This window comes from Mixophyes fleayi, chromosome 5 (assembly GCF_038048845.1).
Source record: "Mixophyes fleayi isolate aMixFle1 chromosome 5, aMixFle1.hap1, whole genome shotgun sequence".
Lineage (NCBI taxonomy): Eukaryota > Metazoa > Chordata > Amphibia > Anura > Limnodynastidae > Mixophyes > Mixophyes fleayi.
This window is the reverse complement of record NC_134406.1, coordinates 212,925,187-213,182,042: the sequence shown is the minus strand read 5'-3', so window position 1 is coordinate 213,182,042 and position 256,856 is coordinate 212,925,187. Positions and strand designations below refer to the sequence as shown.

The following is a 256,856-nucleotide window of genomic DNA, read 5'->3' as shown; positions in this document are numbered from 1 at the left end:
TATATAAAATTTGGACCTATCTGAAAATTTTGGTCAATATTATGGATTGAATAGCCTTAATGATAAAACACTTTATTGTAGTTTGTTTTGTGTTTGGCACTTTACCACTGTTTTCAGGTGTGTTGTATATTTTTGTCGTTTTCATTTTGCATTTTGTTTTGATTGTTCTATAGTGTTCGTCATGCAACAAACTTTATCACTAGCTGTGAACACATTTTGAGCACTGTAGAGTTTTGTAATTTGAAGGCATTCAGTTAATGATAGTATATATTTTTAAGGAAATGTTTGATACTTGACATGTAAGTTTAATACAAATAACAAAATAAAGAAATATATCTATATATCCATATATATATGTATATATACTTAGTGTGTGTGGTTTTTCTCTCACCATTTTTCTTCTGGTCGTATCCCACCTTCGTCTATCTACTTGTTTAAAATGACCATCCTATCAGTCAGTGTTCTGTCACTGTGTTTCATAGGGATTGCAGCTTGCTTTGCACACAAAACTCTGTTGTTCACCATCATCATTCTCATCTTTTCAGCGTAGTAGTGCTAGCACACAATGCCAGGTCATTCACAGGCAAGCTACTCTTTGTATCACTGGTTTCACAAAGAAACATACTGGTGTCAATCTGTTGGAAAAAGTCAGGAATGTCATACCAAAATGGCTCACCACACTAAGACCCTCCTCAGGATTCCTCATTGCCGGTAACGGAGCGCACATTGTGTGTGCATTACAACTGGGTGAATGTCAACACATACCATGCCATGCACACACAATAAACATGGTGATGCAGAACTTCGTAAAAAATGAAAGGTCAGTGCAGGAGATTCTGTCTGTGGCCCATAAAATTTCTAAGCATTTTCTGCATTCAGCGACAAAAAAAGGTGAAAATTTTGACAGTTGTGAAGAGATCATTAGAAAACAGTCTGTAAATTATTGTAAATGAATGTTAATGCTATAAACAGTAATGTAGGAACAAAAACTGCTCAAAATCACATGCTTTTACCTATTTTTCACAATGTTTAATTAAATTCAGACCCAAAAGCAAAACCTAACCACATGAGGATTCTTGGCCAAAACCAAAACACGAAGATGATTTTGTTGTTGACCAAAGGAATACCTCCGTACAATTTCAGAAAACACACATTTTGCGATTCTTGAAGATTCAGGCCCTTACCCAAATGACACAACCACCTGTGACTTGCACAAGCTACAGGGTAGGTGCAAGTGCCAACTAATAATGATGACTACATGTATGTGTGCCCCTAGATAGCACAGAACATGTGTTTGCAATTGAGAAAACATCTTTATATATGATTACAGTATTAAGAGTTGTTAATTTATTTTATAGAATTTGTTTTTGCATGCATTCTGATGGGACTTTATATTACACACATGCATGTGTTCTGTGCGGTTTTAGTCTGTTTACATATGGCAATTAAATCATAGCAGAGGGTACTTATCCCAGATTGAAATGGAAACATATCTTGAGATCCTCTTGAATTTTAATACAGGCGTATGTGCGCACAAGATACGTAAATTGTTTTTTTAAATGCAAGTTAATTACTTCAGGTTACCACTTTTCTAGGTTTTATAGCAAAAATAGACTTTTGGCATGAAATAATGACAGTACATAAAACAATTCAAACATATAATATTACAGTCACGATAACCTGAATATTAGAAATCTAACAGTTTGCACAGCAACTCAGATAACTTTCCTTGCACTACTACCTTTACCTCTCACCTAGGGCCGAATTATCTTCCCAATTAAGTCCCTTTGCCGAACCTGTCGTGAAATACCTGTGTTTATGCTCCGAAATGAACCTTACACCAATGAATGCAATTGCATGCAGTTCATGTCCAAATGCAAACGTAGACAATGTAAGGCCATACTGGCCCAGATGCGCCGACTCAAGTCCTGGGTTTCTCTTAAATACGCTTGTTTCAGCCATATCATTTGCACCAGCTACAGGGCAGGTGTTGATACTGATGACACAGCATAGTCTTTGTTTGGAAAAGTACATATATGCCTGCCACTACCTACTGCAATATAATATGTATGCAAGTAAGACAGACCATAAAAATGCATTGTATGTAAGGGTCGCAATAAGAACATCTTGATTTATATATGTAAAGTAAAAAAACATTCTGAGCAAAAAAAAATTAAACCAACCATATTTTTATTAATGATTATACTGTTTAAAGTTGTTAATTTATTTTATAATTCTTTTTGTATGCATTATGATATTGCGCAGATGCTTGTTCGTATACTGTTCTCTGATCTGTCTGTTAACATACCTCAAGTACCATTTAGGCAGAACTTACTTAGATTCAAATCTAAACGCATCATGAGATCCGCTTGGATTTGAATACGGTCAGAACTACGCTCAAGTTCCATGCTCATTTTTCAAACTGCAACTTGTATGAAAGTTGTGTTCTGATTTAAATCAGGCCCCATATATGTGCGCTATGTCTTACTACTCCAATTGACATTTAAGATTTGGAAAGTCAGTCTTCTGAGCACTCACAAGCCACATATAAGAAAAGAAAGTAGTTTCATTGCACTATCCAGACTTTATATTTCTATTACGAGGGCTATATTTTGAAACTGTATTTGTATGGAATGTCTAAGTGGTGCATATTGCAAAAAAGGCATTTGCTGGCACCCCAACGTCATTTGTGAGGTCTTCATAAGTATCTATCATCCCATCGCTAAAAACATGTCGCAGCATGACAATATCATATTGTTTCCACCATAGCCAACCAGAAAGTTAGATTTCAATAAGTGTGATAGTCTTGTGTGGAGGTAAGGGGTGCATTATCAAAATCCTTGTCAGTATTTGTAACATGCCACAAATTTTGCCTCCAAAGTTACAGCTGGGGTCTCAATCTGTAGTTGCAGCCAATGATATGTGCACTGAATGTGGACAACAAAGAAGTAAACATAGAAGTTTGGAAGTGCCAATCCAGCCATAGAGCTCTTATTTGTAAGGTGAAGGGTGTGTGTGTGTGTGTGATGAGTTTGTTCATTATTGTAAACTGTGATTGACTACAAATAAATCAGAAACTGAACAAGATATAATCTAGCTTGGCTAGCAGGATCATTTTACCAGATTAATTCTGCCAATTATAATTAAAGGGAATTGGTTTCATGGAATCTATAGGGGTAACAAGTTTGACAAATTCAGCAGGGTCTAACCCTATATTTATAAGCAAGTACTATACTGTTACTTCCCATTGAAGCTGGCACGGATTATGTATTTTCCCATCCCAACATCTACCAGGAGTAGGATAGATTTATCCCAATGAATTACTAATCTGGAGAATTTCCCAAAATTATTCTGGAGAATTGTTTAAGAATCTGCTAAATATCTACCAATATCATCTGCATACACATTAGATATTCTTTTCCTTCACCTACTCTAGGGGGAAGCTTCTAATATTTTCATTATTAAATATCAGTTGTGCCAGAGGTGCCAATGCAAACGTGAATAAGGGAGGCAAAAATGGACAACAGTGATGATTTCTGTGAAATGTATTATTGTGTTTGAGCAGGGTTATGACAATCCTAACTGTATCTATTTGTTGTGCTGGTGTTGATTAACATGAAGATATATAGGGGCAAAGCTACTGAATGGTGCTGCAGCAAAATAAGTGGTATGGATGCTGTCGGCCCACAGGCTACCGGCAGAAAGAAAGGAAAGGATAGTTGCCAGTCCCTTTTACATCTTTGGGGCTAAGGAGGCCAGTGAACAGCGGTGTGAGGAGGGATAAAGGCAGGAGGGAGGCCAACGGCTCTTAGGGAGAAATGAAGGAGGCGGGTAGCATTCCAGATCAGGATTCTGGTTCCTTCATACAACAGATCCTGGTTAACACATCACGCTTCATCAGTGACTGCAAACCATTGTCCATAAGGCTCATTTTCTAGATCATACTTATGTCTCCTTACCTATGTAAGGAGAGATAAGTATGATCCACAGTGGGCCTATGTATGGCATATAGCACGGTCCAGCAGACAAGTGTTCAACGAAAAGGATGGTCCTTCTCCGATTGATTGAGGACAGAGCACCAGAGGACTCCTTCAGCTTGCTTTAGTACATATCCAATAATGCCACCGAAACACGTGGACACAAATATATACCAAATAAGCTGTGCTCGATTGACTAAAATCTCAAGTAAAAAGGTGCAGACACAGCAAAGAGCAATCATCAGAAGATTCATGACAAAACCCCCATAAAGCAGCAGTCACCCAATAACACCATACCTCACTAAGGCAAAGGATCGAAGGTCCAGATGCACTTGGAAAGGGCAGCTCTCTAATTAGACACCAACATACTGGGCCTATGGAGAAAGTACAATAAGTCTTTTAGTCTGAGGCTACAAAGTTGTAAGTCCATATATCTATGGGTTATTGACATAGATGTTTGGTGGAAATCACTAGGCAGGACCAGAGATAAACGGGGCACATCACTGAAGTCGGGGGCAGGGAGGTCGGGCACATAGAGGCAAGAAAGAAATAAGTCCAGAACCTTTAATGAGCCACATTGTGCAAGGGAACAGTGTATGCTCAGGCCTGCTTGTGGAAAGGAATGAACAAAAAGAAAGATCAGCCACCAACTAAATTACCCAGAGCACTTGTGACTAGCAATGCCAGCTAGCCCAGTGATGCTGGTGTGGCTGGCTCAAACAGGATTCCAGTTACAGAGACTATTTTCCCAGTGGGTAATTATAGCGGGTTGTCTGGGAAAAGGTAAAGGCTGTCAAAGAGCTGATGCTGAACTGAACTGCTGCCATGTTTGATGAGCCTCCCATGTTAGATTTAGTAATTTTCTCTGGGTTTGGTGCCCAAGAAGGCAGTTGGGAAGTTCAGGTTTATTTAGCAACTGTTCTTCCCAGAAGGGATGTCGGTTAACAACACACTCATGAGGCAGAAGTGTTTGGTCCAGTATCAGTCATTGGACAGGGAAGTCAGCATGTTTAGGAGGCACAACAAAGGGCCCTTTATGGCATTTCACCTCTTGCCACTACAACCAGATGTAAGCTCATAGGGTTCAGGTCCGTTGAGTATTTTTTCATGGATAAATGCATCACTTTCATTTAGCTCTTTCCTGCAATGGTGTTTGGAAGTCTGCACCAGTTGAAATAGGTTTTGCATTACCTTGATGATTTTTTTGTAGCAGATCAGATTCAGATCAGTTTAGCTGCTTGTTGGAGAAGCTTTAGACCATACTTAAACTGGGTACACACTGATGCAGTTAATGTGCAGACCACACGATAAACGATCGCGTGGTCAGATATTGCAAGAGCGTGTATGCTCCCACGATCATCTTTTATCTTGCAAAAATATATTGCATTTGTTGATTGGTTTAAAAACTTCCTAAAAAATCACAATCAAAGATAGAATGATGTCAGGCAAATGCTGAAGAGTGTACGCACTCACAACCAGCAGTGTAGGCAGCTATCTATAGAGTATACAGAGTCACAATTTCTTCAGCAGATGGTTATGAGAGATGAAGATCACAGATCTGAATGTAAATCCTCTAGGTGTGTACTAGAGATGGGCGGGTCCAGTTCCCAGAGAACCGAACCCACCCAAACTTTGCCTATCCGAGTACCGAGCTGAGTAGCTCGGTACTCTCCCGGCCGCTCCGACTCCAAATCGAGGCCGAACATCATCGTGACGTCGTCGGATCTCGGGGCTCGGTTCTCGCGATACTTCAACATTATAAATACACGCCTCCACAGCAATCCATCGCGATTTGACAGAGGGAGAGAGCAGGGTGTAGTCACAGCCTGATTAGAGCAGGGACACAGAATGCAATATTCTTCTTGCAATTGCTCTAACAAAAATCGCTAGAGAAGAGAGGAGGATAGAGGTTTATTATCTTTTTTTTAATATTTGGCACTCCCCAGTGCTTTTGGGGTGTCCCCCATAATTGTGCATAAATATTTCTGGCTGTCAAAAGTCATATCTGTCAGCAGTATCTACCAAATAATTTTTAGCACTCCTCAGTGCTTTTGGGGTGTCCCCCATAATTGTGCATAAATATTTCTGGCTGTCAAAAGTCATATCTGGCAGCAGTATTTACCAACTAATTTTTAGCACTCCTCAGTGCTTTTGGGGTGTCCCCCATAATTGTGCATAAATATTTCTGGCTGTCAAAAGTCATATCTGTCAGCAGTACATACCAACTAATTTTTAGCACTCCCCAGTGCTTTTGGGGTGTCCCCCATAATTGTGCATAAATATTTCTGGCTGTCAAAAGTCATATCTGTCAGCAGTACCTACCAACTAATTTTTAGCACTCCCCAGTGCTTTTTGGGTGTCCTCCTTAATTGTGCATAAATATTTCTGGCTGTCAAAAGTCATATCTGTCAGCAGTATCTATCAAATAATTTTTAGCACTCCTCAGTGCTTTTGGGGTGTCCCCCATAATTGTGCATAAATATTTTTGGCTTTCAAAAGTCATATCTGTCAGCAGTATCTACCAACTAATTTTCAGCACTCCTCAGTGCTTTTGGGGTGTCCCCCATAATTGTGCATAAATATTTCTGGCTTTCAAAAGTCATATCTGTCAGCAGTATCTACCAAATAATTTTTAGCACTCCTCAGTGCTTTTGGGGTGTCCCCCATAATTGTGCATAAATATTTCTGGCTGTCAAAAGTCATATCTGTCAGCAGTATCTACCAACTAATTTTTAGCACTCCTCAGTGCTTTTGGGGTGTCCTCCCTAATTGTGCATAAATATTTCTGGCTGTCAAAAGTCATATCTGTCAGCAGTATCTACCAACTAATTTTTAACACTCCTCAGTGCTTTTGGGGTGTCCCCCATAATTGTGCATAAATATTTCTGGCTGTCAAAAGTAATATCTGTCAGCAGTATCTACCAACTAATTTTTAGCACTCCTCAGTGCTTTTCGGGTGTCCCCCATAATTGTGCATAAATATTTCTGGCTGTCAAAAGTCATATCTGTCAGCAGTATTTACCAACTAATTTTTAGCACTCCTCAGTGCTTTTGGGGTGTCCCCCATAATTGTGCATAAATATTTCTGGCTGCCAAAAGTCATATCTGTCAGCAGTATCTACCAACTAATTTTTAGCACTCCCCAGTGCTTTTGGGGTGTCCTCCCTAATTGTGCATAAATATTTCTGGCTGTCAAAAGTCATATCTGTCAGCAGTATCTACCAAATAATTTTTACCACTACAAGTGCTTTGCGCTCAGAATGGATTCAAAGCAGTCCACATATGATCAGAATGAGCAACCAGGTTCTGTCACCAGTCCTGATGTTAGTGTTCCCAGTACATCATCTGGCCAAGGCGATGTCAAACAACAGAGTGTTTCCAAATCAGTGCAAAAAACAAAAACCCCAAAAATTTTTTACTGTATTGAAGCGAAAAAGAAGTGTTACTGAGCAAAAGTTAAGTGCCGATAAAAAAAAATTTGCAAACATTCCATTCTACACTTGCAGTGGCAAAGAGAGAATGAGGCCTTCACCTTTGGCTATTAGTGGCAGATCCCAAAAAGTTACCCAGCCTACAATTGGTGCATAACTACTGTTACGCGTCAAAGCCGAGCTGCAAGATAACAGTAAGGCATTAGAGGAGAATGTTTGCTCTGATTCACAAATGACAACAATCCCTGTGGAGAGTCCATCCAACAGTGGGATGTCTAATCGTGAGCATTCTGCTGATGTGTGCCTTAATAGCCCGAGTGTAGCCGGTGATACCCAAATTGAGGATGCCACTTTGGAATTAGAAGAGGATGAGGGGGAGATTTGTGTAGGTGACGAGGGCGCTAATGAGGATGTTGATGAGGATGAGGTTGTTTGTGTAAGTCCTGCACCAGTGGCAGCAGTTCTGGCACGTGACAAGAAAAAGGCCATTGTCATGCCTGGACATAAAACCAAGAAATCCACTTCTTATGTGTGGAATTATTTCTACCCAAATCCAGACAACAAGTGTATAGCCATTTGTAGTGTATGTCAAGCCACAGTCAGTCGAGGGAGGGACCTTAACCATCTTGGAACCTCGTCTATGTTTCGCCATTTAACGAGAGTGCATGGCAAAGTGTTGGGAAAAGCTGAAAGTTCTTCCCAAAAAAATACAAGCACTCCATCATCAGCTAAGACCCTCCGCTCACCAACATCCCGACGGCTACAAAATACACCCACCACACCATCATCATCAATATCCTCAGTAGCGCTCGGAGTTAGCCCGGCATCCCACTTAAGACTGGATGACTCTTGCACTATTATTGATTCCTCTGAAGAAAGCGTTAGTCCCACTGCTGCTGCTGTTGCTGCTGCTGGGGGTGAATCGTCATCCCAGAGGCAGGTCAAGAAAATGAGCAATTAACTGTGAAACAATCATTTGCGAGGGGAAACAAATATGACAGCAGTCACCCAGTCGCCAAGCGAATCACAGACGCCATGGCTGCAATGTTAGTGTTAGATCTGCATCCAATCTCCACAATAAACGCAGCTGGTTTTTCACAGTTAATTGAGGTTTGTGTCCGCATTACAGAATTCCATCGCGACACCATTTCTCCCATAAAGCAATTCCACAACTATACCAAAAAGTGTGTTAAAATGTAGAGATTGCGCTAAAAATTCCATTCTGCCCACTGTCCACTTAACCACAGACAAGTGGAAGTGGGCAAACCAAAGACTATATGACTGTGACAGCCCACTGGGTTGGTCATTCACCTTTACCAGCAGGAACAGCAGCAGCATGTACACCACTATGTAACATTTGTCACAGGCAGGCCACTCTTTGTATCACCGGCTTCACTAACAGGCATACTGCTGACAATTTGTTACGCAAACTGAGAGATGTGATTGATACATGGCTTATACCACTTGGACTCTCCCCAGGGTATGTAATTTCTGATAACGTCAACAATAGAGTGCGAGCATTACAGCTGGGTGATTTCCAACACATTCCCTGTTTTGCTCACACCATCAACTTGGTGGTGCAGAGCTTCCTACGAAATAACCGTGAGGTGCAGGAGATGCTTTCGGTGGCCCGTAAAATTTCAGGCCATTTCAGGCATTCAGCCACAGCATGTAGGAGATTACAGCAGCTCCAAGAGCAGTTTAACTTGCCCTGCCACCAACTTAAGCAAGAGGTGGTAACTAGGTGGAATTCCACCCTGTACATGCTTCAGAGGATGGAGGAACAGCTCAAAGCCATCCAAGCATATTGCACAAGCCATGACATTGGGAAAGGAGGGGGGATGTATTTCACTCTTGCACAGTGGGGAATCCTTTCAGTACTGTGCAAGGTGCTGAAGCCATTTGAAGTTGTGATGTGTGAGGTGAGTGCAGACTCTGCTAGTTTGAGCCAAGTCATTCCTTTAATTAGACTATTGGAAAAGCAGCTTGAGAAAATGGAGGAGGAGCTGAAAGCAAGCAATTCAGCAAAGTATGTTGGCCTTGTCGATCAAGTACTTCATTTGCTTCACAATGATCCTCGAGTTATTAAGATCTTGAACTCAGATCAGTACGTTTAGTACGTGCTTGATCCAAGGTTTAAGACCTATATTGAGTCTTTACTTGTAAATGAGCGAGATGTGAACTTTTGCAAGGAGCTATTGCTCAGCAAGTTGGCCGCTGAACTGGGCCTCGGCTTGACGACGTGTCCTCCTTCACTTTCTCAAGCTGCTGCTGCTCGTAAAAAATTAAATTTCCCAAAAAGAAGCAGGGAAGACGAAGGGGACAGACCAGAACAATTTAACATCTGGGCTGGTTTGAAGGATTTTTCGAAAAAATGTGTCACTTTGCCCATAACTCCATCCAATATGAGTATAAACATGCAAAGGATGGTGGAGGATTACTTTCAAGAGGTAGTTGATATGGAAATGTCAGACATTCCCTTTCCTTACTGGGAAGAAAAGCAGGCCATTTGGAAACCCATGTACAAACTTGCTTTGCAATACTTAAGCTGCCCACCCTCCAGTGTGTACTCTGAACGAGTGTTCAGCACAGCAGGGAACTTAGTCAGTGATCGCCGTAGAAGGTTACTTCCCAAAAATGTGGAGAAAATGATGTTTATAAAAATGAACTATCTCTTCCACGAGGAAGGCCTTCACCATCCAAGACATCCAAGCACTGCCTGTTCTCTAATGGCGGATTCAAGCGGTGACGAATTGATAGTCTGTGATGATGACATACACACTGATGAGGGTGAGGATGAAGCTGAAGATGATGATGATAACATCTTTTTAAAACTTTCTATGTAAGTGTAGGGTGCAATCTACCCCCAAAGAGGAAAGGGACTTGTGGCATTTCCATATCACGTACCGTCTTGAAAGGCTGCTGTTTGGGCAATTTATCCTTAAGGGTAGGGTGTCATAGACAGAGTGACCCCAAACTGGCTTTGTCCATTTCTCTTAATATTGTTCAGTCTATAACGGCTGAATTTTTTAGTATTTTCGACAAGTGGAGGGGGGCCTAGAGAGCCAGAAACCAAACTGGCTTAGTCCATTTCAATTAATATTGTACAGTCTATAACGGCTGAATTTTGTTTGTATTTTCGACAAGTGGAGGGGGGCCTATAGAGCCAGAAACCAAACTGGCTTTGTCCATTTCAATTAATATTGTACAGTCTATAACGGCTGAATTTTTTTGTTTTTTAAACAAGTGGAGGGGGGCCTATAGAGACAGAAAGCAAACTGCCTTTTTTCATTTCTTTACATATTTAACTATAAGTGTAGGGTGTAATATACATCCAAAGACGATGGCTGCATTGCCAATATGCATAGATGGAGAGGAAGACAATCTGTTTTGTGTGTAGAATAAATAAAGGCCTACCTACCAGGAATTAAACTGTTTTTTGGATGATTTATTACCTCTACAATTAGATTACTTATCTATGAAACAGTTGGAGCACTAAATTGGGTTATTTTAGGCCCAAAAACATTGATTTTCCAACAAAATAGCAAAACAAAACCAAACAAAACCAAAACACGCAATGGCGGTTTTGCAAAACCAAAACCAAAACCAAAACACGACGGTAATCCAGATCCAAAACCGAATCCAAAACCAAAACACGGGGGTCAGGGACCATCTCTAGTGTGTACACATAGATCTGCTTGATCATCAGGAATTTCAGTTACATAAATCGCATCTGAAGTAAAATGCAATAGTGTGTACCCAGCTTTAGTAAGAGTGGGAAATTAGGTGAATTACTGAGCAGTATTTATTAAATAGAAAAATTATTAGTGACAAGCATTATCTGAGAAAACTGTGTCTTTCGTGGCTGTTTTCATATTCTTCCTAAAGTAATGGGAATAATGGGCTATATTTTCCAATGTGCTTAATGAAACATTGTTCAGAGCTTTCACTGGTGGTTGTTTTGAGACCAAACACAATTATACTAATCAAATTGGCTCTGTTTTATAGTTTGTATAACCAGATTTACGATTGCCCATAAATAGTCATCTTAAATTTCATAATATTGTTTGGTAAATATTTTTCCTGTGTCATATACCTGTATAATACAAAATAAAACCTTCTCTAAAGTTGCAACAGCAGCAAGAGCATCCCTACAAATGAGCATTCTAAGCACTTCCCATAATATTAAATAATAAAAATAATAATAACATATGTATGACATTTAGGGCTAGATTTACTAAGCTGCGGGTTTGAAAAAGTGGGGATGTTGCCTATTGCAACCAATCAGATTCTAGCTGTCATTTTGTAGAAGGTACTAAATAAATGAAAGCTAGAATCTGATTGGTTGCTATAGGCAACATCCCCACTTTTTCAAACCCGCAGCTTAGTAAATCTAGCCCTTAGTGACATTCTGGCTTTTGGTCAATCAAAGCTTCTCGAATGACATTTAATTAATCAGTCTTCTTGTGAGATAAAAATGATGTATCATGCAATATTTTTTTTTTCTGTAAAATTATAATTGTAGCTACTTGGGGAAATAATTCTTATACCAGCTGCTCCTGTTTTTCAATCAGCTAATTATGTTCATTATGCTACTTATCAATATGTAACATCCTTGTATCATCCATAGAGAATTAAGGCATTAAGTCATGTTAACAATAATTACTGTACAAGCCTGTCTGTTTCAAATGTTGGGAGACATATATATATATATATATATATATATATATATTGATTCACCTGTGTATCTGGTAGCATTTTATGTATGGGATAAAGGACTCCTTTCTAAAAAGTAGAAGAGTACTAGATGTGACCAGGGGGTACATGTATCAACTAGCGGATTCTGCAAGTCACTGATTTCCGATGACTTTGCAGGGCAAGTTTAAAACGGCAATGGCTTTCAAATCAAAACTTGCCTTGAAAGCCATTGACAGAGTAGCATGAAGAAGATATACAAGCATGAAGGCATTTACTATATGGAACATATGCCATGTCTTGTGCTTTCCAACAGGTACAAATATTTCTAGCCCTTCCTTACTGAATATTGTAAAAAAATAGCAATAAAAAGTCACAGTCACCAAACACTAAACACTAAAAACATTTCACTGTCTCCAATCCTCAACCTTATCAAGTTGAATCCATAAACTGCTTTAGATAAAATATATCATTGTTTCTCTGCTATTTTGTGCCATATATTTTATATATTGTTGGATGTATCCTAGTGCACCTCCAGTATCTGAAAAATAAGCAGCCAGAAATGTTCAGATGTGTAATTTAGTATAACATACTTGCCAACCTTTGAAAAGTGCATTCCGGGAGATCCCGGGCAGGGGGCGTGGTTGGAGGGTGGGAAGGGGCGGGGCGCGGTCAATCACGTAATGTTGGCCCCACCCCCGCGATAAAAACTTAATTTTGTCGCAGACAAGGCCAAAATGACGCGATTCACCTTGAAGCGCGTCATTTTGACCAGTGAATTGCCATATGCGGGATACTTACCTGCTCTCCCAGGAGTCGGGGAGACGTACCCGAATTTCGGGAGTCTCCAGGACATTCCGGGAGAGTTGGCATGTATGATCTATAACTGGTTGGTATAGTATTTCCAGTAAGGGTCTGCGTGTCCCAGGTGAAACAGGAAAATGTAATTACTCACATTGTTTCCTCAAATGATTCTTACTCCCAAAAGGAAAAGTGGGTGTGTACATCCTACTGCCACTGGATTATTCTATTTGGACCTACTGTAGTAGAGGCCAAAGAAAGGAACAGGAAGAACAGCTCAGTAACAAAAGGAAGGGGTGGGATTTTTTTGTGTAACAGAAACAGTATTTCCCATTAGGGCAACTCAAAAAATCCTTATTTATTTGCTCAAGTTCAAGTTTGATACTATATGTCCAAAACACTATACTAAATCATATAAAGCTGGTGTGGAAATAATTCTCTTATGTAAAACATACCAATAGAACTTATGTTTAAACTATTTGTCCTGCCCTTTATTTCATTAGTTGAATCATGAATACGTAAAACCGGAAATTAATGCATATACATGTTGCTGTTGATTTTCACCTTGTATACATTTCCTCTTACTTTTTGTTATGTATTTGACATAAGACACAATGCTCAATCTTTTTCTATCTGACATTGCAATCACTGGGGAGTTATAATATAAGAGAGCTGCAATATCAGACTATACCTATATGTTTGCATGTCACATTAGCATGGTATATATCTCAAAAGCAGCAATCATGAGAGTACAACACCCAAGGCATTGAATGGTTAAATACAGTAATAGCGCAAGGGAACAGCAATACACCAGGATAAAAGTGGCCTGCACAGGGGATTATGGTTTCTACTCTTTTCGATACCCCAGTCGTCAAAAATTGAATTAGAAACAAATTAACAATAATGACAGATATGTGAAGGGAATAAGCATCCTGGGTATTTATAAAATAAACATGCCACTGTAACGCATGTATGAAAAAATAATTAATGGTGCCCCAGAGCAGACTAAGTTTCCAGTGTATAAACTTGTCTTAAGCAAGTAATAATTTTCTCTCTAAATGTCTGAAAAGAAGCCGCCCATATAATAGCAACATGTGCGCACATGACCTAACAAACACTGGGGACTTGTGATAGTGTAGCAGGTTATATGTCTGTAGTGACCCACCTATGTTATAGAGCAATAACTCTGAGAAAGCTAAAGAAAGATTTTACATAGAAAAAAATGTTTTCTTTACAGTCCCTGGCTATACTTTATAGTGGTTCATTTATTTATGAACATATGAGGTATTTCTAAAGCACAAAATTAGAAAAAGGCAATACACAATCCTTTCTGTTGGTGCTGTGCACCTTGATTTGTACAAATGCACCCAGAGTTTTACCAAAGAGAACAAATATGATGACATTTGCTTAGGAGCAGAAATCGGCACAGTTCCTTGCTAGGTATGGACTAGTGCAGTGATGGGCAAACTACAGCCCGTGGGCCAGATCCGGCCCACTTAGAGGTTCTATCCGACCCGTCAATATTTTAAAAAATGTCATTAAAATATGCATAAAATTATTAGGGCCGACCCTGTGTGTCAGAACCTTCATTTTTATGCCTTCCCAGCTATTTCCTCCATTATACTTCATCCTCCTTCCTAAAAGGACACTTCGTATGTCAATCACTGAAACACCTGCCCGTCCCCTAATGGCTGAAAGTCATGTGAGAAGAGATGGGCTGGGCCATATACTAAGGCAGATTTCGATTGGCTGCTGTGTTGTCAGTTAGTGGCTCACCAGAAAGACGGATCTGCAACAACCTGCTGAAATAAGTGCTGTGTCTTTACGATCGCTGCACTTATAGAGGTAACACTGCTATATAACACCCTCCCGTCCCATTCAAAACATTTGTATTATATATTTCGATATTTGAGTTTTTTAATAAATTATATTGGTCCGCCTAAAGATTTTCTTTTTATTTGGCCCGCTCCTGAAAAAGTTTGCCTATCACTGGACTAGTGTGTTCATTTTGTGGAGGGAGGATAATAAAATAAGGTAAAGGGTTTGAGAGAGCATTTTATGAGCAGTTTGTGCTGTGCAGAATGGCTCATGGACATTTCCCCTCTGCAAAAGGACTTTATCTGGTCAACATCGGGTCCCATCCTATAGCTTTAACGGGACATCTCTCGCAGAACACTTTGGCTAAATTAAAAAGAAAAACAAATAAAAACACATAAAAATGTCACATGTAATAAAGCCAGTCCCAGTGACCCCTCATTGTCATGATGATGATAAGGCATAAATGAGGCTAAACTGAGTAGTAATTTGGATGAAAAACAGAAAATTTAAAAAAGTAATTATAGGTACAGGAGGTTTGACTTTTATGTGACATTAACAATATGCACGGTGCTCCTCTTTAAACGTTCCCCACACCTTTCATCATCATCATCATCAAGAATCATCGTCAGCTGTTTATATAGCGCCAGTAATTCCACAGCACTATACAGAGAACTCATTCACATCAGTCCCTGCTCCATTGGAGCTTACAGTCTAAATTCCCTAACAAACACACACACAGAATAGGGTCAATTTGATAGGAGACAATTAACCTACCAGTATGTTTTTGGAGTGTGGGAGGAAATTCACTGGAACGACCTCCCTCGCTCCGTCCGTCTCTCACCCAATCTGTGCTCCTTCAAACGGGCACTTAAAACTCACCTGTTCCTCAAAGCCTACCAACCATCCACTTAACCCCTCATCTCCTCTGCTCATTTTCCCCTGGCCCCTCTTTTCTCTCCCCTTTACTTCACTGGCTCCCCTTTTGTGCCTGATTTTGTTTACCCTCCCTTAGGATGTAAGCTCGTATGAGCAGGGCCCTCTTCCCTCCCGTCTCTATACCTGTTCTTCTGCTCCGTGCTTATTGCATCAGCCTGCCTGGAGTTTCTGAAGTATTGGTACTTTGTGTTTATTGTTCTGTACTGTTTCACCCTGTATAGTCTACTGTTTGTACTGTGTACGGCGCTGCGGAAACCTTGTGGCGCCTAACAAATAAACGATAATAATAATAATAATAATAATTGGAGCACCCGGAGAATCCCCACGCAACACATATAAGGCCATGGTTGGGAATCAAACTCATCGGCTTGAATCTCTAATTGCACTGGAATGACCATCTAGACACACTGGTGCAAATCAAAGTGTCACGGGCACTAGGAGTCTTTACCCAGGGATCACCAGGTGATAGGCTTACCAGAGCAGTATAGGTGGTAATATGGTACTCTGGTAGCAGGGTGATCACGGAACAGGAAATAGCAGATGATGAGATGCTCAGGAAAGTCTATGACTAGCAGCACTGGCAATATGGAAGTAGTAATACACGAGGAACTGTATGGACAAAGGACACGTGAAGGTAGTCAGTGGTCTGCGGTAGCAAGTTGTACCACTGCTATAGTGAGGAGGAATGTCCAACAGAAACGAGGAGGTGATGAGAGTCAGCGGTCTGTGGATAGCAAGTTGTACCGCTGTCTGAGTGAAGGAATGGAATCCAAGTGGAGGTATCCGGGGAGTCAGTGGTCTGCGTTAGCAAGTTGTACCACTGCTATGTGAGAGGATACTGGAACGGGTGAAACTGTAAACAGGAGTCAGTGGTCTGCTACTAGCAAGTTGTACCACTGAATATATATGTGAGGAGGTGCACGGGGAGAGACTGCAACACAATATATACACGGGCACCTTGACTTTGATCCACAGTAATATGCACAATATAAATGTCTAAATGACTGAACAACACTGCCAATGTAGAAAGTCTCTTGAAGTAATCCAGCATGAGATAACACAGTCAATGATGGCAATAGACTCAGCGGATAGTACACTCCAGAGGAGAACCAACACAGTCCAGCAAGGTATGCAATACACAGCACAGTCAATGGGAAGTATGCATACCGTGGTTCAGGAGAAGGCAGTCAGACAGGAGTGCAGAGATACCTGAAGGGCAGGAGGCCGGCAGGATCCAAAGTCCCTGGATGGGTGAAGCGGTGGTCTAGCAGGTGCAGCGCACAGGTAGGTAGACCAGCAGGGAACACAGGAAAGCGTGGAGAGCGGATCAGTAGTAGATGGATGAGTAGCGCTGAGAAGTAACAGCAGCGGGTCTCTGCGGGAACACGGAGGTAGCCAATAGCAACCAGTAGGTGCAGTAACGATGGGACACCGGAGCAGAGTAGAACTGGAACAGTTGGTCACGGAGAGTAGCGGGTAGCAATAGTGGCAGCAGACTCAAGGAAACACGGGAGAGTTGACAAGGGCTGAAGACTGAAGCGCACAGGGGCAGCAGATAGGAATCAGCCAAACAGTCACGATGAAACACAGACGGGTTGCCGGTTGAAGACTGTAGTGCACGGAGGCAGCGGATAGGAATCAGCCAAACAGTCACGATGATGAAACACAGACGAGTTGCAGGTTGAAGCCTGTAGTGCACGGAGGCAGCGGATAGGAATCAGCTGGCAGTCACAATCATGAACAGGTGAGTGGATGTGAGTGAAAGACTGTAGTGCACGGAGGCAGCGGATAGGCATCAGCTAACAGTCCCAATGATACATGGTAGAGTTGAAGTGATTAGAAGACTGTAGTGCACGGAGGCAGCGGATAGGAATCAGCTCACAGTCACGATGATACAGTAGATGGTAGAAGTGGTATGGGAACCACAGTAGTAGAAGTGGTTAGGAAACCACAGAGGTAGAAGTGGTTTGGAAACCACAGGGATCAGCTGGGCTGAATAAACGAGGAAACACAGGAACACCTTCAGAGACTCATGGGGAATGAGACTCCAAGATCAGGCAACGTGGTGTTGACCACAGGTGCTTAATATAGGGCGGTTGCCTGATCTGCCAATTTAGTTAAAGGAACATACACTGGAGGTATGGAAAGGGCTGCGCATGCGCAGTCCCTCAGGATGGAGGACGGCCACGGTTCCTAAATGTCCGGGAAGAAGCACTCACAGTCCGGTGAGTGACAGTACCCCCCCTTTTAAAGGTGGGCACAGAACGCCTGGAACCGGGCTTGTCCGGATTTTTGGAATAAAACTTCTTCAGAAGGGCAGGAGCATTAAGATCTTCAGCTTTGATCCATGAACGCTCTTCAGGACCAAAGCCCTTCCAATGAACGAGGAAACGGAGGACTCCTCGCGAAATTTTTGCATCCAATACCTCAGTAATCTTGAAATCCTCCTCCTGATGAACTTGAACTGGCTGCGGTGCTGAGGGAGGAGTCGAGAAACGGTTGATGATGAGAGGTTTGAGCAAGGACACATGGAAGGCATTGGAGATCCGAAGATTCTTAGAAAGAAGAAGTTTAACACATACTGGATTGATAACTTGAATGATCCTATATGGACCAATAAAACGAGGGGCGAATTTCATAGATGGAACCTTCAAACGAATATTTTTGGTAGATAACCAGACACGATCTCCAACTTTTAGTGGTGGAATAGCCCGCCTCTTCTTATCTGCGAAAGACTTATATTTGTTAGATGTCTTCTTTAAACAGGTTTTGACCTGAGACCAGATATTTTTGAAGGTCTGACAAGCAGTCTCCACAGCAGGAACTTGGGTGGGCGGGAGGGCAGGAAATTCCGGAAAAGACGGATGGTGACTGTAGACCACAAAGAATGGAGTTTTGGATGATGACTCATGGTACATGTTGTTATGGGCGAATTCAGCCCAAGGGAGCAATTCTACCCAGTTGTCTTGGTTGGCTGAAGAGAACATCCTAATAAAAGTCTCAAGATCTTGATTGACTCGTTCCGTTTGTCCGTTAGATTGCGGATGGTAAGACGATGAGAGTGCTAATCGTATGCCCAAGGTTTTACAAAGGGCCCGCCAGAATCTGGAAACGAATTGTACTCCTCTATCCGACACAATCTCAGACGGACATCCATGGATGCGGAAAATTTCTTTAATGAAATGTTCAGCCAGAGTAGACGAGGAAGGTAAACCGGACAGAGGGACGAAATGGGCCATCTTCGAAAATCTGTCTACCACTACCCAAATAGTATTGTGATTCTTACTTGGTGGCAAATCAGTAACGAAATCCATACTAATATGGGTCCAAGGCTTGGACGGAATGGGTAGTGGTCGCAGCAACCCTGCTGGAGTTCTGCGGGAGGATTTAAACTGAGAACATAAATCACAGGAAGCAATAAACTCTTTGACGTCTCTTCTCATTGAAGGCCACCAGTAACTACGAGAGAGAATCTCAAAGGTCTTGTGTTCACCGGCGTGTCCAGAAAAACGAGAGGCATGGAACCACGAAAGGATTTTCCTCCTCAGAGTAGGAGGCACAAGGGTCTTCCCAAATGGTAGCATTTTGGTGGATGAAGCAGCCAGAGAAATACATTTGGGGTCTAGAATAGCATGGTTGGGAACCTCTTCTACATCAGAGGACGTCACAAAAGCTCGAGATAGAGCGTCAGCTTTCTTGTTCTTAGCGGCTGGTTTGAAGGTTATAATTAATTCAAAACGGGAAAAGAAAAGAGACCATCTTGCTTGACGAGGGTTCAAGCATTGAGCAGATTGCAAATATGACAAGTTCTTATGATCCGTGAAGATCGTCACCGGATGGCGAGCTCCTTCCAACAAGTATCTCCATTCCTCTAATGCAGCTTTGATGGCCAGCAACTCCTTGTCCCCGATAGTATAATTTTTCTCTGCGGGCAGAAGACCCCGAGAGTAGAAGGCACAAGGATGTAATTTTTGTTGCTCCGAGCGTTGGGAGAGAATAGCTCCTAAGCCCACATTAGAGGCATCTACTTCTAGGAAGAAGGGGAGTGTCACATTAGGCTGTCGCAGAATGGGAGCAGACGAGAAGGACTCTTTGAGGATTTGAAAGGCTTGGAGGGCCTCAGATGACCATTGCTTAGTATTAGCCCCTTTCCGAGTTAGGGCCACAATGGGAGATGCAATGGATGAAAAGTCTTGAATGAAGCGTCTATAGTAATTGGCAAAACCTAAAAAACGCTGGATGGCACGAAGAGTAGTTGGCTGAGGCCAATGTAGTACAGCATTTACTTTGTCTGGATCCATCTTCAGGCCAACTCCGGAAACTATATACCCCAAGAATGGAATCTGGGGTAACTCGAATGAACATTTTTCCAATTTACAGAACAACGAGTTTTTCCGTAGTCTGGAGAGGACCTCTGCCACATGTTGGTGATGAGAAGGCAGGTCCTGTGAGAAGATCAATATGTCGTCCAGGTAGACAACGACACATACATATAATAAGTCCCGAAAGATCTCATTGATGAAACCCTGGAAAACAGCGGGGGCATTACACAGCCCGAAGGGCATTACTAAATATTCGTAATGCCCATCTCTGGTGTTAAACGCGGTCTTCCATTCGTCGCCGGAACGGATTCTAATTAAATTGTAGGCACCACGAAGATCCAACTTAGTAAATATCCGAGCTCCCTTGATGCGATCAAATAGCTCAGTGATCAACGGAATGGGATACCGATTCTTGATAGTAATGGCGTTGAGTCCACGAAAATCTATACAAGGGCGTAATGATCCATCCTTCTTTTTGACGAAGAAGAACCCAGCTCCAGCGGGAGAGGTGGAAGGTCGAATGAACCCACGCTGGAGATTCTCCTGTATGTACTCAGATGTGGCTTGAGTTTCAGGTAACGAGAGAGGATAGACCCGACCCCTGGGAGGAGTCTTGCCAGGTAGAAGGTCGATCGGACAATCCCAAGAACGATGAGGAGGAAGACGTTCAGACTGAGCTTTATCAAACACATCGGCAAATGAAGCATACTGAGGAGGGAGTCCCGGGGAGGAAGATGAGATGGAAGATTGCTGTACTTTAAGAGGAATAACTTGAGAGAGACAACGATGGTGACATTCAGACCCCCAAGACGTAACTTGAGGGGTGCGCCAGTCAATCTGGGGAGAGTGACACTGAAGCCATGGAAGGCCTAAGACAATCGGACTTGTCGTAACTGGAAGAATTAAAAACGAAATTTCTTCATGGTGTAGTACACCAATCTGAAGGGTTACTGGAGACGTACTCTGGGTGATGAGACCATTGATGAGGCGTGATCCATCTATAGCCGTCACAGTAATGGGTGTTTTTAAAGTGATCACTGGTAGGGACCATTGATTCACTAGTGATTTAGAAATAAAATTTCCTGCTGCTCCGGAATCAATCAATGCCTGTGACTCAAAGGATTTGGTAGCAAAGGAAATCGTAACATCGAAAGCGCAGACTTTAGATTTCATAGACAATGGAGAGGACTCCAGGGACCCTAACTTCACCTCTCCAGAACTAGTTAGGGCCTGGCATTTCCCGATCTCTTAGGGCAAGAGCTGAGCATATGCGTGGAATCAGCACAATAGATACAGAGTCTATTCTTTACTCTTCGTTTCCTCTCCTCTGAAGATAATTTGGAACGTCCTATCTCCATGGGAATCGCAGAGGATGGAGCTGGACGAAATTGAGGGTTAGAACGAAGAGGTGCTTTGACAGCCGTTGTTTTCTCAGACTCTCTTTCACGAAATCTCATATCTACACGATGGCAAAGAGAGATCAAATCTTCTAGTGACGAAGGAAGTTCTTGGGTAGTCAGTACATCCTTAATTTTATCGGAAAGCCCCTGCCAGAAGGCGGCAACTAATGCTTCAGAGTTCCACTGAAGTTCAGAGGCTAAGATCCTAAATTGAATGACATACTGTCCTACTGTATGGGAGCCTTGTCGCAAACGAAGAATGCTGGAAGCAGCGGAGGTCACACGACCTGGTTCATCGAACACACTTCGGAACGTGGAAATGAATTTGGCACTATCTTGTAGAATTGGATCGTTTCTCTCCCACAGAGGGGAGGCCCAAGCCAGGGCTTGTCCAGAAAACAATGAGATAAGATAGGCCACTCTGGAACGATGGGTAGAAAAATTTTGAGGTTGAAGTTCAAAATGGACTGAACATTGGTTAAGGAAACCTCTACAAGTTTTGGGGTCCCCGTCATATTTTGACGGAGTAGGCAGGTGAAGCGTAGGAACTGTAGACACCTGGGATGGCACTGGGGAAACGGAGGAAAGCACAGGAGCTTCAACATTAGCTGTAACAGTCTGTCCAGATGTTCCTTGGGAGGTTAAAGATTGGTAACATTGAAGTAACAGCTGTTGGCGAGCATCCTGTTGCTCCACACGGCTGACCAGATGCTGCAGCATCTCTTTAGCGGTAGGTTCCATATCTGGGTCTGTCATGGCCTGATCTTACTGTCACGGGCACTAGGAGTCTTTACCCAGGGATCACCAGGTGATAGGCTTACCAGAGCAGTATAGGTGGTAATATGGTACTCTGGTAGCAGGGTGATCACGGAACAGGAAATAGCAGATGATGAGATGCTCAGGAAAGTCTATGACTAGCAGCACTGGCAATATGGAAGTAGTAATACACGAGGAACTGTATGGACAAAGGACACGTGAAGGTAGTCAGTGGTCTGCGGTAGCAAGTTGTACCACTGCTATAGTGAGGAGGAATGTCCAACAGAAACGAGGAGGTGATGAGAGTCAGCGGTCTGCGGATAGCAAGTTGTACCGCTGTCTGAGTGAAGGAATGGAATCCAAGTGGAGGTATCCGGGGAGTCAGTGGTCTGCGTTAGCAAGTTGTACCACTGCTATGTGAGAGGATACTGGAACGGGTGAAACTGTAAACAGGAGTCAGTGGTCTGCTACTAGCAAGTTGTACCACTGAATATATATGTGAGGAGGTGCACGGGGAGAGACTGCAACACAATATATACACGGGCACCTTGACTTTGATCCACAGTAATATGCACAATATAAATGTCTAAATGACTGAACAACACTGCCAATGTAGAAAGTCTCTTGAAGTAATCCAGCATGAGATAACACAGTCAATGATGGCAATAGACTCAGCGGATAGTACACTCCAGAGGAGAACCAACACAGTCCAGCAAGGTATGCAATACACAGCACAGTCAATGGGAAGTATGCATACCGTGGTTCAGGAGAAGGCAGTCAGACAGGAGTGCAGAGATACCTGAAGGGCAGGAGGCCGGCAGGATCCAAAGTCCCTGGATGGGTGAAGCGGTGGTCTAGCAGGTGCAGCGCACAGGTAGGTAGACCAGCAGGGAACACAGAAAGGCGTGGAGAGCGGATCAGTAGTAGATGGATGAGTAGCGCTGAGAAGTAACAGCAGCGGGTCTCTGCGGGAACACGGAGGTAGCCAATAGCAACCAGTAGGTGCAGTAACGATGGGACACCGGAGCAGAGTAGAACTGGAACAGTTGGTCACGGAGAGTAGCGGGTAGCAATAGTGGCAGCAGACTCAAGGAAACACGGGAGAGTTGACAAGGGCTGAAGACTGAAGCGCACAGGGGCAGCAGATAGGAATCAGCCAAACAGTCACGATGAAACACAGACGGGTTGCCGGTTGAAGACTGTAGTGCACGGAGGCAGCGGATAGGAATCAGCCAAACAGTCACGATGATGAAACACAGACGAGTTGCAGGTTGAAGCCTGTAGTGCACGGAGGCAGCGGATAGGAATCAGCTGGCAGTCACAATCATGAACAGGTGAGTGGATGTGAGTGAAAGACTGTAGTGCACGGAGGCAGCGGATAGGCATCAGCTAACAGTCCCAATGATACATGGTAGAGTTGAAGTGATTAGAAGACTGTAGTGCACGGAGGCAGCGGATAGGAATCAGCTCACAGTCACGATGATACAGTAGATGGTAGAAGTGGTATGGGAACCACAGTAGTAGAAGTGGTTAGGAAACCACAGAGGTAGAAGTGGTTTGGAAACCACAGGGATCAGCTGGGCTGAATAAACGAGGAAACACAGGAACACCTTCAGAGACTCATGGGGAATGAGACTCCAAGATCAGGCAACGTGGTGTTGACCACAGGTGCTTAATATAGGGCGGTTGCCTGATCTGCCAATTTAGTTAAAGGAACATACACTGGAGGTATGGAAAGGGCTGCGCATGCGCAGTCCCTCAGGATGGAGGACGGCCACGGTTCCTAAATGTCCGGGAAGAAGCACTCACAGTCCGGTGAGTGACACAAAGGCATTTTGCAGTGTGCATCCAGTGTTCTGTGTAGATGAGGTCCACAGGGATGTATTTTTTTCAATGCCCATTTCTAGTCTGGTCAAGTCAACTGCTTGCTAAAGAATTTTCATGTTCCTCTAATCTAAAAGCCCCAGTCTGCACATCTCGATAAAAGTTAGCAAAATAGTAAGTAGTAGGAAGCTGCATGCATCTTAGCTGGAAGGCAGCAATTGTTATGACCAGCAATATTCACAAATTCCATTTGACGCACAAATCTCCTGAGTGTGCCTAAATCAGTTTTTGTATAAGATAGACCCTGTTACTAATTATTTTGACAGATTATTGTGCTTTAGCACCTGTAATCATGTATCCTGTAACTTCTGATTTCCTTTTTGTGTTCCTGTATCTGACTTTCTTCCCTGAATGAGTGGCGTCCTGAAACTACCTATCTAACTCTGACAGTCCTGGCTCATTTGACTACTTCCTTTGGCATTGGTCTTTTAGCTACGTTTTTCGCCCTACACTTGTCTTGGCCTACTGTGCCCAGCCATTGGGATCCTATCCTAACAGTGCCACATTTGACTTGTGCATAAGACTTGGGGGCAACTGAGTACTGATAAGCATAACAACTGTAGCTATCAGAGAAAGGGGACTGAGAGAGGTGAAGAGCACACTAGCCTTGTCACTTGTGTTTATATCAAAATAGATATGAAACAAGACAGAAAAATCTGTTCTTCCATCTAGGACTACTGCAGCAACTTTTCAGAGTTCAGGTTCAAGCAGGGAATCCAGAGCCTGCAAGTTTAACTTGCTGCTATGCACATTAAACCAGAAGAACTATAAGCCACCTAAGCCATGCACACATCTGCATCTACACCCTCAGCTATGGTGCCACAAGTCCTGATCCAAAACCCATTGTGGTCCTTCCACAGAAATATGGGGTGACTGCAATCAAAACTGACAATTTTTGGAACATTATTAGCTACCAATTAACACTCTAAGCATATTTCTCTCACCTTTGTGGCGTTCAGGCTCATACAGGTAATCCAGAGCCTACTAGTTTAATTAGCTGTCCTGCAAATGAAACTGGAAGAACTACACACCACCTAAGCCATCCTTGCTGCAAGAACTACCTCCCGCCATCTTTGGGCCCCGCTGTTAAGGAGGGAACCGCTTCATGAGATGTTCACCTTTAGCAGCCCCCTTTCCAAGGAACTTTCTTGTATTAAATCTGTTGTTAGCAAGTGAAGGGTTAGATCAGTGCAATCAAATGTGGCATCAGCCTCAAGTGCAGATTATACCAGCAGAAGCACAGTTTTGTTGTTGTTGAGTGTGAATCCTGAGTTGAATGCAGCAAAGTTGTATCCGTAGATGCAGCGTTGCCTATCACTGTCTCCACTTAAGATGGGCCTCTATTCAGGGGAGCAAAACAGGCAGAAAAGTTAGAAGTAGACAGTATAACTACTTATATTCTTATCTTATAACAGTGCAGGAACACAGTGCTGGGAGGCAATCATTTAACCAAATGCTATTTTGCAGGAGAAGGGACTGGAAGTTTCAAGTGCACCACACAGTAACCACACCCTTTTACTTGATGTGGCCACTATCACTTGAATGAGCAATGGCTTTGCATTTTTTATGAGGAAGAGGTAGAAGGCCCAATAATGCCATGGATTCCCTGTGTGTACAATTCATAAGCCTCCTGTTGCTGCTATACCCTGGTTCCCAGAGTTATCATGAGATGCTGAAGGAGATGTGCACCAGGAGCCTTGGACCATCTGTGGACACTTCAAGAAATGAAGGATCATCATCATGTTCAGCCTTTTCTACCTCTACTTACTATTTTATACTACCAATATGCACTGTACCACTTGCCAGATTCCCTCTAGCCATCTGCTTTTTTTGAGTTTGATATTGGAAGTGACAGATATCAACACGCGTGTTTTTTTCTGCCTTACATCTGTACCTTCACCTGATCCATTTCATTTATAAATTTCTAAGCACTCAGGTGCAGTTGCTGTTCACTCTTTCCAACTTACATGCAGGATACTATCCCTTTTACAAACAGTTTGTTTTTTTCCTTGGGAATTAGTGGATGGGTAGCTTATAGTTAGGTAAGTTATTGCAGAATATTTTATTATTGTCAATAGGAAATCTGTAAATAGTTCACTGTGTATGTCCCCCTTATCCTCCAATACCTTTACTTAACTTAAACTAGCTTATCTAAAATAAAAACACGGAGACATATATACGTTTAGTAAATAAAAGGTCACCTTTTTATTAAAACTTAAATAAGCTTTTGGTGGCGGAGAAAGGGCACTGCAGTACAGCTCCCAAGCTGAGACCAGTAAGCAACCTAACTAAGGCGAAACCGCCGCGCATATGGCGAAACTGGCGTGTATCCATTTAACAGGGGATCTACATCCCTAAGTGTGTAGTATGCGCTACTTGGTGTCAGTGTGCCTGTACCCCCTCTAACTCACTCTTGACCCCGATCACCGGGCCGGACAAGGGACCCTCCTTGCTGAAGGGCCGGAGAGTTCCTGCTGCCTCGAAGGGGATAGTGACCTGCGGCCAAACAAAACTAGTGCCTTACTTCTCAGCCACTGATTGCAGTGCCTTCCTACCATGCTGCGCCTCACACACACTGCAGCCCGCCACCATCTAACCACAGCACACCTTCTCGAATCCTGCTAACAAATAATACTATGCCCTCTTCTGTAAGGTGAACCCCATCCCCTCTAAAAAGGAGAGGTGAACCTGTCCCTATACCCGGATGATGGATCACGACACCCCCTAATGATCTGGCTACTTTACGAACGGCGCTATACAGCTTCCTCGCCATGGTGGACATGGTATTCAGAGGAATGGCGGACCCCCATGCTAGTTGGGGAATTAAAGCTGACCAGCCGATGATAATGGCTGGCCACCTAGAGTGAATCCGCTGCAAATCTTCCCTTATTTGTATAATCAGGGCGAGGGATTTACCTGTCATAGATCGTTACCCCCGGCGTGGATAATCAGCACGTCGGGAGCACCCCACTGCATAATTAGGAGAGACAGCCAGGGCAGGAGGTTGGGTCACCGCATCCCCTGTATCCCCAGCCATGTAACCGCAATGCCCGGAGGGAATAAAGGTTTTGCCAAGTCCTTGATATGTCTGGCCCCCAAAAAGACATAAGAATGACCCAGAATCCATGCACATTTGTGGGTCGATGGCACACCTGCAAGTAAAGAAAAAGTGTTAATTGAGCATGGACCCAAGTTAAAACTAGCAGCGCAGCGAGACTGCAGGAAGCTGTTCCACACAGGATAGAAAAAAGACAGATGGGAAGGCGTGGGGAAGGAGGGGGGTAGTGTGAGGGAGGCAGACCACCCGGGTGAAGGTAAAAACCTGAGGAAAACCCTGGGTGCTCACCACTAATCAGGACTTATACCAGGGAAACAACAGGAAAAATCCCTTCGCACCCTCGCATAAAAGCGACGAGCAGAGGAGCCCTGGGTAGCCCACCCAGAGAGACGAGATAGGGGGGTGTAAGGGGGGAGTTGCGGGGGGGGGGGTGAAATGGAAAGGAAATGACAGCAGAAATTGAAGATCAAAACAACATGAACAACATCAATGACAACAACAATTAGGGTGCAGTACGATCAGGCCTAGGGCTAGATTTACTCAGCTGCGGGTTTGAAAAAGTGGGGATGTTGCCTATAGCAACCAATCAGATTCTAGCTGTCATTTTGTAGAAGGTACTAAATAAATGAAGCTAGAATCTGATTGGTTGCTATAGGCAACATCCCCACTTTTTCAAACCCGCAGCTTAGTAAATCTAGCCCCTAATGTAAGTCTTATAAGCGGTAGACCTCCAACGACCCAAGGTCTTGATGGACTCCACGGGTGCTCCCGCCATGGCAGCCGCCATGGTCGCCCCAATACGAAAGGAATGTGTACCATACGCCGAGACATCCAGGCCCAGGGCATGTAAGGACCGCTTAAGTATGAATGTAAATTGATACCGGGTAAGGGGCAAACTATTTTGGTGAACTAAAAATGGGAGGGTGTCAGGCCTAACCAATCTAAATTGTGCGGTAAGGTTGACCGGGTAGATCTCCCCATTTTGATGAGACGGTATGTGTACCCAGGCTCCTCCTCCATACTGATCTGTCTTAGAGCTAGTGAGCCTGCAAGACAGGACTTCGTCCTGCCATATGAATTGCTTAGCCCACAAACCTGAACCGGCGTGTGCTCTAGACTTAGCCACCAGCTCCGAGATGCGGAACGCGCCAAAAGACGCCAAGGTAAAGGCCATGGGGAACAATAAGCATTGATATATGTCTGACGTGACCTGTGTGTGCATCAGCCTAACCAATATCAGGATGGTTATGGGGAGGCGGGTGTCTGCCATTGTGAACCGGACTTTGGACCATCCTTTTATTATTTGGAAATAATAAAGCTTTTTGTCACGTCTAAAGAACCATGTAAATGTGCCATGAAGAAGATATCTGCCAGTGTGGATGACATGCTAGTTTTCGAAGCCCCCCGGGAGTACTTATCCCACATAAATTCGATGATGGCCTCCTTCTGACCTGGTTTGGACTGGTCCCTATGATTGAGAAATTGTACCCATTGGCTCCAGGCTGCCCGATATGTCTGCAGTGTCGACGGTGCTAACGCGCGTTCCACCAGGCTCCTTATGCCGGCTTGATGATCTGCCAAACACAAGAGGGACAGGGAATGCCACTGCTGTCGGCCCGGGGAGACAACACATGGAACCTATGCCACTGAAAGCGGGAAAGTGCATCGGCTACGTTGTTTTGTACCCCAGGAACGTGTGCCGCGTTGAAGGAAATGTCGTGTTGGAGACAGCGTAGTATAAGGTCGTGCAGCAGGGAAATAGCATGATGTGTTGATGCACTCTGTTTATTTATAGCTTGAACTACCCCCAAATTATTGCACCAAAAAATTATGCGCCTGCCCTGCAATGAAGGCGCCCACAGTTTCATGGCCACAACAATAGGGAATAGTTCAAGCACTAACAGATTCTTTGTTATACCCCCCGTGTGCCAGCTAGCGGGCCAAAGTTCCACGCACCAGTGGTCATCAAGATAAGCCCCGAATCCGTGAGAGCCTGACGTGTCAGTAAATAGGTTAATCCTAAAGTACTCTATGGGCGGGGTAGGCCAAATTCTCCTGCCGTTAAAGTCCCTACGGAAAACTGGCTACACCTCTAAATCCTCCTTAATCTCTCTAGAAATCCGCATTGCAGAATGCGGGTTGCTTCTTCCCGCTGTCGCCCTCTGGAGTTTTCTAAAAAATACACATAGGAATTACGCGGCAGCTGAAATTGAACAATCCCAATAACGACTGAACCCGATGCAGCGAACACGGATTGCTGTGTAAAACTATGTTAATGGCCTCGAACAGTTTAGCGACTTTGTCAGTGGGGAGCCTGCAATACTCCACCTCGGAGTCAATTTCAATGCCCAAAAATGATAAGCGTACCGAGGGCCCCTCGCTCTTGTCCGCAGCTATGGGTACACCCAGCACTGTGAACAGGGCCTGCACCGAATACAAAGTGTCCTGGCATACCGTTGACTCAGGTGGGCCTATGATCAAAAAATCATCAAGATAGTGGGCAATGGCCCTGCAGCCTATTCCAACCTGAATGCACTAGTGCAGAAATTAGCTAAACTTCTCGAAAAGGGCGCACGATATCGAGCAGCCCATGGGCAAGCAGTGGTCAACGTAGTAACCACCGCGGTGTCTAAAGCACATGTATTGGTACGAGTCAGGATGAAGAGGCGACAGGCGAAAAGCCAACTCTATATCGACCTTGGCCATAAGGGAACCTTGTCCACATTCCACCACTAGGGCAAGGGCGGACTCAAATGACTGGTACGTGACCGTGCTAAGCGAAGTGTCTATGGTGTCATTGACTGACTGTCCAGCAGGATATGATAAGTGCTGAATGAGCCTAAACTTCCACTCAGCTTTTTTAGGGACAACGCCTACTGGTGACAGCATAAGGTTAAGTATGGGAGGTTGCTTAAACGGACCTATCATGCGGCCCAACCAAATTCCTTTATGTATTTTCGCATCAAGTATTTCAGAGAAGACCAACGCTGATTTAAGAATTTAGTGGGAGCTACCGTCGGTAAGGGGCCCTGAACCGATAATTTAAAACCCACGTGGAATCCTTTATAGAGTAGTTTAGCGGTGGGTCTGTCGTCGTAAAGTCTTAGCCACTTGCGTAATTCTGCAAAATTGGCGTTGGGGCGCTGATGTGTAGCTGATGTCGAAGAAACCCTTCTCCTAGCTGCAGGAGCTCTGGATCTATTACATTCTGCGGCAGCGTGATGGCCGCCGCAGGAGGCACAGACATGTCTGTACTTGCATGTTGCCCCCCTCTGGCAGGCCCTGGAGTTAAAGTCATAAAATTTTCCTTTAGAGGGGAGGGCCGACTGTGCCCTCCCCGGTCCAGGAAACCTCTTACGTGTCATGGGGTCGGTAACCTGACTACTGGGCCTCATCAGCTCCATCCAAGTGTCTATGTCCTTGGCGCCTAATGGGAGGTTAACTCTACCACTCATCCGTTTTCTAAAAAGCTTGTCATATGCCCGCCAGACTGCATGCCTGTCTTTTGCATACATGTCACTTACCAAATACATGTACCTCCATACCTCCGTTTGTTCGGAAGGGTGAGATTCTATATACACAGCCGTGGATACGCAAAAGCCTTTTACCCATCTGGGAAAGAGTGATATCTATCCTCGCCTATACCGTTCCTCTTCCCTGCTGCTGTCAAATTCTTTCTGTCGTTGTCTGTCAGAGCAAAAATGTCAACGTACGTGCCCCATTTTATTTTGTCTCGCATACTCGGTCTAATGCCATACGTCAAGGCTAAATTCTCAATCTGCCCCAATTGTCCTACTCGTGAGTTAGTGTCAGATCCCAGGGCCAGGGAAGGTTTCCTAGTATGTTTCCCCATCAATTGCGTCTCCAGAAGCTTAATGAGTTTGCGTGGCCTATGCCCTGAGTCAGAGGAATCCTCACTAATGGTTGACACCGGTGGACTAGGGTTATGTGATTTGCGTAATGTAACATCCGTGCAATCACCGCTAGTCCCGAGATTCCCCATATCGGACATTGCTCCTTCAGCTGCCACAGTCGCCACTAAGTCGTTAGATTGAGCCGTTGCCAGCTGCGTTTCCCAGGCACAGCAGGAACTGGAACTTGATACAGTGCAGATTTTAGTAACCTGAACGTATTTCACACTCTGACAACCTTACTGAGGTATACTTCTTAATGCTGAATTTCCTTCACCCTGGACAGTTCTAGTCTTACTTCACAGCCGACTCAGGTTCCTAGATATTGCACCTCTGCTAGTTAATATTTGTTTGGTCTTATCATCAGCCTTGTGTTCTGTGAAAACCCTGGCTACATGTTGCAATGATCCTGGTATTTCTAAAGAGGGTAATGTCATCTAAGTAGGCGTGAGTGAATTCCTTCATCCTGATGAACATCACAATGAACTCATATAGTAAAAATGAGATGATGAAGGCTGAGTGCTCCTGTGCCTCTCTGGTCAGGTATATTTGACAGTACCCCTTACTTAAGTCCAGGGTAGACACCCAGCTTATTAAGTAGGTCATCAATTTTGTGATACCATGGCATTCGAAAGCGTAGCGTTCGCTACATATTTGCTTTCGTATTTGCTAGCATGCACCCAAAGTCATTCAGCTGCGTATGTGACAATTACGCGTCTTGTTGACTTCGTGCACTCGCAACGGCCAGATGCGTGCGTCAATTCAAGTACGTGTGTGGCGCTCAGTATGCATCCCTTAATGACTCAGGCCCACAGTGTATACAAAGAGACTCAAATGTAGGCAGAAGTGTTATGGAGAATGAGTTGAGATGTTTGTTTGAGTGTTTGAGCTGGAAAAATTGATAAAAACATTTTGATGGGATGCTGCATTGTTCTTAGAGCTTGGAAAATTATTGGAAAATGCAGGCGCGCTCCAAATCATTTAGAAATCAAATGCCAGATGCCTGCCAGGGCCTTGCAGGCTGGGGTGAATTCTGGGTCTCCAGAAAGGTACCATTGGAGAGGGGGAGAGGCTAAAGGGTAATACATTGAAACATAATCCCAAATGGATAAAGAGAATGAAAACACTAGGTGAGACCTAGACAAGGTAAGGTGCCAGTGTCCGTGGAGTAAAATAAGAGGTGAGAGCAAAGGAGTCTGAATGGAATCAGTTTCTATGGTTGTTCATATACTTGGTCAGTGGGAGGCATTCCTATGCACACAATGAGAAAGATGTGCCGCTATATAGTATGGCTAAAAGTATGGGATGCCCAGAGCCCCCCCTTTTGGATGCCTCTGCTGAACACTAATCTTTATCCAGACAAAGAGCGTTCTATAGTGTTGAATCTAGCTATAATAATACTATTCCTGCTCTCCACTAAACGTCCAGGAGCAGATCTACTCCTGTGTACTCCATTGGTGTACAGCAAATCACTGTCACTGAAGCCTCCTTCTCTAGGTATACTTTCCATTGGTTACTACAGTAAGCCCATACAATAAGTCTATATTCTCTGTCCAATGCCACTGTATAGTTGACATTACCATGCCTTTGCAGGACTGCGTAGGGTTCTGCCCAGGACACTTGAAGCTTATTCCAGCAGGTGGGTACCAGTGCTAACACTTTTTCACTATGCCCAGTTCTTTGGCCCTGTCTTGAATGCACAGCCTGTCCCAGATACAACAATCTGAATAGCTGGCTGTGACTGAAGTCAGCTTCGTCACTTACAAATGAATACGCTTTTTCTGCCACCACAAAGGAATTACTATGGTGTCTTGCGTTCACCAAAACCACCTATTAATGTTTCACACTTAAATCACATACACATGTAGCATGAGCCTTACTTGGCTTCATAAATTCACAAAGAATCACAAAGAATATGCTAGATTAAATTTATTTAATCCGAAAAAATGTTTCCAAGACTTAATTACAAAACAGTTAATAACATGATATACAAAATAAGTTGCAAAAATAAGTTGCAGAAATAAAATGGGAACTAAAACCAGAGTCACTGACTTACTAGATTTAAGACTTGGCATGAGAGTAGTACACTTTGAGAAATATGGCACACTTCAACCTAGATAGTAGATACTATAGGTCTCCTGTTTAGAAATGCACACTTTTACTAGATGAGGCAGCTGATTTCAACCTTTGTCACGTAGCTCTCACCCCCACCATTGAGGGTTAGCTGTCAATCAGGACATATTGATTCCCAGAATGACACAGGGCTTTCGAAATGAGTTATCTACCCCTGAGATATGTCTGGCATCTCGGAAGGCATGATTCTCACCTCTGCTCGTTCTGATCGGTTGGTCAAGTCCACATCCTCTGTATACACAAACTACTGAGAGAAGCTTATCTGTCCCTGGGCCTGGCTAATTCCAAAATACTCTTTGTCAACTGCGCAGGTCACTTAGGTCAGTCAGCAAAGCACACTTTGAAAGGTTACATACAATATACACACTGTCATACATAAATATTAAGGGAAAATAACAATAATACATAATCGTCACAGGCCCTAGTGCAGTAGTCATACCCATATTCTGCTACACCTATGCAGGCCTGAGGAGTTTCTGAGCTATTTCTAACAAGACCTTCACAACATCTCCACATAGACAATCATCTGTAATTTGTTTCCCAGCTCTGGGGTGATACGGAGAAGCCCCAACCCAAACAACTGCCAGTAGGTCCGCATGAGATCACCCTTGAACTACATTCCCTGTTCTGTCACCATCTCCCTGGGAAATCCACCCCTGATAAGTATATACTTCAGTGCCTGGGCAAAATCTTTGTCATTCATTAATTTAAGCACTATTGCCTCCTGGAGCTTAGAGACAAAGTCGACCTCTGTAATGATATTTGTTTTTCCATTCTACTGGCCTTTGGTAGGGTGCCTACAATATTGCTACCCTTTGGAAAGGCTACTCAGTAATTGGCATTGGCTGTAATTGGACCTTGCACACAGGATCCAATGAACTTTGACCTACATCACAAGATGCTCAGAACGTTTTCATATCCTGCATTAAACCCAGCTAGAAGTAGTTCAACTGACGCCTAACCCAGTTTACTCAGCCTTAAGGCTAAGTGAATGCTGTGTGCTAGCACAAATTTTTAACTGCATGGAAGTAGCTATAAAAAGATTCATGGCATTTGTTGCCGTACAGTTTTTCGCTGTTTTTGATTGGTCATTGAGATGTAAAATGTTTTAAATCATTGGGTTGTATATTGCAAGTAACCATTAAGGGGAATGCTATGTATACTTGGAAATTACTTTGATAAAGGCTCTCCTAAAACTTTCATGGCACAAAGGATACAGAATAGGGTTTATTGACGAATTGATCCACAGTAACCAAAATGTAATTTCGTACCAATAAGAAGCAATACAATAATCATGACATGCAGCACGAGTTGTCATAAGAAGTGAATATGGAGCCCAACAAATGCCAAAAACACAAACTAGTACAGAAAGGGATTTAGCCATTTTTTTGTCCTGGGACAATTTAACAATACGAATGTTACTTCTTTGTGTCTGACAACTTTGTAAATCAGTAAGGTTTGTCTTTTCAGAAGAGCGCTGCTTTAAACGTTGATGAAAAGCCTTCTTAACCATGTTATTTTTTGTTACTCTTAAGTCATTTTGTGCACAATGAACAAGTTCACCTGATATTATATATGGCATTTGTGACATTTCTTTTTGATTTGAATAAATTGAAGTTATGGTAGACTTTCCTTTCTTTCTGCTCCTTCTCTTAATGTTCCAGTAAATGCTCAGGTTAAGGGATGAAATACTTAACAGAGGAAGGATAAAGTCAAGAGTGGAAGCTCCCAGTAGAAAGTGCCAACTGTAGTAGTATGCAGGAAGACAGAGGTTCTCCGGAACAGAGTTGTCACTATATAGATATTCCCAGAAGAGAATAGCTGGGCTGTACAGAAGAGATGACAGTATCCAGACTGCAATCATCTTCAGCACCGTCTGGCAGTGTTGTTGCTGCTGAGAGCGATAAGTGACCTAGACAAGTGGACAAACAAATGAATGATTACACATGTTTAATAGTTGCTGTACCTTTGCCTTACTACTTTTTTACTGACAAAAGACAAAAATCTCAGTATATAGGTAAAGAGAAGCATTACTCAGAGACGCCACTTAAATGAGAAAAAAACAGCAAAAAAACACAAAGAAAGCTAGCCTCAATGTTTTCATTGTTTTCCTCTATATGAGACAGGACTTCCACCATTGCATAGACAGACAGAACAGCCTGCAGTGTATGTGCAATATAAGGTCACATCAGAACAAAAAAATGTATATTACAAAATAAATGAATAACTTTTGACAATATAATTCTTAAAATAAATAAGATTTTTTTTGCAGACTTTTTTGTATTTTTTTAACGTTAAATACACTAATAATGATGCTTTTAATGCGTACTGTACATACAGTGCCTTTTCACTTGCATACACATGTTCTGTGCTATCTAGTGGCAATCAAATGTGCAAATGCTCAAGTTATGAAAATGGCTCAGTCAGTAAGTAAAGGAAACAAAACCTAAACAAACAGGAGGAAAACTAAAAAAAATGGAGGGAGAAAGTCTTGCTAAGGGAAGCAAGAGTATAGCAGATCATCTTTATATCTTTATAGTACTTTGGTTAAGTATTTACAGTAGAATAAAGAAAGGAGCCTCAGTGTAGTAGCAAGGATTTTAATGCCATCCATTTAGAGGAGATGTCAATAAGACCATATGGGATACATACATTCTAGAATACTAAAAAAAAGCTTAAGATGGGGTTGCTTACAACATAAAAGTAAAGAAGAAGCTTACATCAGTAGTGGTGACATTTGTTAAACTTCTGCTGAAAGAAAGAATTGTTGAGAACTCAAATCTAGGCTTTTAAAAGGTCCCAATTAGGTGTATTTACTGGAAGGACATCTTACCAAACATATATATTGATTTTTGGATGGGTTGACTATGGTAATAGCTCAAAGTGGAGCCATAAATATATAGCTTATTTATAGCTTAGTAAATTATTTGACACTGTCCCACATTGAAGATTGATAAATAATTTGAAAGTTTGGGATTGGATTAAAACATGATTGAGTTTATACAATAGTGGTTGAAAGATAGATACGAGAAAGTTGTAGTAAATGGAATGCATTCATAAGATGGAGAGGTTATCAGTAGATTATCCAAAGCATCAGTCTGTCCTATTTGTTAGACCACGTTTGTAGAATCTAAGGTACTTGCTTTGAAAAATAGTTAACATGCTTATTTCAAATAATTTGCTTTAGATCTTTCTTAAACAAAAAGAAGCACAACTGCTAATGTTCTACCAATGCTAATAAATGAATCTATTATTTTTCATAAACTTTAACAGAGTTGTACTGTAATGAGATGCAGAAATTCAAGAGGTGAAAACTGACAATATCCTACTACACGGGTTGGAAACCCCACGCACGCCGACCACTTCTGTGTGGCACGCCGGTGAGGAAGCTGGTCCCGTGGATAAAGATGCGGACTGCAAAGGTAAGCATGAGGCATAGGAGGAACTGGGGGCACAACTATGAGGCATTGGAGAAACTGGGGGCACAACTATGAGGCAGAGGAGGAACTGGGGACACAACTATGAGGCATTGGAGAAACTGGGGGCACAACTATGAGGCAGAGGAGGAACTGGGGGCACAACTATGAGGCATAGGAGAAACTGGGGGCACAACTATGAGGCAGAGGAGGAACTGGGGGCACAACTATGAGGCAGAGGAGGAACTGGGGGCACAACTATGAGGCATTGGAGAAACTGGGGGCACAACTATGAGGCATTGGAGAAACTGGGGGCACAACTATGAGGCATAGGAGGAACTGGGGGCACAGCTATGAGGCATAGGAGGAACTGGGGGCACAACTATTAGGCATATAAAGAACTGGGGGCGCAACTATGAGGCATAGGAGGAACTGGAGGCACAACTATTAGGCATAGGAGGAACTGGGGGCACAACTATTAGGCATAGGAGGAACTGGGGGCACAACTATTAGGCATAGGAGGAACTGGAGGCACAACTATTAGGCATAGGAGGAACTGGGGGCACAACTATGAGGTATTGGAGAAACTGGGGGCACAACTATGAGGCATAGGAGGAACTGGGGGCACAACTATGAGGCATTGGAGAAACTGGAGGCACAACTATGAGGCAATGGAGGATCTGGGGCACAACTATGAGGCAATTGAGGATCTGGGGACACAACTATGAGCAATTGGAGGATCTGGGGGTACAACTATTAGACATTGGAGGAACGGAGGATACAACTATGAGGTATTGGACTTAACATGAATTGGGGGCACAACTATGTGGAATAAAACTAGGGGGCACAGGTCTGAGGCATAATATGATCTGGGGAAAAACTATGTGGCATAATATGAACTGGGGACACTATTGTGTGGTATAACATGAACGTTTATTTGTAGGTCCCAATACTATTAATATTATAATGATATTAGTGTGATAAAATAAGAAATAATTAAATAATATATAAATATATATATATATATATATATATATATATATATATATATATATATATATATGGTCAAAGAGGATATCTAGTAAATTTCACAATCAAAACAGTAAAAAAAGAGGCATATGGCATGCCACTGTATACGAGCAATCCAAGACCAATATATGTGTATATATATATATATATATATATATGTTATATATATATATATATATATATATATATATATATATATATATTTATTTATTTTATTTTGCATATCTCCACAACACTGTATAGTAGGACAGGGGTCAGCAACCTTTTATTTAAATTAGTATGTATCTGTGTATTTTAAACATTTTAAATTTAGATCAGTTAACTAAAGTTATGTAAGCATCCAATTATCAGTGATTAATCAAACATTAGTCATTTATGTGCCAATTTTTGTCTGAGTTTAGGGGAGGTCTGACCAAAATGTAAAATTCAAAAGGTGCAGCTTAGATCTAAAATCCATCACAGAAGGGCTGTAATTTCTTTTTATAAGGTTATAAACATGTGACTTGTGTTGATCGGCTTATTTATGCTCTATGCACTGTGATTGCCTAATTTTCCATGGGATGTAAATTTAGGCACCTCTGGACCAAATCATGAATTCACAGTTTGCAACATATATTCCATCTAATAAGGCAATGTAAGTCATGAAGGATGAAGATTTGTTAGCAGCCAATTAACCTACCAGAGCATACCCACGCAAACATGGGGAGAACATACAAACTCCTCACAGATCATCAGGTCATAGTCGGGAATTGAACTCATGACCCCAGTGCTGTGAGGCAGAAGTGCTAACCACTTGGCCACTATACTTTTATGATCTGTAGCTGTCATAATACTTATTGTTCTCATGTATGTCATATCTGTAAGATGACTGGTGTTACAGAATCTCTGGTACCTTATAAATAATGATGTAGATGAGGTGTTCGTCTTTGCAGTTCCTGAGGCTTCCCTGGAGAAAGCTACATACACACATGTGCACTACAGTTACAAAGACATAAATTGACAGCCTGTATTTTTAATGTTATTTTCTTTAAAATTATATGTGTGTATTATTATTTCTTCTGTCTGAGTTATCTACTGAAATGGTGAAATTTCAACACTCTCATCACCTACACAAATTACAATTTACATATTTAATAATGTAATCTGAAATATTAAGTAAATATATAATATTACAGTATATGCATCTATTTCTTATACTGCCCATTCATCAGCTATTACATTAATGAATTATTATACTTTGATAAAATATGCTCTAAAAATATGAACCACTGTGAATAAACAGTGAAAACTTACGGCCATAGTGACAGCCAGAAATCGGTCGTAACTAATGAGGACAACATTAAAAGCTGAAGCAGTGCACATGAGATTGTCAGTGATTAGCCATAGCTTACAAAGGAATTTCCCAAGCATCCACTTCCCGGTGAAGAGATAAGGCACATACAGTGGGATGCAGAACACACCTATAAAACATACAACACAGAAACGTTATGTGCAGGCAGGTGCCTGTATTGTTATTTCTTCTGTCTGAGTTGTCTACTGAAATGGTGAAATAACAACACTCTCATCTCCTACACAAATTCTCATTAACATTTGTAATAGTGTAATCTGCACTATAAAACATACATAGTGTGATCAGTAATCAGTATTAGATATTCCAACAAGTTACACTGGAAATAACTAACCCAGCAACAAAAAGTAGCATTTATTTAAAAAGTCTGTACATTTTACAGCTTACTCTTCAAATGTTAGTTATAATTTTAAATATTTTTTTACATTAAGCTCTGCCACACCAGCAATTTTTAATTTTTTAATTTTTATCTTCAGTGTTGCAAATCAATCTATTTGGAGGAGCTTCAGGTGAATAATATGATCCACAGAGTTTATTGGTGAAAGATAGCAAGTTTCTGGTACTAAGTGCTATAGGTGGTTCTGGGCAAGAAATGTACTTTTAAATTAGAAAATGAAAGATTTTTTTTTTATTTTTAATCTGGTGAGATCACATTTAATTGCAATGTTTTTAATATGTGATCGATTGCATCAGATGTAATTGTGCAACTGTGTAGCTCTAACCTCTGTAGCTGCCTGCTAAATTCTGTTGGAGCAATACATATTGCCTGCAATCCCCTGTTCTCATATAGATAAATGAGAAAGAAATGTAATATATACTTGAGATCCACTTGAAATCAACAACAAATTTAATATATGCTTGTTTTTCAGATGAAAGCAGCAGAAACAATTACAAAATAATCTCCAAATCCTCTATTTGTGGGGAATTAATTTGAAAAATAAATGTTTGGTGTTTGACCCCATTTTTGTTTTTGTTAACTTATCTGCAAAGTAATCGCTACATCTGTATACTATACATTGACATATATACAACTTATTGTACACTCCACTGTGTAATTTAACATTTAAATTAAAAATAGAAAAATGTATTGAGTGTTTCATGGTGTGAATCTGTAGTATTTGGTCATATGTTTAGAATTTGGATTAATATTTTTTGTAAGTGTGTTCTTGCTTCTCCAACAAATGTAGTGCTAAAATAAAATGTTTTCTACGCCTGTGTGAGACTGCACAACAATCAGCCTTACCCTCATATAACTATTTTTTTTAATACCTAATTGCAATTAGATCAATTAATATTTTGTACTTAGAGTTTAGTTCCATTAATAACGTTAATTGTTTAATTTGATTACAAGGAGGAAAGTGTAACTCACCTATGAAAAAATCACAGATAGCTAAATTGAGAAGGAAGAAATTGCTCCTGTTCCGAAGCCGTTTGTCCTCAATAAAAGCTACAATGACCAGGCTGTTGCCCATGACGGTGACCAAAATTAAGAAACAGATGAGTAAAAGTAACAAAATAGTCATGCTTCGTGAGCCCATAATTCCCATTTCATCAACTTCAAAAGATGAGTTAGTTACACTGAGGTTTGTAACGTTTCCTGAAAGGAATAAAGCTGATCTCATCTTAAAATGAGAGTACAAGTACATATTATTGCACAAAAAAGTTTGTCAGTCTTTGCTTTCAGAAAGTAGACATGAACTTAAAATACAGGATGGTGGGATTATATAGGAAGCTATTCCTGTGGGAGGAGTCCTCCGTCTTTGTGATATTCATTAATGTTTACTGGTGTTAATTATTAGAAGCTTGAAAACAATTACAACTCCAACTTAATAATAAGATAAACAATATGTTTGCATTATTTTACTAAACTAATGTAAATTAAACTCAGGTTATAAATATTTAGTAATGAAAAAGCACGACAAATCAATGTCAAGCAGATGTAAGGACCCTAGACGATACATGATCCCAGAAGAAGCCATGGATTTATATTCTTTGTAAAACATATGGGAGTTTTTACATTCCCCAAAGTGATTGGATTCCCCAAACAATTTTTCGCTTTATGCAATTAGATTTTAAAGTTAGAATGTTCTAATCAATAGTAGATTTTTTTTATCATGTTCTAAAATCTGTGCTATTGTTCATTGGTTTTCAAATATTTTGGTCTGGAATTTCTTTCCAACTCTCACAATAAATAAATATATATATATATATATATATATATATATATATATATATATATATATATATATAAATGTATTGGTCCCAGAGGTGAAAGGCCAATAGGAGAAAGCTAGCCACTGGTAATACTTTATTTTAATTCTTTCACCCAAGTTTAACAATCTCTAATGACAGTATGCAGGCTTGTATAGTATTTATAACTTGGACAATTATTTTAAGTCACTTGAAAAATAACATGAAGAAATTAATTTCAAGTCTGAAGAAAATATTAGAGCAATATTGTACCTCCTTTCTCTGGGGTCATTACAAAATGGCAGGACTGAATGATTGTCTCTTTAGTTCTTATACAGGGCATGCAGGAGCATTCTCCTGCGATTGCCTGTGTATATGTCACACGCCGGTCCCATAGTCAAGTACCGGCGCTGTTACCTTCCTCTTGTAAGCGGGGATCAAGCTACTAAACTTCATTATTGAGACATCACTGGTAGTTTCTTTTGTGCATGTGCTACCTGTTACCTTTGCTTATGACCTCCTACCTGTTCCCATTGGTTCTAATCATTTTAGAGCACTATTTAAACTTTCCATGGTTTCTGTCCTTTGCCTGTTCTTCGAGTTACCCACTCTTAGTAAGATTTGGCTTCCTGTGGTCTGTCTCACCTGTTGTCCGTTGAAGCGTCTGGAGTCAGCTATTCTCCTCGCTGCTGCTGCCGTCTATGAGCTGATTCTTCACCTGGACTCAGCGCTCCTGTTCGGAATCATCACCTCTCGTTCAGCTATCTCAAATGCCTCCATTACCTTGTCATTGGGACTGCTGCTGTATTACTCTTTGCTTGAATCACCATGCACGGTTCAGCTAAGTTCTACTCCTCCGTTGCCTCCACACATTGAACCATTATTAACGAACTGCTTGTTACACCTGTACTCATCGCTGCTGCTCAGAATCACCATCTGTGGATCAACGAGTTCAACGCATTTGCTTTACATTGTAACTACCGCTATGCCAGTTACTCACCTGCTATTCTGAATTCACGGATCAGCTAAGCTCTATTTCTTCGTTACCTGTGTCATCGAACTGACGCTGTACCAGTAACTCATCTGTTGCTTTGAATCATCATTTACGGATCAGCTAAGTTCCATGCTATTATTGCCGTTGTTTGAATTGTCGCTGTGCCAATGATTCTATTGCTATGTTTGAGTTATTACCTACGGATCAACCAAGTTCTAAGTTACCACTACCTCTTTCTGAACTGCCGCTGTATCAGTGATTCATCTATTGTGCTTTGAGTTACCATTTCCGGACTAGCTAAAGTTCTATCTCCATTATTACCACTGTTGAACTGTTGCTCTATATATTCCTTGCAGTCTCCATGAGTTACCAAGTGTGGAGTAGCGTGTTGTGATTCATCACTTCTATTTGATCAGCTGCCGTGTTAGTATTGTCTGCTGTTGCCCTGAGTTACTTCTTTTAGCCCAGGTGGTGGAGGCCCAGAAGGAGGATGCCGAAGACCTTGTTTTGCTCTTCCTTCCTTTTGCCGCAGCAATTGAGGAGTCAGAGGAGGAGCCACAGGTGCTTGTTGAAGAAAGTATCTTGATGTTAAAATGTAGTATAATTTTTACACTTCTTATGCCAGCATAAAAGTGTTGTCCTTTTCTTTCACTAATCTGATATAGCCTAGAACTAGTAGATGTTTGCCATTCCATAGGTGTCTGACATCATGGGCCTAATGAGTGATTGTTGCAAAATAACTCCCTCCCCACCCAATTTATATCTGCATGTGGCTCCATAAAGTAGCAGTCCTCTGGCTACTACTGTGTTCAGCATAACATGAACCTTTGCAGAGATTCTAACTTAATGTACAACTTCTAAACTCTGAGCTTGGAAAATGTGTGAACAAAATACATCCACAAAGCTAATATATGTTTAAAAAAATGTCTGAAGATTGCGATTCCTAAGTTGTAAGCCCCCGGCCAATTAAAAACCCTCCAGCCCCAACTTGAAAGACTCCTGGAACCAGTTGAAAGCCCCCAGCCCCAGTTGAAAGCCGTCTAGCCGCAGTTTCCAGCACACCGGACGCAGTAGACATTCCCTCAGCAATACCTTTCACCCCCCCTGCCCATGTGATAATAAAAAACTATATACAGTACATAAAAATATAAATACAATATAGTAATGCTCATTATTAATTTATAAACATTTCTTAGTTCAAATTTTTGCAAAATTTTCTTAAATAGAAAAGTTACATTATTTAAAAAATTGGTGTGTGTGTTTTTTTTCTTTTAAAAGGAAATATGCGGAGGAAGTAATCGATCAGGTGGAAGTGGTAGCGGAAATCGGGAAGGCTACCCCTGCAAATATGAAGGGACACCTGCAGTCTGTAAAAGTGAATGGCCAGGAACTGCAGGGACTCCGGGACTCCGGGGCTTCTATTACTCTGACACGGCCCAGTTTTGTCCCACCTAATCAATGGCTAAAGAATCGGAAAATCTAAATTTCGATGGTGGGAGGCCAAATTACAGTTATCCCCATGGCCAGGGTTCATTTGGGTTGGGGCCAGGGATCGGGGGAAGTGAATGTGGGACTTTTGGATGGATTACCTACCCACATTATTCTGGGGAATGATCTGGGTGGTGGATTGGCCAGTTACTTTGTGGGAGCTATCACACAGAGTCGAGCACGGGCTTTGGACCCACCTATACCAGCACTGGAGGTCACAAATGGATCAGCTGCCACACCACCTGAACCGCTGTCGGTGAGTAACGCTGTACTAGACTTACCTGACATTGACATGAATCTGGGGGAGGTAAATAGGAATGCATTTAGGGAAACCCAATGGACTGACCCATCCTTAGATGGTCTCCGCAGTGCAGCGGTAAGGACAGATTGGGGACCACAGGAGGATAGGATCATGTGGGCAGCAAGGAGGTTGTACCGGGTACCCGCCAAGGCTGACCTCTAGAGCCAGGAGTAGCTAGGAAACAGCTGATTGTTCCCCAGCAGTACCATCGCCGGTTACTAACACTAGCCCATAACATCCCCCTAGCTGGCCCCCTAGGGGTTTGTAAAACCCACGCCCGGTTGCTACAACATTTCTTCTGGCCTGGAGTTAACCAGGAGGTCAAACACTATAGGTCCTCATGAGATGTATGCCAACGCCTCGGGGGACCCCCACGTCGGGTCCCCCTACAGTCCATGCCCATCATAGGTGAGCCATTTAGGTGGGTAGCCATGCACATTGTGGGACCTTTTAAGAAACCTAGCCGAAGTACATCCTGACCATAGTCGACTACGCGACTAGATACCCCGAGGCAGTGGCACTAGCATTCATAGATGCTGAACATATTGTCCAGGCTCTCATGGATATCTTTAGCCATGTAGGATTCCCTCAAGAAGTAGTCACCGACCAGGGGACGCAATTTCAAGGGGACTTGCTGCAGACACTATGGGATAAATATGGGGTCCATCCCTTATGCACAACCCCCTACTATCCCCAGACTAACGGTCTTTGTGAGAGATTTAATGGGACCCTTAAGCAGTTGCTGCGGGCATATGCTGAGTCGGAGGGGAGAGACTGGGAGAAGTCATTGTAGCAGCTATTATTCGCGTACCGCGAAGTGCCGCAGGATTCTACCTGGTTCTCTCCTTTTGAGTTATTATATGCTCGAAGGGTACGGGGACCTCTCGGCCTAGTCCTGGAAAGCTGGGAAGGGTCATTCCAGGAACCTGAGGTTCCAGTCTTGGAATATGTGGTACAAATGAGGGATAGACTGCAGAGGTTGATGCAACTAGCTCATGACCATACTTTGGGGGCACAGGAACGGCAGCGCCATTATTACAACCAGGGGGCTCGAGAAAGGGAGTTAGAAGTTGGACAGAAAGTGATGGTGCTAGTACTGGCCAGAAAGCATAAGTTACAGGAGACCTGGGCAGGGCCCTATTCTGTAGTGAACAGACAGGGTCGGGTAGATTACGTTATAGCACTAGATCAAACGGGGAAGCGGGTGGGTACCTATCACATTAATAGGTTAAAAGAGTACGACACCAGGGAAATAGGGGCCGTGGCAATTTGCTGCCCACCTATGGATTACCCAGAGACTGACCCCATACCCGACATTCTCGCAGTAACCAAAAAGGACCTAGGGGTGGAGACGGTGCCCATAGGCCAGCAGTTAACAGGAGCCCAGACTCAACAGATGAAGGGAGTATTGGAGGTAGAGCGGCCTCAGTTCACCAGCAGGCCTGGGTGCACTCATGCAGTGGCCCATCATATCGACACCGGGGAGGCTCGGCCTATTCGGCAACCCACATATCAAATGAGCCCCGAGGTGCTTGACATGATCAAAAAAGAGGTTGATGAAATGCTGGCACTGGGGGTCATTATACCAGCCAATAGTCCCTGGGTGGCCAGTGTGGTGTTAGTGCCCAAGAAAGACCATCCTAAATTGGCCTCATCCCACCAACCAAAAACAGGTACGCGCCTTCCTTGGGCAGCGTACTGTCGCAAGTTCGTGCCCCAGTATAGCCCCATTGCCAAGTTGCTGACTGATTTGACAACCAAAAAGTACTCCCGGCAAATTGACTGAACCCCTGATTGTGAGCAGGCCTTTTCCCAGCTTAAGGATATCTTGTCCAGGTCCCCAGTATTAGCAGCCCTTGACTTCCGACGGCGGTTCATTGTGCAAACAGATGTCTCGGGCTGTGGAATAGGAGCTGTCTTGAGTCAAGTAAGGGAGGATGGTTGTGAACACCCAGTGGCCTATCTCTCCCGGAAACTTGTTGATCGTGAGATAGCATACGCCACTATTGAAAAGGAGTGCCTGGCCATAGTTTGGGCTCTCAAAAGTTGCAGCCGTACTTATATGGGCCCGAGTTTTCGGTGGTCAAAGACCATAATCCCCTTAGTTGGCTACAACGCACCGCAGGGGACAATGGACGGTTGCTAAGATGGAGCTTGGCCTTATAACTGTATAACTTTTCCATCTCTCACAAAAAGGGCAAAGATCACGGAAACGCGGATAGCCTGTCTCGTCAGCAGGAACCAGACTCCAAACCTCATCGCGTCTCTGGAACTGTCCAGTCAGTCTCTCTCACCACGGGGTACATGGACTAAAAAGTGGGGGGAGGAATGTAAAATAACCGGCATGGTGTATGATGTTACAACCCCTTAATCTACTCCATACCTGAACTGCACTTTTCAACCATGTTGTTATCAGGAAGTATCAGTGAGGTAGCCATAACATATCCTTGGAAAAGTACTTCAGGGGTTAAATTCCACCTCCACAGGGAACACTCAGGAGTTAAGTGAATTAAGATATCATTGTTATTTCTGTTTGCTCCCCATTGTCTACCAGTGAGCTCTACAGCCAGCCAGGAGCCAGACACAGTAGGGGTCACCTGATTGAAGACACCTGGGAAGATAGGGGAGGGGGGCTGGATAGTGTAAGCAGCCCACCAATCAAGACCCTTTGCAACTTCACTGGGCAGGCAGATCCCAAAAAGGGATTAGGACAGGGGTGGGCAAACCTGTCCTCAAGGGCCATATCCAGTTCATGTTTTTAGGATTTCTGTCTGTAGAAACAGGTGGGATAATTACTGACCCAGCCAAATAGATTAACTCAGCTGTACATGATTAAAGAAATCCTAAAAACATGAACTGGATATGGCCCTTGAGGACAGGTTTGCCCACCCCTAATCATTAGGAGGTGATAAAAGAAGCTACCCGGGAAGCTGGACACTTGTGTGATTAACTTTTGGCCAAGATGTGATACTCTGCCAGAGAGTTGCTGTGGAACATATCTCACTGGATTTATCTGAACCGATTTTCTGACTTGTTGGACATGCTACTGTTAAGGGGACTGTGCTGTACCTATCCCACTGGATTTACTTGAACTGATTTCCTCACTTGTTGGACCTGCTATCGTTAAGGAGCCGTGCTGTATTTAATCCTGTTCTGCAGAATAAATCATCCTTCTATTTTTCTCTTCTGTTTTTACTCAGACACGGTTCTGAGTGATTTGGAAACCACGTATCTTCACATCTGCTCTCTGGTTTCTCAGTCTTGTTAGGCTCTACCCCCTTTTCACAGTAGCCTTGTGCGCAGCCTTGGACTGGCCTGCCAGGGAGCCGGACTATCCACCGGTAGGCCCCGACACCTGATAGCCCCACCCACTTCCTTGGTGGGGCGGAGCAAAGTAAAGATGGTCCTGATCGATTTTCATTAAAACAGAGAGCTCAGACTGACTACTATGATAGCTGTCCACCGCTGCTGTCTGCTCCCCAGCCTCCCAGCTGCTGCTGTGAGCCTCTCAGTGACAGGCAGCAGCTGTCAAATGAGATCGGAGGTGAACTGCAGGGGAATGACTCATGTGATCATATGATCATGTGATCGTGTCTCTGCTTCTTAGTTTATCAACGTCCTACTGCTGCTGTAAAAAGAAGGAGGCTCTACTATTAAGAGAGGCTGTGTAAGTATTTCTATTTCTCTCATCTTCCAATTATTTGTCCTACTTTATGGAAGTGGAAGTAGAGGATATCTTATGAAAATACTGGCACCTGAATATTATTCAGTGTGTATGCACTGCAGTGCTCAACTACATATTGATGACATACTTGTTTTAGAGAATGCCAGTTATTCCAGTAGGGAAAAATGAATAAAACACTGTCAGATATATATGAGTATATGTTAACAAGTGATTCTTTAAGAACTAATCTAATAGTAACATGTCACCAAGGACAGGTTGTTTTGTTGTATTGCTGACAGAATAATGGAGGTGTGCGGAGCAGTCACTCCATATTGTTGTTTCTCACAAGTATCTGAAGCTTTCATATCCAAGCAAACTGCCCTGATAAAGCATCTGGTAATGTGTATTTGTATAGATGTGTATATATATATATATATATATATATATATATATATATATATATACACACACACACAGATATACATAATCTCAAAGTTTTCTGGTATACAGTGGTATATAGATAGCTAGGTGTGTGTGTATGTGTATATATATATATATATGTATAGCTCACTGGTTCCCAAACCGTGTGCTGTGGCTCTCTGGGGTGCCTCGGCAATCTCACAGGGGTGCCTCGACCAGGGCCAGTGGTAAACAAGGCGGGGGACTACTTGGTAATTATTTTGGCTATTGGGTGCCTTGAACAAATTATGGAGGCCCTAAGGGTGCCTTGAACTGTATACCAGAACACTTAAATTATATGTAATTTAAATTTAATTATTTCTTATTTTATAATGCTAATATCATGTTAATATTAAAAATAATGGGACCAACAAATAAACGTTCATGTTATTTCACACAATAGTGCCCCCAGTTCCTATTATGCCACACAGTTGTGTCCCATATCATATTATATCTCAAAACTGTGCCCCCCAGTTTTATCCATCATAGTTGTGCCCCCAACTTGCATTAACCCTCATAGCTGTGTCCCCATTTCATATTATACCTCATAGTTGTGCCCCCAGTTCATGTTACATCTCTTAGTTGTGAACTCAGATTATGTTATGCCTCATAGTTGTGCCCCCAGTTATATAAGCTACGTTTGCATTTGAAGATTTTACTTGATTGTCAGCAAGAAGATAGTTTTGCAAGAGAGAACAGATAAAATAATATAGTAAATGCTTCCAGGTATGTGTAAGCAACTACTCATGTTGTCCTTTGTTCTGATGCAGCTTAAACTCCTTTACTTGATATTAACGGTGCTTTGTTTTTAACTAAACAGAACTCGTTCAGCGGCAGCGCTCAGACTCTCAGTGTAACAGGGAGAGGAGAGGGTAGGGGGGTTAGTTTCTGACAATATAAAAGCAGTACTTGTAAACATAAAATTATACTGTTAAGGAGGCTGTTAAACTAAAGGAGGCTGTTAAACTAAATTGAAAAATGTCCATAACTGTATGTTACAACCATTATGATGGTTAATTTATATGCTTTCATTTAAAAGCTGCTGTTTAATTTTCTATTTCTAATGTATATTTTTGTATTTAATCATACATGTGTTTATCGGTATAAATAAAGGTTATTTATTGATTGATACACATTACATCTCTATTTTCTTTACATGATACATGTGAAATTGACCTTATTTGCAAGGTCCGCTTCTTTATAGACTACATTTGGTGCTATACACTGTCCTCCGTGGGCAGACCATACACCCTTAATGACTGGCCACACCCCCTCTTGCAGTTAGCCACACCCCAATGTAGTGGGCCCCTATCACCGCATTCCCCCGGTGGGCCCTTTATGTCCCAGTCCGACTGCTTGTGCGGGATGTAATTTTCTCTTCCTGGACTGGTAAATGACAATGTCCATCTCTGTTCTTACTGATGCAATTGTGATAAGTAGCCCCTGGGTGATCAAGTCCAACTGCAGCATCCCCAGAGGTTACATCTAATATGTACAAAACAATCAGAGCAAGACTTATTTATGACCTGTTACTTCTACTTCTACATTTTTATCAGAGCAGCAGGACAGCACACTGCCACTGCTGAACGGACCTGCACAGTGTGCAGCCGTCGGCAGCCTTAGACGTCAGAAAGGGGGCGGGGCCTAAATCCCCCCCCCTAAAATCGCCCCGGGTAGGACAAATGTCTAGATCCGCTCCTGACTTTTACTGACATTTTTAATTAATTGCAGTTCAGGAAAAATATCTAGTTATCACAAAATATAATAAGTCTCTATCGTAATAAAGATGCTTGCATTTGATTAATCAGAGGCATGCACAAAAGTGGCCTGAATGTGTAATGTGAGCATGACGAAAAATATGAGTTGGAACCAATGATCACTGAGCATGCTAGCAAACTATGTTAGATGCAAACAAAGCTAAACACAGAAACTTCTCAATAACCTACCAGCATTAATGTTTGGCAAAAATGAAGTGGCTCCAGTAAGTTATGATTATTATAATTATTATACAGTACAATAAGCTTATTTGGGTTCCGTTCCTCTTTAAGTATATTGTCAAAAAATCTAAAGAATAAGAAACAGAGGACTTTTACTAAATTAAAATATTAAAATATTATAAGCAATCACAACAGAATAGTTTCTCTAACAGGTAGCATTCAGGCCCTGATACCCTACCATATTCATAGTATATATTTCCAGGATGTTTTCATACCTATTTTAGTTCCACTATTAATGAGACTAATTAGACTGCAATTTTAGGAAATGTATGAAATTCAAATACCACTTTCTATTGTCTCCCTCTCATGTATGCCTCAATGTTAGCAAATTCCTCCCTAAATTTTTTATATAATCATTTAAGTTGACCGTCTTTAGGCCAGCCTAACTCACAACATTAGGCAAAAGTGATCAACCTATACCCTAATCATTCGAAGTCATCTAGCAATCAATCTGAAGTTGTGGGAGGTGCCGGAGCTTTAAATATCCCCTCGTATTCACCTTGATGTCACTAACCCACTGAGAAATGTGATTTTGCTAAGCTGACGCCATCTTGTTGCATAGCCATTTTATTCTCTTATAGCTCAAAGACAGCTTAGATAAAGCTAGTTTGTAGAGTTATTCATTATTATTTCGTTGTTTGCAAGAAACTATGCCCATGACCTTGGATATGGCAGACAGGAGATAAACTAACCGCCCCTGGGGGGTATTTCCTGTGTGAAAATGGGAGAATGTAGCAAGATCTGTGTAAAAGAAACATAAGTGGTTAAATCCTTTTGGGTGTAGTTTTCTGAAATACGTGATTTTGTGTAACCACAGTGTTATATAGATATGAACTTGTAACCAATAAATCAGAGCTCATTGCACACACAAAACTTGCAGTGTCTTTTATTCTCTCCGGCTGATGAGCTCATAAACTGATAAACTGACACTTACAGGTGAACAGACTGTTTAGATCTAACCCCCACCTAAATCTATCTACATTTATTTATATCTTACCATCTAGATTGGTCCAAAATTACTTCAATTTGTTTAATACTTGTGTTACATTATCCTCATAGTTCATCTAATACTCAATCCATAGGCAACACAGTTAATAAAGCTAATTAGCTTTTGTGGAAGGTACCTCTTGTACTCTCAGCCATTTTAATTTCACCCTAGACGTAGACCAACAAATAAATTTGCATGTTAGAAGGGACTATTCTCAATAGAACCTTAAAGATGTTTGTATTATAGAAATAGATACCACCATCCTTCTTGATTAGTGAATATTTATTATTAATCTCTTTAATATACCCATGGAAAATAGATCTACCCCATTGGTATCTAATTATTATAGACTACATCCATTTTGAACATCTTTGTGGATCCCCCCCAGTTCAGCGAAAAATAATAATGGATGATCAGAACTGATGTTTGCATTATGTACCTCCCCTGCACAATACAGGAAGGTCACAGAGCACATTGGATGAGGAGGTAATGCAGTGTATTCTGCACAACATGGTCTTCTACTTTCATCTGCAGGCTCCAGAATGAAAATTACGGTTCTTTCAGTTTTATAAAATATACCTGGTACCTGTTAAAATATGAGCATTCAGAGGTTCTGACCTTGACCAATATAGAAAGTTTAAAATAATAATACTAATAACTAATAAGGGTCAGAATTCTCAATATACTAATGAATAGTCATATGTCATCAGTACATAATCAGCATATGTAATCCCTGTGACTCACCAGTAAACTCTTCTGTGTATTTAGAGATAATACAAGTTATTTCATACAAATAAAACTAATGCACAAATAACCCAAATGGATAAAGGAACACTCCTGATACATTACCACCATGAAATAACAAATCTGCACTACGTAGTTTAAATCCTAAAATTAGCAAACTGTAAAGGTATTTTTTATGTAAATGTAAAAATAACACTGTGAAACTCAAGAGTACTTGGGCAATTTTTATGCTGCCATTAATAAAACTCCTGTACTCCTCATCTCCTACCAAAGCTTTGAGAGACTATGGAGAGTTAGGAGAAATTTTAAGATATATCAAAACACTGGCAAAATAGCAGAATCTCCAGACCTTGGTACAAAGGTTACTGGAAGTGGTGTGAATGCAGATAGCCGAGCTTACAATCACACATATGGTGTATGGGTGATGACTATAGGCGCACTAGCTTCAGAAGCCAAGATAGATCTGGATTTTGATGCAACCAAGTGAATGTTCTTAATATTAATAATAATTATCTATGGCACATTCCAGAAGCTCAGTTTGATGTTGTCTCCCCAAATCCACATCCAAATCCAATCCAGCCCACATAGTTACAAGTTAATCTAATCAATCACAAATCAATACAATCATTTTAGTTATCCAAAGTGCAGCAAAGTACATTTAGTTTTACAAATCAAACTCATCCGAGTTTGTCTAAACCATGCTAGTTTAAACTAATGGTTATGTTCGTGAAGAGTTACAATTTGTCTGTATCACTTTTACCCCTAACCTACATATCCACTAATATGTACTCAAACATCGGGTATAATGAAACACCCCTGTTCCCAAACGTGGTAAATAGCTGGACCAGCATATCCTAAGCTGTTGTTGATGTAAGATTCTTGTCGTTTTTCTTACATCTCTCCTTTCTTTTGTTCCCCCTCTACCTCCCCTCCTCACCTTTCATGGGCCAGGAATTTCTTAGTGGCTAGAGAGCATCAGCACAATGAGATAAGGCTACTTCCCCACCCCTGTTTTTGTTGATGACATTTAAAATGGATAAGTTAAAAGATATTAGAATTAATGATAGGGGGCTAAATATCTACATTGCTACACTCCTTTCACACAGGGAAAGTTGATGCGGCTTTTATTCAAGAAACCTGTTTTAAGGAAAATGTGACCCCCCCCCCTTCCCTTAGCAACGACCAGTTTTAAAATAATAATGCAAGAGGGAAATCTAAATGGTTTAATTAAAATTAATCAGTATATGGGATATGTCTTCTAATGAAAAGAAAGGTTTTTGACCATATGTTGTCATGATCACTCGTCCGTCCTGGTTACAGCGTTGTCTCTCCTCTGCAGCTGCGGCGCTTCCGGGTGTCATGTGACCGCAACTCGGGATGAACTTTTCAAACTTGCTTCTGTACTTAAACCCCAGTCTGACACTCTTGCAGTGTCAGAGCAACTTGTATGTTTCCATCTGACTTCCTTGTGTGTTCTGATGCTGCACTCTGTGGGGTATATCTACTAAACTGGGGTTTGAAAAAGTGGAGATGTTGCCTATAGCAACTAATCATACTCTAGCTGTCATTTTTAGAATGTACTAAATAAATGATAATTAGAATCTGGTTGGTTGCTATAGGCAACATCTCCACATATCCCTGTTTCCATTCCCCAGTGCTCCTATCTGTTATTCATCTTTCTGTGTACCAACTTGCAGCTATCCTTTGACTATGCCACTGTCTCTCGCACTGTACTTATTTCCAAGCAAGTGTACTGACCAGCCTGATCTGACTCTTCTACCGTCTCCACCACTGTACCCATACCTGCCTACTCTCCTGGAATTCCCAGGTGGCTCCCGAATTTCGGGGAGTCCTCCTGGACTCCCGGAAGAGTAGGCAAAACTCCCAAATTTTGGCGAAATTCACGGGAGTGAATGGAGGGGCGAGGCTTAATAGTGTCATTAAGCTCTGTCCCCACCATTCAATGCCGTGAATTTTGGTTTTCCTATAGTGGGGGCGGGGCTATGGTGACGCGAAATGTCACCATGCCCTCCTCCTACCCCATGTCACATAACTTCTCCCCTGGATCTCCCGGGGGAGAACTCTTAAAAGTGGGCATGTATGACTGTACCTCACAGCTAGCACATGTACCACTACCGCTATCCATTGACCACTTGAAGCAAGACATGGTGCTAGTTTGTGCCTGAGAGATGAAAACAAAGCCACCATTCCATCCACCCAGAGGATCAGAACTTATTGCATATTATAATTAACTTCTTTTTGGAATTGTTGTATAACATTGTAATAATGTATGTATATTTGTGAGCTGATCCCATTGTTCAAATAGATTAAAACCTCCACTTTTGCGGCTATGGTCAGAGATTTCAGTCATGAAATCTCCAAGCTAAGATTTTGGCTGCGCTGCGTAATTTAATATTAAACAAATGTTTTATTAAAAGAAATGTATTTATTTTCCATTTAAGAAAAAAGATCAGACAATCAATTATATTTCACTTTATTAATACTTAATAAAAATAATTTTGAGTTGTAAACAATACAGTAAGCTAAATTATCTGATATCAGTTCAGACATAGGAATCATAATAAATTATAAGTTGTACTATAGAACAATGAATGGTGATAATTAGGTTTAGTGTTCAGCACTTGCTAAGTCACTAATATATTTGATAAAGTAGGTTGGCAAATATCAGTATTTTCTTTCCTTTTTGATGCATCATAAATATATTTTACAATGAAAACTGAATTAGATAGGAACATAATTGGTCATAATGTTTGTTTCAGTTTTTGTCTTAAGCATCACGGTGGCTAAGTGGTTATCACTTCTGTCTTACAGCACTGGGGTCTTCAGTTCAATTCCCCACCATGGCCATCTGTGTGGAATTTGTATGTTCTCCCTGTGTTTGCGTGGGTTTCCTCCAGGTGCTCCGGTTTCCTCCCACACTCCTAAAACATACTAGTAGGTTAATTGGCTGCTATCAAAATTGACCCTAGTCTGTCTATGTGTGTGTGTTATGGAATTTAGACTGTAAGCTCCAATGGGACAGGGACTGATATGAATGAGTTCTCTGTACAGCGCAGCGGAATAAGTGGCGCTATATAAATAAATGGTGATGATGATCATTAGAGTCTAAATTTGCACTTCCGATACATTTTTACTAAGGCATCTCGGAAACTTTTGTGACACAAAGGATATATGATGGGATTCACCGAAGAATTAATCCACAACATCCAGCTGGTAACTTGGTTCCAGTACGATTCAACACAGTCATCATGACAAGTTGCACGAATAGTTTGGAGAAATGTGTATGGTGCCCAACAGATCCCAAATACACAGACCAGAACTGTAAGTGACTGTGCAACTTTCTTATCCCTGGTAAGCTTCGTAGCATGGATGCCACTTTCCAAGTTAGATGTCGGAGATATATTATTCTGTGTTTGTTTCCTTAGCTCTATTCTGTCCACAGTGTTTGATATAATAGCTGGTCCAGTAGACGATCCATTCTCATCTAGTGCACATGAAAGTGATGATATAACACTCTGACTTCTCTTTCTGCTGCGCATTCTAATGTTCCAGTATATACTGAGGTTAAAAAATGAAATGCTTATCAATGGAAGAAAGAAGTCAAAGGCTGATGCTCCAAGAAGAAAGTACCAGCTGTAATAATATCCAGCAACACACATGCCTTCAGGAATAAAAGGATGACCATTCAGATATTCCCAAAAAATAATAGCTGGACTGTACAGAAGGAAGGACAGTACCCAAACTGCAATCATCTTAACAGCAGTCTGACTATGGTTGTTCTGCTGAGAACGATACATCACCTAGTCAATATAAGAACATAGAGATCAGCATGTTAACTTCTACATTAACTTATAAATGAAACCTCCCCGTAATATGTACTTTTAGAAATATTGGTCAGCAGTGCTAAGAGAGGAAAACTAAATCCAACAGTGAACATTATTAAATATGCCTGAAAAAGTGTACAGAAACAGGTATAATATTAATGCAAAGCTACTGCATGCAGATACACATCATGTAACTTTCCCAGCCTATACATTATGTTGCAGATACTTCCAAACTAACAATATAAAGAGGGTGGTGTTATAAAGAGGATGACATAGCATTAATTTAATACAGTTTAATGCACTTTTGTACAATGTTTATAATTGGTGGTAACCAACTTTGGTGATATAAGCAGGTGGTATAAAGAGTTAGCACTGTTAAATAAATGCACAGCCTTATAAATATGCTAATTTTGCTAATTACAGTCAGGGCAGCCATCAGGTGTGTACGGGGGTTACTGGTGTAAAGGGCCTGGAGTGACCTGCCTGCCGCATCTTGAATTCAATTTTTTTCTTTTTTGCCTGGCGACGCAGAGACTCCCAGTCACTGATAGGCTGAGAGTCGCTGTGTGATAATGATGTCACTGCACGGTGCAGTCCCAGTCTATCAGTGACATGGAGCAACAGCATCCTGTCAGGAGAGAGAACTGGAGGCATAGAAACAAGATAAGTGAATTTAGGATGAGGATTGGCTCAAAATGTATCAAAAAATCTGGTGACTATACAACTTCGTGACCAGTACTAGATGAAGAGTTGCACCTAGTAAGAGTTCCGTGTATCTAATGTGACCCCAATGCTCACCTTGCAGATAGTATTTTATCTTAATAAATCTTCTTAAAAATGGCTTTCTCCATTGCGAACTAAAGATTTTTACCATATGACTTATTTGCTTTCTTGAATCCGTAACTATAGATATTTTAGTTTCATTTTTATATTGCTATTTACTATTTACATTGATTTATATAACCTAACTTGTTGGATATTAGCAAATTGTAACTTCCATTATCCATATACCGTATGTTATGCACAGTATACCATCACATTTACTGTTGGCAAACTCTGAATTGACCAACAGTATTAGATGAATATGATGCTTTCTGTCACTGGAAACACAGTAAGAATTTTGCAGGTGGGTGAAGTATAATCTGCCTCAATATCACCGTGCGGGTTTTGAATCTTTACATATTTATAATTAAAGACCATCTTTGTTTAATATGCAAAAAATCTGGTGACACAGTTCTTTATTTGCTATAAAACCTTAGTGTGAAATGTTATTTTAAGATTAGTCATTACCGATGATCCTCTGATCACATGTATAATTATTTCATTTCATTAAATAAAAGGTAAACAAGAATTACAACTCAAAAACACTGTGGTGTTACTTCATGCCAAATATAGATATTTGTTATTTTATCAAAATCTTATTATAGCAATATCATCATGTTCTTGACAATGTGCTAGGTGATTTTATACCTGTTTGTGGGGAGGTCTGCAGGTAAGAGTATGTGGGGAAGTCTGATGGTATGTAAGGGACATGTGGGGAGGTCTGCAGGTAATAGTATGTGGGGAAGTCTGATGGTATGTAAGGGACATGTGGGGAGGTCTGCAGGTAATGGTATGTGGGGAAGTCTGATGGTATGTAAGGGACATGTGGGGAGGTCTGCAGGTAATGGTATGTGGGGAAGTCTGATGGTATGTAAGGGACATGTCGGGAGGTCTGCAGGTAATGGTATATGGGGAAGTCTGATGGTATGTAAGGGACATGTGGGGAGGTCTGCAGGTAATGGTATGTGGGGAAGTCTGATAGTATGTTAGGGACATGTGGGGAGGTCTGCAGGTAATGGTATATGGGGAAGTCTGATAGTATGTTAGGGACATGTGGGGAGGTCTGCAGGTAATAGTATGTGGGGAAGTCTGATGGTATGTAAGAGACATGTGGGAAGGTCTGCAGGTAATGGTATGTGGGGAAGTCTGATAGTATGTTAGGGACATGTGGGGAGGTCTGCAGGTAATGGTATATGGGGAAGTCTGATAGTATGTTAGGGACATGTGGGGAGGTCTGCAGGTAATAGTATGTGGGGAAGTCTGATGGTATGTAAGGGACATGTGGGGAGGTCTGCAGGTAATAGTATGTGGGGAAGTTTGATGGTATGTAAGGGACATGTGGGGAGGTCTACAGGTAATGGTATGTGGGGAAGTCTGATGGTATGTAAGAGACATGTGGGAAGGTCTGCAGGTAATGGTATGTGGGGAAGTCTGATGGTATATAAGGGACATGTGGGGAGGTCTGCAGGTAATGGTGTGTGGGGAGGTCTGTATGGGCATTTAAGATGCTTGTGAGGAGGTCTGCAGTTATGTGGGAAGGTCTGATGGCATGCAAGGGGTATGTGTGGAGGTCTAAGAGGCATGTGAAAAGGTCTGAGGGTAACCTGAAGAGGTTTAAGGGGCACTTGGGTTGGTGTGAGTGACATATGGGGCATTTTGGTGTACATGTGGAATCTCAGGACACATGAAGCTGTTTTGGAACATGTATGAGTTCTACGTGGCATGAAGAGGAATTTTGGAGCATATGGGGTATTTTGGAAAGAACAATATGGACGTGCTGAGATCAATTTTGCGCTGTATGTTGGGCCCTGTAGGTTGCATTTGTACTGAGCCCTGACTACAGTTGGAAAAGTTTCATTGATCAAAATAGAGGTCTTCTACTCAGTAATGGCACTTTCCTTAACTGGTCACATTCTCAATAACCTCTACTGATGCTTAAGAACATATTTTATGAAACTACTAATATATAAGTAAGGCAGTGCGAAAGGCGTATTGTGAGACAAAGGAAATATACATTATATGTAAGATAGCAAAACTGTTCCAAGATAGGCTTTTTGACCTTCAAAGCCCTACACAACAAAGGCCCAGGGTACTTGAAGCAGGTTCTGATCCCCTATACTACTGCAGATAAATGACCACTTAAGTACCTAAACTCTCCTATACTTCATTTGGGGCCCAAGTTTTTATCTTTATCTGGAACTCGCTGCCTAGCACAATCCTCTAGGCCCCCCACTCAAAAACAGACTAAAGACTCACCTGTAACTGAAGCATTTCATTAATGCTTCTTTATTTTGTAAAAAAAAACAAAAAGCTAAGCTCCCTCTTCTGTACTATGTTAATCCTTTATATATTGATTTTGTAATGTGTTTTTTTATCTGCAAATGTAAAGTACTTTGAGTCCTATTGGAAGAAATGCATTATATAAATAAAATTATTGTTATGTTATAATACGTACAGCCAGAGTGATAGAGAGGAATCGGTCATAACTGATGAGAACAATATTAAATACTGAAGCAGTGCACATGAGGTTGTCTGCTATTAACCACACTTTGCAGAGAAAGTTCCCAAGCATCCACTTGCCCGTCAAAACATATGAGGCACTCACCGGTATACAGAACGCACCTTATGAATATAAAAGAGTAGACTAGCATAAATATTACATATTATTAGTAGTATAACAGCTTTTCTAAATAACTAACTATTAATCTTAATGAATAGCATACAAAACAAGTTACTTAAAGGGGCACTAATTTATTGTCTGCTTATTTATTTTAAATGATATTGTCCTGAATCATTAAGGCAAGCAAAATGAACGTATTGTGCGTTTTTTTAAAACTGCAGGTAAATCAGACAAACCAAAATCTTTATTCAACAAGAAGCGGATGTAACGATACATCTGTTGAATATGGGTCTAGGTGTGCTCTACTCTAACAGACAATACACTGCAGGATCTGTCCAATACATATGTGGAATAAAAAGTCACAAAAAAATGCACAGAAACAAAAAAACTATTACTGTCACCTATGAATAATATAGTCATTAATGTCCCTGTGTGTAAGTGAAGTATGTTTGTTCTAGTCTAGCACAGCAGTTTGTCTCACTATATGATATGTAATTAAATAGTCCCAGGCACGTCAGCCTGATCAGTTATTAGTGATAATACATAGCACCTGCTGTTTGCAGCATAGCAAAAAGAAACACACTATTAAGTGAAAAAAGCAAAGCAGCTTAAACAATGAAAAATGAGAATTAGACTTTTTTTTAGATCTACAAACATTAACAAATTCTAAACATAAATTTATATTATAAATATTGTGATGATAGTATTAAGCAGATACTGTCATCTGCTATTTTTTCAATCTTTCTATTGTTCATTATACCAATATGCTGTTTGTGGTGGTTTAATCTGACTCAAATAAATGATCAAAGTTAAAATGATCTCAGTTACAGATAAATCTATTTAGCTGGGAGCATTAAGCAACATGTGTTTCTGTCTTGACTCAATGCTCCTCTCACTCCTGGGGGTAAATGTATTAAGCTGAGAGTATCTGGTGGATTTGAAAAGTGGAAATGTTGCCTATAGCAACCAATCAGATTCTTTTTATCATTTATTTAGAACTGTCTACAAAATGATAGCTAGAATCTGATTGGTTGCTATTGACAGCATCTCCACTTTTCAAACACACCGGGAACGCTCAGCTTGATACATTTACCCCCTGATCTGTTATCACTATCCATTTATCTGTCTCACTGGTCTTTGCAGTTTCAAACAATGAAATAAACCAATAAACTTACCTATGAAAAAATCACAGATGGCCAGATTGAGGAGGAAGAAATTGTTCTGGCTTCTAAGTCTTTTGTCAATGATAAAAGCTAAAATAACAAGAGTGTTGCCAAAAACGGTGACTGTAGTAATCAGAGGTATGAAGATGTATAAGAAGATCAGCGTGCCTTCAGAGAAAACAGTTTCCTTTTCATACTCAGAAGAATTGCTGCCACTAATGTTCCTAAAAGACATTACTTACATTCTAAAATGTACATACCTCTAAAATATACAGCATAAATGATAAATAGTGTGTACTATTTATTGTATAATAAGGGTTTTTAGTAATACCAGAAGAACAAATCAGGCATATAATTGTATTATATGGAATATTCAAGTTATTGTTTTATGCAGGCTGCACTGTGTCAGTAACTCAGTGCAATGAAAAATGACTGTGCTGTATCAATTTATAACTAACAATTCTTTTAGTTACCTAGGTGTATAAATTTAAAAATAAAATACTATTTACACTGAAAGAACAACCTATATTCCTTAGAGTTATATACCGTGACCTATTATTTCCCCAGTGTATTTGATAGTCCCATTCCCTTCATTACTATAATGATAGTCCCAATGATAATTTTTACAGTGTCCTTGTGGTGAAATTATGTATACATGTCATTATGGTGCTTTTCTTTTGGTTCATTAAAGCCAAGCACAATATTGAAAAACTGGAAAAGATAAATAAATTATTTGGGGCTACGCACCAAACTGACGGCTACAGTCAGGGCTGCCATCAGACACTGTGGGGCCCAGTACTAATTAATCTGGCAGGGCCCCCCTCCCCATACATGTGCACCCTTCCATCTTCACCATACATGCGCCCCCTATCCCTCATCACAGTACATTCCCCCCCACTCCCTTATCACAGTAAATGTTCCCCTCCCCCAAAGTAAATGTCCCCCTTTCCCCTCCCTGCAATCACAGTTAATGTCCCCCTCTCCCCCCCCAATCACAGTTAAGGTCCCCCTCTCCCCCCCAATCACAGTTAAGGTCCCCCTCTCCCCCCCAATCACAGTTAAGGTCCCCTTCTCCCTCTCCCCCCTCCACAGTTAATGTCCCCCTCTCTGCCCCCACAGTTAATGTCCCCCTCTCCCCCCCCCAATCACAGTTAAGGTCCCCCTTTCCCCCCAATCACAGTTAAGGTCCCCTTCTCCCTCTCCCCCCTCCACAATTAAGATCCCCCTCTCCTCCCCTCCACAGTTAAGGTCCCCCTCTCCCCCCAATCACAGTTAAGGTCCCTTTCTCCCTCCCCCTCCACAAATAAGGTCCCCCTCTCCCTCCCTCCACAGATAAGGTACCTCTCTTCCTCCTCCACAGATTAGGTCCCCCTCCCTCCACAGATCAGGTCCCCCAGGCTCTCCCTCCCCCCCCCCTCAAAAAAAAAATAGTAGCTCATTAACTTATCTTCTCCGCGATGCTGCAGCTCTGCCTCCCTCTGTCACTGATACACTGGGAGTGCGGCGCGCGGAGATGACGTCACCGCGCCGGCCGCGCTCCCAGCCTATCAGAGTCTGGGAGGCAGAGCTGCAGCATCGCGGAGAAGGTAAGTAAAAAAGGGGAGGCACGGTCGGTGACTGCGGGGCCCGGACAGTCCAGGGAGTCCGGACAGACGGAGAGGTCTGTCCAAGCCTCCTAGTCTGTCCGGGCCCCTCACAGCAGTACTGGCCATAACCCCCTGATGGCGGCCCTGGCTACAGTTGAAGTTCTATGTGCTCATTTGAGCTACTTTATTTCAACACCGACAGGTGCACAATATAAGTTTCGAGGATGTTCCTTCCCCTTCTTCATGTGTAAATATACTATCAATAACTCATAATATTTCAAGAATACCATATCCATAAAACTATTGTGACAGGATGGACCGCCTATGCAACCGCAATTGCACCCTAGTCATAGTAGGAGGGGCTTACAATGCTGCCACCACTGGAATCCTTTACGGCAACCAGAACCACGTTCCTTCTGGGTAACTGTCGCTGCTAGTGTACCCCCCTTGCTGTTGCACCTGGGCTGGTACCCCTGACCTCTTCCTATGATCAGGGTTGCTGTGGATGGATCCCCCTGGCCTATCATACTGGCCAGAGCTGCTGGGTAGCGGGCAGAGTGATGGTGCTGGAAATCTGGGTCTAAACCTCAGAACAGACAGAAACAGAGTAGATTTGGGTCTAATATGTAGGTCACAGGAAATACAGCAGGAAAGAAGTTGTCAAAGCAGGATCTTGAAGCAAGTGATGTTTATTAGCTCCAGTGTCCTGATAAGGACAGTTGACACTGATTGAAGGTAACAGTTTTGGACACAGCCTAGTAGGGGGTAAGCCAGCCCCCTGAACTAGTTGCTGGCCCCAAGAAGTCTGAGTTATTTTTAGTATCAGGATGTTTCCCCAAATATGGATTTAAATGCAATTTATATTTAACAAAATTTACACTTATCTGTGATATCCTACATCACATGCTGTTTACAATGTTCAGACAGGTTCCAACACACTGGACAAATGGCCGCTCAGAAACCCCAGTAACAACCTCCTTTGGTGCATTTAGACTAGAAAGGACATGCTGGTTACTCACATAAATAGACTTAATTAGGCTTAATGAGGACGACTTCTACACAACAGACTTTTCAAACAAATGCTTATTCATCGGACGTATACCTAAAAAATTAATGCGTTTCCTATACAAAGTGCTACATGATACAACAAAACCAGTACATCTGCAATTATATAAATAAGCGCCCTGCGCTATTTCCTTTAAATAAATTCATACAATAAGTTATTTATAAGTGATCCAGCCACACGCCTTCCTCCATTTTCCATGTGGACAACCAGTGAGCCATGTTCCCACAATTTGGTCCATGGTCCCGCAGTCTCTTGAGGTTATCAGAGGTGACCCGGGGGATTCAGCTCTTCCTACTGAGACTGTCCATCCGCATTGCTGTAAGCCTTTCCTTGTTTGTGAATTATGTGAAGGTCATAAATTTGAAGCACAAGGCTCCATCTCAGTAGTCTGCCATTCTGCCCTGAGGTGTGTTGCAGCCACTTTAAAGGATTATGATCAGTCACCACAGTAAAATGTCGTCCATACAAATAAGGCTGAAGTTTTTTCACTGTCCAAACAATGGCCAAACACTCCTTTTCAACCGGGGCATACCCCACCTCCCGGTTCAGCAGTTTTCTGCTCAAATAGGCCAGAGGGTGTGCCTGCCCATCGTGCCCAACCTGGATAAGTACTGCTCACAGTCTATACTGTAACGCATCAGTTTGCACAATAAAGTCCTTGTCATAATTGGGCACCAACATTACTGGAGCACAAACCAGGGCTTCCTTTAATGACTGAAATGCCAGCTCACAAGTGGGTGTCCAGTCAACTACATTTTAAGGCACATTAGTACCACTGAGAAGGGCCCAGGTTGCATTAGGTAGGATTTCAATTAGTAGTGTTTAGTTGCTGACAGTAGGGGAATTGTTAAGGGACCCTCTACTTTTAACCACACCATTACAATTTAAATATTACTGTCTTGCATACAGCTCCTCCTACAGACATCTAACAAATCCAAATAGGTTCAGGGTCTTTGCCCTTTTGTGCACATAAATAGTTGAGTGTATTTCTATTCCCTCTCCCATTGTCACAAAACGTACCTGTTCCGTACTCCTGTGCTGCTGAATCCCTCTGCCTCTGTGTAAAAATCAGCACTTCCTGGTTTGGGCGGTCACGATTGTGGCTGGGAGGCGGCATATTCAAACTTGCAGAGTACATAAAGCTCACTCTGACACTCTAACAGTGTCAGAGCAATAGCTTTTCACACAAGTCAGACTCCCTGTTATGCTGCCGAAGCTGAGCTTTCCTGAGCTTTTCCCTTGGATAGCTTCTCTGCCTATTAACGACCTGCGAGTTCCTGGCTGCTAAAGCCATCTCGCCTTTCAGCGGTTCTTTTTGAAGACTGGGGAATGTGTTAGAGTCTGTGCCTTTGTTACACCCATCCTCTCCCCCACCTGCCTAATGGTGCCCAGTACTGAGACATTCAAGGCAAAGTATGAGCTAATGATGCAGATATTAATATAAAAAAAATATAGGAATGCTATATTGGAATGAATTAAGGGAAACTCAATTTTGAGAGAATGATTGATATTGGTAAATGTGTAAGATTGTTATGCAGAGGTGGATGTGATATATGCATTATTGGGAGCAGTTTAATGTGATTACTGAAAGCAGTTCAGTGATTGTTATGGGAGTAGAGTAATAGGAAGGTTGTTTTATTGTAATGACAGGATATTTTTGCTGTTGAGTACATGCTGAGGTTAGGCTGTAAAATACATGAGGTTACATACCCATCAGATGTGGACAGGGGTGCCAGGGATTTCACCATATATCCAACTTTCCAGTTTAATCACAGCTATGGGAGTCAAGTAATTTCCCCTGAAAAGAGAGTCTAGACCCCCTACCGCATATTCCCCTGCTACAGTACCACTACCCTGGTTGGTGTGCCTAGTGCTGGTTGCCTGAAAATCGGGGGCACCACATGCAAATTTGTTCCTGATTTCCACGCAACCAGCAATAGGCAGGCAGCACTAGGGTTAACAGTACTTGGATGGGGGGACCCCTTACTTTTTTGTTTTAACATTTCTTTTTCAGGGAGGCTAAAATCACACGAGTTATCAAAGTAAAACATTCAACCAATCACAAATTACTATTTATTTGCAAATAGCGATTTTCAGCTAAACACGGCAGAGTTTAATGCGCTGCAAATCGGGAGAGGTGAACAGCGGTTTTGAAGTTCAGACAAAAAAAAATTGCTACTTAATACATATAGCGACTTGAGGAATCAAATGGCTGGTTATCTCTCGATATTTGCTGCGATTTTAAAACACTGAAAAAAGTCGCAGCTTGACACAATTACCCCCTCGTGTTGTCCAGGGCTTGGTGTCCAGGAATAATACCAACCCGAGGGTAGATGTATCAAGGTCCAATTTTTTTCAGTGTTTTAAAATAGCGGCAAAACGCAGGTGATAACCTGCGATTTTAGTCCCCAAGTTGCCAGATGTATTAAACGGCGATTTTCACTCGGATATTAAAAATCGCTGGTTATCTCTGGCGATCTGCTGCGATGTCAAACACTCCCGTCTTAAGCTAACTCTCCTGTGTTTCCTAACTGCGTGATTAGTAAACACATAACCAGCACTAGGCAAACCAGCCTGGGGTGAGTGGCAATATAGCAGGGGGACACGTGGCAGGAGTCCTTCTGCCATAATGATAACCAACCCAAGGCTGTTCAGTGCTGGGCTCGATTCCCTAGGGCAGGGTTTCCGAAACCCAGTCCTCAGGGCTCCCTAACAGTGCAGGTTTTCCATATCTCCTTGCTGGAGCACAGGTGTATTCATTACTGACTGACACATTGTAACAGATCCACAGGTGGTCCTAATTATGTCACATGTGATCCGGAAAACCTGCACTGTTGGGGAGCCCTGAGGACTGGGTTTGCGGACCCCCCCTCTAGGAAGAACCAGCCCAGTGCTGAAAGCACTAGGGCTCTTCCTATACCCCTGGGCGGTGAGTGCAGGGTAATAACGGCAAAAATTAAGTTAAAAAAACAAAGGGTTGCCATGTTGTTTTGTGGAACTACAAGTCCCAGCCAACCGGGCTGCCATAAACAGTGTGGGCAAGCTGATGCTTGTATAACTACAAGCACCAGCATACCCATTTCAGCCAGGGCATGCTGGCACTTGAAGAACCACAAGGGTCAACATGCCCTGACACACATGGCTGGCTGCGACCTATAGTGCCACAGAACAGAATTTTTACAAAACCACTACACCCTCAAATATGGACTGTACCACTCACCCTAACCTTCCTCACACCCCACAGCAGATCACACCTGCAATAGGTTATCTGTACTCTGTTCTCCCATAAACCATCTATGGACCCCCTAGTCCTCCACAACAGAAGCCACAACCACTATTAACAAGTAACACCCTAACCTTCCTCACACCCCACGGCAGATCACACCTGCAATAGGCTATCTGTACTCTGTTCTACCATTAACCATCTATGGACCCAGGGTGTATTCCCTCAACGGATCCCTGCTCCTGTACTACAGAAGCCACAACCACTAATAACAAACAACATTCTATCGCTATGGACAGCTAAGCATCAAGCTGAAGTCAGACGATATTCTCACGGTCTTGGACTGGGCCATAAGAGCCTGGTATTTAGATGTACTCACTCTCCTAATTGAAGACCTATGACATCTTGCATCTTGAAAGGACCCATCATCACAGGTGCTGGTATTTCACTCCAACTTGCATTTCATAGCATTAAAGAAATGACTGAAGGCCACAATCATGAGGGAACACAGCTTAGATCAAGAAAAGTGGATGCGTGTACCACATGGTTTGGAGCTCTTACTTCTCACAATGCAAATGGAAATCCTACCAATCTATGTTCTTTCTTCCATGCCTTTCGGAGTTCTTGGACCGATCTTGGTATTGTGTGATAGCCCCTTCTATGTTATCTCCTAAATTCCTTTCAACATGCTGTCATGGATGTTGGTTATCTTCTTTGCTATCACCTCAACTAGGAGGGTATCTGAGCTGGTTCCTGCAAGGCACACTCTCATTTTTAAAAAACAAATAAGAAAAGTACACAGCTGAGAGTGATCACCAGGTCTTACATACACATCAATATAAACATTACGCTAACAAAAAGTATAAAATGAAAAACCCAATGCTATTGGTAACTGATTATAAAATAGTATATATAAAAAAAACATTTGATAATTGCTGTATTAATGCAAAAACAACAAGTACCCACAAGATAATAGGAGTAAAATGTCTAGAGCATGCCGGCATGTAGCTCTTAATAAATGAGGTTACACAAAGATTCCACCTCCTGCTCTCCGTTGACAAATGAGATTAATACAGCAATTATCAAATGAATAGCCTGCAGGAGTAGGATTCAATTACTATTTTTTTTAGTACAAAAATCCCAAATTCATTGGAGTCACACATTAGTCACATGTAATTAAATATTGATTGTATAAAATGAATAGATATAGACAAGCAAAAAAAGATACTGAATTTATTTTTTAAAAAGTGGCAATCAAGGTAGATTGTTGTCATTTTTATTCAAATAATTTATGTATGAAAAATGTTTTGAAGTTGCAGGTTCTTTTCTCGTCTAATAAATGGAGTATAATATTTCAGACAATGGGGACAAGGTACTATAAGAATACTGTGAATGATTGCCACAGGACTTCTCTGCACATATTAAAAGACACAGCATTCCTCCATACTTTACTTTCTATAAAACACAGAACCTGCTCCCAGATAATCCGAATGGCTTCTATTTGGGGCTTGATCAGTCGATATCAAAAGTGAACTGTAACCAGTCAAACACCAGTAATGTCCTGTCTGTGCAGATATAGATTCCTCATTTATCTACGTCTAACCATAAGATTCTTGTAAATTACTGCCCATTGATATTCACACCTGTTGCCATTTATTTTTTTTCTGATGAGTTATCCACACATTGACTAATACCAGGGGACCATTTTCAACTTATCTGCAAAGTTAAATATAAAAGTTTCTCCTGTTAAATTAAGTACCCGCCTTTTCTATCTCCCCCAGCTGTTATTTCTTCCTTTTCTTTTTTTAACTCTTAACTTCTCCAGCTGACTGAGAGGTTAATAGACACTGTAAAACAGATTTGATGGGTCTGTAGAATTGTATTTCCTCCCAGGTTTCCTGAATCTCTACTGCATTGTAATGTACTATATATGAGGCAGGAGACCATCAAATAAAATCCGTGCCTAGAAACCCATCGAAACCATTGCTGAGAAGTGTAGAATGGGTGGGTTTAGTATATGTTAATGTTCTATCCTCTTCTTGTTTTCTTTTGTATGACTTTTGTTCTTTCCAAGATTCTTACTAGATTCTTCCTAAAATAAAAAAGGGTTTATTTGTCATTGAAATAAGTGAGATCTAAAACGATAACCTTACAGTTAAAGCATCATCCATCTAACCTGGGGGATAAAGTCACAACACTAGTGCTCAAGTTCAGTTTATTATTATTATACCAGGAAGTCATCTCTGATTTTAAAGTTTGTCTTAGATACATCACATACAACTGTGACCAAGTTACACACAAAAGGAATTAAACATTTTGCAAACATGTTTATAGTGCCAAATGACAAACGTTTTGAAAGATATCAGACAGGTTGGTAGATTCAACAGACTTGGGTAGGATGTTCCACAAATGAGAAGCCCAGTAAGAGAAGGCAGATTGCTTATTGAATTAAGAAACCTTCAGCAGGCTTCTGGAAGTAGATACTAGATGGTAAGTGCCGTTATCCGTTTTAGAAGTCTTTCCAGGTAATTGGGTAACTTGTGCAGAAAGTATTTGAAGCATAATAAGGCAAAGTGAACGCTACTTGTGAACTCAGAGTCAGCCAGCCTAGATATAATAGAAAGGTTGATATTCTTTACAACTTATGCTAAGGTGAATGTGATGAGCTGTACTGATGTATACAAGCTTAACAAAATATAAAGCTGACTTCTAGAAAGATCTCCCAAAATACAGATTTTTTTTATTTCATTCCATGATATTGATGCAGCTTTTGCTCTTTAGTCGTCCTTTTCTACAGGACAGTACTCAATAGGACAGTACTCAATAGGACATATTTAGTGTTCTATATATAATAAAACAGCATGTATGTTTTGTAATGCTGCGTTTTAGAGAGATACAATGTATAAAAAGTATTATATAAAGAGGCACTACTCGATCTGACTCTATAGCAGATTACGTCAGCTGAACAAGCAGCATCCAGCTACATGTTAGTATGACCAATAAAATATGGTAATTATCAACTAACTCTTCCCGGCCAGAACAATAGAGGAGGGGATCCTTACCCAGGGGTCCTGCTGCTACCACAATACGGATGAAGCGGATTTTACTCTCCATTTATTTATGCAAGCAAATTTAAAATAGTTGTATATACACCTGGGGCTGTTTTAATGGTTGTTGGTCTTTTGCAAGAAGGAGCAGCTGTTCCCATAGCAGGGTCCCACCCTCTTTTACATTTTTTTAAACATCAGGCAACATCACTGGAGAATGCAACATGTGGATGCATTTTGGCAATCTTATTTCTGCTACTCAACAGTTGCAAGATATAGCCCTCAATGAACATGTAGACAATACAAGTAAAATAAGTTCTCGATGCTGAATGACTTCATTACATATAGTTTGTGTGTGAGAAATGGCGCTGGATCTCCTGGGGAGGTACTTATGGAATCCAAAACTCGCGAGATCCAACGACACAATGATGACGTTTTGCCTCAATTCAGATCCGAGGAAGCTGGAAAGTGCTGAGCCGCCTCGGCTCGGTACTCGGATTACCGATGTTCGGAGGATGTTCGGTTTTCGAAAAACCGAGCCCGAGCATCTCTAGTTTGCATTTTACAGATCATGACAAATAAAGAGAAAAATAAATAAATGGGGCACATTTACTAAAATTGATGCACAAGAGAAGGTACAGTATCCCATAGCAACCGGACACTAGAGATCATTAAAATAAACTTTTTTAGTTCCTATGTCATAAAAACATCTTTATCTTTGCTATGGCTTACAATAACTTTTTATGTGTACCACATAAGTGCCCCTATGTCAGAGTTGGAACCATTTGTGGAATTATATTACGTGGTTGTAATATGCTGAAGACTTACCGCAGAGTTAGTGTAGTTATGCTCCACCAGTATGTTTCGAGCACAGTTATTGATATGCTTGAAGCGATCGGGTCCAAGAAGGATCCCTCCATACCATCGTGACACCACCACCATTACATCCCTGGCATCTAAAATCTAGAAATAAAGTACCAGCAACATGGTTAAAATGTCAAACTTCTAATAGACCTGTGCAGATTGATTAGTAAAAGTGCTCTGGCACTCAACAGTAGTTTTTAATCATCTGTACACCAATGCACCCCATTTAGGCACTTTCTACCACAGTGAAGTTTTTGGTTCATTGTGAATTAATATGCTATATGAATAATATCACAAATATTAATTCAGCCAGACAAAGGCCGCCTTCCGTGTATGCAGTTGACAAGTGCACTCAAGTACAGAACCAATTCTTGATAAGCACTGCCTCACATTTTTCAACCTTACCGTTTCCTTCTTTGCATAAATTCCCATGCATGTTAAATAGTACAAATGTGTGGTCAATAATTCTATGCAGCAAAGGAACCTGCCAGGTGTGTTTCGATATATGCTAGTACAATTCTAAATAACTAGATTGTAATCTCCTGCAAGCAGAGCCCTCTATTCCTTGTGTACTCCTCCTGTCACCTTCCTGTTACTCCCAGCACCCCAGTGTCACGAACGCCCAGCCTGTCCTAGATACAGCAATCTGAACAGCTGGCCGTGACTGGTTTTACCTTGTTAATTAACAATGAATACACCTTTTCTGCCACCACGAAAGATTTATTATGGTGTCCTTACATTCACCAGAACCACTTATTAATGTTTCATACTTAAATCACATACATATGTAGCATGAGCCGCCCTGGGCTTTGTAAGTTCGCAAAGAATCGCGGAAAAATACGCTAGATTAAATATGTTTAACCTAAAAAATATTTCCAAAGCTTATTTACAAAAAGGTAATAAATAGACATGCATTAGATTGCACATAAGTTTCAAAAAAATAAATAAGGAAACTACTTACGAGGTAGTCTTGCTGTGTGTGAGGGAACACAAAAGAAAAGGATGGGACATTTCAGTCTTGATAGACCCCTCATGAAATGCACACCTTATTGTCTAAGGCAGAAGATTTTAAACCCTTCTTACAGGTTCTTCACCCCCACCTTAGGAATTTACACTTTCAATTAAGTCAGATTGTTTCCCAAAATGACACAGATTTTTCCCGAAGTAAATTATCTATCACTAAGATATATGTTTGGGCACCTTTCTGCCTGGCTAAGACTAACTCCTCTGAATACACAAACTACTCAGATATCTGTCTCTGGGCCTGGCTACTTTCAAAAGGCCATTGACACTTGCCTAGGTCAGACTCAGGTCAGTTAACCAAATATACTTTGAAAGGTTAGATAACATATTCACAGTGTTATACATAAATTCAACATAAAACAACAATCAGTCATTAGATATACTACATTTCGTCACACCCAGCTTCATTCCTCAACTTTGACTCTGGGTTCCTGACTCAGTCTACTTCTCTTCCCTCCCCCTCCGTTACCTGGCCTGGTCCTGCTAGTTGCGCCCACACTCCTGGGCTCAGGCCCACCATGCTTTAGTCCACTCCCAACCTCTCTTCCTTCCTCCTTCTGGCTCCCAGCGTTCTTTATTCACTCATACCTCTCTGCCCGGTCTACCTGTCCTCAGCCGGGTTGCCCATTCTAGTTGTCTATATTGTACTTCCTTATGTTATTCTTGTACTTCCCTGTATGCCGTGTTTTGTTTTCTCCTACGCACTATGAATGGCGCTGCAAATCCTTTGTGGTGCCATATAAATAAAAGATAATAATACCTGCATGAGATGTAATAGTCGTTTACCCGCTGCGGTTTCCCCATCGTCCTCACAGTCTTGTATAAATGTATTTGTCTTTTTGGAGTATATCCTGTGGGCAAATTAATATTTAATTATTTCACGATAGAGATTAAAAGGTAAATATTTGTGTGTTCACCATCCCATGTAAGCAACCTCTTTGTTTTCAATTAATCAATTAAGTTTGATGGTAGATCTTGACACTTTGTAATCTCTACATAAATTGAAAGTAGCCATTTTGCGAGCTGTACCAATAATCATTAGAAAGCAGCCTATCAATTCACCAGGAACAATTACCATACCGAGCCACTGAAAATCTGCATAAATATTGGTTCAAGCCACAAAATGGCTTTTTTTAGTGAGTAGACAATATATGCTCTTTAATGGTGATAGTTGTGTAAAAATAGGTCAGGGTAAAAACATACAAAAAATAACTAAACTTACTCTTTTATAGAGGAGAATTGCATTGAGAGCTCTTTATTTACTAACATGTGGAATCATATTGGACATACATTTTAATAGGCTTATACAAAGTAACAATATTATACATAAAACTCCCTACCTGTATGCATAAATGTTGTGAGTTGCACTAGCTATTTTCTTGTTTTCATATAGTTTATTCAGAACTTTTTTAACCTATGGTATTAAAAGAATATGCTATTAATGAAAAGTCACATGTAAATACATAAAGACCGTAAATTGTTCATGATATTACTAACACACACAATCTGCTGTGCTCAAGCCTCTATGTCAGTGGTTCCCAAACTTCTGCAGTTCGCGGCACCCTTAGAGTCTCCATAATTTTTTTTAAGGCACCCCTCCAAAATAATTACCGAGCAGTCCTGTTTTAGAAGTAGTTGGGTCAAAAAATTGTAATAAGTATTTAGGTCAGGACAGAAATCCTTATTTAGTTGTATGCAAAAATGCCCCCTCTGCATCCAGACACTCTGCCCCCACTGCATCGACACTCTGCCCTCTGTCACGCTGTCCCCCCTCCTCTGCCCTCTGTCACGCTGTCCCCCCTCCTCTGCCCTCTGTCACGCTGTCCCCCTCCTCTGCCCTCTGTCACGCTGTCCCCCTCCTCTGCCCTCTGTCACGCTGGTCCAGCTTCTCTGCCCTCTATCAAGCTGTCCCAGCTCATCTGCCCTCTGTCCCCCTCCTCTGCCCTCTGTCACAGCTCATCTGCCACGCTGTCCCCCTCCTCTGCCCTCTGTCACGCTGTCCCCCTCCTCTGCCCTCTGTCACGCTGGTCCAGCTCCTCTGCCCTCTGTCAAGCTGTCCCAGCTCATCTGCCCTCTGTCCCCCTCCTCTTTCCTCTGTCACGCTGTCCCAGCTCCTCTGCCATCTGTCCCCCTCCTCTGCCCTCTCACGCTATCCCCCTCCTCTGCCCTCTGTCACGCTGTCCCAGCTCCTCTGCCCTCTGTCACGCTGTCCCAGCTCCTCTGCCCTCTGTGCCCCTCCTCTGCCCTCTGTCACGCTGTCCCAGCTCCACTGCCATGCTGTATCCCTCCTCTGCCCTCTGCCACGCTGTCCCCCTCCTCCGCCCTCTGTCAAGCTGTCCCAGCTCCTCTGCCCTCTGTCAAGCTGTCCCAGCTCCCCTGCCACGCTGTCCCCCTCCTGTCACGCTGTCCCCCCCTGTCACGCTGCCACTCTCCTCTGTCCCCCTGCTGTCACGCTGCCACTCTCCTCTGTCCCCCAGCTGTCACGCTGCCACTCTCCTCTGTCCCCCTGCTGTCACGCTGCCACTCTCCTCTGTCCCCCTGCTGTCACGCTGTCACTCTCCTCTGTCCCCCTCCTGTCACGCTGTCACTCTCCTCTGTCCCCCTCCTGTCACGCTGTTACTCTCCTCTGTCCCCCTCTTGTCATGCTGTTACTCTCCTCTGTCCCCCTCTTGTCACGCTGTCACTCTCTTCTGTCCCCCTCCTGTCACGCTGTCACTCTCCTCTGTCCCCCTCCTGTCACGCTGTCACTCTCCTCTGTCCCCCTCCTGTCACGCTGTCACTCTCCTCTGTCCCTCTCTCACTTTGCCCACTCTGCCGCGCACCAGCCATAAAAAAACAAACAGAAACACTTACCAATCCGCGCGGCGCCAAGACCTAGCATCCTCCTCTCTCACGCAGCCTGTCACTGATATGACAGCTGCGTGAGAGAGGAGTATGCTGGGTCCCTGCGCCGCGCGGATTGGTAAGTGTGTCTGTTGTTTGGTTTTTTTGATGGCTGGACCGCGGCACCCCTGAGACAGCGCCGCGGCACCCCTGGGAGCCGCGGCGCACAGTTTGGGAACCGCCGCTCTATGTTATAGTCTCTTGTGACATGGAACAAGGATTTTAAAGTAAACTACTGCCAGGTGATTCTACAATAATTTCTTGAAGTATAGAGTCCTTCCCAAAACAGTATCCAACCAGCATTTTTACTGCTTCCACCTGCAACTTGCCCATCAGTGAATTGGATTTGTTTGGAGTTATCAGAAGACATGTAGTATGCTAGATTAAACATGTTCACTGACTAAGCAACATTGAGAAAGAAGTTCACTTTAAAACAGTTAGTTTTCACTCATTACCTGAAGCTGTTTTAGGCATGCATATGTGCTAGGATAAGTACTACCAAACAGGCTTGCATATATAACGGGCTGTACTCATGTATCCACAAATACCAATAAATATTGCAAAGGATTAGCTCTTCTAAGTTGTTGCCCTTCCACCAACTTTAAGTCCATTGTACTTCATTTTTAGTCGCACTTTTACTTGTCATCATAGCACAACAAAAGTCCAAGTACTCCTTAAATGAAACAGCAACACAAATTCTTTATGCGGGTTCTCCTCAGTCCAGGTCTATGCTTACAAATGTATCAATAGAGCTATCTGGTAACAGGCCCGGTGTTCATTTCCTACTGCCACATACTACAACCTCCTTGAGATAGTTAAATACTTCTACTGAAAGATAATGTCTCACAGTATACACACTTCTCAACATGCTCCATTGTCCTGCTCACAAGCTATGAACAGTCTTTGTATCTATGTATAGCCTCCTTTTAGCACAACAGCACAGGTAGTTCATTCATCCTACAGGGCTGTTTGATATTTGCCTGCACTGTGTTGCCTTGCTCTGCCGTCCCTGGGAGGCGAACACAGAATTAGCGGACTTCAAAATAGTGACTTATTGAGCAGTATGAGAAACAATTTGGGCCTGATTGAAGTGTGCAAGTTGCGTATGAAAAAAACCCCAAAAAAAACCCAAGCACAGTTCCGACCATATTCAAATCCAAGTGTATCTCAAGATAGGTTTCGATTTAAATCTGGGTGGAAGTACACACTGGCTAAACAGTACTTGCTGTACATAGACACAAGCAAAAGAATGCATTATACAGATAAGGGTATGTACAATAAAAGGTCAGAACACAAAGGTCAGAACACAAAAAATATGTAATACATAAAGATGCTCGCATGCGAACTGTACATACAATTAGTTTTTATAGTCTCTATTATTTGCATACACAAGTTCTGTGATAGGTAGTGACACGCATAAGACTATGCCGTCACAGTCATTACTATCAGTTAACATTTACACCGATCCTGTAGTGGGTGCAAATGATATAACTGAAAGCAAACATACTTACGAGACACCCAGGACTTGAATAGACTGCATCTACGTCAGAGTGCCCTCACAGTGCAGTGCTTACGTTAGTCCGCCCCTTCCCTCCCACGTTCCGCCTCTCAAGTCGTAGCAGTCATAAGAGTAATTTGCATTTGGACATGAATTGCATGTGTTGCGTTGACCAGTCCATTTCTGAATATGCACAAAGCTATTTCACACAAGATACGCTACCTAAATGGACATACGTTCAGACATGAATCAGACCCTTTGTCTATATACTTACTGTATACTAGATGTACTCAGAACACAGCTTGTTTTACTTTGGTCTGTTCAGTGTTCAATGAGTGTGCCACAGTGATCCTCATACTAATCAAACACACTATCTTGATGTCTGTTTACACACTGTTCACCAGGAAGTAATCACAGAACAATAAAACATTGCAAGGGTGCATATGCAAATATCCATTGGCAATATTCCCTCTAAAACCGAATAATCCAGAAAGGAAAGAGTTAAATTGTTAATCAAATGCACGCAGAAGGGTTCATTCACAATCTACTAGATCTTTCCTACCAAGTTTAAATTGGTAACACCATAATTTCCAGATTGTTTAGTGTCTGAGAGTAACCTCCCTTAACCTGCAGCTTAAATCGTGGACCCACAAAGGCAATGGAGACCCAATCTCTCCCAACCTTAGTGACATTCCAAAACACAGTCTCGGTTTCCTTAATAGTTGTTACCAAACGAAGAGTACATTATGTGTCCTCAGCAACTTTCCTGCAGTATATTTCACATAGGATATTTACAAAACAAACAGACACTAGAATATGTCTCATCAGAGTGATTGCACTAAATAATCTATCGGATATTTAAACAATGAATAAGAATAAGGTTACAGAGAGGTTACAGTTTGTGCCCTGTATGACAGCATGTACCTCTTTTCAATGGATAAGACCTTCTAAAGCCCCTTAAAGCCTTAAATGTTATTTTATTGAGTTACATGTCTCATACAGATCCAACAGGATTTAGAGACAATATGCATTCAACCTTCAAAAGCCACTAAAATATCAGTCTACAAAGAACAACTAAAAACTTACAGCTAGAAAAAAAAACCACGTTCACTGTTTCTAATAAAGATATATTACATTTACAAAATATGTCACATACATGGAATGTCAGAATGATTTAAATAACAAAGGAAATAATTGCTTTTATCTGCAATTTACTAAAACGGTTTAACATCCACTGCAAACCTCAGGTTAATATATAGCTTCCTTATTTAACACTTGAGTGCTAAGGATGACTGGGACTCATCCTCTACATGTCACACCTTGTTAATGTGCTAAGGATGAGACCCACTTGTCCTCTGTATTTAAGGGGTTAAGAAAACCCAAAGATCACATCCCACCATCATGATCTGTGGGTTTTCTGATTCTGCCAGAACCTTTCCTCCATTAGAATCGTTTGTGCACGTACATCTCACTATACCCGGCACTTACAAAGCTGGGTTTACTCGTTTGAAGGAGTCCCTTCTTTCAAATGATGGTAACCCTGTTTATTTATTGTATGCTGATCATTTTTGAACTGCAGGCATTAAAAAAATATGTGATGAGAACAGAATAGCCTAGACATATCTGCAATTTTAGGGAGTTGTATCTGCCATCTCTTTCTCTGTTCAGTAATGCCTTCCTTCCTATGACTTCATATCCAACACAGATGTAGCGATAAACTTCTGTTGCCAATGACAATTTATTGTATTGTGTCTGGATTAGCAGTCAAGAGCAAAATTGGGAGGAGATAATAGGATAATGGAGCAGACAAAATGAATAATTGCATTCTATAATATGGTGAGCTTGGTAAATTAACTTTATGGAAAATAAGCCCTACGAAAAAAATACTATTACCGGTATATATCCATCTCTAAATAATTCCATTGCTCAAATACAAAGGGAAAATAAAAAAAGAATAGCGTGTTTTAAAGTGGCCACGTATGCACAGACTTGTTAGTCTGGTCTCTGAACAATCAGACCAGCTACAATTGACAGCAACAGAAACAACCACTTTAAAAGCAAAAATCAGATTGCAGATCTTGAAGCAAAAAATTACCACATACAAATTGAATTTGGCATATTAAAAATAATCATTTTCTTAAAAGACTGGTCCAAATGGATTACGGCAAGTTATACATTAGTTGGTGGTAATTGTAAATCTTGGGGCTAGATTTACTAAGCTGCGGGGTTTGAAAAAGTGGGGATGTTGCCTATAGCAACCAATCAGATTCTAGCTGTCATTTTGTAGAATGTACTAAAGAAATGATAGCTAGAATCTGATTGGTTGCTATAGGCAACATCCCCACTTTTTCAAACCCACAGCTTAGTAAATCTAGTCCCAGGTGTTCTCTTGGGTGTCCAGTTCTTTAAATGTTTTTGATTTATTGTGTTCTATGTTTTATTCCAATTTATTATGACCATTAATACATTGTATGTTGTTATATCTAGCATCTACCTGTTAGGTTTATAACATTTGTATGTGATTCCTATATATTGTGTCTGAATGTATTGTAAGAGACCAATGTATAGTAAGTACTGTAATACCTGACATGTTTGTGCTTAATTGAAAACATTTCAATAAAAATAAAAAAGGATTAAAGGATGGAAAAAACATTAAAACAAAAACAACTTTTCAAAATGCTTGGTGGGCTTTAAGGGTATCGTCCATTAAAAACAAATTTCTCACTACCTCAATCTCTTTAGAGATCATTATGGTTATAACATGTTCCTCCCCATACTTGCTTATCCCTCATATCAGAGTTATTATGTGAAGTAACAGGCTAGAGGACAGGATTTGATGGACATCCAAAGTGTTGACCACTTGACTCTGACACTAATAATATTCAGGACAGGCGATATTGTGCTGTTCCAGGCAGGGACAGATGGTGATGTGCAGGTCCGTCAAATCATTGTCAGGCAGGAAAGAACGAGGACTCCAGCACTCGCCCATAACACTTCACAAAATAGTACATATGGGACATACTTCTATACCCACAATAAACAAGACACTGAAATAACAGCACCACAGCTGTCGTGCAACTGCAACTATGTGATAAATGAAATAACCATTTGTGACAGGAGAAACCTTTTTTAATGTAACATATATGTTACTTGTACTCAAGTCTTAATATTCAATAGTAGCGCTCCTGCTTTATCATTTTACCAATAAAAAAATATCTAAATAAATTATTTTCTTCTTTTGAATCATAGACACTTAGCAAGTCTTACTAGTAAGATTAAGACACATGCAAACTGTTCCAATCGCACTAACCTGGCCAGGGTTGAGCACAGGAGCTAAATGTGCCTGAAATGTACTTCTTCTGTCACTGATTGTCTCTCCGTGTGCTACTGTGGGAGCCTCTTCTTCCCCTCCTACACAATAATGACACAGTAAGTAATACATAACATTTCCACTTAAATTCTACTACTGCTAAAAATGAAGGAACATAGATGTACACATTACTAATGTAAGCTGAATTTCAGTTTTACATTTCAGTCACTGGAGTCTGTGAGATTTAAGGCATTGGGCAATCACAATAGGAGCTCTTTAGTGGCTCAATTTCCATTGTTTTCAGTAATATATCTTAAGGGAGTTTGGGGCCCCTGGGTAGAATCCCTTCACCACTGTGACTATCCATCTCATAGTAAAAGTAAATGTGGATGTGGATGAAAAATGATTGGGATTGGTTAGTTATTGTGTCTTTTCTTGTGATTCCTAATTTATCTTGCTTCCCCTCAAACCTGCACCCCCCAACCACCCTACATACTAAATCTTCCTTTCTGTCCCAATTTTCTGTTGTGGTTTTTCCTATTGTCAATTATATTGGAAACAATTTAAAAAAGAATCCCAAAAGACAGAAAAAGTTTATCTATTGCCTTGGTCTAACATAACTGGGACAACAGATATGAAATACCTTCTAAAGCTTCAAAGTGCCCATAAAGAACTGAGTTAGCAAACAAGTCATTTAGTAGTTCAGAGCTGGAACCAACATCATCATCTTCCTCAGTTTCTTCGGTTGTGGCTCTTGAACTTGTACCTGTAAGAACATAACTGTATAACTTTCCACAGCACAATCAATTGTACAATACTCAAGAAAAGGACATCAAGTATCAGTTTTAATAAAATATGTAAAAGATAACAGTCAGTGTGGTTCTCTATTATTTTTTCATTAATGTATTAAATAATGGCATGGGAGTTAGCCAGATAATAAAACTTTCTCCATGACCCAGTACACCTGAAAGTCAGCATTTAATATAACATGCTCCATATGCACTATGCTCTCTTCTAGGCTAGGTTCCTCCATACTTTACGGCAGGAGAGCTGTCAGGAATTGAGCAAACCAGCCCATAAGTAGCAACATTGTGCTGTTTGAAGAGCGCTCGCTATATTAGGTGTTCTCTCCTGGACAGATGGGAGCACAGAGGAAACCCATTGTTTTACTAAATACATAGTCACATGTTTTTTGTTATAAAGCAATAAAAACAATGGAATATCTGCTGACAGATTATGTACAAAACAACAACAAAAAACTGTAACCAGCTGCCACATTAAGCAAATATAACATAATATAATAAGAAGTTATCAATTTTCAACAACAGAATGTTGTGTGCTATTCCATAAGCCTCTGTCCAGCAACCATAATGGCGTAATAATATCTGTCCCACTAAACGTTTAGGTGAATTTATGCCTTGGATAAAGGATGCACAAACAAGGACAGAACAGTGATTTTGCTCATAGCAATTTTGTCATTAACAACCTGGAACCGATGTCTTTGCTTTCTCCACCAGAAATTCTCTGACATTTTCCACCCAATGATATAGGATGTTCTCACCAAGATTTTGCCTACAATCATAAAAGAATATTTTCAATAACTTTAAAAATACACTTTACATACCTCTCGGGATTTAAGTAGGGACACATAGCTTTCCAGTTATTCAATAACAATATCTGAAAATTAGTTCAATCATCGGCTGAAAACGCTGTAGTGTGTAACTAGCCTAAGATATGGTATTTTGCAAAATGTTACCTGTCATTTCCGAACATAGGTGTGAAATGTACACCTATAAATGTGTTCATTTTCCATTACAAATGGAAAAAGTAAAGTAAATTGATTTTCAAAGACAATATTGAACATTCATGGTGTTTTCAGTACTCACAAGTAAATTTCTTCCAAATTATTTGATAGCGTCAAACGATCTTCACCTCTGAGCCATGGAGCACTGCATCAGCACACAATACAGAATGGTTACGTACAATACACTGCTGGACAGCATTACTCATCAGGATGTACAGGCTACACTGCTGATCACTGGATGGAACAGGGACAAGGGTGAGTAGAACATTCTCTATGTTCCTCTGTGACTGCCCTATCCTCTGCCTTGCTAGTACAATTGTGTACACTGTGCCGATGCCTTTCCATAGAGATCACTAACCACTGTGTATACTATAACACTGGTGAGACAGAATTATCTAACCTCAGTATGCATAACCCCTAAGGCATACTAAAGGGACAGTATGCTTAAATAAAGAAATGCTTATCGATTTTCTTCCCGATTACTCCCAGGTCTGAAAGATTACTTGTTCCAAATATATTGTTTCATAAATCATAGGGCAGCATGGTGGCTTAGTGGTTAGCACTTCTGCCTCACAGCACTGGGGTCATGAGTTTGTCTCCCAACCATGGCCTTATCTGTGTGGAGTTTGTATGTTCTCCCCGTGTTTGTGTGGGTTTCCTTCGGGTGCTCTGGTTTCCTCCCACGTTCCAAAAACATAAAAATAGGTTAATTGGCTGCTATTAAATTGATGTGTGTATGTGTGTTAGAGAATTTAAACTGTAAGCTCCAATAGGACAGGGACTGATGTGAGGGAGTTCTCTCTGTACAGCGCTGCGGAATTAGTAGCGCTATATAAATAGCTGATGATGATGATGATGTCAATATTCTACATTTCCCATGATATAGTTATGGAGAACACTGTTCCTTCAGTCTATTGCAAATAATTTATTGTAACAGACAAGAAATATGGCAGCCCCCTTTCATACTGATAACATTTTTGCTTCCAAATCTGTGTTTATCTCTGCAGAATGTGAAAGTGTCACCCCCTATTTTTTTTTAAAGATTTTAGAGGTAAACATATCAAAAGGCGGTTACGCAAAAAAACTGATTCGATTAAAATGGCAAATTTATTAAAGGCAAAGCCTGACAAGTTTGTCTTCAATAAAATTACTTTTTTTTTATAAAAAAAAACAAAACGTCACACCGCAGGGAATAAACGGTTTTTCATAACCGCTGCTTGATAGATATTCCCCTTAGTATGTTTTGCAACCAAATGACATTAAATACAAATGACTATATAACCGAGTACGAATTGTAAAAAATAAAAATAAATAATCAAGTTTTATAGTTTAGTAAATGGTGTCAAAATCCAATAAGCCTTGCTTCATAGCCACAGCGCTCACGTTCCTTTTGGACAACTTAAATTTTTTTTGAAAGGGAAAAGTACCAAAAACAGTAAACAAAAAAAACAACCTAAGTTCGGCCTCCAGGGTTCAACTGCCAACTAATAATCTGTATCCTTTTCCTCCCAATCATCTATGAGGAAGTTTAGTGCTCTCTTGTCAGTCATTTCCATATCCTCTATGTTGAATGTTTCACACCAGACACTATTTATATATTAATAGTTACTTATCTAGTGACTACATTTTACGAATTGCTTTACAAAGAATATTTAATACCTCACACCAAGTCCCTGTCCAGTGGAGCTTACAATCTTACAATCTATATTCCCTACCACATACACACTAAAGTTAATTTTGTAGAAGGCAATTATTCTACCAGTATGTGTTTAGTGTGTAAGAGAAAACTAGAGAAGTCACACAAACATGGTAAGAACATACAAACGCCACATAGATAGGGCTCAGAATTAAATCCATGACCCCGGGGCAGATGTAGCAATGCTAACCACTGTGCCACCATAATGTACATTACACTATACATATATAAAATAGAGATGTGCAAGCATCTCTAATAAAGGGAACATTTACTGTAGGAAAACATAAAATTGCCAACATGCCATTCTGATTCTACACAAAACAACAACAAGCAGTACAGCATCAGCTAGTTCCCAGCATCTGCAATCAACACTGTCATCATCCTTACTCTCATCACTTTGTACAACAACCTCACACAATATTAAATCATCCCCGCTGGAATCCACCATTACAGAAGTCTCTGTACTTTGATGTAATTACCAGTAAACCTTCCTCGTGGAATTTGTAGTTCCTCTTGATGAACATCATCTTTTCCACATTTTTAGGAAATAGCCTCCTACACCGATAGCTGACAAGGTTCCCGGCTGTGCTGAAAACTCTTTCTGAGTACACATGGGAGGGTGGGCAATTTAGGTATTGCAAAGCAAATTTGTACACGGGTCTCCAAATTGCCTTTTTTTTCCTCCCAGTATGTAAAGGGACTGTCTGACATGTCTATTTGTATGCTGTCATTAAAATAATCCTCCACCATTCTTTTAATGTTGATAGTAGGATAAGGCAGAGGGGTCACGAATTTTGGGCAATTCTTTTAGACCAGACGTCAAAATGTTGTGCAGACTCTCTGCATCATCACTGGGTTTCTTGTGCAAACTAAGTTTTTTCCTAGCAGCAGTTGCCAGAGAAACTGAAGGAGGAGACGTTGTCGTATCATGTACCACTTTAGCTGTCAGCTTGCTCACCCAGAGCTCATTGCATCTCTTGTGATTTGGGTCAGTTGGAAAGAAAGAGAAGACATAGCTCTTAAACCTAGGATCAAGCACAGTTGTCAAAATGTAGTGATCCGATTTCAAGATGTTGTTAACTGTTGGATCCTGGCAAAGCAAATAAAGTACTTCATCTACAAGTTTGACATACTTAGTGGAATTTGTTTCATCCACTCCTTCAATTTCTCAAGTTGCTTTTCCAAAACTCTAATTAGGGAACTCATTCGACTCAAGTTAGCAGTTTCTGAACTCACTTCACAGGAAACTACTTTGAATGGTTTCAGCACCTTGCACAACACAGAAAGTATGCTCCACTGCGTTGGACTAAAGTACATTCCCCCTCCTTTCCCAATGTCAATGTCAAGTAAGCGTGGATGGCTTTTCCCTGTGCATCCATCCTCTGAAGCATATAAAGGGTGGAATTCCACCTTGTTATCACCTCTTGCTTCAGTTTGTGGCAGGGCAAATTCAGTTCTTCTTGCAGCTGCTGCAATCTCCTACATGCTGTTGGTGAATGATGAAAATTTCCCGAAATTTTTCAGGCCACAGACAGCATCTCCTGCACGTCCCTCCTACTTACTGTCTACATTTCAATTGTTGCCCTAATAATACTGCTGATGTCACTATATTTCGACTTTATAACCTTGTCTGCAGACGCGGGCTGGGAGAGGCGTGGCCGGGGGGCACACAGGCGGCCGCATCTCATGGAAAGGGATGCGGCCGCGTCTTTGATGACGCGGCCGCATCCCCTGTCATGTGATGCGGCCGCCTGTGCGCTAACGCGGCCGCATCTGATGTCGTCAGCCTGACCGAGTGGCCCGTGGGGCCGATGCCCCCCTGCCCCCTGGTCCAGCCCGCCACTGCTTGTCTGGTCTGCTGACCATCAATCATATTATGGCAATTCAACATAAGGGTGGCTGGGAGGGTCCAAAGACAATTCCATCTTGCACCACTGTTCTTTTCTGCCACGGCTGTGTGGCAATGTTTCATAGATGTCCTATGAATAGCCACCTGTTTGTGCCATTGCTCTGTTGCTTAGTAACCAGCCAGGTCGCTGAAGTCTTTGGCCTAAACTGGATGAATATAATATTGTAACCTGTGAGGTGGTCAAAATTGACTGGAAATTCATGTTATTGTGGTTAATAATAATGTAGGAACAAAAAAAGAAAAAACCAAAACACACGAAGGCAGTTTTGCCAAAACCAAAATACAAAGTTAATACAGATCCAAAACCATAACCAAAACACGGGGGTCAGTGAACATCCCTAATATAAATAGAACCAGCTCCAAGTCTGCTTACCTTCGTCTCCATGTTTGACGTGCTGATAACTGGCTATAGAAGCTGCACAGTGTTAGTGTGTGAATGCTGACACTGCAATATTGACAGTCTACTTGCAATTAGTCTGCAACACAATCCCCTCCCACTGTGGATCGGCAATGCACAGTTCTAACATATCAATGCTAAAAGTAACAATAATGCTCATGCAGTGAAAGCTCAGCGGATGATTAGCTCTGTGCCACCAGTAAAAGATACCCGATGAAGCAGAAATGATCAATGCAAGAAGGGGTTTGAATACAAATGCCAACAAGAGTGTATTCCAGGGCAAACTTACAAACTTACAATGCTGTAGTAAACCATTGCTTGACTTTTGTGTTTGGGGGTGGTTCAACCCCTTTAAACTTACACACTGCTCACAGCAGCTCTTAACAATCAGGTATCAGAACTTACTTTAGTTGATAAAGAGGAGGTGCAGCAGCTGGGTATTCTGGGGTTAGAATCACCTAGCAACAAAAGAAAAGACACAAGAGGGGGATTACCAGTAGTTAAACAAACGGTATTTTGAAACAGGTTTAAACCTGTAAAATCTACTGGTACCAACCATTTGTCGATTTAAATGCAAATATCAACAGGTATCTATGAGCGATTAAGGGAAAATGAATGATACATTTAATTGATAAAATACACAGTTATAGATCAGTAAACACAGACATTTTCTGCTATTCAATTTTACACTTTCAAGTCTAATTTTTTTTTAGGGTTCAAAATGGAATATGCAAAATATTGTATAATAGGCCCCAAGCCCAATTTCTTGATAACATTGCTGCTTGGCTCACTTTTTTCCTATTCCTTGACATTCCTACTCTCAAACTAGGTGGTTTCAACATTGCCATCCACTGATAACCCCACTGTCTCTGCTGGCACTAAAGTTCTTTCACCTCTCACAATGGACCTCATCTCCCACCCACTGTGATGGACAAACCATTGACCTGGTCTTCTCATGCTACCGCTCCATCTCTAGCTTTCCCATTCTCCAACCACAACCTCCTTTCCTTCAGCCTCACCATACCTCATGCCCCCCCCCCTGCACCCAAATCCAAATATACACAGCAACACCTAAGTACTCTTGACCCAATCCATTCCTCATTTTCTACAACTACTACTAAAAACAACTACTTTCTCCTGTGACTGCAGTGTCCTGCCTCTTTCTACAACAAAACACTCACTTCAGCCCTTGACAATGCAGCTCAACTATGACATATAGTCTCCGACGATTCAAACCTCAATCGTGGCACACCAAACAGACCCGCTACCTGCAACAGTGCTTCCGCACTGCAGAGCGCCACTGAAGGAAATCTCGTTCCTATGCCGATTTCCTCCACTATAAATTCATCCTTTCATCTTATAGCACTGCCCGTTCAATTGCCAAACATTCTTCAAATCTCTTATATCTAACCCAGGTCACCTCTTTGCCACCTCCTTCCCCTTCCTCCCGCACAATCCATGATTTTGCCACCTATTTCAAAGACAAAATCTACACCATTCAACAAGATATTTCCTCATGCCAAATGCCACTCACTCCACCCACCTTTACCTACACTCCCCAATCCACCCTTAATTAATACTCTCCAGTAACTGAAGACACTGCACACCTCTCTTCATTTAACCCTACAACCTGTCCCCACGACCCTATTGGCTCCCAACTTTTTCGCTCCCTCTCCACTGCATGTCCACCTCTATCTCACCTCTTCAACTTGTCTCTCTGAACTGGCACATTTCCATCCTCCTTTAAACATGTGCTCATCTCACAAATTCTAAAGAAACCATCTTTCGGCCCAGCCTCTCTCTCCAACTACCGCCCTATTTCTCTCCAAACTACTACTGTGATAAGTGTACAAACGTCTGTCTCACTTGCTCTCCTCTCACTCCATTCTTGACTCTCTGCAATCAGACTTCTGCCCCCGATATTCCACTGAAACTGCTCTCACAAAAGTGATCAATGATCTACTTACTGCAAAGTCTAAGGGTCATTTCTACATATTCATTCTCCTGGACCTTTCTGCTGCTTTTGACACTGTTGATCCCCCTCTTCTCCTACACACCCTTCACTCCATTGACCTTCATGACACAGTTCTTTACTGGTTCACTTCCTGCCTATTGAACAGCTCCTTCAGTGTTTCTACCTTTGGCGTATTCTCCCCTCCATGCCCACTATCTGTTGGTGTCCCACAAGGCTCTGTTCTTGGCCCTTTACTTTTTTCATTTTAGACCTCTTCTCTTGGGGAAATAATTTGCTCATTCAGCCTACAATTCCACCCCTACGATGATGACTCTCAAATCTATATCTCTTCCCCTGACCTTTCTCCTTCTGTACTATCTCGTGTAACCAACTGTCTTTCTGCTATCTCCACACGGATGTTCCAATGCGAAATAAAGCTCAACATGTTGTAAATAGAGATTATTATATTCCCTCCTGCCAAAGTCACCATTTGCCCTCAAATCTCCCTCACTGTCAAGAACACAATAATTTCCTCAGTCTCCCAAGCCCGCTGCCTTAGTGTCACACTTAACTCCGTCCTCTGCTTTATCCCTCACTTCCAGACTCTCTCCCAGTCCTGTCGACTTCACCTTAAAAACATTGCCAGAATATGCCATTTTCTTACTCAACATGCTACCAAAACTCTTATCCATTCTCTCCTCATCTCCCGTCTTGACTATTGCAACCTCCTGCTATCTGGCATTCCTGACACCCATATATCCACACTTCAATCCATCCCAAATGCTGCTGCAAGACTGATTTTTGTCTCTCCATATCTGCTGCAACACTTTGCAAATCCCTACACTGGCTCCCTATGTCCTCCACAATCAAATACAAAATTCAATTTACTCACCCTTAACTAAAAAGCCGTCAACAATACTACCTCTGCATACATCTCAAATCTCATATCAAAATACTCTCCTTCCCGTCCTCTTAGATCTACCTCTGACCTGCACCTTGTCTTGTCTCTAGTAACCACCTCTCACTCCCGCCTACAAGACTTCTCCTGTGCTGCTCCCCACTTATGGAATTCCCTACCACACTCAGACTTTCCCACAGCCTTCAACTCTTTAGAAGTTCTTTGAAAACTCATCTCCTTTTTAGATGTGACCTTAACACTATTCACACTAATGCATCCTCACAACTGTCCCAATCTCTACTCTGAACCACATTTGCTCCTCGTTTCAGCTGTGCCCTCTTCCACTTAGAATGTAAGCTCTCTAATGAGCAGGGTCCTCCATACCCTTTGTTTTCATGTCTGTATTTATTTTGTCTACCTTGTATGTACCCGTTTTATGTATGTACTGTTTTCCCTACAGTATGGCGCTACGGAGCCCTATGGCGCCTTACAAATCTACGATAATAATAATAATAATAAAAATAATAATACCTGCAAGCAAAGTGTCCATTCTGGTTGATCCAACGAGTTGGATATTTTTATACAAAATATTCTTGCAGCTTCATCTATTACACACCAGTCATCCCCATAGATAGAAGATAAAGCTTCAATTTCATCAATCTAAAAAATAAAACAAGTGTCATAAAAATAGATTTTCAACCTCAAATGAGTATCGGAAAAACATGCAGGTTTTATGTGGTCAACTGAACTGACACATAGCTTCCCTGTCTATGTCACTTTACATGACATGGAAGCTATGTCAGTTCAGGTGACCTCCTACAGACTTCACTGTACTAGCTAGGCTTGGAGCTATTGTAGTATTGTTATTAATCGTCTTTTTTCTGCACTGTTTTACCCTGTATGGTTTACTGTTTGCACTCTGTACAGAGCTGAAGAAATCTTGTGGCGCCTTATAAAGGATAATAATAATTTTATATAAACCTATGCAAACTTTGTACAAATTTGTTGTAGTATGTCAATTATTTGTGATGCAATCTCATGAACTGGGCTTTTGATTGTAAAGGGAGGAATCAGAAAAAACAGAATCATCTTAAGCCTAGACTACGAGGCGGTCTACCTCCTAAAAGAGGCACTACACAGCCAGACTATAAGCAGGGCAAGCCAACGGGGCTTGTCCCAAAACCCTCACAAATGAATTGGTCATTGTGGAATGTGTCACTCATCGCCCTTCTAATAGGGCTGCAGCGCTGTGTGGGCTGCTCACAGAAAACTGTTAGTGCCCGCTGCCTGGACTTTGACAAGGCAGGAAACCATTAATTTGCAAAAACTAAGACAATGCTGGTTGACACCTTATATAGAAACTTAAGTATATCATTTTGCCAATTAAGGTTAATGGCAGAGCCCCAAAGAGTTATCCAGCCCTGCACTGGCTACAATAGTGCCTGTTGGAGTCAGACAATCAGTAACCCATTATATGGACGCTGTAAATCAGACTAAATCCATAGGCTAATGATAGCAAATCTGATTGGCAGCCACAGCATGCTTTATTTAAACTATATTAGTAAATTAACTTAGTGTCTATTTTACATGTGTCTGGGACATCTTACTTTTAACCATGTCCACTATTAGAAGAACAGTAAAGAAATCCTGAGCGTCCTAAATAATTTGCTGCATATTGTAGATTATTTCACCGTTTGTCAGGATTTTTCTTACATTTTTATAAATAGATTTTTTTGGCATCACATATTCCCCCTTTCACTGTAATATTAATGCAAATAATTTACAAAAAAAACCAGGTCCGACATGCAAAAGCAGAATTATTATACTTGGAGTTTACTAGACCAATCCCATTTAATAACATCAGCACTAACACTGCACTGCCGTGTTACCAATGATACAATACTAAACAGAAACCGTCTCGGTTGCTCCCGGTCACCCACTTGGCTATGTAAGTTTTCCTCTTCCGAGTCAGCCATGGAACATGCAGCTGTTTCCTGTGGTGCGGCACAGCTACGGCTTCACCGGCAGGGGGCAGTAGTCACCAAGATGATAATGTAGATACATGAGTTTAGAAAGCCTAATTATACATTTTAGCGACAGGTCAGTGCCAGTGCAACTACAGAGCGCCTGTGAAGACTTAGTTATATTGCTATATTGGCTGTGGTTTAAATTTGATGCCAAGAAAATAATGATCCCCGATAATAACGAATTTTCTTTGGTTGTTAAGAAACTAAACATTTGCAGAAAATGCATAATACATGCAGGTGTTTTTCTCCGCTACAGCCCTGCAGCGTGGACTTCTATTTGAACAGCAATGTTGCCAAGTAACGAGGAACACTATCATAAGCAGCTGGCTGAACTTGATGAAAACAGTATACAATATATTATTATAAAATAATGGACCAGAGGGTCAGATGTCTTGAAGAAAAATAAAGAATTAACGCAATAATACATTAATTGTGAAAAAATGTACATAACTGTAAGTATATTGGACCTAATTCATCAAGGCATGATCTGCCGATTTTGAGCGGATCATACGCAAAATCACTCTGCGCATGGCCAGAACCAGGAGATACACCTGTAGAAGCAGCACTGTCCGCTGCATTTTCATATGCAAAGGACACTTACCACAGCCTACGATTTTAGTGAGTGAACTGGGCGGGGAAGGGGCATTTTGCCATAGTGAATATAGAGTAGGAGCATGCCAAACTGTAGCCATGTGGGAATCCAGCTCTGAGAATCCGAAAGTTACTTGTTCTATTCTACCTCTTGCTCCAGCTAAAGGGCTAGTCTGAGGGCTAGATTTACCAAACTGCGGGTTTGAAAAAGTGGAGATGTTGTCTATAGCAACCAATCAGATTCTAGTTGTCATTTATTTGGCACATTCTACAAAATGTCAGCTAGTATCTGATTGTTTGCAATAGGCAACATCTCCACTTTTTCAAACCCGCAGTTTAGTAAATATAGTCCTGATCAGTAGTGGTGATAGTTTCGTATGCAGGGGCAGGTTGGGCAGGGGGACATCTGCCCCCCGGTCCGGTCCCTTAGAGGGCCACCTGCATTTTTTTCCTTTAACATGTTCTTAATAGGCTGCTGAGTCCAGTCTTGCCCCTGGGCTAAAATTTACCAGCCCTCCCCTGCTCAAATGCATGCTATGACATGTGTTTGCAATCAGGAGCAACTATAACATGTATTGTATGTTTAGTAGAGATTAACAACATTCTAATGTATTTCATGGGGGGGAAACAATTTTCACTGTTTTATCATTAATTCCTATATTATTAACAGATACCATTCATTCAAGAATATTTTTATTTTCTTGTGCGATCTTTTGCAAATTTATAATCCACATAGGTATTGGACGTATCCTGCAGCGCCTATGTAGTAGAGCACAGTAGACCTGCCCCCAATTTCAAGAGTACACATATCTTGAGATCCATGCCTTGCTGTATTTGGGAGTACTCAAAAATACATGCTTATAATACTAAACGTGGGTTGCGCTCAGAATATGTGCCACAACGAATCAGGCCCATCATGTTTAATGATAGATACAAAAGAAATAAAGAGGACCCAATGGGATTCAAATCAAATCAAATTCGAGTCAAGTAGACATGGATTTTACCACAATCATACAATCATTAAAAGAAAAGTCAAATAGAAAAAAAGCATATAAGCCCTAGGTAAATCTATATTCACATATTTATAAGATACACACTGACACCATACACTAATAAACGCTTAGGGCTAGATTCACTAAGCTGCGGGTTTGAAAAAGTGGGGATGTTGCCTATAGCAACCAATCAGATTCTAGCTTTCATTTATTTAGTACTTTCTACAAAATGACAGCTAGAATCTGATTGGTTGCTATAGGCAACATCCCCACTTTTTCAAACCCGCAGCTTAGTAAATCTAGCCCTTGTGTGCAAAATTATCAAAAAGACAGTCCTTTTCACTACTATTTTAACTCCTTAAGGGGCCTGTTTAATGATTATCAGGTCTTTGCCCCATTAAGTATCATCTGTCATCGCAACAAAAGTAAACTATAGTGAGGGAGGGCTGCACAGAATAAGCTATAGGGAGAGGGGCTGCACAGAGAAAACTATAGGGAGAGGGGCTGCACAGAGAAAACTATAGAGAGAGGGGCCTGCACATAGAAAACTAGGGAGAGGGGGCTGCACAGAGAAAATTATAGGGAGAGGGGCTGCACAGAGAAAACTATAGAGAGAGGGGCCTGCACATAGAAAACTAGGGAGAGGGGGCTGCACAGAGAAAATTATAGGGAGAGGGGGCTGCACATACAAAACTATAGTGAGGGAGGGCTGCAAAGAGGAAACTATAGTGAGGGTGGGATGCACAGAGGAAACTATAGGGAGAAAGTGTTGCACAGAGAAAACTATAGGGAGAGATGGCTGAACAGAGAAAACTGTAGGGAGGGAGGGTGTCAGGCACCGTCCCTGCATCACGATCAGGAAGCGAAGATGGCTGCCTGTCATTTCCGGCCGAGGAAGCTCTGTTGCCTAGCAACAGAGAAGCTGTCGCCCCCGGCCATCTGGAAGAGCCATTTGAGCAGGCGCAGTAGCGCGCCCCGTTGCCAGGCAACAGGATGCTATGCTCTGTGCGCTGGTCGGCGGCCCATGACGCTTTGATTGCCAACCAATAATTTCCTGGGTCCCTCTATATAAACCTGACTCTAGCACCATTAGGGTGCCAGAGTATCAGGTCCATTTCCTGTCTCCAGCGTTCCTTGAATTTTTGCTTCTCCCTCTCCTGTATTGACCCGGCTTGTTTGACTTCTCTTCTGGATCCTGTTTAGGTATGTACTCTCTCCACATAGGTATTCAACGTATCCTGCAGCTCCTGTGTAGTAGAGCACAGTAGACCAGCCCCCAATTTCAAGAGCACACATATCTTGAGATCCATGCCTTGCTGTATTTGGGAGTACTCAAAGCCTAAATACGCGCTTATAATACGAAACGTGGGTTGCACTCAGAATATGTGCCATGATGAATCAGGCCCATCATATTTAATGATAGATACAAAAGAAATAAAGAGGACCCAATGGGATTCAAATCAAATCAAATTCGAGTCAAGTAGACATGGATTTTACCACAATCATGGAATCATTAAAAAAAAAAGTCAAATAGAAAAAAGCATATAAGCCCTAGGTACATCTATATTCATATATTTATAAGATACACACTGACACCATACACTAATAAACGCTTAGTATGCAAAATTACTTCTCTTCTGGATCCTATTTCGGCTTTTACTCTCTCCTGGCTTGACCTCGGCTTTCCTGACCATTCTTGTGACTGTCCCTCGGCTCTGCATCGTTCTCTTGGTTTGATCCGGCTTGGCCTGACTACCCTCTACGCTATTACTCTGGTAACTGCCTTGGAGAACCACGACCTTCGCATCCCTTGCAGTGAAGCCGAAAACCAGGGGTGTGTTAGACTCCGCGCCTCCTTGTACAGTAGAGCTAATACCAGTTAGTAGCTCCATCCAGCTCACAGTCCTGACAGAGGGCTGCACAGAGAAAACTATAGGGAGAGGGGGCTGCACAGAGAAAACTATAAGGAGGGGGGCTACACAGAGAAAACTATAGGAAGGGGGGACTGCACAGAGAAAACTATAGGGAGGGGGGACTGCACAGAGAAAACTATAGGGAGGGGGGCTGCACAGAGAAAACTATAGGGAGGGGGGCTACACAAAGAGAACTATAGGGAGGGGGGACCGCACAGAGAAAACTATAGGAAGGGTGGGGGGCTGCATATAGAAAACTATAGGGAGAGAGCTGCACATAGAAAACTATAGGGAGAGGGAGCAACACATAGAAAACTATAGGGAGGAAGGGCTGCACAGAGTAAACTATAGGGAGAGGGTGCTGCACACAGAGAAAATTATAGGGAGAAGGGGGCTTTACAGAGAAATCTATAGGGAAGGAGGGCTGCACAGAGAAAACTATAGGGAGGTAGGGCTGCACAGAGAAAACTATAGAGAGGGGGCTGCACATAGAAAACTAAAGGGAGAAGGGCCTGCACAGATAAAACTATAGGGAGAGGGGGCTGCACATAGAATACTACAAGGAGAAGGGCCTGCACAGAGAAAACTATAGGGAGGGAGGGCTGCACATAGAAAACTATAGGGAGAGGGGGCTGCACATAGAATACTACAAGGAGAAGGGCCTGCACAGAGAAAACTATAGGGAGGGAGGGCTGCACATAGAAAACTATAGGGAGAGGGGGCTGCACATAGAATACTACAGGGAGAAGAGGGCTACACATAGAAAACTCTAGTGAGAGGGGGCTGCACAGAGAAAACTATAGGGAGGGGGCTGCACATAGTAAACTATAGGGAGGGGGGTTGCACATTGAAAACTATGTGGAAAGGGGGCCGCACAGAGAAAATTATAGGGGGGGTCTAGAGATAGAAAACTATAGGGAGAGTTGCTGCACATAGAAAACTATAGGGAGAGGGGGCTGCACAGAGAAAACTATAGGGAGAGGGAGCTGCACCGGGAAAACTATTGGGAGGAGGGGCTGCACAGAGAAACTATAGGGAGGGGGGGCTGCACAGAGAAAACTACAGGGGGACTGCACATAGAAAACTATAGAGAAAGGGGGCTGCACAGAGAAAATGATAGGGAGGCGGGACTGCAGAGAAAACTATAGGGAGCACGGGGGGCTGCACAGAGAAAACTATAGGGGGGTTCTGCAGATAGAAAACTTTAGGGAGAAGGGGCTGCACATAGAAACCTGTAGAAAACTCTATGGAGAGGGGGCTGCACAGAGAAAACTATAGGGAGGCGGGACTGCAGAGAAAACTATAGGGAGCACGGGGGCTGCACAGAGAAAACTATAGGGGGGGTTCTGCAGATAGAAAACTATAGGGAGAGTTGCTGCACATAGAAAACTATAGGGAGAGGGGGCTGCACATAGAAAACTAGGAAGAGGGGGCTGCATAGAGAAAAGTATAGGGAGAGGGGGCTGCACATACAAAACTATAGTGAGGGAGGGCTGCACAGAGGAAACTATAGTGAGGGTGGGCTGCACAGAGGAAACTATAGGGAGAAGGTGTTGCACAGAGAAAACTTTAGGGAGGGGAGGCTGCACAGAGAAAAGTATAGGGAGAGGGGGCAGCACAGAGAAACTATAGGGATGGGGGCTGCACAGAGAAAACTATAGGGGGACTGCACATAGAAAACTATAGAGAAAGGGGGCTGCACATAGAAAACTATAGGGAGAGGGGGCTGCACATAGAAAACTATAGGGAGAGGGGCCTGCACAGAGAAAACTATAGGAAGAGGGGGCTGCACAGAGAAAACTATAGGGGGGGGTCTGTACATAGAAAACTATAGGTAGAGGGGCTGCACAGAGGAAACTATAGAGAGAGGGGGCTGCAGAGAGAAAACTATAGGGAGGGGGGCTGCACAGAGAAAACTATAGGGAGAGGGGGCTGCATATGTAAAACTAGGGAAAGGGGGCTGCACATAGAAAACTATAGGGAAGGGGGCTGCACATAGAAATCTATAGAGAGGGATGGCTGCACAGAGAAAACTATAGGGAGGGATGGCTGCACAGAGAAAACTATAGGGAGCTAAGCTGCACAGAGAAAACTATAGGGAGAGGGGGCTGTACATAGAAAACTATAGGGAGAGGGGCTGCACAAAGAAAACTATAAAAAGGGGGGCTGCACATCATCATCATTTATTTATATAGCGTCACTGATTCCGCAGCGCTGTACAGAAAACTCATTCACATGAGTAAATTCCCTAACATACACACACACAGACAGAGAGAGACTAGGTTCAATTTTGAAAGCAGCCAAGTAACCTACTAGTATGTTTTTAGAGTGTGGGAGGAACCTGGAGCACCTGGAGGAAACCCATGCAAACACGGGGAGAACATACAAACTCCACACAGATAAGGCCACGGTTGGGAATTAAACTCAAGACCCAAGCCCTGTGAGGCAGAAGTGCTAACCACTTAGCCTCCGTGCTGCACATAGACAACTATAGGGAGGGCACTGTGGGCCTCATTCAAAGTCTCTTTGCATGCCATATTTTGCGTTAATTAGCTATACGCATGCTCAGAAAATTAACCTTACACCAATACATGTAATTGCATGCAATTCACGTCTGAACACAAATGACACTTACAACTACCTATGACTTGAAGGGCAGAATGGGATAGGGAAGGGGTGGACTAACGTAGGCAATGTACAGTAAGGGCGTGCCATCGCCGATGCGGCCGATTCAAGTTCTGGGGGTAAATGTATTAAGTAGCGGATTCTGCAAGTCGCCGACATTCTGCAACTTTGCAGAGGCAATTTAAAACGGCAATTGCTTTCAAGGCAAAACTTGCATTGAAAGCAATTGCCATTTTAAATCTCCTCTGCCTCCAGGGGCGCTATTAGGGCCGGGGGGTAGGCCGGCCGGCCGCCCCCCGGATGCAATATAGCCTGTTTTCACCGGCGGCCGCATCTCATGACACGGTATGCGGCCGCGTCAGCGAACAGGCGGCCGCATCACATGACACGCGATACGGCCGCATCGCGTGTCATGTGATGGGGCCGCCTGTGCGCCCCCCAGGCTGACATCTCCCAGCCCGCGCCTGTCTGCCTCCGTTGCCGAATGTCAGCAACTTGCAGAATCCGCTACTTAATACATTTAATTATATCCTGGCTTTCTATAAAGTAAGGTGTTTTTGCTGTATCATTTGCAGGAGCTAGAGGGCAGGTGTAAGTGCCAACTGATAGTGATAACTTTCACGGCATCGTCTTTGTATTAAAAACTACAGGTATGCATGACAGAATATAAAAACGCATTGTATGTATAATCATACTTGCCTACTTTTGGCAAGTTGTATCCGGGAGAGGGGTGTGTCTAGAGAGGGCGGGCAGGGGTCGGGGCGTGGTGAATCGCGTAATTTTGATCACGCCTCTGCTGCAAATATGCCATTTTGTCGCGGGGGCGAGGCCAAAAATGACGCGATTCGCTCAGCAACTGCGGGAGATTTGCCAGCTCTCCTGGGAGTCCGTGAGACCGACCCGAATTTCGGGAGTCTCCCGTTGGCAAGTAAGTGTATAATATGCATTAAGAACATCCTGGTTTAAATATTTGATGTAAAAATTAACATGGACCCTAGTGTTTGTTTGGTCCAGTTGTGAATAATGTAATATTCTCTATACAGCACTGTGTAATATGGTAGTAATACAGTCATAAACTAACAATAATAGCAATAACTCAAAAACAAGTAGATCCCATTGGAACCCCATTAATGTAGTGATGACCACACAGACATATGGCAGAGATTGTATGCATTTTTATTTGGAAAATATTTATATATTATTATTATTATTATTATCATTTATTTGTTAGGCGCCACAAGGTTTCCGCAGCGCCGCACATAGTACAAACAGTATACAGACATTTCAGTTGTTCACTATCACCTTTGGAGGTTAATGTGGATCCACACATATTTTTTGCCTCTGATCTGTGAAACCCTATACTATTAAATGATTCCTGTATATTCAGACCAATAATAACCCTTTTAAGCATATTGTTTCAAATGGGGCTATTGCAGTAATTTGAACAATGACTTCAGAAACACATAGCAATGTTTGATCACTGACAGACTCCTGCTGCAGAAATAAATCAGCACCAAGCGGTATAACACTATCTCTCTCAGCTCCCATTGGGGAGATAAACAGGAAGTATAACACATAATACGACCCATGTGTAAGGAGGAGGAGTTGCTGGAAACTGACTCTCCTCCCCAGACTCCATCTCCGCTAGTGTCTGGGCTAGGGAGAGTTTTCTGACGGATAATATATAACGTTCGTGGGGAGCATTTTCTCTGGTAAGTGCTCACTGACTACACTGTAACCTGCGATCAGCCCCTTCCTAAACATAGTGACCCTATAAAACAATAGCTGCTAGAGTCACGTTTCATCAGACATACACACACCTATTATCCAGTTATGCATTCATTAAATAATGTCCCTTGTAATATGCACGTGTCAGGATGACCCGTGTAATTGTGTTTTTTATGCAGCTTGAGTTGCTTCTCACAGATTTGCATCGCTTTTTTTTACTATCACATGACTGCACTGTGACCAACAAGTGCAGTGTTATAACTATACAACACAAGACCTGACGTTATGCAACAGCATATTTGATCTATGCGCAGGCCATTAAAGTGCATCAGTTTTTTATATTACTGACTTTGGTTTGTGTGAAAATTGGAACGGTGCAGTAACCTGAATAACTCCGGGGAACTACCTTTAAGAGCGCCCCCTTCTGGCAGTTTGAATAGAAGCTATGGGTAAGGTTTAATTATATGAAGGAATACCTAATAAAAAAATAGTAGGAAGATTTATAATAATGAATGATGAAATATACTTCATAATACCATATACATTCTCCTGTACTGGTATCAAATGGAACCTTCCGCACTTTTCCTGGTACAGGGGAGCATATGTACCCTATGGATCTCTTCACTCCAGTTAAGCTGGGTACACACAACAGGTTTTTCAGACTTGGGTTAATCACACAATCAATGACCGTTCGGACCAATATCGCATTAGTGTGTGTACTTGAATGATAGTCGTTCCAAGGTAGTGATCGTCATTTGATTATTCAGCAGAACTATAAATCAGAGTTTACAGAGTCATGATCCTTTCAGCTGATGGTTATGACAGTTGAAGATCACAGATCTGAGGGTAAATCTTTTTAAGTGGATCTAGACTTCGTTTAGGGGAAGGTGTTACATTTTGTTAGTGTTGATTGGTATCTGTTTGTGCTTATCACCTCTGGTAGTTCCTCTACTTCTACTCTACCTTCTTGTGTATGAATCCTGTTGATATTCTTTGCCCCTATTAACCATTAAAATGATATTTACATTTTCGCAATATATGGATTGTTGTTTATTAAAAGAATTATCAAATGTGTAAACATGTTTACAAATTCCCAAAATACAATACATGCTTTCCCTCCATAATATCAAATCCCCAAAACAAACACAATACACCATCTCCCTGTCCCTCCAAAGATTCCACTATCTGTATAAGAAAAAATATCTTTACTTGAGTATACTCTACAGTCATGGACAAAAGTTTTGAGAATGATACAAATATTATTTTTCACAAAGTCTGTTGCCTCATTTTTAATGATGGCAATTTGCATATACACCAGAATGTCATGAAGAGTGATCAGATGAATTGCAATTAATTCCAAAGTCCCTATTTGCATGGCAATGAACTGTATCCCTAAAACAACTCCTGCATTTTAGCCCTGCCACAAAAGGACCAGTGATTCTCTCGTTAACACAGGTGAGAGTGTTGACGTGGACAACGCTGGAGATCACTCTGTCATGCTGATTGAGTTAGAATAACAGACTGTAAGCTTTAAAAGGAGAGTGGTGCTTGAAATCATTTTTCTTCCTCTGTTAACCATGGTTATCTGCAAGGAAACACATGCAGTCAGTGCTTTGCATAAAAAGGGCTTCACAGGCAAGGATATTGCTGCTAGCAAGAGTGCACCTAAATCAACCATTTATCGGGTAATCAAGAACTTCAAGGAGAGAGGTTCAATACTTGTGAAGAAGGCTTCAGGGTGCCCAAGAACGTCCAGCAAGTGACAGGACCGTCTCCTGAAGTTGGTTTAGCTGCGGGATCGGTATACCGCAAGTGCAGAACTTGCTCAGGAAAGGCAGCAGGCAGGTGTGAGTGCATCTGCATGCACAGTGAGTCGAAGACTTTTGGAGCATGGCCTGGTGTCAAGAAGACCAGCAAAGAAGTCACTTCTCTCCAGGAACAACATCAGGGACAGACTGATATTCTGCAAAAGGTACAGGGATTGTACTGCTGAGAAAGTAATTTTCTCTTATGAATCCCCTTTCAGATTGTTTGGGGCATCTTGAAAAATTATTTTCCGGAGAAGGAAAGGTGAGCGCTACCATCAGTCCTGTGTCATGCCAGCAGTAAAGCATCATGAGACCATTCATGTGTGGGGTTGCTTCTCAGCCAAGGGAGTGGGCTCACTCACAATTTTGCCAAAGAACACATCCATGAATTAAGAATGGTACCAAAACATCCTCCTCCAAGAGCAACTTTTCCCAACCATCCACCAACTGTTTGGTGATGAACAATGCCTTTTCCAGCATGATAGAGCACCTTGCCATAAGGCAAAAGTGATAACTAAGTGGCTCAAAACATCAATATTTTGGGTCCATGGCCAGGAAACCCCCTAGACCTTAATCCCATTGAGAACTTGTGGTCAATCCTCAAGAGGTGGGGGACAAACAAAAACTCACAAATTTTACAAACTCCAAGCGTTGATTAGGCAAGAGTGGGCCCAGAAGTTGATTGACAGCATGCCAGGGCGAATTGCAGAGGTCTTCAAAAAGAAGGGTCAACACTGCAAATATTGACTCTTTGCATAAACTTATTGCAATTGTCAATTAAATCCTTTGACACTTATGAAATGCTTGTAATTTTACTTCAGTATACCTTAATAACATCTGAATAAAAGATCTAAAAACACTGAAGCAGCAAACTTTGTGAAAACCAATACTTGTGTCATTCTCAAAACTTTTGGCCATGACTGTACTTCACAGCACAAAGTGAAAGGCATAACGTCCGTTACAGCTGCTGACATTCCATTTCAGTGCTGGAACTTGTTCTGTGCCTTTGTCAAGTCTGCTCAGATGTTAATGCAAACAGGCTTGTTATTGGCACTTCAGCCACCAAATAATCTTGTTCCCTCCTTTCCCCTACATTCAAAGAACGGGTATGTGTATTATTATGTGTGGAAATGAGATCAGAAATAGATATTTATTCCCTGTATATTAAACGTTCCGTTTCAATTAATTTTACTTATGGAATTGTTTCATACAGTCTTAATCACTTCCTGACCATTTCTTTTCATAAATTGCCTCTAACCATTGCCACTTTACAATGGTGACAGAGGGGGAATGTGTGCAGGGGGACCAATCACAAGCTGCATTTTCTTGGTTACAGCTTGTAATTGCTTTTCCCAGCTATGAGAAGAAGAACACGGGCTTCAACTAGGGGGGGGGGGGGGAGGAGGTTAGTAACATGTAGGTGGTATTGCAGCTCTACGTAATTGTCTTGTTTATTTCTAATAGATCAATTATACATTTTACCTATCTGTTTGTTCAGATAGGTACAATGTCTCACACCAAGTTATACTTGACATGTACTAAAAGCTTGTTTTAGCAGCAGGCAAGTGGTCAACCATGGCTGCCGACACATCTATTGAAATGCAATACTTGTGCCTAATCATCAAGAGAAGCAGTTTCTCTCATATCTTAAATGCAACATGAGAAAGGCAGATAAAGATCAGTTGCCCTTAGTGGTGCACATAGTGTTGAAATGAACAGCAATGATACATGTGTATGAAGATACTTTCCTGTTTCAGATTTGTTTGTTCCTTTTTCTGGTTGTGATATGTGTTACTTTGTGTGTCCAGTACGAGCCTATACTCACTTACATTACATATCTTAAATGCAGGACTGTAAAATGACATAAAAGGTTTATTGTGAGGTCTATGTGTGTTTCTGTGAATATAGAGTATTGTCTTATAACTGGTTACAAAAATAACAGAAACCTGTGTGTAATTTTTCATTGATCGGAATCGCTTTGTTCTGATCTTTCTATCAAAGTTGCAAAAAATGTCTAGTTCAGGATATTCAGAGGCTGCTCCACCTTTTTGCCTTTCACCAAAATGTTCATATTTCTACATGAATATACTTTAAAGTTTTGACATTTGTGTGGTAAACCAAATTTTTCAAGAGTAGAACAATTCTACAGATCTCACTGCTCTACAAAGAGGAACCAGTACAATGTGTTCTGCATTACTTAAAATGATTATGCAAATGCTTTGCTTTCATGTTTGTCAGACACCTGTGATCTCACTTACATGTCTATGATGTCAAACTTTGGGATAAATGTACCACAGTGCGATTCTGGCAAAATGCACATTTTCGTCTACATTGCTGGACAGATTTAAAACTACAGTTTATTTAAAGGCAAGTTTTGCCCGTCCATATTGCAGAAAATCTGCGTTTTGCCACATTAGCACTTTGATAGGTTTACCCCTTGGAGTTGACGCTTGCTTCATTTCCTCAATTAGCCTGCTTCAGGTTCATTAGATTATAGATAACTGTTAATCCCAACAATGCAGCTATCAATTGTCTGCAGCATATGGAAAACTGACAGGAGAATGGGTGTGAGGAAAAAAGCTACAATGAGAATAGCTGCAACTTCCAGCACAGTGAAGCATGATAACACCATGTTTTTAACACCTATTTGAAATCAGGATGTAGGTGCATAAGGGAAGGGTGATTTCTGAGATGGAAAATGTGGGATATAAAATAATACCATATATATCAATATAATAATACTGATATACAATTTTTGTACAGCAAATACTTAAAATATTCCTGATCATGTCTTGGTGCCCCTATTATCGATCTCTGATAACTTGATATCATATTAGCATAAATCTGTCGACTGGATAGGAGGAAGTGAAACACAAACAAGTTGTTGTAGTTTCAGAATCGGCTCTGAGGGTCTTCTCAGACTGCTCCTTTATTTATACCTAAGCTTGAACATTCACTGGTTAACAACAAAGTACATATAAGGAAATATCTTTTAGTTGAACAAATCTTTCTTTGCAACAGTAAGTACATATAAGGCAACATCCTTTGTCCAGTGCTGTGAAAATATCTTTCAGGCCGTTGTTTTTAAGTCTAGCATCCTACAATTGTCTCTGGTCCATGGGATACACTTGTTTTCTTCACTCTTATGTCAGGGGCATAGTTCTCATATCTGTAGTTATAGCTTTTTAAGGTATCTCACACATATATTTGTACCTTTTAATAACTATTTATTGTTTTATACTCTCACAATCACCATAGTAGATTCTAGTGTCAGATACTGCCAGTTCAATAAAATATTTCAAGGCCTCTGTATGTGGTACTAATAAAAATATTACTAACAAAATTATATTTATTACCAATAAAATTCCTCAACAGTCTGACCTGATTGCTGAGCCAAAACATATCAACAAAATATGTTGAATAAGTCCACTATAGCATCAGGTTCCTAGTACCGATTATTGATACTGTGGAGAAAAAAAGATTTTGTGTAGTATACGCTTTCACATTATTCCTTAACATTCCTGTATTACAAGTTAATTTAGTTCACAGTCCCATGTTACTATGTTGCCAATCCACACAATTCATGTAATGAAGGATCTTTCTGCTTCCAATTGAAATTAACTTGCAGTACATGAGCATTAAGGAATAGTGTTGAGGAATTTTGTTGGTAATAGATATATTTTTATTAACACCACATACAGAGGTCTTGAATATATGTTCTGTAGGAAACATTTATTATATTGATTATATTCATACATTTGGGGGTATTTTATATACCATATTTTCCTTCCCAGAGATAACCCTTCCCTTATGCACCTCAATCCGGATTTCAAATACTTGATTCATTTTAACTAGGAGGGTTCAGGCACTCAACTTAGTATTGGGGCTACCGTACCCTCCCTTTCTTGTGAGTTTTGGTATTGTAATTATCTTTGATATATTCAACTATTTTAACACACATATACGGGCCAACAAATCTGAAATAGTATATGGGCTTGTGCAATTATGTTTTATTTCCGTTTGCTTTGTTTTTGTTGGTAATCTAAAAAATAAAAATTAAACATTTGTAGTTTTTCTCAATGAAAAATGTTGCTGGGTTGCAGTGCTTTTAATGAAAACTGCATACTTTTATGTGTGTTTTTCTTATTAATCCATTGATGACTGTGGGGAAGTAGTTTAGAGGCATAGAACATGCATCTAAAATACTAGACAACTGCTCATGTTTGCAAGCACACAGAGTATATAATCTGCAGCGGACATGGGGGTGAGTGCAAAATTATGTGTACATTCCCATACGCAGCCTTTGTGAAAATTGTACATAAGGGCAGCACATCTGTAACAGCGGTGCCCTTTTTAATGTTACATAAATTCTACACAATGTTGATATCCTTTTAATACAAAGTGATGTGTAATCAAGGCTTGTATAACTTTCTGTGTGACATTATAAGTGACAATACAAGTTCATCGTTGGTTTACACTCCACTCACTGCAATATATATGAAACTCATCTTAGACAAGAATAGAGTATATAATCTTTTAACTAAAATAATAAAACTATTTTTTTTATTACAAAGACCTCTTACATAGGACAATGCACATTTTGTGTTGTATTTTTGAAACAAGTCCTCTTTAACCTGCATTTATTTCCATTCAGAAATGAACAGTGAAGCAGAGGAGCAACTTCTTCATGATGCCCGAAATGGAAACGAGGAGGAAGTCCGAGAACTAATAGAAAGCTGCAAGAAAGGGCAGATTGTGGTTAATATCGATTGCAAAGGCAAATAAACTTCTCTGTTTTCACTCTGTGTAGTGCAGAAATATTTCCAGCATCTTTCAAATTGTCTCCACTGAGATTTTTTTTATTTTCTTCCCTCTATAATAAAGTATACTGTTTACATAACGTAGTATTCCACACTCCTGGAAAAGTCTCTCTCGTGCAACACACCCAGTATGATAGCACATCTGAATCAAGCTGCCTTGCACTCCGCTGTTCTCCAAGCTGATCTCACTTCACATACATGTCACAGCTACCAGTAATTGCAAGACAGGGGAAGCCCGGTTTTAGTATGCAATGAGCATGCAGAGATTTCTATTTCATCCTATTGGGGGACACTAGATCATGGAGTTCATTATGCAAGTTGCAATCCATTTGTAGTTCGGGTCTAAGGTCCACACTGTGTAGAGCTTTATGACCTGCTGGGAGGTGGGACCAAGTAATATCAACATATGAAAAAGGTGTTTTGATCTGAACACAGGTTGACTATAGGGAAAAAAGAAGCTGTCTTTACTATGGCAGCAGTCAAATATATCCTGGGGAAGGAGGTGCGTGCAGTTCCCAAGCAGCATAGCCCCTCTTTCCTGACAGGCTACAATATTCGCTCTGTAGCTCAGCCAAAGCGGACACCTCATTAGCAGCTCCTGCTTCCTCCCTCTTTTGGGTGTCCCCAGCAGCAGGAAGTATTTTAAAGTAGGGGTGGAATTGAATTGTGGATTAGTGTCAATATTCTACTTTTCTGTTGCTTGGTTGCAGTGTATAAAGTAACTCCAGCAAATGATCCCATGCGTATGAGTGTGTGTGGTCAGGGGTCATCCGGTTCCTTGCCAACTCCACTGGACAATACGGTTTGGGTGCAAGGCTTGGCTAAGTCAGTGCCAGGTCTGGTAAAGAGTTCCTACTCCTTAGAGATGATTCTGGAGATTACAGAAACGTCTGGGTTCTGTATTGGTCCAGTCCTGGGGAAGGTGTGATATTGAGTGCTATTCCCAGGAAGAAGGTGAAGTAACTGAGGAATCAGACATTGAGGATTCCTTGTATTTTGTCAAGGACCCTGCAGGATGGCATGTGGTCAATGATTTAGTACAGGCATTTCAGCAGGCATTACACATACAGAATAGCGTGGAGTCAGCGGAACCTGACAATACACTGCTTAATCCTTTTAAACAGTGTATTCTTTCCCTTCTCCACAATTGGAGCATTTGCTATGCAAGGCATAAACAATATCCAAATAGAGTTTTCAGGTAACGTGCTGATTGCGTTCTCTTTATCCCTTATCTAAGGCCTACAGATGAATAGGAAACTACATTTTAGTAGACACATCTGTAGTACTAATGTTTATATTGGGGTGGGAAAATCTGTTCCTTGCAATGTGGATGCACAGTGCTCAGTGAGCGCCTTGTGTCAGCCAGTCACATGGTCCTCGGTGCACACGTTCACAAACTTTTACTGAACTAATGATTTTAAGGCTAAAGGCACCAGTTTTGGCTGGTAAATGCTGTGCACCGCAATTCTGTGAGCATACCCACCCAAAGAGGCAGCTTTGGGACATCCCCCATAGTTCAGTGTCCGCCAAGAGGTTGAAAGAGAAATCTGGATTTTTATACTTCTATTAAATCTGGGCAGCAAAGTGGCCTAGTGGTTAGCACTTCTGCCTCACAGCACTGGGGTCATGAGTTCAACCATGGCCTTATCTGTGTAGAGTTTGTATGTTCTCCCTGTGTGTGCGCGTGGGTTTCCTCCAGGTGCTCCGGTTTCCTCCCACACTCCAAAAATATACAGGTAGGTTAATTGGCTGCTATCAAAATTGACCCTAGTCTTTTGTCTGTCTGTGTGTGTGTGTGTTAGGGAATTTAGACTGTAAGCTCCAATGGGGCAGGGACTGATGTGAGTTCTCTGTACAGCGCTGCTGAATTAGTGGCGCTATATAAATAGATGATGATCTGTTTCTCTGACAGTGAAACAGATAATTGGAGAATCTGTTTCTCCAATTATGCTGTGTTTCTCCTGTTAAAAGTGTACCATAGTTAAATGTTTGTGGATGATGCTGTTTTTCAGTCTTGCTTTCATTTTCTCTCTGGTCTTTGTCTGAAGGGGCTTGGTTAGAAAAATTACTGCGTTCCCTGCAGGGTGGTGATATAGAGGGAGAAGCAAAAACATATTAAGCAGTTTTAAAGAGCTAAAGTCTTAATGGATCCTCTATACCCCATGGTCCAGTGTCCCTCAGTGGATTCAGGGAAAAGGATATAACTTACGTGTGTGGCGGATGACTGTGGGTGCCAGGAGTGTTGCTGCTATGCTGCATTGTTGGGCCCCTACCCAAGCTTTGCTATGCGTTATGGCCATGCACGGTTCTACCCTTGATGCAGGTATAAAAATCCAGTTTTCAGAGCTGGGAGCTGTGACATTTGTGAATGGAGCTAAACCTAGTGACTTCAGAGTCCCTATTGTCCACCAGATTTGAACAATATGTTGCTAATATATTCCCTAATATTTTATTTTTATTTTTTTAACTGGTTTATGGTGAAACAGCTGCCAAGCAAAATGTCTCCAGCCCTTTGCCTTGTTTTACTACTGTTGCTGTAACTATACACACAATCAAAGCATTTACGTGTGCAGAAATTCTTCAGGCCTTTCCAGCAGGTGTGAAGAATCTGTGGCATAGTGTTCTATTTACATATCCTGGTTATGTTCTCTAATGTCATATAGCTCAGAGGTTGGAACCACACATCACCGCATGCTTTCTGCTGCCTGGATATGCTGGGATTTAAGCCAGAGAACCACAGATGCCTAATCTCGATGCATAGTATTTACATATAATAAACCAGGTACCTTAAACAATTATTTATTTGTCTCTAGGTAAAAGTAAGTCTAATTTGGGATGGACACCTCTTCATCTTGCATGTTATTTTGGACACCGAGAAGTAGTAGAAAATTTATTGAAGGTGAGTACAAATATATTTCCAAGAATGTGTATGTAATAATACATGTCCTATCAAGTCTTCTGGAGAAACAACTGCTGACTTTTGTTGGCTTCTTAAACAGATAAATGATCGTACTGTATAAGGATAATATTCCATGACCTAGAGAAAATAGTTTTCACTAAAACCTTTCCTCCTGTACTTGTATATTGCTGCCGTCACAGGTAACTGCCTATAAGATTTCACAAACTAAAATAATAACGCTGTAGTCGTTATGAGCTATTTATATAGCGCCAGTAATTCCGCAGCGCTGTAGAGAAAACTCGCTCACATCACACTATATGTGACGTTGTGATGAAGTTATGGCCACAGCATTTTAAAGGTGCATGAATTAATGCATGCTTCACCTATTAAAGTATATATAATTGTTGACAAATAAACATTTTATTCTGAATTTTGTACTTTCGAGAAGTGTGGCAAGGTTGTTTTCGGTATCGCAGAATTTAAATTGCCAGTAATAGAAAAGATGGCAACCACACTTTTGGAACAACATATCCCTTCTGCCTCTACTCAACAAAAGAGAAAAGCACTAAAATCAAACTTATCACATCACCAAAGACTTTATTATTCAGTAACACCTACCGCCTTAGCCTACATACAATTCCTCCGCCCCCGGAAAAAAAAATTCCTAGAGACCTGCCGAATGTGCGGCAGCTCCGATTCGGCTGCACTGTAGCATACAGCGGCCGCGGCACTGTCAAAGAAGCGTCCGCGGCGGTGCTGTATACTACAGTGCCAATATGTAGGGCACTTTTTAGCGGAGGGGGGGGGTTTCTGGAGACCCAGAAACCCCCCCTGCCTGCGCCACTGGAAACTGATGAACGCATGTGTGAATGTTAAAAATTATTTGTTGATCGGGAGCAATTTGTACTTAAGATTTCCAATATTAAATAAAGCTATATTTTAACAGAAAACTTCATCTCGTTAGAAGTCACTCTCAAGGACAAAGGGCAGTTCTGTGTTGGTGGAGCTCCCCTTTATAACCCAAAATATAAGCACTTGTAGTATTCATACATGTTACTTTTCACAGGTTTATTAGAAGATGTCTGATAGAGCCTGTGATTCATAGAAGCAACACATCAGCTCACCATCCTTCCAGCCCTTTAGAATAGGAGATCCTACTCTAAGGGTTAGATTTACTAAACTGCGAGTTTGAAAAAGTGGGGATGTTGCCTATAGCAACCAATCAGATTCTAGCTATCATTTTGTAGAAGGTACTAAATAAATGAAAGCTAGAATCTGATTGGTTGCTATAGGCAACATCCCCACTTTTGCAAACCCGCAGCTTAGTAAATCTAGCCCTAAGGTTTTGAAGGCACATGACCCCACTTACAAGCAGTGAACTATTTTTCATGAATACTGGGATCTTTGTTCACTAAAGGGCTGTTGATTAAAGTTTACCTCAACAGGGCACACAATGTGGCATCATACATTTTTAAGCTGGTAGTTTGGTACAGAACTCAATGGATTGTTATGAATTACTAGTATATGACACAAGTAATTCCGTCTCATGTATGACATGATCACTGGGGAAAGATGTGATTAGCCATGGTATCTGAACTTTCACTTACTGGGTTTCATGAGTGTCGTCTAGTTATAAAAAGAAGAACAAACCAGGCTTGTGATTTGCCTCTTTTATTTTGACAGGCAGGAGCTGACATCAATGTTCTAAATGACATGGGGGACACTCCTTTACATCGAGCTGCCTTTACTGGACGTAAGGTGAAAAGCATGCTTACTTATTCCAGCTACCATATATATGAGTAATAGAAAAAGATAAAATGAATGCACATAGTCAAATCAGATTTTGTGGAAGTCCAAAACCATTCACTCCAAAGCTAATATGTTCCAGTGTATGCACCGATACATCACTTAAAGCCAAAAATGCACCGCGTACCAGACTTAACAAAGGAAAAACCTTTTCAAAACTTTAGATTAACGCTTTTGAACTTTTATGAATACAAATGCAAGTTTGAAAAAAGCATATACATCTTTTTGCAGTATCGACCATACTAGGTTAATATGTGCAGTGATCGTTCATTTAATTGTTTGGAACATTGTTACATCCCAGGTGTAATAAAGCATTTCATATACCTACTATTGATTTTGAGGACACGAATAGTTACCTTGCAGTTCTCTGTCCCGTATAAAAGCACTTGACTTGGGTACTGACTTATAATCCCTGTATTGCTCCTTTTTAGAAAAACAATATGCATATTGTTAAGACCATAAGACACAGCTGTGTTTTGTTTTTTTCCCTTTTCCTTGATTTGTTACCTTTGAATAGGAGCTGGTAATGTTATTATTGGAGTCCAATGCAGACACCACTCTGATAAATGGAGAAGGACAAACAGCTGGTGATGTTGCACAGGACAAGGAGATCAAGACCATGTTGGAAGGTAATGATCATTTTGTTACACAGAGCTATCGACAGCGTAGCAAACTTGCCCAAGAACCAGGCAGTGCTTGCAGATCCAAGTCACGTTTTTTTGTTGCAGTACAGTGCGCCCGAGGCTATCTGCCTTCTCCCCCCTAAGTCCAACACAGGAAATTACATTGTTTTGCTTTAGTATTTGTTTAGATATGTATATATAAATTCTATGATAATTAAACTTATGTCCAGATATCACAGTATGAAACCAAATCCTGTTGTGTAAATGCACTGTTTGATCTCTGTAAAACGATGGTACTGCAGCCTCCGAAATACTTGTTATTTAATCACCAAAAATCTAATTTCATTGAAGCAGCAGCCCTGTTGCTGTGAACAAGTTTTCCACACACGCAGAATCTGAGTCATTAAGGAGAGCAAAGCATAAAAAAGGAGTAAGTTTGCACCTGGGCAAAACCATGTTGCATTGGAGCGGGAGGTAAATTTAAAATGTGGGGACAGACTTATAATTGGGATAGAGCATGTCCTAGATCAACTTTTAGATTTCAGTGTAAAAATAAAGCTATGAAGTATTTGTGTGCTACATGAAAAAACAGCCAGTATTTAACTTATGTGCGAAATAATAAACTAATTTGCACCCCTTGCATTGTAACATGGTTACTCCTTTTTTTTATTTTTTTATTTGCTATCCTTAATGATAAGGGTCAAAGTGTACATAGACATATTATTTTGTAGTATTTACAATTAAAATAACAATGTAAAAAAGAGAAAACAGGTCTTTGACAAGTATGAAATCTGGAATTGAATAGTTGGTTTGTGCACTATAAATAATCTCCTCTAAAATTATATAAAAATGGATTTGTACATGTTTAACCAAAATATGTTGCTAGCAGTCAGGGTAATGGTTTTTAAGTTTTCTGTTATTTTTTTTTTTTGCTTATTTTTTAAAAAAATATAATAATCAGTTTTTGCTATATAATTCTCATGGAACGTTGTAACTAATTCTGTAATCAGCTGCACAACGAACACAGGAAAGGAAACTGGAAGAGATTCTGTTGTGTGCTACAAGAGAAGGAAACATTGCAACATTATCAGAACTGGTAGGTTTTAAAATAAACCTTCATTTAGCTACATCCTGTAGCCTGCCACAGCTATTATCTAATATATGTAATATAATCATCTGAATTGGTATTCTGACAATTTTATCTACTAGAGTTCCGCTAGTAATTAGTTTATGTATTCTAGCTTTGTGTTTTAAGTACAAATGCATATCTAACCTTAAGATCCACACAAGCCATTCATGGTTAAAATGGACTGAAACTTATTTAATAATGTTTTATAGAGCTTATTTTTTAGTAACCAGTGGTTCTCATGTGTACACATTTGGGGGCTGATGCTGAGTGAGTACTATGCCAGGTTCAGTAGCATATCTTGCGTGAAATCGGTCTGTCCGGGGCCAGAAAGTGGGCGCATGCATATGCAGATTTGCGTGATTCAGCCTGCGACTGGAGAGACAGGATTATGTTGTAATGTAGGGTAAGTCAAGTAAGAGCATGTTCACGCAATTGCGAATAGATGCAGTCAGAGAAATAGACGCGTATATGCTTGAGAAAGCTGTATTTGTGGTTGTCGTGCACGTGCTAATTGCAGATGATGATAATGACAATCTACAGCATTAGCCAGCTGCTTGTGCTTTATTTATTGGGTATATGTTATACTTTTTTGTGTGTGTTTAAACAAAACTTTTTTCTTTTTTTTGTACATGAGACTAGGGGCTAGATTTACTAAGCTGCGGGTTTGAAAAAGTGGGGATGTTGCCTATAGCAACCAATCAGATTCTAGCTTTCATTTATTTAGTACTTTCTACAAAATGACAGCTAGAATCTGATTGGTTGCTATAGGCAACATCCCCACTTTTTCAAACCCGCAGCTTAGTAAATCTAGCCCTAGTAGTTGTTTCTGCTGTATCAGAAGAGAGGTTGTTTTTTATTTTTTATTTTCTTAAAGTTTTTTTATTGATGTCTAAAAGTGAAAGTGTTTGTTGCACATTAAACGAATGGATGAGTTAGGCACAAGTGGGACACAGGTGTCTTTGATGTATGTCTGGAGTAAACAGAGCTTATATGCTACTGATGCCAACCTGAATGGATTTCATGATGCATACGGCTCAGCATATGGGTGTAGATACACCATTTAATGGGTAAATTACACACATTTTGTAGTCCATTCTGCATCAGGCCCATGATGTACATATTACATTTGTTGTGTGTGCATAATACAAACAAAATTAATATGTTCACTTACACAAATGATTGTACAGTAGACCAGTACATTTGTGCCTTAGAGAGAAATACCGTAGCATGAGCACACATCTGGTAAAACGTGAAACATCTTGCTTTTTACTTTGCTTTAATGTCAGGATGGCAAAGTACTTGACCACCTAAAGATTCCATACAGTTTTTTGTGACCCGAACGCTAAATTAACGGACACCAGCTCTCTAGACACTGGCCGACTTATTCAGCATTGGTCATCCTGAACAATGAGAGCAGACAACTTTTTTTTTATACCTGACACTCCTCCCACAGTCCTAGCTTGATGGGCAGGTGACATTCCCACTTTCCCTTTACAAAGGAGTTCTCATCAGCTGTTCTGCTTGATTACTCTTACGACAGACATACCCTGTCAGATGCTTTGAAAAGTTGTTTTCCCACAGATACAGCAGGCTAAGTAAAATCAAACTTCATACAATTATTTTGTCACACATATGTCCTCCACCTGTTTATCTTTCAGCTAGATGCACACCTAAATACCTGTCTCCTATTTTAGAAGACATTCAAAATGATGCTACTAATGGTACATGTAACCGCAACTGTATTAAGTTGCGATGGAGGTCTGCTATGGAATAACTACCATTATAGCAATGCATGGTGTAAAAAGGAAAGTTGATATTCCACATAGTAATTCAGATTTACAAATGAGTGGTGTTTTTAAACATTTTGTGGTAAAACAGCTAAACACTAATTTTCCACTAAACATGATCCACACACTTTAACATGAGTAATTTATTGATTTATTTTGAATATATCGCCTATTTATAACATCAGGCGATAAGCAAGGATGGTATTTTGGTCTGGGGAAGTATAGAGAGAACACTGTTAAGACTTGTAAAACCTAGAATAAGGATAATGATTATAACATGGAAACTAGTTTATCCATTCAATTATTTGTTATGTCACATGTATTTTTTTGCAGTTTTACATTGTTTTGCATTTTAATCTGTATTGGTGCAGTTTGTGTATTTTGTTTTGTGATCGTTTAAAGTATTATGAAGTCCTGCGAGTGTACTGTTCTTTTCTCCCTTTTTCTCTCGTGATATTGTAAGGCACAAATGTGTTATGTTGACTCAAAGTGACATTTGCTCTCTGTCTATAAGGAGGATGTAAGTTTGTTAGGGGAACACCTTGACAGCAGTTTCTCGTGTTCAATATTATGGTAGAAGAGTGGTTATTTTCAAAAATAATATACACTGTTAATTTAATTTTAGTCAATTTAAATTAAACAAAGAATGCCACATTAAACTGAAATGTGTATTTTCATCTAGCTAAACAGAAGTAAACCACCCGACATCAACTGCACTGACCAGATGGGTAATACCCCTCTACATTGTGCTGCGTATCGGGGGATGAAGCGTTGTGCCTTAAAACTTCTCAAAAGTGGAGCAGATGCTAATATCAAGAATAAAAACAGTAAGTCTTTTACATCCGAATATAAGTCGCGAAAGTCATATTCCCGGTGATTGCTTCAGACAGATGGTAGGCTAAGGCCAGGCAGCCAGTGATATACCCGTTTTTGTATTTCAATAACAAAGTGGTTACAGGCTGTACATCCCAGGGATTGACTTTCTTTTACAGATGAGCATTAAGATTACATTTAAAATGTTAGCTATTGAATTTCACCCATTTTTTCTAATGCATCCAGTTTTAAATTGTAAAAACCTTTACATTTTTGATGGGTGAATTATCCTCTGCCCATCTGCAACATAAAACAACCAGCTTCTTCAACAGTTTACTTCTGGACTTTTTCTGAACCAGTCACAGCATTTATTTGAGCCTCAAATCATTGATAATGTTTTGAGCCAACCATATTTGCATAAACTGATTTACAGTTATAGTGACTATCACTATAACTAGTTATATATCGCTATATAACTATAGTTATAGTTAAAAGCCTATCAGTCCTCTACCTACCCATTTCACCATGTAGTATACCTCACCCTCTTTCATCTTCCCTCTCTACCACTTTTCCTTGTTGCCCTCAGATCTCCTTATATTAGCTCATACCATGTGTCAACCATTTGTCTGCCCCTTTCCCTTTAGATTGTAAGCTCTAGTGAGCAGGGCCCTCTTCCATCCTGTTCTCATTACCTATAAGTTTTGCTCACCAGCTACACTGTGTACCACCTCCTTGGGTTCCTGTTACTTGTGCCCATGCTAAAGGTCACTTTTAGTCTGCGCTGAATATACCCCTTGCATCCCAGTTGACAATGAAGTGTTATTTGTCTGCTGTATTGTACTGTTATACTATGTATTTTTCTTGTTGTTTTCTCTCTGTACGACGCTGCGGACCTATGTGGTGCCCTATAAATTGAGATTAATAACAATAATAATATATCCGGTTTCTATGAGAACCACAGTTTACACTGAACAATAGGAGTTGGCAATAATAAAACACTCATGGTATGTTATTGTAGATGGGTGTCTCTGTACAGAGATCAAGAGTAATGTATGGCCTATTTGGAGGTGAGAGGGCAACTCACGCAGCCCCTGTAGTGTATCAGGTTACTTTTGACTGCACTGAATCCTCAACCATACACAGTGTGAGCCAGCCTGGGCTGACTTTCACGACAACATAGGGTCCCCCCGCTACAGTGAAATCCAGCTCCAGGCTGATCAGCGCAGGGCTTGTGTCTCTATAGGATGTAGGACTGTAGTTGCCACCCCAGTAATCCCTGTATAATGAACAGCGATTCCTAAGATTCCTGCACATTATATCACAAGGGGAAAAAATAAATGGCGCACACATGATTTTAAAATATGGTTTGATTGAATAAATCAATCTTGTTCATTGCTTTATTAAGTTTATGTAAATGTGGGAACACACTACAGTGATTTCATGCAATTATCGCGCAGATCTCACTATAAACCATTTGGTCAGATATTGCGTTAGTGTGTATTTTCCCACGTTCATGTTTTATTGTACCAAAGCTCACCATATCGTTTGTGGAAGTTTATAAAACCAAATCAAAGTCCTGATCAACAGTGGAATGATGTCTTTCAAATGTATAAGTGTGTATGCACTCACAACCAGCAGTGTAGTCCGATACTAAGGGGCATATTCAATTGTCCGGATTCCCTGCCGCGTTAAAACTACTACCGTTATTACGGTAATGGCTGGATTTCAGCTCGCGGCTCATGGAGCTGCGAGCTGAAATCCAGCGAGAAAACTACCGTAATAAGTTTTTCTGCGCACTATTACCGTAATAGGGTCACATTAAATACTGCTGCACAGCATCTTGCAGCAACCCTCTGCATAGGGTCTCTTTACATGCTCTCCCCTCGTTAGACATGGCGACTTTATATGGCAGATCCCCAATGCTGCCACTATTCATCTTCTTCACACTGCTTTGGCAGTGACCTGGCCGCCTCCTTTATTGGGTACTGCAGCCAACCTCTGAGGAAATTTTTCCCTGAAATCTGTCATTTCACTCATATTCTCTCAGTTATTATGTACTTTGGCCCCTCGTCAAACAGGCAATGGGCCTGCTCCCAAATATGCTGGGGGAACTGTCATACATAAAATATTTCTTCTTTTTTGATCAGCTCATAATCCAAATAGGAAATAAAATGGACATAAAAAACAACCCATCCTGTCACGACAAACAACAAATGCCAAATTAATGCAGTGAAGAGTAGTGAGAGGGTGGATCGATTTTATATAATAAAATATTTTTTGTGTGTGTGTGGTGAGTATAGGTATGTATAGTAAAGTGTTGAAAACTAGTTTTGTGTAGTTGTTCATCAACCATTCATTCCATGGGGTACCTCAACGATCCCCCACCACCATAGAGGTATGCTGAGCTCTCGCCACCTCTTTAGTCTCTTTTTAAAATAATCTTGCTCAGAAAAAAATACATTTCTGTTCTGCACCAATTCATCTCTTCCGTAGTTTATTTGGATCAATTTCAACTCCACCCTACCCTTCAACTCTGCTGTGCAAACCTCTGCTCATCTGCAACTGCGGCCATTTTGCTTTGCAAACCTATCCACCCTTGAGGAAACCTAGGTGCATTTGCACAAATCAAGGAACATGACCAGTACAAAGCTGTATTTGCAGTGTAGGGTGGCCTTTTGCCCTAAGAAAATGGCCTCCACTGTCTACAAATGTCCAAGTAAACTATTTCCATTCACAAAGAGGTGAAGAGGGTGTTTTATTTTATTAATTTCAAATTTTGTTTTTGTAAGGTATATTTTATTTGTAGCTTTTTAGGTATAATGGACATTATGCATGGACCAGGGATGGCAAAGAGACCCCTCAGTGGGTCCCATTCATTCATTACCCGAAACCTCACTGGGGTGTGTGTGGTAGAATTGCAGCACATTTTAGTAAATGTCTGATAATTGAGAGCAATGCGTTTTTACAACCCCCTTCTCCCCTTTCTCCCTGTATTGGAACCAATGTTGAACGGACTAGTCTGGTTATCAGTATAACTGAGGATGTTGTCCTGCTGGTTTCCCCATTTAAAGGAATAGCCTGACTGACTGACTGGCATCGGGGCTGGTAATTATATCTACAAGGGAGCTATGGTCCTCCCCCCAAATATTGATTTTGTTTCTATTAGCTGTATCATCACTGACTAATTAGGTGGACCCGGTCTTCCTGTTAAGACTATACTAGCACTAACAAAAAATAACATGGCACCTCTCTACAGATATTATAATGGATAAATTGCTCATATGATACTGGTTGGATAACCAGGGGCTGGCCAGCTGTGGTGGAAATGCAAGTCCCAGCATGCCAGATATTTAGGTCACAGGTCACTGCTTAAGCTGGCCACCTATGGACGGATACGGCTGCCTGGTTCAAGTGCCAGTGACAGAACTACCCTAGGCACTACTTTGTAATGTGAGATGATTATGTGAGAGGTGATCTAAGGTGCAGCCATCGGAAATTTTTGTCCACGTGCCAAATATATGTGTTTTGCATATAAAAATTTTGTTGAAATGGAGATTATAGGAAATAGTTATTACCATGTTGGCTTTCCTTTTTACTTTTGGCCTAGTGGCTTTTTTATACAGAAGTAGTAGATTGTTCCTGCATTTTGAACCCACTGTGGAGTGTATAAGAGCAAGATAAATGTGTTTAACTGTTTATTTTAACATATTGTAGTCAATTAGTTTATTACAGTTGTTTATAGTTTGTAGTTTTTCATTCATAAAGTGCGAACATATTCTGCAGCACTATAGAGAGAGCTGTGGCTATCTTTCTGGTCATAACCTGGTTAACACTGAACTGCATATTTTAAAGTGGAAAAATTGTAACCTCATCTAAAAATACCAAGTGTGTGTGTGTGTGTGTGTGTGTGTGTGTGTGTGTGTGTGTGTGTGTGTGGTTTTCAGCAGAAGTTATTTTCTAGAGTTTATCCCACTGATTACCCTTTCTATAAGTTATGTACAATCACCCAATGGACTTCACCCACCAAAGATGGTTGCACAACAAAATTAAGATCTCAGCCACTTGGTTAAAATCATCCACCAATAATACCTTCTCTTATGGGGAAGGAACCATGTCCTTCGCCATGTCCGTCAACAGCCTGATGTTGATTTTCTTCTCCTTCAGTACCTTGCTAAGAAGAAACAAAGACATGAACTGAGGTGTGGCCAGGTCCTCCCTCCTCTCACACTTTGCATGTGTTACTAGACATGTTTTAGTTTAATGACTGTCCTGTGTTGAACCCAATACCTAGAGTCAATGCCCTGCTATCCTGCAGTTCTAATCCAAAGTAAGTGGTTGGGAGGACCAGCCACAGTCACCAGCAAAGAAATTCAGCAGCTACACATCACCCAGAATTAAATGTTTCCAGGTGCTGGAGAATGAGCCTGGTGGTGTCAGCCACTATTGTGCTACAACTGGGTCTGGGGGCATCGCATTGGTTTGCAGGTGACACTTATAGTCAGCGAGTGGTGGCCGAGTAGCTCCAGTAGGAGTGGACATTAATGGCAGGTTACTGATGGTAAGAGGAATCCCAGAACACTCTATAAAACTTTTTCCCAGCACAGAGTAGCAGGGTAAGTCCATTCTGTCCCCTGAGGTATTGTGCTTAGACTTTATAAAGCCAGTTTGGGTAATTTACAAAACGCAAAATGTGTGCTCTGTAGTGCAAATTTAGGAGCCGCTGTGCAGTTCAATATGTGCAAATGCTCATTTATTTCTACCAGGTGCATAGATTTGTGCATGTAAATGGCCTAATTTTTGGAGGAGTGCAGGTCTGATATGTAATTTTGTGGAGCATGCTAGAGGCGCTGTAAATCTAGTCCAGTCCTGCACTATTAATTAGACCAACATATCCGACACACAGTGTATTGTAGGGTAAAGTAATTGTAGTTCACTGATATTCAGCCGTGTGTGTTTTTCACAAGTAACTCCGTTATATCTGTTCAGATCACAGATGCTACGGATTTGTTAATTTAAGTTGGGACGTGAACATAGTAATGTAATGCAAAAAGAACAGTCCACTTGTGCATCCTGTTAATGAATCGGAGATGAGTCGTACAATTTTGTCAGTGGCAGACAGGTGTATTGCAGAGATTTCAATATCATGCTTTGGGAAATGCACTTGACCTGATGCAGTGTATTACTGTAAAAAGTCAATGCGTCTTGCATGAATGAAGTCATGCAGTGTTAAATGATAGTTGAACACTTCCTATATCTATACTCTCATTTCTTTACCTAGTTGTAGATCTTATGTACACAGAAAAGAGCAATTTATTAATGTTATTTATGTGTGTTACAGACCAAAAGCCAATAGATCTTGCCCAACGAACAGAAATAAAGCAAATTCTCCAAGTCAAGGCTGGAAAGGTAAAAACATGGAAGTGTGTATATAACTTAAATCTTACTGACTGGTGCTTAATAATGGATTGTTATTTATTTTCAGTATATAATGAAAAATCTCCAGAGATTTGATGGTCCATTACTCAAGGTACGTCTCATTTGATAAATGTGTTAATTACTAAATCATCCACAAATAGTGTTTTCTTTTGGGGGGGGATGTTTTTTGCGGTCCAGTACATCATCTTGTTATAAAAGTAGGAAAAATGGCTTCAGAAAACTCCTTAAGGCCAGTGGAATATGGCATATAACTGCTGTGACAAATAACAACTTGCTTCATTTGATAATAACTATTATAAAGCTCATTTCTCCCACGGGACAATACATGGCAGTATATGATGTATTTTTTCCTACTACAACAATGTTCCATAGCTGAAATAAACACTTTTTTGTTTCAAAGTAATTGCTCTAAATTCTGTTCTCAAGCTGGAAATGTCTTTGTGAAGGACGTTTATCCACATTGTACTGGACTTGTTATTTTATGTGTTGGGGCCAGTTAGCATCTTTGGTCAGAGAGAATTTCTCCCTACGCTTCCATTCCTGTCGTGTAGGTGCACAAAGCCATTTGCTATAGCAAGGTGGGAAAGTACTGTAACATCTCTTCTGGATAGTGCCAATGTTAAATTCCACGGCTCTGACTAAATATGGTGCAAATTCAGCAGATCACTACAGTCTTTCTGTAACGAGCATGGTCACATTCTCTTAAATATACATTTATACAGTATAGATAGATAGATAATATAGATAGATATATATATATATATATAGATAGATATTATATATAGATATATAGATAGATATTATATATACATTTACACACACACATATACATATATATATATATATATATATATATATATATATATATATTATACACATAATCGAGTCATTTTAAAGTGCATGTAACCAAGTTTAACTACTAACATTTTATATTTGAACAATTTGCTTCTTTGTCTAATGTTTTAACTTTGAGTTTTCACCTTGTCAGCATATGTAAGCATGTTTAATACTTTTTCCTATGTTATGTTATATTTGATTGTTATTAAAGACTGAGTACTGAATTAAATATGGATTAGAAATGATGTAATTGCTATGCACTATTTATGCAAATACTATATACTGGAATTTTGCATACTAGTAAATGATCACTTACATTTTATACCTTGCAGAGCTCACGCTTTTTTGGCTGGAAGTTATTTTGGGTAGTTTTGGAGCGTGGTGTTGTTTCTTGGTATCAGAAACAGTGAGTATTTTTTATGATAAAAAATTTATTTATTTTTAAAATGTTTTTTGAGGGTAGGGGTTACTAATCCCAATCCCTAGATTTATCACTGGCAATCATATTATAAAATTTTGTTATACAACATAATTTAACAGGGCAGTAATTGTGCATTTTTTTATTTATTTTGAAAGATTGTAGTTTAGTCTGCATTTAGATAGGTATTTCATAAGACATAAACACATGGTCTTCTAATAAGTTCAATTGTGTTCTTTAGATCCGATGCACTAAACTTCGTCAATCGGCAAGGTTGCAAACACCTAACACAAGCCATCTGCACGGTATGAACTGAGTTTAAAGCATACTTACCAACTTTCTTCAGCTCTCTCCTGGGAGCCTGCCGATGGAGGTGGGCGTGAGGGAGCGGGGTGCCAAAAATCGCCCTGGGACGTAATGACGTAATGTCATTTGACAGCGGGGGCGGGGCCAAATGCTGCAATGCGTTTGGGACCTAATTCTAATTCTGCCCACTTCACTAGGAAGTGGGCACTTCCTAGTGAAGTGGGCAGAATTCAGGAAATTGCCACACTCTCCCGGGAGTCCAGGAGACTCTCGCAAAATGCGGGAGTCTCCCGCACATTCGGGAGAGTTCGCAAGTATGGTTTAAAGTGTTCAACCATGTGACTAAAATGAAACTACAACTTTTATTGGTTGTGACTTGCTCTATATACTGAGCTAAATGTTATGTAGAGATTTGTGAATACTCTCACTTATCCATTTTTATGATTGTATTGTCCATGCAGGCTTTTAAAGGGTAAATTCTCATTTAAATATTTTTTTATGTAAATATTTTTACATCTGTACACCTACCATTGCAATACTCAACTGTAAATTGCAAAAACCACTGTATAAAGATATTTGTGTTGGGACTTATACTAATGTGTGGGTGAAGGATAAAATGTGTGGGGAGATCAGGATTCCCTTTTTGCACAGGTTAAATAGAAAATAAAATAAACATGGTGTTGGAGGGAGTTGAACTTGCATACATATAGTTTGAGTATTTTGACACAAAGGTTCACCTGGGACCTTTTAAACTCATCTTTACCTCCTCTCATCTCCCCTTCCTTAATGTTCTCTATCCTCATTTGTGTCTTCACTTTTTTCACCCCCTTTTATATGTTTTTTTGTTTTTTTTGTTACACATTTGAATAGTATTCAGTCTTGCTAGCTGTCAAATTCATAATATTTTTCTTTTCCTTTATAGAATAGATCATCTGCATGTCACCCGTATTGAATGATGGTGATATTGATTTTGAGCACTTTGTTTCTCTCTCTTTTCTATTTTGACATTTCATTTGTGTTTTTAATAGTGGGGAGTTCTAGACATCTTACAACACTACTACAAATGATCAATTGATTGTTTTAATTTAGTGTTTATAAAAAAAAAAAACAAGTTTCAATTACAGTTGTGGCAGATATCATGAAAACTATAGACACTTTATGGCTAGCCCCCATATAACAGTGCTCTCATGCTTTCCAACACATATATGCCTCATGGAGTGACTGTGACAACCATACTAGATCAATGCTTGTTATCCTTTGCAGGTGAAATCAGACAATTTTTCTTTCTCCGTAAAATGCTTTGATGACAGCATCCACAACTTCAAAGTTCTGTCCAAAAACCCCAAGAACACAAGGGAAGTAAGTTACATGAAAAGGAAAGTTAAATAAAACTTTCTTAACTTTGCGCATTTCATTATGAGTGTTTTAAGAGATATAGGAGCAGATATTCCTAAGAAATTTGTGGACGTGCTTTTTTTACTGTTACTACAGTAAAAAATAACTCTGAGTTTTGCTCACATCACTATGGAGCGTGAATAAAAATCAACGTTACTTTTGTCAAAAAATATCCACGCGAGGTGTCGCACGCCAGTTCCGGAGGCACCTTGCACGGATATTTAGGGAATTGAATCTGCCCCATAGAACGATATATATTGGCTGTTTTTGCATCTTTGTACCGTTTTCCAGCTGTGGCTGTGTTTGAATTTGAAGATATAGGGTGATGTATGGCTGGCTCACTGTAACTTCACTAAAATGTGAAAACCATCATGTGTGAGAATGACTGACATATTCCAATATGCATCATAGTTCATAAATAAACATTGCTATCTAGCATTATATTCCATCTGCCTGTTACTCTTTAATTATTAGCAACAAGACCAACACTTACCAGCTGAATATTGTATATGTATTTCTATATTGCTGATGGCAACCTCACTGTGCTTCTCTTATGCCTGGCCCTGGCCTTTGTAGAAGATGCTCCTGATTTGGACATGTTGCATTTAACAAAAATTATTTGCTACTATTCACAAGGTAAACCTAGCTCACTTTTGACTTTTGGAATTTATTACTTGTTTTACCAAGTTTACAACCGCTTTTGTCCCACATTACTACACTTTTAGCCTTCAAAAGAAATATGCACCATTTATTATTCTTGTAGAAACGGAGAAAATGGAACCTTGCAGAAATGTTAACTGTCTTTCTTAAGGTGGATACAGATCTATGAAATTATCGTGCAGATGACACGAGTCACAACCATTTGGTCAGATATTGCAAGAGTGTGTTCGCTCCCACGATCATGTTTTATCGGACCAAAACGCATCACATTTTTTAATTTGGTTTTCTAAACTTCCCAAAATCATTATCAACGATGGAACAATGTCGGGCAAACGTGTAAGCGTGTATGTACTCACGACCAGCAGTGTAGGCAGATCTCTATAGAGTGTAGAGTCAGAATCTTTTCAGCAGATGGTTATGAGAGATGATCACATATCTGAAGGTCAATTGTGTAGGTGTGTACACATGAATCTGCATGATCATCGGGACTTTCAGTCTTTGGTGAGATCGTTACAGAAATTGCATCTGAAGTAAGATTGCCTAGGTGTGTACCCAGGTTTATGTGCCCTATGGGGCTCTTGGTTTATTTTTCATCAAGATAATTATTCTTCGTATTAAAAATTACCTTTATCTTTCAGGACTGGTTGACTGCCATTGATGAACACTCTGCTTACAGCACCCACTACTGTTCTCTAGACCAGCTCAGTGATGATGAAGATGAAGACCTGGTCCTTATAGGAGACTTGAAGGAGTCACTTGAGGTAATTGCAGGTCATGTACATATTTATTTTTTGCAGTTAATTCTTTGCAATCTTTTATTTCAATTGGTCCATCAGGTGTGTTCATCCTCCATAATAATATTTTCCAGTATGCTTGAATAACACTGTGCACCTTTCCCCTCATTTACTGATGCTGGTTCAATGAACAGCTGAGACCGCATCCAGTTTGAATGTAGAGATGTGGTTTCGTTTTATGCCTATTGTAGCTGCTCGTGAGAGACATTCATACTATCTCACCTGCTCATTAGATGCAGGGTATCTATTGACGAGGCACAGCAGGGACTCTGTACCACAGTACATACTTGTGCCACCTTTACTACTACATGGTATGGTGTCTCTGGATACAGAGAGAGAAGGTGGTAGTGATTTTATGTTTCCACTTTTAAGTCAACCCTTTCTGGTGCTCCTTGGAACATGGAGCATCTTATGGCTGAAAAAGCAAAGAAGTTTATATTATTACCATGTATACATGTTATTTACTTACACACCAAGCAGCAGCTCTACCCAGTTAGTTTGTGACCACCTTGTATTCAGAATGCTCCAGGAGTTCATGCCTGGAGTACCCTTAGTTACAGTGGCCAGCTGGGAGGAGGGGGGGGGGGGTGTATCTCTGGAACCATTGGGGTCCAGTCTTACAAATTACATTTTGCCTCCAGTTTTTAATAGGGATGAGCGCACTCGGATTTATGAAATCCGAGCCCACCCGAACGTTGCCGATCCGAGTCGGATCCGAGACAGATCCGGGTATTGGCGCCAAATTCAAATCTGAAACTGAGGCTCTGACTCATAATCCCGTTGTCGGATCTCGCGATACTCGGATCCTATAAATTCCCCGCTAGTCGCCGCCATCTTCACTCGGGCATTGATCAGGGTAGAGGGAGGGTGTGTTAGGTGGTCCTCTGTCCTGGTAGATCTCGTGCTGTGCTGTTTAGTTCTGTGCTGTTTAGTTCTGTGCTGTGCTGTGCTGTGCTGTGCTGTGCTGTGCTGTGCTGTGCTGTGCTGTGCTGTGCTGTGCTGTGTTCTGCAGTATCAGTCCAGTGGTGCTGTGTGCTGTGCTCTGTCCTTCTGAGGTCAGTGGTGCTGCTGGGTCCAGTGCTGTGTCCTGTTCAGTCCAGTGGTGCTGTGTCCTGTGCTCTGTGCTTCTAAGGGCATAGTTATTTCCCCAATATTCCCCTGTGTTTAAAAAAATAAAAAAAAGTTATTTAAAAAAATACCAAAAACTAATTTAATTTTTTTTAATTACCACAAAATTTGCACAACCAATCCTGCAGTATAAGCCCATTGGTATACTGCAATATTACCAAGTTCACACATTCAGCAGTAAAAGTCCAGTGGTACTGCAATATTACAAAGTTTACACATTCTGCAGTATCAGTCCAGTGGTGCTGTGTCCTGTGCTCTGTCCTGCTGAGTTCCGTAGTGCTGCTGGGTCCTGTGCCGTGTCCTGTTCAGTCCAGTGGTGCTGTGTCCTGTGCTCTGTGCTTCTAAGGGCATAGTTATTTCCCCATTATTCCCAAGTTTTTAAAAAATAAAAAAAAAGTAAAAAAAAAATTACAATTAAAAATTAAAAAAAATATATATATATAATTATAACCAAATTTGCAAAACCAATCCAGCAGTATAAGTCCATTGGTACTGCAATATTACAAAGTTCACACATTCTGCAGTATCAGTCCAGTGGTGCTGTGTCCTGTGCTCTGTCCTGCTGAGTTCCGTAGTGCTGCTGGGTCCTGTGCCGTGTCCTGTTCAGTCCAGTGGTGCTGTGTCCTGTGCTCTGTGCTTCTAAGGGCATAGTTATTTCCCCATTATTCCCAAGTTTTTAAAAAATAAAAAAAAAGTAAAAAAAAATAAAAAATTTAAAAAAAAAAAAAAATATATAATAATTATAACCAAATTTGCAAAACCAATACAGCAGTATAAGTCCATTGGTACTGCAATATTACCAAGTTCACACATTCTGCAGTATCTTGTGCTACATATAATGGAGACCAAAAATTTGGAGGATAAAGTAGGGAAAGATCAAGACCCACTTCCTCCTAATGCTGAAGCTGCTGCCACTAGTCATGACATAGACGATGAAATGCCATCAACGTCGTCTTCCAAGCCCGATGCCCAATCTCGTAGTACCGGGCATGTAAAATCCAAAATGCCCAAGTTAAGAAAAAGTAGCAAAAAGAGAAACTTAAAATCATCTGAGGAGAAACGTAAAGTTGCCAATATGCCATTTACGACACGGAGTGGCAAGGAACGGCTTAGGCCCTGGCCCGTGTTCATGACTAGTGGTTCAGCTTCACCCACGGATCTTAGCCCTCCTCCTCCTCCCCCCCCCCCCCCCTACAAAAAATTGAAGAGAGTTATGCTGTCAGCAACAAAACAGCAAACAACTCTGCCTTCTAAAGAGAAATTATCACAAATCCACAAAGCGAGTCCAAGGATGTTGGTGGTTGTCAAGCCTGACCTTCCCATCACTGTACGGGAAGAGGTGGCTCGGGAGGAGGCTATTGATGATGTAGCTGGCGCTGTGGAGGAACTTGATGATGAGGATGGTGATGTGGTTATTGTAAATGAGGCACCAGGGGGGGAAACAGCTGATGTCCATGGGATGAAAAAGCCCATCGTCATGCCTGGTCAGAAGACCAAAAAATGCACCTCTTCGGTCTGGAGTTATTTTTATCCAAATCCAGACAACCAATGTATGGCCATATGTAGCTTATGTAAAGCTCAAATAAGCAGGGGTAAGGATCTTGCCCACCTAGGAACATCCTCCCTTATACGTCACCTGAATAACCTTCATAGTTCAGTGGTTAGTTCAGGAACTGGGGCTAGGACCCTCATCGGTACAGGGACACCTAAATCCCGTGGTCCAGTTGGATACACACCAGCAACACCCTCCTCGTCAACTTCCTCCACAATCTCCATCAGATTCAGTCCTGCAGCCCAAGTCAGCAGCCAGACTGAGTCCTCCTCAATACGGGATTCATCCGAGGAATCCTGCAGCGGTACGCCTACTACTGCCACTGCTGCTGTTGCTGCTGTTAGTCGGTTATCTTCCCAGAGGGGAAGTCGTAAGACCGCTAAGTCTTTCACAAAACAATTGACCGTCCAACAGTCGTTTGCCATGACCACAAAATACGATAGTAGTCACCCTATTGCAAAGCGTATAACTGCGACTGTAACTGCAATGTTGGTGTTAGTCGTGCGCCCGGTGTCCGCCATCAGTGGAGTGGGATTTAGAGGGTTGATGGAGGTATTGTGTCCCCGGTACCAAATCCCGTCGAGATTCCACTTCACTAGGCAGGCGATACCAAAAATGTACAGAGAAGTACGATCAAGTGTCCTCAGTGCTCTAAAAAATGCGGTTGTACCCACTGTCCACTTAACCACGGACATGTGGACAAGTGGTTCTGGGCAAACGAAGGACTATATGACTGTGACAGCCCACTGGGTAGATGCATCCCCTTCCGCAGCAACAGCAACAGCTGCATCAGTAGCAGCAACTACAAAATGGCGGCTCGTGCAAAGGCAGGCAACATTGTGTATTACAGGCTTTAATAAGAGGCACAACGCTGACAACATATTAGAGAAAATGAGGGAAATTATCTCCCAGTGGCTTACCCCACTTAGACTCTCATGGGGATTTGTGGTGTCAGACAATGCCAGTAACATTGTGCGGGCATTAAATATGGGCAATTTCCAGCACGTCCCATGTTTTGCCCACACCATTAATTTGGTGGTGCAGCATTACCTCAAGAGTGACAGGGGTGTGCAGGAGATGCTTGCGGTGGCGCGCAAAATTGCTGGACACTTTCGGCATTCAGCCAGTGCCTACCGCAGACTAGAGGCACATTAAAAAAGCATGAACCTGCCCTGCCATCACCTCAAACAAGAGGTTGTGACGCGCTGGAACTCCACCCTCTATATGCTGCAGAGGATGGAGGAGCAGCAAAAGGCCATTCAGGCCTACACAGCCACCTACGACATAGGCAAAGGAGTGGGGATGCGCCTCAGTCAAGCGCAGTGGAGACTAATTTCCGTGTTGTGCAAGGTTCTGCAGCCATTTGAACTTGCCACACGAGAAGTCAGTTCCGACACTGCCAGCTTGAGTCAGGTCATTCCCCTGATCAGGCTGTTGCAGAAGCAGCTGGAGAAAGTGAGGGAGGAGCTGGTAAGCCATTGCGATTACACCAAGCATGTAATCACTCTTTTAAAGTCAGAGGAATACATTCTGGCCACCGTGCTCGATCCTCGGTTTAAAGCGTATGTTGTGTCTCTGTTTCCGGCGGACACAAGTCTACAGCGGTGCAAAGACCTGCTGGTCAGGAGATTGTCCTCTGAAGAGGACCGTGACATGCCAACAGCTCCACCCTCATTTTATTCCACATCTATGGCTGCGAGGAAAAAGCTCAGTTTTCCCAAAAGAGGCACTGGCGGGGATGCTGATAACATCTGGTCCGGACTGAAGGACCTGCCAACCATTGCAGACATGTCTACTCTCGCTGCATTGGATGCTGTCACAATAGAAAAAATTGTGGATGATTACTTTGCTGACACCATCCAAGTAGACATGTCAGACAGTCCATATTGTTACTGGCAGGAAAAAAAAGGCAGTTTGGAAGCCCCTGTACAAACTGGCTCTATTTTACCTGAGTTGTCCCCCCTCCAGTGTGTACTCGGAAAGAGTTTTTAGTGCAGCGGGGAACCTGGTCAGTGAGCGGCGAAGGAGGTTGCTTCCTCAGAACGTTGAAAAAATGATGTTTATAAAAATGAATAATCAATTCCTCAATGAAGTACAGCACTGCTCTCCAGATAGTACAGAGGGACCTGTGGTTGTGGAGTCCAGCGGGGACGAATTGATAATGTGTGATGAGGAGGAAGTACACACTGTAGGGGGAGAGGAATCAGAGGTTGAGGATGAGGACGACATCTTGCCTCAGTAGAGCCTGTTTAGTCTGTACAGGGAGAGATGAATAGCTTTTTTGGTGTGGGGGCCCAAACAAACCAATCATTTCAGCCAAAGTTGTTTGGTAGGCCCTGTCGCTAAAATGATTGGTTTGTTAAAGTGTGCATGTCCTATTTCAACAACATAAGGGTGGGTGTGAGGGCCCAAGGACAATTCCATCTTGGACCTTTTTTTTTGCATTATATGACCAATCAACAGTCGTTTGCCATGTTCAAAAAGTAAAACCAAATTTAAAAAAATTCAAGAGATTAAACCAAAAGTAAAATGCCGTGTCATAATTTAAAACAAGAGGTATTGACGTGCTCTAAAACTACTGTATTGTTGTTTATATTTTATAAACACTACACTTGAAAGCTTGAGTCTTTCAATAAAAAAGTAACTGTCCATTGCACGAATATTTGCAACAGGGACAATTTTAGGGTTAAGAAAGTCAACTAATAACACTTCGACGCTGTCTGTCTTTATAAACACTACACTTGGAAGTTGGAGGAGGTATTGTGGCCCCGGCACCAAATTTACTACCGGGGCCACTCCACTGTGCAGTCCATATTTAGGTGTATCAGATATTAAACAACGGTGACAGTTGATGCCCAATTTTTTAATTATATTGTGGCCTCGGTACCAAATTGTGTACCGGGGCCACCACACTACGCAGTCCATACCCTTTTTTGGTGGAATTCTGACACGTGGAGGGTTTTTTAATTATATTGTGGCCTCGGTACCAAATTGTGTACCGGGGCCACCACACTACGCAGTCAAGATAGATAGATGCGTATCATAGATAAAGTACATTCAGTGGTGTGGGGCAAATTGAAAAATATTCAAAATGCACTGACATTATCAAAAACAAGAGGTTGTCACACGCTAAAACTCCAACATGTATATGATGGAGAGGATGGAGGAGCAGCCGTATGTGTAGTGTAATGCAGACCTGTTTGAAGGTTTTTTATATATTTTATTGTGGTGCCCAGTGCCCACTCCTCTAGGCAGTCCAGGTACATTTATTGGTGCGAATCATAAAAGTTCAGGGTTTTTAAGATATTGTGGTGACCCAATCCTCTACGCAGTCCAGGTACATTTATTGGTGCGATTCATAAAAGTTCAGGGTTTTTAATATATATTGTGGTGACCCACTCCTCTACGCAGTCCAGGTACATTTATTGGTGCAATTCATAAAAGTTCAGGGTTTTTAAGATATTGTGGTGACCCAATCCTCTACGCAGTCCAGGTACATTTATTGGTGCGATTCATAAAAGTTCAGGGTTTTTAATATATATTGTGGTGACCCACTCCTCTACGCAGTCCAGGTACATTTATTGGTGCGAATCATACAAGTTGATGGTTTTCTTATTATATATCTTGTGGTGACCCACTCCTCTACGCAGTCCAGGTACATTTATTGGTGCGATTCATAAAAGTTCAGGGTTTTTAAGATATTGTGGTGACCCACTCCTCTACGCAGTCCAGGTACATTTATTGGTGCGAATCATAAAAGTTCAGGGTTTTTAATATATTGTGGTGACCCACTCCTCTACGCAGTCCAGGTACATTTATTGGTGCGAATCATAAAAGTTCAGGGTTTTTAATATATATTGTGGTGACCCACTCCTCTACGCAGTCCAGGTACATTTATTGGTGCGAATCATAAAAGTTCAGGGTTTTTAATATATATTGTGGTGACCCACTCCTCTACGCAGTCCAGAAAGATACCTTGTTGCAACGTTTTGGACTAATAACTATATTGTGAGGTGTTCAGAATACACTGTAAATTAGTGGAAATGCTTGTTATTGAATGTTATTGAGGTTAATAATAGCCTAGGAGTGAAAATAAGCCCAAAAACTTGATTTTTAAACTTTTTATGTTTTTTTCAAAAAAAATCCGAATCCAAAACCTTAAATCCGAACCGAGACCTTTCGTCAAGTGTTTTGCGAGACAAATCCGAACCCCAAAAATAACGAAAATCCGGATCCAAAACACAAAACACGAGACCTCAAAAGTCGCCGGTGCACATCCCTAGTTTTTAATTGTAACTTGATTTTATAGCATTCGTTTTTGTTTCTCATTTGACACGTCTCTGTTCTTGGGAGTTGAGCTCAAAGTAAAACAAATTGCTTGTGTGAAATCTATACTATAATATAAAATAACCGTAAGTGCTGTGTAAGACACATCCCAGAGGCCATGCCTTGTACCCTGGGAACCCCGATCTTGGCAGCTTGCTCTTCCTCAGTTATACAGTGATTATAATGAATCCGTAATAGAGTACATTATAGTGGAAGCAGGATGAGAGGAAACCACCAATATGGGAGCTCCACCGTTTTCCAAAATAATGTTATGAAGGTTTTTTGTTGTACATAGTACTACTCTTGAGCACTAGAGGGAGCATGTTTTCAGTGCAGACCACGTCTTCCAGTTGAAGTGCACACAAAGTAATCTGCAGTGTTATGTTTTGTAATGTAAACCTCTGTGATGTTGCCAGAGGATCACCAATGCTGTTTAACTCACATTTATCATGTATTGGTTGTCTATACTGAGAAGCATAGCTGGGTAATGCTTTATAGCTGGGATGCACACATCTTGCCCTTTTTAAAGTTGAATATTTTATTGAACCTGTGATCCTAATATGAGCATGTACTGTTTATAATATGCTTAAATTACCCCAACAAACCAAACTACATACAATGGCTTAAAAAAATAAAAAACTGTTGGTAACAGGTGGTAGAAATTGTGAAATATAGAAGAGATTAATTTTCCTGGCGCTCACAGAACCAATCAATCAATTTAGTTAACTTTCAAATGGTGGCTGAAAGCGGGATGTGGGAAGCTTATGATTGGTCCTCCTGCTCACCCACCTCCACTGCATGAGAAGACCAGGGGTAAACCAGCGGCATGGAGCAGGTCCCAGTGCTCCTACTAGGATTTATAGAGTAGGCGGTAGTGCAGCTTTACGTTATAATATAAAATAAAGAAGGATTAAAAATTATTTTTATTAAATAGTTTTATATTAAATATGTGCAATAAAAAAATCAAATGTTTAAAATTAGCTTACATTTTGACAGGCTAAACTGTAAAATACTTTTGTACCCTATCTGTGTAGTTTTCTTGGTCTGCGTGACCCCCCAAATACAATAGTGCTTAAATGCAAATTGTGTACATATTCTGTCAGGGGAAAAAGTAGGAAATTGCAACCCAAAACTGTTAAATATTTATCCCAAACCCATATATTTTTTATGATATTATCTTCTCTAGAGAGATTAAATCTGTTCTTAAAGTTTCTTTGTACCACAATGTACCTAGTTAAAATTTTGGGTCAAAAGATGTACTTTTGACACGCATCTGCAAAGGAAAAAAAACGCTTTTGAAGCTGGTTATCTCACACATTCCAAACACTAAACGGAAAATAAGCAAAATCTAAAAACACAGATTTGGCTCCTAGGTTTACATACGTGTGTGCCAGTCAAAATAGCCAAAATATGAATTGCACAAAAAAGCTTTAGTACATAAAAGGAAATGTCAAGTTTGTCATACAAGTGTTTGTTTTATTTGGTTATGTGAAACTGGGCTTTTGGAGCTTGTATCTAAGGTGGAAGGTGGCAGTAGTTGCTTGGGGCATGTCTTAACCCATAACACCAGCTGGTTCACACTATTTTGAACACTGCAACATTGAAATATGAATTTACCCCAGTATTTAAAGTGGTGCAATCAGTGGTGATTTTTAAGTGGCGATAGGGTTCCTATGGATAGGACGGATTGTCCTAGTGGTGTGAGTAATTCCTATGTTTTTATATAAAAACAAAAATTTTCAACTTTTGTATTTTACATTTGTAACTTTTAATAAGATCCAGTTTCCACCACACTTAAGGAATTTGATGCGTATTTTTAATTGTGAATGCACAACACTCACTTCCTGTTTTCTTCATCACTGACCATGATGGTATCAAAGCCTAGAGAGATGACAGTCTTTTTGGGACCTTTGTATACGAAACCTTGCTACTTACTCCTCAAGATGTTGTAGTCATCCCTGAGAAAGCACATGGGTGAAACGCATATGCTTTCCTTACCTTGACTGGGGCATTCAGATGCCATCTGTAAAGTAAGCCAAGAAATTCACAATGACTCCTGGCCAACACAATCTACAGCATGTGGGTGGCAAGATTGCAACGTATACGGAGGCCTGGATACTTGCTACACAATGTCGCTGGGTCCAGGATATTCTAAACAAACGATACAAAATAGAGTTTCGAGTGATATCCAGAAAGTTTTTTTTTTTTTTTAAATCACGGACTCGGTCATAGCCTTTGAAAATGGTGGAATTACTCAGCAGCTTACAGATGCTTATGGAGTAACGGGTAATTTCCATAGTACCTACTGCTCAGAGAGGCACCCATTTCTACTCCAGATCTTTTCTGGTAGAAAAGGAGTAATATAAATACAGTGTAAGACAAAGCATCGGAGGCAAGATTCATTGTCTGACTTCCAGCAAAATCCTTCAATAAGAGATTGTCTCCCTTGGGTCATAGGGGAGTTTTTCTCATCCATAGGTAATCTTCCATAGGTGAGATGGCATATGAGGAGTTCTTCAACTAAAAATTCTTGATCTGTGAGATAGCCGTCCAGAATCTTTGGATCAGCCTATAAGATTTACACGGAACACCAAGGAGTCTATAGACTGCTGCCAGGATCCAACATTTAATTAAAGGCGAGTATCCTATTCAGAATCAGAATGCACTGTTTTAATGATAGACTCAAGCTCCAAAGGTTGGGGTGCTCATGTGTACACATAAGTAGTACAAGGTGCTTAAAAAGAAAAGGAAACTACTTGCAATCATTTTGGAAGCAAGGGCAGGGTGGCGTTCAATACAACATTCTGTTTTTACCTCAGCTGCAACACAAACATCTCAAGAACTTGGGCAGATAGTTATCTGCTTTCTTTCAGATCTTCTCAAAGCAGAAAAGATCAACAATCTGGCAGATTATGCACAAGGAGGTTTCAACGGTTGTTGGAAAAGGTATGGGCTTCTCGGATAAATGTGATGGTGGCAAGTCAAAATACCAAGACGGAGTTATTCTACTCCCATTGCTCACAGTAGCATTGGTGATGTTCTTAGCACGGTCTTGGCCTCTACCACTTCAGTCAGATTATTATTATTATTATTATTATTATTATTATTATCATTTATTTGTTAGGCGCCACAAGATTTCCGCAGCGCCGTACACAAAGCAAACAGTAGACTATACAGGGTATAACAATACAGAACAATAAACAAAAATAGCAATGCTTCAGAAACTCCAGTTAGGTCAATGCAGTAGAGGCGGAGTAGAAGAACAGGTGTGGAGACAAGAGGGAAGAAGGCCCTGCTCATTCGAGCTTACATCCTAAGGGTGGGTGAACGAACAGACACAATTGGAGGAATTTGAAGTGTGGGGAGAGGGACCGGGAGGAGAGAGGGTAGAACGTTTGGAGGAGATGGGGGTTAGGTAGAAGGTTGGTAGGCTTTAAGGAACAGGTGAGTTTTGAGTGCTCGTTTGAAGGAGCACAGATTAGGAGAGAGACGGATGGAGCGAGGGAGGTCGTTCCAGTGGAGGGGGGCGGCACGGGAGATTGTCTGCATCAAGGACCTACTGTACACCCGAATCCAGGGTTTCTCTCCTTGATGGTGTGCAGATTGAGTAGTCTTGCTCAAGATTAAAGGCTTCTATGACAAAGTGATTGAGGTATTATTGCAAGCAAGACTGAATAATTCTTCCATAGTGTATTAGAGTTTGGAAAACATTTATACTGTGGAGCAGCGGTAGATGGACCAATCCAGTGACTGCCAGTATACCCCAGTTGGTGAATTTCCTTCAAGAAGTTTTACATAGGGGCTTGCCATTAGCACAATCAGGTCTCGGCACTTAAGAGTGTTCATGGACACAAGATTGTCATCAGATCTAGTGGAAAGATTCTTTCAAGCAGCAAATATAATTTTGTCCTTGCATCAAATCTTTTGTGCCACCTTGGAATCTTAATCTTGTTTTGGAGACTATGGTATCAAATCTATTTGAATCCTTAAATGATATTTCACATAAATGGTTGACACTTAAGGTACTATTCTTAGTGGGAGAGCGTAATGTTTTATGGTGCAAGGAACCATTTTTGAACATGTTCACAAATAAAGTAGAGCTACAAACCAATCCTGCTTTCTTGCCTAAGGTTTCCACATTTCATATAAATGAAAAAGTTGTACTTTCATCCCTTTGTCAAAACCCAACTTATCAACTAATAAGAATGAAGAAAGATTGCATACTCTAGACCTGGTCAGAGCAATTTCTGTGTATCTTGCGAAACCAACGTGATTCAGAAGATGAATCCGCTCTCTGTACTTCCCAAGGTCCACGGCAGGGTTAAGCTCCATCCATATAAATAAATGGTGGTAATAATAAAACATTAATATAATGGATCCGATTTATTACAAAATAAAAACAGACAAAAAGATCATACATATTGATGTATGCTATACATTGCCACGCTCTATACATTGCAAAACATCAGATCCCCTGGTCTAACAGGAGTATCGGGAGTTTATTTGTAAAACTCCTATTTTTATTTACCATACTAGCTGTTAATGTGTCTTAGAACTTTCTACAAAATAATGACTTGTTGAAACAGATTTAAATAGTATTTCACTAGGATTTCTTAGATTAGGATTTACGCTAAGTGGTTAGTAAAAACAAACATTAGCACCTTTTTTTTTTTTCTTTCCTGGATAATATATTTGATATGTTCTCTATATTGGAATTAATTGTACTGATACATAGAACAAGTTGGTTTGTGTTGGGACGTCTAGTTCCTTACATCTCTGGAGGAGACATCCTTTTCTGACTGTGTATGGCTGCACAGCAGCTTCCTAAGGGTATGTGTTACACCCTTTTGGGCCCATGAATGTAAAGGCTGGGTAACTGTAAATATGAACTGAGTAAGTGTTTCTCACCTTTAAGTCCTGATAGTGCCTTCTCCCGGCTGTGTTTCTGGAATTTGAACCCTGGTGGTCGATCCAGGAGGACCCATGCCCCATAACAGACCTGGTGCCCCTCCAAAGTACGCTCAAACATATAATAATGTAAAACATGCCCCTTTTGGTGTGAGATTTATTTAATATATCACACCACACAGTCCTCAGTAGATCACACAAGTATTTCTTTATAACTCACTATGAATTATTAAAATATTACATTGCATTATACACTCTCTAACTATGAAAAGTCCTACTTTTTTTGCTAATAGTATATGTGTGTGTGTGTGTGTGTGTGTGTGTGTGTGTGTGTGTGTGTACAAATGTATGTATCTATCTATCGGAACATTGTCAGAAGATAATGAACTATTTATAAATTATTGCCAGTTATTACACACTGGTAGAAACCACTGTCCCTGAATAAGATGCAGTATTAATAGCGACAGTCAGATACAACTATGATCTCTCAGTTTGTCATATTTTCAGGCAAGTAATGACGAAGATTTACTCTGTTACTCAGTCTTTTCAATAATAAGGTGAATGTGTCTGATCCTGAGTTAAATATACTGGTAGTTTTATACATTTACGTGTTTGTAGGGGTTTATTGCCTAGAGCAGAGGTTCCCAAACTCTGTGCCTAGGCTCCCTGGGGTGCCTTGGAGATCTCACAGGGGTGCCAGGGCCTGTGGTAAGCAAGGCTGGGGACTACTGGGCAATTATTTTGGCTTAGGGGTGCCTTAAAAAAGTTTTGTAGACCCTAAGGGTGCCTTGAACTGAAAAAGTTTGGAATCTACTGGCCTAGAGGATTAGTGGGTAAAGGAAGGAGACTTTGTTATTGAACACAACACACAGGACTGTACATGAACAAATACCAGTAGGCACGAAATATCGCTGAAAGGAGCTAGTCACCATACTTGGGTAGTGCTGTCCGAGCTGCTTCACCGTGATCTTACACCCCTCTATCAGTGAGGCAAGGGCCAAGTCCGATGTCTCCCGACTTGTGACGCAGTAACAAAGTTCACTGAGGTTTCCACAAAAAATCCTCCGACCAGCACAACAGGATCCTAGTGTCCCCTAGATTGTCAGGCAAGAAAATAAAAACTGCTAGGGCAATACCTGCTTTTATGCCTACATTGGTTCCCGTGGGGGTGTGGCTTAATAGAGCCATTCATAGATAAACCACCTGCCCTGAATTGGAGTCATCTCATTTGAAGGGTTATCCTTAGCTGCCCCCTCAGTCCTTAGGTAACAGCAGGCACCCTGTTGTCTCTCTGGACAAGAAGATGTGCTCGTAGTATCGGAATAAACATTATCGGTAGCATAAATTGCATTGCCACCCTGGGCAGCCCCAGTCTGCCCCTGTTTAACCCTATGTGTGTTTCATGAGAGACTAGTCCTGGGGCTGACCTGGACTTCTGGCACAACATAGCCAGCTGCTAGCAGAGGAAGCACCGCAAACTAGTAGTAGTTGTAGCTCCTTTAGAAGATCTTTTAAACTATCTAGCAGAGCATAGGGACACCAGTAGACATTTAAGAAAATTGTGTGCATAAAACACATGTAATTCAACACCCCCAAAAAAGCTACAACACTTGATAATGATCAGTATGAAACCAATTAGTGTCAAAGAAAATACTCTTCTTTCAAACAGGATCCTTGTGATGTGATTGCACAAAAATTGCGGATGTACCATAAAAAAATAAACAACAATATACTGTGTAACCTACTATAGTACATTTACATCTTATATTTATTTTGCTATACAGTAGGCATCCCTGATCTTTGTAGATTCAAATGATTGTTAATGGATTGCATGTATGCCCCTTGTTGCTAAATAGAGCACTGTCCCATATATGTTGTATTTACGTTAAGTACACCAGTTGATCATATTTTAGTATTGTGTTCTATCTTTAAGTACCACAATAATATGCAAACCTGTATATATCCCATATGTTGGGAATAAATCTATTATCTACTTTAATTGCTGTAAGAATGACATGGGCATAATTGTCTCACGTGAATTTAAATTCCATAAAGAAGTTTGCTGATTAGACAAGTGCAGGATTAAATTTAATTGGCAGTGTAATACTTGTGTTGAGAAATAGGCAACCATCAATGATTCCTCACAACTGTACACATACATAGCACATTCATTTGAAAGATTTACAAGTCACACAGCCTTGGTAAGAGGTTCGTTCAAGATTGGTTGTTTAAGCATCACCAGGAACTAACTTCCTCAGGATTAACCTGCTTCCTGGGCTATGCGGTCACTGTCAGGGACTCTGGTATTAGCAGTTTTATTTGAGAAAGGCCTGAGCAATCCACACCCACATAATATACGGTATGTTCTTGTGATATCTTAGACTCAGGCTGGGTACACACTACAGTGTTTTCAGATTTATTTGGCTAATCAGACGATAAATGACGGTTCTAAACGATATAGCATTAGTGTGTATGCTGCGATGAACGATTATCATTCCAAAGCACATTGTATCGTTTCATTTGATTTTTAAACCAGACTAAAAAATCTCATTCGTTTATGGAACAATGTTGTTCCAATTCTGCAGTGTGTATGCATTCAGGACCGGCAGTGTCCATAGATCTCTTTTCAGCTGGCGGTTATGACAGATAAAGAGCACAGATCGGAAGGTAAAATGTGTTTATAGTGTACACATGAATCTGCATGCTGATTGGGACTTTTTTTATTTTATTTTTTAATCGCTGGTAAAATCGTTAAGGACATTGTAACGGGAGAAATATTGTGTAGTGTGTTCCCAGCCTAAAAAGTTCTGCTATTGTGTAATATGGTGAAGAGAACCACCTACAGACGTCCTATTTGGTTTTGTGTTGGAAAATAGATTTAAATATATTGCAGGCACATTTTCTTGTTGTTTAGTGCCAAGATTAGGAATTCTTAATTCATGGGTCAGGACTCAAACATGCTATTTAGGTTGATTTAATCTCAATTAATAAACTACTTGATTTTTATATTTCCCCTGTATGTTTTAATAAATACTTTTTGATTGTATGGCTTTTTCAGCATGTTCTGGTGACAGTGATTTTAGAAGTCCCTTTGAGAAATCAATTTTTTTTTTATTTTTTTTTTCAATAATGGTTTTTATTAAAGCTTTTAATTACAGGGTACATACAAAAAGATAAATACACATTTTAAAGAACAGAGGGTGTGAGGGGGAAGGTAGGGGAAGAGAGGGAGGAGAAAGGGAGGCAGTACAAATCAATACATATCAATAACATCAAGAAGTGCATACATCCCAACATCTTAACAAATTACAAATTGTGGAATACATAGCCTGGTGAACCGCTTCCAGATATTACTATGACGGATTGTGAGGGGGCTTGAAAACGATTGATTAAACTGAAGTTTTGGAGACATATCGATTCCAATCAAACCATTTGATGTGGGGAGAGGAGGCAGAATAGGTGTAAGGAACTTCCATAGTTTCCACGTCACAGCTTCTAAGAGAAATCTATTTTAATTAGCACTTAAACAGTCACTGTATTTTGTGCTCCTTTTACTTTTCTTTTAGTTCATTTTTAAAAAATTTTTTTTTTTATTTGTTTTACTGATATTGTTTGGGGTTTTTTGTTTTGTTTCTTCTTCTTCTTTGTTTTTATAGTCATATACTTTAGTGCCATTCATCATTTTTAGAAGTTGTGTATTTAACCTGTTCCAGATGCCATACATAATTACCTAATACCTTACCCGATGTGCCAGACGCAAAACAAAGGAAGGGACATGCGCATGACTGGGAGGGACACATCTGACTTGGCTGAACCTGCTTGGGCGAGATATAAAGGCTCAATTCGTTGCTGAGTGGACTAAAATGGCTGCACCTTCGACAGTGTGAGTCCTTCGTTGTCTCTGTTGCTGCGCCTGGACTAGACACACTCCCGCTGGAGACAATCTCTCAGGCCATGGTGGGTTCCAACCTGGCCAAGAGGCTGAATAAATTTGTTTTTTACAAATTGGATATGGATAAGCGCTCAAATTGAGTAACCACAAACACTCTGACATGAGCAGCATATAGAGAAGACTCCCCTATGTCTTACAAAAATACATCTATATAACAATAACTATAGCGCTCTAATGTCGAAGATAACATAACATAAACCACACATTACAATTGAAAACTATTGTCTATATGGTAAATTAGCCTCAGTTCACTCGACAACCGGCATGTACAAAAACACTACTAATTCAAATAAACTCCTTCCGTTCTTAAAGAATGATAAAAGTACCGTTACTGGTTCAATCTGGTGAGTAACATAATTGTCCAGATGAGTATCCTCCTCCAGTAGTTTCCAAACTGTATGTATAGTAAATATCAAATATTCAGACCTTCTTTACGGAGGTCCTGATATCCCACCCGGTGTGCAACTTCCAGCGGGACTTGAATCCAACACCATGTAGCGTTTGGGTGTTTTGTAAGTTATGTCACCCCAGATGCTGCAGGTATCCAACTCTCCGTACAGTGTTCTTGGCTCTACTTGTCGGTAGTGAACTCCAGTCCACGTGTCAGCAACAAGAGAAGACCAGAATAGTAGATAAGTATAAACAACTTTATTGTACCAAACAAACGAACATCGGTACTTACAATTGAGTAAATGTAAAAATATAAAAAGGTGTTCACGATTGCCTCCTCAACGCGTTTCGTTCCTCTAAGGAACTTTATCAATTTGTTTTTTGTAGCTGGAAAGGTTATCTTCCTCCTTAGAGAAGCTCCTAAAGCGCCGAGATCACACAAACGGCAGCCATTTTCTCAGGTTCTCTTAGGTGCGAATTTAGATTCAGAATTCTCTTTGTAGAATTCTCTTGTAGAAAGAGGGTTGGTTTCTGGGTGACTCGGACCCAGAGGTCTGAGTCAAATCATTTGTCAAATGACAAATCAGCTTTTCATTGCCTTGGCCTCCTAAAGGTTTGTCCTCAAATCCCAAGGCAATGAAAAGCTGGTTGTGGTGGTGTCAGGCTTTGGATATGTTATATATGAATCACTCTGACCTCTGAGACTTTTATTTAAAAACAAAAAAGGAATAGAAGAAGAAAGTTGTCTCTTCTACTTCATCGTATCTAAGCTTCTAGGCAAAGCTTGGATTAAGCCGGTTGAGAAACCTCTTATTCCATTCAATTTTTCTGTTGCGCTTCCTTTGCCCACTGAGGAAATGACTAGGGGAGGACGGGTCTGGGAGATCCTCTGAGAAATTTACCTCATGATGGGCCCTCCCCCACCCCCCACTCAACTCAGGCTGCAGTGGGAGCCCGTCTTTTGTTGTTCCAGGAACATGTGGAGAGCCTCCTCTCTTGGCCTGTGGGTAATGGGTATCTTGAACCTCAAGTTCTTGAACACCAAGTGTCAAGTGAGTAGGTTCAAAAAGGAGTGTCTCAGATCCATCATCAATGGCATGGAGGACAACAAATTCTTAGCATCCATAGCCATCAAGAAAGTATATCTTCATATTCCAATCTGGGAAGGATGCCACAGTCTACTCAGATTTTTGATTTAGGACTCTTACTTTCAGTTCGGGACCTTCCTTTCCATTTGGCCACTGCACCACAAGTTTTTCCACTAAGATAATGGCAGCCATGTTAAGATCTCAGGGCATCCCCATCGTACCTTATGTAGGTGATCTGCTTCATAAGGCAGAGTGGGACGACTTCCTGCAGATTCACCTCCACAGGACAACTACGTTGATTTAAGGACCGAAATGTTGTGGTTTGGTGTAAACGCAATTGAGTTCACATGCTTTCTTTTTGGCTTTGCGTCTTCTTTCTTTTCTCCAGAATGGACTGGATGGCGAACTGAAGCGAGGTTCCCTTTAAGTTCAGGTCTCAGATTTGTCTGTATATTTCCAGAGTAAGTTGGGTCTGATTCTGGATATTCTTACATAGGGTTTTGCATATCAGCCTCCTTATACCCCTGCTACTGCACCAATGGATCTTAATTTGGTCCCTTCGGCTCTTCAGCTTCATCCATTTGAACCTTTTGGAGGTGGTTAATTTGAAGTACTTGACTTTGAAAGCTCTTGCAGGTCTCTCATCTTTATTTTTTCAATGACAGGGCAGTGTTGCGTACATCTCCATTGTTTCATCCTAAGGTGGTAACATTTTTCACTATAATCAAGAAACTGGTGACTAAGATCAGCTGTTCTCCTGGACATGGTCCTTAGACTGACTCCCTGCCAGCTCTCTACGGCGAGCGGAAGAGGGGTTGGTCAGCTTCTAAGTAGACCATAGCCAAATGGTCCACAATACAGCAGGTTTTCCTAGTTCTGGTCAGCTGCTTACAGAAAGTGTTTCAGCTCACTCTACTAGATCAGTGAGTGCATCTTGAATGGCATCTCACAGGGTTTCAGCCAAGCAACTATGTCAGGCAGCCACATGGTCCGCTGCCTTACTTTTACCATTTTCATGTTTTTGCATCCAGAGATGCTTGTTTTGGATGGTGAGTTTTGCATACAGCTATGTTTGCGCATACTCTCCCCTAGGTTCAGATTTGAAACCTCCCGTAAATAGCAGTGTCTCCCAGATAGGATGCAGGAGGAAAGTGGATTTTTGTGCATACTGTTAAATCCATTCTTCCTAATCCACCTGTGGACCCTGCGCTCCCACCCTTTATGCTCAGTGTTCAGTTTTATGTGTTGTTTGGACTGTGTTTGGTTACTTTTCTTGTTACCGTATACCTTGGGCCTTTGCAAGTTATAAACTGAGAATCGGTAGGGTTGAGAAGGGGGAGGATCTTCAGTTTACTCAGAAAGTTAACCCTGAAATGCCAGCTTCTGCACCCTCACCACAACCCCAAAATAGCAGTGTCCTCCAGATGGATTAAGAGATTTAAAGGTAACCACAGAAATCCTCTCTCTAACATTATTTGTATATGTATCTTAATTTTCTGGTATATATTAATGAAAAAAATGTATGCTTAGGTTGTTGTAGACAGCAGAAAAGTAAATAAAAGAAATTGCATTTTACATCAAAACTGAATCAGGTGGCAGACGTTTCATAGCTATATAATCTAGGCCACAGCCAAAACAAAAATTGAGTCCCTCGCATTCTACTTCTATCTTTTTGAAGTCAACAAATAATTTACATTGTTTACTTAAGTGACCTCAAGCTGTCACTCTAGTGTCTGCCACACTGCTTTAGAGTGATGCAACATAGATAAAGACTGTTCTTGTAAACATATTGTTGTGGTGACTGTCTGAGATGTGGTGCAGATAACATGCTGAACACTGTTAAATATAAACACTTCTTCAGTTAATTCAGGTATGTTATTTAGTTCTTGTGTACAGATAACGTGGGACTTGGCGGTTTAATAGATGCAGGTTTTTCTGTAATTTGAACCACTACACCTAAAATCCCCCTGTAATTGACTTGTGTAGTAGTGCTCCTAACACTGAGCCTAGAAGGACCTGGCACTCTGTGATCTGTGTGTATGACATTGTCACCAAGCAGCCTACTTTTTGTCTGGTTTTTGGAGCCCGCAATTAATGTCCATAATAGGTTTTATTCCAGAATGTGGGATATATGTAAGTCTGCATATTCTGATTGTTATTTAAGGACACAAAACAATACTAAAAATATGATTAACTGGTGAACCTAAAGTGAGACTATGCTGAACAATTGCTGTTTCTTAAAGACGGGATTGCGCCTCCCTGATCTGTCTGTCTAAATACAATAAATAGACCTTTTCAGAAATTACTTGATTTGAAATCAAAACACACAAGTTACATGTAGGTTTTGCTTTATATTTTCAACTTTAAATCAATAAAATGTGCCATTAAATTTCCCTGATTAATATACACATGTTTTTTCCTCCAATCTTCAGCTTCTTTGCTCTTGGCCAGGAAGCTCATCTTTTGAGTGTGGTACATTTTCAGATATTAGTCATTTGTTGGTAAGTATCACACAATTGGCGATATCTCTGCTAGGAACTGTGATGCCATCTTTTGAATATGGAACAATGCTTGTTCCAGTAAGACATGAACGCCTCTTGTTTGACATCTCACTAACCACGTTGTATTGGCTCTACAACAATATTTCACAAGTATCTCATTGTGTGTAATGCACAATGCTACAGCTTTAAGCAGCCTTGCTTCCTCTAGTGATGGATATCCTTTCTCTACATCCGAGGTATTGAGCTGTGTAGAAGGCACAAATTGAGATGTACATGGTTGCACTCTGTGACATTAGCCGTTTTGCCTTAGGTCAAAGTTGACAGCAGTCCACTGTCAGCTTTGGAGTCTTAGCGCTCTCTTTGTTGATCCGCCTCTCCCTCTGATATCCGGCATGGAGATATGTAAGTAAAATATCATGAAAGTAGTATCCTGTATATAGTGTAATGAATGTACTGAAACTAGAATGTCAATCAATAAGGATAGTGTTCCTCTTTAAGTAGCCAGTAATCACTTGTATAGAGATGTTAGTTCCCGTTATCACTGTATTTGTTATTTGATCCTAGGTCTTCTGTAGCTGCTTTTCTTTTCCCTTAGCAGCGAGCATTCTGCAATCTTAGACAGTCTTCAATTTTAAAGATCATTTGGGTGAAGGGAAAAATACAGAGTGATGGTTACACTTCTCAATAACTCACATCTATATAGAAAATCGTTGGTCGATATCTTTGTTATTATTTATCCTAAATAGGGCTGCACAAGGGTCTAGCTAAACACTTTACAAAGGCATTTTGGTGCTTGCTTTCCATCCACAATCATCACCTGCATCACTCGAAGGTTAGTGTGTGTTGATCAAAAGTTGATCAGTTACTGATCACCATAGATGTGCCCTCTTCCTTGTTTTATATATATATATACTAAAGAGTCTCCTGTTTACCTTTACATTATGGAAAAAACACATTGTCTATGATCTAGTTGTTTATAAAGTCTCCTAAACCCAGTTTGTTATTTCTGTTAACACTCTTCCTCCGTGAGTTAGCTAAATATACTCTGGGTGCTAAAACATTAATGCACTGAAACGAGAGAGATGTCACCTTGAGGAATAGATTGAGATGGCACAAGATAACTGTAGCCTCCCTCTACTGTTGTTTCTGTTTCCTTGTGAGTTTAGTTCTTTTTTTTTTTTTTTCTTTCTTTTTTTTAAGGCATGTGAAAAAGAATATTAAAAAATGTGAAATAATTGAAGTTTTGAGCTGGCAGAAACACTAAATGTGCAACAGAACCTTTTTTTTTTTTTTTGTTTGTGTATAAAATAATATACCACTACAAATAGAATAATGTTTCAAACGGTAAAATTGTTATGGATAGTGTAAACATTACCTAACTACTTCTAGTTTATCAAGATTTATTTGGATAAAGTAAAATTTTAGCAAATCTGATAATTTTAACTACTAGAGTAATCCGTTATAATTAAGCTTTTATATCCTGTTTTAACTATAATCTCACAATTTTAACATCTTCTCACTCTGGTTCCTGTTATTCTATTGTAGTTCTAGTGTAGTCTATTAACTCGGCTATTTGTGGTGGTTGTAATCTCATGATCATCCAACTAACAATCAGTGGACCTGATGTTTATGCTCTTAGACTTCCTACAGTTTGATGTTCCAGAAAGTTTCTCGGAAGCACTTGCTGCTGCCAGTATACAGGGTGTTTGTTCAGTCTCACGAGTAAGTCAAACCTGGCCAGGAGATGGCGCTGTACTGTGAACCTTACAGAAGGTTAATATAGAATAAACTTGGCTGAGCAAAAAAATACATATGTGAACAAATGGCATGTAAGTAAATTAATATATTTTTAATATGTAGGAAATGGTTCACTTTATAATATTTTATCTTAAGTTTGATTCATTTATTTTTTAAATGTGTATCTTTATTTAAGAGTTTTCCAAAACAAAAGTACCTAACAACTGTTAATGGTACTGTAAAGCGTTGGAGAGAAAAAAACGACAATAAAATATAATGCAGAATGAGATAAAAATATATGTCTATAGAAACAACCGTGCACCCAGCTAGTAAAATTGCATAGCGTTGTAAGACTATTGAAGAAGAAATGCTATGGTACAAAATATATATAACATGAAGTTTGTGGCAGGGCCAAAGCATTCACAACACAAGTGGATTTAATACCTAAAATCCCTGCCCGATAACAGTAAATCTAGGTAAGTTCTCTACAGGGCCAGACATGTTGGGGGACCAAAACATTATCATCCTCTGGGAGGGGGAGCACCAGTCTGGATCGATTCCAACATTGCCAGATGTGGCCAGGTCAACCTGAATACCGGCGGTGGCCATCTTGAAATGGACTCCGGTACAGCGTGAAATCTTAATTAAAATGTTTGTGTTTTTTAAATAAATAAAAAATGTATTTTAAATGTGCGCTGGGTGGGTAGCACCCAGCACTGCAGCAAGGAAAAGACACCGGGGAGTGTAAAAGGGTATTCTAAATAAAAATGAATGTAAAATGATTAGTACGTCAGTGCTGCAGCTGCGGTAGTTAACCGGCATGCAGCACCATAGGGGTTAACTCCCAGTGCTAGGCGCCGGAAGTGTAGCTATGTATATTTTAAATATATATGTGTAAAATAAAGAGAGTGCTGGGGCTACAGAGGCAGCCCTGGATTCCCTTCACCCAGGTACCAGGGGAGGAGAGTGGGCTGATCCCCCACCCCCCCCCCCCTTTCCCTGGCAGCTCATGGACAGGAGGAGAAGTATACTCCCCCCTGCCACTAACAGCAATGTTGGGCTGATTCACTTGCAGGCTGCATGAATCGGCCCAGATTGGTTAAAGGACGGATTACCTCCTGCTAAGACTAGTCTCCAAATATGTATAAAAAAAGCTCTGTTTTGTATTAAAAGTTGTTCTTCTTTCATCTGACCTGATCACTGGTACCTTTAACCAGTGTTAGAGCAAATAAACATCACTTGCTTCAAAGACCTGTTTGGAAACTTCTCTATGCTGATTCCTGTGACCTACAGATTAGACCCAACTGTAATCCGTTCTCGGCTGTTCTGAGGCTTTGACCCCTCACCTAGTGCCACCACTCTGCCCGCTATCCAGCAGCTCTGGCCAGTGTGATAGGCCAGGGGGGATCCATCCACAGCAACCCTGATCCATAGGAAGAGGTCAGGAGTACCAGCCCAGGTACACTAGTAACAGAATACACCCGCAGCGCCAGTTACCCAGAAGAAACCCTGCTCTGGATGCCGGTAAGGAGTCCAGTGCTGGCAGCATTGTAAGCCGCTCCTACTGCGACAGGACGGGGCATTTGGGATAACGAAAGGGAACGGTGGCAAAGTAAGCCCAGCCGGTTCCCAGCAGCAACAGACAGGGTGGCATAGGCGGTCCATCCTGTCACACCAGATTTTCTAGAATTTCTTTAGGGTTCTCCTACATTTGTATAGAAAACTACGCTGTCTAACTGTGGCACTGACCAGAGCCACCCACTCCTTGAAACGTGGACAGGACTCCACCATCCTTGATCTTGCTATTAACACCTTAACCAAAGTGATCACACATTTTGAAATCGCCCTCTTCCAGCTCCAGATCACAAACGCACACCCTGGGATTAAGGAAGGGGACCAATATAAGGATGTTAAGTCCCAGACTGAGAACCAGAGACTAACTATCTGGGAGCACTCAAATATCATATGTAGAACGGAGCCCACAGAGTTACCACATGTAGTTTTGTATTCGCAAACTGACCCTCCATAGAAATATTTTTATTTATCTTTTATTTATTTTTTTGTTTTGGCGTGAGATACAAAGTAGATTTATGCTTTTTAAAGTTGGACTGTAGAGATAAATAACCGTAAAGGCACTGGGTATTCAAATATCTATTTATAGATGACAGAATCTATGTAATGCTAAAGGTAATGAATTCCTTTTGTAAGTTGAAATATTGATTTATTTTTTACAGCTGCATTATAAGGTAAAATGGTAACTGCTCCACAGACCTGATGTATTCCTAGTTAGATTCCATAAGTATTAATAAATAATTGGAAAAAAAAACTTGCACGATCTGTATACTAATACGTGGGATATTCCCTGCTAACAAGCTTGTGCTGCTACTGAAATTCAGACTGAAAAAGTATTTAATTTGGTTCTATGATTCTGATTTGCTCATTCTGTTCTATATCAACAGAACGCTCAACTTGGACACCAGAGGCTGGATGAAGAAATCTCTGTATTTCTTAGTGCATTAAAGAGTTTGGAGGGCTCAAAAGGTAAAAAAAAAAAAATGTTTTGTATTAATAAAAAACAAAAAAGACTGCACGTTTGTGTTACACAACATGGTTAAGGTTCCTATACAGTGTATGGCATAAAATTGACAAAATAAATGTGAGCGTGTGTTTGTATAATCAGTAGTAGGTTTGGCATGCTACATAGGGTAGTGATACACTGGCATTTTCTGAACCCAACATATCTCCGACACAGGAACCCTCCATTTATCTGGTCATTGTGCTTGCAGACGGCAGTGTAAACACCGAGTACCTTTCACGCTAGCAGTGATGAGCTCTGTAAAAGTTGAGGGTGCTAATGTGACAGGACACTTACACTGCTTGCTGTTTGCGAGCATAAGGCGCAGGTAGATGCCGGACTTCCATGGCGGTTAAACACTGGGCATTGAAGGTGCTAGTAAGCATTACCTTCGAAATGGGACTAGCGTGGCAGTACTGGTCAGTTGTCCATATATAAAGAAGAAAAGGGAATGGGGAATACAACCAACACGTAGATTGAGAGATGTGGATATGAGAAGTTGTTCATATCTACAGAGTTTGAATAGATACTGTGATTTACACCCTGCATTTAGAATGAGTGATTTGGGACTGTGTCGCTGTTAATAAATAAAGATAAAAATGTATATTTACTGGTAACAGACAGAGGGCATAGACCTGGAGATGAAGTTACTTATCTTGGAAATCTTACAGTCCAGCATGGTGATTTGTCACTTGTTCTTGTACAAGTAGTAGAAGCGCATGGATACTGTTACACAATGCAGCTGTATGTAACCTACAGAGAATAACTCGCACATGTGCTGTTACATTTATTCCAAGCTGTGTCCAGCTCTGATTGAAAACAATGTTTATTATTTATCACCATTATTTAATTCATGGTAACTCATGACTACAAACTATTAGATTTTATTTTAATAAACCCTATATTACTTTTCAGGATGTGCCACCATGCCTGATTTTGCTAATCATTTTCTCTAAATGTAAATGTCATTCCACATTCTGTCTTAGGGGGCTACTTTTTTTTACTCTCTTTGGCACCAATGTATTCCGCAGCACTGTACACGAGGAGCTACTGAGTATTTGAACATATCCCAAGTGACACTTTGATAACAAATAACGAAACAGAGAGTGAATGGTTGCTAGACCTGTACAAGATTCTGCTTGCGTCGCTGAAAATTATGTGGCAGATCAGTCATGCGAGTCAAATGAGAAATACTGTGCATTTTTGTTTTGTGCTTGTACAATGTATTTGAATATGCATCCTTCTAGCCGTTGTGCAGCTTGACTGACCATTTTGAGGACAGAGACTGTACAGCTTGGCTGAAAAGTAGCTTTGCTAGGTTGTGAATTGATGACCTCAATCTCTAAGCAGAGAAATCTATCCTAATCCTCTAAGGATAAACCTTTTATTTGATTAACTTACAAAAGTACTTGGCTTCTTGGATCTGTTTTAGCAGGAGAGTGATAAAGTAAAATGTGTATTGTGAACATGACCATTATCTGTGAAGCAAGGCTTGGTGAGCAAATTAAATCAGCATTTACAAATTCAACCCTGTAAAATTGGTGGTGTTGAATCGTGTATTATATCAACTGACTTTTTGAAGTTTACAAAAATATGCTGTCTTTTTTTAAAATTGTAAATTCTACAGTCAGATCATCAGATAATCATACATATTACCATATACAAAGGAGGGATCAAAGTCAACTTCCATTATACTAATGAGAAAATGGCTAAATGTGGTAATGGGAAGAGAATAACACTAAGTGGACTAATAGAGCTCTGCTGAAGTAAAGTGCTAATTTATTAATGGATATTAATGTATCCATTAGTGTTTGTATAGGTCCAAGAGAATATTATGGATATTATTGTTTTAATATATTGGGATTTTACTGTCTGTATGAAAGGGAAAATATATTTGGTTTTAAGTGAGCTTTATTTTGATTGTATTGCCATATATACTCTACATCAGAAACTATATTTTTTTTGCATATATGCATTTACTATGAGAGGGGCTGGTATATAGCTACATCTGCAGATGATGTATGCTGCAAACTTAACTTCATCGCTGAATTGTTCATTAATGGAACATGATTTAAAACACTATTTTCTGCTTTTCACTGTAGCTATTTTATAAAGTAAGTTTAAGTATCTCCTTCATCGTAACTGCCTATGGCCGAATACATAGCTCTTTGAGCAGTGCTAGTCAAAAAAACTCACTGTCAATTATGCAACTTTGCACTAACCTCATAAGAGATAATTTGACATTAACATAACTATTTTTCTAGTGTAGTTTGACAATGAAAGCAGATATTTGCTTGCTATGGCTTTAGTGCATACTCGCACCTTTGACTACTGTTATCATGATGAAATTATAAAATATAGCATGTCGGGTATATGTGCTCATAGCCAGGGCCGCCATCAGGGGGGTTGACCGTACCCCACTGATGGCGGCCCTGTTGTGAAGGCCCCGGACAGACCTCTCCGACTGTCCAGGCTCCCTGAACTGTCCGGGCCCCTCAGTCTTGCTGACCGTGCTGCCCCTTCTTTCCATGATGCTGCAGCTCCGCCTCCCAAGCACTGAAAGCCTGGGAGCGCGGTGCGGTGACATCATCACTGTGCGCCACGCTCCCAGTGTATCAGTTACTGGGAGCTGCAGCATCACGGAGAAGGTAAGTTTATTAGGTATTCATTTTATAGGAGAGTGGCGGATAGAAGAGGGGACATTAACTGTGCTTGGGGGGGGAGGGGGACATTTATTGTGATTGGGGGGGGGGACATTAACTGTGGAGGGGGACATTAACTGTGATTGGGGGGCATTAACTCTGAGGGAGGGAGAGGGGGACACTAACTGTGGTTGGGCGGGGAGGGGACATTAACTGTATGTATGTCAAAGAGGGAGGGGGGCCCATGTATGGGGAGGGGGGAACCCTACCAGATTATTTGGTACTGGGCCCCACAGTTTCTGATTGCAGTCCTGCTCACAGCCCTTTGTTTAGTGTTTTAGTCTCCCTAGTCCTGTTTTGCTGTCAGCCCCTTTACTGCAGCAGTTCAACTCCTCGTCCCATATGTATAAATAATTACATGCAGTCAATTGCTAATGAAAAATAGTTATAACATTATAATTCTGGCAGACATAAATATAAACAAAGGTGTGGTAAGATGATAAAATTGGGGGCAACCCTGTACTTTTTGTGACCTTTCCACAAATCCGTTCCTGTGTGCTCTGATAGATAATGCCTCCACAGGTCTGCAGTATTGGTAAAAGTGGATTTTCTTGCTCCTTTTCAAGAGCACTCTTGCCACACTTCACTATCTATATAAACGCCTAATGTCCCCTAATCTAAGCACTTTCAAACGGGCTCCTAAAACTCATCTCTTCCTCAAAGCCTACCAGCCATCCACCTAACCATCTCCAGCCTTGTTCTCCTCACCTCCCTCTTCCCTGTCTCCTCTTGCACCTGATCCCCTCTACTGCCTCCCCTTGTGCCTGCTGTCTCCCCTCCCTGTAGTATGTAAGCTCCTACGAGCAGAGCCCTCTTCCCTTCTGTCTCAATTTGATTTCTTCTCCGACATCACTATACTTGCTGTGCCTGGAATTTTTTTTTTGTCTTGTGCTCTGTCCTACCCTGTACTGTTCTGGTCTACTGTTTCTTTTTGTATTTGTACGGAGCTGCGGAAACCTTGTGGCGCCATATAAATATAGATTAATAATAATGAAAAACACTTAACCAATAGAAACACAAGGGGCTCGTCTGTAGCAGATGTTTTAGATCATAGTGCAATTTGCCTTAGGAGGAGAAAAAAATGCCTTCTTGACCCCATTCAGATAATTCCCCGAAGCTCAAATATGTATGTTCTGTTTTGCTAGCAAGATGTTGAATAGTTTCTTAAATCGATGTACCTGCCAATACCAGATCTTGTAGGAGTGCATTCCATAGTTTCACAACTCTTACTGCAAAGACACTTTGAGGTGGCTTTCTGTTCTTACACTGTAAAGATTGCCACAGGACTTTTGCTATGAACAATTTATATAATTTACACAGTGATTAGTGATCCGCACTTAATTGTCTCTGCTATTGTAACTAAATATAGGTAAGTCTTGCTTCCTATCTGAGATCATCAACGGTAAACTGCATTGGATTTCGCTTTCATTGTTACCCTTCGTCTCTCCATCTCATTATTTGCTATTTTTCAGATATTGACCCTGTCATTCTGCAGCAAGTGAAACACGTTTCTGAAGCATCCCAAGAAACATACAGAGCTTTGGCCAATTGCCTGGTTCTCTTTACAAAGCATGATAAGGTCAGTATACATTCTGAGTCACACCTAGGTTGTATATATGCCAAACAGTGCTGATTTTCCGTCCAGTTTCCCTGAGGCCCAAAGGGGAAAGGCCTGTTGTTGAAATGTTCTGAGCTAAAATTGGAATTTGCTTGGTGGATAGGTCAAAATTGTGTTGTTTTTTTTTACATTTTCTTATTAAGAATGTTGGGAGATATGAGATTCTTGCCTGAATAACTTTGAGAAAATTGTTTCCTCACCTGCTAAGGAAAAAGTATGAATATATGGAAAACACAGCTGTATATGTATTGACTGGTATTTTAGACCCTCCTATTTTCTATTTTTTGTTCAAAGTTGTTACTGTAAGTGCAGAGGGAGAATCACAGATGGTGCCTTATTGTAAATTTACCCTAAATAAAGGTGATGTAGCTCTTATGCTTTAAAGCTAAAGGTCCGGACATGCTGCAGGGGGATAGAGGTAGAAGAGCTTAAACTATTGAAGCCAGATTTAAGTTGTCCGCTGGAGCTGGGCGCTCTTTTCATGATGGCCATTGGCAGCAGGCATGGCTAGAGTGGGTTGAGGAAGTAAAGCAGACAGCACCTCCTCCTGCCACCTGCCCCCTTCCACCAAAGGACATGCCTCCCAGGGGACTCATTCACAGTAAACACAGGTTGTGAACAGGATCTCCGTGACACCACAGACACCGGTTTACACACCAGAAGCGAGATGTACAGGTTGCATTGATGCAGGGTCCCCGGTGCTGGAGAGGTTAGATTAGTGCTATTATGGCAGCCCTGTACTACATACAAGGTGGTAGAGAGGGCTGTCATACTGGACTGAAGCCATATTTGATGCTGGACCCTGAATGGAAAATAATGTCCTTATCCAGCACCTCCTCCTTGGTGAGCTTTATTCCCTGTGGCTAGCCTGACAAATGAAGCGACAACATAGTCAGCAGCTTCCACACCTTCTATCCTCTCCATCTACAGGGAAGTAGTGTGTGAGGTGTTTGGGTGCTGTCTCTGGGTTTTCTCTTCCACATTTCATGGCCTTTGTCTGCCTTTACAGTTCCACATTCACCTAGAGATGTGCAATGCTACTGTCCTCTTTATCTTCCATCATCTGTCATGTCTGGGAAGGGGTTATGTTCAGTGCTAATCCTGTAGGAGGGACAGCAGCAAACTTTCTTGCCTGCTCCAAGTGTCATACCAAATTGCATTGTACCCTGTCTTTACACGACATTCAAGGCAGTGGATCAGTGGCCGCACTCAACTGTGGGGATTCCCACAGAGATGGCAGAGCCAGCCTGGCCCAGTCTGTTATGGAAGTTATGCAGCTCGACGCATATTCACGTCCTCCCCAGAGCTCTCGACTAGTGAAGTTCAAGCACCTTCACTTCAGCACCTGATGAGCATGTCAAAGTCAGTGCAGAGTCTCGTCAAGCATTCATCTCCCTTGAAAAGGATCATGGAAATTGTACCCACTTCTATGCCGTGGAGTCTTATGCTGGTGGTTATCCAGTCCTGGAAGGTATCAGACTAGAGTTTTCCTCCCAGGAGAAAGGTGAGATGGCTGAATACTCTGAACCTGAGGTTTCCTTGTGCCTTTAACGAGGATTGCAACAAGAAATAGGAAGTAGAAGATTCAGTACAAGTTGTCCAGCAGACACTAAATATTCAGGACAAAATGAAGAGCAGGTTCCCAACAATTCGCTGTTTAAGAGGAAGAAGGAATAGACTTCTCTTCCCCTCAGTTGGAAGTCCTTTTTTTGTGAAGCATGGACCAAACCTGATTGTAGGTTTCAGGCGTGAAGCAGGTTGCATTCCATTTATCCTCTCGTTATCGAGCACATGGTGAAATTGGAGTTTCGGACAGGCATCCTATGGGGCATCTACCCTAGACTAAGACCACCATAATTAAGATTCCGAATGCTGCTACTTTAAGTTGCTCTATTGCTTTAAAGTTTAGGAGATCCACATAAAGTCCAAAAGGACTATGGGGTACCTGTATTTTTCTGGCAATGTCGTCTTTGGTCCTGGACTGGATAAGATTATTTTCCTGGCCACAGGGAGAAAGAGTTCCCTTCTATCCCCCCGGTATCCTAGGTTTTGTTAATTTTGTTGCTCAGGGAAATAGAGGAGTCAGAATTTCAATGGACAAACCTCCACTCCTCGTGTAGGTCAGAGAAGAGCAGACAAAATTGAGTTTTTCTATAATCTCATCTTGACTGATCTGATTTGTTGCTATAGGCAACCAATCAGATTCTAGCTTTCATTTTGGGGAATGTACTAAATAAATAACTAGGATCTGATTTGGTTGCTTTAGGCAACATTTCCACTTTATCAAACCTGAAGTTTAGTGAATATACCCCTTAGTCTTTAAAATGATTTAGAGCCGCGGTTTCTGCAGATAACAGGAAGAGGACAGGACATGACATTTTGGTAGGATCAGGGCCGGATTAACCCTAGGGCTAACTGGGCTACAGCCCAGGGGCCTCGGGCATCCAGAGGGCCCTTGAAAGTGCTCAACAGCATTATTGATCGGTCAGGGGCGGGGGCGCCCCGGGGCGATCATTGCTGCTGAGCACTTTCACTGCGGTCCTTCCCGGCGCGCTGTAGTCTCCTTACTAAGGAGATCTCGTGAGTCTCACTCTCGCGAGATCTCCTCAGTAAAGAGCGTACAGCGCGCCGGGGAAGGACTGCAATGCCAGGAGAAGGAGTTAAGTGCCTTGGGGACGGCTCGGCTCACGGGGGAGGGGGGGCCCTCACAGGGGAATGGAAGCCCCCTTAGCCCAGGGGCCTCCATTCCCTTAATCCGGCCCTGGGTAGGATAGGTTGTTCAGATGGTTAAAGGAGTGAATAGGGTTGAAAGTTTTGTTTCCCGAGGGTGATGTATCTAGGGAAGTGGAGATCTATTGTAAGGAAATGTAAATAACATCATGATTATACTTTTTCCAACTAAATTAATGTTTAGGGAAACCTGCTGATTAAATGATGTAATTAAATGTGTTTGTTCCGTTATTTTCAATGTTGGTGTTACACCATCACAATAGATAATGGTACAGACTAAGCACTATATTACATATATAGCATTACAGTTGAAAAGCTGTGCAGATTAGTACATTATAGAGTGTTGTAATTGCAAAACATGAAGTGTAATATCACATTAAAATTGCTTGTTAACTAATATAACTTACATGTGAACATGGATAATTTTTTTTGTTGCACTCTTGATGTAAGAATAGTTTTGTGCCACTTTTCTGATCACTTTCCTAATAGTAGTTATTGGCATGTATGCCCAAGCCTGTTGGAACTTCCATTGCTTCATAGTGATAAGTCCTATGGTCATGCACAATATGTTATTCCTGCGAAGTGTATTTTAAATTAGATTTAGAAGTGTATTTCATCATACATCCTGACGTCTGATATCTGGTCTAAATTGTCTAGCTAATAGCACTATAATATGCATACATGGGTAAATGCTGAACTTTCTGTTTACATAAGTGATAGTAACAATTTGTAGAATGGTGTAAAACTGAAAAATGGATGTTGGCTGATAAGCATGTTTTATTTTTATTCTTTTTAAATGAAAATATTTTATAACTGCATATCAAAATTATTTTGCATAGTGTCTGATGCTTTGTACAATGTAATAACGACAACACCTTTGTCCTGGTTTCTTAAATAATTTGGGTTTTCAGTGTAAGGTTTACACTGAAAACCCAAATTATTAAAGAAACCAGGGTTTCCCAAACCCAGTCCTCAGGGCTCCCCAACAATGCAGGTTTTCCGGATCACATGTGACACAATTAGGACCACCTGTGGATCTGTTACAATGTGTCAGTCAGTAATGATTACACCTGTGCTCCAGCAAGGAGATATGGAAAACCTGCACTGTTAGGGAGCCCTGAGGACTGTGTTTTGGAAACACTGTAAACACATTCCAGGGTTGATGGCTCTTGAGATTCAGTATTACTGCATTTCCAAGAGACCAATAACACCTGTTTCCTCATTATGGAGCATTCCAATGTTAGGGGTATAGTAGGCAATGGGTTAGTTTATTTGTAATTATCCATCCATGAGTATATTTCACATTTATATTATATTGACAAATTAAAACATCCCTTAAAGTAACACTATCTTCGTGATCATGTGCCTTTAATATACTTCTGTTTTCACACAACTTTCAAGTCATAGATATCTACTTTGCATGGATAAAATGTTTGCACACATCTTAATTCTTACGGAGTTATTGTTTGAATAAACCGCAGTAAGGTTGTGAATCAGTTTTTGTGGCTTAACACTTTTTATTTGCTGCACAGTTCTGGCATCCGAAATTACAAGCCAAGCCATTTGCTAACAAATCCAATAGCATTGGAATGATCTAATTAGGCCACACATGTGTGGAGCCAATATGCACAGATTCAATCAGATTACAGTAATCAAATACAATTGGAGTGCATTGTCATGTAACTCGTTCTAGTGTGGTGAGGAGGAAAGTGTCTGTGTCAGAAAAATAACTTAGTATATGTAAAGCTGGGTACACACTACAGAAATTTCGACCAACTTTTTATGCCGAGCGATTTTACATGCGATCGATGTTCCGATCGCTCGGTCCATGGACTGCATACACACTAGCCTTGTTTAGGACGAGAAAGGGAAGAGCGGACCTCACGTTAGCGACTTTTTACAGCCATGTTGTCGTGAGCAATGACTGTAATTTCATACTCACTGTTGTGAATCGGTCGGCAGTTTACACACTACACAGCGGAAACGAGATTGGAATGAAAATATTAAACAGTACGACCAACCAAATGAGGCGACAATCGTCCATTTGGGCAGACTTTTGACCATCGTGTCACTGCACACACTGACCCGACTTTTGAACGAGCGGTCGTATGTCGGCTGATTTAGCCGATTTATTGGTTGAAAACTGTGTAGTGTGTACCTAGCTTTAGGCATTATGCTCTAAATTACTGAATAGATTAAAATCTATACATTGATAGATGTATATTGTATAATATTATATATGTATATGCACATCTTTCCATGTCTTCTATGGTAAATTAAAGGTTAAGTGCTCAAGGCAGCATTTTTCATATGCATTCAGACGTTAAACTAAAAAGTCAGCTACTGGCAGAATCTGACATGTACATTCGTTGTAAATACCAGACAAGGATTAAATCTCTCCTACATTTAGCCCTCCTAGGAAACCTTTCTGCAGATGTTCATGGATTCAACTATTCTTGTGCTGCTATTGCAACTCTAATATTGTGTCCTGCCTACTGGAACAATTATGCAGCATTAATATAAAGTTGGTATGTTTTATAGTACTTGGTTATCCTCTATAATGGTGATTCTGCAATCAGCGTTTAAGTCTGTGCATGCTATAAAATTTCTGCTGATGAAAATACAACACCAGTTTCATTAAGTGTTTATTGAAAGAGGTTGCTTAATATTACATGTCAAATATCTGCTGTATACCACTTATGATAACATGAAATACTGTGTGCTCCACAATACAAAATAGCAGTGTTAGCAAGTGAGTTGAGCATAGGGAATAAACACAATGGCCAATTAGAGGAGAAGGAAAGAGCCAATAGAAGTTGTGCAGTGTGACCAGTAGGAGATTTTCTTACATGTTTAGATTTGCTGGCAGGGAAGAACGTTGTGGTACCTTCTCGTGCAGCTGCCTGTAATCGGAAGGGATTTTTTTGCTGAGGTGAGGATTAGGGAGGGAGGAAGGGAGCTGGTCCACAGATAACAAACAGTGCATAGGATACTGCCAAGGGAAACTGTATAAGAGGTGGAATGAGAAGAATCGTAAAGAATCACATCTGAAAGGTATAGTACAAGCATTAAGGTTAATTAACTGCCTGGGTATGTGATTGTTTTGATACATAGTATGTTTTGCTGAGCTATGCTAAGATTCCATTGAGCGGTTGCGTTGCTGCAGTTTATTCTGTGATGACAATTTTCAGGTATAAAATGATACCATAGCTATGTGTATTAATTAAAAGCAGGGGTAAAGTTTTGATAAAGCAATATTCTGTTATTTATATTTTGATAAATCTTATTTCTCAAAAGTGTTAAAGTAATTGTGACTCATTTAAATGTAGTGTGATACTGTACTTGTGTACAGATCTCTTACAGTGTAACACTATTACTGGGCCCTTACACACAACTCTGCTGTAGGGGTTTTAACGATGATCTCTCTGGATTAGCTTTGGTGAGGACACTAAATGTATGTAGACATATGTGCCAGCTATGCACTTTTGACCTTGCAGTACTAAACATTTAGCAGGATATAGAAATTTAATGATCTCCAGTTTAATACATTAGTACTAGTAAAAATAGCTGAAAATAGTCTGTTTGAATAAATACATGCATAAGAGCAGAGATAGACAAATTCCAGGAGCCAGTGCCTAACTTTTGGGAGTTGTTGTCAACACGGATGTATATATACCCTGGATCCGTAAAATAACTTGCTGGCTCCTAGTTATGACTCGCTGGCTCCTACATTCTAAATTTTTTTTGTTCACCCCAAAAACCAATGAAAGTAGTGTGAATGCTTAACAAGCAAGATTTTAAAAAGAACCATTTGCTGGATCTGTGATTTAGCAATGGATACATACATACATACATACATACATACATACATACATACATACATACACACGCATACATACACACACACACACACACACACAGTGCTCGACAAGGGCTAGTATACGGTACCATGTCATACCGCCACTGATCCTACTGCCTTCATTGTCAATCTATACAATTCCATTCATTTACATTTCCATACCATCACTTCTAAATTTCCATGTCGCCAATCACTATCTATCTATCAATCATCCAATTTCCTCATCTGGCTGCACTCTACACACTACAGGCGGACTGGGGTAATATTTAAATTAATACATTCATGTTTTTGATGATATGTGCAATTTCAAGACTAGTTTGCTGTTCTTCAGCATTTATCGAGTGACGTCTACCTTGTATGCTTGCATTATAGTTACATTTTTTACTTTTAACGTTGGACATTTGTTATTACAACTACATTAGTGAACTGTTAATACTTAGTCATACAAGTGATTGCATGTTCTCTACAGTGTACCAACAAACAGAGAAATATAAACCTGTATGAAAATGTCAAATACAGAAAATAGATCCTCATTGGATTAACGGTCAGGAGTTTCTGTTTTAAAAGAAAACAAGAATGTAATTTCAATGTTTTGTGTTTTATTTAATTTCACACCAAGTAAAAACAGTATGACCTGTATATATCACAGATCTCATTGCAGGTATGGGTTCAATTTGCTCATAGACCAGCAGTTAATTTTAGCAGTGCTTATAAAATATCTTGAAATATAAAGTATTCTTTAAACATTTCCTTAGTCTTGGTAGCGTTTGAGATCCTAAGGTCTCCGGCTTCATGCTGTTTTTAATCATTAACTTTTGAAAAAATATCTCTTTTGGTTAGAGGAAGAGGCACAAGGCCCCATTAATGATACTTCGCCAGTTCACCTACAAAATCAGTTACGATTTTTATTTCCTCTAGATATTGTAATAGAGTTTTGTCAAATATGTAATGGCATTATAGTCATAGTTGCCTACTCTCCCGCATTTATAGGAAGTCTCCCGAGAGAGTAGTGCGCCCTTCTGCATCCTGCCCACTCCCCTAGTGAACTAGGCTGGAGGGGGTCTTGATGACGTGATTCACTGTAACGGAGTTTCTGAAGTACTTTGTGTTTACTGTTCTGTACTGTTTAACCCTGTATGGTTTACTGTTTGTACTATGTACGGCGCTGCGGACACCTTGTGGCGCCTAACAAATAAATGATAATAATAAAATCTCGTCTTCTTGATCTGTCCCTTGCTGTATTAGGCCACAGATTGGTGCTGAGCAGCAGCAGGCACAGCTTATACCCCTTTCATACTGCAACCTTGACCCGGGTTGCCTGCACTATGAATGGTGAGACCCGAGTTTTTCAACCCGGGTCTCACCAGACACAGTGATAAAGTTAAAAAACAAAATACAAAAAAACACATCACAAGAGGAGCCAATCAGAGCTCCTCTTGTGATGCTTCCATGGAGACCCGGGTAGACCCGTGTTCAGTATGAACAGGGATTTTGACAGGTAAGAGCCTCCTCTGCTCCGGCAATATCCCGGGTTCATATACCCGGGATATTGCCGAGGCGGCAGTATGAAAGAGGTATTAATGATACAATTTGTGTGGCCACGCCCCCAGACTGGGCAGCAAGATCTCCCAGAGGAAGATAGAAAAAAAATGTTGGCAAGTATGATTATAGTATATTTGTTGGTTGAACAGTTTTACTGTTAGGCACATTAATACAAAACTTGTATTGTATTTCTTTGCATTAGCTGACAGTAGTGTGGGGTGTACTTGGCTCAAAATACTGAGACTTTTGTTGTCAAGTAGAACATCCTCCATAACTGGTGGGTGGAGGGCACAAGTGGGACGTAGTATGCGGTAGTAATTCAGTTCATGAATAGAACCCAAGGCATTTCTTGTCGTTGACACAATTACCATTGTCCTTTGATAGCCTGGATGCAACCCAGCACTCTGATTACTGAATGTTATTGTGACAGCAGAAGGCATTTGGCCCATGATATGTTTCTGCAATTTGATCAAGTAATGTTTTACTGAAACGTATAGGCCAAATAACAATGTGATGATTACTGGAGCCCAGAATAAAGGGAGCATTTAGAAGAACCCACCATAGAATTTGCTATTTACTTTTAATTGAACGGTTTCTTTAATTTTGGTAATAGATCATTTATCTTAAAGGTTTACTAATATTGATTTGTACTTTTTTCCTTCCTTGCTTTAATCTTACATTTTCTTCCCATCACTCGCTCATACATGCAGGTGAAAATAAATATGTGCTCAGGACATAATTATCAATCATCTAGTCCTTTCCTAGTCCTACAATTTTATAACTCTATTTTCCTGTGACAAATAACACAGAACAGTTTTTACTTTGTCATTATTTATTCAACAAAAAATAAGCCAACATGAATAAGCAATGTGTTACACAGTAAGTACACCCCATGGTTCAGTTGCTTGTAGAACCATCTTTAGCAGCAAGAGGTAATGATTTATTTATTTTTTTTGTACGATTTTCAGTTTCTTTCATCATATTTGAGGTATTTTGAAACACTGCTGCAGTTTATTGCTGTTTGAGGAAATTTACTTCTGCACCGTTCACTTAAGTTCCCACCGCAGCACCTTAGTGGGGTTGAGGTCTGGACTTGGATTTGGCCATTCCAAAAACTTCATTTTCTTAATCAGTCATCTAGTTGTAAGTTTGCAGGTGTGCTATAAGGGTCCGTGTCCTGTTGCATGGTCCAGTTTCGGCCAAGCATTAGTAGTCTGACACATGGCCTCAAGTTTTCCCGCAGAATACTCTGGTATAAAGAGGAGTCCATGGTTGACTCAATGAATGCAATGTATCCAGATCCCGTGGCTTCAAAATAACCCCCTCAACAACTTGTTGCGTTTTTGGTATGAGGTTCTTGTGGTGATAATCTACGTTTGATCTTGGCCAAACATGGTTTTTATGTACTTAGATCAAACAACTCCACTCTAAGTCATACTGAAAGGTTTATTTTTTTTGTAGAGAGGGGACTTCCTCCAGGTCACCCTTGCATGAATGTCATTCTTCAGTCTTTTTCTTTACCATGTTGACAATGGCATGTATATCCCTGAATATATCTGTGTTCTTTATGATATGGTCTCTTTGGTGAATTTTCTAGAATGCCCATACTGGCAGGTTTGGCAACGGTCTTCAATATTCTCTATTTGTAAATAACCTTTTTCATTATAGAATGATAGACTTTTTATAGTGTTTGGAAATGTTCTTATAACCCTTTTCAGACTGATGAGCAGGAACAATTATTCATTTTATTGTTGATTTGTAAGGCACTACAGTGCTCTGCATCGCAATAAAACTGGAACATAGAAGGTAGACAAAATAAATGCAGACATAACAACAAAGGGTAGGTACAGCCCTGCTAATGAGCGAGCTTACATTACAGCTGAAACAAGAGGAACGAGGGTGGCTCAGAGTAGAGTTTGGGACAGTTGTAAAGGGGGCAATGATTGCTTGTTTGAGATGATTGTAGAGATCTTTTCTTCTTGGTTTGGTACTAATACAAACATGATTGTTCCAGACCAAACTGCCAAAGGTTCTGCTTTTAATTAATGTGTTAGCAATTCCTGATAATCATCTAATGAAGTGCACTTGAATGTCATCACGTGGCTCAAATTACCTTCTTTATTGATGAGGTTGTACTTATTCACCCATGGCTTGTTTATGTTGACTTATTTGTTCAATAAATAATAATGTAACGTATGCTTTGTGTTATTTGCCACATGCGATTAGATTTAGAACACTTTAGAAACTTGTTGGGGAATACTTGATTTAACATGATGTTTCACAAACACATATTTTAAAGGTATTTTCTTTTTTTAATTACTGTATATGCATAGGACTTCCATATTGTTATAGAAGAGAAAAGGGAATCTTTTGAAACCTGAAGTTTTCCCCAAGACCTCCTACCACACATTCCTTTGCATTCATGCAACAATCACAGTATCTGTCTGTATAGAGAAAGTTGTAATTATTGACGACTAGAAGAAGTTGCATGACAACATAATGTGTTATATAACTGCTTACTTGCCTATTCCCCTGGGATATCTGGTAGATTCCTCATCCTGGTGTAGTCCCCTAACTTCACCAGACACCTTCCCAAAAATCTGTTTGGAGGCAGGGCTTAATGACATGGTTTGCATCCTTAAGCTCCACCTCCATAATGCTATGGTTGCCATGCTCCCTCCCCAATTGTCATTTGACCTCCCCTTAGGAACTCGATAAGTTGGCAAGTATGGATGTGTGTTTTGTCAAATGTCATAGTCCGTGATCCTGTGTCTTTTCTGTGTGTATGCAATGAACAAGCAGACTTTATATACTTACAGCAGGACATAACTTAAGAAGCTATTCAGCAATGTAATGTTCAAATGAAGTAAAGAAGAATTGTAAATTTGTTTTGCAACTAGCAGAACTACAAGAGACATGGGCCAGGAGCAATTGTACAATGTAGGTGCAGAGTTAATTTATATCGTGCTTGTGTATATATTTGATATACGTATCAAATCCGTGAAGTGGAATTTGACAAGGAATAAAGAGAGAAAGGCATCTATTGAAATCTTGACTGTGACCGTTCTATTTCTATTAGAATATTTTACATTTGAAACCCTCTGAAATTCTGCTCTTACCGCTGACAAGTGTCTGGCCTGCTTAAAATGCTGTGTGTTACTGTAGTTTATCTGCTTGAAAGCTCTTCTTCTAAGTGTACCTTTAATAACTGGCGTTGCTGTATAAATATGCCGGATAAAAAATTGGTATCATGTCAGTTTGGGAAAATGTCTGCTCACATTTATTGCTTAGATTCCAGCTCTAGGAACTATTTATAAATATACATGAGGCACTCCTCTCTTCCATCAGATGTGTTGTCTATGCTCCTCTTCCTCTGCTATGTATTCCATTTACGCTTTATTTTTTCCTTGTTTACATGAATTTCCCTGGGGTTTTCTGGAGTAGACTTCTCTCTTCTCTCCCCAGCAGCCACTGGTTCACTCTAGTTGCTCAGCTATTTTAGGCATAGGCTGCTGCTCACCGGTACAAATCCTTAGCACAAGTCAATAAACAGCCAGCTGATCACAAGAGATATATGCTTGCTATGAAACATGTGTGGAAATGAATGCGTTTATTATGCGGTTTTTAGTTCAGTATGACGGCAGTGTTTGGAGTTTCACCAGCAAACTCATGCAGTACGTGCTATAGTTGGTTGGAATGTGCATTAAAAATAAAATAAATACCTATTGATGGTGTAGTTCATATTATTGTTTTCTTAAACTTGTACCTGGTTTTGTGATTTTAGAACATGGCATCTTCTCTTTTTCAGGCAGTAATTCACATAACAATTATAATACTGTGTATTGGTAAAACAGCAGCTCATGGAAAATGCATAAGTGCATGAAAAATCTGTTATTCATGTTCCTTGTTATACTTTGTTATAAATATATGAACGTTGCAATCGTTTACAACCGTCAGATGCGCACAACGGCGTCTTTCAGGGCTGCTGTGTCTATGCATTGCCAATAAAATCTAGGTCCAAGGTCAGGTGTGAGCACCGCCTGGCTCTGTTCATTGGGCCTAACCGCATACATTAGAATAACTTTCCCAAAGCAGAGTTGTTTAACTGTTTTAACACCTCAGTTTTCTATTGAACAGCTCAGGGAAATATGCTAGTCTCCGACACTGGACAGTCACGTTTTAATGCAGCCAAAAGAATTGTGGCCTGAAAGGTGTGTTGCCTTGAAATAAATGCGGGGTGAGGGACTAATTTAGTTGTGGCTTAGTTTGCCCCAATTGTTTCAGTCACTATTGAAAGGTACGATTTCTCCTAAGATTTGTTTGTGCTGCACTTTATAAATGACGCGGTCTGTCGTACATTATGACAAGCAGTACATTTGACACGACAATCATCTTTCATCAGTTTGGCCGGAGCCTCACGTGAGGGACCATCATCATCATCATCCTCATCATCATCATGCTTCTCATCCAACGTTAATGAGAAACTGTTTTAACAAAACCAACAATTTTTACACAAAATGAATGTTAAGACAAATGCTGTTTAAATATTGAAAGCCCTGGGAACCACTAACATTTATTTTATGTAACAGTACCAGCCCTGGGAACATCAATCAATTGCAGTCACATGCTTATAGCTTGTGTAGCAATGAATAAAGCCGCTTCCAGCAGGTATATCTAATATGTATACTTCACGTGGCTCCTTTAGCTGACTCAAACAAGTGCTATGTCCTCTGAAACAAATACAAACTTCAAAAAACTTTGCTGTTACACAAGAACCGCTGCTGCCCGTACTTATTGGACAGGGCTGTATAAATGGTCATTTCCTTTTTTATTTAAATTCTAGAATAGTATTCTTGTAATAGCATTTTCTGTCACTTTTTGTTTTCATATATTCCATCTGTCACCTTCATTTACCTTTTACAGGTAATGAACTAACACAGGAATGTTCTTTCTCCATTTTAGGCGAGAAATCTGAAACTGGAACACGAGCAAGAGAAAAGTAAGATCTTATCAGAGGCGCTGCAGACATTGGCTACTGAACACCACGAATTGGAAAGGTCTCTGGTTAAAGGAACACCTCCACACCTCGGCATTCTCAGCGAAGATGAATTCTATGATGCCGTTTCAGGTGATTATTTATTTATTTTTCCTCTTTTGGGTTTGTTTAAATAATTATGGGAAAATGTTCTGTGCAGTTAAAATCCCAAAACGAAATACTTCACAATGAGAGTGCTCCAAGGCAGGTGCTCTGGTCTAAGATTATAATGGATTCCTCTTAATTGCGCCCATCGCTACTAACATGGATTTTATTTTTTAATATTTAATGTTTTACAAAGACGTTAGACATGTCAAGGAAAATTGTAAAAAATAAAAATGTTTGGTTGTTTGCACAGAATTTCTTTCAACAATTTAGTAGCTGAAAGCGGAGGCATCACCTATTGAGAATTCAAAAGCAGGGTTCGTTTGTGCAATTATGTTTGTAAATGTTTGTACATTAGTTTTAGAAATACTTCATGTCAGTCTTTTTGTTTTTTGGCCTTGCCTAGTACATGTTGAGTGCAGCATCTCATTTTAGCAGCTTTTTATACTGTAGCTTACTGTAATGTGTTGACTGTAAAACAAAGCTGGTTAGTGTTGCCATTATGTCCTAAGCATCTTGTTGGTTAGGACATAAAAATCAAATAATGAAAAATTTTGTTTAAAAACATGTTTCCGTCTCCTATTTTTTTAAAATTTACCTCAAAATATTATGTCGCTCAAGCTGGTTTGATTTTGCTTGTGTCGTTTTCTGTTTTTTATATAAAATGTTACCCTGTGTTATTGAACGAGTTTATTTATGATAGTCTTTGTTTCCGTGTATTGTGGACTTTTTTACTTGGTATAAAAAGAACTTTAATGCTTATTTACGACTTGCCCTTACTTTTGGATGTGCAATGTAAACATAGAATACATTTATTGTGAACGCCTTAGTCTCCAGCAAAATCTATAACAAACATACCTTATCTTTGTTGAAATATGAAATGGTACTGTATGCTTTAGTTTCACCATGTAACTTGTGAAGAGCTAATGTGAGATGCATCTGTTACTAGATGGAGCCTGTCAGAAAAAACAAAATAACCTCCTCAGGTTTCAGGGCTCGGCGAATGTGAGAAGTTTTCAGTTGTCGCAGTGAGGCTGGGAGTTTGAAGTGAATATTTCATTAACACAATTGCGCTCCTCTTAGATTCAGAGTCTGATCATTCCTTGAGTGGATTTGAGACCGTTGGAAATTCTTCTACAGAAGAGAGTTTTAATTTAAGCCTCCATAATCAGGTCAACATGTCTGATGACAAGAAGCTCAGTGGAGGAGATGCTACATCTAACGGCATCAAGAAACACAGGTAAGGTTAGGGTGGGCCAAGGTCATTTTGGTTACTATTTATTTATTTGTGCAGCAATGTGTTACCTGAGGCATTCCTTTCTATGGAGAATGCGCAAAACCAGAAATGTATTTTGAAAATGGTTGGGAGCAAGGAGAGCCAAATGAAGAATCCCTAAATAAACTATTACGAGGCGTTGGGTGTAAAAGTATAATGTTCACAAATACCTAAATAACGTATTCAGTGTTTGTCATATGAAACCGTTGAGTGGCACTGAGTAGAAGGAATGGTTGACATGTCTGAAGCGTAAGAGATGAAAGGGTTAATTTGTATCCGTTCAGCTGAGAAGTTGTCAGAGTACACAGGGAAACTGCTAATTGAGTAAAATGAAGTGTTTATTCATGAAAAGTTATTCAGCATGACTGCAATGACCCTCTGGGAATACATTGTACAGCTGCAGTTTCTTTCATGGACAAGATCTATCTTGTAAACTTTTGAGCTTCTTTTTCCTCTGTTCTTCTAAATGAATATTCTCTGTACACTACGATTAGGGGATAGTCAATATAGCTGTTTAAAAAAAACACGCAGGACGCGCTTAAACAAAAAAAAAAGTACTTCTGCAAATACATTTTTGCCAACAATATTTTCCCTATTGGTTTTGCATGTTAGAGTGCAGGACAACCAGTGACTGAACTACAGCCACTGCAGGGGTGCAGCACCTATGGTGTCAAGAGGTTAGAGGTAGTGCCATTGCCTGCATCCACTATTATCTGAGAGCATGCACAGTGAAACCCAAACTCTTATTGGCATGGCAGATAATAGTTATATGCTATAGGTACATTAAATGCCAAATAACAGACGGACGCAACTTGCACATAGTGGAACCACAAAGAAAATGAATAAAATCCGTTAAAGTGGAAGGGTCAGAATCTGTACAGCTAATTATAGCTGTTTTCCCACGCTCTAGCCAATCCGACGCCAACTGCTCTGATTTGGATTTAGGAGTGCAATAAAATGGTCAGAGGGGTTTGGAATTTTTTTCATTTAAAATATTTTTAAAATTATGTAGTGCCCATTACAATGGCCCATTACAATGATACATGGGCCATTGAAATGAATGGGAAAAGCAGAGATTTGAAAACAAATGACCAGTTTCAAATTGTTCAAAATTGCCACAATTCTCTTGATTATTTTTTTTTTGGGGGGGGGGTTAGAGAGTTACCCTTTTTAAGGACCAATATTTGTGGGTCACTGGTTCCTAATGCATTGAGAAGCTGCATTCTTATGGACATTGTTTCTGTTCTTTTTCTCTACTTACTTTTTTTTTCACTGACAAACACAATTTTAGGTGTGTTTAGTATTTTAATAAAATTATTATGATGAAATACAGGGGCGTTCAGCAATTCCCTTTTAAAGACCTTGTTAATGTCTTTGCATAACCAGCATACATTTGCTGTAACCAATGAGATTTAATCATTAAACAGTTTATTGCACGTTAGACTAAAGTAATCGGATATCTGGTTGGTAAAATACACTTGTGCTGTTTGTAACATGTTATTAAATAGGTGTTTTTTAAGTATCTTCATAGCTATTATTTTTTGTAGGCTTTTAGGTTAGTTCACACAAACATTGTTGTTTTATTTTGTTATTTACGCTGTACCTGTCACTAAGCACCATGAAGGCAGCCATTTTTAGGGGAAGCAACTTATTCATTCTCTTGGAAATAGTGATGTTACTAGTTTCTATTCCTAGTTTCTTGCCTAGTTCAAAGACCGTCTCCATTGTGTGCAGGGCAGGTAGAATATTAATAGTTATACATTGCCTTAAGAATTGTTTTGGAAAAACAATGGTGTGTGTGTGTGTATACTGTGGCTCTTTACAAATCCATAATAATAGTATTGTTGCAAGCACTGTGATATAACATACTGTCGGCCAACATGTAAAGAAATTGGAAAATAACGGTCTGCTTTATAGAAGATCTTTAGAAAATATATGAATTCTAATCCTTGGGATGTTGTATTTGTGCTGTAGTTTTCATTGTTCATTCACTCTTGTAATTAAACATTATTTATTAATGTATCTCCTGTTGCTTTTTTTGTTTCCATCCACTTGATCCCTTAGTTGGTATTGTTGATAGGATACATGGTCTTACAGCCATGACAGGAGATATATTTTGGCTTTTTGGTGTGTGGAATTTCCATATAGATTGTTTTTGTGTTGAATAAAAGTGACACAAATTCTGCATAATTATTGTTCCCATTCACTTTTGTAACATACCACGCAAGCTGATACATTACAGTGTGGGCTATGTTCTCCGATCTGCTTGGAGGAAATGTACACCACACTTCTCTTATGTCTGCCATGGACTCTTCAATAGGTTAACGTGTAAATATAACAGACATGTTTATGTGTTCAGTACTTGCATCTTTAGAAGTGTACAGTTACCTCCATTTGACATAATGCGTTATCACATGCCTGGAGTTTCTGAAGTACTGGTACTTTGTGTTTATTGCTCTGTACTGTCTTACCCTGTATAGTCTACTGTTTGTACCATGTACGGCGCTGCGGAAACCTTGTGGCGCCTTACAAATAAACGATGATAATAATAATAATCACATAGTATTAAAGCTAGGTAAGGCTTTGTATTTTGTGGCAGGTGATTCATTCATATACTACTTGAAAGCCACCTGGTGTTTTACCTTTGGGAGGGTGGGAGACCAGAAATGTAATTGGAATGCAGCGTAGCACTGTCAGCGTAACTAGTATGAAATGGTATTTAAATATGTGGAGATTACCTTGTAAGACTAGAATGATCTATTATTTGATAGCATATCAAGAGCAGAAGTATGATGCTTAATATCTAATTTGGAGTATGCAAAATCTATGTAAAGAACAGTCTGTAACTGAAAAGATACAAATTACAGGAAAGCAGAGAAATTATTCACCAATTGGCGTCCCACTAAATTAATAGACAGCCACAGTAAGTTTGTCACCACCAAGACTATTTGGCTTCTGAACTGGCTTGTTGACTGCTTTGAAGCATGAACACTATAATTGTCTGACAGTGATTTTGTAGGCCTAATTCATGTAATCCACTTTAATAGCAGTGCAACAATTTTCTAGACATTGCACTGGCTGCCTATTTCCTCATGGACCCTGGATAAAATTATGGCTTCTGCTCTCAGCTTGTTTTAATACACAGTAACTAGCTCAAATTGCAAACAATGTTCCCACTAAGATGCAAGCAGCTCTCCATGAAAAGCTTATTGCTACCATGTAGCAAAAGTACATTGTGTGTAGAGGCCCTGGCTGTACCAGCTACATTTAGGGTATCTGGTCACTAGCTTACGTTGAACACCTGCACTGGCATTCGATATGCTGTTAGTTACAGTCTTTAACACGTTTGAGTAGTATAATGTGGCTAGATTCCTAAATAGACTGAAGTTGCGTTTGTTTAAGATGCATTTGTCTAAGGTTAGAGCACTTTATTGTATTCTACTACTCATCTATTATTATTAAAAATGTTCAAAGAAAGGATTACTATGTTCTTGTCAACAGAAATGGGTAGATGCAACACAAATGGTTAAATACGCACAGCATAGGTCTCTTGGACTGAGGCAGAACAAAAACATAAGGAAAGTCCCTCTCATTTAAAAGTTGTTCTTTCCCCTTTTATGGCACTTTCTGTCGTTAAAGCTTCATTTAGGTCGTCACTTCAACACTTTTCTGGTGACCAATTTCTCTTTTTTCATTTTCACTTGCTTCTCTTTCTGCTCCTTGTTCTATTAAGTTGGTTATGCACACTCTTGATTTTACTGTATTGCATTCCCTCTTTCAGCAATCTGATCCCGTGCCCCCATTCACGTCAAGGTAGTGTCCAATCTCCTTTCCTTTGAAGCTGCTTGTCCAATCAGGACAAGGACTTCAACAAAATGTCCACAGTCTTAGGCAGTTACTCCTCCCATAGCCCTCTGCTCTTCTCTTCCAAAAAGGTACCAAATTATTGCGGGTTTGCTCGTTGCCTTAGCAACGTGACTGCTGGAAAGAAAGGCTTGTCTGGAAGCACAATATTTATGTAGCCATCTCTACCTGCAGCTCCTGGCAATGTTGCCAACTATCCACCAATCAGGTGCTTGTTGTCGTCTGTAGTATGTAACATTATGACTTTCCTGCACTGGCTCTGCACCAGTGAGAGTGAGTGGGACAAATATTTCCTGCCTTCTAGTCTGAAGAAACAGAGGAGAATGCTGAAGAAATTGAGAGTGGGGGGGTTCAAATGTGAGAGAATTCTAAAAAGCTCTGGACTTTTTTCAGACCTACCATCCATTTCTCCATCCGTATCCCCTGTCCTTATCACTGTAAAGGTTATGTTTGAAAGTGCAATGTTCAGATGCACCAGTTTTTACCATGAAGAGCATGGCTTTGTGGGCTAAGATGACATAGTCTGTGGGGTGCATATTTTACATCGTTTTCTGGTAAGAGGAGCTGGGCAGAATGGGACCTATATAATAAAGACAATAATACCCCACTCATGAGTTGATTAAAACCATCAATTAGACTAATCCTAGCTGTATTTTAGGAGAAACAAAGCAGTGGTCCTAAAGTGGTAGTAGACCTTGAAGTGATGTTTCATTCTTTTCAGTGTGTGCTTTTCCAATTGGACCCGCAATGTCGCAAAAGTAGGTGCAAATTATTCTTCAGGGGCAGTTACAATACCCTTGATATGGTTGTGTAATTAGATGAACTTTCACAAATGAAAAAGATTCTGCCACTAGTCAGGCAATGTAAACTTTGTATTTTGCTGAACAATTTATTGTTATCTTTAAACAGTTTACAACTAAAAACATGAAAATGTTGATTGTCATACATACAGGACTATAATGCAAATCAGTTGGGAATGCAAGAGAGTGATATCCTTTAGCATTCCAATATACAATGTGTATGTACAAATATATATATATATATATATATATATATATATATATATATATATATATATATATATATATATATATATATATATATATATATATATATATGTGTGTGTGTCTCTCTAGCAATTAACTTTTTTTAAATAATTATCAAGCGGCCTAATGCATTGTTATCCTGCAGCCTTTGCACGTGGTACAGACACATCCTCTGCCTCCAAACAGGGACACACACCTGAGTTATTGTACAATGGCTACTATGGATTAAAACGTCCAATCTCAGCTGTATGGCAACATGTTCTTTCTGTGGTTTTCCTCCTGTTATAAGGATTTTGTATTACATAGAAAAATGAATAAGAATAATGAATATTAAGCTTGTTTGAAAGTACTGAATTGCATTGAATAACATTTGTTTTAAAAAACAAATGTGTATTTTACTTATTTATATTGCAGCAATATAAAATTAAATGTTTTTCTTGTTATACATTTAGTGTAAAATGCAGCTTTGCTCAATATTTGTGCGTGAGAAGATGAGTTAATTTATTGAAAAAGAACTCTTTTTTTTTCCAGTCTGCTCACATTACATACAGTAGAGTTGCAACAGGATCTACAATGCTCTATATTACTGATTAGAGTTTTACTACTAATGGTTTCACGCATTAAGGATTAGGGAAGCTTATGGTAGAGACGGCTATACTGACAACACTAGAGTACTACTAAGTACATTGTAATACAATTTACAATTTAGACTTTTCTTTTAGATCCTTTTCAGTATTTGAAAACCTTTGCAAGAAAAACTTTGCTGATCGGCAGGTGAATCTGTATGCGTATCTGAAACACTGTATGCAGTAATAGGATACTCCACCTAGGTAACAGGACAATTGGACATGATCATAATACACTCTAATTACAATCTATTCACAGGACATAGTACAATACACTTACCCAAACCGACCACTGAACATAATCAATTCTGATACTGTATACTGACATAGAACACAAAATACACTCTAAATACACATAGAACACTCCACCTATTCAGCATGATCTGATCAGAATGAGATGATACTAATACAATTCTTGTACACATTATATAGACATAGTACACTACACCTAACCAAAATAACTGATATAATTATACAATTTTATTGCACTCTCTGCAGACCTAGAACTCTACATCTGGTCAGTATCCTATACAATTCTGTTATACCCTGTACAGACACAGAGCAGTACTATCTATCCAAAAAGAGATGACCAGTGCATGATCATAATACAATTATATTGTATTGTATAGACATAGAACACTACATCTACCTGGTACTACTTGACCATTGGATATTATCATATACAATTTTATTAGCATATATAATTCTAATTCCTCTATAATTAGTTTTAACCTGCATAGTAGAAAGACTGATAATTGGGAATTGCATCTAGCAAGCAAAACAAAGAAAATAGTTAAACATCATAGACAATTGTCAAATGATAGATACAAAATCAAGTAAAATATGTTTTTACATGGGGTTTGGCATACTTGCCCGATCTCCTGCAATTCCCTGAACCCTGCCCTCATGCGCCCCCCCCCCCCCCCTTCTCCGGATCTTCCGGGGTCCAATATGTAAGTTTTGGTGATATTATCACTTCAGTATTCGTAGGCAGCCATTGCATATCATAACACAATCCTAGCAGATTTAACATTAGAACAAATATTTTATGATGACCATATTGCTACTAATTTTTAGTATTATATTAAGGTAATTTGTTATTTTGTTTTGCTCTCATAAAACTGAATTGTTTAGGTGAAAAGCTGAACTATAGAGCACTTATGTAAACAGAATATTTTAAAAAATGAATATAAAAATAAATAAATTAAGAGACACTTGTGATCTGTTCTTTGAGGGAAGTCCATGTTTCCTGTCACTGTGACTATTGTGGTAGTCATAGCATTTGGCCAGCGATCAGGAAGGGCTTGATTGTTTGAGGCCCAGGTCTCTTGGATGCCGCCAGTGGTTTGGCAGCAGAAGTGATGCTTTGCCTGTACACCTCTAGTGTACCCAGATTTATACACAACTAGCAGTATGCTGCCTACTGAGCCAATACCTCTTCTTCAGTTTACTGGAATATGTAATTATTCCTGCAGTCACAGTCAGGAGATTATATTGAGCAGAAATTTACTGTAAGCCCAGCATTTAACATGCAAAGGCTATGAGGTTGTTAGCAGAGTGGATAGGAGTCCACCTGTTTGATGGGATATTAGAAATTAATGTTTGTTCCGGACCTGTCCCAGTTATTACATTGGGTAGGATATATGCCTGTTATGTAATGTTTGTTGTCTGGTTCATGATGCAAACAGATTACATAGAATGAGATAAAACTGAAGGTAAAGATGGCCCTGTCCAAGTGAGCTTACAACCTAGGAGATGTGGGTTACACCATAATTGCCCATTCTCCCAGAATGTGTGGTAGAGGAGAGCAGCCATTCTCCTGCATCTTGTGGGATGGGGCCTCCATCACCTGATTAGCAGCTAATCACATCATTTTGGCAAAGTACTGTAATAAAATTACATAATTGCGTTGTTTTGTCACAGGGCGGGGACACAATGAACCGATTTGTGGCCTTCATTGCCTCCCTTCTCTTTAAGTATATCACCTATCTGTTGGTGTGGAATGGGTGAATGACTGACTGATGTGTTATGATTATTTTAAGGTAACATTCTACTAAACTCAGTGGTACAAATTGAATTAATATTTGTAATAAAATGAATATCTGCCCAAGATATGTTTGTGTTTTAAAAGCTTCCCCCCCCCCTCCCCAGAAATGCTTCTGTGAAGTCTCTGAATGTAGATATTTTGAAAATGCAGTTCATTGTGCAATGATTGTGGTTGTAAATACAACATGCATCCTATAGCAGCACATAGGGGCTGATACAGAGTTGCAAATGGTAGTAAGTTACTGAAAAATAAAGTATAGAAAATTGTGTATTTCCATCCACATCAGCAGCATGTTCAGCTGCTTTAGGCCAAGTCAGCAGCAGCGAGTATTCGCACCTGCACTATAGCAGGTTGAAAGGGTAGATCTCCTAACAAGCCTATACTCGTATTACTGCAGGTCTGCATGAGCAGCATGTGCGTGAACACTCTTACTGTGCTAGGTCAGCCTTAGAACACCCCTTCTCTTCTCCATCCTGCCTCTCCAGGAGTTGGGCATAAGTACCAGGGTCATGCATAGATGCATATGGGTGAGCATGCCATAGTGATCTCATGCAAGATACTCTATGCAAACTGGTGTACATCCCACTCTGCGTCAGCTTCCACTGTGACATCATCACATCCAGCTAGTGATGGAATCATGTGCACCTGCAAAGTCAACACCAAATGGGTGGAGGCTCATACTAGCCTAAAACTGCATAGCAGTGTCTGTAACACAGAGCAAGCATTTACTCCACATGATGCCAAGCATCACTGGATCTTCTGAGCTGAAGCTCAGTTACCATGCTGTAGTGCCAAATATGAATGTTTGTGTCTAATAGGTTTAATAGAAGCAATTGTTTTGAATGTGGTATTATGCAGTTTACTTCTGAGGGGAGGAGGGACTTAAGCATAGAAAACAAACTAGAACTGGCTTTTTCTAAGCGGTACATTTTTAGTGAGAATCCAAGAGCCAGTATTGTTTTGAGTGTTGTGACCTTGGTGTTATATACAGGAACATGTCTTAATGCATGAGTTAACACTGTATTAAGACTGTGTTGCGAGGTACCTCCAGACCCCCACCAGTTAGGGTCACTCAGAAGCCCAAGATTGTGGGGTACAATGGTCCCTTTTACTGTGATTCAAAGTACATTGTGACCCACTACTATCTATTTTATAACCGAGATGTCACCATACAGGTGAGTGTATTAGCAATTTAAGGACATTACGAGCATGGTTGAGGGTAATGTGCCACAAAGCAGCTCTGAAGCAGGATGGTCTTGCTTTGTTCATCCTGCTGGTGCATGCTTCTTCCTGTTGTGAACATTCTCCCATAGCAAAGCAGCTGCCATGGCTCTAACTAGATCTAGAAGTAAGGTAGTCTGTGATCTGATCCAGGCCCAGGAGCAGTGCTTTCCAATTACTGTACAAATTCTGTACTTAATAAAGCTCAAATATACCGGACCCAGAAGTGGCATAGTGTGGAGGTAAAGATGGACAGTTAGGACCCAATTGGGAATATTATTTCAAATGGGGTTAATTTAAGCAAAACAAAATACAAGAAATGTATAATCTGGTATCTGCATTGATATACAAATCCCAAGGTACAAGCAGAGCAACAATGTTGCTAAGCAATAAGACCATGTGTCTCTGGAGAGATAAAACAGCCTGCAACACTGCCTGGGAAATGTCTATGGCCATAAAGATATATATTTAACCTATATAGCTTGTTAAAAAATAGACAAAGCCTTGTACGTTTATACTCCCTTTTAACAGTGTTCAAAGCATGTGAACGCTGCAGACTGCATTGAAATTGATTTGGAGAGAACCAAACACTTGTTATGGTGTGTACAGATCCATTCACTTCCATTTGTTTGTTTATTTTTACTTGACGTTAAAACATATCTAATAGGCATTAAGAACATGTGTTGAACATGTATATTCACATGCAGTCTGTACATTTTATATAGTTCGTTCTGACATTTTCAGGAGTTGCTTTTAGAAAACTTCAGTTTTTCACTGCCACTTGAAAAATAATCTGCCTCTGTAAACTTTGTGAAAAATTGTGGGAACCACATACAAATTTTTTTTGTTCTATAATTTAAGCCAAACATAAAAAGTATAAATTCAACATTATCACATACTCTAAGTGGCCACTTTATTAGGTATATCTATACACATGCTCGTTAATGCAAAAATGTAACTATCTAGTCCATGCATAAAAGAATGCATACTTGTCTAGAGGTTCAGTTTTTGTTCAGGCCAAACACCAAAATATGGGAGAACTGTGATGTAGGTGACTTTGACTGTGGAATGATTGTTGATGCTACACAAGTTGGTTTGAGTGTCTCCTGTGATTTTTACGCACAAAAGTTTGGTGACCGAAAACGCCTTGTTAATGAGAAAGATAGGAGGAGAATTGCTAGACTGGATCAAGCTAACAGGAAGGAAACAGTAATTCTCAAATAACCATGCGTTACAACACTTAACGCAAAAGACAACCTCTGAATATGCAGCACGACAAACCTTGTAGTGTATGGGCTACAGCAGCAGAAGATCACAACCAGTTACCACTCCTGACAGCTGAGAACAGGTAGACTCCATGTCCGTGATCATGGGTTCACCAAAACTGGACAGTTGATGATTGGTAAAAACTTTGCCTCATCTGACATCTTTTTCTGCTGTGACATGCAGATGGTTGGGTCAGAATTTGGCTTAACAACATGGATCCATCCTGCCCTGTGTCTATGGTGCAGACTGGTGATTGTGATGTGTGGGGAATATTTTCTTGCCACAAATTAGGCCCCTTAATTGCAATTGAGCATTGATTAGTATTGTTGCTGACCATGTACACATGGCAGAATAACACTCCATGTCACGCGGCACAGTCATCTTAAGCTGGTACCATGAACTGGGCAATGCATTTAGTGTACTCCAATGGCCCTCATAGTCACCAGATCTCAATCCAATAGTGCACCTTTGGCATGTGGTGGAATGAGAGATTTGCAGCATGAATATGCAGCCAACAGACCTGCAGCAACTGCGTGATGCTATAATGTAAACATGGACCACACTCTCTAAGAAATGTTTCCAGCACCTTGTTGAATCTATGCCATGAAAAATCCAGACTGTTCTAGGGGCAAAGAAGGGTCCTACCCAGTACTAGGACAGTGTGCCTAATAAAGTGGCCACTGAATGTATATTACACATATGCAAAAATGGAAATAGGGAAACGTGGTTAAGTAGCCATAAAAGGTGGATGCTTATTGAGAGAGCTCTGGCCCAGAGAACAGAATCATGCTTCATCTGCGCAGCTTGGGGCTTATTGGGGCTGTTATTTTGCACATTACAAGTTTTGTTTTTTAGTTTGGGGGTTGTTTTTGTAATCTTTATCAATCCATCAAGAATTACTACATTACAGTCTTATAATAAAGTCATTTCAACATTCTTGTTTTCGTTAGAACAAACAAATGAAAAACACTAATGAGAAAGGGTCGGAGTTTGGGATGTAAGGGCAAAGGGGAACATGTGCGTCTGAGGAAGAAGAACAAAATGACTACTTAAAACTCTAATGCCTGTACCTCTTCACAAGTGGAAGAGATGGTAGATTTGTTAATATATTCTATTATATGTATCAGATTGTTTTGATTCAAGCCAGCTGAACTTGGTGGATATAAACTCTGTATCTCAGTCAAGTGCTGATAGAGTAATGTCCTCCATGGACATATAAAGGTTGAGTCCATTAAATCAGTCTTTAATAGATGAGGAAACTAGATTTCTGTTTGACTGGCAGACCCTTTTGCATTGTTAAAATATCTAAAAAGGGACATTTTATATTTACACATAAAAATATTAGTAATGATTAAGATTCAGAACTATGGACCAGTTATCACACCGTCTCCCAGCATCTTGTTAGATGTACTTACTACATCTTTCCAAAATGTATGAAGCAGTCCCACCAAATATGCCAGGTGTGTCCTACTGCTAACTTGCATCTCCAGAACTTGTTTGGTACACCTAGGAACATTTTGCTTAAAACACTAGGACAGGGGTCGGCAAACCCCCGGCACGCATGCCAGACGTGGCACACAGACCACTTCTGTCTGGCACGCTGGAGCTCGCCGGTGTTCCCCAGCTGCCTCACTAAAGCGGCCTATGATGGCCGAAACTGAGCTTCTGTACATGGGCAGCAGCTCCTTATTGGCCATCATCTGCTGCTCTAGTGAAGCAACTCATTATGGAACAGAGGAGGGGTGTTGACTCCAAAGGTAAGTATGGGGAATACTATAAATTGGGGGCACAGTAATATGGCATACTATGAATTGGAGGCACATCTATGTGGCATATTATAAATTGGGGCACATCTATGTGGCATATTATGAATTGTGGGCACAGCTATGTGGCATATTATGAATTGGGGGCACATCTATGTGGCATACTGTGAACTGGGGGCAAATCTATGTGGCATACTGTGAATTGGGGGCACATCTATGTGGCATATTATAAATTGGGGGCACATCTATGTGGCATATTATGAATTGTGGGCACAGCTATGTGGCATATTATGAATTGGGGGCACATCTATGTGGCATACTGTGAACTGGGGGCAAATCTATGTGGCATACTGTGAATTGAGGGCAAATCTATGTGGCATGATATCATTTGTGGGTACAATTATGTGGCATGATATGAAATGGGGCACTACTCTGTGGTTTAACATGAATGTGTATTTGTCTGTCCCATTACTATTAATATATAAATATCAATTATACACACCTGGCACACCTGGGCTTGTCTATATTTTAGCTGGCACACTGATAGAAAAAGGATGCCAACCCCTGCACTAGAACATCTGGACCAACAAGTAATAATCTTATACTGCGTTTCTAAGACCATTCTACTTTGAGCAGCAGTCTCTGTGTATTGCATTTTGACCACTGGAACTCGTTATGAGGTCTGCCTAGATCCCATTCTCATGCAGATGTGAACTTAAGAAGAGCGGACAATTAGTCTTCTATAGGTAATTTATAGATTGCTTACACTAAATGTTTTGGGTCAAGCCACATAACAAAGTAGTTCAAACGGTTAGATCCCTTCCCAGGATATTCATCATCATCATCAACATTTATTTATATAGTGCCAGCAAATTCCATAGCGCTTTACAATTGGGAACAAACAAACAGTAATAAAACAATACTGGTTAATACAGACAGACAGAGAGGTAAGAGGGCCCTGTTCTCAAGCTTAAAATCTCTGGGAGTTTGACACACAAGGGCACATGCTACATCATATTTCACATTGGTCCAGCTATAATGCAGGTAAAAAGTATTGTGTGGGTTGTGCAGTCGCACAGCAATGTTGGTCAGAGGGTTGTTGTCTTGTGTTAGCTGTGTAGAGGGTGGTAATAGGGTAACCTAGGGAGATTAAGATGCTGGTTGAGGAATATCATAAATTCATTGTGCACCATCTGGCCTACTTGTGGCAGCCAATGGCACATAGCACCTGAGACCGTTCGCAGCTCACATAAGCTGAAAACACAGCGAGTTCACATCAAGTGACTTGGATAGTTTCCTTCCAGGGAGTTTCCCCACCAATGTCAGGTGACTCCTCCTGATAAGTTTACTGACTAGTGGAGTACCCTGCTTGCATTTGAGAATCCCGGTTCACCATTCCAATAACCACAGTTGTGATAGAGGCTGTTCCATCAGGCCTACTAGCAGCAGGTCTGCCATGTGGAACCAAAGGCCTGTTATGGCTCCTGATCACAGCGAGTCAAACATTAATATATTCGATAGCCTATGGTCGGACGTGTCTACACCAGGATCCCCTAGCAGTATATTGGAGATCGTAGCACCAGACCCACTGTAATTATCCACTCTCACTCAAGCTTATCCCCAGTCTCATCAGCACCTTGTATCCAGCGAGCTTCAATGAAATGAGAATTATCGAAGGTTAGCAGCAATGCTTGCTCATGTTCTCCACTCCAGGTGACCACAGGTCCTGGGTCATTGTGGAGGGTTTACACGACACGTCCCTGTGAAACATCTGCATGTGGAATGTGTTCCAGGCCTTTCCCCAAGCAGGGGGGTGGGCTCCTCCAAATGGGTCTTGTCGCATTATTCACACCAGAGCTATGGTAAAGTTTAAAGTCTGCCTGACTTGTGCTTGGAAAAGTTACGAGGGTGGAAAAAAGAACTTAGTATTTTGTTTCAGTTTCACATCAAGGGAAGTAAAGGAAATACTCTCATCAGTGGTTCTTTGTGTCCTATGTAGCAACATCAGTTAAATCGCATACTGGGACTTTTCCAAACATCAAGTACATACAAAGTACTTATGCACATTACCAACAACACTTCTAACTCTCACCAAGAGAGTGGAACCTTCAGCGTGCATATAACTGTAAGACATACTTCTCTTGACATGACTTCTCAAGTACTTTATGGAAGAATGTGGTCATCAATAGCTTCCCACTGCTTCTTCTCTTGCCCAGTTCGCCCAACTCCCTTTTCATAAAGTGATATTACCTCCTGAGCTCCATGGTGAAAGACTACAAAACCTTTTTTTTGTTAGGGAAAAGGAGCGAGAACTTTCCCTGCATACATATGAGATGATTTTTAAGAATTTAGAACTCCATGTCTATGCATGAAGTCCACAGAACTCCCCAAATCACTCAGTCTCCAGAGAGACTGTCTAAGTTGGAGGAAACGGAGCATCACTTGGCTTCAAATGCCAGAAATGAGATTAGCGAGATCCTTTTACACATCAGAACTCTGCCAATGAAGCATGATTTCCAAGTTCTGGAGAGCAGACCCCAGGAGATTATACAATACTGTGAAAACATTTGGAGAAATGTATATTAAAATAATTATTAAAACGAGAAAGTAATGCAAGTTGTAAATACATGGAGACATTTAAAAACTTCTAATACAATACTAAAAGATAAGAAATAATCATAATAAGCAAGTAAAGTCAAGAGTATAAACAACCTTTTAGATCATGTAAATGTAAACCTGAAAACATAATACAAAACCACCTCACTTATGATATGATTAGAGTAAGGATGCCGGTGATGCATACTGTGCAAATAAATACAGCATAAACAAATACTATGAAAACCTTTATAGTTCCTGTACACCATATGTATAAATCTGCTTCTGTGTTCTACCTTCATCATCGTCATCTTTTTATATAATGCCACTAATTCTGCAGCGCTGCACAGAAAAATCACATCTACCTTTCGAATGTACCTCATGTCTTTTGTCACTTTTTTGGACCTGTTGTATAAGATAATACATTTACATATTCACTGCCTCTCAGATACCTAACCAATGCATTACTGTGCAAAATGTAAATATTGTCTTGGTTATGAAAATATTAAATATGTTCTATGAGATACATTTTGTTTATGGATTTCTTCAATAATTATAAGAGAACACATTTTACTGCTGTACAAAGACTGTAAATATGTAGAATCTGACACAACTTGTTACTACAACAAGAATATCTTCTACTTGTGTAATGCTTCTATTGGCTAAAGAACATATGTTTCTCTCTTTCTCAGAACAAGTTTGCCCTCCCCAATGTTTTCCAGAAATGATTTCAGTATTTGGAGTATTTTAAGAAAATGCATTGGAATGGTAAGTGTTCAATTAAATCCATTAAGACCAACTTTTTTCTTTTCTCCTTAAAGCACAAAAATTATTTTGGCTTTTTGTTGACCTTGAAGGTAGGGATGTAATTAGATATTTGTGTGCCCTGTAGCATAAGGTTTAAGGGCACCATTGTACAAGCAGAAAATTTCTTACCTCATTCAGTTTACGGAAGCTCCCTCTATGGGTCAATTCATGCCTGCTGTTATTGTAACCAATTGGAAGCAATGTACGCTGGTAACCAACCACAGACTTCCTTTTGGTTAATATGACAGCAGCCTAATCACTAGAGGGAGCTTAAGGAAGCAGTAGAAGGTGACGGTGCCTGGGGCCTTGAAAGGTGATGTGGGCTCCATTGCAGCAACACCCCCTGCTAACTAGCTGGTGGTTGTTTAGTTCTATTTCTTTATAGCTAGATGATTAAAAAGACACCCGAAAGACATGCATCAGAATAGAAGATTACAAGAAAATACAACATAGGAGTTAAGCTTTTTCATTGTCCATAATTTGTTGATTTTAAGATTACTTTTTTTTTAACATAAATTTGTTATATGTAGTGTTCATTATCATTGCTTTAATCATAATGCATGTTTTGAACAATAGTTCTGTCACATATGAACTGAAAAGAGGATAGTATTGTAAGTGTTCAAGTAATGAGGGCTACAGTTTGTCTGGAAAACAGAGATAAAGAGCTTTGGGATAATATCAGAGAATATGCGGGATTATGGCATAAAGTTGTGTGAGAAATCTGAATATCTAAGAAGTATGATGAGCTTACATGTCGAAATGAGACTTGGAGGAAAGAGGCTTCCAATGCAATGACTTACAGATCTTCAGCATTGGTAAAATAGTTACTAAGGAATATTAATCTTCCATCTGCAGTCAAGGTGGATTGAAGAGGCGCCATCTTAGTGAGGGGCAAGCTGATTAGTAGATGGTTCCAGAAACATAGGTGAGAGAAAATGAGGTTATCTTGTTAATGTCTTTAGTAAAGTAAAGACAAATGCAGGAGGAGCTTTTAAAGTGGGAGAGAACAGATTTTGAAACCTTGAATGTGGAGTCCATGTTGTTCTTTTACAGCGAAAAGTGAGGAGACTGATAAAGATTATAAAGAGTGTTCGTAATAAATCTCTTGTCAACTAATCCCAAATGTCTTTTATGTACTTGGCATAAAAATGCATTTAACTTTTTTTTTTTTAATGTATAATGTACCTGATAGCAATGCTTTGCATTGATTTTGAAAGGTGTAATATTGTAGATTCTGGATGTACTACAGCAATCGGGTCCAATTACAACTAGATGTAAAGTAAAAGTACTATTTTTAGTTATGCCTCTACCGGATGGAAAATATGGCTGGATTTGTATCTATTGAGTGTTTCTTATGTCTATTGCCAACTAACCATTTACCTCACAAATGGAGTAGAATGTAATGGGGCTTGACCTGCATCTAACTATGACTGGTATGGACAATGTATTTATAGCAATTATGGTGATTGGTTAATTGTATTAACAGTTCCAGGAGAGCCTCAAACGGTGGTATTGTTATGTTTTTTTTGTTTTTTTTTTTGTTTTTTTGCTTTGTTTTGTTCCATCTGTCTGTATCAAGCAGCATTGTGACTGGAGCTTCATATCACTACTCTGTGCTTTAATTTTTAAAATCTCATAATGGCTACATATTGTTCCAGCCCCTCCCACTTGTATAGAATTGAAAATATTCTGTGCTGCTGTCAGCAAATCTAATGTTCTAGCCTTGCCCACTTCTTATTCCACATGTTTTCGTGTCCCAGTTTTAAGGAATAATTCAAAAGGTTCTCTGACTACATTTTAAACACACACACAAATTTTACATGTTCAATTGTGAAAATCTATAAGACAAGAAGTGAGTGTTATTACAGTTAAGCACCCGTTTTATGAGACTGGGAAGAATATGTGTAAAATCTGGTAAACTTCTAGTTAAAAAAGAAAAAGAAAAGGAAAAACACAATTTGGAATTGATCACATTGTACTATTTTGTTAAATTGTTTCAGCATGTAAACTGTTAACACATGGCAGACTTTCCATTAAAAAAACTTATCTGTATATCACACACAAAAAAAAAAAAAAAATCAAAGATCCTTAAAGCTGCATTTCCAGGTTTGATGAAAATAAATCACCCGCTCACAAATATACTGTATATATGGGAACACTTTGTGCTGCAAAATCAGGATATGGTCCCGTTGCTTTAGGGAATTATGGGACTGTAAAAAGTAAGATCTGGGAAATTATGAAATTGGGGTTTACTGTACCTCATTTTTTATAAATAGAAGTGATTTTTTTATTTTTTTTTTCGTTTTCCCTACTGTTTTGTTTTGTTGCTGTTAGAAGAATGTGTCCTTCTAGTTCAGACCAAGGTGAATGCAATCATGCGACTTGCAATGTCACTTGAAGATTCATTTTACAGAGCAGTATGGTCATTTTTTGTACATTGTTGTATAAAATATAGCAAATTTATATTTGATTACATGCTACAGATGTAGCAAGTATTAATTAAACACCTGACATGCCATTAATACTTTGCGCCGTTACTGTTACCTTGACGCTTCGCTAACAATGACACAACTCAAAATCAGCATTACTGTCTTGCATGTAGTAACAGTAATTGCTCCATTGAAGACCCCCCCCCCCTTTGCCCAATATTAATAACTACATCTGCTGTCTGGACTTATTACCACTTACACAGGAAGACACAGAGTGTGGGTTCCACCTGCAGCAACCATTACCAGGCTTTACCAGGCTGGGCTGCTCACACTATAATGAGGAAATCCTCAGCATGGGGGCCCTTGTCATAATGTGAGCCAGTCTCTGTCTGGTCATCAGGGGCGCAACTCCCTTGGATGATTGGGCCTACAAAAATTGTAGAACCTCTTTGGACAAACCAGTCGCATGCTCAGTTGTTTCTAGCACCCATTGGGTGGTAGGTGCCCGAATAATGAGGCATACAATGTAAAATATTAAGTTTGTGGAACTAAAAGCCCTGACGGTGACTAACTGTTTTGGCAAGCTTGCGTATAAGATCCAGCATTTTCTGGCCGCCAGGGCCACTGGACCAGCTAGTTCCACAAATCTACATAATGGGGAAATGTTATTATTATCGTAGATTTGTAAGGCGCCACAGTGCTCTGCAATGCCGTCCGGTAGGGAAAACAAGGACATACATAAAACAAGGACAGACAAGACAAACAAAATAAATGCAGATGTAAGGTCCCTAAAGGAGATGTGCCTCACAGGGCGACTACCTCCTAATACCTCCGAATTTACCACGATCCGCGTGGATGACTGGATCCCACCTCGGTCCCGGTTTGGGTTTTCTCCGGACGCCCGCAAGTAACGCCTAAGAGGGAAACACACAGTTAAACCGAGTCTACCAAGTAAGGGCTGTCCGAGACTACGGCAAGGGACGAAGACACGGTCAGTCCAAGCTCCTTGCCGCCTCCTCACTTTGTTCTTGCCAAGACGCGGGGGACTTCAGGCACTGAAGGCCAAGACTAATCCGAGGACTAATCCCGCCTCAAGTGCCTCACACACCTGCCGGTGAGGGCCTAACCGAAAGGAGGAATCGAGCGTGATACTCACCGGGACACTCCCACTTCCGATCCGGTTCTCCTGCACCTTCCCGACTCCTGCGGATGACAAGACACACAGCCTCCCTCTACGCTCTCCGTGAACTAAGATGGCACCCACAAACTGGACTAACTACAAACGGCGACCCGACCCTAACAACGTTCTAATGGTCGGCAACGCAACTACGTCAAACACTAGGACTACTAAATGTGGTGCACTAACGGAACTAATAGTTACACGCTACGGGGAACACCAGCCGGTGTTCACAGCCTAAACCGGAGGGCGGTTCCTAACCCCCTCACCCAGGTCTTACCAAGAAGCTGCCTTCTTGCTATGGAGTCACACACAGGCCCTAAGTACGGGTTCTTTAAGCCCGGCTGAGGCTCAGTAAAACAGCACACTAACCCGCGGGCCGACTGCCGCACGGAACAGCCGATCGAACTGAACCGCCCGACTGCCTGTACTCGGGTATCTCACACGTGTCCCTTCGTCCGGAACCACAGGTCCACCTGCACGGAACCGGCCTTGAGGACCCTTGATCAGAACCACGGCCGCCCCTGGAACTGCCTCAAGGTGTGCTGCACTGCCACCAACTCACTCAGCCACCCCCCTTGGGTACCAGTGTGACCCCGGGGACCTAAGGGACAGGGACACTACGTGTGTTCTCCCCTGACTATGTGTATGCTGTTACTTACACTTGTCCCCACACAGCACGGGTTAGCACAGGAAAACCACAGGAAACAAGAGCCTACCTTTAATGGGGGCCTGACGTCTTGCCCCTGGACACAGTTAGAAAGCACACCAAAATACTGTAATGTAAACTACACTCGCCACACAGACAGAATAAATAGATACAGTCTACAGTACTTTGCCGCTACTTACCCGAACACACCGCTGCTAGCCAACCAGCAGGTTGCTACAGCACCACGGGAGCCTACGCTCGACCGTACCTCCTAACCACGTGTGCTCACCTCACACAGGACCGCGCCTACTCTCACGAGGCTCCCACGCCTCTACCTCACACCACCAGGGCCTTAGGCCCTACACACCATGGGTCTCTGCCCAGCTACACACAGAGCCTTCTGCTCTGACTAATGGGCCTCAGCCCCCTCTCTAACCCGGGGCTCTGAGCCCACTCACTAGGGCCTTGTGCCCTACTACCTAGGGGTCCTAGCCCCTGCCTGAGGCCTGTGGCCTTCCTTACTAACTGAGGGCCTTGTGCCCTTAATAGGAGATGGGCTACCAGCCCCTAACTAGGCCCTATGGCCTTCCTATGGCCTCTAGGCCACTAACTACCTAAGGGCCTTGTGCCCTTGTACCTGGGGCTCAGAGTCCCCCTCTCTAACTAACAGGGGCTTGTCCCCTTTATATAGATATACTAATGGCCTACTGGCCCACTACCACGTTGGGGCCTAGTGCCCAGGTCCCTGGGCCTTGTGCCCCTACTATAGAGTGCCAACGGGCCTTGTGCCCGACTTTATTGTATGTACTGCGGGCGTGGGCCCGGGAGAGGAGTTGCCTGGCAAGGCCTTACCTGGGGCTGTCTTCGGGGAGCTTCTCCTGGACTCCTTCCCCGCCTGCCGCTGCTTCTCTGCTCTGCCGCCGGCTTCTGCTTTTGATCCCGCCGGTCTTCAGGCAGCAGAGGCGCTCTTAGCCCTAACAAGGGCTCTCTGCCGCCACTGCTGGTCTCCGCTGTCTTCGGTTCTTGATCCCGCCGGTCTTCAGGCAGCAGAGGCGCTCTTAGCCCTAACAAGGGCTCTCTGCCGCCACTGCTGGTCTCCGCTGGCTTGTCTTCTGGTCTTGATCCCGCAGCTCTCCGCGACACGTCCTCTTCTGACTCTCTCCGCCGTCGAACTGAACATGGCGGCGCGCGCGCCGACTTAAATAGTCGGCGCCGCGCTAGCGTCATCACGTAGCGTCGACGCGACGCCACGTGATGACATGGCGGGCCCGGATTGGTCCGTCGCCATGCTTCTTTTTGAAATGGCCGGGAGGTGAGCCCTGATTGGCTCACCGTCCCGGCTGAACGGAGTGGACCGCCGCCCGAGGGATGACGACGGCCCCGGACAGGTAAGTCCTCTACATTTCCCCCGTTTTTAATGTCGGCAGTCCCTGCCGACAAAACCCTGGTCCACACGAAATCCGGGTCAGTATAACGTCCTCCAGGCTGGCCCAAGTTTGGCCGCTGCGATCTTCTGGGTTGAAGCGGCGGTGTCGGAAGGTCCAGGTCCACTGGAGTAGCATCTGGAGTAACAACGTCGTCGGCGGTCATTGGTGCCCACCAATCCACCCCCGTCGGGGCGGGTATAGGATCTGGCTCACTTCTCTCCTGGACGTCGGAAGGCAAATCCAGAAAACCACAGGGACGTAACATATTCCGATGTAGCACCCGCGGTCTTCCAGTCCCCTCCGCAGGAACCACCTCATACAAAGGAAGGTCAGGAGCCATGCGCCGTTGCACTACATGTGGCAACACTTCCCACCGATCGCTGAGTTTATTTCCCAACCTCTTAACTCTTACCAGTACCCGCTGACCCACTACGAAGGGGGAAGCCGTGCTGTTGGTTGGCCCGTGATGGACTTTGGACCGTAGCTGCCCCCTCACCACGTCCCCGGCAATCTTCAGCTTCCTCTTCTGCTCGGTCACCCAGCCGCTGGGAGTCCATCTGTCCGCTTCTTCGGGGACGGACAAGTCCAAATCACGCCACTCCCTTCCAGGCCGCCCAAACAAAAGGAAGTATGGGGTATAACCGGTGGTACTATGTACCCGGTTATTGTATACCCACACCAAGTCCTGCACGTACTCCGGCCAGCGGTTCTTTTGCCCAGCCTCCAGAGCCCTGAGCATTTGCAGCAAGGTCCGATCGAACCTTTCACAGGCGCCATTACCTTGAGGGTGATAAGGAGTGGTCCGGGACTTCTGTACCCCATAAGTGTCACACAGACCCTCCATGAGGCGTCCCTGAAAACAGGCTCCCTGATCCGAGTGAATTCGCTCCGGGCACCCATACCTCCGAATGAAGTGCTCCACAATGGCGCGCGTAGCTGCTTCCGCCGTCTGATTTCGTGTGGGCACAACGACGGTGAACTTTGTAAAGTGGTCGGTCATGACCAACGCGTAGCTATGACCACTACTTGACTCCCCAACCAGGACGTAATCAATCATAAGCAGCTCCAATGGTCGCCCCGTCTGAATGGTTTGCACGGGCGCATGCTGCTCTCCAGCCTTACTTACCCCACATCGTGGACAGGCTCGGCAGACCTCTTCCGCCAACGCCTTGGCGCCAGGTACGCAGTACTGTCTGCGTAGCCATTGATGGGTCTTGGCCGCCCCGAGATGAGCGCCTTTTTCATGGGCTTCCAGTACCAAGTCCCGCGCCATGGACTCAGGCACCACCACCTGCCATACAGGACGGAGCTCTTGCTCCAGGTAGGCTCGGCGAACTAGCACCCCTTCCCTCACTGCCAGTTGATCCCATCTGTGCAATAGCCGTCGTCCGGCTATGGACAGTCGACGCCGTTCTTCACTAGAGGGCCAATGTCCCTGTTGCTTCCATCGGCGGACACACCGCAATGGAGCATCCTGAGCCTGCCGTTCGGCCCAATCTACGGTCGTCTTGGGCACACTCAGAGCACAAACAGGAGATGTCAACTGGGTCAGATCCGGGATCTCCTCCCCTTCTCTGTCCTCATCACTAGGCCCCTCCGGCCCTTGCAGGGGATAACGGGACAACGCATCCGCATTTCCATTAGCCTTTCCGGGTCGATACCGGATCTTATATCCGAACTTGGCCAACCGAGCCATCCAGCGCTGTTCCAGCGCCCCTAACTTGGCCGTGCCCAAGTAGGCCAAGGGATTGTGATCGGTCACTATGTCGAACTCAGCGCCGGTCAAGTATTCCGTGAACTTTTCGGTTACTGCCCAAACCACTGCTAACAACTCCAGCTTAAAGGCACTGTAATTATCGGGGTTTCTTTCTGAATCCCGCAGGCTCCGGCTTCCGTAGGCAATGACCCGTTCTTTGCCGTCTTGGACTTGTGCTAGCACGGCCCCCAGGCCCTTGAGACTTCCATCAGTATACAGAACGAAGGGCTTTTCGAAGTCAGCGTACGCCAGCACTGGAGCCGTCGTCAGGTCTTCTTTGAGCGTCATGAAAGCCTTTTCCTGAGCGTCTCCCCAGGTTATGGCTTGATTCTTAGCCGTAGTGGCAACGCCCCTCAATAATTCGTGTAGCGGGCCAGCCACCTTCGCGAAGTCTTTGATGAATCTCCGATAGTAGCCCACTAACCCCAGAAATGCTCTCAGTTCCGTCACCGTTCGAGGGATCTTCCAGTCCAACACCGCAGAAACCTTATCCGGAGTGGGGCTCACCCCATCCCGGGACACAATATGTCCCAGGTATTCCAACCGAGATTTCAGAAGATGACACTTTCGCGGCTTCAACTTCAGGCCGAACTTCTCCAAGCGCTGTAGGACGACGTCGAGACGATCCAGATGTTCCTTGACCGTGGGAGCGAAGATGATGATATCATCCAAATAGATCAGGAGAGCGTCGAAGTTCAGGTTTCCCAGACATCTCTCCATTAACCGTTGGAAGGTGGCGGGAGCATTAGTGAGCCCAAACGGCATCCTACAGAACTCAAACAGACCCATTGGTGTGATGAAGGCCGTCTTCGGCCGGTCCTCTGCCGCCACTGGTACTTGCCAGTATCCGCTGGCAAGATCCAGAGTGGAGAAATATCTCGCCTTTCCTAGCGCAGCTAGCGACTCCTCAATCCTGGGCAATGGATACGCGTCGCGGACAGTACAACTATTCAACCGCCGATAGTCCACACAGAACCTGATAGCGCCATCTTTTTTTCGTACTAAGACGATAGGAGCTGCCCACGGGCTCTTACTTTCGGTAATCACGTGGCTATCCAACATCTGCCTAATCATCAGCTTGACCTCTTGGTACAACTTGGGCGGGATTGGCCGATATCTCTCCCTAATGGGCAGACTGTCTCCGGTACGGATATTATGTTCCAGTTCCTCCGTGTACCCAAAATCCTCTTCACTTCGGGAGAACACTTTCTGTCTGGCCCACAATATCTGCTGTAAACGGGTAACATCTCGAGGCTCGATCCCTTCCAAGGAAACATCCATTTGTTCCAAAATGGTGTTGCCGTTCCACTCGCGGGACAGGCTATCGTCACCCTCCACCTGGACCGCCAGGCCCCCTTGTTGTCCTGACGCGGGTTTGAGACGTATCTGCCGGTCATCTCCAATCTGTTCTGCTTCTACGGCGATAACTCGAGCGACAGTCGTACCAGGCCCCATCGTCTGAGTATGGTCCTGCACATTACATAACCGCACGGGTACCCTTCCTCGATGTACCCTGGCCAACGCACGGGCTACAAGAGGTCCTTCCGCCGTTCGTTCCGGACTGACCGGTTCCACCAACACCACTCTTCCCTCTAATCTCCGGTTTGTCCTCACTTCCATATATTGCAGCACCTCCTGACCAGGGGGTACTTCGACCGTCTGTCGATAGTTGGTCCGTAGGTAGCCAAGGAGCTCCAGTCCCGACTCAGTCGGTTCTTCATCACACCGTCGTACCATTCTCTGGAAAACCTGCTGCACGGGCCGGGGTACGTCCAACTCTCTCCAGTATCGAGCCCCTTTGGCGTGGAATAAGGCCTGATCCAAATTTTGTAGGGCGTTCATCCCCAGGATCACCGGGCCATGACGAAGCTCTTTTCCACCAACCACCAGAATGCCCTTCTTTCCCAAGGTCTGTCCGCATACTTCAATTTCCAACCAGACTACTCCCACGACAGGGATGGGCAAATTGTTGGCGGCGGTCAGCTTAATCCACGTTTGGGCCCGGCTCTTCTGCAGGTGAGCGTAGTTTTCCAGGAAACACCGCTCCGACATAGTGGTCACCTGAGACCCCGTATTCAGCAGACACTGTTGTGGTTTACCCCCTAACGTGGCTACTACGGTAGGGCACTCCCCCACCAAATCAGCAGAGTTGGTGAAGTTGGGGTTTGCCCCCATCTCCCCCGCGGGTGGCCCTTTCACCCCGAGGGACTCTAGTTTAACGGTGCCTGGTTTGGAGGTTCGGGACAGTTTCGGGCATAATGTCCCACGCGTTGACATCTCCAGCAGCGAACGCCCGGTCTTGGGCCCTGCTGGGACCTGGGGGCGCTTCGCCGTTCCTCCATAGGTCCCCCTTCACTTCGGCGATCCCTCGGCCGACGGACTTCCTGCCGCAGTTGGGCGACTTCTTCCTTTATGGCTAAGAGAGCTTCCTTTAGATCTTTCACACAACTCTCCAACGGTTGGGCCTCTGCTTCGGATGGGCTACTGGTGAGCAGGACTTGCTGGGGCGCTACCGCATAAGGCCCGTAGTGATCATCTCTGTCCCGGGACACAGCCTCCGCTTGTATTTCCTGGAACGCCAGGTGAGGTTGGTCCCGCACCTTGTCCAGTAGAATGTGCCGGAGTGGCACGTTCCAGAGCCCCAGGGCAAATTGGTCTCGCAGTAGCACATCCGAGTCTCCCATGGCGGCCGACCCCCGTGGGTCTCTCTGCCAGAGTTCTCCCGCCAATTCTAGGAGAGCGTTGCCAAACTGGGTTAGACTCTCGTCTTCTCTCTGCACACGCCCGAAGAACCTCTTCCTCAGAACTGCCGCAGAGGAGGTGTCACCGTACAATCCTCCCAAGATTTTGAAGATGGCGTCCAGGGTGTCCCTATCTGATTTGGGTCGAAGAAGAACCGTCTTCCTGGCATCCCCTTCCAGGGCGTTCAGAGCCAGCTCCACCTTCATGGCACCGGTGATATGATACAACCGGGCAGTGCCATGCAGCCGTTCCTGCCAGTCGGCGAAAGCAAGATTCTTTCCATCGAACTTCGGCAGGTGGGACAATGCGGCACCCACAGCCATCACATTAGGCGGGTTGCGCTCGGGGGAAGGCGTGGTTGGTCGTGAATCCGTCATCACGAACGCGGATCCTGCCGACTACGCCAAAATGTAAGGTCCCTAAAGGAGATGTGCCTCACAGGGCGACTACCTCCTAATACCTCCGAATTTACCACGATCCGCGTGGATGACTGGATCCCACCTCGGTCCCGGTTTGGGTTTTCTCCGGACGCCCGCAAGTAACGCCTAAGAGGGAAACACACAGTTAAACCGAGTCTACCAAGTAAGGGCTGTCCGAGACTACGGCAAGGGACGAAGACACGGTCAGTCCAAGCTCCTTGCCGCCTCCTCACTTTGTTCTTGCCAAGACGCGGGGGACTTCAGGCACTGAAGGCCAAGACTAATCCGAGGACTAATCCCGCCTCAAGTGCCTCACACACCTGCCGGTGAGGGCCTAACCGAAAGGAGGAATCGAGCGTGATACTCACCGGGACACTCCCACTTCCGATCCGGTTCTCCTGCACCTTCCCGACTCCTGCGGATGACAAGACACACAGCCTCCCTCTACGCTCTCCGTGAACTAAGATGGCACCCACAAACTGGACTAACTACAAACGGCGACCCGACCCTAACAACGTTCTAATGGTCGGCAACGCAACTACGTCAAACACTAGGACTACTAAATGTGGTGCACTAACGGAACTAATAGTTACACGCTACGGGGAACACCAGCCGGTGTTCACAGCCTAAACCGGAGGGCGGTTCCTAACCCCCTCACCCAGGTCTTACCAAGAAGCTGCCTTCTTGCTATGGAGTCACACACAGGCCCTAAGTACGGGTTCTTTAAGCCCGGCTGAGGCTCAGTAAAACAGCACACTAACCCGCGGGCCGACTGCCGCACGGAACAGCCGATCGAACTGAACCGCCCGACTGCCTGTACTCGGGTATCTCACACGTGTCCCTTCGTCCGGAACCACAGGTCCACCTGCACGGAACCGGCCTTGAGGACCCTTGATCAGAACCACGGCCGCCCCTGGAACTGCCTCAAGGTGTGCTGCACTGCCACCAACTCACTCAGCCACCCCCCTTGGGTACCAGTGTGACCCCGGGGACCTAAGGGACAGGGACACTACGTGTGTTCTCCCCTGACTATGTGTATGCTGTTACTTACACTTGTCCCCACACAGCACGGGTTAGCACAGGAAAACCACAGGAAACAAGAGCCTACCTTTAATGGGGGCCTGACGTCTTGCCCCTGGACACAGTTAGAAAGCACACCAAAATACTGTAATGTAAACTACACTCGCCACACAGACAGAATAAATAGATACAGTCTACAGTACTTTGCCGCTACTTACCCGAACACACCGCTGCTAGCCAACCAGCAGGTTGCTACAGCACCACGGGAGCCTACGCTCGACCGTACCTCCTAACCACGTGTGCTCACCTCACACAGGACCGCGCCTACTCTCACGAGGCTCCCACGCCTCTACCTCACACCACCAGGGCCTTAGGCCCTACACACCATGGGTCTCTGCCCAGCTACACACAGAGCCTTCTGCTCTGACTAATGGGCCTCAGCCCCCTCTCTAACCCAGGGCTCTGAGCCCACTCACTAGGGCCTTGTGCCCTACTACCTAGGGGTCCTAGCCCCTGCCTGAGGCCTGTGGCCTTCCTTACTAACTGAGGGCCTTGTGCCCTTAATAGGAGATGGGCTACCAGCCCCTAACTAGGCCCTATGGCCTTCCTATGGCCTCTAGGCCACTAACTACCTAAGGGCCTTGTGCCCTTGTACCTGGGGCTCAGAGTCCCCCTCTCTAACTAACAGGGGCTTGTCCCCTTTATATAGATATACTAATGGCCTACTGGCCCACTACCACGTTGGGGCCTAGTGCCCAGGTCCCTGGGCCTTGTGCCCCTACTATAGAGTGCCAACGGGCCTTGTGCCCGACTTTATTGTATGTACTGCGGGCGTGGGCCCGGGAGAGGAGTTGCCTGGCAAGGCCTTACCTGGGGCTGTCTTCGGGGAGCTTCTCCTGGACTCCTTCCCCGCCTGCCGCTGCTTCTCTGCTCTGCCGCCGGCTTCTGCTTTTGATCCCGCCGGTCTTCAGGCAGCAGAGGCGCTCTTAGCCCTAACAAGGGCTCTCTGCCGCCACTGCTGGTCTCCGCTGTCTTCGGTTCTTGATCCCGCCGGTCTTCAGGCAGCAGAGGCGCTCTTAGCCCTAACAAGGGCTCTCTGCCGCCACTGCTGGTCTCCGCTGGCTTGTCTTCTGGTCTTGATCCCGCAGCTCTCCGCGACACGTCCTCTTCTGACTCTCTCCGCCGTCGAACTGAACATGGCGGCGCGCGCGCCGACTTAAATAGTCGGCGCCGCGCTAGCGTCATCACGTAGCGTCGACGCGACGCCACGTGATGACATGGCGGGCCCGGATTGGTCCGTCGCCATGCTTCTTTTTGAAATGGCCGGGAGGTGAGCCCTGATTGGCTCACCGTCCCGGCTGAACGGAGTGGACCGCCGCCCGAGGGATGACGACGGCCCCGGACAGGTAAGTCCTCTACACAGACATGAAAAAAAAGGGTATGGAGGACCCTGCTCATTAGAGAGCTTACGTTCTAAGTGGAAGAGGCCACAGCTGAGACAAGAGGAGCGAGTGTGGCTCAGAGTGGAGATTGGGACAGCTGGGAGGGTGCATTAGTGTGAATAGTATCAGGGATAACGTAAGCTTTAAAAAAGAGATGGATTTTTAGAGAACGTCAAAATAGTTGTAGGCTGTGGGCAAGCCTGATTGAGAGTGGGAGGGAATTCCATAAGTGGGGAGCAGACGGGAGAAGTCTTGTAGGCGCGAGTGAGGTGGTTACCAGAGACGCAGGTCAGAGGTAGATCTAAGAGGGTGGGAAGAAGAGTATTTGAATATAAGATTTGAGATGTATGAAGAGGTGGCGTTGTGGGCTTTGTAGGTAAAGGTAATTTAAAATGGATTCTGGAAGACACAGGGAGCTAGTGTAGGGATTTACAAAGTGCTGCAGCAGATGTGGAGCGGCGAGAGAGGAAGATCAGTCTTGCAGGAGAATTTAGGATGAATTGAAGTGTGGATATATGGGTGTTAGGAAGGCCAAATAGCAGATGGTTGCCGTAATCAACACAGGAGATGATGAGAATAGATAAGAGATTTGGTAGCATGTTGAGTAAGAAGAAGGCGTATTCTGGCAACGTTTTTAAGGTGGAATCGACAGGACTGGGAGAGTGTCTGGATCTGAGCAAATAAAGCACAGGGCGGAATCAAGTGTGACACCAAGGCAGTGGGCTTGGGAGATTGAGGATAATATTAACAGTGAGTGAAATTTGAGAAGAGGTGGTGATTCTGGCAAGAGGAAGATAAGCTATGTTTTTGATATGTTAAGCTTTAGATAGGGTTGGGACATCCATGTGGAGATAGCTGAAAGACAGTTGGTTACACGAGAGAGATCAGGGAAAGCGATAGATTTTGGTGTCCTTAGCGTAGAGGTGGTATTGGAGGCCAAATGAGTGAATTAGTGCCCCAAGAGAAGAGGTATATAGTGAAAGAATAAAAGTACCAAGAACAGAGCCTTGTGGATGGATCCCCAACAGATAGTGGGAGTAGAGGGGAGGATGTGTCAGAGGTAGAAACAGTAAAGGAAAGGTTCAATATGTAAGAGGCGAACCAGGAAAGAATTGTGTCATGAAGGCCAGTGGAGTGAAGGATGTGTAGGAGAGGAGAGTGCTCAACCGTGTCAAAAGCAGCAGAGAGGTCCAGGAGAATGCATACGGAGAAATGACCCATAAACTTTGCAGTAAGTAGATCGATCACTTTTGTGAAAGCAGTTTCAGTGGAATGTTGGGGACGGAAGGTTAATTGCAGAGAGTCAATAAGATGAAAGGATGAATTTTGTATCTCTTGAAGACATAAGTCATGTGGGTTGTTTCTCACTAGTGATAAGAAGGACAACTCAACTTGACCGTTCACGAGTTTGTAAACTGACTTCAGCATGAAAATCTAGGTTAAGGTGACAGAAACAAAAAAAAAAGTGTAGTTCAGACACCAGAATCATGGTATATCACTGTAAAATTGCGATCCCACATCTAAGTCTTTTTTTGTTTGTTGTTTTTAAACACACATTTTGTACCTGTTTAACATGGCACTGAAGTTGTTGGTTTTTCCTGTATCACAATGTTCCGTTTTGCAAAATTGATCAGTGTAGCAAATTTATATGACAACTCACTGCATAATGAGGTGTCTCTCCTGAGACAGTCACTCAGAAAGCTCCTTGGTTGTCATGTGATGGGAAAGGAAGAAGGGGGCATGTTTTGTGCTATTAACAGTTCACCTTGCTTCTTCTGTATGTTATGAATATATTGTAGCGATTGACCATCTTCTAACTGCTCGCTGTTTGTTCTTCAAAAGTGCACTCGTCAAATGTATACAGTGAAGGCAGCCAGTTTGTGGACTACATGCATATGCTTGGAAAAGTAGCCTAGAGTATCACTAGAAACTAGTTGTCACTGTCGTATAATATATTTCCTTTATGTCTGTTAATCCCTAAAGTTTCCCACATGGTCAACGTTTCTATAAATTATCAGATCTTTTCACAAATTATATTTTGATTGAACATTTTGTACACACCCAGTGATCTGAATTTTAATATGTTGATAGTGCTTAATTATGATTGATTAATCTACCAACACAAATAGAGAGATAATTGTTTACAAGTGTTGAACAATTGAAATTAGGATGACCATATTCGTAATGATCGCACAATGGTCATTTGTATGATCTTTGTGATAAAAAATAGTGCACCTTCACACGTGCAAAATGTTACCACATAGCTAATAATGTTTCTAAATCTATAAGTAACTACTTAAACTTGGTGCTATATATGTTATGGTATTTTTTGAGCAAGTAGTGTGCAAGATACACTTTTATTGTCTTTATTAATAATGAATTTTTGTTTGTCTTTTTGCTTATCACAGGAGTTATCCAAAATCACAATGCCTGTTATTTTTAATGAGCCACTGAGCTTTCTTCAGCGCCTGTCGGAATACATGGAGCACACATATCTCATCCACAAAGCAAACCTGTGTTCAGACCCTGTGGAGCGAATGCAGGTGATGTATTGACTGGCAAATCTGTTAAATTGCAAATAATTGCAGAATAGTTCAGAAGTTATATGAGAATGTATGTATGCTAAACAATTGAAATACTATAATCCTGCTTTAATGTGGGCCTATCATATCTCTGTATTTAAAGCTCCAATGCCAGGACCCCATGACTTTTTAATATCTCATTTACAAGTTAGAGTTAGGCATTGGTGCTTTAAATACAGAGATATCACTGCGACTATGAACAGTGACGTCAATTTAAAGTGCAGGAATTCACAGCAATCTGTATGTAGCGTAAGGATCTAGGCTATCTACACTGTCATTTTTATTGTAAGTCATTATTTTCTTTTTGTAGGCATTCTTGAAATCAGATTTTTTTTTGTAGGTTTAACTGATATCTGTATTACCGCCATCGTCAAATGTTACCCGACCCGACAAAAGAAATATGGCCACTGTGCCCAGGCTGATAATACAGTGTCACCTGATATGTGTGTTCATTTGTTTTGCCTTGTTAAAATCTTGGATTCAATTTGTGTCTAGGTGATGATTTTAGCTTACAAACAAAAATATATGTCATGTTAAATTTAATTTAGTCTATTTTATTTTAACACATGGACAGCATGGTTTTTGTGCCTTTGCAGTAAAAATTACACAATATAAATACATATATTAGACGGTAGCAGACTGGTGACCTATTATCATTTATGTTTACAACTTTCTTGCAGTGTGTTGCTGCATTTGCAGTTTCAGCAGTCGCATCACAGTGGGAACGTACAGGAAAACCATTCAATCCTCTTCTTGGTGAAACCTATGAATTAGTTCGGTAAGAAAATTTACACACACACAAAGGCTGGCCTTTCACCAACACACATTCTGTATTACAGTTGATGTATTGTGCATTCATCTTAAGCAATCACAAGAAAGCATGAATGTTATACATAGGCTAGACTGACTTTTTTTGCCAGTTCACCTCCAGCCCTCTTGTCTGTTTTCCCCTCATAAGAATCTACTATTTTTGGTTCACGGTCTATGTAACTGTATCAGACATTGAGTTAAGTACAAATATGTACTATACCTATAGCCAGTCTCTTCCGCCATATCACTTTGATTATTCTGTATTTTGGTACTTATATAGGGTTGCATGAAAACAGATATGTTTTGGTCCCTTTGTTTCTCTATGTAATATCCTGAAAGTAAAAGCCCTTTATTTCCATATGGTAGCAAAAGAAAGCCCTATCTGTCCTGAAATGACCACAATAAAATTCACTTGATAAATGAAAAAATCTAAAAGTGATTCCTGGTATAAACGACACATCACAAATCTATAACCATTGCCCTAGTCACGGAGTGCCATAGCTCCGCCTCGGTATGTAAGGTTTAATGCATGTGTTGTGACCTGTCTGTTTTGTATTAAAATTGTATGCCAGTCTACTTTTTGCATACAAGATTGTAGTGGATTCCAATTTTTCATTGTACATCTGTAAGTTTCTGATATACATTAATGTTGGTACGGTTTCTAGTATTATGTTTTTATTTTCTGTGATTGTTTCCCCACCATTTGTTCTTGTGCTGCCAAATCATTTTAAGGGTTTTGTGCACGAGTGTCTTTCATCTTGCCATTTTTGACTGTTTTAATGGAAGAAAATTGGATATTCATATTACGATATTAATTAGAGATTATTGTAGCAATAAGGACAGAAAAATCTGGATGTGCTCTTTTTACTTCAGTCAGTGGTGTTGTGTGTGTGTGTGTGTGTGTGTGTGTATTATAAAAAATAAATAAATGACAGAAGTGGATAGAGATGACCAAATCAAATTTGAAGGCGGAACAGGCTGTTTCACAGAGGTGTGAAGTTCTGATGATCGAATCTTAAAGTTAGGCCATTGCTTGGATATTCCATCTATTGGCCATTCCGCGCTAGATATGTAAATTCTACATTTAGTTTAGCCTTTAACCTATACCATACTTGCCATCTCTCCCAGAATGTCCAGGAGACTCCTGAAATCCGGATAGGTCTCCCAGACTGCCGGGAGAGCAGACAAGTCTCCTGCATCCCACAAGTTGTTAGTCAAAATAATGCGATTTGCGGTGATACGCGTAATTTTTACCCTGCTCCCGCAACAAAATAACGTTTATGATGCGGGGGCAAAATGACGCGATTCACCGAATCCTGCCCACCCACGCCCCCTGTCCGGGATCTCCCGGATTTCAGCTTGTGAAAGTAGGCAAGTATGATCTATACATATAGCTGAGAAGGCGATAGTGTCAATTCTTTTGCACTGTGGTGAGGTCTGAATTGTGGGTGGCACAAAAATGAATGGGGGTTCTGCATGACGCACTTGAAAGTCCGGCAGATAATCATGCTAAATGTGAAATGAAGTGAATATTCCACGGAACAAATTTTAGAACTGCACTCCTCTCTAGAGGTGGACTTCTTTCTAGATATTAATGGATGTCTATGTGAACATCTGTCTCTCCTCTGTTCACCTCTCAACACAACAAATGAGAGTCGGATACAGACAAGTGTGTGCACCTCCCCCTCATACTGTAGGTACTGTTTGAATCCTCTTCCCAAAAAAGTGTGAGAAAATCACTTCTTAAAACACCTTTGTTTTATGTTACAATTTGTGCACTATGTAAGTTTAGGTAAAGATTTTCAAATTGGTGCTTTAACTGTATTTTACAGGTTAAAGTTTAATCTGCTATTTCCAATGGAAAAGTGTTATCTGATTTTTGCTCATTTAAATACTGCATGCCGATGTTTGCAAGCTTTGTATGTATACAATTGTGCTATTAAATACCGTTTCATTGTTTGTTTTTGTATTTCAGCGATGATCTAGGATTTAGACTAATTTCTGAACAGGTCAGCCACCACCCACCAATCAGCGCTTTCCACGCAGAAGGACTTTCTAATGACTTTGTATTCCATGGATCAATATACCCTAAGCTTAAGTTTTGGGGGAAAAGCGTTGAAGCGGAGCCAAAAGGAATAATAACATTGGAACTTCCTAAGTAAGTGAACTTTTAGACATGTAGTTTATCATAGTGCTCCTCATATATATTTGTATATTGCCATAATATGTTTCTGTTATGCATTTCATAATGGAGCACTTTCAAACTAAATTATATCATCATGCAGCTGATGGTGTGTGTGTGTGTGTGTGTGTGTGTGTGTGTGTGTGTGTGTGTACAGATGTCTGGATTGAGCAAATACCATAGATGCTCCTTTTGGTAAAATCAACTAAAAGACTAGAATGTTACTACAAGAGGCATTCCAGGCCACTAATTTTAAATAAAATGTATGTTTTATTGAATTTAATTAAAATAATTATTTTTTCATATCTGAACCTACTAAAGGCGAAATAATAAAAACATATAGGAGTTTGTGTAAAGAATTGAAAAAACAAGTGCTCTTAGTATATTAAAGGGAGGTTTTATAGTAAGTATTTTATTTGTATCGGAAGTATTAAGTGTTCATATTCCAGCAGGGAAAAAAAAATTAACATTACCATATTTATTATTTAAAATCATTACTGATCAATCATGTTGTAACCAATGATGGGTCACTGACTTTTAAAGTTATTAATACATTTTTCAAAACAAACTGTTGTCAAATTGTATTAATAAATGTCACACATTTTGATTTAGTTTCTTCTATCACCAATTTTCTATTCTCTCGTAATAATCTGTTTTTATTATACTTTCATGTTAGGCTTACACTGCCATCTATTGGTTTTCAAAAAAAGTTTGTTTACATAAAATTTTGGCCAGAATTCATATCCATTATGAGGTTTTTGCCTCTGCATCTCTAGTAATAAAACACAGTGGCAGATTTTATGTATGGCTCTCATTTTACATTTAGCTTAATTAGCATCTGACCGCCATTATTGTTCCATTTTTATCATTCGTTATATGAAGTGTTTAACATTCTCTTATATTAATACTATTTCTTACACTATGTGTTTAAAGACTGTTTTATTGCTAGAGATGAAGAGATAAAACCTCATAATGGATATGAATTCTGGCCAAACTTTATTATAACTTTAAGTCGGTGACATTATAATCCATAATTGGTTACAACATGAATGAACAGTAATGATTTGAAATAATAAATATGGTTTTCCACGCTGGAATAAGAATACTGAATGAATACTTGCCATTTAACTAAAATACTTGCTATAATTTCTCGGCCCTAATGACGGGTTAATTATGTGTTTTAATAAACTAAAAGCGCTATTTTTTTTGCCTCTTGTAGTAACATTCTTGTCTTATAGTTGGTTTAACTTTGTTTATGAGAATAGAGTGCACCCCCTCTAAGGAGATCTAATCAGATAGAGAACTTTTTACTATAAAAATAGAAGATTGGCCCATATTTGGTGCAGACTAAGGAGCATAAACTGTAGAAAAGAATATATATAGTGGACAGCCCCTTTAACATAATGAAACAAAACAAAATAATGGTCGCTAGTAGACCATTAATAAACCTAGCTTATCCGGACTGCAGCTCTCCAAATCTGTGATCTGAACCCAGGTATGAAAACGACACAGAAAACAACAAGAAGACTGCTGGAACCAAATATAAATAAAATAAATATGTAATATAAATGCAATAAATCCTAAAATTAATAAAATACACATAAGATTAAATATGCTGTATAGGCTCCTTTTATTAATGGGTAAATCCAACATACTATTAGCAGTCACTTTTAACATAAGTCAAAGCTTAGCCAAAGTGTTGCTAGAACATAGCCTACGTTTCAAGATTCAGTGGGAAACCAAAATATGTAACTGTATCATGGGATCCCAAATATTTCAAAGGAAATTCTGAATACATCCGTAGCCACTAGACAAGAAACCAGTCTGAAAACAGTGTCATGTTATTGAGTCATCATTAAAAACAAATTATTTAAGATCAACTCGTTGAAAGTGGTCCTTAAATTATTTTTAATGTGGAATGGTCAAATATTAATTTAATTACCAGGAACACATTTACTGTATGTAGTCTTTCAACTGTTTTTTTTTTTGATAAGCATAAACTGATTCTTGTGTATTGAAATAGCATAAGAAAAACAAATAGAAATAGTGAATGCATTATTGTTAGGGTTATAATACCCGATGATACTTACTTGTGTTCTGACTACAGTGTTTTTTACGACAAACGACTGAGTCAGAGACGAGGGCGGAACAGTACAATATCGGCCCCATAGCTAGATTTGGGTAGAGGCTCCTGTATACTACTCTAACCTCTCGAGCCGCCGCTCTGCTCTCTTTGGACATCAATGTGGGTGGTAGTGGGGGCCTCGGAGGTGCCCCATCACCTCCGGGCCACGTAGCCGCCACATCCACTGCAACCCTTGTACTTCTACCAATGGTCAGCGATACTATTTAGAAACTTGGATCAGTTTAGTATTCAGAATAAGTACTGATGATCTATGTCTGTTTTAAACCACATCAGCTATTTAGCTTCATGTTTCATTTTAATACTAGGACATGTTTATTAGTACATTACCTTTATAACACAACTTAAAGGCACATTTCCTTTTCCTAGGCACAATGAATCCTATACGTGGACAAACCCTACTTGCTGTGTACATAATATAATTGTTGGCAAATTGTGGATTGAACAGTATGGCAATATGGAAATTACTAATCACAAGTAAGTTTTTAGGACATAGTTACCCACGCTTTGCAGACTTTCCAATATACATGTAGAGCAGATATTAATTTGCATTACTTTACAGGACTGCTGATAAGTGCATTTTAAATTTCAAGCCATGTGGCCTGTTTGGGAAAGAATTGCACAAAGTGGAAGGATATATTCAAGACAAAAGGTGCGTGGATAGCTTTCACTTAGAGCAAAGAGGATTGTTGTGGCATTAATGCTTTACAAAAAAGAATGAACAGGGTATATAGAGGAAGAGTTTCATGAGAAGCTGTCTCATATTTACCATGCTTTCTCTAGTATGCTACATTAAAACATATTATTATGACATTTAGTTGTTTTTAAAAATGTATAGTTGGATTTAACATATAATAACATTGTAACATGACCATGTTAAAACACAAAGGGATTGATATTATTTTGAATACGTTCTTATTTATAAAGTGGAAACTGCAACTAATATAGCCCAAAAAAGGAAAGAGACAACTTGTCATGTTTATGATGCCCACAAATGTCTGTGATCCACGACAAGTATTTTAGGTTTTATTGAGTATTCTATCTCCCTTTTCCTATACCGTATATGTAAAACCCCTATGTTGTGAAAACACCATTACAGCAATGTCTTTTTTATGGCTATGCTGTAATTGTATATCTTATTCATTGTCTGTTTCAGTCATATGGTCCCTGAGCAAAGGTGCAGTTTTTTTATTAGAGAAATGCAATTTTCCAAACTTGAAGAACTTTGTATAACCTTGATATTTGGTCAATAACCCACGATTTTTTAACTAGGCGAACTGTGAAGACCGCATGATGTGGACCCCCATAGTTTGTGAGTTGCTCCCCATGAGTGTCCTGCAATAGACATTTCTCCCAGACAGACCACTTTTAAACTAACTCAGGTCACTAAATAATTTTAATTGGCCATGAGTGGACAAGCCTGAATGTACGTAGAAACACCTCCCAGCTTTCTGCTTGGGAAAAGTGTTAAAGCACCTACAGTTTGTTAGGAGACTACGGATTATTATGTTTTTGTTTTGTGTTTTCTTGCTGTATGTCATAATTCCAAAAGCCCCACATAGCCAGCCACAAAACACCGGTAAAATTACTCAAAAGTGTTTGGTATGTGTCTTTTTTTCAAACCGGTATTGATATGCAGGCCTCCCCATATTTAGTGATCTTCTGTTCCACAGGCGGTTTCTGCCCTCTCTGAGCTCACATTAGGACACCTGTATTACAGTTTGACACTTTGGTTCTGTCTGATAAGCTTTTTATTTTTTATGATTTTCATTTCTTATGCAGCAAAAAGAAGTTGTGTGCTCTGTATGGAAAGTGGACAGAGTGTCTCTATAGTACTGATCCTGCTACATTTGAGACATTTAAAAAAAATGACAAAAAAAATGGAGACGATAAGAAAAACTCCAAACAGGTAAATCCTTTAAAGAAGCAGAGAGCAAACAAATAGGACTTTGTTTGGTTAATATGCTGCTGTGTCTTCTAATAGCTATGTTTTTATACTCTCAACAGTTTTCACATAGGTCAGATGAAACAAGCAGATTCCTTCAATGGTCCATCCTGGCTCTATCTTTAGTATTAATAGCAAACTTGCAGTGCAGACTTACACCCCGTGGAGAGATGTTACACTGCCCATGAGTACATGCCCTTTAAGCCTAAGATATTTTTGTACATTTAGCTGCCAAACCATTTTGTATAAAATGCTGATAAAATGTAGTTTAAGATTTATGCCCACAATTTGTTTGTCCATCTGTCATTAACACAGTCCACATCAGTAATAGAACATTTCCCTTATTGTGATCTTGTTTTTAACAGTCTGGAAGTACAGAGGAACCTGATGAAATGCCATTACCAGATTGTGAGAGTGTACAAGTTATTCCAGGGAGCAAGTTGCTGTGGCGAATAGCTCCACGACCCTCCAACTCTGCACAGGTTAGCCAAGTCGCCCACCTTCTAACATACAGATAGCAATCTGGAAATGGACACCTCACACATAATGCCATTCATGTAATGTACCCTGGAGCTTGAAGAAAACAGATTGCCTCATGTCCAGTATGTGTCCCAAAGTCTCAATTGCCTTTTTTACATGTAGTACCCTTTTTCTATCAGTCAGTTCCTGAAGTTGATGTGTTGGAAGCAGAAAAAATGGGCAAGTGTAAGGATCTGCACAACTTTGACAAGTGTCAAATTGTGATGGCTAGACCATTGGGTCATAGCATCTCCAAACTGCAGGTCTTGTGGGGTGTTCCCAGTATGCAGTGAGGAGTACCTACCAAAAGTGGTCCAAAGAAGGACAACAGGTGAACTGGCGACAGGGTCATGGGCGCCTAAGGCTCATTGATGCCTTTGGGGAACAAAGGCTAGACCTATCTGGGTTCTGGCATTCATGTGGATGTTACTTTGACACGTACCTCCTAACTAAACATTGTTGCAGACCAAGTACACCCCTTCATTCCTTGATAGCAGTGGTCTCTTTCAGTAGGATAGTGTGCCCTGCCTCCCTGCAAAAATTGTTTAGGAATGGTTTGAGGAACGTGATAAAGAGTTCAAGGTGTTGACTTGGCATCCAAATTCCAATATCAATCAAGCATCTGTGGGAAGTCAGAACCATGGAGGCCCCATCTTGCAACTTGAAAGAATTAAAGAATCTGCTGCCAACGTCTTGGTTCCGGATATCACAGGACACCTTCAGACGCCTTTTGGAGTCTATGCCTTGACACGTCGTAGTGTAGGTTCCTCATGCCGCCAAAACAGCTCTATTAGGCTGATTAGTGAATGTGTAACATTTGAAAACAATGGGGACAGAGGGGCATTTCAGGAAGAGTGCCAATTTAAAATAATGCAAAAATCATGGAATAAATTAGGTACAAAGAATGAGAAACATTTGTGTACTAGATAAAAAATAATTTGGCAAACTCGCAAAAATTGTAAGACGCAGTGTTGATTTCCTTTGAATATACATCTTATACCTGGAGCTTAACCTGTTTCTTTCATTGATGGTGGATTTTGAAGTTTCTGCTTGTCATGTTCCAATTTATGAACAACTATAATACCCATGTTAAACAACTTTCATGTAGTTCATCACACTGCCACCCCTAATAGACTTAGGCGCACAAAAGCAAGGAATAAACTATGTATTCTACATTCACCAGAAACAACAGGTTATTGGTTGAGAAATAAACAGTACAGCATTCTTCCTCACTACATTTACAAAATACTCATTGAATAATACACATTTTCTCACTGAGGACTGACATGTACCGATCTTATTTGTTTTAGATGTACAACTTCACTCACTTTGCTCTGGCCTTGAATGAACTGGATAAAATTATGGAAAGCCTAATCCCTAACACAGACTGCAGACTACGGCCTGACATTAGGGCGATGGAAAACGGAGATATTGGTAATTTTGAGGTTATGGGTACAAATTGCTGAGAGCTTTTTTTTTTTTTTTTGTTATCCTATATTTAGGTGAACATTTCAGTGGGCACATATACATGATTAAAGTACATTTTATTTCCTTTTTTTTCTTTTTTTTCTATATCGTCTTTATTTTATCAACTACCTATTTTACCTATAAATTAAATGGAGGTGGGTGTGTTGGATAAGGGGCTTGCACATGTGGGGTGTACAGTCATTAGCTTAGTGGTTCTTCAGTCAATGCCTAGTGTAGACTTAATTCTATATACAGGCCTGGATTGTGTTAAGAAACCTAAACTGTATTTGGTTAAAGGTCACTGTATTTACATTGTCATATTGCCTTTTCAATTAGCTACATAAATGCATTTAATACTGTATGAATAAAGTATACTTAATATTATACAGCAATTGCAAAATTTTGATTGGCCAGGTAAGGCTCTTTTAACATGAGTGAAACTAGTACACTCTTTGCTTGTTTGCTTTGCTTCCTTTTATCCACTTTAATAAAGCTAAATAAAACTGACTTTTAGACTCATTGGAGTTACATTAGTGTATGTTCTGTATTTATGGTTATAAAAATTCTTCTACACTGACCATTGACCCCCTCCTACAGGACTGTGCTAGACCATATGCTGTTGAATTCTTACAATAACAGGAAGCAGAAAGTCATAGACCAAATTGATACGTTACATTTTTACTTTTTTTCATTCAGTATCTTGTCATTTCTCCATCTTGGGTTCATCATGTCATTTACTAAATTCTTGAGATATCGAGAATATTTAAATATTTTGCAACAGGTAATCTGTGCAGCTATGGGATCAGTTATGTGGAATTCGTGGGACTATGTTTTTTTTAAATAAAAAGTTATTCTGTAATTTGGATGCCCAAAATATACTAAATTACATTTTAAGAATGACCTGACTTTTTCTGCACTTCCCCTGGCATTGTCCTTTTTGTTAAATTGTTTAGCAGTAATCCCCACATTGACTGTACATGGAGGCACTTGGTGATCATTGCTGTGTGCATGATATTATCACTGAGGAGTAGCTAATGTTCTGAACTTGACATCCAACGATGTGTACCTTGACCAATCTAACTGCAATTAGTAATGTAAACTGTTTTTATCGGGATATTGGTTTCTTTAAGTCTCACTAAGTTGTTTTTAATCTTGTAATTATACTTCTAGAATTAAATTTAAGTGATAAAAATCCAGGTCAACATTATTTTCTATTTTACCACTTGCTCCTATATGCCTTTGTATTATACAAATGTGTTTTTTATCTATTATTTTTTAAGACACAGCAAGTGAGGAAAAGAAGAGACTAGAAGAGAAGCAACGAGCTGCTCGTAAGAATCGTTCTAAGTCTGATGAAGACTGGAATACAAGGTTTGTAGTAGAATTTTAGCTGTATGTATGTATGTATGTATGTATGTATGTATGTATGTGTGTATGTATGTGTATTTGAAACCACTGCTACATTTTCAATACCAGAGTATTTACATTGAAATTTGTGTGGTTTTACCCTTTTTTTGAATCTACATAGCCAAAACTATTAAAATAAAGAAAAATCTGTGTTCATATAAAACGGATGTTTTCTGTATGCCGTGTTTCCCATTAAGTTGTAGTAGTGTATCTCCAGATGTAAATACATCTTATATATAACAGTAGGTGCCATACTGGGAATATGAGAGCCTTCTAATATTAAAATTCTCAATGGGAACATTTAATCTTAAGGAGAAAAAAATAACATTCCATATCCTAGCAAATGATATGCTGCATATGTTTGTTTCCTTTACCTTTTGTGGGTTGTGCTCTCTGAAGAAGAAATAATGTCTCCTATCCCTACTTAACCTTTCCTCCAGCCAGGGAGCTCAGTTTAAGTGCTCGTGGCAAGGTGGCTAGGGTTTTTTTTTGTTTGTTTATTCTTAAATTGAGATTCTTCTCCGTGAGATTTCCCTGACACCTAGAGCATTGTCGTGGAGAGACCCTGGTATGTTCTTTGGATTTGCTTTATCCCCCCTCTCCCTTTTTCTTTAGTGTAGCAAGATATTGCGATTTGGATAGAAGGCAGGAAAACAGAGCTTTTATCAGCAGCTTGCTCTCGCTCATTGTCCCCTGTTTGTCTGGAGTTCACACCACATTTGCAGGTGGCCAGTTAACATACTACTGAGGCCCCTCCCTCCCCCTCCAGAGAGGAACATATGGCAGGTCACATTGTAGCATTATGGAACATTCCTTCGGATTCACTCAAGTACCAGGTTTCCTCTTACTGGCTGAAAAAACTTCAGTTAGGGGTGGAGGTTCAATTCCTGACATCAGATTCCACATGGGGCCACATGGCCTTTCATATTCCCCTCTGGGAGGTAATATCAGACTTGTGACACTGCCAGCTACACAAGGAGCTTCCTCTATCTCGTCCTCCTCTGCGCTCCAAGCCTACACACTTCAGTTCTGGTTATACCTCCATCACAGTAGGCACACCTGATGAAAGCAGTACTGCTACATTAGTTTTGCCACTGGATTTCTGAACTTTTTTCATTAGTAGCATTTTCTGAATCTGTATCTTGTCTGTTCAAAAGGAAACCTCATCCCAGGACTCAAATATCTCCAAAGTTACCACGGTTAAGACATATTTGTGCAATTGCTGTCGAATTAAGCTTCGTCATTTGTCACACATGAAGCATTTGGTTCTCAGCTCGCTCAGTATTCCATCTCTTCCAGCATCACAACATACCAGGCAACCTACAGACTTACAGGATTGGACCTGAATCACTATTGAGTTTCTAATCTCTATGCCTACCCTTAACACAGATGGGCCAAAAAAGGGTACATTCTCAGTTCCTCCTTCTGATCCGAAGTAGGTTTGCCCTGTTAATTAGTGGCTTCCATGCCCACTGATGGAGCTTTGAAGAAGGTTATTAGAGTGTTCTACTGCTCTGGAAGAAGGGAAGGTCTGGAATGAAGGGGGTGCCGAACTCGCACTTTCTCCACCATGAAGGATCCAGCAGATTTCCCCTAGTTAAAAGAATCAGTCATGCTGATTTAAAACCATTTTGTGCACTCTGAAGGTACCATATTCAACTATACTGGATCCAGCTGTCCAGTTATCTTTTCTCACTCACAATAAGGACCTGCCTTCCCTAGTTCAGGCATTGTGTGGCTTTGCAGGAACACATCTTCAAGTGAATAGATGCTTCAGAACACTGCAGCTCTGGTGCACATTCAGACCTGATTCGCATCTCCTCCATTCAACTCCATTCTAGCTTTAAGTTTTTCCAAACTACAAACTGGTATACAAGTTGTCTTCAGACTTCATGGTTCAACTGGCAGGTCAGCACAATGAAGCATTCCTTGGTCATGTACTCCTCAATCTGGTTGAACTAGTCTACTAGATCTCAGCCAAATCAGTGGTCTTAAGCTTGGTTAGCAGACCCCAAATGTAAATCTCTGGTTTCATTCCATGTCAGGGAATTCCATGGCCATCAATGGTAATAAGAGCATTTTTCTGACCCAAACCTGACCAATCGTCCTAAAACTTCCAAGTTTTATTTTTTTGTGGCTTCTTGTAGTCTTCAACAGAGAGCAGCTCAAAACACTCGTATAAACAAAATGCAGTGTAGAAAGGAATTTTTCTAGTTGGTCAAGAAAATGGATTCCAAACACACAAATTCTCCTAATGCTCCTGACAATACCTCTCCCACTTTCTTCAATATTCCTGTTGGTTCACAGCTGCAAAGAATTTGGGACATTTTGGAGGGTTACATAGTGGACTAGTGGCTTTCAGAGAACATTTGCAAGGACTAATTCCTCAAATGAGAGAGAATCTCCCTTTTGTTTTCTTCATTCTCTGAGATCCGAGCCTAAGCACCATCTCTATTGATGTACAAAATATAACCCCTTTGCCTTGCAACAGCGGTGTTTGGGTTTTTATTCAAATTAATTTTTTGTACCCAAGGGTGATGACTTTTTGCAGTCTGTATTGGCCTTTTAAAGTCTCTCTTTCTCTAGCAGGAACAATTCTAGACAGTCTCTCAGGTATGCTAGCCAAGCTGTACAACTGTGGGATTTCATTTTGTTCATAGATATTCAGAATGTCTATCTCCCTGTGCGCATATGAGATGGATACCAAAGATTCTTATGGCTTGCCTTCGGAAAGGTTGATTTTCAGTTTCGCCAATTTCCATTCAGACTGGAATCTGCACCCGGCATTTTCACTATTGTGATGGCCAGTTCACTCTCTGGGGCAGGGTATTACCATTATTTCCTATTTGAAATATCTCATAAGCAAGGTCTTAAGGAGTTGGGTGACTGCAAAAGCTGATGTGCATTCCATGTTGCTGAATCTTGAGAGAGACAGATGCATGGTTAGCATCTCAGTCATTTCAGACTCTGATCATGAGTGTGAGTTTTACTCCTGTTCAACAGCTCTCTTAATTGAATCTTTTCCCCAAAGAAGATCCAGAGTTTACAGATGAGGACTGCATCCTTTCTGGACCCTCACATCCCCTTGGTTTCACAGATCATGCACCTAATGGAGTCCATAGTAGCATCACAAGTATTCCCTTAATGCAGTTGTAGCTCAGTCCTCTACAGAGGGAACTTCTTGTCTATCTGTCCTAGAATGTTCAGGGCTCTCATCATGATGACTAAATACTTTTTACCTGACCATGGAACAACCTATGTTAAACGTGGCCTGTAGAGACAACAGATGCTGAAAATGCAGGTTACAGACTATTCTTCCAATCAAAATCCTAGCCGTTGTCTTCCCTACTGACTGACAAGACAATCAGCATCCAGTCATAGAATTTAATAGCAGTTGCTTGTTTAAACCATGAAAGGTGCACCCTCACTGCCCTAGACATACAGAGTTGACCTTTTTCTAGGAAAGGACAACTAGTTGGTTGACCATATGCCCCTCAGCCTGGAGATGATTATACGTAAATGATGTGGTCTCAAGACTAGACCACAAGGTTACCCTGTGAACATTCAAGTGGATGCAATGGACTTCTGGTGCTTCCATATCTGATATTTGTTACCCCTCTTAGCTCTTTTTCCCAGTGTCTTGAAAGACTTAGACTAAATCAGGGTTTGTATGTGGACTATCTATCTGTCTATTGTTGCAGAAAATCCATGGCAGCTTCGACTACACAAAGTTCTTTATCACTGCTATTTTCAATAACAGACATACAGATGATGCTGCAGGCCAAAACTCCCTGTCCCCTCCAGGGTGTACCACAGAATGCCTTGTAGGTGAGGGTGAGGAGTTTGAAAAGGATTCTGTAGGGGAAAGGAAGCCAGTGTAAGGCATGACAGAGAGGGGAGGCAGAAGAAGAGCGTCGGGAAAGGAAGATGAGTATTTCAGCAGTTAAGTATAGACCTGAGGGGGGCAATGTGGGAGAGGTGGAGACCAGTGAAGAGAAGGTTACAGTAGACAAGACTGGAAAGGATGAGTGCGTGGATAATGGTTCTGGTGGCATTCTGTGACAGGAAGGGCAGGATGTGGGTGATATTGCAAAGTTGGAGGCAACAGGATTGGGCGAGAGATTGAATGTGAGATGGCGGAAAGGCAGTCAGATACACGAGAGAGGAGCAGGGGAGAAAACTCGGGAGAAGAGATGTACAGTTGAATGTCATCAGCGTAGAGATGATATTGGAGACCAAAGGAGGTGATGAGATCACCCAGGATGATCTCCTCTAGTGTAGAGTGAAACAAACAGAGGTCCAAGAACCGAGACCTGAGAAACTCCTACAGGGAGGGCAGAGGGGGTGGGAATGAACCAGAAATGGATACAGAGAAGGAGCGGTTGGTGAGGTAAGAGGTGAACCAAGCGAGGACAGAGCCAGAGAGGCCAAGAGAAAGAAGGTTCCGATTTAGCTGAGATGAGGTCATTATTAACTTTGGCCAGGGCGGTTTCAGGGGAGTGGAGGGGGTGGAAGCCAGATTGGAGAGGGTCAAGGAGGGAGTTGTCCGAGAGGTCAGTAGTGAGGCGGTTGCAGACTACCCTCTCGAGTAGACAACAAAGAAAACGTGGCAGCACTGGTGAATCTTAAATCAACATAATTTATTTTATTTTAATAAAATCTATTATATAAAATAATCACGAGTGCTCAGCGTGCTGATAAAGCACCTCAAAACAATTGGATTAATGAGATCGACAAAAAGCACTATTACAGCTATAAATACCCAATGTCCAATGATGTCATGTGATAAAGGAGGATATCCATGACCCCTAGGCACAAAGTAGATATGACTCCGCTCTCTCACTAGCATCCACTATGAGGGTTGAATATAGCGGTAATAAACTGAGTGGATGGAGCCAGAACACACTATGTGTGTCAAATATCTCCTCTATAAAAGTCAGACATCTGACGTACCTTACAGGGACTGGTGATCCTCCTGGTTCTTTGAATCTATGATGGAACTTTAGGGTTGAATGCAGCTGTCAGAATATAGTGCAAATTAAATTTTATCCTCAATTCTTGCTTAGGAATCTCAGTATCGGGTAAAAAACGTGTATACACGAAAAAAACAGTGCGTCCATGCACGCCGGTGTCACCTAAAGCGTTACTCCGCCCCATCTATGTGCGGTTTCATCAGAGGTAAAATAACAATGGTCCGGATCACTCTTGTATATCCTGCAAACAAAACTGGTAACCAATCACTATCCCAAACCAAGTCACCAATCATATGACCGCATGCACTGTTGCTAAGCAACCACCTAATATGAGTCAATCCTGTACTATGTAAATATTGTCCACATGTCAGGCAACTGTTGTATATTAGTCCAACAATCATATAGGAAATAATTGCTACGCTGAAATCTTGCATCGGTGGGTATAAATTAATCAACATATCTCACACAAGTTAACCCGTGCATGATACTCATGCATTCTAGTCAAATCAAGCTACTTAAGGTGTTAAAAAGGTTCTTGTCATGCATTTGGGCCATAGCCCAGGCCTCAACCACCAACCACTCCCCACTGTCACCTCCTAAACCACCAACCACTCCCAACTGTCACTTCTCCTTCAAGAAATATATATATATTTTTTTTTAAATCTTTTTATAAACACTTTTAACAATTAACAAATTAAATTAACAAATTAAAAACCTCTTAGTATACCAAATTTCAGCCCTTTCTGAATTTTTTTTTCCACACACACTAAGAATTTAGTAGGTCAGTGTATAACTCTGCCCAGCAGGTGTCGCTGCAGCTTGGTTTTATTTTTTCCACACACACACACACACACACACACCACTAGACATTTATATATTAGATCATTAGAATTGAATAAATTATATTGTCTTTGATAGTATACCCATCTAATTTGTAATCAATGTGTGTAGACAGTATTTAAAAGCACATTAGTAAGCAACATACAATCAAAGCAAACAAATATATATATTTGCAAAAAGTGTGGATATAGCAATCATGTATTCGGTAGACTGGTATATAATAAAAAATATATAAAAACTGCTATAAAAATAGAAAAAATACTTAAATCAGGATAATGTTAACACAATACGACAAGCCTTAGATTATTATCAAGCAGACAACAATCAGGATCAAACTACACCTGCTATAAGATGGAAAGCTCATAAAGCAACTATCAGAGGCCGACTGATTAGCCTAGCCTCATACGAGAAAAAAAAGCATAGACAGACAGTCACTAAATTGGAGACCCAAATACAAACACTCACTCTTCGTCATCAGAAATATCCTAAACGTACAACTTACCTTAAAATGCTAGCCCTGTAAGGACAATTGGGCAAACTACTCTCCGCGAAGGCTGCTAAGACCCTTCAATGGCTTCAGCAGCGTTTCTATGAAAAGGGTGATAAAGCCGACACACTACTGGCTCGTAAGCTTCAAAATCAACGTACCCGTAACCGCATTGTTGCTATTAGAGACCAGGCACAGCAACTATTATACGATCCGCAGGCCATAGCGGATAGATTTAGAACCTATTAGAATACGCTGTATAACCTCCCTGTGGCTAAAGATCCACTAGATACTAGGCATACACAAACTTTAGAATACCTCCGAACATTCTCTCTTTCTCGCCTGACAGAAACACAAATAGCAATACTAAATGCTGAAATTACAATAAAGAAGGTTAAAGTAACCATTAAATCCCTTAGAAACTCAGCAGCACCGGGTCCAGATGGCCTTACAGCATTATATTATAAAAAGTTTAGAGCTGAACTGGCACCTATGCTAGTCTCCCTTTTCAACGCAAACTTGAATGTAAAAAATTTGAAAGGGACACCACCAGGGCGGACATTATTGTCATTGCCAAAGATGGCCGAGATCCTAGCCATTGTGAGAGCTACCGACCAATATCTCTACTGAATGTAGACCTAAAGCTATTTGCCAAGATATTAGCGAACAGATTAGCTCAAGTGATACCCGCGCTGGTCCATCCTGATCAGGTGGGCTTTATTCCAACCTGCCAGGGAACAGACAACACGAGGCGTGCAATTGCCCTAATCGAGGCTGCTAACCAGTCACGAACCCCCGCCCTGGTGGTGTCTCATGACGCGGAAAAGGCTTTTGACAGGGTGTCATGGACGTTCATGAGAGCTACTCTCAAAAAAATGGGATTCAGAGGACAATTCATGAGTGCGCTAGCCTCCCTATACCATAACCCCACGGCAGCAGTGTGGGCTAATGGCGCTGCTTCGCAACCATTCCAGATAGCGAACGGTACCTGTCAGGGCTGCCCACTTTCCCCTTTGCTGTTTGCTCTAACAATGGAGCCACTAGCATCCCGAATTCGCAATAACCCAATGATAGTAGGGATTCAGACGGATGTAAATCACTATAAAATCTCCATGTACGCGGATGATATTTTATTGACAATCACCATCCCTCTCGATTCTCTTCCCTCTTTACAGGAGGAGCTAGACAAATACGGAGAAGTCTCTGATTTTAAAATTAATATGGATAAGTCAGAAATCCTTCCCCTTAATACATCTCCTCATTTATTAGATTCCCTCAAACGTCAATCGTCCTTTAGATGGCAGCCGGATAAACTTTAATATTTGGGGATCTACTTAACGAGACAATATAATCAGCTCTATGCGGCCAACTTCCCCCGGCTCTTGAATATGCTCAAAAAAGATCTCGAGAAATGGGACAACTTATACATCTCGTGGCTAGGTCGCATAGCGGCGGTAAAAATGAATTTACTACCATGAATCCTTTATCTATTTCAAGCGTTATGTATTCGAGTCCCTTCACTTGCACTACTTTACAGAAACAGGTCTCCCGATTCATTTGGGCGGGGAAACGGCCTCGCGTACAAGCCCGCGTACTTTATCGTCGAACCTCAGAGGGGGGGGGGGTGGGCCTCCCAAATATTTCTAAGTACTACATCGCAGCACATCTAACTCAACTAGTCCTGTTCCATTCTCCTCTTGGCACGAGGTTATGGGTTGACATAGAGGCTAATCTTATGCACATTCTCTCGCCTTATACCCTTTTATGGATCTCGATCAAATACCGACCGCCCCTCTCTTCACTTCCACCTACTACCCGTTTCTCACTCCAGATATGGGACTACTGTACCCGAGCATTCCATTTGGTAACGCACCATGAAATTATGTTTCCATTATGGAATAACCCTGACTTCCCCCCTGGACAACAACAATCCTTTTATCAGCTCTGGTCTTCATGTGGATTCAGGTTTTTGAGAGACGTAGCCCGCTTAAGTGTCTTTCCTGAGTTTGCGGACCTCCAACGTCGTCACGGTATTCCACATAACCGATTTTACCAATATCTACAGCTAAGACACCTGTATCATTCAATCCCAGCACTTAAGACCATTTATCATCTTACACCCTTAGAAACCTTCTGCGTAAGGAAATCACTCCCTACTGGCTTAATTTCGACATTCTACAGCATCCTGGTGGCATTTCGTCAACCTGACAAGGATCGGTATGAGCTTAAGTGGGAGGAAGACCTTGGAGAGGTATTGGAGGTGGAGGAATGGGCTAGGATCAGAACACGTGTCGCCAAGAGCTCTATATGTGTGAAAACCAAGGAGAACGCTTATAAATTGTTGTATAGGTGGTATTTGGTCCCCACTCGCCTAAAAGCCATTTATCCCGATTCCTCTAACTTATGCTGGAGGAACTGTGGGCAAGAGGGCTGCTTCCACCACATATGGTGGTCATGCCCTAAGATGGTGGGATTCTGGCAAAAAGTTCATAATCTAATGCACAGAGTCACTAAGCTACAATTACCCCCCTGCCCTTCTTATACACTCCTACATAGAACTGACCCAGACACTGGTAAGCAGACAGCAGTACTTGTGGGCCATATTCTTAACGCAGCTAAAACTGCAGTGGCAGCAAACTGGAAAAAAGCAGAACCCCCCACTTTAACTGAAATCATAAGCAGAATATGGCAGACTTATCGTTGTGAACAAATTACTAGTATAATAAATGATAAACCCATTAAATTTCAAAATACCTGGCAACCTTGGTTGACTATCTATGGAACGGATCAACCAGGGACCGATCAAAGTCTCAGTTAAATGATAAAAAGGATATTATGACTCTGATTGCAGAAGGATTTTCTGAACATCTAGCTGACAACGGGATGCCAGGCTGAGTTTCCCTCCCCTCTCCCCCGCCCCCCCCCCCCCCCTCTCTTTTCTTGTTTTTTTTTCTCTCCCTCAATTCATTTGATGTTTAACATTATAACAATGTTCTTGTTAGTTTACTTTTATTAACAAATTATCTGTTTTGCAGTCCAACCTGTATGCTGTTGATACTATAAAACTGTCATTAAAATATTTTTGGAAAAAAAATAAAAAATAGAAAAAAATAAATATAGATTAATATAAAACCTCTCAAGTAGTTTAGAGGCAAAGGGGAGAAGTGAGATGGGGTGATAGTTAGCAAGTGAGGTGTGGTCAAGATTGGGTTTATTGAGAATGAGAGAGATAAGGACATGTTTAAAGGAAGAGTGAACAATTCCAGTGGAGAGTGACAGACTGAAGAGGTGAGAAAGGTAGGAGCAGGCAGTGGGGGAGAGGGAGTGGCGGAGGTGAAAGGGGATGGGATCCAGGTGGCAAGTAGAGGGGGGAGAGGAAAAAATGAGGGAGTGGATTTCTTCACCAGAGGTAGGGCGAAAGGAGCAAAGGAGTTGGTTGTTAGAGGAAGGCGGAGCAAGAGAGTCAACCAAGGAGGAGAGATCAAGTCTGATTGCCTCCTTTTTCTCCTCAAAAATTGAGGCTAAGTAGGTGACAAAGAGGTAGAGAGGGATTGGGGGGGGGAGAGAGGAGAGAATTGAATGTAGTTAAGAAGCAGGGGGGATTAGAGGACTGAGAAGAAAGGAGTGACTTGTAGAAGGATTGTTTTTATCAAGGGAAAGGACGAAGCTGTAGGAGACAGGATAAATTTGTAGTAAAGAAAGCCGGCTAGGGAGCAAGGGGCGGTCAGCAGCACGAGTGCACTACTGGAGGAAACGGGTGAATTTAAAGAGTTAGTGTTGAGGTAGCAAGTGGCAACAACAGCAAGAAGGAGGCGGCAACAGCGTCCAGGGTTTTGACCTATTTTGACCATCCCAAACCCTAATGAGGCCAAGGTGATGGCTCACTGTACCCAAGTAAAGCAGGCTTCATAAGGAAAGTGCAGACAGTAGGTGTAGAGTAGCCATCCTTTGGGACTTCTCCATTGTGAATGTGAAGCTTTGTTAGCTGAAGAAAAAAAGGATTTATTTTTACAGTATGTACTGATATTTTTCCTCAGAGGCCTTCCTACCCAGGGTGTCATTCATGTGTACTTACTTTTGTTGTTTTTGAGCACATTTTTGTTCAGAGATGGGTCTTGTATTGTTCAGTTGGTTGGTTTACATTTCCTATTCCAAAATAAACCCTTCCTCCAAAATGGAGGAAGGGTTTATTTTGGGATGGAAGGGGTCTGTTTCTTTTGCCAAATTCCCAGTCTCATCACTATAGTTGAATTCAGCAAGTAGCATTGTTATGAAAGCAGTGATCATCATGTCGGTCTTAAGATCCCCAGCTGAACGGTCTACTCCAGTGCCACAAGATTCAGGATGATTTCTGTTCTTCCCAAAAACCCTTGCAGCACAACAAGACTGTCATGTAGGGGTCTCCAAGTAGAGGTAGTAGGCAATTAAGGAACGTAAATCCCGATACATTCCATATTTTGCATAAAATTGATCAACGCATGCTCCGAAACGAAATATAAGGCAATGAACGCAAGTGCGTGCAATTCATTTTCGATGCAAAGGACCCTTCCTACAGCCTACGATTTCAAAAGCGGAACAGGGGAGGGAAGAATAGTCATGAGCACAAGGGCAATGTACAATAAGTGTGTGCCAAGGTCGAGCTTTGGGCATCTCTGAAGTACGTGATTTTTAGCCGTATCACTTGCACCAGCTACAGGTCAGGTGTAAGTGCTGATTGATGGCGATGATTGTCGTGTATGCATCCCAGAACATGTTTGCAATTAAGAGCAATTGTAAAAATGCATTTTATGTATAGTACTAATTAATATATTTAAAAAGGCTTCCAATTTTTTTTATAGCAAAACACAACGCAGTGGAATATCAATTCCCCCAAAAAAACTGGAATTGCAATGTGATTGAATTACAACAAATTTATTAAAACAAAATTACATTGATATTAAAATTAAAACATTCCCCAATAGGCATGCAGAACCTAGTAGGTCCCAATCTAGAAAAATATCAGAAATAGGTGCACCTATATAGATTATAACAAATTGATTGTTTTGTATTTAAATCTGATCGTTAATGTTCCGTTTGGGCCATACTTGTTAGAAGCTCATGAAGTTGGTATCCATGCATACAGTATGGTTGGTAATAAAATTGCATAAAACCGGAATGAGGAGAGTCTCCAAACAGTTGATGTCTCTATAAATTGTAACCATGTATATAGCTGGGAGCGGAAGAACTGCCGGCTTCGTTTTCACAATAATGTGCACATAAACTCGGAGTGGCGGACCATTAGGAGTAGTATAATGTACAGTCAAGATAAACCTCCTCTATATATATTTTTTTTTATTAATGATTCTATTAATAACAAGTGTTAATGTATTTAAGAATTATTATTTTTTTATCTGTGTGTTCTGATGGGACTTTCTATACACATATGCATTGTGCGTATCCTGCAGTGTGGTGTCTGTCTCCATACGGCAAGTGCCGTATAGGCAGAGCATAGTTAGACGAGCAATCAACTAGAAATGTTTCTTGAGATTCGCTTCTACTTGAATATAGGTAAACCAGGTATTTCCATTCAATTTAAAAACATGCAAATTGTGTTCACTTTGCATTCCTTAATGAATCAGGCCCAGTATGTCTGGTCCACACTTGCAGGAGTAACACTTGTGCACACTGCTCTATTAGGTAGGATATATTCTTGAAATTGTATTGTATTATTTTTTAGAATTGGTGGTCTATAAAACATACTTACAAATATCAATGTATTTACTGTTCAGTGCATTACAGTTCATGTGGGTTATTTTTCACAGGTGGTTTTATCAAGGCCCTAATCCACACAACAATGCACATGACTGGCTTTACTCTGGGAATTACTGGGATAGAAACTACACAAACCTACCAAACATCTATTGAACGTGGATCACAGCCCTAAGAAGTCTTTTCAACTATATTAATTGTAGGTTTGTGTGTTCTGAATTTTCATGAATATTGCACATTTTCAGCCTCTTAGCACTTAATTTAAAAGTTCATACTGGAGTAGTTGCCTTTTTTTGTAAAGGAAATAAAGCAATAATTTGATGCAATCTCCTAAGATATCATAAACACCAGTAGGAAGTTTAGTGTTGAACTGATACCAAAAGCCAATAAATTCATGTCTAGTATCTGAAATTTTATGTAACACGGAAATAATTCTCATAATAAATACCATTTTCATAAACTTGAAAGATGTTTATTGTATAAAGAATGCTGGGTTTTCTCATATGATTCAGGCAGCTTTGGGTATTGTAAGGGTGTGGACGATATGAGCACAATGGGAAACAGTATTTTGATAGCAGACTAGATACTGCAGAAAAGGTTATTTCTGTTACTCAGAAATTACCCTTATGGCTTTGTGGACGACTTTATCCGAAGGCAGGGAATATAATCCCAATATTAATAATGTTGCATTTATTGATATAGGACATACAATTATTGTATATTTAGGTCATCATTCCCATGTCTGTACTTATAGTGTATACATTTTGTATTTTGACTGTGACTTGTATTTGTCTAAAGATAGAAATAAAACAATGCCAGGTATACATCCACCTATATTATTTATGTTTGTCTTGAGACTGTCCATCTGTGTAGTAATTGTTACATAAATACATAAAAGAAAAATATGCACTAGACATTTTGAATCGATTGGAATAAGAAATTTGTACCTGTACAGAAAATGTAATTTTATTTCTCCCCTTACAAGCTGTAAATTCAGTAATGAATTTCCTATACACTTAGGAATGACATTAAGATAAACATGAAAGGTGCTTTAGTCCATAGTCACTTCTTTCAGACTCCGCCATCGGAAAAACATTCCAAAAGCCTCATATTTTGTAGATTACAGAATCAAGACCATATAACCACACCAACAGAAGCAGATCTGGACCAACTGATAGTTACTCTACACGTTTTTGAGAATGTCTCTTCAACATGTCACTACAGTACACGTTAAAAAGAATTCGACATAAACAATAGAATGGGTAGGTCTAAATATAGTGTCCACAATCACTAGTTAGTAATCTATAGAGCACTGTCAATGTTGATTTTTTTAAAGATCTATATAGAGTATCAATACAGAGAGAGAAAGCAGTGCAAGTTTCAAATAGTCTTCATAAGACATTGGAATGTGATAGAAAGAAAAGACATGCAATAGTATTATCATCATCATTTATTTATATAGTGCTACTAATTCCGCAGCGCTGTACAGAGAACTCATTTACATCAGTCCCTGCCCCATTGGAGCTTACAGTCTAAATTCACCTATATAGACGCACACTCACACAAACAGACAGAGAGAGAGACAGACAGGGAGAGAATTAGGGTCAATTTTGATAGCAGCCAATTAACCTACTAGTATGTTTTTGGAGTGTGGGAGGAAACCGGAGCACCCGGAGGAAACCCACGCAAACACAGGGAGAACATACAAACTCCACACAGATAAGGCCATGGATGGGAATCGAACTCATGACCCCAGTGCTGTGAGGCAGAAGTGCTAACCACTAGGCCACTGTGCTGCCTATAGCCTTTTACCTTAGTTATTGCAGTTAATTATAGCTGGTCTATTGTTTTATTGTATTGTCCACCTTTCCCCAACTTGTATCTAAATAGATGCTTCGTCATATGAACTGCAGCACAATAAAATTGAGGCCTATGTTTTGATTTTCTCTATCTGGTACACATACATAATGTATTTCTCCTCACCGCATATACATTTCTATGCATATCTGATATATATATATATATTCTAATATATAAATGTCTAGTGGCGTGTGTGTGTGTGTGAAAAAAAAAAAAACCCAAGCTGCAGCGCCACCTGCTGGGCAGAGTTATACACTGACCTATATATTTCTTGAAAGAGAAGTGACAGTTGGGAGTGGTTGGTGGTTGCCGGGGGTGACAGTGGGGAGTTTTTAACACCTTAAGTAGCTTGATTTGACTAGAATGCATGAGTATCATGCACGGGTTAACTGACCTACTAAATTCTTAGTGTGTGTGGGAAAAAAACCCTCAAAAAGGGCTGAAATTTGGTATACTGACATTATTGACGAGTAGAGGGGTCAAACTCATTTTCGTGAGGTAATTTTACCTCATGGACACACATGTGTACAGTGGCGGATCCAGGGGGGTGCGATCGGGGCAATCGCCCCCCCCCCCTAGCAGGGGTTTGCTGCCGACGGCTGCACAGTATGTGCAGGTCCGTTTGGCAGTGACAGTGTGCTGCTGTGTGTTAAACACAATCAGAGCGGCCGGGCAGCACACTGTCCCTGCCTGTCACTGCCGAGTGGACCTGCACATACTGTGCAGCCTCAGAAGTCGGAAAGGGGGTGGGGTCTAAATCGCCCCGCCCTAACATCCACCCGGGGAACAAACATTTTCTAGATCCGCCCCTGCATGTGTAGCGGCGTGTGTTAGTGTGTGTGTGGAAAAGACTATTTTCTCAGAAAGGGCTCATCCGAATGACCTGAAATTTGGTATACTGACATTATTTGACAAAAAAATGCATGAGTATCATGCACGGGTTAACGTGTGTGTGTGTGTGATTATTTATATATATATATATATATATATATAACACCATAATGCTACACTTCGATAGTGAAAGGATTGAAGAGAACCCGGTGAGAAGGAGACGCCGCTCAGAGAACTTTCTTCCAGACATGGACAGGAACGGCATTGGCTGTGAACCCTACTCTGATGGGACTTGAGATAAGCTACAAATTTTTAATTAAATGGCCAGGTTTTAAATCTTTTATACGAATTAAAAGAAACTTACTACACAAAAGTGGCCTATGTTTGCCCTTTCTCTCGGGTGTATGGTTTTGTGTCTGGGTATCTTTTAGAACCACCAGAGATGAAAACTACCAGAGGACCTACCATATGGAGAGTATAACGTCCACTTCACACAACACTCCCTCTACTTTCCGTATGGTGTGGACTCCCTGGACGGGATACTACGATCCGTATCCTCCCACGTCCAGTTCCTGATATGTAATATGAGGCGAACACTCCCCCCGCATCAGATATACTATCTTACATTTACTGACCAAACCTCTGCCCAAGGGCATAGTTATTTCCCCATTATTCCCAAGTCTTTAAAAAAATTTAAAAAAGTTATAAAAAAAAAATACAAAAAACTAATTAAAATTTTTTTTAATTACAACAAAATTTGCAAAACCAATCCTGCAGTATAAGCCCATTGGTACTGCAATATTACCAAGTTCACACATTCAGCAGTAAAAGTCCAGTGGTGCTGTGTCCTGTGCTCTGTCCTGCTGAGTTCAGTGGTGCTGCTGGGTCCTGTGCTGTGTCCTGTTCAGTCCAGTGGTGCTGTGTCCTGTGCTCTGTGCTTCTAAGGGCATAGTTATTTACCCATTATTCCCAAGCTTTTAAAAAATAAAAAAAAAAAAAAAAATTAAAAAAAAAATAATTAGAACAAAATTTGCAAAACCAATCCAGCAGTATAAGTCCATTGGTACTGCAATATTACCAAGTTCACACATTCTGCAGTATCTTGTGCTACATATAATGGAGACCAAAAATTTGGAGGATAAAGTAGGGAAAGATTCAGACCCACTTCCTCCTAATGCTGAAGCTGCTGCCACTAGTCATGACATAGACGATGAAATGCCATCAACGTTGTCTTCCAAGCCCGATGCCCAATCTCCTAGTACAGGGCATGTAAAATCCAAAAAGCCCAAGTTAAGTAAACGTAGCAAAAAGAGAAACTTAAAATCATCTGCGGAGAAACGTAAAGTTGCCAATATGCCATTTACGACACGGGCCAGGGCTTAGGCCCTGGCCCGTGTTCATGACTAGTGGTTCAGCTTCACCCAAGGATCTTAGCCCTCCTCCTCCTCCCCCCCCCCTACAAAAAATTGAGAGTTATGCTGACAGCAACAAAACAGCAAACAACTCGTCCTTCTAAAGAGAAATTATCACAAATCCCCAAGGCGAGTCCAAGGGTGTTGGTGGTTGTCAAGCCTGACCTTCCCATCACTGTACGGGAAGAGGTGGCTCTGGAGGAGGCTATTGATGATGTAGCTGGCGCTGTGGAGGAACTTGATGAGGATAATGACGTGGTTATTGTAAATGAGGCACCAGGGGGGGAAACAGCTGATGTCCATGGGATGAAAAAGCCCATCGTCATGCCTGGTCAGAAGACCAAAAAATGCACCTCTTCGGTCTGGAGTTATTTTTATCCAAATACGGACAACCAATGTATGGCCATATGTAGCTTATGTAAAGCTCAAATAAGCAGGGGTAAGGATCTTGCCCACCTAGGAACATCCTCCCTTATACGTCACCTGAATAACCTTCATAGTTCAGTGGTTAGTTCAGGAACTGGGGCTAGGACCGTCATCGGTACAGGGACACCTAAATCCCGTGGTCCAGTTGGATACACACCAGCAACACCCTCCTCGTCAACTTCCTCCACGATCTCCATCAGATTCAGTCCTGCAGTTCAAGTCAGCAGCCAGACTGAGTCCTCCTCAATATGGGATTCATCCGAGGAATCCTGCAGCGGTACGCCTACTACTGCCACTGCTGCTGTTGCTGCCGTTAGTCGGTTATCTTCCCAGAGGGGAAGTCGTAAGACCGCTAAGTCTTTCACAAAACAATTGGCCGTCAAACAGTCATTTGCCATGACCACAAAATACGATAGTAGTCACCCTATTGCAAAGCGTATAACTGCGGCTGTAACTGCAATGTTGGTGTTAGACGTGCGCCCGGTGTCCGCCATCAGTGGAGTGGGATTTATAGGGTTGATGGAGGTATTGTGTCCCTGGTACCAAATCCCATCGAAATTCCACTTCACTAGGCAGGCGATACCAAAGATGTACAGAGAAGTACGATCAAGTGTCCTCAGTGCTCTAAAAAATGTGGTTGTACCCACTGTCCACTTAACCACGGACATGTGGACAAGTGGTTCTGGGCAAACGAAGGACTATATGACTGTGACAGCCCACTGGGTAGATGCATCCCCTTCCGCAGCAACAGCTGCATCAGTAGCAGCATCTACAAAATGGCTGCTCGTGCAAAGGCAGGCAACATTGTGTATTACAGGCTTTAATAAGAGGCACAACGCTGACAACATATTAGAGAAACTGAGGGAAATTATCTCCCAGTGGCTTACCCCACTTAGACTCTCATGGGGATTTGTGGTGTCAGACAATGCCAGTAACATTGTGCGGGCATTAAATATGGGCAATTTCCAGCACGTCCCATGTTTTGCCCACACCGTTAATTTGGTGGTGCAGCATTACCTCAAGAGTGACAGGGGTGTGCAGGAGATGCTTGCGGTGGCGCACAAAATTGCTGGACACTTTCGGCATTCAGCCAGTGCCTACCGCAGACTAGAGGCACATCAAAAAACCATGAACCTGCCCTGCCATCACCTCAAACAAGAGGTTGTGACGCGCTGGAACTCCACCCTCTATATGCTGCAGAGGATGGAGGAGCAGCAAAAGGCCATTCAGGCCTACACAGCCACCTACGACATAGGCAAAGGAGTGGGGATGCACCTGAGTCAAGCGCAGTGGAGACTGATTTCCGTGTTGTGCAAGGTTCTGCAGCCATTTGAACTTGCCACACGAGAAGTCAGTTCCGACACTGCCAGCTTGAGTCAGGGGATTCCCCTGATCAGGCTGTTGCAGAAGCAGCTGGAGAAAGTGAAGGAGGAGCTGGTAAACCATTGCGATTACACCAAGCATGTAGCTCTTGTGGATGTAGCCCTTCGTACACTTTGCCAGGATCCGAGGGTGGTCACTCTTTTAAAGTCAGAGGAATACATTCTGGCCACCGTGCTCGATCCTCGGTTTAAAGCGTATGTTGTGTGTCTGTTTCCGGCGGACACAAGTCTACAGCGGTGCAAAGACCTGCTGGTCAGGAGATTGTCCTCTGAAGAGGACCGTGACATGCCAACAGCTCCACCCTCATTTTCTTCCACATCTATGGCTGCGAGGAAAAAGCTCAGTTTTCCCAAAAGACGCGCTGGTAGGGATGCTGATAACATCTGGTCCGGACTGAAGGACCTGCCAACCATTGCAGACATGTCTACTCTCGCTGCATTGGATGCTGTCACAATTGAAAAAATGGTGGAGAATTACTTTGCTGACACCATCCAAGTAGACATGTCAGACAGTCCATATTGTTACTGGCAGGAAAAAAAGGCAGTTTGGAAGCCCCTGTACAAACTGGCTCTATTTTACCTGAGTTGTCCCCCCTCCAGTGTGTACTCGGAAAGAGTTTTTAGTGCAGCGGGGAACCTGGTCAGTGAGCGGCGAAGGAGGTTGCTTCCTCACAACGTTGAAAAAATGATGTTTATAAAAATGAATAATCAATTCCTCAATGAAGTACAGCACTGCCCTCCAGATAGTACAGAGGGACCTGTGGTTGTGGAGTCCAGCGGGGACGAATTGATAATGTGTGAGGAGGAGGAAGTACACACTGTAGGGGGAGAGGAATCAGAGGTTGAGGATGAGGACGACATCTTGCCTCAGTAGAGCCTGTTTAGTCTGTACAGGGAGAGATGAATAGCTTTTTTGGTGTGGGTGCCCAAATAAACCAATCATTTCAGCCACAGTTGTTTGGTAGGCACTGTCGCTGAAATGATTGGTTTGTTAAAGTGTGCATGTCCTATTTCAACAACATGAGGGTGGGTGGGAGGGCCCAAGGACAATTCCATATTGGAACTTTTTTTTTTTTTGCATTATATGACCATTCAACAGTCATTTGCCATGTTCAAAAAGTAAAACCAAATTTCAACAAATTCAAGAAATTAAACCAAAAGTAAAATGCCCTGTCATAATTTAAAACAAGAGGTATTGATGTGCTCTAGAACTACTGTATTGTTGTTTATATTTTATAAACACTACACTTGGAAGTTGGAGGAGGTATTGTGGCCCCGGCACCAAATTTACTACCGGGGCCACTCCACTGTGCAGTCCATATTTCGGTGTATCAGATATTAAACAACGTGACAGCTGATGCCCAATTTTTTAATTATATTGTTGGCGCTGTAAAAAATTGTGTTCTGGGCACACCACACTACGCAGTCCATACCCTTTTTTGGTGGAATTCTGACCCGTGGAGGGTTTTTTAATTATATTGTGGCCTCGGTACCAAATTGTGTACCGGGGCCACCACACTACGCAGTCAAGAAAGATAGATGCGCATCATAGATAAAGTACATTCAGTGTTGTGGGGCAAATTGAAAAATATTCAAAATGCACTGTCATTATCAAAAACAAGAAGTTTTGACACGCTGAAACTCCAACATGTATATAATGGAAAGGATGGAGGAGCAGCCGTATGTGCAGTGTAATGCAGACCTGTTGAAGGTTTTCTATATATTATATTGTGGTGGCCAGTGGCCAGTCCTCTACACAGTGCAGATACTATTTTTGGGTGTAATTCAGACCTGTTGAAGGTTTTCTATATATTTTATTGTGGTGCCCAGTGCCCACTACTCTACGCAGTCCAGATACTATTTTTGGGTGTAATGCAGACCTGTTGAAGGTTTTCTATATATTATATTGTGGTGGCCAGTGGCCAGTCCTCTACGCAGTGCAGATACTATTTTTGGGTGTAATTCAGACCTGTTGAAGGTTTTCTATATATTTTATTGTGGTGCCCAGTGCCCACTACTCTACGCAGTCCAGATACTATTTTTGGGTGTAATGCAGACCTGTTGAAGGTTTTCTATATATTATATTGTGGTGGCCAGTGGCCAGTCCTCTACGCAGTGCAGATACTATTTTTGGGTGTAATTCAGACCTGTTGAAGGTTTTCTATATATTTTATTGTGGTGCCCAGTGCCCACTACTCTACGCAGTCCAGATACTATTTTTGGGTGTAATGCAGACCTGTTGAAGGTTTTCTATATATTATATTGTGGTGGCCAGTGGCCAGTCCTCTACGCAGTGCAGATACTATTTTTGGGTGTAATTCAGACCTGTTGAAGGTTTTCTATATATTTTATTGTGGTGCCCAGTGCCCACTACTCTACGCAGTCCAGATACTATTTTTGGGTGTAATGCAGACCTGTTGAAGGTTTTCTATATATTATATTGTGGTGGCCAGTGGCCAGTCCTCTACGCAGTGCAGATATAATTTTTGGGTGTAATTCAGACCTGTTGAAGGTTTTCTATATATTTTATTGTGGTGCCCAGTGCCCACTACTCTACGCAGTCCAGATACTATTTTTGGGTGTAATGCAGACCTGTTGAAGGTTTTCTATATATTATATTGTGGTGGCCAGTGGCCAGTCCTCTACGCAGTGCAGATACTATTTTTGGGTGTAATTCAGACCTGTTGAAGGTTTTCTATATATTTTATTGTGGTGCCCAGTGCCCACTACTCTACGCAGTCCAGATACTATTTTTGGGTGTAATGCAGACCTGTTGAAGGTTTTCTATATATTATATTGTGGTGGCCAGTGGCCAGTGGCCAGTCTTCTACGCAGTGCAGATACTATTTTTGGGTGTAATTCAGACCTGTTAAAGGTTTTCTATATATTTTATTGTGGTGCCCAGTGCCCACTACTCTACGCAGTCCAGATACTATTTTTGGGTGTAATGCAGACCTGTTGAAGGTTTTCTATATATTATATTGTGGTGGCCAGTGGCCAGTCATCTACGCAGTGCAGATACTATTTTTGGGTGTAATGCAGACCTGTTGAAGGTTTTCTATATATTTTATTGTGGTGCCCAGTGCCCACTACTCTACGCAGTCCAGATACTATTTTTGGGTGTAATGCAGACCTGTTTGAAGGTTTTCTATATATTTTATTGTGGTGCCCAGTCCCCACTACTCTACGCAGTCCAGATACTATTTTTGGGTGTAACGCAGACCAGTTGATGGGTTTTTAATTATATTGTGGGGAACACTCCTCTACGCAGACCAGAAAGATACCTCGTTGCAACGTTTTGTACTAAAAAAAAAAAATTGTGTGAGGTGTTAGATGTTCAGAATAGCCTTTAAATTAGTGGAAATGATTGTTATTGAATGTTATTGAGGTTAATAATAGCGTAGGAGTGAAAATAAGCCCAAAAACTTGATTTTTACACTTTTTATTTTTTTTTTCAAAAAAAATCCGAATCCAAAACCTTAAATCCGAAACCAAAACCTTTCGGTAGGTGTTTTGCGAAACAAATCCGAACCCAAAACATCGCGAAAATCCGGATCCAAAACACGAGACACCAAAAGTCGCCGGTACACAGCCCTACTCCATACTTGTGTACAATTGTGGTTTAATCCTCAACATGAATGACTCGGGGGAGAGGGGATTGGCCGACAGACTTTATGATCCCCCCATCCCTTATTCCAGAAAGGACGTGCCAGTCACAAGAGGTAGTGGCACAGGACGGGACGCTTTCTGACTGCCCATGACAACTAGGAGGAAGTTTGAAAGGTATTGTGTCTTTCCACAGTCAGATATAGCTCCTGGATCTCCAATGCGCTGCAGTTTCAGAGCGGCTAATCCTAGGGCCAGTGGTGGAACTACCATTGGTGCTGCAGAGGGACTTCTGTTACTATTCCTGCCTGAAAGAGTAACCCCTAAACATTATAAACAGAGATGATTATAAAGCCAGCACATAGTGAATTATTGGTGTATTTAGCGATAATATGATCTTTAAAGAAGGTAGTTTATTGGGGGGGCCCCAAGGACAACACCATAGTAAAAGTTAGACAATAATGATGTTAAAGTTTTTTTCACTGTTCTGGAATTTATCACAACTTTTATAAGACTTCTACAAAATCTTAAGTTCAGAAAAATAAGTGTTTAGTTAAGATCTCCTCTGTCTCAGCAGATTCTATATAATGATAAGGTCCGATGTAGCAACAGATCGGATGCTTGTGTCATATTACAGAGCTTGCACCAAAAACTAGGTACGGCTAATGATAACAGTGTTTCAGAGCACGTAGGGGAAGCTCAAGAAATACAAATATACATCATAATTTGAGGAGAGACAGAATCAATCCCTCACATTTGCTTCTGTGTTGAGATGAGCACACAAACCTTGGTTTACGAAGTTTGATTGCTTTAATAAGCTCTCAAGCTTAAAAACACACCGCACAAAAAAGGTAGTTGTTACATGGGTAATAAGACAAAATACTCTGCAGTTTGTGTGCTGAGGTTGAGTCCATGTTCTACATATAAGTGGTCCAACTTCTGGGATTCTTGATCAGTAAATGTTTTGTGGTCTTTAGATGAGGCTTAAACACAGAGGAGACGATCTTTCCCATGTTGCTTATTGTGGCTTCGCTGTCGGAGCTGGACTCGGAGTCGCTCCTTCCTGAGTAAGCTCCCAGGCCGGGTAAGATCCCAATACAGATAGATGCTGGAGGATAGTGAAGCTGAGAACTGGTGATAGAGCTACTTCCGATGGAGCTAGAATGGCTCTCTGAAATTACAAAGAGATACACAAGGACATCAGTATGAACGCAAGATTCAATGGGATAGGATAACATTTATATTCTTGAAAAGACAGGTGCTCAAAAGAAAGTATAATGCATCACCTAGATTTAGTGTATTAGGTTTTGCATAAAGTATACTTTATACACAGCCCTCCCCTTTATGACGACACCCCTGCATACTGCAAGCTATATACAAAATCTACAAAAGTGCATACAATGTATTAATTCTACTATATGTCTACTATATGTCATCCAAGCTTTAAGGACCACTTAAACTACAGGGTAGAATTTGCATTATCGCAATGGTGGCATTATGAAATTTTTTTTGTTAGGGCGTCTCTCACAGTGCCATGACAAGTATACAAATTAACTTTAAATCCTCAATATAGGTCTGCACTACTCTCTAATCATGGGATTATACACGGGAAAAGTATTTTTTATAACAATGTAACTCATTTGTGGTAATTACCTTCAAAATTTGTATCTATGGTTTAATCATTTGTCTTTTAATTATCCACAGATCTTCCATATTTGTGTACTTAACAAAATAGTTCCTGAGCACCGTTGTATATCTCTTTTGCTCTATATCAAAATATAATAATCAATAGTGTTCATTTTTAATACAGTACAATAAAAAGGGAAGCTCTGTATTGCAATTACACTACAACATTAAAAATAACACAACCAAAAAACAAATAAAACACCTAAAAGTAATTCAAAACAAAGACATATTCAGTGGAAGGCTGAAGAGGGAGCAGTAAGTGGGGAATGGATATTACTTGTTGGTGAAGTATCGCTTTAAATTTATGTGCACAGCGTTGCCCTGCATCCAATATATGCCCCTTATGTTTATAATAGCACGCATACAAGAAAGCAAAACAAACCTATGTTTTATTTTGCAAGACATGACCCTCATGCAGAGTCTACAGATGCATATGTACTTCAGCTACAAACCTTTGAGCTTGTCATGTTCTGGATCAAGCTTCAATTTCTTCGCACCAGATCTTTCGGAATTACTAAAAAAAATGCAGAATGTGAGAAAATGGGGTTATATGAGGGATACAATATACACACATTCTATATGTCCATTTAAACTTTGAGTTTTTAAAACTCAAGTGAAGACAGTATTTCACAATACATATCAAAAGCTGTGTACTAGTGAGTGAGATGATATACATAAAATAACTAAATAAGCCCACCGTGCTCTCTATCACTGCTGTGCAGCAGATTGCCATGTGAGAAGGGAGGGACGTCTCTAGCTGAGCAGACAAAGAGTGACTGACAGCCCGTTCAATTGTGTATTGTTCAGCAATGATATTATGTTCAAACGTTGCATTAAGGCATAATGGACGTGTCATGCTTTTTCTATACAAATCCACCTGAAAACAAATAAAGAGGCTTTCCCCTTTTGGGGCAAACCCACACTTCAGATAGGGCAATCTTCATCTACTAACATGGAGTCGTCCCCTGGCACGCCATCATATTGTGAGAGGATCATCACCTCTCACTAAGACTGACAGGGAATTACAATAAAGGATTATATGGAAGAGAGAGAGAGAGAGAGAGAGCAAGCAATGGCAACTGTACCAAGTGGTGAGCTCTGCAAGCAGATTTACTAGCACTGTCAAAGAAACTAGGTAAAGTCCTATAAAGTTTTAAAAACAGATTTGCAGGTACATTTCTTCATAGTCACATTGGACAACAGAGGGAAAATAAAAAATATTGTGGTAGAGTCCTTTTTTTTAAAGGAATAGTGACCCTAATCAGCTGTAGAAATTGCCTATATATTATATAGCATATCATCTCAGGAATATACACAGAAGTTTCAGGAACTAAACTATCTTAAGAGGCTTATAAATCTATGTGTTTTGTAGGGGAAGCATTGTTGCTTTGTACTCTTCACTTACTACTGGATGATGATTCTACTGCTGCCTGTGAAGATTACTACATTAAAGATTTCTCTTGGTTGTGCTGGTTGGATGAATGTGTTTTATTATCTTCTTTAATTCCCAAACAGAAACAAATGGATAATTAGCAAATATCTTACATCGAATGGCAAACAGCGATGTTCATGTTGTGTTACTGTACATGTCAAAATGAACAGTACCAATAAGCCGATAGGATCACTACAAGAAATAAGTATCACTGGAAGTGTAGAGAACAAACACTATATAATGATAATTAGGGTAACTCTGTGATTGCAGGGAAAGATTTTTCCTATGCGACCAAACTTCCTGTCTTTCAGGTTAATAAAAGATGGACACAGTGGCCTCCTTCCATCTGAAATAGCTAAGAGAGAAGAATATTTTGCCAGTTATTCATCTTATTCTGTCTAATGTGAATAACAAATCTCCTGTGCCGAACGGCTCCTGCCAGCAGCTTAGACTGAGAAAGCTTATTTTTGCTGTTGGAGGGTTTCACTGGAGGCCTCTTCTCAGCCTTCCTCTTGTGCTGGGTGGATGAGGCCGCTATTGTACGAGCATTGTGAGATACAAATTAAGGATAAAAAAAGACAAGAAGCATTTTGCAGAAGACCTGTTTGTATTACAAGGCCAGTGCTTGACCAGATCGGACGTTCAGGACGGACTTATTGATAAAGACTATATAAACAAAAGAAACAAAAACTAGCCTTCAAATAACTTTTCACCCCAATACAACAAAGATGAAGAATTACAGTAAACACAAGACTTAAATACCGGTTTGTGCTCTTGTAACTATTTGCATCCACTTATGAATGACTGTATTAGACTCACAACTCTGTCTGGAGGTCCTCTGGAAGCATAAAATGATTTTATAAAACATTGAGTGGATAAGAACTATAAAAACAAATGTGACTGTGCTAAATAACCACAATTAAGTGATAAACCTATAAAACAAATATAGTAGTCACATTCCCTTTATACTCTGACAATATTATTCAAAACAATCAGATTAAACACATATAAAACATAAAAGATACACATGAAACTTTTTATAAGTTCACTAAAAAAAAAAAAGAAGGAAAGAGCACTATAATAGCCTTGAGGTTTATCGTAGATCCAAGTCATTTCAAGCTGTGTTGATGTTTAACAAAATGCATCAATAATTTGCTTTGTTAATAGTTTATACTGCTGGAACTCTATGGATCTCCAGGACCAGTCATGCAGTAGGTGAGATACGATTAAATACCGTTGTATAAGTTTATCGAATTAACGGCTATAACATTATTGCAACGATCTCACCAATATGCTGTGCAGCCTCCAACGTGTGGGTTCCAGCTGGTGGGATTAATTAGCAGGACCCAGTGTAACAAGGAGGGATGTTTAGATTAGTAGTAATATTTTAGTGACCTAGACAAGGAATGATTATAACAAGACTCTGTCATGTAGGGGGCTCTATAATCCAATGGAGACTGTCAGACAATCCAAACCTAAAGTCTATATTGTACAATATTATTTCATACCAAAAACATTGTGTTGGGGGATTTGTAAGTTGTGTAGAGGAACAGGCATTTTACTTTTGGTTGTGTCCTGTAAAAAAAGAACATTTTACAGTTGCATGTACCATTAGATACACTCTATATCAGTGTATCTAACCAAGTGGAATATATAGACACAGGTTACTATAGAACCCCTCAGTGATTACTGTATGTCGTTCTACACCTGTATGACTGCTGGCTGGGTGAATGATCTTCTTGTACTGCAACAGGATTTATTGTTTTATATTAAGGCGTCTCCCTCCCAAAATGTAAATTAAATCAGTTACATCATCATCTTGAAAAAGGATATTCTAAACTCATTTAACTCTTTCATTTCTTCATATATCCTTTGTTTTTCCAGTAACACCTGTTTCCTTGAAACTTCATCAAGAAACTTTATTTCATCTTCATCTAAGCCTCGGACCATATTTTCTGCAACAAATAAACAAAACATTTCTTTAAAAAAAAAAAAAAAAATCTTTGTATATCATTATTAAATATTTTCATTTTGCATATTAGACAACCAGTACTTTACATTAATATTGGGCCACGGCTGTGTATTATTGAGCTGAAAATAAACAACAGAAGTTAATCTGTCTATCCTGCTATGTTCCAATGCATGTCAGAGGAGAGATGCTTCATTACTAACAAGCAGACTGACAGCTTGCTAGTCTTGCTTTGCAGAAATGTACAGTGTGGATTGGTCAATTACAGGGCAGGGCCAATGATAACACCAGCATTGTGGTCTCAGCTTTATGACCTCTATCAGATACCATCTAGACGCTGTTCTATACTGTTGTTGTAACACACTGTTTGTTTTTTCAGCAACCCTCATTCTCAATACAGGGACCAGTCCAGTGATGACCAACCTGGGCTTATCCCCGTCATGACACAGGGACCCAGGGCCGGACTGGGACTAAAAATCAGCCCTGGCATTTAAAGCACACGGGCCCACCTCTGTTGATGAGCAGGAAAAAAAACGTGTGCCGCTGCGCATTTGGTGCGCCGCCAAGGGCGTGGCTACATTATGTTGGGGGCGTGGTCAAAATGGTGCGTTGATACATACATTATAATAAAACATTACATTTATCAGGCCCTCTCCTACCACATTACGTCACCCCCCCAGACACATTATGACACCCCTAACCCACTGTACTTATCAATGCTTCTAATGCTGATGACATTCCTGGTGAGTGAGCAGGGAAGCTCTTAGTCTCACGAGATTAATAAATCTCATGCAAGTTAGAGCTCCTCGGCTTGCTCTGCAGGCTGTGTCCTGCCCAGGGCCGGATTTACCGCTAGGCAACCTAGGCACCTGCCTAGGGCCTAGCGGCTCTGGGGGGGCACAGCTGGGGGGGACAGGAGTAATTTTTAAAAAAATGAAAAAAAGAAAAAAAAAAATCCCCCCCCCCCCCCGCGACTCGTGCGGGGGGGGGGGGGGGGGGGGGTGTGCCGCGAGTCGGGGGAGGGGGGTGCCGCGAATCGTAGGAGGGGGGGTCGGGTGCCGCGAATCGGGTCTCGGCAGCCTCTTCTCCTCTCAGTGATAGAGAGGGGAGGAGAGGCTGCCGGGACCCGACGAGCGATCACGTGACTCTTTCTCTTTTTTTTTTTTTTTTTTTTAACATCTGGACTGACGGAGGAGGAGCAGCGCGCAATAGAAAGGTAAGTAAAACAAGGGACAGAAGTGGTGATGGTGAAGGGGCACAGAAGTGGTGATGGTGAAGGGGCACAGAAGTGGTGATGGTGAAGGGGCACAGAAGTGGTGATGGGCACAGAGGTGGTGAAGGGGCACAGAAGTGGTGATGGTGAAGGGGCACAGAAGTGGTGATGGTGAAGGGGCACAGAAGTGGTGATGGTGATGGGCACAGAGGTGGTGAAGGGGCACAGAAGTGGTGATGGTGATTGGCACAGAAGTGGTGATGGTGAAGGGCACAGAGGTGGTGATGGTGAAGGGCACAGAGATGGTGATTGGCACAGAAGTGGTGATGGTGATTGGCACAGAAGTGGTGATGGGCACAGAGGTGGTGATGGTGAAGGGCACAGAGGTGGTGATGGTGAAGGGGCACAGAATTGGTGATGGTGATTGGCACAGAGGTGGTGATGGTGAAGGGCACAGAGGTGGTGATGGTGAAGAGGCACAGAGGTGGTGATGGTGATTGGCACAGAAGTGGTGATGGTGAAGGGCACAGAGGTGGTAATGGGCACAGAGGTGGTGATGGTGATTGGCACAGTGGTGGTGATGGTGATTGGCACAGAGGTGGTGATGGTGATGGGCACAGAGGTGATGGTGAAAGGGCACATGTGATATTGTGAAGGGGCAAAAGTGACAATGAAGGGGCACAGTGTGATGATAGAGGGACAAAAGTGACAAGAGCACATACTTGGATTTATGCGTATTATTTTTGCAAACAACTTAAGTAAGTATTTCTGCCCTGACTTCAATATTTATTATGTTGTTTTGACCCAACTACTTAAAAAAACGGGACTGCTTGGTAATTATTTAGGGGTGCCTTTTTCTGCAGCAGGGTGGCCTTGCTCTTTTCACATGTTAGGTACGCCCCCAAAGATGCAAGCCACGCCCTCACCTCCTTTGGCGGCGTGCCGCCGCTGCGCGGTGGCACATGCTTTCATACTTTCATATCTACTTAACTATAGGGGTATATGGTAGGCATGCGGCGGCACATGCTTTCACTTCTACGTAACTATAGGGGTATATGGTAGGCTGCAAAAATATAGTGCTATGGATTGTTGCAGGGAGGGGCCCCAAAAACAGTATCCTGCCTAGGGCCCTATGAGGTCTAAATCCGGCTCTGGTCCTGCCCTGGACTGGGAGCACAGATTACCCCTGCTGACCAGAACTGGATTAAGGCTCGGGGGGGCCGGGCACTTAAGTCAGGGGGGCTCCTATGATGTAATTTGGCTATTAGACACATTTTTGACAAATACCAAGGCAATACTGTGTGCACTACTGTTAGGTGCACGCAGTTCTGCCTTAACAAGCAGTACCGTGTGAAGCAGGACATATCTCCCAACTGTTCTTGTAGTCAGACCAAATCCTGACTAAGCGGGACAGTCACCCACCAAATTCAGAACAGTTGGCAGACTGTCCCGGTCTCTCCTACCTGTCCTGTCATTGTCCCCACTTGTGGCTGCTGGTGTCTTTAGATAAGTTGCTGCTTGTCTGGATCCTGGAATGTTGGATGCCCGCTTTGGAAAAAAAAATGAGTACATGAAATTTAGCCCCGGTGTTAAATCAATATAGCATCCACGTTTTAAAATTAGGCCTCACTCCTGCCCCAACATTAAAATACTAGTATTCACATTTGATAAATACAACTATTTACCTCTCTCCAAACAACTCCAGCAAGAAATTAAATAGCATTTACTTTTAATAAATATATCCATTTCCCACAACCACTCTGGGCATTACCTCATAATCACATTTAATAAATAGACCTCATTTTCCCCAAACAGCCCCACATTCAATTAATAGCTCCCAAACCACCCCAGCATTAAATTAAAAATCCAATCACCCCATCTTAAATTGTTAGGCCCCACTATTAAATTGCCCCACCATCACCCCACAAATAAAATAGCACCCAATAATTAGCCCCTACCTGAAATTCACCATTAGATTAATAGCCTACCTCCCCCCTCACACATTATAGTCATACACTGGCCCCCACACACATACAGTAGTCATACCCTGTCACACACATACACACGCTATAGTCATACCCTGTCACACACAAAACATACTATAGTTACACTGTAACACACACACACTATAGTCATACACTGGCCCACACACACATACAGTAGTCATACCCTGTCACACACATACACACGCTATAGTCATACCCTGTCACACACAAAACATACTATAGTTACACTGTAACACACACACACTATAGTCATACACTGGCCCACACACACATACTATAGTTACACTGTCACACACATACACACTATAATAATACCCTGTCACACACATACTATAGATACCCTGACACACACAAAACCTACCATAGATCTCCTGTCACACACACAAAACCTACCATAGATCCCCTGTCACACACACAAAACCTACCATGGATCCACTGTCTCACACACAAAACCTACCATAGATCCCCTGTCACACACACAAAACCTACCATAGATACCCTGTCACACACACACACACAACCTACCATAGATACCCTGTCACACACACAAAACCTACCATGGATCCCCTGTCTCACACACAAAACCTACCATAGATCCCCTGTCACACACACAAAACCTACCATAGATACCCTGTCACACACACAAAACCTACCACAGATACCCTGTCACACACACAAAACCTCCCATAGATCCCCTGTCACACACACACAAAACCTACCATAGATACCCTGTCACACACACAAAACCTCCCATAGATCCCCTGTCACACACACACAAAACCTCCCATAGATCCCCTGTCACACACACAAAACCTACCATAGATCCCCTGTCACACACACACAAAACCTACCATAGATACTGTCACACACACACAAAACCTACCATAGATAACCTGTACACACACAATACCTACGATAGATCCCCTGTCACACACACAAAACCTACCATAGATACCCTGTCACACACACAAAACCTGTCACACACACAAAACCTACCATAGATACCCTGACACACACACAAAATGTACCATAGATGCCGTTACATACACAAAACCTACCATAGATCCCCTGTACACACACAATACCTACGATAGATCCCCTGTCACACACACAAAACCTACCATAGATACCCTGTCACACATACAAAACTTACCATAGATACCCTGTCACACACACAAAACCTACCATAGATCCCCTGTTACACAAACTACCCCCCACCCCCCCTTTACCTTGTGCGCTCTGTAGTGTCTTCTATCACATGGGAAGGCACCTATCACATGGTGCACGTCCCATGTGACACTCATCGGCCATTCATAGGAGCGGAGGGGAGGAGAAGGGGACGCGAGGCAATCAGGAAGGAAGTGTAGGGCCGACCCCATCGCTCAGCACACAGACTGTCATGCCGAATTCCGGCATATGTTCTCCCTGTGTTTGCATGGGTTTCCTCCAGGTGCTCCGGTTTCCTTCCACACTCCAAAAACATACTAGTAGGTTAATTGGCTACATTCAAATTGACCCTAGTCTGTGTGTGTGTGTGTATATGTATGTGTGTGTGTGTGTGTGTGTGTGTGTGTGTGTGTGTGTGTGTGTGTGTGTGTGTGTGTGTGTGTGTGTGTGTGTGTATGTATGTATGTATGTTAGGGAATTTAGACTGTAAGTTCCAATGGGGCAGGGACTGATGTGAGTGAGTTCTCTGTACAGCACTGCGGAATTAGTGGTGCTATATAAATAGCTGCTGATGATGATGATGTGTTAAGCGCATATCAATGATGGGTATACAGTGTGTGACCGACATATCCAAAAGCATGTGGGAACATAAAGCATTAATATGCATTTTCATTTGCACTGGGATTTTTTCCCATGCAAACAAAAATCATCAGTGGATTAATGGTCTAAGGATCCACTTTTTCTTGCTGAGGGTTAAATAAAATGTATGGACGGAAGTTTTTCCACATAGAAATGTTACTTGTTGGTATTTTTGGTTGTGCCACATATCTAATAAACAAGACTTTGTTTGGGGTCTACCTCTATCACCACTACTTGCAGAACAAAAATTATTATACAGATAATTAAAATCCTTCCTCAGGCCCCATGGGGTAAGCCTAATCTGCATAAATCAATTCTACTCCCTGCAGAGGAGAACATGCAACCTCCACACAGATAAGGCCATGGACAGGAATCAAACTCACGACCCCAGCGCTGTGAGGAAGAAGTGCTAACCACTGAGCCACGTTAGCTCCTGTGAGGAGATCCCTGCATTGGGGCAGAGGATTGAGAAGCACTGCTCCAGAGAAGGGAGATGAAATATGGGGGTCACATACAGCTCTCTCTCTCAATATGAGCTGCACTCCATCACCACTAGGACTCTGAATTACTCCACATTCCAAACTTTTACATAATCCTCCATTATCAATGCAACAGTATATGCCCAATGCGGTTATAATTTTCCAGTTTATAGTTATAGTTATATAGTTATAGTTTTAAAAATTGGGTTTGAAAATGTAAGTGGTGCTGAGGCAAACAATAAGCATCAAACATGAAATATCACACATAAAACTGTACTTACTGAATTTAAACTGTTCTTCATAATCCTGCTGTTTCTTGTCTTTCTGCTCCTGAAGTTTTTCATATAGAGAACGAGGGTCGTACACTTCCTCTGGACACTCTGCGGGAAATCAATTCATAACAGTTATGAGATGGGGGGAGAGAGAGAGAGGATGGGGGAGAGAGAGGGGAGGGAGAGAGAGAGAGAGAGAGGGAGAGAGAGGGAAAGGAAGAGAGAGGGAGAAAGGGGGGGGGGGGGGGGTGAGGAGGGGGAGAGAGAAAGAGAGGGGGGAGAGAGAGGGGGAGAGAGAGAGAGAGAGGGTGGGGGGGAGAGAGAGAGGGAGGACAGAATGGGTAGCAGGAGATTCTAAATAGCAGAGAGAGAGAACAGGAATGGTTGTGGAAGGATAGCAATGGAAAAGGGAAGGGTAAGGGACTAGGACAAGGTGTTGTGATATAGAAGGTATATACCAAGACTGCATCAAGTACTATCACATTATATGTGGAGGTAGGGTATGTGCTGTAAGGAGATGTGTGAAAGAGGAGAAAGCTATGGATGTAAAGAAAGTGAAGTGAGGGTGAAGATATAGGGAAGGATGTTTATGAATAAATGGCATCAAGATGTGCATAGGCATCACTAAACAGATTTCTGTATAGATGTAAAACATTATATATATATATATATATATATATATAACACCTATGCCTCAACTTTGTGGTGCTAGGGAGTAGAAGGGTGATGAACAATACAGTCTGAAAAAGGGGTTACAAAAGAGCCTTACAGAGCAATGATGCCTGTATGATGCCTGGATGCCCATAGCAACCAATCAGATTACAACTTTTCACAGCTTAGCGTATTCAGACAATTGCAAGCCACTATCTGATTGGCTGGTATGAGTTACAGCACATCTTCAACATGTCATTTTATGGAGTAAAGCTTACAATCCACCTATAATAAGTAGTAGGTCATCTAATCATCATCGTGCAGCAAGCAGGTTCATATGGAACCTATAGCCATGTTATCTAATCATAATACTGCTAATCATCAATATAACACCTCCCTAAGGAGAAAAAATGTATCTGATGCATAAAATGTTTGCACCGTGTGTTTAAACTGATATTAACATGAAACATAGAGGATTACTTTGTTGTTTTATGTACCTTCTGGGTCCTCGGGCTTTCGCACTTTTTCCCATTCTTTCTGTCTTTTCTTTCTTCTTTCCTCTAATTCAGATTCGGTTACAAACTTCTTGTTTATAACATGCCCGTCCATTCTTCAACACCTACATCAAAACAATAGTATTGTCACGAGTCCTCTATAGGAGTATTATATAGTGGTAACGGGTTATTTCCATTTTCTTTACACCTAGGGGTATATTTACTAAACTGCTGGTTTGAAAAAGTGGAGATGTTGCCTATAGCAACCAATCAGATTCTAGCTGACATTTATTTAGTACATTCTACAAAATGACAGCTAGAATCTGATTGGTTGCTATAGGCAACATCTCCACTTTTTCATACCCACAGTTCAGTAAATATACCCCTGAGAATTTGTATTCCTTGCAAAACACATTTATGTCACCCAAGTATGGTCAATGCTTCCACTGGGTGTCCAGTATTGGTGCAATTTGTGTTTTTCAGTTCATGCCTGTTATTGCCCCCTAATACCACAAAGACCCCTGAGGGTAGGCTCCCACTGGCTGAACCAATACATTTACTTAATTACACCTTTATATTTATGTAGAGTATTTTTATGGCCACCTTAGTCATATATGTACATATTTTGTGTAGTGTAGTAAATGTACTAAATTAAGTTCACCTAGAAAAATATGTGAATGTTATTTTTTTAGCCAATATTTTGCTGACAACAAATGTATTACCCAAGATAAACATTTTTAATCCACCTGCTTTGTACCTGAACTTGGTTTCTAGTGACCTCTTGTGGCAGTCATCAGGTCCACTATTTCTGATTAAGTTTTCCTAGCTGTACCGAGTGGTAAAAGGCAGAGCTATGGTAAGTTTATAATACAGCTGCTCAAAGTGCTCGGCTCTCCGCTACACGTCCGGATCAAGTCCTGGATCGAGTGACTGTTAAAAGCTTCACGTTCTGTGCAACATTCAAATACAAACAATAACAACATTGACAGCCATAACAACGCAGAAACAAACCATAAACAACCGTTAGGTGCGATGTGGCATTAGTGTGTACACTCCAACGATATCACTCCAATGCACATCGTATGGTTTGATTTTACAAATGGAAAAAACATTTCTATAAACGACTTGGAAGCACCGGAACGCAAGAGCAAAAAGCCAGCAGCAAATACCAGATATAGAAATAACCTACACATACGAAATGATCCAGATTCCCTTGAACCTAGAAACTTAGGGCCTGATTCATTAAGGATCTCAAATGAAGAGGATACTCATTTCAGTGTCCTGGACAAAACCATGTTACAATGGAAGGAGTGCAAATAAGTGTTCTGTTTTACACATAAGTTAAATACTGACTGTTTTTTCATGTAACACACAAATATTTGATAGCTTATTTGTACACTGAAATTTAAAGTTGATATTTGTGTGTTACATGAAAAAACAGTCAGTATTTAACTCCACCGGAAATATGGGATCTGCAATGTATATCCACCAGAGATATGGGGTCTGCATTGTATATGCACCAGAGTTATGGGGTCTGCATTGTATATCCACCAGAGATATGGTGGTCTGTATTGTATATCCACCAGAGATATGGGGTCTGTATTGTATATCCACCAGAGATATGGGGTCTGCATTGTATATCCACCAGAGATATGGGGTCTGTATTGTATGTCCGCCGGATTATATGGGGTCTGCATTGTATATCCACCAGACATATGGGGTCTGCATTGTATATCCACTGGAAATATGGGATCTGCATTTTATATCCACCAGAGATATGGGATCTGCATTGTATATGCACCAGAGATATGGTGTGTGCATTGTATATGCACCAGAGATATGGTGTCTGCATTGTATATCCACCAGATATATGGGGTCTGCATTGTATTTGCACAAGAGATATGGGGTCTGCATTGTATATGCACCAGAGATATGGGGTCTGCATTGTATATCCACCAGAGATATGGGGTCTGCATTGTATATGCACCAGAGATATGGGGTCTGCGTTGTATATGCACCAGAGATATGGGGTCTGCATTGTATATCCACCAGAGATATGGGGGTCTGTATTGTATATCCACCAGAGATATGGGGTCTGCAATGTATATGCACCAGAGATATGGGGGCCTGTATTGTATATCCACCAGAGATATGGGGTCTGCATTGTATATGCACCAGAGATATGGGGTCTGCATTGTATATCCACCAGAGATATGGGGTCTGCATTGTATATCCACCAGAGATATGGGGTTTGCATTGTATATCCACCAGAGATATGGGGTCTAAATTGTATATCCACCAGAGATATGGGGTCTGCATTGTATATGCACCAGAGATATGGGGTCTGCATTGTATATGCACCAGAGATATGGGGTCTGCATTGTATATGTACCAGAAGGAAAAAAAGAGAGACAGGGGCCGAGGGGTCCTAAAGAGCGGCAGTTACAAACAAGGAGACTATATGAGAACGTGTAGACAAATTTCATAACTGAGGTCTATCTTTCATCAGAAGTAGGAATCTTATCTTGTAGAGTAAGATTATTCATACACATAGCAGAATTGTATCTATAACAGACATCCACCTGTGTCAGCTTTGTATGAAATGCTCTCTAGTGACAGTGTCACACATCCCAATTGTTTTAGAATATCACTGTTGACGCTCACTGAAGGAAAACATTACATCACATTACAACTGTAGCAGTTATACAGATTTCTATTTATAATGTTTACAATGACTTGTTACTACATTTAACTAATAACATTATTTTTCATTTCTTTACAGTGAGCTGTCATTTTGAAACCATGATTAGAATGAGGATCAAGAGTTTCGTCCTTGTAGTATTGATTTTTATTCACATTGTATTTTTGATTGTAACACACCGAAGACAAACTGTACATTCGATAAAGACAGACATACAATCGGGAAAAGTCCATCTTCTTATTCTTTCCACCTGGAGGTCGGGATTATCTCTTGTTGGCCAGATCTTCAGCCAACATCCTGATGTCTTCTACTTGATGGAACCAGCTTGGCATATATGGAGTTCTTTGTATAAGAACAGCACACATGTGCTTAGTATGCAAGTAATGGACATGGTCTAATAAATCTTCAGATGTGACATGCAGGGCCGGATTAAGAAGGGGCTCAGGGGGCAAGTGCCCCGGGCCCCCCGGGCCAGGTGTGGCTCTTTTTGCTGCCTCCAAATGTTGGAATACAGGGTGCAGCACAGGGCTCCGTATTTAAGTGCTCTGTCAGTACTATAAGCACAAGTAAGCTTTTGCTTTCTTTTTTTTGGACTCTTCTGGGCTTCCGTAGCTGTGCGTAGATATCTGTGTGAAGAGGAGCAGAGAGAAGAGCTGTCCTGCCTGTCAGGAATAAGGTAAGTTAAGATCTGGGGGGGGGGGGGGGGGATGTGTGTGTGTGTGTGGGCAGTATATATATTGTGTGTGTGTGTGGGCAGTATATATATTCCGTGTGTGTGTGTGTGGGTAGTATATATATTGCGTGTGTGTGTGGGCAGTATATATATTGCGTGTGTGTGTGTGTGTGGGCAGTATATATATTGCGTGTGTGTGTGTGTGGGCAGTATATATATTGTGTGTGTGGGTAGTATATATATATATTGTGTGTGTGTGTGTGTGGGCAGTATATATATATTGTGTCAGTGCCGTAACTAGGCAGGTGCGGGCGGTGCCATCGCTCAGGGCGCAAGCCCAAGGGGGTGCAGCAGCCGCCCGCTACCTGCCTTCAGCCTTTTACTTTCCCAGTTTCTTTCCACCTTCCCCTGTCTGTTCCCATCCTCACTTTTCACCCCCCCCTCCATTCTTGCCTGAATGATATCGTATCTGAAGCAGTGGAACACATATTCGTTCCACTGTGGAACACATATCCGGTCCACTGACAGGAAGTTCAGCATTTGGAACGCAAACTTGCGTTCCAAATGCGTTCTCAGCTGCTATGGAAAGGTTTTATTAACCCTTCAAGGAATGCTGTCTTCTGGGTCTCCGAAGAAGGTAAGTGCCCCAGAGGAGCTCAGTGAACCCAAACGCTGCATCCCCGGGATCTGTCTCCAGGCTTCCTGGAGGTAAATTTTTTGGAGGTGGTGTTACTAAACCCTGGAAGGAAGTGCCATGGCTTCTGGCCAAATGTGGACAGGGTGAATGTACACCACTATAATAAATGTAAAATGTACATGCTGACCATCCAGGACAGATGAGGGGGTCAGCCTGGATTGGTTTTTATGGGGTCTGGTCCACCCACTCCAGAACTGTGTAGAACAGTGTAGAAAGCAATATAAAAGGAAGAATGGTAGTTCATGTTAACTGTACATTCTTGAGGTACATACATGTATGCGCTTGCAACAGCTCTTATAAAAGTTAATTGAGCCATTAAACACAATTGTTATTAAATCCTTCGTGTTCCTGTGATGACATCTGTCCCTACACAACTATGTACCTGTGACCGATATATTAAAGCGCACACGTTCCCTATGTGACCAGCGTTGAGCCAGCTTTCCTAGGACATTGCTATACCAGCTACCAAGCTATGTTATAATACATTGTAAAAGCAATCAAAAAGGATTCACATAGTAAGCCTATCCCTTAATATACGTTGTATATCACTGGAATAACTTCTAGAAACAATTACCATTAACCATGTTTAGCCAAATACATCAGAGAGATGGCAAATGTCACTCCCACTTAGATGGGGGGCACCGGTGCCCCGTCTTGCCCAGGGCACTAAAATGTCTAGTTACCGCACTGTATTGTGTGTGTGTGTGTGTGTGTGTGTAGGCACTATATATATTGCGTGTGTGTGGGCAGTATATATATTGCGTGTGTGTGTGTATGGGCAGTATATATAGTGTGTGTGTGTGGGCAGTATATATAGTGTGTGTGTGTGGGCAGTATATATATTGCGTGTGTGTGTGGGGACAGTTTGTGGACAGTATATATAGTGTGTGTGTGTGGACAGTATGTGGACAGTATATATAGTGTGTGTGTGTGTGTGGGCAGTATATATTGTGTGTGTGTGGGCAGTATATATAGTGTGTGTGTGTGTAGTATATATATATATATTGTGTGTGTGTGTGTGGGCAGTATATAAACTATAGTATGTGATTGTGGGGGGCCAGTATATAAATAGTGTGCGTGGGGGCAGTATGTTAATATATGTAAGGGAACGGGGGTCTTAATATAGTGTGGGAGGTAGGCTATTTAATGGTGGAGTGCAGATGGGGGCTAATTATTTAATGAGTGCTATTTTATTTGTGGGGTGATGGTGGGGCAACTTAATTTAATATTGGGTCCTATTAATTTAAAATGAGGTGGTTTGGGGCTATTAATTAAATATGGGACTGATTTTGGGGAGGAGGGATATTTATTAATTGTAATTGTAAATATGAATTATTTAATGCCGGTGATAGTTGTGGGAAATGGTTATATTAAACAAAAATGCTATTTAATTTATTGCCAGGCTGTTTGGTGGGGAGGGAAATTAGTTTATTTATTAAATGTGTGCACTATTAATTTAATGTCAGGGCTGCTTGGGGAAAATAGTTCTATTATTAAACATAAATAGTATTAATTTTATTTAATTTTAAATTTGGGGAGGGAGGCCTAATTATTAAAGGGGGTGCTATTGATTTATTAACAGAACTGATGGGGACTTCTAAAGTTTATGTACCTTTTACCTTTTTTTTTTTCAAAATAGGGCCCCGACATCCCAGAATCTACACAAGCAGCCACAGGTGGTGAAAAGTGATAAGAGCAGGTAGGAGAGAGCAGGACCATCTTCAAACTGTCCTCAATATAGTGGTACAGTCCAGAATGTGGGTGACTGTCTCACTTAGTCAGGATTTGGTCTGACTACAAGGACAGTTGGGAGATATGTCCTACTTCACACTGTTATGCTGTGATGGCAGAGCTGTGTGCACCTAACAGTAGTGCACACAGCATTGCCTGTTTATTTGTCTAAAATGAAGACCATATTACACAATAGGGACCCCCCCTTTCTTAAGTGCCCCGGGCCCCCCAGAACCTTAATCCAGCTCTGACAGAAGGCATTAAGCATTACAATTATATACACACTTATAGGACAGAGTGACAAATTCTGAAAGAACTAGTTTTAAGTGGTATGTTGTTCCAAAAATGGGGAACTTGCTAGAAGGAGACAGAGAGTAGCCATATTTTGTAATTAATTAAGGAACCATTGATTAAGTAAATTTTAGTTGAGAAGTGTTGTGGTAAGAAGTCTGTTCAGGTATTTGGGTAATTTGTCCAGAAAGAGTCTTTATATCTGGACGCAATCGACCATCAACCTAGAACGGAAAAATGTCCCAATTGTGGAGTTTGTAGTGGCACAGCAGAACTAAATGTCAGATTTGAAAGTATATCAAGCTTGACATGCTATAAATTTGGAGGGACCACTTCTCAAGATATTCCAAATTTCCTCTTAAAACCAAGTTAAAGCAGCCTTTTTAATCCCTTGAATGGTATTTATACGTTGGCAGATATTTCAGTCATGAATCATTGTGGGCACTGACTAGTTTTCATAGGGCTAAGTACTTATTTAGATTTCCTCGAAATTATTGTATGAAACAACCAAGTATAAGTGTAGTCAAGTCAGAGATACAGTATAAGTGTAGTCAGAGATACAGTATAAGTGTAGTCAGAGATACAGTATAAGTGTAGTCAGAGATACAGTATAAGTGTAGTCAGAGATGTTAAGGGATATATAAGTGCCGACCTAGAAAAATGAAACCATTAATTAATCATATGGATTTAAACTTACATCAGAGGCTGTCATTTTTTACAGCAAAACCATCACATTCATCGACACTGTACATTTTGTTGCACTACGTTTTGGGAGAACCAAAGCATTATGGGAGATGTAATGCAGTGACTGCTAGATTGCCAAACTTTTCTATATACATCAAATTATTAGCCTGATTTAATGGAAATAAGAAAACCGGACAGTGCAAAATACCACTAAGGTTAAATTCCATTTATTTAAGGCCGCCTTGCATAGCTTGACATTCTGAAGAGGTGGTAGTCTAAAATAAGAACAGAAAAGATTTTGTTAGATGTCTGCTAAAAAGAGAACAAATTCCTGCCCACTACATAATGACACAGTACAATTATATTTGTGGACTCCTATCATTTAGTCTACTGTAGCATCTGGATTATCAGGGTTGGTGGGAAAAGGCTTTTACTGCACTTAACACCAGAAACAATATAAGGGTTGGCTTGTATAGACTAATTATGTGTTTTTTGCAGGTTCTAAGTCCTCTCTACTTTATCAGTCGGAGTAGCTCAGTAGGACACCTATGCTCTCTTATATTTCTCCCCTTGGTACTGAAAAACAAACGTGCCTATTGTTTCAGCTCTACATTTGACCTAAAATTTAATCTATCCAAAACTCCATTCCTTGTGTTCAATTCTTCATCTAACACCCCTACATTAAAATGTAGCTCGCACTCGGTATATCTCATATTATATATGTTACCAGCTGCTTGGCAATAAGCCCGCACTTGGTATATCCCATATTGTATATGGTACCAGCTACGTGGCAATATAAATGCCCATATATGTATACAAAACAAAAAAACAGTTGTCAGCACTTATCCTTTACACTGCATATCTGTGTGTATCTAGCACAATGAAAGCATGAGGTATTAGTTCATATTTTGATCAAAGCATTTAAGCCTGCATCCAGTATCAAGAGCACCTTTGTATATGCAGGTCCTACACTGACCTATATGCTTTAAACACCATTAAAATGCAGTTAAAATAAGATGCACTCATCTCCCAGGAATATGGGTTTACATCTAGCAAGGGCTGGCTTGTGAGCCATATCCAAATGTATATATCCCATATTGTTAAATGTTTTGATCAAAATATGAAATAATACTTCGTTATCATTTTGCTAGATACACACAGATATGCAGTTTAAAGGATAAGCGCTGACAACTGTCTATTTGCTTGCAAAATTATGTTGCCTCCACCTCAGAAATATGTCCCACATCTGCCCTTACCTCTCTGAGACCTCTAAACATTGATTTATGCTCTCATCATTTCTCTCCTTGACTACTGTAACACCTTACTAACTGGCCTTTCAATAACTAAACTGGCTCTACTTTAATCCTTCTTGAAAGAGATTGTCAGGCTGAATTTCCTTTCTAATCTTTTTACTAATGATGCAATTGTCATTGGAAACTGTTTCAGGATGTAATTGAAAATTTTGGTTCTCATTCCATTCTTAATTTTTAAAGCTTTAACTCTGCCCTGAAAACAGTTTAGTAGCAGATGACCCCCATCACTTACACCTGCTCTTCACAACTTCTATACACTACGACAGTCACATTACAACATTACATCCACCTGCCTGTTCTGCTTCTCGGTACACTTTGTTTCTGGACTTGCATAGAAATTAGCTGGGTGACCAGTTGATCTAGCCCTACTCTACATTGTGTGCCTGGTCCACTCTACAGAGCAAGCACTTCTACCTTATGTCTCATTTCTCTCATTGTTTCAAAATGTAAGCTCTAGTCTACAATGACTATACCATAATAAATAGTGTATGTATTTCCCCGATTATACAGAGCTGTGGAATATATTGGCTCTATATAAATAATAGGAATATTAGTAATAAGTCTTACTAGATAAATGTGATTTCTTTTTTTATTCAAAGGGGAGGAATATTTTGTAAAAAAAGCCCCCATCCTGACCCTAATTGTTGGAGAGATACACCCTGAAGGGGTGTTTTCTATCTTGTACCCTTTGTTTCAGACTGCATGTGCAGTAGTCTATACCTAGTGCTCACTGCTACATCACGGTTTACACTACTGTCTCTTTAAACTCACTGACATCGGGTGTGTGCCAGTGTGGGCTGGATGTAGACAGAGCACTGTCTACTCTATAATGTTAAACGCTATAAAATTATGTAATTCAAAACTAAATCATAGTGTATAGCATTGGCATGTTTAGACTCCTATAAAGGCCCTAAAGTGTTCTATAGGGTAACAGAGAATAATAAATAAAATTATTTTATTTTATTTATTTTAAGTATTGTAAAATAGTTTAAGCTCTGCATCTGGTTTTGCTTTTCAAAGCACTGCTTAGAGATGAACGAAAGTGCAATGAAATTTCTCACAAAACTGGCTTCACTGTGCAACAGGCCATTTCACAGAGCTGCGAAGTTCCTCTGTGCGTCTCCATTAGCATAATGCCATTTCACACTGTATCTGTAAATTCACGTTGTACCTATTGTCTGTTAGTAGAGCTGGGATGACAACTATAAAATAATTCTGCTGTGTGATGAAGATTACAAACTTTCACTCATCTCTAACAATCCTCATACTTCCACCAGCACTGAGTGGGTGCTGTGAGAATAATAATGATGTACAACATCTGTAAGATGATTGCCCTATGAATAAATCAGCAGGAGTATGTGCAAAATAAGTAAGTAGCAATGCTTAACTGATTGGCCTAATCAGGTGACTATACTGTATACCTGATATGACAAACGCGTAAAAAAAGAAAACAAAAAAAACAGTCATTGTTATTGAGAGGGGAACATGAGTGGCTCGGAGTGACAGAAGATCTTTAGGGACATATGGAGTCAGACCACACAGCAGGTAGCATTCAGATGGTGGGGACAACAGGAGCGAGGGGACCTTAACCTAGAATAAGAATAATCCTCTCAGAACAGGGCACTTATCAGCCACTTAATCTGAGGATATGTGAACACCAAATGAACATTAAAAGGGGTTCTACTAGTCATAAATTGTACAGACATTTTAACCATGTACATAATTTTGATCCATCATTCTGGAGGTGAAGGAATATAATCAGTGCAAATAGAACACAGAGGTGGACATCTCTTAAGTATTAAGACAAAAAGACAATCTTTGGATTTTTAATATAGAAATCTTAACACCCTGGGTTATATAAATCTTACAAAATTCTTATAGTGTTGAATTTAGACTTAATATTTCAACATAGGCAGAGCTAAGGTTTATATGAATGGCTTGATATCAGGAAGTCAAGTTTCTTCCTATCCATGTGTTCCCTGTTTTTGCCTGATGAAGATGGCATTTGATATTAAAACATATAGCAGTTGGGATTACTATTACTTGTGTGGATTACCCAAGTACTACTGACGTCTGCTGGATGAGCTGATTATGTATTACATACGCTATACTGTCAGTGTCCTGTAAGTGCATTTATACTGTATATTCAGTACTAAAAGCGTTTGGAGGCTCTATGTTTTTCTGACAGCACCTTCTGGATATATGTGGTAACTTACCAGTGGAGTTTTATTTCTGGGGAAAAAGAACTTTGGGTGAGGATCAATTAATGTTTTCAGACACACACTAAAATTGTTTTGCAAATGTTGAGAGATACCATTGCAATTTTTGATTTATAATGTCTGTATTATTTATGCCCCAGATTATCAGACTTTATTCAGTAACTCTCTTAGCAAAATTATTCTTACCTAGGACTTCCGGGTTTCTTCTGGTACTTTTAAAACAGCTGGTATTTTATCAGGTTTAAGTGCCTCATACGGTCTGCCATAACCTCCATCAGTCCCAATCTGCTGATCTGTCCTGGGATTCGAGAACTTTGGTGGATTCATCACTTCATTGATAGATGGACACCTCGTGGCAGCTGCTGCTTTAGCAGCAATACTTCTATGCAGAGCATAGGAAGGTACAGGACTTGCCTCAGCAAATTGAGCGATAGAGTGGGAGGCACACAATCGGTACAGCTCATCCATATCAACTGACATGGAGACATATGATGGAGCTTTTAGGGCACACGCATCCTGCATTTGATCCTCAGTTTGGGTAGAGCTGTCTGTGGTAACAGGCAATGAGGAAGGCTTTGTAGTAAACCTTAGCAGATTCTGCTTGTTCGATTCCTGTGGCTCCTGAACACTGGTGCCAACCATAATGTAAGGAGGTGTATTCACCACTTCTTTGGCTTCCTCGGCCACCATATAAGCTGGAGATGTGTTGAACACCGGCTGCACACTGGATGGTGGAGAGCGTTCCATACATGGATAAAGGTGGGGTTCCACATACTTTGATCTCCGACTCACTTGTTCTGTCACCTGAGCATACTGTGAATTCATAGATTGGTCCAGGTGCCCTGATTTATAGGGTTCCCCATTATTGTTGATAAATACATTTCTTCTCTGTTGGGCTTTTTCTAGAGAGATTTTATGTTGGTTCAAATCAGAAAGTGGATGTAATGTCCACAAGTTTTCTGGTTCTTTCTCACCTAAATGTAAAACGTAAAATAATTCTACTGTTACTTATTAAATTATCTCACTGCAAATTTGATATTCAATGTATGAATAAATATTCATCAAATTCTAGGTCAACAGAAACTGAAAAAATAGTGATCGGATTTTAGATCTCAAAAATAATGTTTTTTTAAAAACTTTCCCCATTTGTAGATTTGTCATCATGTCACAGAAGAGCTTAATTTAAATAATAACTAAAGTACATATATATATATATATTTAGTGGAATAAACGGGCTGATGCAAAATGGAAGTAACTTACTCTTAAAAATAAAAAATAAAAAGCAGAGAGAACTTGTGTGCCATGTGCAGAGCCGTGTGCTTCTCAAAATGCTTCTGCATCACCAGCATATGCACCTGTCATTATCTTCCGTGCCTACCTGCACCTGCCCTATAACAGTACTTATATGCATGTTTCTGCAGATCTGTATGAGTCATTTATGCGGGACACACCTTTAGTGTACGCAGCCTGCGTTCGCACGCCCCTTACCTCCGACATACCTCCTCTCCAGGTGCAGGAGGGCATATGTGCGAGAGTGACTCAAGTCTGCATTGCAGCATATGCATACACTCACATTCTGGGCATGAGCAGAGCGAAATCATGCAAGATACACTACGCAAACTGATGTACACCCCACTCTGCATCAGCCCCTAAGATTAAAGGTTTTTCTTAAACAAAAAAGGGCAAACACAATAGAAGTTTCCGCATTTCCTTTCAGCTTTACAACTTATTTTGTAATTAATAATTGCCCTTAAAAAAAAATCACATTCTACCCTCTTACTTTTACTGTCCATCACGTTCCACTGCGTTGCATCAGTTCTTTCATATGACTCTGGAATTGCACTTTGACTGGAATCATCTGAAAATCCTGGTGTATTGACTTGCACTGGACTATTCGACCTTATGGAAATTTGAGAAAGAAGGTATTTCCCATATTCATTCATGCTGGATGCCGAGTGCTGCTGCACAGAAGGAGATGAAGACTTCTTGTACAAACCCTTTTGTTTGCTTCCAGTTTGTGAGGGAAAATATATATTTTGTGGAATTGGCTCTACATATAATGAACCAAATTGCCCTGCGGCTGATGCATGCTGCATAGGATCTTGAGAAGAGACCATTGATGTGGCTTTGGCATGCTCAGGCAAATGAGGAGTGACCCTGTTTTCTGTTCTTGTGCCATAGTAGGCAGATGCTTGCTCAGCAAAACCCATTTTCAGCTCAGTTGTGCTGGTAGTATTGTATAGTATAGTATTGGGTGTACACGCATCCTTAGCAGGCATATATGCAGGCTCATAAAGATTTTCATCTACTGGATTGCTCCCTGCTAAATGAATGTTATATAAGGGGGATGATGACATTTTAGGTGTTTGTGGGTTTTCTTTGGCTTCAGATTTTTTCTCAAATTGTAATGGTGTCTGGTTTGGAGCAATAGTTTCTCTCACATTATTGAACAGCTGTGAGGACACTGCTTGTTTTGCTGTAAAAATGGCAGATTTTGGATCAGTTAACAGCCGTGCTGCAGGATCTGGGTGCGTGAGTACGTCTGCTTCAACTGGTAAATATTGTAAGGTATTGGAAACAATTTTGTCAACAGGCCCAGAAATATTTACAGGAATTTGGAGCTTTGAAATGATTCTTTCAGGAGAGAGAGCTTCAAAATAGGGAGAAGCTCCTTTCGTCTGTGTATCAGACAGGACACTGCTGGGCTGCGAATACTGAGTATCAAGTAGTACTTGCCCCACAGTGGCGGTGGTACAAGCCTGCTCATGTGATGTTTTTGGTTCCATTTTATCTGTCATAAGTAGAGTTTTGCTCGGTACAGCCGGTGCTCTTTCACCAATGTTTTGTGACGTGTGTGATTGTGCTGTAGATAACACATTATTTAATCTCATAGTAGCATTTAAATCAGCATCAGCACTTTGTTTTGGAGACACATCCACCCCTGGGCTGGTTTGCTCCTCTTGCTGGTACCTCTCACTTTCTTTATGCCCTATTACTTCCTGCCCTGGACCTTTTTTTGGATTTGATATCTCCCAATGCAGTGGATGCTTTAGTACTTCAGTAATTAATGCATCTTGTCCAGCAATAGAGTCTTGATTCATACTTTCTACAATTTGAGATGTGGCTTCTGTTTCAGTAATTAGGTGGTTAGGAGTTTCTGGTTTCGCATCTTCACCAGTGCCAAATTTTGCCCATGTATTCACTGCGTAAAAAACAAAGAAACATGATAACATCGGTGGTAGTGACTTTCCCGATAGTGACTACACAGACAGTAACTACACCGACATTTAAAATCCGAAGAATGACACCCGGACATGACAGAAACAGCGACTTACCATTACAGAGAGACGGTAAATTCCCGACCCAATCTGTTTCCGACTGTTGAAAATTACGTCACTTGAAAACGTTCATGCTGTTAAAGCGCCAATGCAAGGACCCGGTTTACTATAATAATCTCATGTAAGTAGTAGGTTAGGGTTAACCTTACTGTCAAAAGCAGGGTCCATGTATAGCCGCTTTAAAACTGAAAATTTCACAGTCGCATTTTCAAATGACGTAATTTTCAACTGTCCGGAACAGATCAGGTCGAGAATTTACTGTATCTGTGTAATGGTAAGTCGCTGTTTCTGTCATGTCGGGGTGTCACTCTTCGGGTTTTAAATGTTGGTGTAATCACTGTCGGTGTCGTCACTATCATTAAATCGTACCCCACCTGTTAAAATCTATAAGATGAGACGTAGAATTGATGAATGGTACATAATTACGGCCGATAGAGAAAGATTGCAGACGGAGAGGTTGGAGCTAAAGGCATATGGGAATGGACAGTGTGTGGCGAGAAGGCAACTCTATCACACAATGTAAGCAGTTACTTATAGCGGGAATGGAATTGGTTATTAATGGAATAGGACATCTAGGAAGCTATATTGCCATGTATGATTAATGCAACCATCGCTAAACCTAAATGGCAGTGTAAGGCTGAGTCTGATAACGTGATGTTTATGTTAGGATCGTAGCTATTGATAAGCCTTTAGAACCAGACTAGTAGAGGTCTTGATCTATAGCAGCCACCTTTCCCATAGAACTATATATTTTACCGGTACTCGGATGCCCCCAGGACTTATTAGGATAACTGTGGCACTGGATAGAGTAACTGGAAGACTGGAGGCGAAGGCTAGACCTGGGAGTGGGTCCGTAGCCAGAAGAAACGTCAGGGTACAGGGCAGAGGTCAGGGCTGGCAGCAAACAAGCAGGTCCAATATTCAGGCGAAGGTCAATGTCACAAGCAGAGAAGCGAGATCCAATATCTAGGCAAATTGTCAGGGCAAAAGGCAATCAGGCAAGGTTCAAAAGTTCAGGCAAGGTCACAAGGGAGAAACAGCATCACACAGGCAGTGGACGCTATAACCGGCATCGAGGCTAAGCCCTCCCTGCCTTAAATGCATGGAAGGGCCAATCACACAGGGGAAGTTCAGGAGGAGAATAATGTATTATAATATGTTGCGCACCGCAACCTGACTGTTCAGCTGGCCGGCTTGTGGCGGTGAATAGAAAAGCATCCCAGGTGTCATGACGACGGCTGGGACACTAGCCAGGAAGTAGGAGTGAGTCACAGTTCTTTGCCGCGTTCGTGACAGTACCCCCCTCCTTGAGGAGGGGTCAAGGAACCCTGACATCCAGGTTTTCCAGGGAACTGTTTAAAGAATTCTCTGAGGAGTTTATCAGCGTGCAAGTGTCTACAAGGAACCCAGGAGGGTTCTTCTGGGCCATAGACTTTCCAATGTAGCAAAAAATGGGTTTGTCCCTGGACTTTCTTAGAATCAAGGATCTTCTCCACAATATATTTGTGACATTCTTGCACGTTGTCTGGCTGAGGTTTTTATGACTTATGGATCCTGAACTTGCTAGACGAGGCAAAGGGTTTCAAGATAGACCAATGGAACGTATTCGGGATTCTCAATGAAGGTGGAAGTTTCAGTCTAAAGGCAATGGAATTAACCTATTTGACTATAGCAAAAGGTCCAATGAACCTAGGTCTAAGATATTTGCAGGGCTGTTTGAGCCTAATATTCCAGGTGGTAAGCCAGATTTTATTACCTACTTTGAGAGAACAGTTCCTGCGATGACGATCTGCAAATTGTTTTGATCGATAAAGAGGCCTGGAGTAAAGCGGAGTGGACATTTTTCCAGATTGTTCTTAAGTGAGAGGCCGTAGGGCTTATACCAGAAAGACCAGAAGGAGAAATGGAGGATAGAGAATTAGCCCTGGGATGGAAGCCATAATTACAAAAGAATGGAGACATGCAGGTGGAGGAATGGCAAGAATTATTATAAACAAATTCGGCACAAGGGATCAAGGAATCCCAACTGTCATGAAACTTGGAGAAGTATAATCGGAAGAATTGTTCCAACGATTGGTTGACTCTTTCTGTCTGCCCATTAGACTGTGGATGGTATGCAGAAGATAAGCTGATGTTGATGCCAAGGAGTGTACAGAAAAATCTCCAAAACTGGGCAACAAATTGCGAGCCATGGTCGAAAACAATTTCTTCAGGGAGAGCATGGAGGCGAAAGAGACGAATAATAGAGCCAAAGTTTGAGCGTTGGACAGCTTGGCCAACGGAACAAAATGTGCCATTTTGCTGAACCTATCCACCTCCATCCAGATGGTGGTGTGTCCAGATGACCAAGGTAAGTCTACAATAAAGTCCATTGAGAGATGTGACCAAGGTTTAGTTAGGCAAGGCAGAGGCATAAGTTGACCCGGAGAAAAACTTCTAATGGATTTATTTCTTGCACAACATTCACAGGAGAGAACAAAATCTTTGACATCGTAGGATAAGGAAG

The 256,856-nt window shown here is 41.2% G+C and overlaps 6 protein-coding genes across 11 annotated transcripts in view; 1 reads left to right on the top strand and 5 right to left on the bottom strand.

The window, feature by feature from the left end:
• Positions 1-30,682: 30,682 nt before the first annotated feature.
• Positions 30,683-42,161, bottom strand: LOC142159511 (histamine H3 receptor-like). The gene is made up of 5 exons (XM_075214405.1): positions 42,153-42,161; positions 40,285-40,537; positions 38,861-39,027; positions 34,297-35,034; positions 30,683-31,201 (listed from the first exon to the last, which is right to left on the bottom strand). Exons 1-5 carry the CDS (start codon positions 42,159-42,161, stop codon positions 30,683-30,685), a joined length of 1,686 nt encoding a protein of 561 aa, XP_075070506.1.
• Positions 42,162-54,841: 12,680 nt separating this feature from the next.
• Positions 54,842-60,425, bottom strand: LOC142159509 (histamine H3 receptor-like). The gene is made up of 3 exons (XM_075214404.1): positions 60,203-60,425; positions 58,863-59,029; positions 54,842-55,561 (listed from the first exon to the last, which is right to left on the bottom strand). Exons 1-3 carry the CDS (start codon positions 60,423-60,425, stop codon positions 54,860-54,862), a joined length of 1,092 nt encoding a protein of 363 aa, XP_075070505.1. The 3' UTR covers positions 54,842-54,859.
• Positions 60,426-67,284: 6,859 nt separating this feature from the next.
• Positions 67,285-89,389, bottom strand: IMPACT (impact RWD domain protein). Of its 2 annotated transcripts, none has more exons than XM_075213439.1 (11): positions 89,289-89,389; positions 87,880-88,008; positions 84,902-84,954; positions 80,577-80,639; positions 80,177-80,262; positions 79,334-79,456; positions 78,691-78,791; positions 72,340-72,413; positions 71,760-71,850; positions 69,941-70,075; positions 67,285-68,157 (listed from the first exon to the last, which is right to left on the bottom strand). In XM_075213439.1, the coding sequence occupies exons 1-11, from the start codon at positions 89,322-89,324 to the stop codon at positions 68,086-68,088; spliced, it is 963 nt and encodes a 320-aa protein (XP_075069540.1). In that variant the 5' UTR covers positions 89,325-89,389; the 3' UTR covers positions 67,285-68,085. The 2 variants fall into 2 exon arrangements, with proteins under 2 accessions (XP_075069540.1, XP_075069539.1); XM_075213438.1 differs by having other exon boundaries at positions 89,220-89,341.
• A 7,723-nt stretch (positions 89,390-97,112) lies between these two features.
• Positions 97,113-220,017, top strand: OSBPL1A (oxysterol binding protein like 1A). Of its 4 annotated transcripts, XM_075213433.1 has the most exons (28): positions 97,113-97,208; positions 103,687-103,809; positions 106,666-106,751; positions 108,435-108,509; positions 109,075-109,186; positions 110,191-110,276; positions 112,779-112,923; positions 118,248-118,315; positions 118,392-118,436; positions 119,515-119,588; positions 119,842-119,905; positions 121,170-121,265; positions 122,600-122,722; positions 146,797-146,878; positions 151,087-151,193; positions 164,326-164,491; positions 165,587-165,743; positions 180,900-180,975; positions 196,484-196,618; positions 197,338-197,435; positions 199,443-199,625; positions 202,162-202,269; positions 202,355-202,444; positions 203,575-203,701; positions 204,103-204,219; positions 205,567-205,690; positions 207,004-207,094; positions 219,232-220,017. In XM_075213433.1, the coding sequence occupies exons 2-28, from the start codon at positions 103,689-103,691 to the stop codon at positions 219,332-219,334; spliced, it is 2,859 nt and encodes a 952-aa protein (XP_075069534.1). In that variant the 5' UTR covers positions 97,113-97,208; positions 103,687-103,688; the 3' UTR covers positions 219,335-220,017. The 4 variants fall into 4 exon arrangements, with proteins under 4 accessions (XP_075069534.1, XP_075069535.1, XP_075069536.1 ...); XM_075213434.1 differs by lacking the exons at positions 97,113-97,208; positions 103,687-103,809 and having other exon boundaries at positions 108,435-108,504; XM_075213435.1 differs by lacking the exons at positions 97,113-97,208; positions 103,687-103,809; positions 106,666-106,751; ... (8 more) ...; positions 121,170-121,265; positions 122,600-122,722 and adding an exon at positions 144,209-144,322.
• A 9,469-nt stretch (positions 220,018-229,486) lies between these two features.
• Positions 229,487-241,655, bottom strand: LOC142157818 (PSME3-interacting protein-like). Its single transcript, XM_075211351.1, has 8 exons — positions 241,461-241,655; positions 240,707-240,828; positions 239,568-239,666; positions 233,647-233,768; positions 232,226-232,363; positions 231,075-231,082; positions 230,834-230,883; positions 229,487-229,866 (listed from the first exon to the last, which is right to left on the bottom strand). Exons 2-8 carry the CDS (start codon positions 240,816-240,818, stop codon positions 229,613-229,615), a joined length of 783 nt encoding a protein of 260 aa, XP_075067452.1. The 5' UTR covers positions 240,819-240,828; positions 241,461-241,655; the 3' UTR covers positions 229,487-229,612.
• Positions 241,656-247,691: 6,036 nt separating this feature from the next.
• The window catches only part of CABYR (calcium binding tyrosine phosphorylation regulated), a 28,094-nt gene continuing 18,929 nt past the window's right edge, over positions 247,692-256,856 (bottom strand). Inside the window, exons 4-6 of one of the 2 annotated variants that reach the window (XM_075213431.1) lie at positions 252,793-254,214; positions 251,199-251,986; positions 247,692-247,755 (exon numbers count right to left, since the gene is read on the bottom strand). In XM_075213431.1, coding sequence (XP_075069532.1) covers positions 251,199-251,986; positions 252,793-254,214 — 2,210 coding nt within the window. In that variant the 3' untranslated portion in view covers positions 247,692-247,755. The remainder of the gene's footprint in view (positions 247,756-251,198; positions 251,987-252,792; positions 254,215-256,856) is intronic. The other variant, XM_075213432.1, reaches the window with a different exon arrangement.

Bases quoted from the DNA above. Each gene is read 5' to 3' on its own strand.
- OSBPL1A (XM_075213433.1), top strand. From the start codon at position 103,689: ATGAACAGTGAAGCAGAGGAGCAACTTCTTCATGATGCCCGAAATGGA. The intron at 121,266-122,599 runs GTAAGTTACATG...TTTATCTTTCAG, and splicing joins ACCCCAAGAACACAAGGGAA to GACTGGTTGACTGCCATTGA. The intron at 146,879-151,086 runs GTAAAAAAAAAA...GCTATTTTTCAG, and splicing joins GAGTTTGGAGGGCTCAAAAG to ATATTGACCCTGTCATTCTG.
- IMPACT (XM_075213438.1), bottom strand. From the start codon at position 89,324: ATGGCTGACTCGGAAGAGGAAAACTTACATAGCCAAGTGGGTGACCGG. The intron at 72,414-78,690 runs GTTAGTGCGATT...TTAATACCATAG, and splicing joins CTGTGCTCAACCCTGGCCAG to GTTAAAAAAGTTCTGAATAA. The intron at 71,851-72,339 runs GTAGGGAGTTTT...ATTTGCCCACAG, and splicing joins CACAACATTTATGCATACAG to GATATACTCCAAAAAGACAA.
- LOC142159511 (XM_075214405.1), bottom strand. The intron at 39,028-40,284 runs GTGAGTTACACT...TATGTTTTATAG, and splicing joins TATCTGTGATTTTTTCATAG to GTGTGTTCTGCATCCCACTG. The intron at 31,202-34,296 runs GTAATTTCCAAG...AAATACGTTCAG, and splicing joins TTAGGAGAGCCTTTATCAAA to GTTACTAAAATCTGCACTGT.
- LOC142159509 (XM_075214404.1), bottom strand. From the start codon at position 60,425: ATGTCTTTTAGGAACATTAGTGGCAGCAATTCTTCTGAGTATGAAAAG. The intron at 59,030-60,202 runs GTAAGTTTATTG...TATATTCATAAG, and splicing joins CATCTGTGATTTTTTCATAG to GTGCGTTCTGTATACCGGTG. The intron at 55,562-58,862 runs GTACGTATTATA...TATATTGACTAG, and splicing joins TCCTCTCTATCACTCTGGCT to GTGATGTATCGTTCTCAGCA.
- LOC142157818 (XM_075211351.1), bottom strand. From the start codon at position 240,818: ATGGACGGGCATGTTATAAACAAGAAGTTTGTAACCGAATCTGAATTA. The intron at 232,364-233,646 runs ATATCCTTTTTC...TTTGTATCTCAC, and splicing joins AAGAGTTAAATGAGTTTAGA to AATGCTCGTACAATAGCGGC. The intron at 229,867-230,833 runs GTTTGTAGCTGA...TTGTAATTTCAG, and splicing joins AGAACATGACAAGCTCAAAG to AGAGCCATTCTAGCTCCATC.